The 242,045-nt window shown below is 43.2% G+C and overlaps 1 protein-coding gene and 4 long non-coding RNA genes across 9 annotated transcripts; 3 read left to right on the forward strand and 2 right to left on the reverse strand.

The window, feature by feature from the left end:
• Positions 1-12,456: 12,456 nt before the first annotated feature.
• Positions 12,457-72,371, forward strand: LOC120368783. Of its 2 annotated transcripts, XR_005582783.1 has the most exons (4): positions 12,457-12,543; positions 61,130-61,370; positions 65,894-65,954; positions 72,161-72,371. It is a non-coding gene; the product is annotated as an uncharacterized LOC120368783 (long non-coding RNA). The 2 variants fall into 2 exon arrangements; XR_005582782.1 differs by lacking the exon at positions 65,894-65,954.
• On the reverse strand, positions 62,238-205,366 carry PHF2 (PHD finger protein 2). Of its 3 annotated transcripts, XM_039481321.1 has the most exons (23): positions 205,349-205,366; positions 204,801-204,991; positions 129,567-129,652; positions 124,748-124,862; positions 115,358-115,518; positions 110,252-110,393; positions 106,954-107,140; positions 106,172-106,334; positions 103,414-103,501; positions 101,947-102,053; positions 100,261-100,352; positions 96,711-96,800; positions 94,616-94,969; positions 93,962-94,081; positions 91,493-91,611; positions 89,632-89,810; positions 89,323-89,396; positions 86,681-86,838; positions 77,348-77,622; positions 72,216-72,311; positions 71,029-71,138; positions 68,753-69,014; positions 62,238-64,365 (listed from the first exon to the last, which is right to left on the reverse strand). In XM_039481321.1, the coding sequence occupies exons 2-23, from the start codon at positions 204,896-204,898 to the stop codon at positions 64,277-64,279; spliced, it is 3,165 nt and encodes a 1,054-aa protein (XP_039337255.1). In that variant the 5' UTR covers positions 204,899-204,991; positions 205,349-205,366; the 3' UTR covers positions 62,238-64,276. The 3 variants fall into 3 exon arrangements, 2 of the variants coding, with proteins under 2 accessions (XP_039337255.1, XP_039337256.1); XM_039481322.1 differs by lacking the exon at positions 93,962-94,081 and having other exon boundaries at positions 204,801-205,358; XR_005582781.1 differs by lacking the exons at positions 62,238-64,365; positions 68,753-69,014; positions 71,029-71,138; positions 72,216-72,311 and adding an exon at positions 81,310-81,420 and having other exon boundaries at positions 77,514-77,622; positions 204,801-205,359.
• LOC120368784 lies at positions 90,757-98,853 on the forward strand. Its single transcript, XR_005582784.1, has 3 exons — positions 90,757-90,989; positions 97,116-97,175; positions 98,646-98,853. It is a non-coding gene; the product is annotated as an uncharacterized LOC120368784 (long non-coding RNA).
• Positions 144,610-204,016, reverse strand: LOC120368785. Its single transcript, XR_005582785.1, has 2 exons — positions 203,504-204,016; positions 144,610-144,866 (listed from the first exon to the last, which is right to left on the reverse strand). It is a non-coding gene; the product is annotated as an uncharacterized LOC120368785 (long non-coding RNA).
• On the forward strand, positions 203,674-237,863 carry LOC120368786. 2 transcript variants are annotated; one of them, XR_005582787.1, is made up of 3 exons: positions 203,674-203,744; positions 236,677-236,804; positions 237,689-237,863. It is a non-coding gene; the product is annotated as an uncharacterized LOC120368786 (long non-coding RNA). The 2 variants fall into 2 exon arrangements; XR_005582786.1 differs by lacking the exon at positions 203,674-203,744 and adding an exon at positions 235,764-236,000.
• The last annotated feature ends 4,182 nt before the right edge of the window (positions 237,864-242,045 follow it).

The following is a 242,045-nucleotide window of genomic DNA, read 5'->3' on the forward strand; positions in this document are numbered from 1 at the left end:
AGTGACTGACAAAAATATTAATGCCAAGAAATTTGCTGGCACAAAATTTTTTTCTTTTCTGTTTTCTTTTTGGATTGGGGGCTGAGAGGCGTTTAGAAGGGATAGACTCCAGATGTCAGCTGGAAAAAAATTCCAAGCTGATCCCAACAGAGAATGCTCTGAATCAAAAGACTCTATATTCTAACAGAGTATGAGGTTCAAAACAGACTTTCAGTTCTGTTTAAGAAGGGCATTATCTGTGCTAGGAGCTATTCTGTTTTCTGACTGTATTTGTATTACAAGCTTATTCATATTCAGAGGAAATGCCCTAGGTCAGCAAGTGTTCAGCTAGGTAACCCTGAGGTCAGGTTTAATTGCCCTAAAAGGTGGCACATGGCAATGAATGAGCTGTAATGATTTAGATAGTATCTATTTCACATCAAGAAGTTTCCACTCTGAAGAGACCTAATCGAAAGTAATCTGAAAATTAGGGAAAATAAAAACCATGCCCACAGTTACCTAAATACCTATTTCCTTGCATTTTATGCCCTAAATAACCTCATTCCTGAGAAGTTTAATTTTTCCCTTCTGTCAATATGCAATTGCCTGGGAGAAATGTTTGATCATAATCAAGCATTTTAAAAGCTGTGACTGTTAAAATATTATTGTTCCAATAAAGAATATCAGAGGGGAAAGTGTCAAATAGAAAGGAAGGGAGGCTAGCAAAGAAAACATTATATGCATGTTCCATGGGAGTTCTACTCGTGCAGTATTACTTTAGTTCTTATTAAAATACACCTAAAAATATAAGACATCCAGTAGCCTTCATTTAACCTCCTTTCACTCTCACAAATAAATAATAATATATACTTACAGGCAAATTTTAATATTTTTTTTCGCTACATTTAAATAGGGCTGGTGAAAAGCTAAAGAAAAGCCTCCTGAACTGGATCTGGGCTCTGCCAAAATTTGAGGTGTGTAATTCTGAGTGTTGGTTTGATCCGTCTCTAATAAGAAGCAATGTAGCTCTTCTTGTCCTTATCGCTCCCAGGAATCAGACAGTGTGTGTTTATCTCCATTTTTACATATATGTATGTTTAATTCCGCTTCACACCATTCTCCTTTTCTCCTTTCAGGTGGGAGAACAGGGAGGGGGAGTAGTATGAATGACACAGTCGTGATCATGTAAAGTACAAGTTGCTAGCGCTTAGTGTATTGCAATCTTTAATTGGGAAAGCTGATCATTTCTTCTTTATGGCTCTTATTCATTTAAGCATGTGCTTAAATTTAACCGCAATGGGACTTTAACATGCTATAGTGCTTTGATTAATTGGGGCCTAGTAGAAACAAATTTTGAAAAGAAAAATATATGTATAGTTGGAGGAAAAGGAGCAATTTGGTTTCTGTCTTGTCATTCATGACTTTTTTTTTCTTTAATATAGCTAGACGGGTAGCTGTTTAGCTATGTAACAACTCATCATGTGTTCAAAGGTATATGAAGAAAGCTAACCTATAAACTTATGGCTGCTTTATAACACCAGCAATTTATAAAATAAGGTAAGATTATATTAACCCTTGGAGTGCCAAGCCTGCGAGGAGAGCAAAGTAGTTTGATATATGGGAACTAGGAGAATTTTCAGACGTAGGCGCCAGTATTAGGCTAATGTGAGCTATAAACAAACGTATCACTGGTTTAAATTCCAGAATAAAATCTACCAGCAGAAGACTGTAGTTATACTCCTCAAATTTAATTTATAGTGTACTGTCAACAACTTTCATTAAAGTTTGTGTTTTGGGACCAGACAGGAAAAGCTCCTGTCAATGATGTCTTAACTCTCAAATCGAATAGAAGGGAAAGTTATTTTTATTTGAAGGTAGACATAATTATCCAGACGTCATTGTTTGGCCTGCTAATTAAATTAATCCCTTTTTAAAACTTTAAGGGATCACTTTAAAAGTAAAAGTGCTAAATAAGTAGAAAGAGAGAATAGAAATGTTGGGAAGGGGGTGTTTTCAAGGTATTTCTAATGTATTGGGGAATTGATAAAAAGCTACTGATTTTTTTGGTGTCTGACTGTTTGTTTCTTTTATAGGTTTAAACCAAACCATATTTTTAGCCTTTTGTTAATCCGTCCAATTTATTGACATAACTATTTTATTTTACTGGCAACCACAATTTTTTATCTTCTTAAATAGGTGCAGCCCAAACTTTTAGTCACACTTGGCCTTCAGCATTCTTTATGATATATATATTGTACATGTTTCTAGAATTTGAAATCCCAAATTCATCATGCTAGCTGTGAAGTCATTACTGTGTATCTGAAAGAAACAGCGCCATTTCTGTTCTTATTTACACTAGTGTAAATCACCAGTGAGATCAGTGGAGTTACTCTGCATTTGGCTCATAAACTTTGAATGGTGACTGTATAGTAAGAGGCAATTTAAATCCTCATACTGAATTAAACCAGGAGATAGACTCACCAGATCTGTACAGGATGGTATAAATTGTGCCTCCTTGTGTCAGCTGATACCCCTGCAGCCTCAAGGGGGTGGGGTTCAAGCCAAGGGAGAGCAGGTGGTGTTCCTGCCGCCTGTCCTTCTATGGGGTTTCTACTAGGAGAAAGGGGTTTAAGTAGCAGTCAAGGACCTCTAGGAACTTTGCCAGTAGAGACTCTTTAGGTGATGCACTAAACTAGAGAATCCCATGCTCTTCCAGGCCACTGCTGCCCATATTTTGGGTTGTGCTATTCTCTTGAAGGCACCAACAGAATGGAGGTTTGTGGCAGCAAGTGTATTTGAGCTGTTGCATGTAGCAAGGTGTCCTCTGATATTTCAGTGTAAGACTATCAGCCATCGTGCAGATAGTGAAAAGTGAGCGCATGCCAGATGCTCTCACTCAGAAATGATCATTACAGTATTGACCAGAATTCTTCCACGTTGCACTTTGACTCTAGCTCCAACACAATAGCACTAGAAATCACTAGATTTCCAAGTTTCACTAGGTCAAAGGTTTCTCCTTCACTTCCTCCATCCCCTGTTCAGAACCACATTATGTCCTTGAAAATTCCTATGTAATCTAATGGGTTTTACAACTATTATTCTAGAAACCAATAGAATTTAGACAGCCTTTCTATGGAAGGTCCAGCAATGTTGAATAATGGGAGGGTCCCATCATGCAATTTATACTTGTACAAAAATAAAACATGGCTCCCTTGGTTATTCGTTTATTAAGCCCCAGGAACAAAATGTTAATTCCCATTCCCTCATAAATATGTGGTTGTTACACAAGATTACATTAAAGGAAAGAAGAGAATATTGAACAGCAGAATCACTCAGATAATTTTATGTGCTTGAATGAGAGCTGGACCCATAAGCTTAAAAAAAAGGGGGAGTGGGAGTGGTTTAAGTAATAACCTGAAAATTCCTTGAAGGTCTTCCAAGAAGTATTGAAGATAAGAAAATGGAAATAGTCTAAGACAGTGGTCCCCAACCTTTTTCGTCTGTCAACGAGCCACCAAGGACCGTGGCTGGTGGCCAAGATCCGCCGAAATACCGCCGAGAAGCGGCAACGACAAGAGGCGTCGCCACCGAAAATCAGCAGCATTTCGGCGGCGACACCTCTTGATGACACTGTTTTTTGGTGGCAACGCCTCTTGACGTTACCACTTCTTGGCGGTATTTCAGCAGATGCTTGTCTGCCAGCCAGTACGCGGGTGCACATAGATGTCCCGGCGGGTGCCATGGCACCCGCGGGCACTGTGTTGGGGACCACTGGTCTAAAACATGCTGGATACTTGTAGAAAGGAAAAGAAAAGTATCAAAATATTTCTACAGAAAAAGTCACTGTCTGTACAGTATGCAAGATAATTAGTTTCTTTTCATGCTATAATACTGAACTAATCTTTTTGTCATGTTTCTTCTTTAATTTTATCTTTGTTGTTGCTCTTAGGACAAATGTCAGGAAGGGCTGGTGGCTTTAAGGAGTTCTGTGTTTAAGGAAACCAGGGAGTTTGTGGCTACCAGCGAGTCCATCCCCTCGCTCTGCTGCTTGGATTCAGCCAGTTAGCGAGAGGTCAGTTAGGCTTGTAGAGCACATAGAGTGGAAGAGGCTGTCTGTGCAGACAGTTGTGAGGAACTCGACAGGGAACAGCATCAGCTACTAGTTAGTTCTAAACCTATTTTATACTTCCGTGAGTGGAGAAAAATTTGAGATGGTGAATGGTACTATGCTGTTTTTTGTGGGGAAAAAATTAGTGGAGTTAAGATTTTTTGCATCCCGTCACAAAGTTTGGAATATTGAATGCATGCTGGCTTATCATTTTTTGATGTCCCCCTGAGTGCTTTTGTCAAAGCAGCATGGCAGCATGTGTGCACATTTTAAATTATTTAAATCATTTGTGGTTCAACAAAAATTCAGCTTTCATCTTTTTATGTAAAACAGGCACAAATAGTTTCCAAACAGGCACTGTGAGTCCTTGCTGTGTTTTAATGACATGAAAGAATTTAGAGTTACTGAAATCCCCTTCCCTTAGCACCTGAACACAAGGATTCTTCTGGGCTTTAAAAAATGCTACCCTTACAATGTTTGTTTCCTTCAAGCCTTCAACGAAATTAATTTCTTTTATCACATCACTATGCGACTTCTTTCTCAGTGGGTTAATAGATACCATTCTGTAGATGTAACCATAGCTATTGCTTTCGGGCCAGCCCTAGACCAAATGGTGCCCCAGATGAGGAGCATCTTTGGCGACCTCCCACCTTCATTTGTTAAACTCTTGAATGCGTTATTTTTATTGTGTTTGTAGCCCATTTCATGACTTTGATGCACGATTTGCATGCAGTATTTATCCCTGACATATAAGATGCTAAATGTGCACACTAGGATCTGTAAATCTGTATTTATTTATGCAACATATTTATTCAACACAGAGGTCTTTATCATTGATGTCTGAACATTCCCCATGTGTCAGCATCTGGTGAAAGTCCATACAATTGTTTAAGAGTGTTTCCCTCTCTGCCAGCTGCTTACTAAGCAGCTTCCCCAGGTCTTTTTGTGATGCTTCATTTGTCCAAAACTTTCTTCAGTGGACACTCAAGCAGTGTCAATAAGTGAGCAAAAAAACTCAGTCTTGAATTTTTCTTCCAAGCTTCTCATCACCTCATCTCTGCCCTCATAATCAAACTGGCTCTTCTTCTGATGAATATGAATTTCCTTGAAGACCGGCTCAACTCCTAAGTTTTCCACCATTTCTTTGGCAGTGGTGATGGTATATACAAATCTGTTGTCTCTGTAGGCCACAACAAAATCAAGGCAGCTTCTCATCAAAGTAGTAGCAGTTATGATGTCCATCGACTGAATTTGTAATGCCTTGCTTACAATGATTACTTGGAACAGGATATCAGGCCAAACCACAATTGAAACCAGAAATTTGAGGTTAGTGATCTGGTTTGCCAGGCTTTGTGCCTCATGTCAGATTCCAGCCTCAGCTTTATTTGACTGCACCAGTTCCATCACGGCATTGTAAACCTCAGTCACTTGGTACCTCACTGGCCTTACGCTGTTAATGTAGCTCTCCCAGCAAGTGTCACTTAGCAGCTTCACAGTCAGATTTGTAACATTGTCCATGAGGAGCTTCCACCTGATAGCTCATGCTGAAAACAGGACGTATATCCTTTGCATTACTCCAAAGAGAGATACTGAATCTAAAGAAGATAATGCTGCATCTGACATAACCAGGTTGAGGGAATGGCATCCAGAAGGCATGAAGAAAGCTCTTGGATTCAGCGCAAGGATCCTTGTCTGGATGCCACTGTTTCTTCCCTTCATATTTGCACCATTATTGTTGCCTTGTCCTGCGGCTTTATTTTATTCTCATTTAAAATGTTCATAAACAGTTCTGTTAGGCCTTTTCCACAGACCAGAAACAATAAAGTGTTCCTTTACTTATAGGCACTGACTCTGTGGGTGCTCCGGGGCTGGAGCACCCACAGGAAAAAATTGTGGGTGCTGAGCACCAACTGGCAGCCCCCCATCAGAACCTCCCACTCCCCCCAGCACCTTCTGCCCGCCGGCGAGCCCCACCGATCAGCACCTCCCCCTCCCTCCAAGCACCTGCCACGGATCAGCTGTTTCGCGGTGTCCAGAGGCTCAGTAGGGAGGAGCGAAGGCGCAGCACGCTCAGGGGAGGGGGCGGAACTGGGCGGGAAAGGGGCAGGGCAGGGAAAGGAGACTCAAAGAGCTTGGCTTGTTTAGCCTAACCAAAAGAAGGCTGAGGGGGGATATGATTGTTCTTTATAAATATATCAGAGGGATTAATATCAGGGAGGGAGAAGAATTATTTAAGCTTAGTACCAATGTGGACACAAGAACAAATGGATATAAACTGGACACTAGGAAGTTTAGACTTGAAATTAGATGAAGGTTTCTAACCATTAGAGGAGTGAAGTTCTGGAACAGCCTTCCAAGGGGAGCAGTGGGGGCAAAAGACATATCTGGCTTTCAGGCTAAGCTTGATAAGTTTAGGGAGGGGATGGTATGGGATAGCCTAATTTTGGCAATTAATTTAGCAATTGATCTTTGATTATCAGCAGGTAAGTATGCCCAGTGGTCTGTGACGGCATGTTAGATGGGTTGGGATCTGAGTTACTATAGAGAATTCTTTCCTGGGTGCTGGCTGGTGAGTCTTGCCCACATGCTCGGGGTTTAACTGATCGCCATATTTGGGGTGAGGAAGGAATTTTCCTCCAGGGCAGATTGGCAGAGGCCCTGGAGGTTTTTTGCCTTCCTCTGCAGCATGGGGCACAGGTCACTTGCTGGAGGATTCTCTGCAGCTTGAGGTCTTCAAACCACAATTTGAGGACTTCAATAACTCAGACATAGGTTAGGGGGTTGTTATAGAAGTGGATGGGTGAGATTCTGTGGCCTGCATTGTGCAGGAGGTCAGACTAGATGATCATAATGGTCCCTTCTGACCTTAAAGTCTATGAGTCTAGGGCGGGGGCAGGAAGTGGTGGGGCGGGAGTACGAAGAAGCAGAGTAGGGGTGGAGTGTGGGGGAGGCTGAGCAGAGCTGGGGGGGAGGCCCCCCTCAGTTGATTAGAAACTCGGCGCCTATGCCTTTACTTGGATACAGCCATCCTTGTTGTCAATAAATCTTATTGTCAATGACATATATTCAGTGTGACTAATGTTACGAAAACAGTCCATTATTACGCGTAGTACTTTGCTTTGCCGAGCCACATCAACATGTTATCAAGCATCTTCCTTGCTGTAAGGTCAATCAATTTTGCTTTGAAATGTTTTGCTGCAGTAATGGCCCATAGCTTCTTTACGAACTACTTGACATCGGTGCTCACGCATGACATCATCGTATTTCCCAAGAAGCTCTACCAAACCAAGGAAATTACCCTTATGTTCAGTGAACAACTAATCCAATGAGCAGCAGAAAGCCAAATTATTCTTTGCAAGGAAGAGGGTAATTGAGATTAGACACGTGAACCCGTTTCTTCAATGCTGGATTTGGCCAGGTGACTTTTCATTTTGCTTCAGAGCATCAGCTAAGTTATGCCAGTAATTGTACCTGGAAAGCGCAAGCAATGATTTGGCATTCTTATCAAATATTTTGCAACAAAACCAGAACACTTTGTTACTTTCGAGTAAACTTGCCAGTGTCGATTCAGTTTCTCACCATTCTCGAGCACTCTTTCGCAGTATGACTTTGAGAAGTATTGCTTCTACTCATTTACTGGAAACATCATATCCTTGATTTTGCCCAGCCTATACAATCAATATTGGCAGCGTTTAGGATTGCCAGCTACAAAGCAGGATCTGATGTATTAATTTGTGGCATGCAGTTTTTCTCACTGTTGCTTCTGCCATCACGTGAGGCTGATTCCTCTTTGTTTTTTCTCCCCTTTCATGTAAACCAGATTATTCTTTGTCATTACTCTCCTTTTCATGTGAGCCACATTCTTCTTTATCATCACTCTCTTTTACACCACCAGGAAACATGGACAATTCTCCATCACTTTCCTCACATTTCATTCCTTATCTTCAGGTAAATCTGCTAAATCCTTAGTAATAGGACTTCTATCATTTGTGCTTCACTCCTCAATTTCTTCTGCACTGGGATGATCGCTACTGCTTAAAGCCTGGTCTTTGTTGTTCTTTTTCAGGTATTTTCCTATCAAATTTGCCCCAAACTAGATGCAGTTGAGCTTTTCGCTTCTTATACTGAGCTCCTGAAGGCCTTTTGGGGAAAATAGAAAGTATTAGGGAGAGCAAAAGTCTTTGCTCCTTAGTCTTAGAAAGTCATTAAACATGTTAAGCGTAGCAAAAGAAGTAACAATATTTCTTTTATATTGTTGCGTAGATAGAGGTTTGATAGACATCTCTGGCGACTCATTAAATATGTCCTTTATTAGTCACTACTTACATTCTTCAAGTCTTAAAACACAAGTACACTTTCACAATTACACAGTAAAACAAGTATCAGAGGGGTAGCCGTGTTAGTCTGGTTCTGTAGAAGCAGCAAAGAATCCTGTGGCACCTTATAGACTAACAGAAGTTTTGCAGCATGAGCTTTCGTGGGTGAATACCCACTTCTTTGGATGCAAGCAGTAAAACAAGGTTCACAATATTGCAGCTATTTTCCCTTTTGTCACTAACAATAAAAACAGCACTCAAGCGGCACCCCCCACCAAGTCCAGGACCCCAGGTGATTGCCTGGGTCATCTGCCCCTAAATCCAGCCCTGATTGCTTTTCTCCTTTAGAGATAAAGGTTGAGATTTTCAAAGCAAGAACTTAAACAAAGGAACTTAAATATATATTTTTCCATTCAATTTAAAGATGCGTGTCTAACTCCAAAACTACTTTCAAAATCTCAAATGGCACAACCACACACACAAACCCCAATCTCTGTGATTTCCCATGACCATTTTCCTTCTGATTTTGGATCACCATGTTTTTAAGCAATACTTCCATGGTATTTACAAATGACATTTCTAACCTTTTTCTTAAGTGTTAAAAAGGGCATAACAATGGAATTAAGAAATAAACAAAGAAGTCCCCTTGCAGTAGATGCTATGTATGGTCCGTCAAAATGAACTAAATGGAACTCAGCCAAATGTGCTTTAAATGCCTGTCATCTTTAAAGCCTGATGTATATTGAACATTTGTACGACCTTTAAGTTCTGTGCTCCTGTTGCCAAAGTTATGTTCTTTGGAATGGAAATCTTCCTTTTTCTTTTTCTTTTTAATCTGGAAAATACATACGCTACACATGGAGAAATTCTGTGACACAAGACAGTGGAGAGTGGAACCATCAGCCAAATACCTCTGAACCTTCCTATATGAGAAAGTGCATTTGTTACTGTTTCTTTTTCGGTTACCATCCAGGCATCTTGTTGCAAAGCAGGGACATTTTAAAATATAATTTGCATTTGTTAAGATATTGATCCCAGTTGCACTGCTTAAGGCCTGGGAGTTTCCCCAAATACAATAACTATGTTTACATGCAGTAGTCAGAGAGGAAATGACATGTGAAAGCACTCTATATGGAGATGGTATTTTGTTGCAATTATACATAAGCCATGTGTTTACACGGGGCTTTTAGGGAGAATTCAAAGCATGTCTCCTTTTTGTGATGCATCAACAAGCATATCAAATGCGTGTTCAAAAGGCTTGTTCTTTTTTGCAAAAATAAAAACCAAATGGCTGAGTAATTTCCAACAGAAAAAATTTGCTATAGCAATTCCATGGTCTATTTAGAACACTTTTATAAAACCTTTTAAATAATAAAACTCTACACTCCTAATTAAAAAATACCCTACTGACTCTGTTGGGTTCAAGTTTCTAAACATTATGCATTGTGAAGCCATTATATTAAATGCACAACTTTTTTCCTTTGAAGATCATATATTCCACTTTTTTCCCTCCATTAACCCTCCGAAATCCCTTCATGAGGATTCATATGGTGTTGCTTTAACATAGGCTGTTGTGTTCCCTCAGGATGAACTACAAGTTCTTGAGGGGCTGCCATTTTGAATTCAGTCTTCTTTGAAGCAAATCCCCTCCACTGTTTTTTTAAAGGTTAGGGCCGCTGGAACTGTGCTGATTTACACCAGCTGAATCTGGTCCCTAGTTTTGCTAGTGCTCATTTTATCATTGCCCGTGCTCAAATGTGCATTTCAAGCAGAGATTCTTCTACTCTTTACTCACAGAGAGTCATCCCTTATGCTACAAGTCCCATTGAGCTCAAGGGGCCCATTTGTGGAATAAACTTCTGCTCAGCATGAAGACAGGTAAGGTATCAGAATGTGGGCCTAAGCTTGTGAACCTTTCAAATCAAGAGTAAAGCAGCAAATCTAGAATGGAGGCTCAAGAGCATGTTCCCTCAGCTGATTTCTGAAGGGTTGAAAAGCTTTGCTTTCATTTAGTTATACATACTTGAGCATCGCCATGGTATTCTATTACTGCTGTACTTTACCATAACTGTATAATTCTAAAATGTCATCTTGCCAATGTGAAATTAAAGACTATATACATTATCCATGCCAAACACTGAATCAAGTGCAGTTGTTTCTCCTAAGTCAGACAGAGAGAGACAGAGAGAGAGAGAGAGAAATTGTGCATGGGCATTGCATTGCTTTGGCATTAAGTGCTGTCACTAGATAGTAACTTAAGTTTTAATTAAATCTCCTTTGTCATAGCTTTCTTTTCAGTGGCCTCTTCAAACTTCCTTTCAAGTGTAACACTTGTAGCTAGCCTTGTTTCAAGATATGTTTGAATGACAGGTCTAACTTTTAGTATCATATTACAAAGGGCCCATTAAGAATGGTTCTCATTTTCTTTAACAAGATGGTCTGGTAATTTACCCTCAAAACAAACAAGTTAAACACATTGCAAACTAAAACCATAATCTTTGCACTCCCATTACAGCAGTAGACCAGCTAACATCATGCATAAACAAACAGATTGGCTAATTCTTTTGTACTGTAAACAGGATACACACTGCATTGTTATATGGCAGTGTACCCCTGTTTTTGAGTAAGTACAGCTCACCAAACCAGTATTTGAAAAACCAGTGCCTAGCCATTAAAGTAACCAACTAAAATTAGAACACAATTGAATCACCTATCAGAGGTTATTTTGATAGCCAAATTTTTAGCAGTGCATGCTTGCAGAATTCTCCTGGGCAATATTCTTGTGTGCATGCACAGGTTGGGGTTTTGACATAAATGTGTATGTAGAAAACCTGATTTGCATGTGCTCACTGGGGTGCATCTGCATGCTTAAACTGTACATGTGCCTGTTTTAAAACTTGGCCAATCAGGTGCATGACAGTAGCATTGCAATTAAATAGTCTGAACAATTCTGTAAAGGTTAGTATTTCCCATTATTTGATGAGGCAATAAGTCTGGGGAAATGAGCATAGGTTTGGAAGTCAGGAACTCCTGAGTCCTATCAAACTTGTAAAGTGCCATATTATATAAATACAAATATAATTATTTCTTTAGAGATTCAGGGGACAAGTTGCTTTACAAGGTATTATGAATGTTCAATTTAACTCATTTACAGTCAGATTTAAATCCCAATGGTAAAGGATCAGTGTTAGAAAGGAAGTAAGGAGACGCACTGGGATTTTTAATCCAATTTCTTCTGGCATGACCCTTTGCTTACTCTTCTCACCAGACCATAGTAATTAAAAATGGAACAGACCCAGTAAATCATTGAGGCTATTCCAACTCGAGAGCAGAATATATTCTCTTGATACTATAGCGTGCTTTATTTTAGCCTTCCTCTTGGTTTCACAATCTAAATTTCCATTGTCTAACAACCAACATATTGGTAAACTACAGACTTCTAGCTGAAAAGGTTGGGATGGCCTTGCCCTTCACCAGCTAGATGTCTATTAGAAGATATTTGTAACCTGAATTCCTGCCATCCCCCTCAATAACCAGGCTGTCCCCAGACTTTAAGCATCTGGAAGCACCTTTAGGAATGGACACCCTCCTATGTACACCTGTGAATGAGAGTGCAGGTCAGGTAAATCCACCTCCTCCACCTCTAGCCGAGGTCAGACAATTATTTTTCTTGTTTTCAAGAATAGCCGACAGTAATTGCACAATAACTGCCTAATTCCAAAAGTATCTTGAAGTAAGCAATGCCTCTAAGAAAGCTGAGAGAAAAATCAATAGTATGTGTCTAGATTAGGGTGACCAGACAGCAAATGTGAAAAATCGGGAGGGGGAGGGAGGGTAATAGGAACCTATATAAGGAAAAGACCCAAAAATCGGGACTGTCCCTATAAAATCAGGACATCTTGTCACCCTAGTCTAGATATGTATCTAGTCTAAAGACTGGCAGCCGTCTCACTCACTAGGCAGTGTTGTAGTGCCAGTTAACTCTCATTCTAGAGCTCCTGTGTTTTTCCTAGCTCTGTCTCCTAGCAACTCAGAATGTGAGTCATTTCTTTTCTGACATGGAAGCTCTCCCAGACTCAGAGATTCAGCTTTCTCCATCCCTGCTGCCCTGTCCATCACTCCTCCATATCTCCTTCTTGGGTGAGACTCTTTTGACTCCTTTCATTTTTAGTGTGTACATCCGGTGCTGTCAGTTTAGATGGGTATTGTTATGCATATACAATGTTATTTCTCCATTTCAGTAAATTAGAATAAGATTTTGCAGGTTGGTTCTGCTGGCACAAGGTGCCATTATATATTTAATGCAAGCTGACTTTTTTTGGAACATGTGGCCATATTTTTCAAATTGTCACTCACATAGCACATCACGTTAGAATAGGAACTCTTCAAACCTGACTTGATATTAGGTAAAGGCATATAAACATTTTGCATGCCACTAGATTAGACTAAAGTCCGCTGATTGATCATTTTCTTCTTCTGAGGTGATTTACTGGCCCAAATGATTAGATAAATTCAAACTCCTGTAGTCCCAGTTTTAAAATTACAATATTTCATTATTTCATTGTATATCAGATATGATGTCTCTTGGATGGTACCTGCACTGTCACAGTATCAGTCAGTGCTACTCCTTTTAGCACTCAACCGGATCCAAGGTTCATGTCACAGAAGGGATGGATTATGTATATTTGCCATCCACTTCATGCTCTGAAACTCTTGTAGGGAAATATGATTTAGCTAAGTGGACATACGATGGAGCAGTTTGTATGCCAAGTATACACTGTGCCAGAGCAGCATTTTTTGTGTGTGTGTGCATTCAGTTCTATAGGCAAAACAGGCCTGGAGAAAATATTTGATGGTCTTGCCCATCAGTGGCTAATGGTTTGGAGAGCATTTCAATGAACATCTGGAGATATCTCACCTAATCAATTCCCTGCCATTCCGGGGGCCATGGATGTTGGTGGTATTTTGGTCTCTCCCTGTGACACAATTTACTCTCCTGAGGACTGAAATGCTTTAGTGTAACTAAAGTCTTTGGGCTTAATATAGGAGTGTATGGGTGAAAACTAATGGCCTGTGATACAAACGAGGTCAGACTGGATGATCTGATGGTTTCTTCTGGCCTTAAATTCTATGAAGCTATGAAATGCAATGACTAATGACCTCTAATGGAAATAATTTTTTAGCTCAAGCATGAGCAAAATATTATTTCCCAGATGTATTATTTTGCATTTGTTTCAGGTTAGATACATGACTCTCCCTCTGCCCTCACTAGTCAAAACTGGACTTTTGATCTTCCACCACTGTATTTAACTAATGACTGGTTCCGTCACTCCCAATAACTAGTTCTGGTCTTCCTACCTCCCATAAATGAACAAATACTGGACTCTTCTGGGGCTGCAGGATGTGTAGGAAACTGTCTCTGTTAGCAGCTCTTCTCCACATGGGTCTGTTTTCAGAGACAAGCAGCAAGGGTTCCTGCTGCTCTGCTCCTGCCTGTGAAAGGAGCAAGGGCATCTCTGCCATTGTCTCTCTGCTTCTCTCCTTCTGTTTTGCAACAGTGCTGCAGCATCTATCATGAGGGACCAAAGGCTCCTTTGCCTGTATTAGCCCACTTGCCTGGGAAACATTTCTGGGTAAGTAGTTTTTTCAAGTCCTGTCTAGAAGTAGCAGCTATCTTGGTCTCAGAATTCCTGTAGGAAGTTATAAACGAGACATGTTCACCCTTTGGATATTTTACTTTTGTTCTTTCTTGTTGCTGTTTCCCTTGATCTAAAACAAGGAAGCAGTGCAGACTGAAAGTGAATGGAGTATGGAAAAACATATGAGGATCGGCATTACAGTCCAGGCCTTGTCACATCTGATCCCAATCCACCTCCCTGGTTGTCCTTGAATGGAATGATTTGCGGCCATCCATTACTATTTGAAACTAACTGAGAGTCACAGAAATATTAATGTGCTCAAAATAGCCCGGCTTTTTGAAAAGGAAAAACATTTTTTTGGTTAGGTTCAGGTTTAAAAGTCTTGAATCCAACCAGAGAAAGCGTTTTTGTTTCCTACGACCAGACTTCTCTGATCTTCTCCTCCCTCCAGTGTTTGTCACTTTCAAAGTGCCAAAAGAACACTAGCAAATGCTTGTACTATGCGGAGGGGAAGGGAGGAGGAACTCAGCGGGGCCACCCTAAAAACCTCATGCCAATCACTTGTTTTTTCTTTTCCTAAATGGCACCTTTCTTGTCAATATTCAGAAAATTACCAATAAGTCATTGAGGGTCTAATTCCTCCTGAACTTGGTGTAGATGAACCTGAAGATAGGACAGAAGGATCCTTTCCCTTATAAAGGCCAAGCAACATTGCAGTCCCTGAGTCACAGTGAGCGTACGGTACCCTGAGAGGCCAGGCCACGTACAGGCAACCCTTGTCCACAGAGGCCCTTGAAATGGGACTGGCACGCTGAAGGAAGAGGTTTTAGCAATGGCTGTGCAGCCTGTGTATGCCTGCGGGTTCTAGGAAGCATTCTGGCTTCTGAAGGCAACATAGCTCCCACTAGGGTGGTGCCACTCTATTGTAGCCCTTCTACTGTGCTGGGCCAAAACTGCACAGTCTCGCCCTTTTACGAAAGCCTTTAAACTGAGCAATTACTTTTTAAATAGCCTTGTTATTTTGCCACACAAGCAATTGCTGTAGCTGCCGCAGGACGTTACTCATCTGCCAATGGGAAAGGAAGTTGTCCAGAAGACACTTTATTAAGATGTGATGCAGGCCGTGAAAAAGTTGGGGAGCTCCTGCTTTAGATCATCACTGATTTTTCTGCCTGTCCCCTCGTTTTACTGAGGATTGAAGTTAGGTTCTCCCGCTAGCAGGGATCTCATTTTTCCTCTTTTGAAGGCTTATAATGCTATTTTTGCATCTGCAGTTATGCAGTGCTCTTCTAGACAGGCCACATTTGCACAGCATCTTGCACGTTGGGTCCCTGATCTTGTTCAAGGCCTCTCAGTGATATAACAATGTCAATATTAAATAAAACCAGCTAACTCCTCTATCATCTCCCCAGTAACTGGGCCTAAAATCTGCCAGCGGGAATCAGTCTATGACTAGCAGAGAGTCTCATCTTTCTGAGCCTCCAGCCTCAGAATACATGCATAACCTGGGGGTGATTATTTAACCAGCATCAACGCAAGAAATACACATTTTAAATCTTCTTCCACATTTGGTATCCACCAGGCCAGAAAACAACACAACTCTGTCAAATGCCAGCTTTGAAGTTTGGATAAAATTCAAAGTTTTCAATGCTGTTTTTTTTTTAAATATAGGAACTGTATCATTCCAATGTTAAATTTAGGAAATTCCAGATCATATTCTATGCCACGTTTGTCTTCAAGGAAATGGGATGTTTATAGTTATTCAAATTGATGCTGATGGATTATGTTTTTGTTCCATTTAACAGCTGTTTGGAGATTGCACACTACAAAAAAAGATAGGCTCCAAAACATTGTAGGTTTATACAATGAATAACAGCAGTTTAATAGCAATAACAATGAGCAACAATTTGAACTATGGCTTTTGGTTATTGTTAGGTCTCAGATTAGTTTGTAGTTTAAGAAAATTTTAGGGACTATACTCTAGAGCAAATTATGTCTTTCCCAATAAAAATTAACTCTTCAAGATTTTTCATCCTAGCATTACTAGAAATGTTTTGAAAACAAACTATTATAATGTACATTGTCAATTGGTAACCAGAATTTAGGCCTGGTTGTCTTGGAATTCACACCCTCGAGACATGCTCCCAGATGTGTTTAACAGTCTTGCTGCAGTATCCAATCATGCATAAAGCTGTTCAGTCATGACAGCACTAACTGTAATCAGAGATGTGACAATTTTACTAAAGAGGGAAAGTCGCACTCTGGGGTGCAATCCAGACCAGTGAGGAGTTGTCATCACCTGCCTGGTAACCCTGGGTGCTTTAACTGCTCTGCCACTATGACTCACAGCCTGGACACCAACAGCAAGCAGACAAGCATGCAGCTCCTTGAGTGTCTGTGCACTACGCAGCCCCAGTTCAGCTCTCTGACCCCAGCAGCCTGCCTACAACATGGCAGCCCCATTCTAGTCTCTATCACCCAGCTACCTTATGCAGAGGTGTCCCCACCACACTCCCAGTCCTGAATTTCCCCCAAACCATCCACGATGAAGTGTCCAGCCCTCTCCTGGAACACTCGGAGAAATAATAACATTCACTTGCTCCTCTAAAGAAACAAAACACATCACAGCTCATTAATTTAACGGGGCTAAATGCAGCCTTCCCTGGGTGGCAAAGTTTGCTTTCTTAATAACTGTGTCCAAATGTGGGGCAAAGAGTGGAAGACATTATGGAGCATTTAGACCTCTGAAAATCAGGGGCAGAGGGGGCAGACCAATGTTGAGGAGTGATTTATTAATTTAGATGGAATAAATGGGCCAAAGGTGTTAACATAACTCAGTCACTCTCCAAGGTTAAACAATGTTAAACCAGGTTTAAGGTTTGGTGTACAGAGGCCTCAACTTGCTTAGTACCATGGCAAACACACCATTGAAAATCCTTTCAACCTTTTATTAAAGATACAGAAAAATCCCTTGTTCCCTATCCCTTTATCTGGAGAGAGGTTTTAGATGGAAAATACCCTGTTCGACAGTCTCTTAGGTGACATTAAAGACGGTAATAACTGTCCTTTTGAGGAAGAGAGAAGTGAGTTGAGATGGGCTGGAGCTTTTGTCATTGCTGTTGGTAAAGTCCGATCCCATTTCCTGAGCAGACAAAATAAGACAAACACACACAAAACCCGCAAAGATAGAAAATGCAACTTCTCTCACCCGCAATCTCTCTGCTGGAAAAACACAGGCACAGCACACATTCTTATCAGCCACTCCGAGACCTGGCAAACTTGTACCAGGCTCAGGCTATGCCTCTTTCTGGTCACAGGCTTACAGCAATGTTGCAAAATATGCAGTCTTGGCCAACTAAGCCTGACTCTTATTAAACAGAAGAAAAAAGGAGAGGGATAGGAAAGAGAAAAAATAAGATGGGGGACACAGAAGGAGGGTGAAGCAGGCATGAAAAGGTCACATAACCAGTGGTGGCTGGGATTCAGTAGAGGTGGCAATATCATCTGGAAAAAGAACAGGAGTACTTGTGGCACCTTAGAGACTAACAAATTTATTTCAGCATAAGCTTTCATGGGCTACAGCTCACTTCTTCGGATGCATAGAATGGAACACACAGACAGAAGATATTTATACATACAGAGAACATGAAAAGGTGGAAGTACGCATACCAACTGGAAGAGGCCAATCAATGGAGATGAGCTATCATCAGCAGGAGGAAAAAAAAAAACCTTTGAAGTGATAATTGAGATGACCCATAGAAGGTGTGAGGAGAACTTAACATAGGGAAATAGATTCAATTAGTGTAATGACCCAACCATTCCCAGTCTCTGTTTAAACCTAAGTTAATTGTATCTAATTTGCATATTAATTCGAGTTCAGCCGTCTCTCTTTGGAGTCTGTTTTTGAAGGTTTTTTTTGTTGCAAAATTGCCACCTTCAAGTCTGTCACTGAGTGGTTAGAGAGGTTGAAGAGTTCTCCCACTGGGTCTCTCTCCTTGGCTAGTCTGGTCAGGACAGCTCTCAGGAGTAGGATGAAGAAGATCCAGGGTGCCAGGAGTTGGTGAGGTTGGCAGCCAGGATAGCGAAGCTCACTCCAGTAGCCAATTTTTCTCCCCAAAGTCTCTTTCTTTAAGGCCCACAAAAGACATAATAGCCCATTGCCTCATTATTTTGTCCACTAATTAGGCCTAGTTTCTGACACACCAATTTTGGTTCACTGATTTCTGGTTCTACACTTCTCTTGTTTGCCCAGTATCTTAACACCACCCTTGAGTTTTACCAGGAGGCCTTGTTGTTTGGACTAATTCGGTCTGTCTCCCTTTCATACCTTTCCCCAGCAGTATTAGCTGTTATAGATTATGGTGATGTCTTATGAGCTTGTACCTACTTTTTACATTGTTAAAATGGGGACAACTGCCTCTCTAGTCCCACAGCAAATGATGCCCCTGGGGCTGTGCCTTTGAGATAAGCAGGTGCTTAAGAATATAAGAACAATCATACTGGGTCAGTCCAATGGTCCATCTAGCCCCGTATCCTGTCTCCACCAGTAACCAGTACCAGAGCTTCAGGGTGAGTGTACAGAACAGGGCACTTTTGGAGCTATCCACCACTGTCTTTTCCTCCTAGCTTCTGACACTCAGAGGTTTAGGGTTGCCCCCAGCATAGGGTCACATCCCTGACAGTCTTGACTAATTGTCATTGATGGTCCTGTCCTCTGTGATCTTATTTAATTCATTTTTGAATGTAGTTATAATTTTGGCCTTCACAGCATCCTGTGGCAATGAGTTCCACAGGTTAATTGTGCAGTCTGTGGAAAAAGTACTTTCTCTTGTTCATATTAAACTTGCTGTCTATTAATTTCATCTGATGACCCCTGGTTTTTGTATTGTGGGAAAGAGTAAATAACACTTCTCTCTTGACTTTTTCCACACCATTCATGGTTTTATAGATGGCTATCCTGTCCCCTCTGAATCGTCTTTTTCCTAAAATGAAGAGCCCTAATCTCTTTAGTTTCTCCTTGTCTAGAAGCCATTCCATACACTTGATCATCTTTGTTATCCTTCTCTGAATCTTTTCCAGTTTCTACTGTATCCTTTTTAAGATGGGGCGACGAGAACTAGACACAGTATTCAAGATGTGGATGTGCCAGGGATTTATATAGTAGCATTATGAAATTTGATGTCTTATTTTCTGTCCTTTTCCTAATAATGCCCAATATTCTGTTAGCCTTTTTGACTGCTGTTGTGCATTAAACTGAAGTTTTTAGAGAACTATCCACAATGACTCCAAGATCTTTTTCTTGAGCAGTAATAGCTAATTTAGACCCCATCATTTTGTACGTGTAGTTGGGATTATTTTTCCAGTGTGCGTTACTTTGCACTTATCCACATTGCATTTCATCGCTATTTTGTTGCCAAGTCACTCAGTTTTGTGAGATCCCTTTGTAACTCTTCACAGTCAGCTTTGGACTTAACTATTTTGAATAATTTTGTATCAACTGCAAACTTTGCCGGTTCACTGTTCACTCCCTTTTCCAGATCATTAATGAATATGTTGACCGGAACAGATAACATAAGAACATAAGAACATAAGAATGGCCGTACTGGATCAGACCAAAGGTCCATCTAGCCCAGTATCTGTCTCCGACAGTGGCCAATGCCAGGTGCCCCAGAGGGAGTGAACCTAACAGGCAATGATCAAGTGATCTCTCTCCTGCCATCCATCTCCATCCTCTGACGAACAGAGGCTAGGGACACCATTCTTACCCATCCTAGCTAATAGCCATTTATGGACTTAGCCACCATGAATTTATCCAGTCCCCTTTTAAACATTGTTATAGTCCTAGCCTTCACAACCTCCTCAGGCAAGGAGTTCCACAAGTTGACTGTGCGCTGCGTGAAGAAGAACTTCCTTTTATTTGCTTTAAACCTGCTGCCTATTAATTTCATTTGGTGACCCCTAGTTCTTGTATTATGGGAATAAGTAAATAACTTTTTCTTATCCACTTTCTCGACATCACTCATGATTTTATATACCTCTATCATATCCCCCCTTAGTCTTCTCTTTTCCAAGCTGAAGAGTCCTAGCCTCTTTAATCTTTCCTCGTATGGGACCCTCTCCAAACCCCTAATCATTTTAGTTGCCCTTTTCTGAACCTTTTCTAGTGCTAGAATATCTTTTTTGAGGTGAGGAGACCACATCTGTACACAGTATTCGAGATGTGGGCGTACCATGGATTTATATAAGGGCAATAATATATTCTCAGTCTTATTCTCTATCCCCTTTTTAATGATTCCTAACATCCTGTTTGCTTTTTTGACCGCCTCTGCACACTGCGTGGACATCTTCAGAGAACTATCCATGATGACTCCAAGATCTTTTTCCTGACTCGTTGTAGCTAAATTAGCCCACATCATATTGTGTGTATAGTTGGTGTTATTTTTTTCCAATGTGCATTACTTTACATTTATCCACATTAAATTTCATTTGCCATTTTGTTGCCCAATCACTTAGTTTTGTGAGATCTTTTTGAAGTTCTTCACAATCTGCTTTGGTCTTAACTATCTTGAGCAGTTTAGTATCATCTGCAAACTTTGCCACCTCACTGTTTACCCCTTTCTCCAGATCATCTATGAATAAATTGAATAGGATTGGTCCGAGGACTGACCCTTGGGGAACACCACTAGTTACCCCTCTCCATTCTGAGAATTTACCATGAATTCCTCCCCTTTGTTCCCTGTCCTTTAACCAGTTCTCAATCCATGAAAGGACCTTCCCTTTTATCCCATGACAGCTTAATTTACGTAAGAGCCTTTGGTGAGGGACCTTGTCAAAGGCTTTCTGGAAATCTAAGTACAGTACATCCACCGGATCCCCCTTGTCCACATGTTTGTTGACCCCTTCAAAGAACTCTAATAGATTAGTAAGACACGATTTCCCTTTACAGAAACCATGTTGACTATTGCTCAACAGTTTATGTTTTTCTATGTGTCTGACAATTTTATTCTTTACTATTGTTTCAACTAATTTGCCCGGTACCAACGTTAGACTTACCGGTCTGTAATTGCCGGGATCACCCCTAGAGCCCTTTTTAAATATTGGCATTACATTAGCTAACTTCCAGTCATTGGGTACCGAAGCCGATTTAAAGGACAGATTACAAACCTTAGTTAATAGTTCCGCAACTTCACATTTGAGTTCTTTCAGATTATTGGGGGTTCCCTGCTATTTACCTCTCTCCGTTGTGTAAATTAACTATTTATTCTTATGCTTAGTTTCCTATCTTTTAACCAGTTACTGATTCATGAAAGCACCTTCTCTCTTATCCTATAGATACTTATTTTCCTTAAGAGCCTTTGGTGAGGGACCTTGTCAAAGACTTTCTGAAAATCCAAGTACACTTTATTGACTGGACCACCCTTATCCACATGCTTGTTCACACCCTCAAAGAATTCTAATAGATTGGTGAGGCATGACTTCCCTTTACAAAAGCCATGTTGACTTTTCCCTAAAAAATCCTGTTCATCTATGTGTCTGATAAGTCTGTTTACCACAGTTTCTACCAATTTGCCTGGTACTGAAGTTAGGCCTGTAATTTCCATGGTCGCCTCCAGAGCCCTTTTTAAAAATTGCCAGTACAGACGTTCCCCGACTTACACAAGTGTTCTGTTCCAGAACGCCTTTCGTAACTCAAATTTTGCGTAAGTCGGAAACGTATACCTGACCATTATACAAAAAAAACCAAACAAACAAACAAAAACCCTATTTCTAGATTACGGAACTTTTTCTGTAAATGCGGATTTGTGTAAGTCGGGTTTGTGTAACCAGGGGGGCGTCTGTACAGTAACTCCTCACTTAAAGTGGTCCCAGTTAATGTTGTTTCATTGTTACATTGCTGATCAATTAGGGAACATGCTTGTTTAAAGTTGCACAATGTTCCTTTATAATGTTTTTTGGCAGCTGCCTGCTTTGCCCTTGCTTGCAAAAAGAGCAGCCCATTGGAGCTAGCTGGTCGGGGCTTGGAACCAGCGTGGACTGTCAGCCCCCCCTATCAGGTCCCCACTCCCATAAGTTCCCTGTGTGGCAGCAGCCAGCAAGCTATCAATTGCTGGCAGTTCAGCTGTCCCTCCCCCCACTTTCATGTGCTGCACCTGCCTTCTGCCTTGGAGCTGCTCCTGGGAGCCTCCTGCTTGCTGTGCGGTGGGGCGGGGAGAGGGAGAGGGGAGGCTAATGTCAAGGTGTCCCCCTGCCCCATACTTCTGCCCCCCACTTGCCCCATTTCCATAGAGTGGGGGTGGGGGGTCGCAACAGGGCTCAGGATGGAGGGAGCTTGCTGGCAGAAGCTGCTGTCTCAACTTGCTGATCTACTTTAAAAGGCAGTGTACTTAGAGTGGGGTCAGCGTAGTTAAAGGGTCAATGCACGCCTCTCTCTCACACATACAGAGTGTGTGTCTCTGTCTCTGTCTGCCATGCTGTCTCCCCTCTCTCCATTTGTGCTGTCTTGTAGAGTGTGAGGCTACATTAACAACAATGTGTTAACCCTTGAGGGCTCAGCTGTTCTTGTTCATCATTTAGCAGTAAGGCATTCCCTGGGAAATATCCCATCCTCTTCAACTCTCTGACTTCACCACCTCAACCAAGCTTCACAATCATCATTGCTGTGTAAAGTATTAAATTGTTTGTTTAAAATGTATACTGTGTGTGTGTGTGTGTGTATAGATATAGCTATATAATACACCTCTACCCTGATATAATGCGACCCGATATAACATGAATTCAGATATAACGCAGTAAACCAGCACTCTGGCGGGGCGGGGCTGCGCACTCCGGCAGATCAAAGCAAGTTCAATATAACGCGGTTTCACCTATAACACAGTAAGATTTTTTGGCTGCCGAGGACAGCGTTATATCTGGGTAGAGGTGTATAGTCTTTTGTTCAGTGAAAATTTTTTTTCCTGGAACCTAATTCCCCCCTCCCCATTTACATTAATTCTTATGGGGAAATTGGATTTGCTTAACATTGTTTCACTTAAAGTCGCATTTTTCAGGAACATACCTACAATGTTAAGCAAGGAGTTACTGTACATTAGCTACCTTCCATTCATCTGGTACAGAGGGTTGTTTCATCAATAGGTTACATATCACAGTTAATTACATACTGCTACTAGTTCCTTATCCTGTTTGCTCCTATACGCCCAGACCTTAGCCGTGGGTACCCACCCTGCACTGATATGTAGTCCAAGTCACAATCTAGCCTTCAAAGATGAATAAGGCCATGGGTCATCTCACTAACTAGAAGTGCTATCTGAACTCCATAGATGGGGAAAGCCACACAATAAATCAGTGCCGCAGACTGAGGCTGGGGTGGGGGGAGGGTGTGCATACACCAGTCCATAGTATCATACATTTAGCAAAAGATCATGTAAACCCCAGAAAATGTATAGAAGGGGTTCCGGCTCCCCCGTATAAATAAATCACTGCTGAAAAGAATGAACTGTAGTTGAGTCTGGACTTTTCTCATTATTGGCTGGAACTAAGAAAGAAGATAATGACTCTGAAAATGTGCTTTTAAGCCATGAGGCCACCTTTCTTTGTATACATGCTCAAAAACAAGACTATACAGAGAACATTACAGCATATGAATTTCTTTTTTTTTTAAGTGACTGGTTAAATCCAAGGAAGAGTGGCGGAGGGTGGGGGGGATCCTTAAATTCTGATCCTGTCTGACAGGTGGCTTACTTCTGATCCCACCCCCTAATCCCCTGAGTCTTGTTGTATTCAAAACTGTTCTAGTCTATTTTAAGCAGAAGTTAGACTATATGGAAAGATTTATTAATTAAGAAGGGACACATACTTCTGGGAAACACAAGCATTTTTTTAAGAACTGCAGTGAATTCAGGATTGGAATGTTTATTTGTTGAAGTGCAGAGGATGTTGGAAGGCTTAGCCATTTACACAGACTTGCCGGAGTGGTGGTTTGGGTCGAGAAGTTTTTATTAGCCTTAACTGACACGTGCTTAACTGTGTGCACGTGTTATGCATGTATAATTATTTTCTGTACTTCAGAAGGTCTTCAAGTATTTCTAAGTCGCCTATTACCAATCTAGCTAAAGCAGAGATCTCAATAATGCATTTTCATAAACTGGGAGGAAATTACATTCCAAGAGGATACAATGATGTGTATTTCTCTGTAGTGCCACTTAATGGTGACGGTGCATGAGATGCCATTGAATAAAGATGAGTGACTGATTGGAAGTCTGTCTTTGAACATCTCATGTGTGGTGTAAGATGTCAGATCTATGGATTGGGAGCTGGTTCTGCAAAACCTTACTCCGCAAGTAGCCCCTAGTCGTGTAAATAGTGCGATTGACATCAATGAGGCAAGGTCTATTTATGTGAATTAGCATTTACAGGATCAGTCCTTCTGCTAGCAGATCTATACAATTCCATTGCTAAGTGGCAGTAAGCAGTAGTGAACCTGTTGCAGAGGGAGCATATGCAAAGCAGCAGCCACCCCAGGCATTTAGCGTAAGCACAGTAAGTAACCTAGTAAATCAGCAATAACAATAAATTATTGCTATCACGTACTTCCCAAAGGCTCTTCTCTCCCCTCTGCCTCCATCAGGTTTGGGGCCCCACCATGCTAGGAGCTGTGCACATCCGCGGGAGGATGCCATCCCCTCTCCAAAGAGCCTGCTGTCTAATTAAAGAGAAAAAGCAACAAGCAAGTATCATGAGCCATAGGAAGGAAAGGAGGAAAGGGGGAACATGGATAACATAATGTGGTTCCATAGACTAACAGCACAGGCAGCTTGGTGCTCCTTTAACATCCCTTCCCTTCCTAGAAAAAGTGCCCCTAGGCTCACTGTGTATTGTTTGTATTATTTCATTTATGTGTTTGTTTGCTTTTCCCTTCTATGGAACTGTCCCCCTCAGCCTTTCTTCTTAGCATTATTGCCTTTAACAAGTGAAGATAAACTCTTTCACAGCTACCTCAAAGGACAGGCTCCTTCCCCTTTTCCCAGGTATCCCAGACCCTTGTGTGGCTGGGAGGTCACCAGAATCCCACTTGCTCTCTAGTGGGGCCCTGCTGTGTGCAGGTGCAAGCACGCAGAATATCTGTTCATCTGTTAAGGAGCACACGTGTTGATGGCCTTGTGGCAAAGCTGCCCGTTATCCACCCCTGTTCAGTTACTCCATATCTTGCCACATCGCTCCCACCCAAGAGTCATTCTTCCAACCCCACAAACGAAGTGGCACCCATGGAGCGCCCAAGGCTGTACGTGGGCTGGCCATGGTGCTGTTGGCACCACTGTTAATACTGGAAACCATTTCTGTGCAGCACTTTACAAACTTCCAAGGTTGTATTTGCAAGAAACAAATGTGTATATTAGGGGGACGTTTTGGGGACTAAGCCCCGGCATCCCTTTTTGTTCATAAATCTGCCATTCAAAACACAACAACTCCTTGCAAGAAGGAAGTTACTCCTAAGGTGAAAAGGTAAAGTTTTATTATCACACTCTGCCATTATCAGGACAATGAGCCCTGTCAGAAACAATCTGAAGCAAATGATTTTTGGCTCATTGTCAATGCTCAAATGCCTAAGGAGATCCCTTTGCACAAACAGAAAGAGGTGTACTAACATTGCTGAAGGTAACAGTTCATAAGCCCTTTTTCATTGCTAGTTGAGCATGAATAAAAAAAGCACTTTGCGTGCATTTTTGTGACAGATTTATTTTGTTCCCCCTGCCTCTTCATTCAGCAGCCTGGGGTTGTTAAAATAAAGATAAACATTTTATGCAGTGCTCTGCTTGTTGAGTAAAGACTGTGGTGTTGTTACTGCCTAATAGGCAAGATCAACAAGCAAGGTCAAAAATATTGTAGGTAGGGTACAGCTGTTTTTATATCCAGTGTCATGAGTGTGCAGGTTATCCAGACCCTGGGAAAGAAGTTGAAACGTGGTCTGTGTCAACAACATTCTGATTCTGAAAGTACTACAGTCATTCAGTGGATTGCGGAAAGCTCTGTTTAAGGTTCGGGAGTTATCCCCATTCAATGTCAGTAACACTTAAACAAACACTACATTTCGTTTAAAGAAAGCAAACACCTAAAGTCTTCAGTTTCTTTGCAAACTGAGCACTGCCTTCTTCCCATCACTCTTTCCATCCTCAAGACATTTTTGTTTGACAGCATAGACCTGTCAGAAGAACTGATAAAGAATATTCATTGCAAGGGGCTCTACTCTGAACCCGTTGGGCCAGATATTGTGTAGTGCTATGCGCCCTCCACTCCCATTGATTTCAACCAGGAGCTAAAGATACTTAGAACCTCACAGGAGGTGCTCGGTACTTAACAGAAACAGATGCTAATTCATCACAATAGGCAAGGCCATTTCAAAGTACTTCAGATGCTTGTTTCCTATCATAGGGCTCGTTGAGGGTCTGTCACAAGAGAATGTAATTGAACTTCTGGGACTGCTCTTCCAATGATTCCCCCCTCTTCCCCTATGATTCATAATTCCACCAAAGGTAGGTCTGCACTGGGAAGGAGAGAGAACCCCAACAGTTTCTTGTATGGTTGCACAATTTTTATTCTAATATTTTTTCAGCAAGCTGATTGTAGTGGATCAAATATCACTTCAGTTTTTGTAGCCTTAGACTCACTTCAGTAGAGACAGTTTACAGGAAATTATATAAAAATGATGCCAGGATTTGAACTCAAGCCTGCTTTATCCACAAGGATAATCACTGCCTTGGTAACAGCCATTAGAGGTAATGAGCCAGATTCACTCCAGGGATTCCTCTGCTGAACTGCAAGGTCTGCAGACTTGGGACAGAACTGCTGACCATCATAACCTGGGGTAGATCAGACCTTGCCCAACCATCCCCACCCGTGAAAGCTGCAGGGAAAATGGTGTGAGGAGATTCTTGTTAGGTTTTTCTGCTCCTCCGCCTTGAGTCCTTTCCAGCTCAAATGACTTGTCCTCACCTTCAAAGCTCTACATAACTCTGCCCTTCAGTTACCTATCCAGCTTTGACTCTCACCCAGCACTCCTCCCTCCCGCATCCTTCCACTCTGCCAACAATACTCAGCCTTGAATACACTACTGTCTGCTTCTCTCACAACAGTCTCCACATTTTCATTCATGCTGTGTCCCATGCAGGATGAGGCTTCCCCAAAACAGTCAGAATGGCCACTATTCTCTCCTCCTTCAAATCCCTCCTCAAGAATCACTTCTGTCGTAACATCTATGAGATATTGGCCAACTAATAATGGAAAGGTTGAATATAGATTAAGTGGGATTTTTAAAATATATTCCCCCTCAGTTCTTTAGGGTTATAAGCTCTTTGGGGACTGGTACTGTATCTTATCTGTGTGGGACTGTATCTAGCACATTGTGAGTGCTACTGGAATGGCACTATATAATAATAATATTTCATAGCAGAGGACAACCTGGGTCAATGTGAGTTTTCGTGTGAGATAGTTAGTGATAGGTTTATGCAAAACCATGAAAAGAATAAACTTTGTGCTTGATAGGGGTAGGATGACTACCGACATTTCCTCTCTGGGGTTGTTCTGTAGAGATAATTATTGTAACCAGAGCTGGCCTATGGGGCCCATGAATTGTGCAGCTTCATAAAAGAGTCATGGGAATGTAAAGGTGAATCTCCACTTTTGTTTTATAAATACTAAGCGCCTGACCCTAAAGCCCATTGAAGTCAACAGGAGGTTTTCCATGGACTTCAACACACTTTGGAGCAGGCCCTAAGTTTCTAGCCCTTTTTCTTGGGAATATTACCTCAGCTCATAAACCAGTTGTTTTAAGAAGCAGCCAGGCTCCCATCCCGCAGCAGGAAACCAGGGGGAACTTAAATATTTCCTGTATAAATTAGTCTATGTTAATTCTATCGTGTATCTCACAGAAAAATCTTCTCTTCCCTAAATCCTGAGATTGACATTGTGCGGGTGGTGTAATAGTGATTGGTATGAATTGGGGTTGCTTTGGTGCAGTGACAAAATTATATCACCAACTGTGATAACAGAGCTCTCTTTCTCTTTTGGTTTGAATTACTACCATGACCATCAGTAAAACAACAATTGATCATTAAGGCCACATTTAACATTAATAGCCACGTAATCAATACATGTGTATGCCGCGGTTGTTAATCCTCCGTAAATATATTTGGAAGAACTATGTGTATTGTAGCCTATTAAATCTCACTCCCCAGCTTGAACAGTCTTCTAGTTAGGGTGACTGCATCCCTTTCCTCTATCCTCCTCCCTTAAAGAGGGAACGATTAATTATGTACTTTCACTTCTGAGAGACTGTTGGACATGCACCATGGACACTCCAGACCAGTGAAGCCTGTTTGCATTTGCAGTGACAGGGCAATAGTATAGAGCATAACTTTGTGGTATTTTTGCACTATGAATAAACTTGAGGAGAGCACACTAACTGTCTGGATGTGGAAGAATTCAGCAGGACTGTCATTCCTCACCTTGAATGAGCACTTCCTAATATAAATGGGAAGCACTTGTCCAGCGCTTCCAAATGGGGTTTATGTTTTGGCCAGTAACAACATGCAAATGTTTAATGCTTGTGATTATACTTCCTGCAAGTGCTTGTTAGTTAGACGGTTTAAATCAGGAGGAATCAGTTTAACCACACTGCATTCCCTCTTTAAAAATATCCAGCAGAGTTCTTTAAAAGAAATACAACCCAGCACTCTGTGATGATCCCACTTTGAATCTTCCAGAATAGGGTTGGTTTCTTTTAAGAAAAAAGGAAAAAGCCAGATTTCTCAGAGAAGGATCAGATGTTAGGGCCAAGCCATTTTCATGAGATAAACCACCATATAAACAGGATCCAGCTGATGTTATTTCCTGTTCAGATGTTACTGCACACAGCTAACACTTATTGAAGCAAATTGCTCTGCTCAGATGGCTTTTATTTTCTGAGCAATGCAGTTTTGATTGTCAAACAATTTATTCCCAGTTACACCTTTGTTATAGAAAATTCTCCTTTCTTTACCTCTAATTGTTTTTATGACACTGCTTGTGTAATAGTTAATCATAATGTACTGTATAACACACTTCACTAGCAAAAAGCCAAGCATCTTATGAACGCCACTGTGGTAACTGTGCATATTTTTAATGCATCAGTGAGTTTGATTAGTTTTTCCTTAGTATTTCACGAGTAAACTGTGGTACTTCTCACATAACTCCACTCCTCAGGCTATGAGAAGCTGAAAGCCTTAAGAACCCAAAGATCTTATAGCATTCAGCAGGTATAAATCTGCCAAATGAAGAGGTGCTTATGGCCCAATCCAACTTGCGTTTAAGTTTTGCCATTGACTTCAATGGATCTGAAATTGACCCTGCGTGTCTTCAAAGCAAAGTGAAACCACTCAATTAAAAACTTCACGGTAGTGGCTGATATTGCAGTACATGCCTGATTTCTGAAGCCAATCCAGAGCTCCCCACACTGCATTACTAGCGTACACCGCAGATCAGTGAATCAAGTATAAATTATGAAACAAGCTTCTGGGGCTGGATCAAATTAGTCAGTTGAACTCAGACAAGAGTTGAGTCGTCAGACTTCTTGGTTTTCCTTGTCCCAGTCTGAGGGTGTCATTCCCATCAAGAGCCTCTTGAGTAGATGCCACACCTCCAAGATGCTGTATTTGAAGCAGGCATTTGTAAGGCACCTGTTGAGAAGGTAAGCCCTTGAAATTCACTCTCTGTACTCAAGATGAAGCACTTGGGATACATTGGGAAAACTCAGTGGATCGTTTCTTCTCTGGGGAGTTATCCTATGAAATGACTCAAAACCTCTGCCTTCACACCCAGAAATGAACTCTTCCACTTTGCTTATGAATTTCTGCCCCAGCCAGCAGGTTTTCTTAATGTCTTTGCCTCTGGGCAGTCCCCAGTCCATATGCCTTTTTGAAAGGGTGCTGTCAAGATAATCTTGGTTTTATTTACCTCTAGTCAATGAACTCATTCAAACGGACATCTCTTTGTAAGATGAATCTGTCACTGTCCCTTTAAACAACTCACTTTTCTTACTGCAAGTTACTGTGCTGGAGCTGCAGACCTGGGTGCCTCAAGCTCCACTTCCCGTTCTCATTTCTTTGGGTAGGTCTATACTTACCTGCCGGGTTGACGCGTAGCATTCGACTTCTCAGAGTTCGAACTATCGCGTCTAATCTAGACGCGATAGTTCGAACTCCGAATGCGCTCCCATCGACTCCGGAACTCCACCACCGCAAACGGCGGTGGCGGAGTCGACGGGGGAGCCGCGGACTTCGATCCCGCGGCGTCTGGACAGGTAAGAAGTTCGAACTAAGGTAGTTCGACTTCAGCTATGCTATTCACGTAGCTGAAGTCGCGTACCTTAGTTCGACCCCGCCACCCTAGTGTAGACCAGGCCTTTGAGTGACAGTTTGGTTCCAGGTCTGTTCCTGAAGCAGCGCAACTATGTGCTGTCCCTTACGTAGGACATGTGGCAAAGCCCCAGTTAATGCTTGTGAGCAGTCTGTACCAGGGGTGTCAAAATAAAAGTTACCACATGTCTGCTCATAGTATATTGTGTACACCATAATGTGACATGAGAATCCTATAGAAATCTGGTCATAGTTCCTTGGGCCCTTTCTGGCCACTGAAAGATGGGGCTAGTCAGCTATTGAACCTTCCCACTCTCCCCAGTTGAGAGCAGGCAGGAAATTCTATCAAACGATTCTTTTATTATTATTATTATTATTTGTAAATTAGCGTCATCACATTGGTTTAATCTAGAGGGGTTTATTAAAAAAATAATAAATTAGCAGTGGCTTTCAAATGACTCTCTGACCGACAAGATATGATGAAAACAGCTGGGAATGAAATGGTATCTTGGTAAATTTAATGTTTTTAGATATAGAGAAAGAAATCTTTCCTTTGTCTCACGTGCAGAAAAGTTCCTTCATCTGATGAATGTTTAATCCGTGCAGATGGTCTGAAGCCACAGCATTTTTTTTTATTATTTTTTGCCAGCATCTGTTAAAAAGTTTTCATCGCTGCTTATGCTGAAGAGTGGACAGGGAACAATTTCAGTTTAAAACTTCTCAAGGATAACAAGCCTGTTAATAGCTTATACGCTCTTTAAGTGGGCAAGGTACATTTAGCCATGACAGTTTTCTTTCAGTGGAATCAAGAGCCATTATCAGATGTGACAGGGAAGAATCAATGGAATTCAATGAGCAAAGCTCCTATACAATGGCAGCACTTTAGTTCTGGAAAATGTCTAGGTTGTTTCTTGCTTCAGAGAGGCCATACAGTGGTGAAGCTTACAGTAAGATTCTTTTCTCCAATTAATACTTGATTCCCATCACAAGTTTCAAGTAACCCCTTGAGATAAGTTAAAGATTTGCACATTTTAAGGAAAATAACTGGACTGGTGTGATTGTTTCAATAAATTATGTTAAAGGGTGCTGCTATGTTCTTTAACCTGGGTTGAGGGACAAGTAAAGCATGCTGTATTAAAGTGTTTTGTTTTATAACTTGGTCAATGTCTTATTTTATTAGTTAGTCCAATGTAACATAACTGCTGCTGAGAAATATTCACGCACACCCTTTCCAACCCCTCTTGACTGGGGCGTGTCATATTTCATATTCTGTTGAGGGGGTTGTTTTCTACCCAAACCCACTGAATATATTTTATGACAGCAATAAAACAAAGTGGCTCTGTGGTTAGAACAGCTGAGTTCAGCAAGTGAGGTTAAAAATTGGACAGAGGGAAAGTGTTTACACTGCCACCATCAGTGCGAGGAGTCTAGATAAAACTGTTTGACAGGTCAGTTGCCCTCTGTGGCAAATAGCCTTATTATACATGAGAAGCCTGTGATAGGCTTACAGAAGCTAGATGCTGTGCTGTATATCCACATAGTCATTCGGTATTTGTCATCGTAACAAGAAAATCACAGCAGAGTAATGAGCGGAAGCAATGTCTTCCTGCAGGTAGCTAAATAATGTTACATTTCAGACATTCAAGCTAGGAGCGTCTAGGGAAGAAGCAGCTGAGGAAAGGACCAAACTGTTCTTTCTGTGGCTGGAGGTTCAAAGCATTTGCATTAGTGAAATGGAATTGCTTTGTGATTTCATGGTCCTATTGGCCTACAGAACTTGAGATGTATTGAATGCTTTAGTAGAATTTGGGCTTTCCAAATGCGGTGGTAATAGTTCTATTTGCTACATCCATTTGGGCATTAAGCATTGTGCAAAACGTTTCTGAATGTGGGAGAGTTTTTCTAAGTGAATAACTTTGCTATGTGATTAATATGACAGGCATAAGACAGTTCTCTAAAAACATAGCTTTAAAAAGTTGTTCTGACTCAGTGGTTGTATTGGATATATACAATATGAAATGGTCCTGCCAAGCCATGGTATTTACTGTATGACAAACAAGAACGCAGCAGCACCAAGTCAATACACATTGTAGTATTTGGGATGGGTACAATAGATATGCAAAAAAACCCTAGCAGAGATGAGCTAATTCAGCAGTGTCTGATCCATGTGCTACCAGGCTTAAAATTAAAGGTTTGAGTTTATATCTAAACTCCAATAGTGGTCTGGGTCTGAAATTGACATCAGATCCAAAGGGTATTATTGTATCAGTTAATATAGTGCCTATTGTTCTCGTGAAATTCCTGCTACCTCCCCACTGGCACATTTCCTTCCCCTGGGATCCCTGTTCAATGTTGCTGTCTTCTGGGATAAGGGCCCTTGGGATTCCAAACCCTTCCTGGGCACACCTAAGGGGACATCAGCTATTCACTCCTCCTTCCACTTCTCTCTTTTTAGGTGAGGGCTGCTGGGTCAGGCCATCACACTGCCAATCCAATGGGAGATCTTTCTGGGTTGGCAACTGGTCTTATCCCCACACCAACTAGAGCTGCAGGGATTGTTCCTCACTGCTGGAGCTGTCATGAATCAAATGTTTGTGCACTCCCCAAACATACGCCCTTGTCAGAAGAGGGTCAGGCTCCCTACTCCCTGCAAAGGGCAGAAGGGGAAACAAAGGCACAGAGCAGCAAAGTGAGTTGTCCAAAGTCACATGGAAGGTAAGTGCCAAAGCCCGAAATAGAATCTAGACCTCATGACTTCCAGTGTAGTTCTCTATCCACTACGCCATGCTGCCCCCATCCTCACCTCTCTTACTTGTTTTCCTCCCCACCTGACATCTTCAGGAAATGGCTTCTTAACTTGCTACTTAGGTCCTACTTGGACTCTCTTGGGAGCCAGCTGGTAGGGCAGGGAAAGAATTATTTGTACAAGGTCTAAAAGGCTGCAGGTACATTAAGACAACTGATTACATCCGTTTAATCAGTATTTATCAAATAGTTTACCTCTGAGCTTATCATGTTTAATTTAAAAATAAAACATGACGCTGTTGTGCAGAGAGAGGCATTTAATCCATTTAATGGCTCCAGTGACATTGATATACCGCTTGTTTCACTCTCATCCTTCATGATATCACCAAGATCTCTTGATGGAATCACCTTCTTCTAATACATCACTGGATTACATTAGCCCCTATGTTATGGCAACTGGAACACTTAGGGTGAAATTTATTTTTCCAGTAACTTGACATAAGCATGCAAAATAAACATGATCTGTTTACAAATTCAGGCCCCAATCCTGTAGACACCTATATGCGTGAGTAACTTTATTCACATAAGTTGTCCCATTGACTTTAATGATACTACTCACATGTGCAAAGTTAGTGTGTGTGTGTGTGTGTGTGTGTGTGTGTGCTTGTGTTTGAAAGAACGGGCCCTCCGTGATGTCATCTGAAGCATTATTTATTCTAAAGCCATCATTCATGTTAACTTTAGTTTTGCCCAATGACTCATTAATCTGCTGTTTGTATAGTTTTGATCTACATATCAAAGCATCTGGCCAGTTTAGCGTTTGTTTCTTTTAATCAGTCACTAACTACTTAATGCTGCAGGATTCAGTGTCTGGTTTTCAGTGTTTTGTACAAGCATATGAGGCCAGCTCATCCCTGGTGTAATGGCATTAGTCACTGGAGCTATACCAGGGATGATTTGGACCCATTGTCTTTCAGAGTGTATAACACAGATAAGTAAAGGTGCAAACAGTGAGTGAATAATATCCTCCTTTGAGTCCTTTCATCAGAGGTAAGGAATCTCTTTTGGCTTGTCATTTTGGTAAACCAAGAGCATTTTAAAAAGAGATTGGGGTCTACATTTGCACAGAACATTTTTTGTGTGTTCAATTGTTTGCTCCCCAAAGTCAGTAGTGGAACTTAGCCATCTAGCTACCTGACTGGCTGCAAACCTGACAAGATGCACTTCAGCTCTCTGCAGAGGGCCTCTCACAAGGCCTGTGTACCATATAATTCCTACTGAAGCCTTCTTTCAAAGGCTTAGGTGGGCTTTACGTGTGAGGGCTGGTCTACACTACGGGGGGAAATCGATCTAAGATATGCAACTTCAGCGACGTGAATAACATAGCTGAAGTCGAAGTATCTTATATCGAATTACCTACCGTCCTCACGGCGCGGGATTGATGTCCGTGGCTCCCCATGTCAACTCCGCTACCGCCATTCGGGTTGGTGGAGTTCCAGAGTCGACAGGAGCACGTTCGGGGATCGATATATCGCGACTAGATGAGACACAATATATCGATCCCCGAGAAATTGATTGCTACCCGCCGATACGGCGGGTAGTGAAGACGTACCCTGAGGCACAAGTCTTGTGTGGTACCCCTACATGCGCTTTAAAGTAAGTTCTGCTGTTTGCACATCCACCAAACTGCAGGAACACATTTAGACTCTATTTTTGAAAAATTAGCCCTTAACATTGAACATTCTAGTTTGTAATTTAATTTCCTCCAGGAATATGAGTCTGCTATAGACCCACCTAGGGAGCCTGGACGCTTTACCTCAATCCGTAGCAACTCGTGTTTTTAGCTCTGGAGGTCTCCAGTCTAGTTGCCCAGTTTGTCAGCCAAAATGGTGCCAGTCACAAATGTGCAGGTCGACAACTATAAAAATGAGTGTTTGCTTTGAAGAGCTGTAAATAACCAATGTGTATAATGCTTGCAGTTTCACTGGTAGAATCAGTGTTTTAAGAGTCTGATCCAAAGATTACTGAAGTCAGTGGAACATGTCCATTGAATTTAATAAACTTTAGATGAAGCCTTAAAGGAGCTGTGACTGTCTATTGTATAAACTGAGTATCTGATCATGCCATACAACAGTATGGATCATTACGCTATGATAATACAGAGATGTGTATTAAAAAGCATAATGGACAAAACTGATACCTTGGACAAATTATTAAATTTGAAAACCGAAGCCATTTTTGAGCCATCAAGGAGGTAAAAAGCACCAGATGAAGATAAACTTCTATTTTCATCTTTTTGTGTTCACTCCAAAAGAGCTAAATTGATTTCTGGAGGCTTTGAAATAGAACTCCTAAGATGCAGGAAATACAGCGTCTGAGTCCAGGATAAATGTTTCTCCTTTGATTAGGCACCACTGGAAAATGGCCTTTAATTCCTGGTTAGAGATTGATCTGAAAACTATCATTCTTATGAATTTATCCCCAATCTATTAGGCATAATTTCCTATGTTTATATTCCTATACAAAAACTATATACTTCATACAACATTTTGCTAGGATGCTGCCTGTAAACCATGGGTGGATATGTCTGTCTAGTGATAGAGCCATGTTACTTCATCAGAAAATACATATAAAAGATAAATGGTAAAGGTGAATCCAGTCTAGGACAGAAACAGAGATTGAGGTCTGGGGGGCTCGGTGCAGACCCATCTGTAGTGCAATTTAAAAGGGGTGTAGGGACTTTGGGGAAAGAGTTTATCACATACCCCAAATTTAGGGAAGAAACTCCATTTCCTATTTAAGCTAGTTCAAGAGTATCTGAGGGAAATGAAATTGAGATGAACAGTGGCTGGATGGAGAGTCTTAGTTGAATGATCCTACCATTCCTAACAACTGGCCTTTTGTTTCTGTAATAATAGCAATGTGATACAGTGTGACTTGGGCACCTACATAAAATCATTCTGATTTCCAGAAACTGCTGATTGCCTGCAGCTGCTGAATTCACATGCCTAGCTTTAGAAATCAAGTTTGAAAATGATGGCCCTAGATTTGTGGATAAAAATATAATGTCAAAGGAAAGCTGGAGGATGTAGCTAGCTCAGGGGTCGGCAACCTTTCAGAAGTGGTGTGCCGAGTCTTCATTTATTCACTCTAATTTAAGGTTTCACGTGCCGGTAATACATTTTAACATTTTTAGAAGGTCTCTTTCTATAAGTCTATAATATATAACTAAACTATTGTTGTATGTAAAGTAAATAAGGTTTTTAAAATATTTAAGAAGCTTCATTTAAATTAAATTAAAATGCAGAGCCTCCCGGACTGGTGGCCAGGACCTGGGCAGTGTGAATGCCACTGAAAATCAGCTCACGTGCCACCTTCGGCACGTGTGCCATAGGTTGCCTACCCTTGAGCTAGCTCATCATAGCAGACTTCAGCTCTTCAAACCTCAGTGTGTATTCTTATCCTAATACTTAACCATCCAAAAGGTAAAAATTCAGCTACTTCCCTAGGGTTATGTCTTCACTGCAGAGTTAACATGGGTGCTAATCACCCAAGTCTGAGCATCCAGGTTAACCTAACCTAGATATGAGTGGCCACCTTGCATAACCCAGCCCAAGTTACTGCATACTCACTGGTGTTGGACTAACCTGTGTGTGTTGCTAGGACTTCTGGGGGCATATCCCACTGTTTTTTGTGCTACAGTAAGCTGAAGTGCTCTGATTCTTTTCCAGTGAATTGTGGGCGAACTTGCTTGTCCTTCTGGGCCCATGGAGGTAAATGTGGAGGATTATCAGTATTGCATCCTATCGCAAAGTGGGTGGGTTACCAGTGCTAGCGAAAGCAGCACCCAAGCTGTAGCCTATGTTCCCAGCCATGCCAGTTAACTAGCGCCAACTGAAAGCACCACTGAACTCATGGTAGAGGTTTCTGTGTGTGGACAATTAGGTACAACACCTGAGTAAGAGCCTGAGTTAACTTTGCAATGAAGACATGCCCTAAAGTGACTGCCTAGTCTCTATTAAACTCTCCAGTGCAAGTTCAAATGCTTAGGCCTGGTCTACACTCGGAGGGGGGCTCGATCTAAGTTACGCAATTTCAGCTACATGAATAACGTAGCTGAAGTTGACATACTTAGATGTACTCACCACAGTGTCTTTCAGTGAGTCGACTGCTGCCGCTCCCCCGTCGACTCCACCTGCGCCTCTCATGTGGTGGAGTACAGGAGTTGACAGGAGAGCGCTCGGGGATCGATTTATGGTGTCTAGTCTAGACACGATAAATCGCCTCCCACTAGATTGATTGCTGCCCGCCAATCCGGCAGATTGTGTAAACATACCCAGTAATATTGAAGTAAATGCAGGGCTCCATGTTAATTTAAAATTGTTGACTGTAACAGAGGTGTATTAACAGCACTAAGGGGCCTAATCCTGAGAGATACTGAGTGCCAACACGAAGTACTAGGAATTGTGAGTGCTCAGCATTTCTTGAGGTCAGCCCATCAGACCTTTTGCGTGAACTGAACTAGAGTAATGAGCAAAGTGCTTCCTGTTTGACTTCACAACGAAAAGGTTGAATCCTGTTTTCTTCAGGCCGCCAGATAAGGCATTTCAAACTGTCCATGAAGGACTAGCATAAACATAAGGCCTTTTAAAATGTGTATTCTTGTCACATAAAGTGAGAGCTGCATATGAATTTGATAGCTTAGTATGAAAAGATGTCTTCAGTCCTTTTTAAAACCACTCTTTACATATAATCTGTTTATGTGCACAAAATACAGTAGTATAAAGGAAATTATAGCCAAGTTTCATTTGTTATTAAGATTTCTACATGCCCTTATCAGAAAAGTGCACAATGGATTTAAATGTTTAGTAAATACAGTTAGCTGGGGGAAAGAATTATTTAAAGTTTGAAATAACATTGGCCTAAAATTTGGCCCAACCCCACCTCTTTGAAGCATATTAAAAACAGAAGGCAATCTAATTAATTATAATTATTATACTTTTAAGAGCAGAAGAGAAGCAGACTATCTCATAATGTACAGAGAACAACTTCAAACTGTTTACACAAATGCTGTGAATTCTGCTGTTTTGGTACTACAAATCTATGTCAGATGTTAATGGAAATAACATCATTTTTATGTCAAGATGGCAACATGCCATTGTTTTAAATAACAAACATGCCTTCTCTAATTCAGTTGGACTGTGCAACGACTTGAGATGAATGTAATGTCTGCAAGATTTATGTGGGACTGTGCCAAGTGTCATTTTTGGAAAGGCTCTCATTGGTTTAAATAGAGAAACAGTAGAAACAAAAATTTTATTAGTGATCATTTATCAGGAGCAACTGACAGCTTCACCACATATAATCCTTATAGAAATTACCTCCTCAGTAATGGCATCCTTTGTTTATAAAGCAGCGGATTTATGAAGTGTTTCCAGTTGCTGGTCACCATAAAAGTAGATTGTAAAGTGCACTTATTTTCCCCAAATACAGCATGTTCCATATGAGCAAATAATTAATGAATATTTATTTCTCTGGCTATCTAAAGGCTAAATTAATACTTTCCATTATCTGAATCATAACCACACTGGGATATTGGATGCCTTAGATTGGGCAAATGACAGTTCTGCAACAGAGACAGTTAACACAATTTTGCTCTTACTGCTATTTCTGTTGCTTAAAACTGGGTAAGTGTGTGATCAATGCAGTTCAGTCTTGCTACTGATCCAACAAGTAATCATAAGTCTGATTAATCATTATATTATCTCACTGCCAAATAGATGTTAATCTAAGTATCATAAATAGAGACATGCCCAGACAAGAATCTTAGGTCCAAATACCCCTAAACTTTGGAAGACGTTGCAGATCCAGATCCAAACTTTGCATGTGGTCCTTCTCCCTATAATAGACCAAACCAGAACCCCACATCTGACATTCCACCCCTACCCTTGGAGAAGCTGGAAGCTGCGTCTTGAGTTCTTCTGTAACTATACGTGCCAGCTACACTAGTGCTCCAACCATGGGCCAGATTCTGTTATGCTAACTCACACTGAAACCAATGGGACTACTTGTGAAGCAAGGTGCTGCTCATTGTAAGTAAGAGTGCCATAATGAAGACTTGCTACCCAGAACCATGTTGACATATGATTTCCCTAGCTTGTGTTGACAGATTTGAACCAGAGCAGTTCATGAGCTAAAAAAATCCATGTTACATCTGTGGTAGCACCTGCTGGCCAGCAGGAACTGTTTTGAAACATGACTTTTGCAAAGGTGATATGAACCCTCGTATAGAAAGGGACTGTGTCTCGGTAATAACCCAACGGCAATCTAGAATTGAGTGAAATTACTGTCAGTGTCTCTGTAAAGATAGTTCAGGTCCATAGTAAGTTATAAAGTGAGAGGAACTGAAGGAGTCATTTCATGAAAGGCCAGCAGCTGTCTTTCTGGTGTAATCGTGAGCTGATCATCTTGTTCCAGCAAGACTTTATCATGAGTTAAGTCCCCTGGAACTGAAAGTTGATTGGTTAATTTCTCAGTTTTCTAACATGATTGGATTGCATCATGACTCCATTTCCTTTGTTATAATAGCTCTCACTATAGAAATGACAAGGAGTCTGGTGGCACCTTAAAGACTAACAGATTTATTTGGGCATAAGATTTTGTGGGTAAAAAACCTCACTTCTTCTTTTTACCCTCGAAAGCTTATGCCCAAATAAATCTGTTAGTCTTTAAGGTGCCACCAGACTCCTTGTTGTTTTTGTGGATCCAGACTAACACGGCTACCCCCTGATACTTGACACTATAGAAATGCTATATCTTCTGGTGGATTGTCCACCATGTTTTCAAAATGGAAGTGAATAAAACTATTGATCCCAGCTCTATCAAGTGCACAGCTAATGTTATAAAGAGGGAAGTGCTCAAGTCAACAGACTCTTCTTGATAATGGTTTGGTGACATGTTTGTCAAAAGCAGATATACTCTACTTAGCCTGCTGTGGAAGGGGGATGATCAATGTTTTTTTAATCTTGCATTAACTGACCTTTCTGTCTTCAAAATATACATCACTGCAAGAGCCTGTGATAGCACAGACTCTCCTGTCTTTTTCAGTAAATCTGTCTCGTCTTTTGCTGTCTTAAAACCATTGTTCTATTTGAGGGTCTAGCATGCATGACATAGTTGTTCTTTTTTTGTTTAAATTGTTCGTATTCCAAGTATCCATTCACAGGACATGTATGAACAGTTCTCCAATGATATAGCTGTTACTTGACAACTTTTATTTCTCCCTCCTCTCCCCTCCCCACCCCCAAGATAGAAGGTTAGAACATAACTGCAGGCCTTGTCAGCAAAGAATGGCTGTTCAGTTGAAAGGGTTTGGATAATTTATGTCTGTAGAGTTATCATTGAACCTATTGTCACTGCATCTGGTTTTGAGTAGGTTGCTGAGCATGTGTCTGTAGTTCATGGACTATTGTACAACCCCCCTGAGTCTGGGCTTGTTAGAGCGATTGGTAGCTACAGCTGTCAGGATACAGGAAGGCTGGGCAATGTGGCTATTGCTGTAGCAACAGGGATTTGACTCTGGAGATTGTGGAACCAAACTAGTTATTAAATAATTAACTTCCTCATCCACTAGCACCCAGGGGTGGTTCTGCTCCTCCAGAGGCCTGGCTTACAGCCTAACAGGTAGTAGGAGAGAGCTCTGTCCTACACAGTCCATTCCTTATCTCCATTGTCTGTGTGTGGGTGTTAGGTGAATAGGTGCATGCCTGGCTGCACAGCAGAACTGCCTTTGGGACTCAGGTTGCTACCCCATCAGCAGGATCTCATTTGTTTAAAAAGCCCTTTTTCCTTATGAAGTTTGTTTGCTGATGGCAGGGAGAAATATATATAAAAGTTTCAGAGTAGCAGCTGTGTTAATCTGTATCAGCAAAAAGAATGAGGAGTACTTGTGGCACCTTAGAGACTAACACATTTATTTGGGCATAAGCTTTCCCGGGCTAAAACCCACTTCATTAGATGCATGGAGTGGAAAATACAGTAGAAAGATATATATATACACAGAGAACATGAAAAGATGGGGGTTGCCATACCAACTCTAACGAGACAAATCAGTTAAGGTGGCTATTATCAGTAGGAGAAAATAAACTTTTGTAGTGATAATCAGGATGGCCCATTAAACCTGTCATTAAGAAGGTGTGAGTAACAGTAGGGGGAAAATTAGCATGGGTAAATAGTTTTTAGTTTGTGTAATGACCCATCCACTCCCAGTCTTTATTTAAGCCTAATTTAATGGTGTCCAGTTTGCAAATTAATTCCAGTTCTGCAGTTTCTCATTCGAGTTTGTTTTTGAAGTGCTCTCCTACTGGTTTTTGAATATTATAATTCTTGATGTCTGATTTGTGTCCATTTATTTCTTTGCGTAGAGACAGTCCGGTTTGGCCAATGAACATGGCAGAGGGCATCGCTGGCACATGAGGGCATATATCACATTGGTAGATGTGCAAATAAATGAGCCCCTGATGGTGTGGCTGATGTGATTAGGTCCTATGATGCTGTCCCTTGATTAGATATGTGGACAGAGTTGGCACTGGGCTTTGTTGCAAGAATAGGTTCCTGGGTTAGTGTTTTTGTTGTGTAGTGTGTGGTTGCTGGTGAGTATTTGCTTCAGGTTGTGGGGGCTGTCTGTAATCGAGGACTGGCCTGTCTCCCAAGGTCTGTGAGAGTGAGGGATCATCCTTCAGGATAGGTTATAGATCCTTGATGATGCACTGGAAAGGTTTTGGTTGGGAGCTGAAGGTGACCGCTAGTGGTGTTCTGTTACTTTCTTTGTTGGGCCTGTCCTGTAGTAGGTGACTTCTGGGTCTTCAAAACTTCAAAAACAGACTCCAGTGAGAAACTGCAGAACTGGAATTAATTTGCAAACTGGACACCATTAAAAGTAACCACCTAGAAATGGTTTTAATAGCACAGTTACAATAACCAGTCTGCTGAGATGAAGATTTTCTACCACCCCAGTCAGATGCATTGGGAATGAATACTATAACTGAATTTCATGCTGCCAACTAGTGTTTAAATATACAATACCAAGACATGTAACATTTAGCAACATATGGCGGCAAAATTTATAAGACCAAAAAAACTAAAACAAAGATTTTCAGAGTTACTACTGTTCAGGGGAACAGTTCCACAGTGATTGTCAAATAGGATATTTGCATCTTTGTTAAAACCACTGACTGTTCAGAAAGAAAAAAGAAAGATTGGTTGCTGGTAGAAAGCTGGAATCGTGTGCTCTTCTAGCACAATGTAAAGGGAGGCAAAGACAGAAAGGCATAAGATAAAAGATTGCAAGCACATCAGTCAGCCCTTTAGCACCACAGCAGGACAACTAGCCTGCTTGACCAAAAGTGTCATCGCATAATTACTTGATGAAAGCCATGTAATGGACATTTGTAATGCCCGTGTTGAAATCTTACAAGCGGCTACAGACAAAGGAAGATAAGAAGAACTTTGAAATTATAAAGAGACTTACAAATTGGCCAGTTTTGACATTCACTCAATTAGTTCCACCTGGAACCTCCATCTATCTGATAATTAAAGTTGTTCCATTTTTTTGTTGTTTCCATTAATTTCTGTTACTATAAAATGATTAGTGTCTCTGAGAAGACTCCAACGGAGGGTAGTTGCCCTTGATTGGTTTGTTCCATTATTGTTGCATTTTCACTGTCTGCAAATAGCCTCCAGGAAAATCTGCATTTCTTGAGCTATGCCAGATCAAAGCTTTCTGTAATTCTAATTGTTCCTTATTGATCTTACTTTATTATCTGTGGTTTCTTCCTTGTCCAAAACAAACTTTGTGAAAGTTAGGCTATTCTTGGGGGATTTTCAGTGAATATTAATGAAGAACTCCCACAGCACCTCATCCTGCACTAACTTTAGCTCAATTTAGAGCTCACATGGAACTTTTATTTACCTACAGTTATTAGGTACGCAATATAGCATTTTTTACATGATTAAAATAAGCCAGTGCCATGGACCATAGCTGCTAAGCCTCTTACGTCTGCCTTTTACGTCTGATTAAACATACTGTTCTGCAAAGGTTCCTTTTTTATTTTATTTTATTATTATTATTATTATTATTATTATTATTAATTTGGGAGCGGGGGTGGCTCTGTGTTTTGAAAAATTAGTGGTGTCTCCACAATTGCTAAACTTAAATCCCATTAAAACATACCGTGTTATTCTGTTTAAACTATGGCAGATTGTCATGTTAAGCCAGAAATCTGAATCTGCACTGTCTTTTCATGTTGTTAATATTTTCATTACTATGTTTCATATTTTTTCTGCATTGATTTTTTTTTTAATTAAGAACTCCCTCAGCTGGCTACCATCTGCAATTACAATGAGCTGTCTTGTTTCCCAAGGTTGTTTTAATAAAGATGTTCTTAACAATAAAAAATCAACTTACTTAGAGGGAGAAAGTTTTTAAAGTACAAAGAGCTGGTTTTCTGCTTGCTCCAGATCCATGTTTGACTGTGGATCCCAAACTTTGCATATCTTCAAGAATATGCTCTAGTACAACCTAAATGTAATGATTTTGTAAATATGGGACTGTGTTTCCTAGAAGGGTATAGCATATATTTCTCCATATCATTGCTTCTAACACCAGGTCTATACTAGCATTCCTCCATCAATCTAGCGTCATGTACACTGGCAGTTAGATCATCATAGCTATTGCACTTAGAGGTGTGGATTTTTCACACCTCTAAACAATGTAGCTATGGCAACCTAAATTTTAAATGTACACCAGGCCTAAGTGTGCAAAGACAAATTCTGCCCTTTGTTACTTATACCCCATTCAAGTCATCTGAGATCCTGAACACAATTCAAATGGGCTGATGAGTGACCATTCAATAGCGGAAGTAAGAAGTTAACTGTGTGGTCCGAAGTAGCTTAATTTATGCCATTAGTAATGGGCTGTAAGATGCTTTAAAGAAAATACAAATGAAAGAAGTCACCTTTTTTTCATTCTGCAGCATATATTCCTGCTTGTTCTCTAAGGGCCAGATTGTGAGCTCCTTACCTACATTGATGAGCAGTTTCTCACATGAGTAGTTCCAGCAAAGTCAACTGTACCGCTTGTGCGGGAACCTGCTCACCAGTGACAGAAAGTCACAATCTGACCCTAAGAGATTAAGGATGGACACAGGTGAAAGAATGCAAAGAAATTAGGGAGGAGCTCAAACTGAAATATCAAACACCAAATCACTTGAATTTCAGAGAAGTTTGAATCCAAATGTCATTGGCAGGCTCATGTCTTGCTTTAGAAGAATGAAAAAGAAAGAAAGCAGAGGGGGAGAGAGAGAAATGCATGGACAAGAGTTTACTCATAGAGAATAGCAATGTTACTCCGTTCCAGAGCAAATCCACTGTAAAATGCCTTCCACAATTTCCTGATGTCTTGATTATTCAGTTTCTATTCCCACTCTTCAACCATTTTTTTTTAAGTTGGAAGGTAAAATAAATAGATACATTCTCTCCATTTACTTTTTACTACTAAAGCTTCTTAAATGACTTGCCCATATGCAGATGCCTGTGCATGTGTGATTTTTTATATAGATATATTAGCAGGTGACAGTTTCAGAAAGGGCTACACCTGCCCTCCTTGAACTTTATTGGCTGCTAGGTCACAAAATGATGCTATTCAAGGTCTTAATATCGTATACACAGCCTTTTGTTGTCTAGGCCCTAAAGACTTGAGAGATTGTCTCTTATTCCATGTAGTAATCGTGGTTTGTAGGGATTATTCTGCTCTTCTCCCCTGTATTCAGTCAAAACTGAAATGGTAACAGCACGGCTCAGTGGAGGAGCTCCCAGAGGTGATCATTGGCTGTCTTTATAGTGCACCCTTTAGTCCTGACCATTTTGGACTCCTCTTCCCTTGCATTTTTGTACTTGCTATGCGCTTTCCCTCCTTTCTTTGTGCCAGTGGGGAGTTTATCCCTTTTGGACAGTGAGTAGGGCCCAGAGCCTCAAAAGTATTTAGGCACCTAACTGGCACTGATTTCAATGGGCCTTGGTGACTTGCTGATGCTGATTGGGTTTGTCATTGTGCCAGATCGTGCTGACATTGTCTGTCTGTAACTGTTGGGCTGTGTGGTTGGCTTTTTAAAGGTATTTTCTTATTTGAATAGTTTGTATTGTCTAGTTTTATACAAAAATCATGTTAGCCTTCTCCTCTGGCTAATATATACCTATCCTGATATGGAGATAGGGCAGTGAGGTTCAGTACATCAGAAGTTAGGGTCTACTCAGATGACACTTCCATTCTCAGTTCAGTTATTAGTAGATTATTAGCCTCTCTTTGAATTTCACTGTTTTATTGGGTGACCACTAGGGCAGATATGATGAATCTTGGCCAGAAGATATTAGTGCTGTCTGTCATCACTTTTAGGAAAATCCTGCAGCAGTCGATTAGGAAAACGTGTGCCAAACACATGTGAGTTTGCTATCTCAATGTGCTCTTGCAGTGCTGTCAGTTATAATAAAACGGGATAAAGACCTTGGGAGGCAAATTGCATACTGATTTGGTCTTTCAGCTCTCCCACTACACTGACTGGTATATGAGCTTTATTAAACCCAGGGAAACAATTTAATTCATATAAAAGCCAGGACCCACAGGAATATATGCCATGCAAGTATTTGATGGAAGGATAGGATCTTTTTATATGTACAATTTTATTTTGTGACTGTATTTCTTATTGTACCATATTGTATATACACAGTCAGTGACTTTTGTTTATTTGCTTTAATCACAGTGCAGGAGGCTCTAAGCCCTCATTCAATAAGCAACAAGGCACATCAGCGTTTGAATTGTGGTGTAAAAATTCATGCCTGGTACATTTGATAGGCAGCCTCCTGTTTTTGCCAAGGGAGCAGATCATCCAATAGGCCTTCTATCCATTGGTCTGGATTGTCTTCCTTGCGCCACATCAGCAGCCATCAGGGCACCTGTGGGCCTCACTGTGGGATTGGGATCCACCCTTGGGAAGAGGGCAGAGACTGGGTGCACTGGTAAAAGGAGAGAATGGGGCTGTTGAGGCCAAAGGCTGTACGCCATCCAGCCTTCTACCCAATGCAGATTTGACAGAGAATTAGATAAGCAAAGCTCCAGCTGCATTTTCTTTTCCACTAAGCTCACCCCCTTGGAGTCAGGATGCTTCAAAGCTGGAGGGAAGGGTTGCTGGAGACCATAGCCAGAGAGGAGGCACAGAACCTCCATGCAAATGTTCCTGGTCTTCTGTGGCTCCTCTGGGATCTAAATGGAACCCTGGCAGTCTGTGAGGCTTGGGTAGGTCTTGAAACCTTTTTAATGGCAGGGTAAACTGACCCCCAACAGGGCAATATGGCGAGATCTCAGAGCAGGAGGCCCCCTAAAGATTTCTTCTTCTACAATACACCAAGGATTTAAAGGTTTAATGTATGTTTATTTACTTAGAAAATCCCAGCTCAGACAAGACATCTAGTGTTCACTGAGGGTCTTGCTTCTGACCCGGTTTTGCAGCTGGGTTGGCTGAGGTGCATTGAGATCCAGGCCTAATTCACAACGTGAGCCTTCCTGTCAGTTGAAAGGGACCCCAGGATTCTCCTAGTTCCTATTCAATTATTGGACAGTAAGAACAGCAAGACAACAAGACAGTGTGTGAAGTCGTTTTTTCGTCCACACTTTCTCACACTCTCCTAGTGTTTTCCAACTTTTTCTAATTAGAAAACCATAAAAAATGTGCAAAATCTTTTTTCCACTTTTTCACACTTTCATACTACCACCCCATCTGATCAGTGGAAAAAAAGCTGGGGGAGGGGAATAAAGAAAGGAGAAAGTGGGGGGGGGCACCAAAGATCAAAAGTAGAAAACTGAAAAATTTTGGTTTCTAAAAACTGGGGGGAAAATAACATTTTCCATCAAAATGAAACAAAAAGAAATTTAATTTACTTTCAGTTACAAAAAAAGTTTTGAATTTTCAAAATTAGCTGAAATTGACATTTTCACGCAGAAAAAAGCCAATGTCAACAAAACCACTTATTCTAATGAGAATTTTTCATGTGGAAAAAGTTTGACTATTCAAGGAACTGACCAAAATCATTGGGTAAAGGGCGCAGGATGATCCCAAAAAAGTGGTGGTGATTTAATAAGGATGGTCTTCAGGCTATTACTGTATTTTACTTTGTCTTTCAGCATCAATGCACTCTTACCATTCCTACTTTTGTTTTTAAGTATTGGCATCCAGTCCGTCACATGAATGAACATGGGTATTTCTCACATTATAGACCATTTAGTGAAGATTGGCTGATGCAGAGAGAAATTGAATATCCTTTCAAGGCGCCTTTCTTTTGCCATGAGTGCCTCGTGGACAAACAAAACAAACACAACACAAATTCCACACAGGATGTTCTGTGTTCAAAACAAATCACAAATGTGAATGATTAAGATGCTTATTTTTTTTAAGTGAAACATATAAATGAAGACCCGAAATATAAATGAAAGTGCTTATGTGCCTCTTGGCAGGCAGGCTGCCTCCCGTCATGTGCTGATCGTGCCAGGATAGCTTGGCTGTGCACTTTCTCACACCTCTTGGATACAGGAGGTGACCTCCAAGGGTTATAGAGACTCTGGGAGATGATTCACTTACCTGCACTGTAACATGAGTTAATTTCATATGACAGAGGCTGGCCACATCTTTTCTCCTGTTTATTCTCATGCCTCTGCTATGGGGAGGAGTGCCGATGCTGTGTTGGTCATGCCCTGAACAGGAGGGCTCCTGGTGCCTGGTGATGTGACCTCCCAGGAAAGAAAGAGAGTAAGAACTGATGATATTTGCTGTAAATGTATGTTCATGGTGTAAGCAGAGTCTGAATGAGCTGTCTCCTGACATCTAGTGGTGAGCTGTGGAAAAAGACTTCAGGAGCTGATCTCGTTTGCATGGACACACCCATCCTGCCTAGGTGCTCAGCAATGCATGATGGGATTGCTTGCCAAAATGAGCAGTTGTGGCTGGTGTTGGATCCCTAGTCTCCTTATTATTGGAACAGGAGTAATAAAGAGTTGCTATCCTTGTTGTGTGAACTGAGGGAATCAGAACTGTATCTAGCATACCTCGATGGAGGGACTCCCACTCAACTTAACAGCACTTACCAGGCAGGGGACATGAGTTCCAAAGCCCAATGAGAGAGGAGGGATAGGTGTTTGTACTTGGTGGGTCTGGTCCAGGGGTTCTAGACATTTGATTTTTCTGTTACATGCAGCAGGTTGAAATCACTGATAATGTTTAGGCCTACTTTGGAATAGGTTTTCTGTGCAAGAGATTGCCCAGTCTGCACTAGCAGCTAAAAGCACGGAGAGCTGTGTTAAGTGGGGTGCCCTGAAGATAGCTTGGTGGGTGGCTGGCAGAGAGGTGTGGCAAGCAACCAGCTGGGTGGATGGTGAAGAGGGCCAGTGTAGAGCCCTGCAGAGAGGCACAGCAATCAGTTGTTGGGGTGACAAGCTAGTGCCCAAGCAGTGGAGTGTGTAAGGTGCCTCCTTACCACCCTCCTTTCACACAGGTTGGGAGGTGAACTCTGCAGATGAACCTCTGAACTCTGGGGCTGCACTGGCCAAGGAGAGCAACTGTGAGTGGAGTGCAGAGAAGGGATAGGTACATTAAAGGGACTTTTGGGTTGCTGGGCTTAAGACCCTGAGGGGAAATAGACACTGCCCAACTTACTTGAGGGTGGGTCTGTTGCTCATGGTTTATGTTTGTGAACCCTAGTTGCGATGTTTTCCCAAATTAATGCCAAGTTACTTCCCTCCTTTATTAAAAGTTTTTACTGCACTCAGACTCTGTGCTTGCAAGTGGGGAAGTATTGCCCCTTAGAGGCGCACAGGGGGTGGTGTGTAATTGTCCCAGGTCACTGGGTGGGGGCTCAAGTCGGTTTTTGTTGTCTTGTTGAAAAGGTACCCCTAGATACTGACCCCAGCCCTTGTTGCTGCTGGCTCCACCTGGCAAAAGGGTTACAATGGATTTGACTAATATTTTAATGCAATGCTAATACATAGGCCTGTAGTTCTTTTGTGTGTTTCTCTCTGAGGTTGAAAAATCAAACACTTAAAAAGTCCAAGCTGCACCCAACAATAATACTATTTTACCTTCAGTAAAACAGGATTCAGAATTAATATATATCTGCAATGTCTCTGATGCTGTGGGAACAATTTTAACTCCAGGGATTTTCTGACTTTTGGTTGCTTCATTTTTCATTCCTAAATTTTCCAGTGTTAATTAAATAAGATTACATTACATTTCATTTACATTATATTAGCATTACATTTCCACACTTTTTTATGAAGGAAAAAAAAGGACAAATAGAAACATTTAATTTGAGGCTCTGATAAGGGCCACTAGCTTTGCCAGTGGAGTTTGTATAAATGCCTTGAACCAGAAATATTCAGCTACGCTATACTGCAGTGCTATGTCACCATCATGCCTACGCTGTAGCAGCCCTCTCCCATGCAGATCTTCTATAGACCCACTGCTAAAGATCTTAGAGTAGATAGCTCTAGCTAAAATACTGTAGTATTGTCTCAGTGATAAAGTTATTAAGCCTGATGCATTTCAGATACCTCCAGGCCAAAGCTGGCAGAGTTTGTAAGCTCTCTTGATGAATAACTTTTTTGTATTCTCTGTTAATTTCTTCTGGTTCTCTTCCCCACAACCTTTTCATATTTTCTTTTTTCTTTATATCACGGTCCTAGCCAAATAGCTTTGGTTCTTGCTATTAGAAGTGTCACATTGCCAGTACCAGAGTCATCCTTAACTTAAAATGGAAAAATTCAAGTGTATTTGCAAAAAAACCAACTTAATTTATATATTCAGAACTTTGCAAATACTGAAATTATAGTCTTCAAACTTGACTTGAAGTTTAAATGAGATCTACACAACAAGCCAAACTTGAAATTTCTACTTTTCAGGCATTTATATGTAATAGCATAATGTAAAATGATTGAATGGAACATGGGAAAGGAAATGTTCATCTGATCTGCTTGCTCAAACTAATTCATTTCTGGGTGAAATGCTTTGCACAAAATGGGTTGAATAATTTATGCAACTTAAAAAGGTCACGTGGTACTATGAAATTTGAAACTCAGCCTTCCCTAAATCAGGTGCTACCTGTGCCTGCCTGCCTGCCTCTCTCTCTCTCAGTGTCAATATTTATTTATATATATGAAAATTATATATACACAGAAACTGTATATTGACTTTATTGGGAGTGCTATTCAAGAAAACTATACAGAAAGAGTATGCAACAGAGATTTACAGTTCCAATCAGAGAAGAGAATTAGTTAACATTTGCACGATGCTTTAAGTGCTGTCAAAAATGGAAAAAAATGGATGAATAATCTCCATTAACTGACCTGCCACTTTGTTTTATTATTTTCCTGTGTCGCCGATCTGATATTATAGCTTTAATATCATATGACTGAGAGAGTCAGTAAGGGGCCCAATCCTTCAAGATGCTGGGCATTTCCTGAGAGATTCTGCACATTCTGAACACCCACAGACTTGAAGGTGCTCAGCACCCTGCTGCATCAGGGCCTAAATCCTATAACTCCCCTGTTGGGCAAAGTCCTCACATGACAGGCTACAGGCACATACGGTGTGTATGGGTTGGGGGAAGACTCCTGGGAATGTGGACAGCTTGGTATTTAGCCCTTGTGCAGACAAGATGACCTTTCTGTGTAGCTCGTACACTCACTTATAATTTTGTATGTCCTCTTTCTTCTGCAATATTGGATTTCTTGTTGCTTATTCTTTTTCACCTGAGATCTTCAAAGTCCTGTAGTCCTTAAGGAGGCAAAACTCCTAATGACCAGGGGAATTTTTCCTGATAAAGGACTGTGAATCTTTGTCTCTATAAATAAGTACTGTACAGTCTAGTAAGCTCTCCACTCCCTTTCTTCTGTGGTGACTCCATGACAGATATCTACTGCCAGAGGTAATGCTCTGCTTGTCTGGAATGAACCCAGTGCTTTTCTTTTCTGAATATTGGTAAACAGATAGCAAGTGTTCTGTTGTGAGCCCACGTATATTGTCATCATTGTCAGTAGCTTGCATTTAATTCTTTCTGTCCAGTATCACACTGGAATCTTAGCTATCATGAGAAGAAGCTACCTGTTTTCTTGAAACAGAATGGGGCAATGCGTGACATCTGATCTGCATTATCATTTCAAGAGTGTTATCACTTCAGATGTGCAGTAAAGGCAGGACTTCTGTCAACCTCAGCGACTTCTGTAAATTCCTCAAGAGCATTACCGCGCGTGCGCACACACACACACACACACACACACACACACACACACACACACACACACACACACACACACACACACACACACACACACACACACACACACACACACACACACACACACACAAATTCTCAGCTGATGTGAATCAGTATAGCACCATTGACTTCAGTGGAACCATACCAGTTCATAGAAATCTAGGTGTAGAAGGGACCTCACGAGGTGGTCAAGTCCAGCTTCTTGCACTGAGGCAGGACCAAGTATACCTAGACCATCCCTGACAAGTATTTGTCCAACCTGTTCTTAAAAACCTCCAGGGATGGGGATTCCACAGCCTCCCTTGGAAGTCTATTCCAGAGTTGAGCTCCCCTTAGGGTACGTTTACACTTACCGGGACGGTCGACACGGCGAATTCGACTGCTCGGAGTTCGAACTATCGCGTCTGATCTAGACGCGATAGTTCGAACCCCGGAAGCGCTAGTTCGAACTCCGGTACTCCACCGCGGCAGGAGGAGTTGCCGGAGTCGACCTTGGAGCCGCGGAGTTCGCTTCCGCGGCGTCTGGACGGTAAGTAAGTCAAACTAGGGTAGTTCGAATTCAGCTACGTTATTCACGTAGCTGAATTCGCGTACCCTAGTTCGACCCCCGAGCTTAGTGTAGACCAGGGCTTAGAGTCAGAAAGTTTTTCCTTATATCTAATCTAAATCTCCCTTGCTGCAGATTAAGCCCATTACTTTTTCTCCTCTCTTCAGTGGACATAGAGAACTCATTAATCACCATCCTCTTTCTAACAGCCTTAACATGTTTGAAGACTATCAGGTCGCCCTCAGTCTTCTTGTGTCAAGACTAATCATGTCCAGGTTTATTCTCTTGCTCCTAATATAGTTAAAGAACCTCTTCCTCTTATGTCCCTGGCTAGGTGTAACTCATTTTGTGCCTTAGCAATTCATCCATGTTTCCACTTTTTGATTTTTCAGGTCCCTAAAGATCTCTTGAGGGAGTCATACTTGGCCTGTTCCTGATGCCATCTGACAATATAGCACTATATCTTCATTAATTTCCCCTGAATAAAACTATTTGTAAACATTTATGTAAGCAGAGTCAGGATGAGCTCTACCCTGACATCTGGTGGTGAAGTATGGGGCATGTGGAAAGGAATTTCAGGTATTTGCATTGGCACACCCATGCCCCCTATTATAGCTCATGGCAGCCTGGGATGGTTATTTTGACAGCTCTGGGATCCCCAATTTCTTTGATTATTGGGGCAGGAGGAATAAAGTGTTGTCACCCTGATTATGTGAATGAGGACCTCTGAGACTGCGTTAGGACAAAGATGTCTCACTATCTATTAAGTAGCACTTGCTAGACAAAGAACATGGGTGCCAAAACCCAGTGAATTGAGAGAGGTTGGGAACTGGTGTGTGTACCTGATATTATGGGTCCCCTTTTGAGGGCCTGGAACACCAATTGCACATTCTTCTCTCTCTCTCTTTCTCCACTGTTGATGAGCAGAGCTAATTTTGAATCCTTTAGGAGTCCATCTAGAGGCTGCTGACCTGAATTCACATTGGGCCAATAGTGCACCAGCACCGGGGCTCCCCTACTACAAGCTGAAATCAGTAAAAGAGCTAAGCTTACTGAGCTGAGATCAGTGAGTGTTGTGTTAACTAGTGAGGGAGCCTGAAGATCTATCGCTAAGTGGCTGGCAGGGCAGAGCAGTTTGCAGCATGTTGGAGCAGCCCATGGAACAGTGAGTGGAGTGGAGCAGTTTGTGGGGATGGCTGAAGCGGTTCACAGGTCGGCTGGAGGAGCGGCACAGCTGGTGGAGTGGAGCCAGTCGTGGTGAAGGCTGCAGCAGAACTCCACGGAGAGGCAGAGCAGTTGGCCCCGGCCCACATAAGGTGCCCCTTAACACCCTGTGTGTGCCCCCCCCCATCTCCACCCAGGCTCGGGGGGTAAAACTCTGCAGATAAACTTTTGAACTCTGGAGTGGCACTGACCAGAGACAGAGACTTTTGGGTTGTTGGACTTTGGGGTGATTGGACTTAAGACCCTAAGGGGGAAAGGACATTGCCAAACATACTTGGAGGTGGATTGTGTTTTATGGTTTGTGTTATAATCCGGTTTGTGGTGTTTCTCCAATGGTGATGCCGCATTGTTTCCCTCCTTTATTAAAAGGATTTTGCTACACTCAGAGTCCGTGCTTGCGAGTGAGGAAGTATTGCCTCCTAGAGATGCCTGGGGGGGGGGGTGTTATGTAATTGTCCCAGGTCACTGGGTGGGGGCTCGAGCCTGTTTTGCATTCTGTTATTGAAACGGAACCCCTGGATACTGAACCCGGCCCTTGTTGCTGCCAACTCAGAAGGGTTACATTTAAAACGATCATTCACAAACAAGAGATTATCCAGAACCTACACAATTTACAACTTTTTAAAATGAGAAGCTCTGCAGTCTCATCTCATTATTCAGGAACTTCTGCACATATGGTCTTATATTTTGTATGAAACTCCTCTTAAAGGGGACTTATTAAGTTTGACAGATCCAAAATTTAACTCGCTGTACTAAAAAAAAGATTCTCACCATGAATTTTTTTCCAAACTAGGGTTGCCCTATAAATAAAGTAAACAGACCAGTCTGCTGAGGGACCCTACAATAACAACTCCAGGGTGGCAGGTTTATACACAAGCACATGTGTTGTGCTTCCTCAAATGTGGGCAGGTTTTGTGCATGCACACGAGTTCTGCCTTCAGAGAACAGAGCACATGGGCTGAAGAGAGAGGCCTGGAATGACAATCACATGCTACCAAACCAAAGCCTACAAGCTTTGACAGCATCACCTTTAGTACCCAGGGGTGTTGCAGGCTCAAAGCTCCATCTAGCAAGATGAGAACATTCCTTCACGTTCCTGGTTTTAGTGTAGAATCCAGAGCAGTTGGTGGATTTTTGTTTGTTTGTTTTGTTTTGTTTTGACTATGCACTAATCTCTGCTCTTCAAAGGAAATAGTAGCAGTAACTTCTGAATCAGCAACAATGCTACGCAAATAGTGACAGCAAACAGGCCGTTTTATGACAGCCGGCTTGCGTGGCACCAACTTGGCATGTTTCAGAGACACACTGGTGAAACAGCAGCTAACTGTGTGGAAGTGACTTGATAGTGGGTCCTGTTCTGAGCCTGTGAGTAAAGCTCAACTAAAAAGACTTTGGCCATCTGAACAAAAAGGGAATTAGCGAGGGAGAATTAATTATAACTCTTAACCAGAAAGAGGGCCACAGCAGAAACTCAACTGGACTGTATCCAGTTACTGGTGGGTATGGGTAGTGGGTGCTGCCTATGAGCACCTCCTCTCCCCCCTTAGATTTGTGGCTGAGTGGTTCCTTGCTGTGATTAGGCCCCTTCCCCATGGCACTGATATGGCCCAATCTGCCCAAGTTCCCTCTGCAGAGGCACTGCCTGGTCTATATGCCGTTCCCATGCGCAGGGTCTCTTGCTGTCTTTGGCCCACTGCTACAGAGCTGCAGCTTGTAAATTGCTTTTGGTCCATTTGCAGGTTTGACCCGTTAGCAGGTACATTTTGCAATGTGAACTAAAGAAACAAATAGGTGTTGCCAGGCCATGTGTTGTCTCATGGATATTTTGCCTATATATATATCTATCTCCTAGCCAGAATGAAAAATTAATATAGACTATTTTGGTAAAGTAAGAGCTTTCACACCAAGTGTGCATGTAACACCGACAGACGCCGGTCGTCGGCGGGCAGGATCAAACCTCGGACCTCTGGAAGTTAGTGTCTGTTAGCTAAGGCTGTAGAGCAAACGCATTAATCTCTCTCTAAGTGGTCTTGGTGCCACTAGATGGGACAGAACACCACACCCAGGTGGTGTGTGGGTTACATGTACACAAGAGAAGCATATTACTGTTTTCTTGTAACTTCTGTCAACCTAGCACTGTCTACACGGGGGCTAGGTCGGCATAGCTACTTCTCATAGGGGGTGTGCATTTTTCACACCCCTGAGAGACGTCATTAAGCTAGTGTCAGTTTTCAGTGTGCACCAGGCCTCAGAATGAACAGCTTCCAACACTCAGTTGCAATGCCTCATGGCTACAGTGAATGTGGGGGAAAAGATTGTAGCTTTCATTGTAGAACAGACACTTCTATTGACTAGGAGACCGTAAAATAGGATTCCCTGGAGAAGATGAAGATCGCTCATTTAGACTAATCTAAGTAAGCAAATAAGTCTTGAAGAAATGCTCAGATCCTACGCCAAGCCTGCTGGCAGCACATAAATGAAGCTAACCCTTAATGTTTGTAAAAATAAATTCAATCTATCTCTGTAGAGCCAAGTGAACCCTCCTGTACATTCTGCACATGCCTGCAGCCCAGGGAGGCCCCCTTTGGGCTCATTCTTATGTGAATTACGGAAAGGAAAGCCAGCCAAGGCGTTCTAACCACACCCTGCCTCGGGGCAATGCCTTTACCTTGGCACAATGTGTGAACAAGAACGCATGTGCTCACTTACTCCTATTCTAATTAAGTCACAATTAAAGGCTGCTGTACTGTGCTGAGACCCTAGTACTTCAGCTGGCTGTTGTGTCATAGTCCAATTTATGTATACTGGTGAAAACCACAGACAAATTCTGTGCATCGCTTATAACGTTAGTTAGAACAAGCGCTGTTCCTTGCATACTTAGTGGCCCAAGGGGCCATGGCTAAGGATACTGCATCAAAAAAATAAAGTGATTCACCCCTAGAAACCACAAAGAGCAGGTGTGGGACTTAACGTTTCACCAGGCTTGGCCACAAAAATTAGGAAAACCATTAAGAGGTTGGTTTTAGCCAATGCTGCCATGTGACGCAGAATAGTAAATGGAGGTGCACGCACTCAACTGGCAGATGTAGCAATTTTTGCCTTATGCAGTAGTAATTTCTCCATCTGGTTCTTCTCAGAGAGAAATATTGGCCTCTGTGGTATACCTACTGCCCGGAGGTGCGTGGTAGGTAAGGCTAGTACTTCTTGCTGTTCCATGCCACATGAAGATGGGCCAGATCCAGTGTGTTGTAGTCAGGGGTGAAAGTGGGCCGGTATGGCGTACTGGTAAGAAGCCAGTACCGGCCTATATGCAGCCCACATTAAAGCAGTAGCTGCAGCACTTTAACGTCATTGCCCCTTTTGACTCCCCCAGGCTGCTGACGGTGACCCTGGTCATAGCTGACATACTTCACTCTTGACTTCATTACAGTTGTGGCATGTACGGTGTACTCCAAGTTGGGAGAAGTCAGGAGGGAGGGGGCTGTTATCTGATAATGCTTTAGCAACCTTTGTTCATCACAAGTTTAGGTTGTGTGCCCTTAGAGTGAGGATCTGTATTACCACGAGACTAGCATGAACCTCCTGTGGCAATTTCTTGCAAGGCAGTAGGGCCTTAAGCCAGGGCTTAAATTTGCTCAACATGTGCTTAAATTTAAGCCCCTGAGTAGTCCCACTGAAGTCCATGGTCTTAGCTGCTTATAGTTTAACATGGTCTGAAGTATGTGGCTGAATCACAGCCTAGTTGAACAGTCACAGTGATAATGGGTGGTCTATATATTGATATCTAGTGTTTTGTCTAGCATTTTTCCCTAGGAATTCTTCTCTGTGAATGGGCTTTACACTTGCCAACAAGCCTTTTGTTATTCCTGCCTGGACTTAAGATGCGCACATGTTCCAAGTTATAGAATACTTTTAGTCAAATGGATTAGCACATTTGTCATTTCTCCCAATCTATCATCATTTTGGTTTTACATTTCCTCACACTATGCAATACATTTCTTGCTGAATCAGCCACATTTTGGTTTATTTTATCAACTCCTTTGATGGCTTCCATAGAATTTTTTTTGGTTGTAGAGGTTCCATTTCTCTAGGACCTTCTGCATACACACGGCCCTTGATTTTTTTCCTCACTCATTCCTTTAGTGTAAGCTGTGTCAAGCCCATGGAGTGGTTTTTTAATTAAGAACAGGGATGAGTGAATCAGTCCATATAAAGAACCAATTGAATCTTTTCCCTCAGTCAAAAATTATTTTTTTTCATTGTTGTAGAAAGTTCTGGTGTTTCTAAATGGTCACATTCCTTTGGACATCCTGGTTTCTGCCAGGCCCCAATACTGAGAAGAAGAAAAAAAGCTGTGTCTTTCCCTATTTCCTGCCAAGCTGGCATCAATAAGTATCAGGAACCTCACGTGAAACTAGAGATTTGGAGCAGAACTGGACATCCCTAAAATTCAGGTGTTTTCAGCTCTAGTTCCTTCTCTCTGAGAAACCCTGGTTGTATTTGAGAACTCCAGCTCAGTTCAGCTTAAAAGGAGCATCCAGGGCTAGATCCACAAAGGGAACTTCAGCTCAATTGTCGCAATACCTACTGCTAGGCATGCTGCCCCCTTGTGGAAGCCACAGGCAGGTGTCAAGGTGACCTATATAAGGCACAGGGAGAGTCACAACCCCAGCACACTGAGTGGAGCGATGCCTAATCCCGCTAACAAGAAATGCTGAGGAGAGAGCTATAGCTTAAACCTCACCTTTAAAGGCAGTTAGGCACCTAACTTCAGGCTGGATGGCAACACCGTCCTCTGCTGTGACTTCTCAGCCATGAACCTTCTCCTGCACGTAGGTACCAAAGCAAGGTCCATCTTTTTTCATTAATAATGAAGGAGCAGGTGCTATTGGTGACACCCCTCCCTCTTCCCAGTAATTAGAGCATTCCAGTCTGCCTGATTAGTGAAGGGATTTGCTCCCAGGTCTCCTAGTATCCATGGGGGCACTCTAGTCTTGGGTGGGGCTCTTTCTCAATCTCTCCGGTTGACGCTGTTTAAGAAATACTTCAATATTCATTGGGCTAGCAACAGAGAGAGCATGACTCTATAGGCCAGTAGTTACGACAGTCTCCTAAATGCCAGGAGACTCAGGCCTGGTCTACACTGAATAACGTACCTGAAGTCGACGTACTTAGATCGGCTTACTGCGGTGTCTTCACTGTGGTAGGTCGCCTGCTGCTGCTCCCCCGTCAACTCCGCCTGCGCCTCTCACTCCGGTGGAGTACGGGAGAACGCACGGCGGTCGATTTATCACGTCTCCACTAGACACAATAAATTGATCCCTGCTGGATCAATCACTCTGGAAGTAAGTGTAGACATGCCCTTAGAGTCAAGTGCCTAGTCCAACAGTTAAGTCATGGCTTCTACTGGAGAGACTGAGCGAGAGCTCTGCCCCAAACTACATAGTAGCTCAGTGATTTGGGCACTCACCAGGCTGATAGGAGACCTGGATTCAAGCAGGGACGGCTCTAGGGATTTTGCCACCCCAAGCACGGCAGGCAGGCTGCCTCCGGCGGTTTGCCTGCGGGAGGTCCACCGAAGCCGCAGACCAGCGGACCCTCCTCAGGCAAACCGCCAGAGGCAGCCTGCCTGCCGCCCTCGCGGCGCCGGCAGAGCATCCCCCCCCCCCCCCCGTGGCTTGCCGCCCCAAGCACGCGCTTGGTGTGCTGGGGCCTGGAGCCGCCCCTGGATTCAAGTCCCTGTAATGAATCCGGCTGTGTGTGGCTGTGGGTCTCTTACATTGACATTGAGTGCACTAATTCCAGAGTTTGTATAAGGTATAAGGACACTGGCACCACTGGTGCTGGAATACTGTACCTAGTTTGGGATATGCCCCCCCACACCTTTTATGTTCACCTGCCTATTTTGGAAAAGGTTAAACAATAATAGTATGTCAGGGTTTTGTACACTAAATCAAATGGGTCATGCAAAGTCAAATCGTCCCGCTAATGAAGGAGAAGGGCGCCATCTAGTGGCTAGTTACATTCCTTGGTTTAATACAACACTAAACATGCAGGCTTACAGCAGCTCTTGCTTTAAAAGCACCTGTCCTATGAACAAGGTCAGTTTTCTGAACTTGAACTATGGCGTTAGATGTGTGTGAAATGGAAAATTTACACACACACATTTCATAGCTTTGGAGTGTTCCCACATCCATTTCCACTAGGCATAGCTTGCACAATTTCATTTACACTTTGGAAGCGAGACTAAACAAAAGTTATAAAACTTTAAATGGGGGGGGGCGGGGACTGAGGGCCCAAAGGCCATGTTATCCAATTATTTAATTCTTTGATGCAAATATTCTGCTTTATTACTAGCCTCAAACACTGAACATAGAGAAAGTATCTGGTCAAAGCAATTGAGACACAGCTCATCAAAATCCACTGGGCATGAAAGGAGGGTTCACATCTAATAGAGTAGGGAGGTGTGGGAGGCTAGTTCCAGCTCTAAGAGGGACGTGCTCTAAAATAGTACCCCACCATTGAGGCTCAGTTTCCCTAGCTGTTAATTGGGACTAATGGTGCTGTCCCAGAAGGGCTGCTGTAACCTGGGTGTGGTGGTCTGTCCTATCTCCTAGCAGCGAGACCACTTGGCAAGCGAGAGAGATTAATGAGTTTGCTCTACAGCCTTAGCTAAGGCCCATATGGCTTTTAGTTCATGCAGCAGAGAGAGAGACTCATACATTTAGCTTCAGAGGTCCCAGGTTCAATCCCGCCCACTGATGACCAGGGTCTGTCGCTGTTACACTGTGAAGCTTAGTTAATCAATGTGAGCGAAGTGCTTGAAGACTTTGGTGCAACACTTACTTAAGCAAGACAGCTCTTCCAATGTGTAAGTTAAAAGTCCTGTTAAACAATATACTACCCTGACATCAAACCACATGGGACCAACTTTCTCTCTGATGTAGTGCCACTGAAGTCAATGGGATGAATGTATGTGTAGTTTACACCTAGGAATAGGAAGGTGACGTACTAATACATCCCCCAGTAAAAAGCTATTTTATGGCGTTCAGTGGAATTGAGATTTCTGACTCTGAAGAAGCAGAGGCTATTTGTATCCTTTAAAAATGTTACATTAATTTCAAGGGCTGCCACCAAATTATCCTACCGCATATTGAAGCAAATGGGCAACGTACGTCAACACATGCTGCTCAAAGTACATAAACGCAGCTTGAGTGGTGCTGGTGACTTTAGTGGAACTCCTCACATGCTTCGTGTCAAACATGCTGTAGTACCTTGATGAAACAGGGACAAAAATCCAGGTCATGGTGCAGAACTATTTCTGTATCTTTTTGCAGCACGTTATGTAACATGCGTGATGCCACCCTTCCCTTCTGCACTGCCTTCTCTTCTGTTTCCAGCCACTGGTGTTCTGTGTTTTTTAACCCAGTGCTAGCTGCACCCATCGTCGATGAAGAGGGAGGGCCCTTGGCTCCTTTATTAGTTTTTCAGGCACATAGTCTTAGAAAGTGCACGTGACCCATATGTGAAAATCCTGTATAAATTGTGCAGCATTTTCTTTACTGTTTTAAGTGTAAAGTCGGTTAGTTGTTTAACCTTTTGAGAGGTGCCACATTTTGGATTTGTCAGGGTGCAGGGTTTTTTATTTTGACAGCATGCTGTTAAAAAAAATGAACTGTATTAATTAAGAAGATGCACCAAACTCAATCCCATCACTGACACCTCCAGCAGATGGGGCCTGAAACACTGCGAAAACAATGAATTCATTTATGGCAATGCTAATCTTTTTGTTCCATTGTGTCTGTAACATTTAGGAATTATGTTGTGGCTGTGATTACATCTAAGATATTGCCAGAGGGAGCTGCTAACAGAAGTGAATGAGGCTTTGTGAGAGCAAAAGGCAATGCAGGATGGGAATTCTCTTAATCCACTCTCCTCCCGGCCATTGTAAACCATCCTCCATCTCCTGGTCTGTACACCTGATGCAATCAGCTCTTCTCCCACTCTTGCTTCCTGACCCAATCCACAAGACCAGGACATCGCAGCTTGTGCAAGGTAGGGAAGACAAAGCGGGGGGGGGGGGGAAGTGCAGGCAGCTGTAGGTGGAGATTACGCAGCTAGGGACAGGATATGATACTGAGCTCAGTGACAGATTCCAATCACTACTTCAGGAAAGACTGGCTAGAAAACGGCATGAGTTGAAGCTGGGAGATGGGTTGTTAGACCTGGTATAAACTTATTGGAAAAATAAGGCTTTCCTGCTTTGCTCTGTCACTGATTTCAGCCTTGCCTCATCCTCTGTGGAGTTATTTCTCTCTGGAAACAAATCTCATGCATTTTGTGCTGGAGGTAAAGCACCCAAGCTGTCTTCTTTTTAATGTTTCTATTTATTGTTTTTTTAATCTTGGCCTCTGATTGTTGGACTGAAAATACATTTGATATGTTTAGTATTCAAGCAAGGATGGGTAAACTGGTTCAGGAAAAATAAAAGCCCCCGGTTTCCAAACTGTCAGCACTTCACAGGCTTGGCTGGGTACTGAGAGAAAGCCTAGTCCCAGGAGATTTTTCAACCCAATTTTGCAGATGTAAATCCCAATCCTGCAATAAGAACTCACAGGTGAGCCTCCGTGCCTGTATGTAACCCCATTGACTTCAACATAGCTCCATCTAGACATGGGGGAGGAGCAGTCCATCTGCTAAACCTTCCTCAGACTATCTCCGCCCCAGTCATGGCTGCCTTCTCTAACCCATGAGGAGCCACCATAGCTTAACAGAATGAAACAAAGAATCATGCTCTGCTCTGTACTATCTGTCCCATTCTATCGTGTTGATTTTAGTAAGGTGGCACGTGTATAACATCCCATCATTGGGCCCCTAATGATTAATAAATGAACCAAACACGATTCTATACAAAACCTGAAATATTTTACTTTTTTTTTAAACTTTGATCTAAGTTTACTTAGATTTCATGGACTTGATACAAGAGCATTTGATATGAATCAGTAAATAAAACACTGTAATAGATAGCCACAATAAACTTTGTTAGAAATGTACATGTTGCGAAAATAATAATAAAAAAACAGCATGATGTCTGGGTTATAGTATATAAATGCTCAACAAGAACAGTATACTAGGGAAGCTTAAAAACCCTGCTCTGCATAAATCTGGGGCCCTATTCAACTAACTTTATCAGACTCCTACCATTCAGAATCTATGTCCCACTGTAATAGCATAAAGGTTAGTTTATAAGGCCTCAGTTGTTTCCTGTAGCTGTTTTTTTTCCCCCATGGACATCACATCCAGGTAATGTGTATATAAACAAAGCTCATAAGAAATGTACAAATATAAAAAGCTACAAACATTAATAAATTACATCATCACAAAACACAGAAACACTTCACAAGGTGCTAGTAAAATAACTGTATCCCCTCATAATACAAGAATTAAAACAAAGAGCTGGTATTAAAGTTGAAGATTATTCTTCAAAATGTGTCTTAAATAGATTATTTTCTACTATTTGATTCTGTATAAGACATTTTATAAGGCTGCACAAAGTTTTACTTGTTTTCCAGGCAACGCCCAAATCCACCCCCCACCCCCTCCAAGAAAGTGAAACAAAAACAAAACAAAAAAACCTCCACCCAACCCTTTTAAAACCAAACTAAAATACAACTGATAATACTCAGCAATGACTTGTATAAATGTTAATGAAGTAGTCTATAGAAAGAAATGTCTAAAGATACTTTACTTTTATAAAAAAGAAGTTATTTAAAAAGCTATTTACAAGCTACATTCTATGAAAAATATGCCTTAGTAAACACATCTAAAAATTAAAATACGGGATTGCCTGAGAAACAAATTTAACCCCTCAAGTGTTTATATGCAGACAAGCAGTTTAATGTAAAATAATGCACTCTACACCAAACACTAAAAGAGTTAAAAGACAAAAAAGTATCCAGTCAAATTGTCAATAAGCTAAACTTTCCCACTATCTGACACCTGGATGCATGCAGCCCTCGTTCCCAAAGTAAGTGTATCTCATAAGAAGTGCCTTGATATAAATGTCAAAAACTGCACATGAAGAAGCAGAGCTTGACCTCATGTACTGCAGTTAAAGTGACTGCAAGATCTGCAACACATCTTTGTGTGCTTTGATTTCGACACTGACACGAGCTACTGTACCATCATGTGTGTCAGTTAGCAAAAGAAACTGGCCCTCAGGCATAGAGCTAAAACTCCCAACCAGTTATGAACGCAGCAGTAAACCAGCTCCCACTGTGCATAACAAATGCTGCCTCGTGCACCCAGTATTGTCCAACCCGCAGCTATCTGAGAGGGATGGAGTAGTGCCCAAGTGCAGTAATGGCTCCTCCAACACATCTAGATCATGATCAGGGTGAGATAATGAAGTTTCACATTATACAGACTATCTTCTGCATTCGCTATAGCATGGGGAAATGTCTCCAGCCATCAAACTTAAGGTCCCCCACCTTTTAATATTATTTGTCAGACAAATGCAGAATTTTTAAATTTAATCTCCTGCTTCTTGACCAGATACCTCTTTAAAGATAGTACTTGTTTTTTTTTTCTTTCTTTAAGCGAAATGTAACTGAAATGGATGTTCATTCTGTTAAAACAACTGGTTTCCACTTATGAACAAGTTAAAGGGATACTTTCCTAAAACTGGAATGATCCTCAATTTCTTGGATTATCATTAACTTTTTGCGAACTAGTCACTCTCAGCAATTTGAGAAAGGACATCTATATTAAAAAATATTTATAGCAGTATTCTGTACACTTTAACTGCTGAAAGTTAAAAACAATTATTAAAGTGGTGGCAAAAAGTTAACTGGTATTGTCCCTAAGATGATGCACAATACTACTGAAGTCCTTCAAGAGTTGAAGAGTTAGTGTCTGCTCAGGAATTACTGAGCTTTGATCAAGTCCCAGTTTTTGAAATATTAAAGGAGAAGTTTCCCATTCCGATGGATTTTCAAAATCTTCCCAAGCCTCTGTTTTGCGGTAGCCATGCCCTTTTTTGTACGTTTTCCTGAAAATTGAAAAAAAAATGGACATGTCAAGTAACAGCAGCCACAGCAATGTGGAAACAGCAAAGCAGGCTCACTGGATACAAAAACAGAAGCACTAACTTAAGCGGTGGTGTAAGCAGGTGCAATCACACTGATGTCTGATTTCCACCTGAAGAAATTACATTTTGGATATGTATAACACAAATTCTCAACGTTAACATGCTCAGTGTGTGTATGTAACACATCGATCAGAATGATCTAAAGAAAACCAAGCATTGCCATACATTGCAATCTGTGCTGTGTATCCCAACCTATACTATATTGTCTTACTCCTGGTGATTGTCTTACTATGGATTTTAACCAAGTTTCATTCAGGATTTTTCTACTATCTCGGTTTCATTCTTAAAGTACCATTCCCTGTTTAACCGTGTTCGTGAACCAAGGTACCCAAGAGACACGTTTGAAAGCATGCACATATTTATTCTATAGGGGGCTCTCTTCAATTGTCCAAGTATCTAAAACTCAGTGCCAGATAGTAAGATTAGTGGAAACTCACTCGCCAGGTTTAAATGAATTTAAGATGGTTTCCAAGCGCTGTGCTAAACCCTTGTGTGGTGGAATGGAAGCAGTCACAAGAAAGAAGTTTTTAAAAAAATAATTCATCTAGATTAGACCGTTTAACTGTGCACTTTAAAAGCTGCAAAGGTTGTAATTGTATCTCTTGTTGCATTAGTTTAAAGAAAAAAAAACTGTGTGCAGTTTCAAAGACTGAGGTTCATTTTTATTGTATTTATTCTTTAAAAATACATTCTGTTTTACAAGGTTTTAATTAAATTCTATAAAAGCTGGCAGCTTTGGTATAACTTGTTCCCTTTTCATCTGTGGCCATATCGTGACATTCATCATATTCACTTTGACACATCTAGGAAATATAGCAACTTCGTCCATGATTTTACACAGGGCCCACCACACTGTCATGTACTGGTTTTCTACTTTTTGCTTGCATGTCTGTGTAACTTATTTCCCTACAGATTGTCATATAAGTGACACAAAACCAGATTTGTTTAATCCATGTACAATCAGACAAGAATGCACTAATGCAGGTACTCTGTCCATGTCATCCAGTTGTGCCCTGGTAGCTTGACTCTGAACTAGAAAAATGGCAGGCAGGCTTAGGCTGAGCCTAGCTTCTGATCTTACTCAACTGAATGAGATTCAGCTGTGCAAAGACTGCAGTATCAGGCTCAACTATCTCCATGTATTTCTATACATTACTAAAAATAAATGATAATATGGATATAGTTATGCCTTTCTTCTGGGCAGTTTCAGAACCTGGAATATATCATTTCCCACATTAGCAAATGGGGAAAGTGAGGAACAAATAAATTTTGACTTGTTCAAATCCACAATGAGCCAGAGGCAGAGTTGAGGACAGATCAAGTCATGTCCCCTGACTCCCAGTCCAGCATGTGATCCACCAGACCATACTGGTGTGTTTCTTAAATGTACATAAGCATAATATTTGCTCACCCCTTTGTTCTATTTCAGCAGTGAAACTACTGCAACTTGGTCACCTTTGTGTTCGCGCAGCTGGGAGAGAGAGCAGTTGGTGGGTACAAATGCATCCTTGACACATTGCTCTCCTACGTAATCATCCTATACTGTTTCACAACAGCTCTGACAGAGCGTGAACAAATCTGCATTCTGAACACTTAAAATGCTACAGACGTAAACACCACCGAGAAGTCAGGTTATGGAAATCATGTGTTAGAAGTTACAGTTAAAACCTATTCATGTATAAAGTTGCAGGTGCTGTTTTTATGCTGCCAGCATATTTTTTCTCTAGACACGTGTCTTCTGCTGCCTCAAGAAACCACAGTGAAAGTGTAACTAAGATCTTAGCTGCATGTCTAGCCAAGAACTGTATACTTTTCTGGTCAGAACAGCACATTAGTAAACGGACATAAATGCTCAGTTATCACTCATCTTTACTTTTCATAGTGCATGTGTGTCATCTGGATCAGGTCCTTGATGCGTGCACATGCACACGCGCACACACACACACACACACAGAGATATGCGAACTATGCTCTCTTATTTTTGTGTATATAACATACATACACACTCAAATAAGGGAGCATAGCTGTGTCGGTTTGCATATAGGTATACACATTTCTCCATGAAGGGCCTGATCCAAGCCCATTGAAATAAATGGGAGTCTTTCCATTGATTTTAGTGGCTTTGGATGAGGCCTCAAGGTAGGCAGTGACCCTGAGTGTACTGTTTTTACTGAGTTTAACTGAAGGTGAAAAGCGTCTTTGTGGTTGAAAAGGGGGAAGAAAGAAAGGGGGAGGGGAAATCTGCTGTTTTAATAATATTTTCTCTCTCCAGCACTGGACTGGATTGAGCTCTCTTGGACATCCCAGCAGAGCAGTGATGGCCCAAAGCTGGCTGATTTGGCTTAACACTGCTGCCTCCTTTGGACTGCCCTTAAATCCCCATTAAATTCAGCCTTCTAAGCCTTGTTTTACCAACCACCACACGGCTATCTTACAAAGGCATCCTAAAGCCTCCTTCTATTAAACAGGCACCCAGGGATGTCAGAAGGAGCTGTTCCTTCACTTTCCTTTCCCAGAGAGGTAAAGCATTTGCTTATTTGGCAGACTGATTCATCATTCAGTCAGCGAGTAACCATCACGAGTCCTTGTCTGATCCCCGGGCTCTACATCCTAGCACAAAGCTTGGACAGGCTTGGATACCTTGCCTGCTGTATTTTGAGCTATTTCTGATTTCACTATATAACCCGGTTCATTTCAACAGATTAACTTGTGGCAGAACAGGAACACATTAAGAGGTAAATTGAATGAAATGTTTAATTTTGCTGCTGTTTGTGCCAATGGCCACATGTATTAAAAAAAAATTCCTGTGCGTCTTTCTGACTTTTAATTGGCTTTGCTTTCTGGATCTAGAGTTTGCAATAAATAATATCTTGTTAAGAAAATGTTACTGACAGCACATTTAGTGATACAGATGTTTTCAAATTAAGCACATAGCATACAGGACTATGTGAAATCTCATACTATCTCCACTGTATTCATACGGTTATAAAACCAGGGGAAATATATTATAAATATATAAATTATCATAAATTGCATCATTGCTCAATGCTCAGCTTCCACTGTAGATAATTATAGAATCTGACCTCTCTCTCTCTCTCTCTCTCTCTCTCTCTCACACACTTCCCTCCACCTTTTTCTTGACTTATGGTCTTATAACTTCCATGTGGGCTCAGAGAGGGATAGCGGAAGACAGGAGGGGAAACATTTGACTCAAACAATTCCTCAGTGTAAAAATAAAATTCCAGTTACAGACAGTAAACAAAAATATTGAAAAATAAGTTGATTTGCATGGTTTTTTTATGTTTCCTTAAGCACAATAATTCCTAAAAGTAGTTTAAATATTTGCACTGTTGAAATTCAAGAAGCATTCCAATGTAGGAAAAGCAACTTTGTGACTTAAAATATTCTGTGCACACACATGTACAGAATAGGTGCATTGGAATTTTATCTGTACTAAGGTTTACAGTTGCAATCCTGACCCCACTGCAGGGACGGCTCTAGACACCAGTGCGCCAAGCAGGCGCTTGGGGCGGCCGTTTCCCGGGGGGGGCGGCATTTGGCTCTGGTGGAGCTCCCGCCGGCATGCCGGCGGCAGGACCACCGGAGCCCGGGACAAGCGGACCTGCCGCAGGCATGACTGCGGCGGGTCCCGTCTTCCCGCGGCTCCGGTTGAGCTCCCGCAGGCATGACTGCGGCAGGTCCGCTCGTCCCGGGCTCCGGTGGACCTGCCGCAGGCATGCCGGCAGGAGCTCAACCGGAGCCGCGGGAAGAGGGGACCCGCCGCGGGACCGGGGAAGGGCGGCGCAGCGCTCCGCGCTGCTTGGGGCAGCCCGATTTCTAGAGCCGCCCCTGCCCCACTGAGTCAATGGCAGAAGAAATATATAGAAGAAAGTGGAAAAACACAGAGTTTCTGAACAAGCGAAGAGGAAAATGTGACAGGGTCTGTTGTGAATAGTTTTTTAGATACTGGAGGAGCTGGACTGTGATACAGAGATGAGTTCCTTTAAAACAGGGAACACAACCTATAGAGTTCGCTTTGGCAAGTATTAGGGATTCTTTTCCCCATAAGACACCCCCACATAGTGGAACACATAGGCCAACAATGCTAACCCAACTCGGTGCTCATAGCCAGATCCCCAACTGGTGTAAATAAGCCTAGCTCCACTGCAAGAGAACAAGTACACAATGGAGAAGGGATGCAGGACTACACTGTAGGGAACAAGCTTGCCCTGTCAGGGAGATGGACTGAATGGATCTTTGCCATTTCCTCTGTGAACACTTACAGTACCTTTGGCAGCTGCATTATTCTGTGATGATGATGAGGGTCTCCTCTGGGTGAGGAAAACTCCAGGTGCCATAGGTTGAGAGCCTCTGTTTACTTGGGCGACCCCAAACGTGCTTGCTCCGGCAGTGTATTCGTGATCTGCTAGGCTGCTGGCATGGGACTCCAATTTGGGTTCAGGAGAGCTGCCTTCCTGAGAGAGTTTATTTGTGTTGTTGGGGGACAACTTCTTTTTGGTATTCTTCTTCTTCTTGCCTTTTTGTTCCTCCTTTCAATAAAGCACAGAATCCCCATTCAGCGACTGTGACAACTAGTGGCATTTGTTAACATTGTTACACTGTGTATCGTGTCAAGAATGGGGATATTGTCAGAACTGGATAAAGACACAGAGCGAACAGGGTTGCTAGAAACTCAAAGTGAGAACTGATCACAACTGCATTGTTTCTTGGTCTGTTAGTTGCATCCACCTGCTGTATCTTGCCATAAATTGTGAGCTCTTAGGGGCAGGGACTGTCATTGTATTGTGTTTGTACAGCACCTAGCACAATGGGACCTTGACACATGTCTCAAGCCCCTAGGTGCTGTAATAATACAAATAATAATGATACAAGATAAATATAATGGGCCTGATTCTCAATTACACTAAAGCACCTTTATGTGACTCTGGCAGTATAACAAGGCCTTAGAGTGGGCAAAATTGGCCCCCTGAGGACTCTCCAAATGCAGGTGGTCTGGCAACCAGCCAGTAGAGAGCTTATGTAAAGATATAAACTGGCTCTTCCTCAGCTCCCTGTGTGGGCTGCCTGTCATGGGAGTGGTCTGGGTGCACTGCTCTATGGCTATTCTCTGTTTCCCAAGGCACACAGAGGGCTATGGAAGACAGAAGATAAACTGGAGTAGACCTGTGGTTGCTCTAACATACACTGAGGGCTGGGCAGGTCCCTGTGCCGCCCCAATATATGGGAGTACAAAGATGGCTTAAAGTCACCTTTCCCTTGTCCATTCCTGATCCAAGTATAGGAACAGAGTCATTGAGAATTAGGCTCAATATTTTTCATCTCATGGGGAAAAATTAACATCTGTGCAGAAGTTCAATGGGAGTAACGTCAATGTAGAGCACAACCCTATGTCCACACACCTGTAATAGCTCTCTGTATCGTGGTGAATTTCACTCACAACGAAGGAACAATTTAAACTCCACAGGGATGACAGCAGGCTGATATTGGAAAAGCTTTGGTAACCTGTTAAAAATGGGATCACTAAACTGGAAAATGTAGCTGAGTTCTATGATGCGTGTTGACACAGCTGCCTAGTGTCTTTTGGTACTTTAAAAAGGATTGAAAGATTATTGTGTTGAGGCAATGTAGTTTTGAACAGTGGTACTGCATTTGGCCCTACTTCCTATGAGTATTTTCCATAAGCATCTTTAAGTTCAGCATGTCTGTATACAAACATCTATTTTCATAACTGAATGTAAGTTTATGGGATAAGAAAAAGCTTTATCACAACTTTCAGAATTTAACATAAAAAAGAAATTAAATTCAAAAGATGATGAAAATCTGGCATAATTCTCAATTTTGAGTTACTTTTGAGTTAATTTTGAGTAACATTTTCAAAAACATTTAAGAGACCTGGGTGTCTGAGTCCCATTTTTGAAAGGGACTTAGGTGCCTAACCTGCTTAGGCACTTCTGAAAATCCCACTAGGTGCCTATGAGCATCTTTAAGGGCCTATAAAAGCAGCAAAGAGTCCTGTGGCACCTTATAGACTAACAGACGTTTTGGAGCATGAGCTTTCGTGGTGAATACCTACTTCGTCGGATGCCTGGGCCCTAAATATCTTTGAAAATCTGGCACCAAATACCTAAGATAATTTTGAAAATAGGATTTAGACTCCTAAATCACATAAGCACATGTGTAAATTTACTCTTTAATCTTATTAGTGTAAAAAGTGCTTACACTGAAGCTTTCCCCGAAATACTTCTTTGTTTACCTGATCTGCCCAACTGATAATTTTGTCAGTGTGCTTAAAGCTAATCTGCAATGTCGTCGGAAATCTGAAAGTGTAATTTAGGACCTGATCCTGTTTCTATTGAGGCCACTGGAAGTTTTGTCACTGAATTCAATGAGTACAGAATTGGACATGTACAGTAATTAAACATGAGCTGTTACGACAACTTAGTTAACATTCAACAAGCAACAGGAGAAGACAGGGAAGTGCTATGGCTCCATTTGAAAATAAACATATTTTCTAAGGGAAAGCTACCTAGTATGCAAACTCACCTGCTGGGATAATTTGGCTGCTGCTGCCGCCAGTCCAGTTTCAATGGAGGCAACTCTTGTACCCTCTCGGACAGGTCTGTCTTGTCGGGGTACTGAGGGACCAACTCTTGCTAAATGTAAGAACAAAATGAAAATACAGTATAACAGATACTCTGTGTAGGGGGAACACTGCATTCCTATAGAATGAGGGGCATGGGGGGAGACAAGGGCAAGACAGAGCTTATTTTTAAATTACTTCAGTGGGGCTAACGTCTATAAGTGCCAAGTGTTAGTAAGGCCGTTGAGTGGCAGATGTGGAAACAGAGCTCAGGACTCCACTTAAACTATGTAGCTTTTGGAAGGAAACCCATATTCTCCTCCCGATTTTCCAAAATTGTCCACATTTAATGAAAAATCAAACGTTCAGGGAATGTGAATTTATTCCAAATGAACAGGCAAAATACTTCATAGGGATTTTCCACAAACTCTTCCCAGCCCACCTGGCCAAGGGAGAATTCTTCCAGGGCAGGTGCTGTACAAGGCTCCCATAAGCAACCCTAACCCTGTCCATCCTATCCCCACTTGTGTAGCAGGTAGCACTGAACACTATGGACGTTCTGGACGGCTCGGATCAGGCTGCTGTAAATTAGAACAGCCCCGGAGCTCTCTAATATACACCAGGAGCTGCACTGGCCCCCAATTGGCCCACAATCTGGGCAAAGTAAAAGGTGGCACTTCCTGTAAGGCACAGCATAGAAACTGTCCCTGGCAGTTATATTGAGCAGTTTTACTGCACTTTTGATGAAAACTGGGGGAATAGTTTATATTCTCTATTTTCTTTTTTAATGCTTTATATATATATAAGGTGTGGGCTGCCTCAGAACTGCAAGATTTCTCCACTACATCATCATAATACTAGCAATACATCATCGACTTCACTGGCAGGATCTAAAAGATACCTACAACCTACAGGCGATTGCTTTTTATTTTTAAAAGGTAGCTGAAGAGTAATATTGTCCAGAATGTGTTAGACTCAATTTAGTGTTCACTACAGTGGAACTATTTAAAAAAAAAAAGTTAGTCTCTCAACTGAGAGATCTAGACGAGCACAATCCTTATGGTAAAAATAATAAATCCCATTGTTCTTTTCTAGGTTTTCAATTTGAAATATCCTCCGAGTCTGAACATTCAAGACATAATGGACTTGCCTGTCGGGCTGTAGGGGGCATCATCAGAACTTTTTCTTTTCTTTGATCGTGATTTGAACACTGGATTATCTTCGTCGGATTCCAAAGATGGGTAAACTAAACCAGGAACAAAAAATAGCTTTTATTGCAGCAGTATTAAACAAGAGTTTGAGGCAAGTACGACTCACCCATCAGTGTAGAATTGGATTAGCACAGTGGTGAATCAGGCCTAGAGTATCTATGTAATAGACTGCGGCCAAGGGTGGCACGCAGAGTGAAATGTCTGAAAGGCACTGGTGCCCCGGGGATAGGGCATTAGACTAAGAATCAGAGGAGGAGGGCTCTGTTCCCAGCAATGCCACTGACTTGCTGTGTGACCATGGGCAAGTCACTTCACTTCACTGTGCTTCTGTTTTCTCTCCCACCCCTTGCCTGTCTTGTCTGTTTAGATTGCAATCTCTTAGGGGCACAGACTGGCTCTTACTCTGTGTTTATACAATACCTATCACCATGTGGCCCCATATCTTGATTGGAGGCCTCTAGGTGCTATTGTAATGAAAATAATATTACAGTTTTTGGTTCACAGAGCGTGATGTTATTCTTGGCTTGGAAAAGCCAGTCCTCCCCTCACATACAGCTGGGCCTATTTGGAGTACCTGTCATTATCAGGTGCATGGGGTGATGTTACTCCCCAATCGGATAGGTCAGCACATAGGTCATCTCAATGGACATTTGGTGACCCTCACATGGTGTGGAACAGAATTTCCTACATGTCTAAGAAACACAGACAGCGTGTAGTACCCTTAGGAGAAGAAGATGTTTAACAAGCTAAATATGAGTCAACAGTGTAACGCGGTTGCAAAAAAAGCAACATCATTCTGGGATCTATTAGCAGGAGTATTGTATGCAAGACACGAGAAATAATTCTTCCACTCTACTCCGCGCTGATTAGGCCTTAACTGTATCCAGTTCTGGGCACCACATTTCAGGAAAGATGTGGACAAATTGGAGGAAGTCCAGAGAAGAGCAACAAAAATGATTAACGGTCTAAAAAACATGACCTATGAGGGAAGATTGAAAAAAGTGGGTTTGTTTAGTCTGGAGAGGAGAAGACTGAGAGGGGACATGATAACAATTTTCAAGTACATAAAAGATTGTTACAAGGAGGGAGAAAAATTGTTCTTCTTAACCTCTGAGGATAGGACAAGACGCAATAGGCTTAAATTGCAGCAAGGGCGGTTTAGGTTGGACATTAGGAAAAACTTCCTAACTGTCAGAGTGGTTAAACACTGGAATAAATTGCCCAGGGAGGTGGTGGAATCTCCATCACTGGAGATTTTTAAGAGCAGGTTGGACAAACACCTGTCAGGGATGGTCTAGATAATACTTAGTCCTGCCCTGAGTGCAGGGAACGGGACTAGATGACCTCTCAAGGTCCCTTCCAGTTCTATGATTCTCTGATTCTAATATCAGGATAAAAGTGAGGCCATTGGATACGCCCAACGAGAGGCGGCTGCTTGCCAGTTTGCTGAATTGACCACACTGGTTGGGTGAGAAGTATGTGATTAATACCACTTCTTAGACCTTTCTTGGAGTAAACGGAGCGGTTGACTCTACAGAACATGGACCCAGTGCTAATGTTGGTCTGTGGGAAAAACTCCTTCTGATTTTAATGGGCCTTGTGTGGGGCACGTGGAATTTGGTCCAGTTAAGCCACAGGCAGAGGCTCTTGGCCAAAACACAGAGCTATTCTCAGATTATTAGTCATTAAAATTATTACTCCATAAAATCCCCCACTGTACTCAATAAAATGCTGCTCTGTTAAACAATGCTGGGATGGCATTGACACAGCTCTCTCCCTCAAGACCTCTTCCCCTCTCTCTGCTCATTGTAAACCACACACGTCTTACTGAGTGACTAAAAATAAAGGGTCAAATTGTCCCCACTTGAGGAAAAACAAATGTAGGAAACTGAAGACACAGTGAGTTCTCACTCACAAGGCTTCTGTCAGAGGGAAGAGGATTGTCCATCCATTAATGAGAAGGGAGTTCATCACCCCTATGCGCATTAGTGTCCCAGGTTCAGGGCAGATCTCAGGACCCTGGCTCTCAGTACTGGTTCTCACTGGTTCCTGCTCCCATCCAGCACCAAGACAAACAGATCTATTCCCAGCTCCTTCTACCTTCTGCCCCTTCTGGATCCATAGCCCCCCAGCCTGGGAGCTCGAGCATGGAAAGGCTTGGGAGTCAGGGGAGGGAATGCTGGAGGGGAACTTTTGCCTTCTTCTTTATGTTTGGGGGCTTTTCCTCCCCAGTTTGATCCTCAGAGTTTTACTTTCAAACCCAGCTTAGTATCTCGAATGATCCTGGCTAACAAATCAAAGTAATTGTTCCCTCCGCTTCTCAGAGGACAGAGCCTTCTTTTAAACAATGAATGGGATTTGTTTGTTTTCAAAAGATTCAATCTGATGGATTCTTTGGCAGGGAGGGGAAAAAACAGGACTGGATTAAAGCACAGGCTCACTGCAGGCCAATGCCGAGGGCCCCTGCTCCTGGACTGATGTGATCACATCAGAATCTCAACTTCCTTTTTAAAAAGGTAAATTCTCAGCCCCCATAGTGGTGAAAACAGTTTGAAAATATGACCCAAGCGTAACGATGCAGTGATGCTTGCCTGAGCCTGCAGGCAGCCTGAAACAATAGCTCTGAGAGAGGTGAACAGAGTATTAATTCTTATGAGCCACTCTGGAGAGTCCCACCAACACAATGCAGCAAATGATTGTATATACTGGAGAGGAAGAGTGCAGCAGGCCTGGCCCACCTACCCATCCAAGCAGGTATGTCCTGGGGTGCCCCTCTCCTGCCAACCTGCCTTTCTGGGGGAGAGCACGAAGCCCTGCTGCTCCCAAGAAGGCGGAATTGCCATTCCTAAGGTACAGAAGGTGATCCCATGCTACCGCCCTTGTCAGTCTGAGAGGGGACAGGGAACCTCTGCCGCTGTGTGTGTGTGGAGATGGGGGCGGGAGTGGGCTCAGACAGGGCCACAGGAGTCGGGGGCATGGTGATCTGTGTTGTAGTATGCCTAAGCTCCCAGATTGTCTTCATTCCCCTCTCCCCATCCCGCAAAAAAAAATATTCAGATTTGTTTTGTTTTGTTTTCCCCCAGTCATTCATTAAATCATGCTTGAAAAGTCAGGTGTATTATTGTCAAATATATGAAGAAAATCCTTGCTCACGTTTGCCTGAACCAGCTGTGTCAGCAAATATTAGGGTTCTGTGAGACATTCAGAAACACTCAACATCTCTGCCTTTCACATTTTGTTTCACTTTCACTAAATTTCATTGGGTTTTGCTCACGCACAGATGCAGTTGTGAAACCTTCAGAGGCAGCGGGATCTAGTGGGCAGAGAATGGGACTGGGAACCTGGGACTGGCTGGCTTTGCCACTCACTCAGTGTGTGGCCTGGAGCAAGTTACTTAACCCTTCTGTGTTTCTATTTCCCCTTCAGTAAAAGGTGGATAATTATTGACCAACCCACATGAGGGGAAGGGCAAGAGAACATATTAGGTGCTATCGAAGTGCTAACTGTCATCAGCGGTACCTTGTATAACAACATCAAACCCTTCCAGTCACTCTACAAATACCTCAGTGGTATAGAGATAAATGGACTGAGGGCAGGTGGTGTTTATGAAAACCTTGAAAATGTTTTTTTCTGCAGCCACATGCCACCTGAACTGTTCTCTCCATGAACATTTACAGTTCTTTTGGGTGAATGGTAACAATATCATTTGAGTTTTATTCAATCCACTGTATATACAAACTAAGACTCCTCGATAGAGGGTTTTGGTTTTTTTTAAAATGTGCATTTAATTTTGATTTCAATGTTTGCCTGTTAAAGCAATGTATGGTTATAATGTTACTGCTTAATTTAGCCCTGAACTGAAAATCTGCTGACCAGATGCAGTACAAATGGAGTCTTTATAAACTCAGACTGCTTACAACAAAGAAAACCCATTAAATAGTAGCATAAATATATAATTAGCAAGAATGTTGGGGTTTAAAATATCACCCTGTCCATTTTTCCATTGTCACATGTAGATCATGTGTATAAATTACACTTTCACAAAATTTGTCATGTAATTTATCCTGATTGATACGCCTACAAGGTGCTGTAACTGCAAACCAACAACATGCACTTAACTTCTTTTAAACATTCAGTATTTTCAAAATGTCTTGTTTTCATTAAGCATTTCAATGTGAACTTTAATATATGTGTATCTAATAGAGAAAGCAGATTTCAATGATGTTTTTTAAGGGTAATAGCAGCAGCATTTTAAAATAACATTTTTATTACATTGCTAAAGAGCTGCATACCCTTCTTGAGCCCTGCATGACTATGTGGTTTTATCTTTCTATGAGTGTTAGTATTTACCTGCTCTCACGCACGCGCGCGCGCACACACACACACACACACACACACACTGCTTTTTCATATTATTAAAATCTCGCTTCCAGAATATAGTAAACTTGATGTAGTGGTCTCAAAAATCCCTCTTTTCCTTTCAATGCAGAGTTTAGCATTCTTGGCATTAAAACTTAAGATCATGACCTCATCGTATCTAATTGAGGGGTTCTTTACTGACAGCTTCTCTGATAGTCATTTCATTCTACCTATCACAGTTTCATGGTACACTGCATAAAGTTCTATTTTTAAATTAAATATATGATTTGGGATTTGGCTAATCGTGGTTTTGGCTCCACTGCTGTGCTTGTTAAAATCTTTTTCCTTTACTACATAAAAGTGTAATATGTTTGGGTTCAATCTGAATAAAATATCAGTTTAATTTGTTTATCTAATCTCAAGTGTCTAATGTGTTTATTCTAATCTATTTATTCCTATCTAATTTAATCTAATCTCTCGCTTCACCCTTGTCTATCTAGCCAATCTAATCTCTCTCTTTAATCTTGCCTACTTTATACAGACTAATCTAGCAATATAGGCCCCCCCAAGCATGCAAACACTGAGTAAATGTATGTACCAGAGCCGTTCCCTTTATTTAAGTGGGACTAACTAGAAGTGTATAATTAAGCAAATGCATAAATACTTTCAGAATCGGGGTCATAGCCATAGAGATTAATTTGTTTTCTCTCACCATAATCAGAATCTTTAAAACAGGCATCTAAGTGGTCCTGGTCGTCATAGTCTTCAATGTCAATACTGTTTTTTGTGCTCTTCTTCAGTAAGTGCTTGCCTGCATTTTTGTTGTTACTGCTCCCGGTTTTTTTTGAGTTTTGGGCTGAGATAGAGTTATTTTTAGCTTGGTTGGTACTCCATGAAGTCTGCAGGCAGGAGTCAGAAGACTGGAGATTTGCCATTGATAACATTCCTTGGATTGCTTCCTGTGTGCTGGGAGATGCAGGTGGCTGACTGAGGGAAAACATTAACAAAATAAAGAGCTTTAAGCTAATTACCAAATCAACAACATGAAATAAACAGTATTCACTGTAAATACAGCTCTATTTGCTTTCTGGATTAATGGCCTCACCACTGTGTTTCCATTAAGGGTGTAGGTGTTTATTATGGGAAATAAAGTTATACCAAGTATAGACCCATCAAGCATAGAAGCTTAAAAGGGCAAACAGAGATTTGAGCTAAAAATCAGGACATCTTCCAAAATTTAGTTACGTGAATACTTTTTCACAAGTCATATTTTGGGCGAGGAGAGTAACCAAAAGTGACTCTCCCCACAACAAAAAGCTGGTAACCCAACAAAGTCATGACTCCAGTACCCGTTTTAGAAGAGAATGATGAGTTACATATTAACTTGGATGAGCCAAGCTCCAAGGTGGGTCGGCCAAGACCCAACAGTAAATGAGGGGAACACCTAGTAGTCAAAAGAAATAAACAGGAGACTTTCTACAAAATCTTTCTTGGCTAGATCCTCAGCTGGTGGAGCAGAGAAGGGGGACAAAAAATTAGGGTAAAATATTCAAAAGAAGCTTCAGTGACTTGAGAGCCTAAGTCTTATTTTCAAAAGTGACTTATGAGTCTATGCTTCATGGCAAGTCAACGGGATTCAGTGAGCTCCTAAGTCACTGACGTGCTTTTGAAAATTTTACCCTTAATCTCAAACAAGATAACAAAAAAGGTTTGCCCATCACTGCTGGGCAACTTTCTTTCATTTTCATTCACTACCACCCCACCAAAGAAAGGAAACCTAAGCATCTGAATCTATCCAATGAAAGAACTGCATTCCAAGAATCTCCTACACAACTGTCACACACAAGGCTGGACACCGTTAGATCCTGAAGGTCACAAGTACAGTATGACAGGGTTTAGGGGACCCTGCAGCTGCAGCTCTATGAACACAGTGAAAATTCTGTTCTACACTGTAAGGCTCAGATCCTATGTTCAGAGCTGATATTTTGCACTAGAACATAACACATGGCTTCTCATTTGTGGTGTGTGTTTGTTTAGACATTCTGGTTCTTTTTTAGGAGTAAAATTTGTTATTAGTGGTGTCTGAATTTGCTTTTTTTAATTATATAAAATACTGGCCCAATCTAAAAGCCTCATGTTCCTGGAGATGAGTTCCTAGGCCTTGAGCCAGCAAGATAGTTAAGCATATTAACAGGATTTCCATCACTGCAGAACGTGTACATTTCAGATATTTGGGGTGTTTGGTTTGATAAAAATCTATTTTCAGATAACTGCACTGGCTTGGGTTTTATAACAACAACTTAATATTTGTAAATAGCCCTTCTCCCTGACCACCACCCCTCAGGGTGCTCAGGGTACTATTCAAACTACACTTTGCAATTATACAGTTAGATATGGATCATGACAAAATACATCACCTTAAAATTACACAGGTAACACCCAATGTAAGGGCTTTTTATAGATTTCTACCATAACCGAGGAATTTAAATACTTTTATTAAAAGATCAGTGCTAACTGAGTTAGAGGGGAAAGTGATGGAATATTAACCCTGAGTGCTCACAGGACTAAGAAGCAAATTTCCTTGTCCTCTAACTCTGTTGGCCTAGAAACCCTTTCACTACACCTTTGCAAGTAAATTGCAGTCACTCAAGGGTCTATTCTCCATCCATATTGAATACCTCACTGGCATCAAAGGGAGTTAGTTACACCCCTATATTTAGAGAGGACTAGATCCTCTCCTTCCCCAGAGAGGAACAGAAACTGCTTAAAGATGTAAAGACAATCCCAACTCCATAAATTGGAGGAATTTTATAGCAAGGTCAAAAGGAGCCCAACTTTTAGTGCTACTGTATGAGACGCCCTCTCGTATCTCTTTACTCTCTTCCTTATGGTCCAAGCAGAAGAGCAGGACTTCAGGAAACAGAATAAGCTGCTAGACCTTGTGTCTTACCCCAACAAAGACAAAGAATATGATAAATTGAGAGGCGGAAGAAAGATTCAGGAAAGTGGGAATATGACTAGAGTTATGCATTTATTACTGGTTTTGCATTACTAATGGTGTCTGATGGACAGAATAGCCAGGAACAGTTATGCACCAGTATATATAGACTGATGAACATAACCTGCAAAAGAATTTGAGAAAATGTAGACCTACACTATCCCTGACAGATATTCATAGCTGTCAAAATGCAATCAGGCTCAGAGTGATGTTAAACAAGATGATTAATATTTCACCAGAAAAATGTAGCTTTTGTAAAAGTTTTATTCCTGCAGTGGTAGGTTGATGTCAAAGGGTATGTAAAAATTCTAGAAAAGTGGTAAGCTAAAAAGGAAGTGTTCCACATAGCACATAGGTTTAATGAGGGGAGAAAAACAGGTTCCCTGGAATGCCAAAGAAAATTAATCTCTTCAGACAATACAAAAAAGCAATTTCTGAAAAAGCAGGTACTCAATACTTACAACTCTTTAAACGACAGGCAAACAAAGTGCAAAAACCACTGACAAAATGAAATTGTGTGTGGTTTTTTTTAAACCGCTATTCAATAGAAACCACTAATACCAAACATTTCCTGGGCAAATTAGCAACAACATGTCACATTCTCTTATTCAATGCTAACTTAATCCCCTTTAAAGGTTTTTAGGATTCCAGACATAGTAACATGAACACATTCAGCAAGTTTCTTGAAACTAGTCAAAATCATAAATAATCCTAAAAATGAGTTAAGCCAGTTTTAGCAGCTAGTGAATCAATGAAAAAGAACATCAAGACATTTATTTGGTGAAGTACACTTTAATCCTCCCATTATCATGTCAAACACCTTCGTTTTCTGTCTGTTGCATTCATATTGTACACAAAATCTACAAAAAATTAACATATTTTCTTCACATTTTGCTCAGCAGTTTGTCTCAAACACTGGACTCTCAAAACAGTGGAAACAGACCATCAAAAACTGTCCACCAAATGGGAGAATTAGAGAGGAATTGCCTAAAGCAACACAAGCTTTAACAAATAAATTGTGGAATCTGATCAAAACCAGCAGTTCTGAAAGTCAAACCACAAACTCAACGTGTGTAAAAACCTCTTAAAGAGACAGACAGTTAAATATAAGGCAAAGTGTTTCTCATTAGGCCATGTTCTTGCAGATTTGCATTGTCATTTTTGTTCTGTTTTCTAAGCCAGACAAAATGTAGAACAAGAAACAGAAAGCAATTATTAACCTTTGGAAAGCCATATCCCCTTTCTATAACCTTAGAAATTATTTTTTAAATACCATTTATAAAAGTAAACTTTCTGTTAGTTAAAAACAATGAAGACACCCACCTTGAAAATGATAAGAAAATGGGAACAGATAACCTGGCAGACAATTGTACCGGCCCCCAAACTGGATGGAGCTACTAAAATATGCAGCAATGTGCAGAACTAGTTGCTGCTTTGTCACTGAGCATATCCTGTTCACTTTTTGTTTCGCTTGTATTAAAGGAGAGGATTTGGGGAGGGTTAGAGAAAAGGATATTTTTGTGCAATTTACTGGAATAAATTAATGCCTTTTTGCAAGTGGTTTTGCATTTTTGTAACTTCCTCTGCTGTATTTTTTTTCCTTTCCCCTTTAAAAGATACTTTACTAGTGCTTGAAAAAGTTGTCACCCTTGAGACCAGAGGGGGAATTAGCTTACTTCAATAATTGTTCACTGTGTAGTAAGCATCTGGTGATTTTCAGCTGCTTACATCTCAGCAACCGAAAGAGGAACTGCACTGAAAACTGTCAGCTCACACAGAATCTTGATCTGTAAAACATAGTAAAATTTAGTAAAACTTGGTTCAGCCATTGCACACTCCATATGCAAAGGAAACGTTCAAACTGACAAAAGGGTATCAATACAGTAGGTGTAACATCACAGCTCATTAAAACGATATAGATGGGGGAAATCTCACACCAAATAAGAGATTTTAAGTTCCAAAGTTAGCCCAACTTACTGTGGGCACAGCTGTGGCCCAGGGTCTGATCCAACTCCCACTGGATCAGTGGATCAAGACCTGTTTGACTAAGTAATGGTTTGTGGAGTGTCCAAGAAAAACGTTTCCACTTTAGCTGATTGGTGAGGAAGAAAAACCAAAACCATTGAAAGATGGGAATTATTAATACATGGTAGGGAAACCAAACAGTACCGCATTTGCATTGTGCAACATTGTAGTACATGTGTATATTCGGGAGTTTTTCCTATTTAAAAAAATGTTTATATATTTTTAATTAAAAAATGAGTGATTATGAAATGAAATATAATAATTTCATTAGGCAGGAGCTTTTTTCACTCAAGCTTATACCCACACTACCAAAACCCAATTGTTTATGTAAGATCCAAAAGTGATACATGTTCTCATGAAGCTACAACACACAATATAGTAATTCATGCAGAATTTAGTTATTATGGCATTTTAGACTTAGATTTCAGAAGCCATAAAGGCTATGAATGCACTGGATACAGTGCCTGGTATAAGGGGAGGAAAAATGAGAGGGCTAACTCCTATTCTGTGATTGAATGGCTTTGTGACCCATTGAAGTCAATGGAATAGCACCAATGTAGCCAGAGTCTTTGAGGATTATTGTAACTTTCACAAACGTTTCTGTTTGATACATTGCAAACAAGCAGCCAGCTCATTATCTGTCATACACCCAATGTAACAAAAATGGCTGAACCAAATTTTAATAATTCTTATGTTTTATAGACTCTATTCTGCTGTCATATCCCACTACAAACATAGTTGTAAGCAAGTCTTGTAACATGATGCCCCCCCAGTACGATGTATTTAATAATTTTGAGAAACTTAAGTGTAAATATGAAAAGAAGAGTAAACTACATCTGTTAGGTGAAAATGGAATTAATAAAAGTTGTTCTCTAATCCGATGATGAGTTCTGATGTAGCATTTAGATAGGGAGATGGCGCTGAGGGGAAGAGAAAGAAAAGAAGTTACAGGTTAAAAGGTGTATATTTATTACTAATTGTAAAGGAATTAGAGATGGGTCCAAACCAAGCTCTGGGAACGTGCAGACCAGGAATCAGATCCAAACTTTGTGACTCAGGTCCATCTCTTAGGACTTGTCTTTTGAAAGGTGGTTACTCAACTCTGCAAAAACAGTCTTTAGCAGATGGTAAGCAGTAATTGCCTCCACCTCGGCAAAAGCAGCAATTAGCTAAGACTAGGTCTGGTCTCCAAGAGATACCAGCCTTCTCTAATCTAGGCTCCCTTCCTCTTCTCCTTAACACTCCCTTCTACCACCTCCCCCCACTGAAAAAACAGACCTTGTGTACACACGGTCCTGGCATTTTTACAGCTGTGTAGCCCTGCTTTGAGCCTTGTCTACAGTAGTAGTTCCACCACTGCCAGCATCCCTGGAGCTGCATTGATGTTAAAGTGGTAAGATGAGAGTCTGCAAATTTAGTTTGGGTCAGTCAAGTGACAAGGTTTCCCCCAAAACACTGCAAAGATGTCTCTGAGTTTAAATGATACATGTATCCCAGCAAGTGTAACTTCCAAAGAGCTGTTCTGTATCACAGAGTTCATTTCCCATGTCTCACACAGCTGTCTGAATGGCAGAGTAAGCAGTCACATCATGAACTCCTGCAGGGTAAAAACTCCTTTAGCTCCACACAACTCCCTCCTTCAGGTTTATCTGCACCTCTACTGCCTTTCTTGGCACTCTACACTTCAATCCCTTCCCATCACAAAGCAAACCAGTTTTCTGTTAAACTCACTGATACTATTTGCTGCTACAGTTTCACTTGGCAACTTATTCCATATGTTCACTACTGAGTGTGAAGCATCTCTGTAGGAATTCTCTGCATTGCTCTTAATTTCCAGAGTTTCTGAATGGATAGATAGTATATTCTTCTTCTTTGGAACCTGCCCGGGAAAGAGCTCATTCCACTTTACCAAGGCCCTTTCATAACTGCAAGCTGCAGTTTAGAAACTGCATATGTGTCAAGAAAAATTAAACAGCCAGTGGAAGGAAGGAGAGAGTAACACCTGCACCTTCTGAGCTCCACGCTCCCTCCCAGCTCTCCCATAAGCCCTGTGTAGTGTTCAACCACATTTACTCCAGACGTGGATCCTGAGACAACATGGAATCCACAGGAGGGCTGGAAAGAGAGCGGCTGCTGCAAACCGACAGTGATACAGCCGGAGGGTTTCCCAATGATCCAGCCTGACAGCTGACATTTCCAACCTAGGTGTGCCAGCTCTGGGAAGATGCTTTGTGCTTACAAAATACTGTGGTTAGTGTCTGTCACACACAACTAATAAGCTTTGTGACTCGTGAAGAGGGTGAAACCTGTTTTGAATAACTTACAAAAATTCATTGCTTCATCTGTAAAATGTAATGATACTGTGTGCCTTTGTAAATCACATCGAGATCTGCTGCTCCTAAGTGCTACTAATAAATTGGTCCTCTAATAGAAGTGAAGCAAAGGGTACTCAGTACAGTCTGGAATACACACTGGGCGGTCTCTTAAGACTGGAGGTTGTCTACCAAGGGTGGCCTCTGGACCAGGTTTCACTCTATTAATTACATCATCATCATCAAGTCTGCCTTGAATGACAATGTTCAGGTTTTTTTTCTGTGTAGCCAGGACGTTTAAGGTCTCTGTATCCCTGTTAACCACAACTGTTAAGTATCCTTGAATCTTAACTACTTATTTTGATTTGCTTTCTTTCCCAGGGTCAGTAAATCCTGTTTACTGAACGAAGCCTTCTGGGCTAACAGCTTCCTGGATTCTCCCATACTAAGAACTGGATTGTACACACCTTTTAAGCAGGCATAAACTCCCACTGATTTCAGAAGACATTGCCTGAATAAGCTGTGCAGGACTGTTCTCTAACCACCTTAAGGCTTTTACAGGAAAGCACTCCACTTATCGTGCACTCCTTGGTTTTGGTACATTCTCCCAGAATTGTATATTTACATTTATTTACATTATTATTTGTGTTACCGTAGACCCTAGATGCCCCAGAGCTCCATTGTGCTAGGCACCGCACAAACACATATTAATAGACAGCCCTTGCCCTGAAGACCTTACGGTCTAAGCAGACAAGACAGACAAAGGACAGGAGAAAGGAATCATCATCATCCCCATTTTACAGATGGGAAATGGAGGCACAGAGAAATTGAATGACTTGACCAAAGTCACAATGGGAGTCTGTGACAGAGCCAGGCACTGAAACCAGGTTGCCTTAGTTCCAGTCCAGTGCCTATAAAAAAAGAACTACAAAGCCTTTTAAAGAATTATTTTTTAAAAATTATGCAAGTCTCCAAATCACTATCACAACACAGTGGTATGGTTAATAATTACAAATACATGGTCATTTTAAAATAAAACATTAGTAAAGCTGTTCTCCCTTTATGTCCCTAACATTTGAGTCCAAGTTTCTGTTTCTCTGCTGAAAACGTCAGATGATGTCAGTACCACCTAAACAAAACATATTCCTGCACGGTGTTAGGCATTCCCAGATATTTTTATTATTTGTACAGCACCCCAGGTCCTTCACCTAGGTTTTAGGCCCTAGACAGCATGGCCTTTTACAGACATAGCCTTTGCTGAATGGAGGTTAGAGAGGAAGGGCCAAATTTTGCTCTCTTTACTCAGTGGGACTGAAATTGTGAGTGAGACAAGTAAGGCTGGACCCAGATTAGATGCATGATCATACAGATGATGGGAGAGAAGAGAAAGCAAGAAGGGAAAATTGTTCTGATATGTACATGGGAGGTATTTGTTTTGCTCTTTTTAAAGGACAAGAGGAAGTGGACTGTGCCAGGGTGGATTGAAGAGATGGGCCCCCTCCTGATGTCAATGGGCCGGAGACCCAGAGCCTGTATCTGCACAAGCAGGCTCAATGGGGACGAAATCTGATGAACAGGGCTGCTCTGCAGGGGAGCCAAAGCAGGGAGGCCCCATGCAGGTGGGACACACACAGTGTGTATCAGAGAAGATCACCATGGTGAATTTCTGTGGTTTCCATTAGAGGGGAAATACAGCCTGGCCAGGACCATGGATTCACTGGGGAGCAGGCACAGCACTTTGCATCTGCTATTTCACCCCAAAATCACTAGTAGTTGTGGTTCTCCTGCAAGGCACTATTCTGAGAGTTGTTCCTTGGGCTGAGCTCACAGGGGACCAGATCAAGCAGGTATTAAGTATGTGAGCAGTCCCATTAATGTAAATGGGATTACTCACATGCTGAGATTAGGCATGCATTTAAATACCTTGCTGGACCAGGGGACAGATCAAATTTGCCTTGCATTGATTTGGGATATTTAACATGTATGTTTTAATTGAGATGGACCTGAACTAAAGTCCCAGGTCCAAACAGCCCTTATGTCTGGGGTGTTTGTGATTTGGATCCAAATTTTGCAGCTCTAATTTGTAAAATATTTTCCTTTCCCATTAATAGTTTCCAGTTTTGGGCTTAACACTACAGTGTAAAAAGCCTCCCAGCATTTCTCACTATTAGCCAGACCTCAAAGATTTTGATATCACGTTTGATTTTGGTATCACACTTATAATAGCCTCTGCTAAAACATTTCCAGCACACATATAGCCTTGTAGATGAGCAAGGCCCCAAACTGATCCACGAAGACCCATATTATGCTTAATGTCCTCTAGAGAAATCACTTCTTACAGCCATTTGCCAATAATCAGGACTGTGTGGACAGTACCAAGCATTATAAAATGAATGCAAGTTGCTTGGTGCATAAATTAATGTTGTTCTCAAGCTGCATTAACTGAGCTGTCTCCTTTAGAATGAATCATCTGCTTTATTGTTATTTCTTCAGTGGATTTTCAGCATTTGCAGCTGGGAATGCCTCTAATTTTATAATTATACCACCAGGACCTTTTCCACCTGCTCACCTCCAAGGCATGGGACACAGAAGGAGCTAGTTTACTGGAGAAAAAGTGATTACTAAATTGCAAAATCCCTGTGTTAGTTGCACACATGAAACAGAGCATTATTTTGCTTTAAGAGAGGGATCATCAGCCAGCTGTGCCTACCTGTTGGTGTTATACTCTAACCCCCCAACTTCCTTGCTCGCCTGCAAAAGATCTAGAATTCCTGCCGAACTTCCACTCTCTTTCTTCACTTTGGAGTTGCGGCCTGGCTTTGCCTCTGTGTCAATGTGAAGCGAATCTTCATCTGATGACTCATCACTCTGTCAATGCAAGGAAAAGGCTCAAAAAAATGGAAACAAGCTACATTAGTCAGCAAGCTGTCAAATAGTTTTCGTCCCCCAAAAACTTGAGGACAGAACTGCTTTCATTATAAAAGTTAGGGGCACAGTTTGAACAGGTCTCCTTATGGCTTTGTTGTTATATTATCTTTTCAGAGTCAATTTAATGCTTCTGAGGCGTGCCAGACTTATGGAAGTCCCCTATTTATCTATAATCTAGGCAACAGCAGTGCAAGCTTCCCCACGCTACCTTTCCAATGTGCCTCACTCTTCTTCTGAAGGCATCCCTGCCCCCAAGTTAGAGAGTGTTCTTTCTTCAGGCCTCTCCAGTGCTTTGTGTCACTGCTAAGACCACCAAGAAAGGATGCCAATTTCTACTGGTTTTGTATTATGAACATTTGTGCTCTAGCATCTGCACTGAGACCATCATCTCATTTCACATCTGTCAGGCGGACACATCAAATGGGAATGAGAGCTGGGAGAATTTTTTTTAGTCAAACAGTAAATTTGCCAAAAAATGCAGTTTTGAGGCAACCAAAACTATTCATGAATTCAAGTTGAATTCGGCCAATGGTTTGGGGCGAATAAAAAAATTAGGATTTTTTTAAAAAGTCAAAATGGTTCATTTGGACATTTCATTTTGAAAAAATTCAGTTTCAGTTTGAAATTAAACAATTTTTTTCCAGTTCAAACACTGAACCAAAAAAAACCCCCAGTTATTTGCTCAGTTCTAATGGTAACAATTTTGAGTCCCTACTGGACTGTAACCATCAATGAATGTACAGGTGAGAAGTTCTGATTGCCCTTAAATTTCCTTGAGCCATCATGTCTCCCCAAACACAATTAAAGAAGTCTACACTATTCAGGAAATCTGAATGTCTTGGATATATACAGTTTATGTCAACAGTCTACCTTGCTTCTTGCAAGTGATTCAAATCATATAATAGGCATGCAAATTGTCCCCTATTTAACTCTAAACATGTGCTTAAATGTTATCCTGACTAGGAATGGACCAATGCATCTGCTTAAGAGCTATCCTGAACTCTGACCATAAACTGTCCCATTGCAGCCAGTGAGACTGCTCAAGCGCTTTAGCATTAGGCATGTACCTAAGTGTCTTGCTGAATTGGGGGCATTATAGATGTGAGAGAGATGACAAGGAAAGAAAATTCCTCTTATGTACTCAGTAAATAAAGCCCTTAGTTATCATGTAATAGGCATCATGGGCATCCTGTAATATAAAACACCAACTATGCTAATACGCCTCTCACATTACTTTAAGATTCACTTGTTGAAAGTACTGTGTAGAAATGGATTAATGCTGATCAGTGCCAAAAGAAAATGAAGACGTAGGGGAGTTCATTTACTGCCACAGGCCAGGAAAGAGTCCTGAACAGAGCCCAGGTTCGTAGAACAGAGCCAGCAATATAGTGCCAGTGTGAGCATTGCCGAGCACGTCCCACTCACCCTCCAGACAAGGACATGATTCTTCATGTTCTGTCTCCTTCTCTCGTTACCTGCTTACAAAGTTGTCCATCATTCCTGGTCATGTCTCTGTTTTGTATTACTTCCCTTTTACCAGTGAAAGGGAAGGAAAGTGACAACACTTTGTTCCTGTAAAGTTATTTCCTATTCATTTCTTTGTCTTTTCTTCTCCCCAACCAGCCCTGTCCCTAACCTCCATGAAAACTTTCCAGCCCCCTAATTTTCCCACAGTCTTCATTTCCCGCAGTGCAGGTACCATGAGTCTGGATAAGGAAGAATGGACAAGACTATCCTTGTAATCCACTAACTCTGCTTCTTAATTGCCCAGAGGAATTGCTGTGAGTGACACATGCCATCTTCCTTCCCCACACAGACCGAGCATGCATCTGCCACAGGTGTGCCAGCCTATCATGAGACAGGTGCCCAACCCTGCCACCACTGGAAGACAATGGGAGTTCCTGGTGTCCTGTGGCAAGAGAATTGAGCCATACAACTCATTTAGGTGGAGAGGTGTCTAACAATAAAATTCTGCAGAATGCTTAACAGGTCCTAGACTCCGTTTACGTTCCCCACTGCAGTGGACAATATATGAGCAATCAAGACACAGTAACAACTAACCCCGATCTGCTACAATATATTAATGTAATCCACTGCAGAAATAGCAGGTCACCTCTAGTTAGCTAAATGAAAAGACATTACAGTTGGATATAAAGAAATCTACAAGTCTTTAGTACATTAAGGGTCTGATTCTCATTTATAGTAAGGCCCTTTTACACCACTCTGGCAGCATGAAGTGGCTTTAAAGTGGCTGCAAATGTAATTCAATGACTATTTCATTGAGGCTACTCAATACTCACATATGTTTAGGTGGATCAAGGTCAGAGGACTCAGCTCCCCATAGGATCAAGCCCTTAATATATTTCTAAATGTGTGTAATGGCACACAGATACAACAGGGAAAGGTACGATAATAGTAGAATACCTTATACAATACTGATTCCACCTTTGGCTTCTTAACTGGTGTGTGTTGTAGCGTTTCTTTTTTATCTGATAAAACTGAAAAAACAACAACAGTTAAAGTTGAGACAGACCTTTCACTAACTCCAGAAACAACCTGTACAGCCTCAGAATACAATTTAAGTCCACTGTATTTATTTTAAATCTTGTGCTGCAAGTAATCTGTACATGTTCTTTATTTATTGTAAAACTTATAATAACTTTAAAAAGTAGTTCTGAAGAATTGGATACAATTTAATTGCACAGATATAGACAAAACAGGATGAAGTCTTACAAGGTAAATCTCTCTTGGTAGTGTTTTTCTTTCTTCTAATTGGAAATTCATCAATTTTCAGTTCGCCATCATCTGATACATACTCATATTCATCTCGCACAGGTTTTGTTTTATCTTCTTTAAAATTTTGCAGCGACCCAAACACACCAGGATTCAACTGGGTTTTGACTCCCTTGGAACTATAGAGACAAATATTATAAAATCTGAAATGATAACATTTTCACACGGAAAATGTATCAAGGAGACACACAGCCATATATCAAGGTAACATTTCTTATACATGTAGGGAATCAGAGCATGGTAGTTTTAAAGATAGAGTGGCAGTTCACATTGGTTTGCATGTGTATTGTTTTGCACAGGTTTCACAGGACCAGATCCTCAACTAGTGCAAATCGGAGTTGCTCCACTGACTTCAAATGAGCACTACGTTGAGCTTGTTGGTTTGTCAATTGAGCTTTATTGGTTTCTACCTGCTAAGGATCTAGACCATAATACAATCAATATATATGCAATACACACATACTACATGAAATCCTTGCATTCCATTTTTAATTGATTTATGTAGAATGTGTCCAGCCTAATCTCCGGGGAGACGTACATACAGCATAAAATAAAAACTCAAACTGACAAGAAGTCAACTCAGAAAAATATCCCGCCAGTCTGCAATTAAAGCTTAGTCCAGTTAAGGCACCATCCTCAAACATCTGCCAGAGTGAACAGATAAACCTTTCAAATTGCCATTATAGCCAATAAATTTGGGCTTTGTCAGATCAAATTCTAGAGATGAGAGTGCTCTGCCTGGATTGGGAATAGAGCAACTAACAAGCACTCCAATGTGGTCTCCATTAGCATGAGTGGCAGTTTCTTTCAGCTGCTGAGATGGAGGTGGTGGTCTTTAGGGCAGGAGCAACACAAGCACTTCCTCATAATCGATAAATGTTGATGGAGCCAGTGAGAATTGCAGGTGGCCAGGACTGCTCAGGATTTGACTCATTGACCACAGTGGAATTTTTCCCCAATATTGATGCCAATAGAACAGTAGCAGCCAGAACACCTGGTTGAGTGTCCCAACCACACCTACCACTGACTCATTCTCATTTCAACCAATAGGCCTGCAGTAAAATGAACTGTGGAGGAGGACAAGACAAAAGAGGAAAAGAAAGGGAGATGAGGAGGACAAAGCAAGAGGGGAGAAGAAGAGAAGGGCACCCAGTCAACTACAAATGGCACAAAGAGACAGATCACAGTGCAGAATCAGGCAGAATGTGTCCCTATAAGGAGCATATACAGTGTGTTCAGATACACATCCAGAAGGCCAGAATAGCTCCAGTGAAATGCTGCACTGACTACCAGTTCAAGTATTTTTTTTAAATGTATATTATTTACTCACTGATCCAGGTCTCATTTAATCAGGTAAATATTAGAACCATGCCAGAAAATAGGGGATTTTTTCTTTTATTACTGAGAAAAGTGGGATTAAAAAAAGCGTTAATTAAAAAATACCGGTGTTTTAGCCTAGGGCAAGTTTTTACAGCCAAGATATAAACTACCGGTAATAGAGATTTATAATTGACACACTCTAACTAGAGAACCAATGTAAAACAATACACTCACAAAATAAACTGAACTGCTACTCTCTCTGTAAAACCACTAATAGGGATCTGATTTTATAACTAAGAAATATTTTAAGCATATTGTAAATAGAATTTACTTATGGTACTTAAAAATAATAAAAACATAAGCACAATTTTTACTTTTGAACATAAGGACAAGTTTGTCACCTCCCTGTCTAACCCCTCCCCCATCCATATAGTACATTTATCCTTTATAATTCAATGTGTATTGCCATATTTTTACTTACCCCAGCAGTTTCTTGTTAGAGAAAGAAAATGTAAATTTATTGTCCTTATTTCCTGATAAAGGTGTCTTTTCCAATTTGTGTTCCTCTTCCATTTTTAATAATGAATCTGGTTTACTGTTCTACAAATCATGAAAACAGCAACAAAACTAGGTTAATATGTTACCAATATTTTTAGATTTCTAAGCAAATTCTGGTATTTATTACTAAATAATTAGGAGACACAGAATGTGTATGCATACACTCACACACAGAAATGTAGATATATAAATGGTTTAGTTTTCACCTCAGTTAGGCCCATTCAGGAAAGCATCCCTGTTGAGGATAGCACTTAAGTACAAATTTAACTTTAAACTTATGCTTAAGTCCCTTTGAAGACAATGGTTGCTAAGCATATACCTAAAGATGAGCATGTGCTTAAGTGCTATCCTAAATGGGGATGGTCTTAAGCATGAGCTTAAGTGCATTCCAGAAACAGGCCTTTACCCACGTGCTCTTCCCAATGAAATCTATCAGCACTGTACCCACACAACTAAGGGCAAAACTAAGCATTGGGTCACCTTCTTTCCTTTCTTCTTCCCTTCTCCCTTGACTTTTGGAGTTTTGGGCAGTTTGGGGGGCTTGGGGGTTTTCACAGCTTTTGGAGTCTTTTTTTTCGGAACTTTTTCTATAGGTGGTGGAGGGGGAGTCACTGGTACAGGTGATGGCACTTCCTGCTTCTCCACGGGACAGATTTCCTCTACTTTCACGTTGGCACTCATTTCTTCTTGCAAAGAAGCACATGCTTACATTTTCAACATTTCCTTGGTTTCATTTTTTGGGAAGTGGTTTTAACCACACCTTGACATGTGAAAAATCCAACGTATGTACTTGTTCCCCCTTACTAATATTTTGCAGACTAGTAGCAGTAGAGGATGTTAAGGAATCAAAGCCATCACAATCAAGTTCATTTCATTGCACCAGTTCTATTAATCCAAACAGTTCCTTGGGATTACCCACTGGCAGAAGCTGTCTTTGCGGCAGAATGATATTGCCACAAAGTGTTTTCAAATACAGTTTTAAAGGAGGATACACCTCCCTCCTTTGTCAATATTTTGAACTTGTTACATAGAAGAAACTTGGAAACTGGGATCTGCCTAGATCCAGTGAGTCAAGAGCAACAGGGAACAATCCTTATTTTGGCTCCCTCAAGCAGCAAGTGTCTCTCTGAGACCTGCTCACCTAGAGAATGCACTTTCACGTCACACATCTAACAATTTAGCAGTTACAGGCACCCTTTTTTAAAAGGATGGGATACGATAATACTTCCTTTTCCCTCTGGAAGGGATTTGCCCCTTAATCTACAGTAGAAGCAATAATTATTACATTACGTGTTTTATATTTCTGGATTTAACATCAAATCAGTTAGAATTTTGTTTTGTTTTTTAAATACAACCCTTGCTCTCTTCTAAACTGTATGGGTACTATCCTCAACTGGTGTATATTAAAATACATTACCACCACCAGTCGTCATCTGGTGATCTGGCTCAACGAGAGTAGCTTCTTTGCTGATAATAATTGGAGCTATACCAATCTCCTAGAACTGGAAGGGACCTTGAAAGGTCATCAAGTCCAGCCCCCTGCCTTCACTAGCAGCATCAATTTTTGCCCCAGATTCCTAAGTGGCCTCCTCAAGGATTGAACTCACAATCCTGGGTTTAGCAGGCCAATTCTCAAACCACTGAGCTATTCTCTTTTTTTTAATGTATTTTTGGCAGGCATGTGTGTGTTAGGGATGTGGGGGGTAAATAAACCACAGTTTTGTTTCATTTTAAGGAATGATTAATCCTTTCTCATAAGAAGCCTGCAGAATGCTCTGAAATTAAGACTGCAGCTATTACAGAATGAATGCTATGGATTACATTCTTTGTATTGCTCCAAAATAGTCTGGAGTAAGATTATTGCACTCCAGGAGTGAATTCAACCTACATTATGTATCTCAGGAGCCTGTCTCAATGAGGCAAACTTTTAAATGTATAGGGTCTGACCTGGATCTCTCTCACTCTGGTTTGACACCATTGTGAGCCTACTGATTTCACTGGAGTTACTGCAGATTTAAACTGGTGTAATTCAGATCAGAATCATGACTTCAGAATAGAGGTAGGATTATTCAGTGCTGTCTACAATTATTGTCTGACTGAAAATCTTTCTTTAATTTTCCATAATTATTCTAACGTCTTTCCATAATTTTGGGGGGAGGCCTAATTCTCTGTGTGCTTACACCTGTGTAAATCAAGAGCAACACCAAAGCACTCAGTGGAGTTACACTTTGTGAAACCAATGAGCAAATCTGGGATTAGGCCCTATATTTGCACATTGTTTGTGCTATACTCTGCTAGAAGATACACTGCTTCTTCCCCAATTTCTAGTGTTTCCCATTGCTGTGTGCTACTGTACTCCAGTGTGGCAGCACAAGTTAACAACAGACTTTACCTTATATTTCCATTTGGCTTCCGTTTTGCTCTTATTGTGCTCTCGAATTTCAAATTTCTCCACCTCATTTTGCTTATTAACAACTTCCTTATTGGGAACACTTAAAACATTCTTTGCAGCCTGTAAAAAAATCACCATATACTCCTAAGCAGGAAGGAGATGAGCTCCAATTTTCCCAAGTTAATTATCTCCCCCTTTATAAACATATAGCTGAATTGTCTGGAAGACAGAAATATTTTACATACACACACACACACACAAAAATCACACTGACACTGATTCTTTTTGACATAATAGCTGGAGATTCAATCAAATATTAATGCTCAGAGAAATCAGAAAATTAGTTTTGTTTCTCCCTTGCCACGGTCACTATAAAGAATGCTTTCATCTCCTACCTGTTGCTTCATAGGCAAGTTTCACAAACTGCATACAAACTACTTTTTAAAAGCCTTAATATTATTTCTTGTAGAACCAAATTTAAACAATGTAATTTAATGCGTGGCAACCTGGTTCCATTGCAAAACTCTCAATACATCAATGGAACCAGGATTTCAACCACTGTGTTTTAATTTTTCCTGCATGAGACACCTGAACGTAAGTCTTACTTCATGCTACTGAAAAACTATTGAGAGTAGTTAGAACAATGTGACGCACCTTCCCCTTCTTTGGCGTTTCAATTTTTGTCAAAGCCTCTTTCGTGTGCGCCTCCAGCAGGTCCAGATTTGGAATGGCCGGTGGCGGGCTTTCCTTCACCTTCTTTCCTTTCTTCTTCCCTTCTCCCTTGACTTTTGGAGTTTTGGGCGGTTTGGGAGGTTTAGGGGGCTTGGGCGGTTTAGGGGGCTTGGGGGTTTTCACAGCTTTTGGAGTCTTTTTTTTCGGAACTTTTTCTACAGGTGGTGGAGGGGGAGTCACTGGTACAGGCGATGGCACTTCCTGCTTCTCCACAGGACAGATTTCCTCTACTTTCACGTTGGCACTCACTTCTGTTTTGTTGACTTTGAAAGCATTCTGTAGTTTGGCAGAGCATGGAAATACATTCAGTTCCAACTTCAAGACAGTTAGTTATTCTGCAGCATCTCCCCTTCCTCATGGGAAATAAAACCCCAACACCTTCTTATAAAGATAAGGATGCTCATGCCCAGGCTGGACAGGAAACATAGGGGAATCCTCAGGGACCCTACAGCTTTCCAGCATGCTCCTGCACTGTTCCCTCTCAGCTGCCAGTGCAGAGGGTGTGGCCAGGTAAAAGGGATGAGGCTGGGGTTCCCTTACAACCAATTGATCCCCACATCCCAGAACAATCCCTGGGAGCTGCTGACAGCCAGCACAGTTTACAGGTGCTTCAATCTCCACCAGAGGCTGGACTGGTACTCAGGGGACTCAGGAATGGTAGCACAAAGGTGCCATTAAAAAAAAATGCACCACACTAAGGACTCCGGTGGGGTGATCCGCAGCCACTCTGGATAAACATACTAATTATCAGACTTATTTGTAAAGCTGCATTTGATTTTCTAAAGTATCGGGATGCTTGTCCCATACAAGACTCTACTTTCATAAGAAGAAAGGCTGGTTTCATATCAAAGAAGCTAATATTAATTAACTGCACCTTAAGATGCAGAGAGTCAATATTTCCTTAGTTTGGTCTCTGGGTTTTATTTTTCCTTTTCTTTTATCCAGAGAATTCCAATATGGAAAAAAAAACTTGTGAAATTAGACGGTCTTGTGTTTAAAATGCAAATCAGACATAACAGAATACATTTCAAATTAATTCAGATGCGATAAATGCAGCAGAACCATGTTTCACACCCCCGGGATAAAATAAGCAGTAAAAAGCTGCACAATTAAAATTAGCAGCTTCTGACTAATTAAAAAGAAATTATTTTCTGCTTAAGTTGCCATTCTGATTTTACGTAAAAAGGCATAAAAGGAAGAGCTAGATTTCAGTGTCGGTGACTTAAGGCAAGGGTAGGAAAGAGGTGGAGCAAACTAAATGTCAGTCTCAAAACACGACAGAGCATAATAGTGCATCTGTGATTAAATATACAGTGCTATCTATTACTCTCGATCCACTGTAGGACTCCCACCAGTATCAATGGGTAGTGAGCATGTGTGTTAAGAGGCGTACTGTAAACGACATATAGGTTTAGGTGCCACGTTGTTGTTGTTATTATTATTATTATTATTATTATTAATAATCTTGTTTATACCAGTAGTGGCTAGGGAGCAGTCGAGCTAGGCACTGTACAGTCAGAGTAGCAGTAAACAGGCCCTGCCTCGAAGAGCTTACAGTCTTAACAGAGAGTGCAGGTGAAGGTATGGGAAGGGATGTAACACACGAGCAAAGTGATCGATAGGATGGTGGCAAACATCATGTTAGTTCCATGTTTTTTTGCGGGGGGGGACTGGAGTGAGTTAGGTGGGGATTAGCTAAAGATAACGTGAAGGGAGAGGGGTGAACAGGACAGAGCAGATGCGAAGAGGAAGGGGAGGAAAGAGGAGAAGGAGGAGGAGCAGATGTGGACTGAGGCTGAGGAAGAGACGGTGAGGCAGGGTAAAAGGGGGTTTGGAGCAAACGGCCAATCAGCACAGGAGATAGAATGCCTTAACAAGATCACTGTTCCTAAATTTCCCATTAATCTTCCTGTAATGAGAAAGGGATTCACTTATTTCAATAATCCTGCATTTTATGCTGCAGTTTACAAAAAATGCGTGATGTACCAGTAGTTAACATTATGGAAAGAACACAAACCTCACTTAATCTTATTTCTTTGGCAAGGTCCTTGATAAGTTGTGCTGGTTTAAAATGTTCCGGGAGTTCGTCCTCATGGTCAGCTAGAGCCTAAAACAAAACACAGCCACCGTGCTGTTTTCACTTCCTTAATATTCTTCTCACACACAATCAAAAGACTTGTCAACTGACCCATCTATATTTTTTCTATTTGTTCAAAACAAGTAACACAAACAACATTAGATGATTCTGTTCAACTAAGAGACAAATATGTTTTTACCCTGTCAGTGTGTTATTTCTGCTCCCTAAGGATAACTACTTATAAAATCAATAGTTCTTTTCAGACAGTGTGTGTGATTTTACAGCTGTAGCACTTCCTTGCTTTCCTCCCTCTGTGCCTTCTTTTGATAAGTTCATTTCCTACAGCTTCACCCGGAAGACAGGGTAGAGAACATCTCAGAAGAGTATCTTAATTGAGGATAATAGGTGAGTCCCTTGCTGCCAGAGTGGGTTGGGACCTAATGACATTTGCACTCGCATGCCAAGTTATAACATCCCAAGCTCTGATGTCAATAACTGCACCAGACCACTATAAATTATTACTTGTTTGCACATTTTTTATCCTATTTCACATCTGCTTACCAGGTTGACCAGTGGTTCTCAACCAGGGGTACACCTACCTCTGGGGATATGCAGGTCTTCCAAGGGGTACTCAACTCATCTAGATCAGTGTTTCTCAACCTGGGGTTTGCAGCCCTGGGGGGTGGGGTCACGGGACAGGTTCAGAGGGATCACAAGTGCAGGGCCGACATTCAGGGGTGGCAAGCAGGGCAATTCCCAGGGCCATGCACCACAGAGGGCCCCGCAAAGCCAAGTGCCATGCTTCAGCCCTGCCGCCTGGGGCTCAGGTTTCAGACAAGGCTGGCAAGTGAAAACCAGGCTCGGGTCTCATGCTGAAATGTAAGTACAATATTCATATTCTAATTGATTTATTTTATACTTATATGGTAAAAAATGAGAAAGTCAGCAATTTCTCAGTAACAGTGAGCTGTGACACTTCTGTATTTTTAGGTCTGATTTTGTAAGCAAGTCATTTTTAAGTGAAGTGAAATCTGGGGGTACGCAAGACAAATCAGCTTCCTGGAAGGGGTACAGTAGTTTGGAAAGGTTGAGAGCCACTGAGGTAGACAAATAAATAGGGTGACAGTGAGGAGAGAACTTCCAAACCAGAGTCCGCTCTGAGACCCAGAGGACATGGACTGCCAGGATTCGAAGGACCAAAGTTTGAACTCAGCATTAACCAGTCCTCCATTGCTGTCAGCTAATTGCATGCAAATAAGGCACAGACAGCTAATTGATCTAAACTCTACGGTACAAACTTGTGCCCTCCGTTGCTCACGCCCTGCTAAAACAGAGCCCAGTGTCTGAAAATCTTACCCTACATCTGTCAATCCCTGCTGCAGGTTCCCTAATTGTGACCCTACAAGTATGTTGTGACGTACTTGGAAACTCAGCAGCTAATCTTAGGAGACATGGAACAAGTAAATCAATTCTATGTAGGAACACTTATGAAATGGTCACACCTTATATCACGGTTCCAAATAGCTCATAAAGGATAAATCAATGAGTAAATAAATCAATGAGCTTCATAAATTAATGAATTGTTATAGAATCCAACAGATCAAAGGGTGGCTTATTACCCTGGCTTAAAACCATTAATAACATCTATTGATGTACTTATAACCACTTATACCAACATACTACTCAGGGCTGTGACATGCTTATGACATCAATTCATCATTCATTAACCCTTTATAAACTAGTTACAGATGGAAACACTATTCAGTGTGACCCATGAAATCATAACTGAACTTTAATGAGTCGCAGCAATGTAAGTGAGGCGGAGTTGCTCTGACAATATGCATTCCTGATTACAATTCCTGTTGCTTTTCTTAGGTAGGAGCAAGAAGCCAAAGCAGAAGAAAACAAAAACTGACTGGAGCTAGAAATGCCATCTCTCTGGACTGACCCGCTCCCTTCTCCTTTTCAGTTTGCATCTCTCTAAGTGTTTGTCCATGTGGGCACCACCAGAACCCGGGCACAGCCTTCTCTCTCTCAGAAGAGGACTGCCCTGCCCCCTGAAGTTCCCAACACTTGAGAGGACTTCCACAGGCAGATGGGATCATTTGTAGTAGCCTCTTCAGAGACATTTGTAACGTCAGTACAAGTCTCTATATTGCCAGTAGGCACCACTCATTCATAAACTCTCCTCCTGACAAGTTTGCAGCGTGGCAAATATCTTTAACTCCTACACTAAAAGAAGGTAGGTGTCAGGCCAGGTGTTTAGCTGGTGTAAATGAGAGTAGCACCATTGACTTCACTGGAGCTGCTCTGATTTCCGCCAACCAAGAAAAGATGTCAAGTAGTGTTCACATCCATGTATTTCTAACACTATCCTCGAGGGCTACACCAAGAAAAAAATGCATAAAATTCAAAACCAAAAGGAATTAGACTGATTAAAAGAAGAAAATAGTGATTAGTGGGATCACTCATAACGGGGCTCCCCTTTACAAAGGGTGCCCCCTGGAAACTAAGGGTCAGAGGACTGGTGATGGAATAGGATGCCTTTTTCCTCTATATACAGTTCAACTATATACCTGGTCAGTAGTTTATGAAAGTTATCTCCATTTGACATTTGTTGGATGGCCTATGAGCAATGACTGGTGGTCTTAGCTCTGCTCAGCAGACTTCATCGCAACACCATCAGCACAACCGACGCCAGTTGGCAGACTCATCAGAAAAGCCAAGGGCTGAATGGGCATGGAGACTGAACTAGCCTTGTACCTCTGCAAGTGGTTCCACTCAATCAGGGCTGAGCTACACTGGATGAGCAGACCATACCATTTGAGGAAACTTGCAGTGCTAATGCGTTTATTGCTGCTGTTTTGTGATTAGACAGTGGAATTCTGCCTCCTCACTAAAGCTCCTGTCCTCTCACTTAACACTGGTGTAAATCAAGAGTAACTTCACAAAGGTCAGCTGAGCTACAACTGGTGTATTTGAGAGGCAATTCAGGCCTGCAAGATCTCAAATCTTTTGAAGTCATCTCTAGCTCCAAGGCGTACAGCTTGTTGCCAATTCATCCTGGTTTTCAAGAAGCAGGGACAACTTCCCCTTTTCTGCACATACACCGCTACCTCGATATAACGCCACCTGATATAACATGAATTTGGATATAACGCGGTAAAGCAGTGCTCCGGGGGCGGGGCTGCGCACTCCGGTGGATCAAAGCAAGTTCAATATAACATGGTTTCACCTATAACGCGGTAAGAATTTTTGGCTCCCAAGGACAGCGTTATATCGAGGTAGAGGTGTAATTATATGCCTGACTCTTTTGTACCTCAGGCTGCTGCTCTGCTAATAATATGAGCCCCTATCTCCCTGTCTCCAAGAAACTAGCATTACTGATTTTGCTACATGGATGCTATTTTTGTTATTCAGTCCTCTTCTTTGTTCTTGCTACAACACAAACCAATGAAACAGAATTAAAAAAAAAAAGACATTTTCCTACCTGTTTTTTAGTCCACGACCTGAAAGCACCATTAAGAATTTTTGCCCCTTGGACTAAATGAGAAGGAGGCTGCTGCCCAGCTTTGTGCAAACCTAAGCAAAGGAAATATTCAATAATATTCAACCATGGTGGCCAATTTTCTATTTAAAATTCTTTATTAAAAAATGTCTAGCTGTGCACTGAGGTGGGAGGCGAGGGGGTGTTTGGAGCCAGTAGCATGTACTCACTGAAACCAAATCATGGCTATAACTTCTATAGTAATAGGAGTGCCATAATCCATTCCTCAATGAGTCTGCTCTGTCCCTGTGCATTATGTCTCCATTTGAGTTTATAACTGAAGTGAGTTGATTCCCAGTTAGCTCAAATTAGCTACCAAGTTTGTACATGCTAGTCTGGACACTCCACAAACACTGGTCTTAGGACACAAATGTTTGTGGTTTACCTCAGTGCTCAGACTCCCATTGACTTTGGCAGACTTTAAATCAGGCCCTTACCTTGTGTGTCTGCTGCTCTCTTTTATTTCTGCTAGCATTAAATGATACTGTCAACAGTTCTGGTCACTTTGAATAAAAAACCTGGTATCTAAAATACTTCATTAAAGAGAGCTGCCACGGATTAGATGTTTATAACATAACACACTGCTTCCATCAGGCAAACAATGTATCTGTTCTTCTGGAGATAAAAGGTACCCCTAATAATTCTGCTCATTATAGTTTGGTTCATAGCTAAGTCACAAGGAGACCCCCTTAAAGCCCACATTAAGATGAAACTTTGGTCTTACTTATTTAAATTATATCAATTTATTTTATTTATTTTAAAAAAATCTGTGTGTTTCTCTCTCCAGACGATGCTGTGACAAGAAATTAAGATGAAGAACAAAATAATTACAGTAAATAAAACGTGTGTGGTGTGCATGAGGTATCTATGTATATAATGTGCCTGTTAACTTTGAAGCAATCCAGTTCAGCAGCTCTTGTGCTCCCAGAAAACTTTACTATTCAGCATCTGTGAAGGTCACATTAACATTACCAAATGACCGGATTCTGCTGCCCTTACAACCAGGTAATTAGCACCTGGCTGCATAAGTAGTTCTATGAAAATCAGTGGAGCACTTGAGAAATGAGGCACTACTCAATCTAAGGTCGGCAGAATTTGGCACTAATTTAGACAAATCATAGGGCATGACTGCAAATCTGGCACTCAGCCGCTCTAGAAAAGCTATACTACCTTACAATGTAGTTGCCCTGTGATACAACTGGTGGGACCTCAGCTCTGTCTTCAACTCTGCTAAACTGTTTAGAGGCTTTAGCATAAATAAGAGACAGAGATAAGCTCCTCTCTGCACTACAGAATGTAATAATTCCTTTAAATGATTTGGGGGGAAATTACTGTATTATAAGATGGTGACCTGACATGGTTGTACTAGTAGGTCAGATAGGACCAAAATCAACAAGTACTTTCCAAATTTGTATATGTTCTTTTTAGCCTACACACCAGCTAAGCACATTTATCTTTACTTTCTGTTAGTATCTTAGGTAAAACGCAAAGACTTGATTCTGCTAGATCAAAAACTGGTGATTTTGGCCTCTGTCCATCTTGTGGCTTGCACACCAATGGAAAATAATGGTAACTCTATCCTCACATAACCACAGCTGAGAAAACAGAGTGCATGGAACAGTGGTCTACCTTTGAATGTCTCCAGCAGATGCTTTCCCATATACCAACATGCCGTTTCAAAGTTTGGAAACTGGGTTAGGCTGACAATTTTCAACCGCCTTTCCACTTCGTACGCTCTGTGATACAAAGCAAAAATGCACTTTACATTTAACAGACTGCAAGCTACATTACAAGTGAAAAGAAAAGTATAGCTCATTGACACATTAGAATGCAAACGTCTTATGGATTTATTTCCCAGATTTGTATTTTTTAATCAACTAGGCTGGAATCAATCCTAAAACACAACATTAAAATAACACAAGTAAAAAAGAAACAGGAAATTAATGACGGAAAATGGTCTCATTGCATGATTTGTCTGACCTCAGAACAGACCTTTACTTTACGCTTGGTACGGTCCCCAGCTGGGCAGCTAGAAGTCCATATTCAGAAGGGTGCACAGTGTGTTGTAAGGTACATCTCCCAAAGTAACATAGCATATCTCTTTTCTTCTGGTGCCCTCGTGCGTAAATTAAAACAACGTACTGTATGTCTACACTGCAACCAAGGAATGTATCTACAGCATGTGTAGACATACCTAGCTAGCTCATAAACTGGTAGCAGTGAAGCCATGCCAGCACAGACTTCACAGCTGGCTGCTACAAGCCCACTTGGAACCCTGGATAATTACTCGGGCAGCTAGCCCATGTTGAAGTCCATGATGTGACAGCCTCATTGTTATTGAAATGTGAACTAGTTAGATCGGTAACGTAGTCGAGGGTAAATATGGCTAAAGAGAGTTTATCCACTTACTTCTTGTTTGGGGAACATGGAGTTTAGTTTAGCTTAGTTCACCCACTTCTTTTTTTACCATTACACCACTGAGCCAGATTGGAGCTACCCTGGATGCGTCTACACATGCTGCAATTACACCCCACAATTAAAGTGCAGACGTACCCTTAGATACCCTTGCATTTAATTATATTGAGGGTAAATAATGTCTTGAGGAGTCTAAGTGTAAAACAGTTTAAGAAGGCAGAAGTGTCTAAATTTTGCATTGCTCTGAATTTGGCCCATAACATACACGGACATAAGTACACCTCTACCCCAATATAACGCTGTCCTCGGGAGCCCAAAAAACTTACCGCATTATAGGTGAAACCGTGTTATATCGAACTTGCTTTGATCGGCCGGAGTGCGCAGCCCCGCCCTCCCGGAGCACTGCTTTACTGCGTTATATCCAAATTTGTGTTTTATCGGGTCGCGTTATAGCGGGGTAGCGGGGTATTAAATATTCAAGCTAATTCTTAGAAGGGAGTCTGGCTCAATTCATGGTCTTTTTAACCTGTAAAGGAAATCTAAGTTCCTTACAACTAAAATTAGGTCTGAACCAAAATTTCAGATCCCAAATCAACAAATGATTCCAAATACAGAACCTCAATCTGAAATTTAAGTATAGATAAAATTGATAAGGAAAAGCTGAAAACATAGACGAAGTACCTCATCTGCATTTCAACACTTAGGCTATGTAGAAAATGTCCCGCAAATGCTAGGCAATCTACAGGTGTGAGAGTTGCATAAATCCAACCTGTAAAAGACAGAGAAATAAAGGAGACACTGAGTAAAACCCTGGTAACTTGTTAACAGCATGCTGCTGCAGTCTATGTAGTATCTTACTTCCTGTGTGGCCATCCAGATCATGGGCCCATTTCAGCCCTTTTAGTGAGCAAGGGTTACGCTGTTGGAGTAAATAGAGTTGCACATGCTTAAATTAGCACTGAATTAGCACCCACTGCTTTCATTGTACATTAGGGCCTGATCCTGTAACATGCCGAGAACCTTCATCTCCCATGGGAGTCTTGCTAATTCACTTGCAGCAAGATCAGAGAGAGAGAGAGAGAGAGATGTTGCACAGATCATTCAGAGAGCTACTGTTTTATTGTTACTCTGAAAAACAGCAGTAATAGAACAGTACCTGTTTTCAGACCTTCAAGTGTAAAAAACCCCAAGTACTGACAACTCTTGATAAGGGCTTCAAGCGTGGTGCTATGAACAGGTGTTTTCCAAATACTTATTTTCATACAAAAAGCTACTCTCGCTTGAACCCCCTCACATAGTGGATCCTGTAAACTGTTCAGTGTTTACTCTGCCAGACAGTTTCACATATGGTCATCAGGAAAACGCCTACTTTCTACTTTTTACGGTCAAAGCAAAACTCAAATGTGTAATTAATTCTGACTACACACAGAGAAAGAAATGGGGACACTCTGGATGCTGCCTGTAAAGCATGAGTACCAGGATTAATATTAATAATTGTTTGTGTTAATGCAGCACCTAGACATGCCAACTCAGATAGGAGCCCCATTGTGAGAGGCACTGTATAAACAGAGAAAGAGAATCCCTGCCCCAAAGAGATGACTGTCTAAAGGGAGGAGGGGAAACTGAGGCACAGAGAGGCAAAGAGGCACAAGCAGGTTAGAGGTAGAGCCATGAATATAATCCAGATCTCATGACACTCAATGCAGTGTCCCATCCACTGGACTATGCTACCTCTCATCAGGCTGCATCTCTATAAAGATGCTGGTGCCGAGAATATGGGGGTTGACAAAACAAAATCTACCATCCCCAGTCTGCAGCTAGGGTTTGAATGTATAGTGCAGCATTCAGTATATGGGCTGGAGTGGAACAACGGCCAGAGACACAGACCCTTAGCTCCCCAGTATCATAGGAAAATAAGGACTCTGAAAAGCACTTAGAAGTCTAAGGATGTGTCTACACTGCAATAAGAGACCGATAGCAATGGGGGCTGACTCAGGTTCACAGGGCTTAACAATGCAGTGTAAACATTCAGGCTCAGGCTGGCACCTGGCTTCTGAGACGCCATGGGGGAGAAGGTCTCAGAACCAGTGCTCCAGCCATAGGCGCCGACTCCGTAGGTGCTCCAGGGCTGGCGCACCAACGGGGGGGACAATGGTGGGTGATGAGCACCCACCAGCAGCCCCCCATCAGAACTTCCCCCTCCCCACAGTGCCTCCTGCCTGCCGACGGGCCCGGCCAATCAGCACCTCCCCCTCCGTGCCCGCTGCAATCAGCTGTTTCACCACTTGCAGCGCGCAAGAGGCTCTGGGGGGGTGGGGAAAGGAGCGAAGACGTGGTGCGCTCGGGGGAGAGGGCCGGACAGGGTGGGACCTTGGGGGAGGGGTAGAGTGAGGGCGGTCTCCTGTGGTATATTTTCTAATGCTTTGTCCAGACCCATTTTAAATGTCTTCCATCACTGCCTTTGGGAGGCTTTTCAACAGATTAATAGATTTTGCCCTTAGAAAAATATTCCTGATGTTCAGACAAAACTCCTTTGCTTAACTCAATCCAACTACTCCTAGATCATCCTAAATAATTCCTCTCTCTCTCTCCCCCGGGAGTTTACTCCTTTTAAATATTGGTACAGTACAATATTCTTTGGCCAGAATCTGCTTTCCTTTGCACCTCCACAGCACTAGGGAAGTCAACACTATAGAACTGGTCAAAAATTTTCAAACTTCACAGGAGGGACTGCATGCCCCAGGGAGGTTCTGCTTCTCTAGCTTCACTCCTGTTTCAGAAAAGCATGTAGAAGTGCTACCTCAAATCAGTGTGCTTTCCCAGATGGTCCAGTGGTTAGCATGCTAGACATAGATTTAGGAGACCCAGGTTCAAGTCCCAGCCCTGCCAAAAACTGTGTGTGTGAGAGCCTGGGAGAATCATGTAGCTGTTATGTTACAGCCCCTTATTGGGAAAATACTTTTCTACCTCACATGGGTGTTGTGAGGATAAATACCCTATAGATCATGAGGTGCTCAGACCCTATGGTAAAGGAGGCTAAACAAATACCTAAAATAGACAGATTTCCTGCACTGAGGCCTCTATTAATTCTTCCTCCCTCCCCATCCTTTTGGCACGGAAAACAGAGAGGAACATGGAGCTCGGTTAGAGCAGAATGTTCGCTGCACATCACTGAAATGACAGACAAGTAATAGGATCTCTGGTTTAAATTACAATAGTATCTGCTGTTCAGCATGCACCATGTAAATGACAATAAAGCAAGGCACACAGAATCTGTGCTTCATCTGATGAGGTCAATTGAGTAAGTACATGAAATACCATTTTTTCCCCAGAGAAGAGAATAATTTATAATTAGGCAAAGCTTGCACGCACAGAGCAGCACTTGTTTTTAATATTCCAGGGAATCCTCTACACAGATCACCTTTAGCAACCTACTCACCTGATGGGATAAAGAGCGTTTGTCCTTGCTTAACTGTGCATTTATAACATTTATCCACTTGGTCTGCAAAAAACATCTCACTGTGATTTGCTGCTGACTGCCAGCGTTCATACAGGGAAATGTTTGCAGAGGCCGGTTTGATGAGATAAAATATCTTTTCTCCCTGAATTGAAAAAAAAAATGCAGTTAGCAACAAACATCCAAACCAAATGAAACTGCAACAGAGTGGCTGTTGGACCGCCTATTTTAACACTATTTAAATAAGGTTTGCTAGACAATTTTGGATAGAATCCTGGTATAGAAACATAACTGAAAATGGGATTACATATAATCTAAGAAGTTTTTTTTAAAAGGATCATGTGTTTATATATAAACCTTTACAAAGTTTGTTACTGGTAGATAATTGCTCAGACTTTGGGATCGTATTAGCAACAGATGGAAAAGACCTACTGTATCAGAGTAACAGCAGAATATAATAATATTTAGCATTTATAAATAGATTTAAATTTAGAAAGTACTGCACAAACATTAACTAATTCATCCTTAAATTAGAGTTCTCTGAAAGAGAAGATTTAGACAACTTATACATTAGGGGCCCTATCCTTGGTGTAAACTGGCACAGCACCGACTAATGGCGCTACACTGATTTACCTCAGTTGAGGACCTGGGCCTATATTTTTATTACAGTGACACTTTATCTTAGCCAAAGAGCTTGGAAATGTTTGATGATGGTCTAAGAATTGAACTGGTTATTAAATGGGAAGTAAAATGTAACTCCTTACTTTCAGCACGTGGTACCAAGCCGATGCCCCTCCAGAGTCTATGTGAAAATCTGTGTAGCTGTCCTTCACGCATATCAGGCAGTACTTGGTCACTTTTGGTTTTCCCAGCAGAGCATCATCAGGCCAATAATTCTCCACCCAAGACAGCTTTTTAACGATGTCTGGTGGTTCTACAAAACTGGACATTCTTAACAGAGGGGATAAAAAACCTTTTTAATAATGATCAAAATAACCATCACATACAGAAAAGAAGGGCTGGATTCTGATCTGTTACATCAATCTGAATCTGGAGTAACTCCATACCTATCAATGGAGTTATTCTGAATTTAGAGCAAAGTAATTAAGATCAGAACCTGATCTGGAATATTTCAGGCATAAGGAAACTATACTTTTACAGCAAAGAGTCCTGTGGCACCTTATAGACTAACAGACATATTGGAGCATGAGCTCCAATGCACATGCATCCGACAAAGTGGGTATTCACCCATGAAAGCTCATGCTCCAATACGTCTGTTAGTCTATAAGGTGCCACAGGACTCTTTGCTGCTTTTACAGATCCAGACTAACACGGCTACCCCTCTGATACTATACTTTTACAATAAGCTGAAAAATGTTCACAAGCAGAAGTTGGTGGGGTTTAAATCTCTTCATGAAACATGCTGATCCTTTTCTGGTCTGTGAACTTGTGCTGTTGACATTATTAATGTTGTTTAATTAGCTCCTGGTTTACAGTATCAATATTGTGATGTTTAGGTTTAGCGATTGTATGGTGGCATACAGTGGATGTGTTACTTTTTGATGTCCCGGCTAGGAGGAGTCCTGGTGGACTGAGAAATCACTCCTTTTCTTTGCAAAGTGAGCTGGCCATTCTTAATACAATTAATGAGGGCTTGAGCCAGTTCTGGTCTCAGTGATGTCTCAAAAACTTCAAATGAGGAGAAAGTGTTATTCGGGGAGCTCATCCAAGCATATTCAATCACAAGTTGACATGAAGAACTGAAAAAGTGACTATGTAGTGCTGGAACTAAATTAACCTTTTACTTAAACCAGGTCAATACTTAGAACAAATATCTGTTTTTCCAACACAGGGCACTTTAAAAATGTCACTTAAATGAGAGCATCTGAACATCAATCTAAAATTATATGCTCCCGTTTGCCAGGCATGTATCATTTATGCTCACCGTCAGAGCCTGTAACATAGTTCCAGTTAAAATGGCTGGGAATGATGGAGTTTGAGATTCAATTAAAACGTCACTGTCTTTGTTAAGAAATAAAATATTTGGTAGTTGATGTCTAAATCATCAGCATATGAGTGATGGCTCCAGCAATCCTGAGAATAAAAGACCTCCCATCATTGTTGTCTCTTAAAAGTGGAAAGCTGTAAAATCCCTATTGAAAATACTTGTAATTATTGAACTCTGAAATTACTTTAGATTCTTTATGTGGAAACAAGCTTAAATCACTAAAACAATAAATACAAGAGAGCACGGGCGAGAAAACTCTGGATATTAAAAGAAATGAACTTGCAATTATCTTTCAGCCTTTTTCTAGTCTCTGTTAATTATTATTGTTTTTTTTTCTTTTCAGCAAGATGGAATGTTCTTCTAAAATCATAACTGTTTATTTTTCTGCTGGAGCTCATCATGTTCTCTGTAGTGATGTGGTCTTTATAAAGGGTCCTTTTCCCCAGTGACATTTTCTTTATACGTGTCTAGATTACCCAGAAGGAGTACAAGGCAAATCTAAAGAATTCATGCGACTGCATAAGGTTCAGGATAGCATAAATTCATCGCCCTCACTGAAGCTACTCCTGGGGTATAATCTCACTCCAAGTCCTGAATATGGCTGTATAAACCAAAAAAACAGTAATTTGTACTTTCAGGTATAGAGGGGACTGTTAAGAGCCTGAAACACAACATGAAACACAGTGCAGAATGGGAGATTCCCCACGTCCGAGGTTTATAAAACTGAAATTCATTCAATCACTAAATTTTGCAGCTAGCTTCAAATCAGTGCTATAGCAGGAACACATATTCAGGGACAACTAACAAACATCTGTGCTCAAGTCAGTGTCACTGTCACATAAGGTCAACATCAGGATGGATCTGGAGTCAAAGAGGTAACAGATTACCTGCAAACACTGAAGCAGAGGCATTCACACCCTCCACAAAACCAGCAGACTATATTCACTTTAACTCTGTTCTCATCAACCCCTGAACTAAATTAAACCAGAATAACTCCGATGTATATTGTTTAATCTGTCTGGAGTTGCACTGAATTTGCAGTGTACTGAAATCAGAATCTGGTCCAATGTCTACAGGTGCCTAGGATGGCTTTACCAAACATCTATCAAACATCACCATTTTAGTACTGTGCTCTTGGAGACACTCACAGAAATATAATAAAGGAAAACAGACTGAGGGTAAAATTTTCAGAAATGCCAATGTGACTAAGGAGTCCAAGTTCCACTGACTCTCAGGTGCTATGGATAATTTTATTTTACAGCAGATTTCCAAAGACCATTTGGCCCTTTTTCTTCTGGCTTTGTTAATTTAAAAAAAAAATCGTGTCAGAAACAAGCTTGGAAAACGAGACCTCCCCCACCCCTTCATCCCTTGAGAAGTTCATGTGGAGGACTTGGTTAATCTACACATCTCTCTACAGTTTCATTGTGCCTTTGCCTTATCTCTTTTTTTTGGCATCCTGCCAATATTTGACTTGTTTCATATAAGTATCCAATGTGATGTCAGACATGCATCAAGACTGATGGTCCACTGCCTCAAGCCTTGTGTAGCCATGTGCAAAGTGGCTGTGTGATGCGCCTGTTTTTAATCTGGTAGCATGTTATGGTCTAAGGCTTTGTCTACATGGGAAAAAAATTTGGTATAACTGAAGGTTTGAATTTAAGCTATCATTAAACCAGTATAACTCCCCAGGTCGTTTTCAGTTTAGCTTACGTCACTTGGGAAGGAGCTTAAGCGACGCTGAAAAAAGCCACTAGTATACTAGAAGAGTGTCCACATGGGGAGTTATAGCAGCATAACTATATCTCATTGGTATAACTGGTAAAACTTTCCCATGTAGATACACCCTAACTGACCACACAAGGGGCAAGGCAGTGGAGAATCAGACCCACTGTGAAATCAGTATGCTGAGGCCACAGCACCTCCTCCTACAGAGAAACCTGCGGGAGAAGCCAGAAGGGACTCAAATCTCATGGAGCTTTTAGGACACCATACTCTACAGAGGGCATGGTTCCAGGGTACATGGAGTAGACTGGTCAATTATTTCCTCTTACCTTGTATCTGAAAATTCCAAGTTAGTTACATTGAGAACTCTTTTCCTGTTGGTACTGTAGTAGTAATCAACAAACTCCTTCAGTTTCATCTTACAGTCTTTCTGTTTGGTGACATCAGTGACATCAACACTTCTTTCTGGTCCTAAGAAATTAATGCCAAGAGAAAATGGGAGTTTCAGATCACTAGGAATGCAGGATTGGACCCATTGGACAATGAGTGGGTGAGTTAAAGTTTCTAGAAGCACCTTAAACTTCTGCATTTCCCAGCTGTTTCATGTTTAATCTTAATCACCTTAATCAGTGTAATCTTAAGGTTATATTAACAATAACTTTTGTACTTATCTCCTCTGAGCTTTTCATTTTAAAAGATTTTATCTGAAAAAGATTAGTGTTAGGTTAGTTTTAATTTCTCTACTTATTTCATTGTGGAATTTCCATAGTAGCATAATCAAAATCAGATGGAAATCCACAATGAAATAGCTCTGCAAAACCAACCCTATGTGATTAACTAACATTTATATTTTCCTATCGTACCGTATATTACAAGGACAGTAAGGGTATTATACAGCACAAGTGATTTTCCAATTGTTTCTTAATCCTATTATTTTTCTAATAAATTTTCAATTTGGCAAACTGAAATAAATGTTAGCTATCAACGAAGATCGGCCACCTAACATTGTTCCCATTTCTAAAGTACAGTCATTTGGAATAACAGGTGCACCTAAAGAGTCTTACTTTGTCTGGTTTATTTTGTTAAAACTACCAAAAAAATTCATCTTTTCCCAAACACAGAAAACAAGTCCCCAGAACCTCCATTCTGCATTTCATCTAAAATAAACTGGACCTGATTCAGAACTCCAGTGATAACGCTAACCAAGAGTAACTCGACAGAAGCTGGTGGAGCTACAACAGGGTAAAAATGGTGTAAGTGCGGGAAGAGTCAGGCCCAGGAGCTCTAACAATCCTTAATGAGTGCCCATTTTTAAGCCAACAAGTTACCATTTTCTCTAGTCTGCTGTCCTGAAAAGTGACCCTACTGTTCTATATTTCAGTGGAGTTTAAATGTGTAGCCTTAATTTTCTCTCCCAATATCTCTGTTTATAGCTTTCACATTGGGGCAGATATAGAATAAATCAGTTCTTTAGTCACAACACAGCTTTTAGTGCATAATGCCAGCACAACAACAACTTGTCTGGCTCTTTAGTTTACACAAATTACTTTCTCCTCTGCTGCTTCTTAAATAGACTCTTCTATGGCCTATGGAAAACCTTAGAAACAATGGGCTAAATTCCTCCCTGGTATAACCCCATCAAAGCCAAATTACACTTATGTTACACCAGAATTTTGTTTTGTCCCATTCTCTATAGAAACCAGTTCCAGATTGCACAGTAAATAGCCTGTGTTCCTCTACTCTTTGGCTTTTTATTAGAGAGCTTTTTGTATGTAGGGAGGGTGGATTGTTTTAGCTAGCGGCTGGGAGAAAGCCAGCAGATGCTAAGGAGCACTCAGGTCAAACAATAAAATCTGCTAAGGACAGCAGATGGACAAGTAAAAATATGCTTCCAGTAGACTAGAGAGGATGGAAATTACAGTAAACTAAAGGCTATTTTAATACACTGTTGTTTGGGCAACTATCTCACTGTACACAACCATTACAACTATGGACATGTTACGGGAAGAGGGTGTGAGGGTGGGGAGGGACAGCAGACATGGAGAAACATCAAGGGCTGATAACGGTACATGTTAATACACTAGTTGGCAGCTAACTGATTATAGTGGAGAAGGGGCAGATTTTGCAGTATTGATAGGGTGTGATGGAGGTACAGAGTCATGGCAGATGAGAGGAGGGAAAGGAAGTAAGTGTTGTAGCAAAGGGACTGGGTGAGGTGGAAGGGCAGACAAGAGTCTGGAGGCAGATGGAGGAATGAGGGCCTTGAAGGCAAGGAGAACAAATTTTGCAGTGGTTACAGAGCTCCTTCAGGACGGCTCCACGTGATCACTCTGAGATGGGTGCTGAAGAGTTCTGAACAGGTTGAGTCTGGAGAGAACTTGAAGAAGTCAACCAGATGACTGGGAAAGTGATACAGCAGGAGAATATCACCAAATTAATGCAAATGATCATTAGCAATAGAAACCACAGAAAGCCTAACAATACTGACTGATATAAAGCTAAACTGAGCAAGCTGGAATGCTTTGTACAGACAGAGGACCTCAGACTAGCTGTATGTGTGATACATGGTGAGATGGTAGTAGTCAGCTAGGACTAGGGCTGTCAAATGATTAAAAAATTAACTGCCATTTTAATCACACTGTTAAACAATAATGGATTATTTAAATTAATTATAAATATTTTTGGTCTTTTTCTACATTTTCAAATATATTGATTTCAATTACAACACAGACTACCAAGTGTACACTGCTCGCATTATGTTATTATTTTTATTACCAATATTTGCACTGCAAAAAAGAAAACAAAAATAGTACAATCTACAAGTCAAAGCATGAAGGGGCATACAAATGTTTAACATATCTGGCACGTAAATACCTTGAACACTGGCTACAACAGTGCCATGCGAACTTCTGTTCTCACTTTCAGATGACATTGTAAATAAGAAGCGGGCAGCATTATCTCCCAGAAATGTAAACAAACTTGTTTGTCTTAGCGATTGGCTGAACAAGAAGTAGGATTGCATGGACTTGTAAGCTCTAAAGTTTTACATTGTTTTGTTTTTGAGTGCAATTATGTAAAAAAATAATTCTACATTTGTAAGTTGCACTTTCACGATAGAGACTGCACTACAGTACTTGTATGAGGTGAATTGAAAAATATTATTTCTTTTTTATTTGTTTACAGTGCAAATATTTGTAATAAAAAATAATAATATAAAGTGAGCACTCTACACTTTGTATTCTGCATTGTAACTGAAATCACTATATTTGAAATTGTAGAAAAACATCCAAAAATATTTTAACAATGCAATTAAAACTGCAATTAATCGCAATTAATTTTTTTAATCAAGTTAATTTGTTTTGAGTTAATCGCATGAGTTAACTGCGATTAATTGAAAGCCCTAGTTAGGACATGGTTTGGAAAACCAATTTCTCAATATCATGACGACTGCTTCTTGGAACAGAGTGCTCTGCAGTGCAACAGAAAGGAAAACCCTTGCTCTCACTCTCTCCAACACAGGATTTGGCCAGGAAATAATTGTGGTTTAACTAGTAATTAAAAGCTACTGCTGTGTAATGAAGTTTGGGAGCCTTGCAGTGGGAGGGATGACAACAACATTTTACATTTAGCGCAGTTCTAATTTTAAGACAAAATGTTTTGCAAACTAACACACCACTTAAATGCAGCCAATTCTGGACAGAGGGTGGCAGCCAACCAGCACACAGAACTGCACTACCGTGGGAAGAGAAATTCACTGAGCAAACTCTCACCATCATTTTATAGAAAGTGCCACAGAATCTCTAGGGTCAGCCTCCTCACACCTTGTGAGGTCACTTTGCCTGCACAAAATGGTTGTAAAATGCTACCCAATCCCAATGGAAGTATTTCACACCCACTTCGCACAGGTACGAATGACTGCACAAGGAGTAAAGCAATGTAGAATCAGGCCCTTAAGGACAGAACCTTGACCCTACCGAGCATCCTTTTCACTACTTCAGTAGCACAAAGCAGCCTTAAAGTTGGCCTAATTGTGCAGCTCGGGGATCCCTAGGGGCAGGGGGTGTGCCAGTGTGTTGAGGGGGGCATGACCAGAGCTTGCTGCATTCCAGCAATCCCCAGATACTGCCACAGCCATTTGGGCCACTCAGGGCCGGTGCAACCATTTAGGTCGCCTAGGGCACTAGGATTTGGGGGACGGCATTTTCTTCGGCAGCAACCACGGCTGCCCCAGTCACCGCCGGCATTTAGGCGGAAGGAGCTGGGGAGCATGGGAGGGCCACTTGCAGCAAGTAAGGGGGGCGGGGGTGGCACGCAGGGGAACTCACCGCCCCAGCTCACCCCTGCCCCGCCTCCTCCCCAAGCACACTTCTCCCGCCTCCCAGGCTTGCGGCGCCAAGCTCGGGAGGCGGGAGAAGTGAAGCAGTGATGGCATGCTCGGGGTAGAGGCGGAGCAGGGGTGAGCTGGGGCGGGGAAGGCGCCTCAGGGAGGAGGGAGGGAAGCTGCCATGAGGGGGGGCACCTCAGGGCAGGGGCTCGGGGACGGTGCAAGGTGGAAGTTTCGCCTAGGGCGTGAAACATCCTTGCACCGGCCCTGGGGCCACTATAGGTTGCAGGAAGACAGAGAAGCCTTCAGCAGTTGCTATAGCTTATGTGAAAAGTCCAAACTGGATCCCACGGCCCTGGAAATCTGAGGAGTACAAAGGTGGCACAGAGACATCATTGCCCCTCCCCACAGGGTGATGCACCAAACGCAGTTCAGCCAGACCCGAACATCTGGGCCAGCATGTCTATGCAGGTCAGACGAGATCTTGATTTCTAAAGAGGACCTGTGTTTGTCCCCTTTTTCCTTCCTGATGACGTTTAAGAAGGCCTGAAATTAGTTTATCATCATTTTCCCCCCATTTGCTTTTTATTGACAAATGCTAGTGATATTATGGGCCTAATCCTCAAATGGCATAAATGGGATTAGCTCCACTGACACAGATTTACTCCTGCTGAGGATCTGGCCCATCAAATCTCACCTTCCTTCAGAGAAGCAGACGATGAGAGTGGGGAGGGAGGGGGGAATCACTCAAAGAGTTCTTCCCCCAAGCATTTGTCAGGAGCTTCATTTAAATAAGTAACAAAAACCAAAGAGGCCTGATTCCCTGCTGGTTTACTCCAGTTTTACACAGATGCAACGGTGCTGATTTTGTACAATGGGGGCAGAGAGAAGAGGGGAGAAGGAGCAGCCATGGACCAGTCACCCTTTGATCTGGGCATCAGAGCTGGCTGAGCATTCAGGGAGGAGTACCTCTGATCCTGGGAAGTGAGCAGCTGTGTGAGCACTCTCCCACCTGGATGTGCAGCTCTGCCCTTGACAGGGCGAGGCCGAAACGGCATGACTGAAAGCAGCAGCAAACAACTATTACACCACTTTCTAGACAAATACGTACCGACGTAGTTTTCAACGTCACTGACGTAGAATGTAGGTGCGGGTACTGCTAAGCCCAAGCCATCCTTCTTCGGAACCAGGATAGGTTCTGTGAACCCATTTTCTTCCAAGTACTCTGTTGTTAGCTGGCTTCCTGTCACTTTGACTACCACATCTTCAGCACTAGAAACACAAACACAGATACTGTGCTAAGATATTTCACATCCAAATTCAGCATCTTTTTTATTTCTTTATTGAAAGGATAAGCACACAATTATATACAAGTTGCTGTAAGCAATAAGATGCCACTGATAACTTATCCCTTGTATCTCTTGCTTTGTTTAATCAGGTGGCTTGATATTTTTGAAGCAATCCAAAACAATGTCCTTGGCTTCTACTTATATTGACAAAATGCTGGGATTTTCAAAGAAGCATATGGTAGTTAGGTGCCCAAATCCCATTGAAACTCAATGGAAACTGAACACCTAACTCCCTTAGGCACCTTTAATAGTGTAATGTGAATTTTGCTATTGGAAACTATAAACTATACGAAAGAAGTAAGTCAGCGTGTCAAATAAAACTAGATATGAATTTTGTATGCTGGATCTTATGACTGCCAGTTTAATATCTCATCCCATTATATATATAAGTACATGTATTCAAAGGGTACGTCTACACTACGGGATTATTCCGAATTTGCATAAACCGGTTTTGTAAAACAGAATTTATAAAATCGGGTGGAGCGCGGCCATACTAGGCACATTAAATCGGTGGTGTGCGTCCATGGTCCATGGCTAGCGTCGATTTCTGGAGCGTTGCACTGTGGGTAGCTATTCCCTAGCTATCCCATAGTTCCCGCAGCCTCCCCCGCCCCTTGGAACTTCCGGGTTGAGATCCCAGTGCCTGATGGGGCAAAAATCATTGTCGCGGGTGGTTCTGGGTAAATGTCGTCAGTCACTCCTTCCTCTGGGAAAGCAATGGCAGACAAGCATTTCGTGCCTTTTTCCCCTGGATTGCCCTGGCAGATGCCATAGCATGGCAATCATGGAGCTTGTTTTGCCGTTTGTGACTCTCACCGTATGTGTACTAGATGCCGCTCACAGAGGCGATTCAGCAGCGCTACACAGAAGCATGCTTTTGCTTTTGCATGACAGCAGAGATGGTTACTAGCCATATTGCACCATCCAAACCCTTCCATAAATTGGAACTGAGGATGATCATGGCTACCAGTCCTTTTGTACCATTTGCTGCTAGTGCCCCTGGCCGATCAGCCAGGGGCGCAAAAGCCAAGATTGGTTACTAGCCATATTGCACCTTCCATCGTTTTGTACCATTTGCTGCTGTCATAAGTGCCCCTGGCCGATCAGCCAGGGCGCAAAAGCAAAATTGGGAATGACTCCTGAGTCAATCCCTCCTTTTGGGTATCTAAAAATAGAATCAGTGCTGCCTAATATAGGCAAGTGTACTAGAGAACCACCGTATCATAGAACCAGAGAGCACAGCTGCTCTGTGTCAGAGCCTGCAGAAATTATGATCTGTATGCTATTCACAGGGGTGCTCCTGTAACAACCCCACCTGTTGATTCCGTTCTTCCCCAGCCTTTCTTGGCTACCGTAGCATTGTCCCCCCACTTGTGTGATGAATTAATAAAGAATGCAGGAATAAGACACACTGACGTGTTAGTGAGAAATGAGTGGAAGGCAGCCTCCAGCTGCTATGATAGTCCAGACAGGACATTAAGCAGTGTGTAGGAGAGAAGCCCAGCATCCCACTGCTAGTCCAGGGGCAACTGAATCTTTTCTTTACACATGAAGGGTGGGGGCTGATGGAGCTCAGCCCCCTGTTGCTATGATGAGGATGGTTACCAGCCATATTGCACCATCCATCCACCAGAAAAAATTAGGGCCAATAGGCTGATGATGAGGACGGTTACCAGTCCTTTTGTACCATCAGCTGAGGCTGATGATGAGGATGGATTTCCATCATTTTGTACCATCAGCCGCCCATGGCGGGGGGGGGGGGGAAGCAAGGATGTTGGTGTTGAGTGCTGCACTATCGCGTCTATCTGCAGCATTCAGTAAAGATAGGGTGACATGTAAAAGAGTCAGAGGATTGTTTTACCTTTCGCTTCTGGGGGTGGGTGGGGGGTGGGTGAGTAGATTGCCAAGCTATGCCCTGACCCGCGGACACTGTGTTTGACCCTAGAAGCATTTGGAGCTCAGCCAAGAATGCAAATACTTTTCGGAGGCTGCAGGAACTGTGGGATAGCTTCAGTCCTCCAGTCCATGAGCATCCATTTGATTCTTTGGCTTTCCGTTACGCTTGTCACGCTGCAGTGCGCTGAGTCCCTGCTATGGCGTCTGTCTGGAGATTTTTAAAAAAGGATTCTGAATTTCATCTTCTGTAACGGAGCGCTGATAGAACGGATTTGCCTGCCCTTACAGCGATCACATCCGCATGGTCCATGCGGGAGCTCTTTTTTTATTTTGATTTCGGACTGCATCGCCACCCGTGCTGATCGGAGCTCCACGCTGGGCAAACAGGAAATATTCAAAAGTTCGCGGGGCTTTTCCTGTTTACCTGACCACTGCATCCGAGTTCAGATTGCGGTCCAGAGCGGTCACTGGTGCACTGTGGGATAGCTCCCGGAGGCCAATACCGTCGATCAGCGTCCACACTAACCCTAATCCGATATGTTAATACCGATACTAGCGTTACTCCTCTCGTTAGGGAGGAGTACAGAAACCGGTTTAAAGAGCCATTAAAATCAATATAAGGTGCCTCCTAGTGTGGACGGTTTTGGCGTTAAATCGGTTTTACGCTCCTAAAACCGATTTAAACGCCTAGTGTAGACCAGGCCAAAGACAGTCAAAAGCACATTCTTTCAACAGCAAGTAGCTGTGTGTGTGTTTTATATATCTATCTACCTATCTCTGTCTCTGTCTCTCTCTCTCTCACACACACACACACACTTACTGTTTTGTTTATCCAACAATTCTAACTTACAACTTTTCCCTGATAAATTTAATAGACAAATTCTTCTTTCAGTTCCAAATGAGGGTATAATTCTGCCCAGTAATTGTAGTCAGTTATTCACTGGTCACAAAAGGTAAGACTTTGTATGTTGCCACTAAGAGTATTATATTTCTTTTCTTATTAGGGGCATGATCTGGAAAGTTCCCAAGTACCCAAAAATTCCACTGTCTTGAATAAGAGTTGTAAGTGCTCAGGGCATCTGAGAATCAGGCCAAAAACCTGGATCTATAAGAAGAGGAGCCCAAACCAGGAATAGTAATAAATCTTGAAGTCTTTTGGCAATTAATTCATAACAGCTAGAAATTGGAAGCCTGGATCTCCACTCCTAGCACTTTGTGTAGTCATTTATACCTTTTCAAGCAGCGTGTTAAATGCTACCATTCTAATTGAATAGCATTTTACACCAACGCTGAATAGATTTAAATGACTATACAAGGTGCAAGGTAGTGAAGAATCAGGCCTCTTTGTGACTAGATAGCTAACTGCGTTCCATTGAACTCTATTCAGGTTCACATTTGATTGCAACAATCCAATTATATGCATAAGACTGAAATAATAAATCAATTTATTGCAAAAGATGTGAAGCATGCTTAAATATTCTGGAATAAATTCATGTGCCTAAACTGCTGAAAACATCAAAGGTAACACTTTGTGTTAATGAACCAATTTCAATCGGTGTAGAGAACAGTCAGTTATCAGTGCTCAATGCAGACACATCGACAGTGTTAAATATTCCAATTTAAAGAAGCCAACATTCAAAATGTTATGTAACATTAAGGAAAATTGTTCACTTAAACTCTTTAAAACTCACAGTCAAACACTAAAGTCTTACAGTAATTAACAAAAACTGAAACAATGCAGCAGTTTTACCAGATTTAGATAACTAACCTCAGAAGTTTCAGAAATCCAACCTCTGGAGCTTCTCACTACTAAAATATTTTAACAAACATTTTCAAAGGCATGATCGCTGTGAAAATGATTAATGATTCTATAACTACAAGTACCCAAATAGTAACAGTCCTCTAGCAAAAGCGTCTAACAAATGCTATTTTCTCCTCTGAGTCTACCTAGGCAAATGGGGAAATTAGTTACTTGGACAAGTATAAGATTCTTTAAGCTCGTGAAGATATTTTTAATAATGCACTACTGTGTATACTGAGAGATCTATTCTCCCATACACAGTGGGCACACAGGCACCAACAGCCAGAACACAAATGGGAGATTTACACTTGCACCAAGGGGGGGATAATAGACCCTTCAATACAACTCCAGAAATACTTGAGACTAATGCTTGACTGCCCTCTTCTGTGTTAGTTCTGAACTACAACTGACTGTGTTAGTAGCAGCTGAAGCAGGTATACAAACACTAATACTGCCATGGTGGAGTCCAGAACAACTTACTCAATTTACTGTAGCTTCTTAGTGTGTCAGTGCATAAGATACAACTATGGCATAGTCCTGACTAGAGTTCTTCGCTGAAAGGTGGGTTTGTTTTGAATTCAGGCAAGCGGTTAGGAAAGCGCCCTTCTTTGTTGCTCTAATCAGGCCACTCATAATGAGATTCTGAAGTTCAAATGACACAGCTGTCTGAGTACCAGGATCTGGGGGCTTTTTGTGTGTGGGTGAGTAGATTTTGAGATCAAGCTCCACTGAGGATAGCTTATTGCCCGCTGGAAGCAGGAGAAAGTGCACTCAGTGTCAGATGGGTGAATTTCTGAATGAGGTTCTGGAATTCTTAACTTCCCCCAGGATTCATGTAACCAATTGAAAGCCTCACACTGGAGAAAGTGAGAAGTTTATTGATACATTCTTTAGCCAGACTGCCATGCCAGCTCTCCAGAGGAGGGGATGCTTGGAGGACAAGAGGACTAGATACAAATAGGAAAAAGGTGAAGACAGTGGTAACCATTCTAAGGAACCAGGCTGTTTCTGGAGCCTTCTAACCAGTTCCAAGTACTGGGTAAATTAGTGGAAGATGATCAAGAGGTAAACTGAATAATTCCTATTGGGAACTTCTGAGATACTCAGTGAACAGACAGGTAAGGGCACTGGAAGAGGAATTTTTCAAAAGCACCTATACAAAAGCCTGTGTTATGATAACAGATCCACATGATATGTTGCCAGGCATGTGTTCATGTAGCAGATATTACTTCCTTGGTAGATACAGTTTAAGCCAGGACTAGTAAGGACAGTGCTTTTCCTGCACCTAGGTGTCGTTAAGGTGCAAAGAGTGAGTCTTGAGATTCTGATCTAAGGATCAAAGTAGTAAGTCAAGGAGCAGATCCTCAGAGATGGCCTTCTGAGAAATTAAGTACTATTAGTCCTAGATGGATATCTGGTGCCCCAAGGTGCAGATGAGGTGGTATTAGCTTATGGAGAGTTTTATGCTTTAAGGAACAAAGATACCTCTTGGGGTAAAAGATACTTAGCTAAAGATGAGCTCCACCTAAACTCTATGCAACCTGTGAACTTGAAGAGGAGCTGTTTAACTAGGAACAAGAAGCAAAGGGTGGAGCCATTAAATTACAGGAGAGTGTTAAATGGAATGAGCCAAATTCACCTGTCACTGATGTAAACAGGTGCAGGTCCCATAAAAGGTCCGAGAACAAGTTCATTGGTGATGCAAGTTACACCGTGAGTGTAAATGGGACATAAAAGGAGTGTAAGAGAGATAAATTGTGCAACTTGTACCAATTTGGGAATGCAGAATTAGGGTAATCTACACATGTTAAGGAGGTGCAAATGGGAGAGATGCAGCAGAAACCGTAACTAACAGGAAACTGCCAAATAAAGTATGGGTTGGATGCTTTATATTCTTCTTCTTTTAAATCCTCCTGTCACTTTTCTGCTATACATGCTCTGCCAATCAGCATAGAAATTACATTCAGTTTATTCACCCAGAGAATGCCCAATTTGTTCACATTCCGTTGGTTTATCACTTAAACCCCTACGCTTGCATCATAGCCCAGGGACACCCCGTATGGAACTCACATGTCTGTTTAAGTCACCAAGGAATTTGGTCCTGTAAGAGCCTACAGAAGCTCACAGCTAGGAAGGAGCTCCATGAAAGGAGCTCCGTATCCACCAGAGCAGTTGGCAGCTGTTATTCAGAAACAGAGACCTTGAAATTTTCAGGCACCTGAAAATTGTGGGATTTAATTTTTTTCATTTTAATGGTACTTTAGTATTAATGGGGGGAGGGATAGGTCAGTGGTTTGAGAATTGGCCTGCTTAATCCAGGGTTGTGAGTTCAATCCTTGAGGGGGCCATTTAGGGAACTGGGATAAAAATCTGTCCAGGGATTGGTCCTGCTTTGAGCAGGGGGTTGGACTAGATGACCTCCTGAGGTCCCTTCCAACCTTGATATTCTATGATTAATACTGTAGGAGCTGAATCCAAGTCAGCCATGATAAGCCAGTCACAATATGTATTACTGAGCCCTGGTGGAATAATCTCTTACCCCCCTTTCCCCTAAATACCCCACTGAGTGCCAAAATATGGGTCCAAGCATCTCAAACTCATCATTTACCTCTCCCTGTCACTAGCCCTGCCTCCAAACTGATCTCCTCTGTCAAATTCTAGAGCGGCTCCACCCAGATACCCAGTCTCATTGCCTGAGGTGATATTTTGATGTGTACTTTGGGACCAACGGGCTGATTTTAAATGTATTTTTTTAAAAAAGTGTTTTAGTGGTTTTGGTTAATGTGTTAAATGTGCCTTGGGAGATACCTATTTGTTGGGGGGGGGGGGGAGAAATCGGTAAAGACCCAAAATAAAAGTGTAAAATCAAGTTGACAAAGTTAACTCTCTTTAGGCCTAGAACACAGGAAATGAAATGAGCACATTGTCACAAGGCAGAGCTCCATTTCTGTCCCATTTTCTTTATTGGCTCTCCCCTCCTTATTTCCGCTGATCTCAGTTGGACCTTGGATTCCTTGACCACAAGGTTTATGGCTTTAGGTGGGTTTCAGTAACTCAATTTCACCTCAGCTTTGTGCTATGACACAAGCAAGAGGTTTCAACTTAAAAATAGAAAAAAGCCCCTTTGTGGGTTTGTCAGATCTGGACAGTTACTGTGCGTTTTGGTCTGTGAACATTTGCAGGTTTCAGTTGCATCAATTATTTTCATTATGAAGTCAATCTTAAAATAGTGAAGGCCCCAAAAGTTTTTTGTTTTACTAACGTCACAACTGTAAATGGCCAAGGGATAAATCCTGTGATGAACTGTTTGCAAACTCCTCCTTGGAACCTCTGCTTCAGCAGTAGGGATTCTCTTTTCTGCACATCCATCTTGAGCGGAAAATGGTGAAAACAAACTGAGGGTCAAATTTACAGAAGCTGCAAAATGACTCAAAGCCAAGAAAGATGCAAATGCAAGACCTACAACTGCATGCAAACCTCCCTGATTTGGGAGCACACGCGTGGATGTACATGAACATGGACCAGGTGAAAGTCAGACTCCTGATTTGAATAAATCAGTGCCAGATCCCTCAAGCTGTTGATTACCCCCTTTTAAGGTGCCAAATGCCTTCACCTCCCACTGGAGTGACTGGCAGTTGAAGAGATCCCTCAAAGACCCCCCCAAAAAAAGTTTGAGAAGGAATTTGTCCATCTGCTCCAGCTAAGCAGTTTAAATGTGACCACTTGATATTTTAAATCTGTTGAATATTCTATTCTGTTTCACCTAGTAATTGCAAGAACCACTTTGGTGAAATTCTGTGACCTGTGTTAAGTAGGAGGTCAGACAACATTATCATAATGGTTGTTTCTGGCCTTAAAATCTATTAATATAGCTGCACAATTTGGTAAACATAGTTTTTAAGTGGCCAGTCCAAAAATGGCTAAGCTGAAAACCAAAGAGTTCAAAGGTCTAAAATCATACAAGTAAAATTGCTAAGCATTGAGTTAAGTGAAAAATACACCTATACACAATGTTCACAAAAAGAAGCTTTGGCAAATAAATTTGCAGCTGATTCCCCATAGAGTAATGATTTGGGGGCAGACATTTTAAATTAAGGCAATCTTCTCCATAAATTATAGAACTTTCATATTTACTGAGTACACTCTACCTGCCTCCAAACATGATTGTGAAATAGTCTCAGTCACTACTTAGATCCACTTATAAGAACCAGAAAAAATAATCATTCTGATGAATAGAGGTACAGAGTTACAAAATAAATGTGTAAGACGCCCACTATCAATAGCCCAAACAAGTTTTTGTTCCTGTAGCAACTAAGGATGTGGCTACCTTTTTGTTCAAGCTGAGATGCACTTCAGAAAAGTCTGCACTATTCTTGAGCACTGAACATAATTCATCAGGTTTCTCAGCTAAGTATTACTGTGTGGCGATGCTGTAGGGCGTGCCACTCCAGCATGCACGCTTGCAGCCTGGCATGGCCCTGAAGGCTCACTGCACTCAGCAACCCTTGGATCTTTTCACACCAGATTAGTTCAACCATTCTTTGTGGGGTCTGATTTATTCATTCCTTCTGCAGAGAGCAACTCACTTATTTAGCTGCTCAAGTCCATGCCCTCTCTGGGTCCATGCAAGAGTCTCGGTCCATTTCCTACCCTGTACAGGAGGTACCAGCCCTTCTACCAGAGCTGGGCTGTACTTCAGACTATCCCTGTGTCCCTCTCCTTAGGACAGGAGTCTCCTAGAAATTCCTCCTTGGAGCTGGAGTTGTACTTTAGGCAGCTGTAGAGCCTCAGGCAGCTACTCCTCCACCTGGCCCTTTTCCCAGTCAGCCCTTCCACCCTCAGGCAAGGAGAGTTCAGCAGGCAGAACTTGCTCCACTGCTGTTTTCTCCCTGATAACTCAGGACCCTCAAGGAGCCTTCTTATTCCCTGCTGTGTTCACAGGCATCTACCCTGCTATGAAGGAGGCAGCATTTATGCTGGCCCCTTCTCCCAGCTCATTATTTATTGGCTGGGTGAGAGTGGAGCCCCCACCCCTCTCTCTGCAAGGCTCCAGGTCCTTAAAGATAAAGTAACAGGATTCCTTCTAGATGCTACTTCTTCCCAGGACCCGTTCAGTGCCAGTTTTACAGATGTTAGTAAGGAACAGGACTCAGCTAACTGGAGAAAGCACCTGTTTTAACAGTGCTGCACCAATGTAACTGAGAGGAGAATTCGGGCCATTACACGTAATGACAATCACTAAAAGACTTAAAGTCTGTGAAATTAGCTTAAAACTAGGTCTTTACATGGCAAACGTTCACATGGGGAATTCTCTTTCATTCACTCCTCTCCCTATGCTGTATATAAACTGAGCAAACGACAGTCACCACAGTTCCTCCTCCACTTGAGCACAAATTATAATTGACCACGTGCATCACAGTAATCGCACTTTTACTTACATAGCTGAATAACCTACCTTGGAAAAGTTCGACTTCGAAGTTCCTTTATAAAGACTTGACTCCCATTCTGTACAGGTTTGACCTCTGTTGACTGCCCGGTATCGTGTTTATGCCAATTTCTTTTCTTTTTCACTGAAAGAGAGTGAATTGGACAGCACCATATGCTAAGCAGGGGATCTTTATTAAAACATTCTCTGAGAGAAAGTTCTTAGTAGTACTTTCTATGCAAGCCAAGAAAAGAGAAGCCCACTATGCAGCACTGTTAATTTTAACATTGTGTTCTGATTCACCATTAGACAATTACACTGTAGCCTGAAGATCTATTACATACTGAACCGTGTTCGTTTGTAACATAAGGGAAACCAGACGGATAATTACTGAGCTCTACGGCTATCGCAAGCATTAAGCAAATGCAGGCTCTGGATAACATTTTGTACTTGCCAGACTACACACTTAATCTTTATTGTAAACCTCCCAAAAAATCTTCTCTTCTGCTCTCTCAATTTGTAGCATAGATCATTATGAACATGCTCTTTCTTTGCCACACCTCTCCAAGGGCCTGAGCCAAAGTCAATGGAAGTCTTTTCACTGAATTCAAGTGGCTTTGGATCAGGCCCTAAATACAAAATGCCTCATTCTGGCAAGAAAATTTAGTATCCATGTTCAGTGTAAAAAGACGCAAGTTCACATCCAATCCAGTTTTTGGAGTGCCTTTCATTACCATGCTTCTAAATACAAGCTACGTTGATGGGGCAGAGCAGAATGCCCCTGGCTCATGCTCTCAGTGGATGACAGACATTTAGGCAAGCTGATCAGGGAAATGGGATCAGCTGAAATATGCCAGTCAAATCAAGTCACACATCAACTTGCTTCTGACTTTTCTTTTCAACAGTCACTTAACACTGGCCAAGAAGAACCATTCCAGTTTTTACCAATAATCAGCATTAAATCTCTCAGCTGCTCCTGCTTTTAGACTCACATGGGGTATTTATTGCGGTAGGAAATTACTGACATCAGAAATGCAATCTCCCTTAATTTTAAGCTTTCTGCCCTCAGAATTTTTTGTGTCCTGGGTTCATATTGTACCTAAAGGTGGGCAAGCTGGTTAGGATAAAATATGAAGCCTGAGACTCCACGAAACCTCAAAGCAAACCCAAGCTTTTCTTATGTTCAAACCAGTTTTCTGGAAGAAAGCCACTTGCCTCTATCACCATGACTGGACGTGTGCCCTTCCACAGCCCTCCCTTTCCCCTCCCCCACCCCCTCCCCCTACACTCACTCTTTGACTACCAAAGGAGCTGGGGAGATGGGAGGCCCAAACTATAACATCCTGAGACCTTGAAAAGCCACCTCTGTACGCTGGCCAGGACTTTGGAAGTAGAGACATCTACCGAAGAATCCTTCCCAGGTTTTGTACAACACAGACTGGTTTTATTAGTTCCATGCTGCTCTCCAGCCTAGCTGGATATAGTCATTAAAGCTGCTAGTTCTTTATCTTAATGCCCATCAGACATAGTGTATTAGTTTAATACTCCCAGTAACATAGGAATCAACCCCAACATGTACACCACTCCCTCCCACTTTCCCTTCCCATGACCTCTACCCATCTCCCTACATCCTGGTTCTGTTCCGTAGCAACTGGCCCAGCTAAACAAGTGTGTCATTAAGAGAATTCTATCATACCCCTTTTATTTTTCCTCAAAATTGCCTAAATTTCTAGACAAAGTCATGAAGCTGTAGATTATAATAAATAGTCATTGCAACTCTTTTCAATCAGCACACTCTGAAATAACATTGTAACTTAGGGCAATATGTAACTCCTATTGAAAAATCTATAGATGCTTAATTCCCATTTGAAATCTCCCTCATAGATGCTGCGTCATGTAGTGCAGCATTCCATCAGTATCAGCCAGTTTCTTTACTACATGTTTGTAAAATGTGTACCACAGTGAGGAATATTTGATTTGGGCTTCTGGGAACAACTGCAGCAGAAATGTAACATAATTTAAAATTATAAACAACTACCAGAGCTGGCCAAAAATAAATGCAGGGTTGTGGGGGGGATTGGCAAAGAATGCAGAAATATTTTTGCAAGACTTGTCCATCAAAATTTTGAATTTACAAAAAATTGTCATTGAGATACCAGATTTTTCAACCAGCTCTAACAACTATATTCTCTCACTTCTGTCTCAAGCTGAATACACCACATGAATTCATATGTATACTTAAACGTACATAAATATATTTAGAACCAAAGGACATCTATAAGCTCATTTTGTTATCTTTTGACTGACACTATTTCAAACATTTGAGCCTGATTCCCCTTTTATTTATATCACTGTAACTTCATTGATTTCAGTGGAATTTCTCCTGATTTTCACTGGTGGGAAGGAAATCAGGCCAAATGTTTTCCCCTGCATTATGAAAATGAACCAAGCTTGTCTAAATACAGCACTTAAATTTAAATAACAACATCAGAAATGTATTTGTGAACATGTATATTTTTTCCCCCAAACAGAAGTATCTCCAAATTTCATTAAATCAAAATGACTTCAAATGTCACAAGCAATTTTCTGAAATAGTAGTCACCAAGTGACATTGGTAAGGTGGAGAGTGTAAGAAAAGGAACATGATTTTTAAATTTGACATCTGAAGAGCATACATCATGGAATACGTTCACCAGAAATATAAATATATTTAAAATCCATGCAAGTTACACAACAGAGACAATCAGTGAATGTGCGCTTCTCTTTGCTAGCCTTGCAATAATTAAATCTTGGCCGTGAATTATCATATCTGGAACAACACCTACTCATTTAATACAAAATTGATACTGCAAGATAACTCAGCTAGTTTACACATATATTGTAACAGTTAACAACAAATGAAATTCATAATCTCATACAAGTCCGGGAACACACTGCACACAACTGTTTGACAGAATAACTTAACAGAGGACCTGTTCCTGCTTTCACATCAATACTGGCCCCTAATTTTTCCAGTCTGTTGCAGTTACACACACAACCACCTGAAAGGGTGGAAGGATCACACCCTGACATTTCATTTTTGCAATGTGACTTATATCCCTTTTGTTTTATGGCTATAAGAACCTACATAATTGGTTTTTTGGTTTTTTTAATGTTCTTGAAAATTGCTGTTCATTTTGAGAAACTATAAACATACAGATCAAGAAAATTCAGTTTGTGATATTCCAGCAATAAACTAAGATTTCAACACTAACGTTGCAGGTCTTTACACTATTCCACTCTAATGACTAATTTTGTGATATCATGATACGCTGTATTTTAGATACAACAGTGAAAAAACCCCTCATAGCATTGTTGTTGTAGTATGACACTCTACTTCTGCCACAGCTGTAACCACATATGTTTACAAGACTGTTGCAGTCACAATGTTTTTGATACAGCACCTTTATATCTACCATACTGTGCAATACTGACTGTGAGAGACATATTGCCAAAGGCAGATTTTGTTAAGGAACGGAAAGCCAAGAACCTGCTTAAAGAATTAAAAGTTAGCTGTTATTTCAACTCTACTTGTCATAATTGGTATATTACTCTTGTAAACTTCTTATTGAAGCAGCCAGTGGTTGAATTCTAAGATTATGCCCCCATGTTTTCTTATGTAATTTATATTTAATTCCTGATTACAGACTTATGCTTCTTCTGTCTGTTTTTTTTCCACATTGAAGACTAGATGTCTTCCATCATTCATAATTTACAGCCAAGTGGAACCAAGAAAAGCATCAAATACATTTTAACGTAACACAAGAATTTCACTCAGAGTCTAGAAAAATCATGCTTTATCTCCCACAATGAGGCAATGACTGACCCTGCATATCTTCAGTCATACTACTCCTCTTCAAGACAAGCCATTCTATTGCTAAATGATTCACTTTAAAGATGACTTGTAGTTATTTATTTGACCTACTCCTGATGTATGTATGTCACTACAAATTTGAGAAATAGGCAGGGTGAGGCTTTCAAACCCACCGAGAGGAAAATGAGGGTAATATTTTTCCTCTACGTGTTCTTAATTGTAGTTTGTTGCATAACAGCAACAATCTCTGCCAATTGGTAACATATTTATAATAAAATGTTTTTAAATTAAGCATTTAATTTTTCACAGGATTGGGGGAAGGATATTCTAATATAGTAAACAGAATTCTTTATTCATTTGGCCAAAGCAAAAACATCCTGCAGTTCTTTATCAGGTAAAACCCCCACTCACATCAGCAATCTTTTCATACAGGTGGGAGTTTTGCCTGGGAAAGAACCAGCTCCCTCAATGTACCCTAAAATTTTAACAGCCACCAAAATTGCCATTTAACCATATGTGCATGCCAGACATAATAGTGTTTCTTATTCTTGTTATCAGAAGACAAAAGCCATAGTGTAATTATGATAAGTGACTGTATCAGATCTATCTACCTAACCAGGAACTATTACAGCCTGTACCTAAGTGCCTCATTAATGGATTTTATCCTCAAGACCTTGGTGAGGCAGGAAAGTGTTATCTCCATTTTACAGATGGGGGACTGAGCATGGGGTAGATGAAATGATTTGCCCTAGGTTACATAGGATGCCTAGGCTAGGCTAAGCAGGGAAATGAATTTACATGTCCCTAGTCCCAGTCCACGCGACCCATCTGTGTTACCCTTACTGTGTTTTGAATCCCATTGTAGCAGGATTGCCATATATAATGCACACTTAAATTAAAATATATATTTTTATAACCAAACATTGAGAAACTAGCCATTGCTTAAACATAGAGAATCTACTTGAGATGGCGCAGGAATCAAGCAGGTATACTTACAAGTAGACTTTCCATGGGTTTTCTCACAATTCGGACAATGATAGATGTCAATATCTGGCGCCTCCTCTTCTTCTACGCCAACACAACTGGAATATAAAAAAAAATAGAGCAACCTCAGTCTGGCTCTAAAAGTGCAAATACACAAGGTGATCAAAATTTTAACTTTGCAATTAATATGCAGGCTTGTTAATCACTAAAGGTATATCAAGGCAAAATGTGACAAACCTCTTCTGTGTGCATAAGGTCAGGTCAAATGTCACTGCAGCCTACACTGCTGGTCTAGTGCTGAAAGAGATGTCTCCCAGACACTTGTTTGCCAGTTCAGTATGGGCCTCCCTTACAGAGTGGTAGAGACGCTGACTAAAATTTCTTTGCTCCATTCACAAAGACCACTTCAGCTGGCTGGGACAAAATAATATTCCCATCTACACACAGTTCTGGAAATTCAATCCACCCCAAAGACAATAAACAAAACACAAGCCCTTTTACAAAATACCTATGGACAGTTGTTAGACACTAGGGCAATGTTGGCAAGTGGTAGGGACACAATAATACACAACACGCACAACATAAGTAGATTCCATCTCTGATACAATGTTATGAAGGAGAGAAGGAAAGGGTGACACACAAAGCTCACTGCACTTTTGGCTGCCAAAATAGGTTGTACTGTGGCAGCTGCTCGGAACACCCACTGAGATTATTTTGGATGTCACAACATATGTAACAATACAGTGCAGCCTGCGGGCACGCTGTGTGACTGCAATCCAACGGCAGACCAGAGCACTAGGAGGAAAACAAAACTAAATTACAAAGGAATGAAGTACCCAAGATAAGAAGTTGTTGTACAGTCAAAGTAGGGAGCAGCCAGCCAAATAATCAAACTCCACACGGAGCAAAGGCAAACAGGATTTTTTTTCATGCTTGTTCTGCCTAAAACAGCCCAGACTATGTAAGGCAAATTTGAAGCACAGAAAAGAGAACTTCAGTCCTCCATGAATCAGGCTGGGACCCTAAGGCTACAGCCCCCCGTTCCTTCTTCCACAGAAACTGTGCTCAGCACAGGACACAAGGCAAGGGGAGAGACAAAGGTAGATCTATACCATCTTTGCCTTGATCCCCTGGGCTGCAAGGGACTAGTTCAGTCCCCAACCTAAATTAGTCTCAGGATTCCTCTAACATACACTACCCCCCCATGCCAGAGGAAGGCGGATGGGCTAGATCCAGGAAACTCCTCAGCTGTAGAGCTCCGGTGGCACAAAGGGGACATACTGTGGGTCAGAATCTGATCCACAATCGTTAACTGACTATTGGTAAAGCTGAGTGCATTCTGCCACTATAAAAATGAGTGAAATTCCCTTTCACTGAGATAGGCAATAGGGGTTTGTCACAGTGCCAATAAAATTATGCTCTCCCAAGTCACTCAACTACATCGGTACCAACATGGGCCATCTCCTTGTAATATCTGGGGAAGGAGGGAAGTCTTACTAAAACCTGGATGGAGAAATATTTGACTCCTGAAATGCACTAAAGCCCTGACCACACTAGTGTTTGCAAAAGTGTGTCTGAAACCATTTTTGAAACCCAGTTTAACACAACTCGCACCCATATCTAACATGATGACAAACCCTGTGACTACCACATTAAAAACACCTGCACTAGGAGGTGGTCTATAGCATGGCTTCCTTTAGCATGGTTATTGATTAGCATCTCAAAAAATGTTGTCCAGTTTCTGCCAGAAATCTTCTTGACTGTTTTTCAACAGTTGCACTAACAAAATGTGACTCGCTATGTGGACAGCATCCCAGGCTCATTCAGAGCTGAATTGTATATGTTAATCTAATCTCTGCAACCAAAATAATACAAAACATGCTTTTCCACTGAAAGAACCCTAAATAATGTGAATGCTAAAAAGTTATAATAGTGCAAGGGAGAGGAGAAGTGGATCAGTGCAAAACAAGTTCTACCACGTTGGCCAATATGTTTGAAGGTCCAGCCCTTGAGTTGTATTGCTAGCATCATCTGGTTGGTATGGCAATAAAATGTTTTTGGACTCCTCTGTAAAAATATAGATATGGCTGTATCTGTTGGCATTGCTCTAATACTTCAACAAATACAAAAGAAATTGATCTCTCCAAATTGTACGTACAGAAAAAAAATTAAGAACAGGAAAATTATCACAACAATCCAGATCATTATGGTCAAGGATTTTACAGGCAGTAAAATGCCAGATTAGCCATCAGAGAATTTAAACAAAGCTCATAAATTAGCACAAGTAAAACAGAATTGTAGCATTCATATCTCCAAAAAGCTGCATTAGCTGCTTATGCCACTGCTTTCAACTTGTCAAGCTTAGTAAAGGTATGGATTAGGCTCTAAAGTGGTGCTTTGAAAAGTCTATATTTAGCTACACTAAGCAGCCGAGAACAGGCTTACCTTGCTTTATGAAGAGGTACGAAAAGCTACTAATAATGGGGCTAAGGCTTGAGTATATGGAGGGACCTGTTGCTCTTAGGGCAGGAAAAGTTATTTAAGGAGAATCAAATAGGAAAATAAGAATAATGTATAGCAAACAGGATCAGGCTTCACCCTCACACTGACCCTAGATAAACAGGTAATAGACGCCCATATAAGACAACGCCCTGAATATCGGGACATGTGGTCATCCTACCTAGGGTATGGTTTCTGCACAAGGGTTTGCATATTTATATTTACTAAGGCTCAGATTCTGCCACATTCATTGCACGGAGCAGTACCTTGCTCCAAGAGTAGTTCCACTAATGAGTAAGGGGGCAGAATCTGGCCCTAAAGTCCCAGAGTGCCTTGCTGCACTAATTCCGACCTTTATCCCAACTCGGGGCTACTTTAGGAGCCCCGTCCTCTCAGTGAATAGTGCCGTACTCCACAAATAATCCCACTGACGTCAACAGGATTATTCACGGGGGAAGGTACTATTCCATATGAATAAAACCTTCCATTCACGACATGTAGACACCTCATCTACACTATAGAAGGTTCGTTAAAAACGGTTCCCTCCAGTGCTGCCAGCAATTCAGCTGCACTAATTTACCCCCTGTAACCTCATTTTGGCTAAAGAACTTGACTGTAAGGATGGGAAACCAATGTAGATTTCAAAACTTTCTGCAACATTAATATGGGTTCATTAACTGCTTTCCCTTTTAACACCTTATTTTTCTCAAGAGTGATGTCATTCTTTAAAAACGTGTTTTTCTAGCTAAAGGAAACCCTCTGCTCTGTAGAAGAGCCCCCCTAAAATGTGGATGGCATGAGTGCCTGCTGTGCACTGTATTTATTTTTTCATGAGCATCTTTTCTTTCCCCTCTCTGTGCCTTTTTGCAAAGTCTCTTTGTATCTGTTTGTCATGCTTCTCCCTGCTGCTTCTCTCCCCACCCCCCATCTCTCTTAAGAGAGAAGCACATTTCGCAGTGCTTGGGTCAAACATTTGACCCCCACACATACAGCGATCAAGTGGGTTCAAAGTTAGACAAAGTGAGATCAGATGTAACAAGTATGGTAGCAGACTACAGCCAAAGGCCATGCTATAGTGATTCCCACATCAGTCTATTGCTATGGAACCTGGGCATGATAGCACCAACACAAAGAACAGTGGCACCCTTGACCTATTATGCATATGAAGAGATGCAATCAGATCATACATGAGAGCTTCTGCAAAGCAACCGCAAATCCGGCACGGAAACAACAGTTATAAAAGCGCAGCCAAAGCTGAAAACAGCACAGGGAACTGGAATCCTGGCCAATATCCTGGGACCGCAGCAGCTGCCAGCCTCCTCACTGTCTATTCCCCACTTCCAGAGGCTATGACTGCAAGGGGGCCACAAGCTGGCTTCTCCTTACTCTGTGCAGTACTGCTCCTTTAACTGCTTGGGATGCTTGCAGCTGAAGTCCAGGAGCTGGTTTTCAGAGAGGGAGCAGACAGCAGAGTGGCTTCACAAGAAGGCAGATGAGAGTAAGGGAGCAGAGCCCTGCTGTTTCCCAGGACTGGGGAGGGAAGCAAGGGACAGAGCAGTCTCTGAGGTGCTGCTCCTTTAAGAGAACAAGAAGCAACAGAGGGTGCAGCAGCAGGAGGTGGAGCTGGGAAGCAGCACTCTGGGCAACAGCAGATTTATTTGCCTCATTTGGGTTAGTGGTCTGAGAATCAGTTTTAAAAAGCCTATAAACACTGTGGAACAATATGTTCACGTCTCAGCAGGATTCTCTCAGCTCCCAAATCACACACAGAGTACCATGCAGATTACCCTTCTGAAAGAGACCTTTTCAAGTGTGGTACTGTTTGCAATGCAAGGACACCTAGGGTCCACCTAATTATCACACACAGACCCACTTATGTGTGCAACTAGGTACCTACTACAACTATGCACACAATCACCATGACTCCATGGCCTAATAAGGTATTGGTAGATCCTCAGGCAGTCCCCATTTCTCTGGTTTATGAGCTGTCCCTTGCTACGTTTTTGACATGGTGACAATTACGAAGATTTGCAGGACTGGACATGTCCTCCTTTTGGAAGACACCAGGTTCCCCAAGCAAATGCAGAGACAGTGAACTTTTAATTGGTGAAGGATCAAGAGGAGGGAAAGAAATGCTCCTGAGATGTCCTGAAAAAGAACCTCATTCATTGTGACATTGATATTAACATGTGAGATGCTACAGCAGTAAACATGTCAGTTGGGGACCAAGGAAACATCTGGTGCAGAAAGTTACGCTGATGCAAGGCATGCTGGTCAGGCAACAAGACAACAGGGTTCTTCCCAAGCAAAGAGAGAGAGAGAATCTTATAAATTCAGCTAAAAAAAATGCTATTCCATTTTCTTGCCCAACCTGTAGAAAAGCCTGCAAAGATGGAAAAGGATATTAACCATCTATGTGTCCAAAACATTTTCTAGTTAAATCAGTCTCCTTTAGTGTGAAGGACAACCAGGCTGGGGTGATTTTAATCAAGGCAATTTAAATAAGTGATTTAAATCACTTGATTTAAAAAATATATGTTTAAAGTCGTAACCATATTGAGGCTTTGTAAAACCTGTTTGAAATTTGTGCTATTGCATCTTTCAATTAAAATTTAAATGCCGTTATAGGCAGGGTATCTTATTTGAATTTTACAAAACTGCTGTAGGCAAAAAATAAAATAGAAAAAAAAATTAAGGCCCTGATCCTCCAATCATTTGAGCAGGTACATAACATGCTTAAAGTTAACCAGATGCAGGATAATGGGCTGAAATTGTATTTTAATTAAAAATTTCTCTCTTAATGGTACAAAATCTTAGTCACCTCAAAACAAAAGTGTTTCAATGTTAACAACAAAAAGTTGTTTAGACTTTCGATGCACTAACAAAGTTATTGTGACCTTTTTTATACAGACCCAAATTTTTCAAAAATATTAGCCTAAAGTTAGGCTTCTACACCCATATTTAGGCACGTACGTATGGGATTTTCAAAAGCACTTAAGTGATTTAGAAGCCCAAATCTCATTGACTTCAAATTGCAATCCCATCAGAAGAGTATATTCTTGCCCAGGGGTAGGCAACCTATGACACGGGTGCCGAAGGCGGCACATGAGCTGATTTTCAGTGGCACTCACACTGCCTGGGTCCTGGCCACCGGTCCGGGGGGGCTCTGCATTTTAATTTAATTTTAAATGAAGCTTCTTAAACATTTTAAAAACCTTATTTACTTTACATACAACAATAATTTAGTTATATATTATAGACTTATAGAAAGAGACCTTCTGAAAACATCAAAATGTATTACTGGCATGCGAAATCTTAAATTACAGTGAATAAATGAAGACTCGGCACACCACTTCTGAAAGGTTGCCGACCCCCGTTCTAGCCAAAGCATTTTCCTGACTCGAGGAAGCTCAATGTAGTGGAAGGTGATGCTGGTTGCAAATATAGCATGAGGGATTTGCTTGTCAATTTTTTGAGTCTGTGGTGTTTGCACAAGCCCTGGACAGGTCTTTTTCAGCACGGAAGCATTTTAAATGTGAAACTTCTTAATAAAAAAAACTATGTAAAATCTTATATTGTACTAACAATTCAGAAACAGACACAAGTAAAAAATGTTAGCAATTTTAGCAACATAAATAAAAAGTCTGATTTTAAAAAATATTTAAATAAAAAAACTGATTTTTTTAAACAAATTCATATTTGTATCCACCCTGAGGACAATTCTTGGTAACAAAATCTGCAAAGCTACATTACATTTTAGAGCTCTTAGCACAGAAGCGGGCCCTTTGAAGTAGTCTTATTACCTCACCCCCATTCTGATAAAGCAATATAGTAAAGAAATAGTGTGACTTCTTAGGACGCTAACGGCTCACTTTTGAACCGATTATATTACAGTTGCCTCAGAACACACTTACGTGTGTCATTTTCACCTGTTCACTTTCAGATGTGATCAGTCTCTTCTGGTGCGTATTGTATTACACTCTAGTATTCCCTGGCACGTAATATTTGTCAAATAGTTTATTTGACAATGGTGGGGAGGGTTGTCACATATTATTCAACTAGCTCTATAAGCTGATCAGGCAGTATTCACTGCATCAGTTGTTGAATAAATTGTTCACAATTTTTTAATCTGACTAGCACAAGACGTATAAATCAATACAAGCCTCCTGGGTCTGTATTCTGCTAATTTAATTATAACTTATTTTTAACTCTTTTCTGCCTCACCAAAATAGGGCGAAAGGCCTAGAGACTTTTATCGCTGTCCTAGAACAGGCACTTCACTCTTAATTTCCCAGGACTCCAGAAATACACGTGTCTTGTTCTCACACTGAATCAGCTCCCACCCCCAAGTAGTAACACTGAGGGTGATCCAGCCTCAGACCTTGGGAATAACCCAGCACCACACTGGTGGGGATCAATACAATAATACTTTGCACTTCAATAGCAGCTTTCATCCAAGATTTCAAAGTTTCTCTACGAACAATCAATCAATCCTCACAGCCCATCCTGGTAAGGTATGTATTACCCTCAGCTTAAGGATGGCGAAACTGAGACACAGAGACACAACAGTACAAAGCAAAGGCCCCAGTTCTGCCCCTATTGAAGTCAGTGGGCATTTTGCCACCAACTTTACTAAAAGTCAGTGACAAAGCCACAAGCGTGTGCTCATGGAGTCTTGATTCCCAGAGATGGAAAGGCTGTGGTGTCAGACAATGTTCCAGCTTAATTTTTTTTTCTTTTTTTTACACTTTGTGTGGAACAAAAGACTGCCAGAGTCAAGTTTAAAACCTCTGAATGCAGCCTCTCTCACCCCCTGCCCACCCTCTAATCCTCTGTCCGACTCATCCCCTTAGCTCCATTCTACCTTTCCTCTCCCATTCACTGACTCCCTCTGCAGCACCATTCTGGATTTCTCCTTAACACTCTTCATTCATCCTCCACTCACTTCCGCTCCCTCTTTCAGTGCCCCATTCCCTCTCTCTACCCTCAGTCACCTACCCACCCAATCCTTCTCTTCTCTTACCTTCGGGGGGGGGGGGGGGAGGGAGGGAGAAAGGTAGTGATGGCACCTAGAGGTGTATTTGCCCAGAGTCAGCAGATTGAGACCCATTTTCCTCTCTGCTGCAGCAGGAGGCACGGCTCTCAGGCCTGGCCAGTTTATGTGGTAGTGTGGGTAGGCTGCTCAGGGCCTGGTGCTGGCTCCCTAGCAGCAGGAGAGCTCAGGGGCCATGCTGAGCAGCAGAGACTGAGCCCTGTGTGATGCATGCCTAAGAGCTGAGGACACAGCTTCTAACCACATGGTTTAGAAAAATGATAGCAAAACAGACGTGTGGTATTTTTATTCCTAGTAAAGGTGGTGATCCATAATTCACCTGAACTCCCCTCCCATCTAATAACAACACAGGATCTAAAAGCACAACGTCCCTGCAAGACATTTATCATTCGCTGAGCAGCAGTGTTCTTCCTTTCGCTTGTAGCTTATGTGAAAGGTAGGATACTCTTGCCCCTCAGGGCTTTGTTGGAACACCACACCTATCACAATTTCAGAAGCCTCCACCTGAGCTATAATAAGAGTGGAGAGAAATCTGGACTTCTCAGAAGTAGAAAGAATCATGATTTATCCTCCCATATTTTATGGTTATCCCGCACTGCCGCATCTACTTGATCAAACGTTTATTACTCTTTTTGATCAGATCTGACATTGTATGCAATTTCAGCAAAACCGAAGCATTTACTTGAATGCCTAGTCAGCCTAGGGAAAGCTCTAACTTGCTCAGATGCAGAACTTTTTCAGCAAGGGCTTGCTTTTTTATCCAGTTTACCAGACAGGTTGACACACTGATTCTCACGTGACCAAATGATGACATCTGCAAGTGCTTTAACCGTATGTCAAATACCATAACGGAGGCAAGTGATGTTATAGAAAGGAAAGACGAATGAGGATGGGAGAATAGCAAATCCAAACTATGGCCCAATTCAGCAGAGTATTTAAGCACATGTTAATTTTAAGTGCACAAGCAAGCCCACTGACTTAAGTGCTTTGCTGAATCAGGGCCTAAATGAGAGAGAACTCTGAATATACCAAGTAATCAATATTCCATTTAACTGGAAGGCGTATACACCTTACAGATGAGCCAGTGTAGGGAGAAAATACATTTGGAGGTACAGATTTCAGCAACTCTCTCATTTCAAAACAAACTCTATCCCCTGAATCCACCTGTCAATGTTTGTGCTAGACAGCTGCTTCAGCGACCTGCTAGAACAAAACCATGTAAAGCACATAAAATCTGTAATATCCAAGTCTCCTACGTGCTAATCAAAAACAAACTGACAGGCAGGATTTCCAAGAGAGTTAGCTTAATAGGTTCAATGTCCAGGTGCCCTCTACAGTCTGATGTTTTTAAGATTCTAATGCCATTGCCATCTGCTGCTTCATCTTTTTGCACCAAGTGCTGAACTCTGACCATGCACTCCCCCATCCCTTGCACCTGACAGGGCAGCAGTCCTTTGACTGTTTAGCAAACATTCCAGGGGAGAACAGAATGCATCCAGGGTCCCCCTGATATCCTGTTACTTTCAATGGAACATCAACGGGCTCATGGCAGCACATCAGGGAACCCAGAGGACTGGGCCAGGAGATGTGGAGATAAAAAGAAACTATTTCATAGTACTGAGCACAGGACGAGGAGCCAGGAGTTTCTACCCTGTTTTACACCAACTCCCCCGTGCGGTCCCAAGCAAATTACTTAACCTCTTTGACTCAGCTTCCCCATCAACAAAATAATGGTACTTGCCAGCCTACCTCCAAGGGTGCTGTGCAGATTAATTCATTAATATTTGTGTAGGGCTTTGAGGAGAAGTTCTACGTAAATGCTGAGTGGTGCAATTGAATAGTGCTCTTTTAATTGCTTTCCTGTAGCGTGTGGGCTCCATTGTTTGGAATACTTTTGTAGGAGTTTGTAAATAAAACATTTTGTCCTTTTCCATTCCACAAATCCTCAGATTTTCAAAAGATTTCCAGCAGCTGCATGATCTTGCCCTTGGTTCATGTAGGGACACAGCCTCTTTCATTGCTCATTGGGACCATCAAATGATGTCAGCATCACTCTGTGTTAACCAGGTATATGTTACTGTATAGCCAGCACAGAGAGCAGCAAACGTGGCTTTTTTAATGGCTGTTAATTTTCTGTAGTCTCAGCAATAATAGCAACTTTAAAACAAACATACTCGGTATTTGGAACTCGGAGGATTTCCCCCAAATCAGATTATAAGATCTTCCAGGCAGTTCATTTTCTGTTTTAAAAACTTTGACCATGCCCCTTTGAGTTGAGGGATTTATAATACAGTAAAGGGGTTGGAAGGAAAAAAAGCACAATGTGTAACTAATGTGGATTATTTGTTGCTATGCAGTGTCTAAGGGAGTATAAACTAAGGCATATCAACCTCAGACAGGGTCTGCGCTGTGGACATTTCCAGAAAAATTCCCACCTGTGTATAGAGTGATCCAGCTGAGCCGGTGTTAGCACACGCAGGAAGCATAATGGAGACAGGGCTCTGGCAGCCGGACCTGCTTTTACCTCCATTTTAGTTAAACCTGCTGAAAGCAAGTCTAAGCAAAATGGTGGTTAAAAACATGTCCCATCTACCTTGATGGCATATTTTCTACAAAAGGAATATGCTTGTGAGCTAAACAGCCATGATCCAAATCCTGGGATGTGCCGAGCACCATTAAAGTCACTGAAGTCAATGGGAATTCTAGGTGTACCATTAAAAAGTACTGCTTGTTTCTAGCACACGCTCTAAAAGGTAGGCGGGTATTGTCTGTGTAAAGAGGCACAATGTTATTGCTACTGCAGTTTGCTCCCAGTAAATACAGGTGTGTGCTACAAAACATATTCAGAAAGTAAAGCTAGTCAGAATGCAGCAGCCTGCTTGCATGGAGCATCACAGCGTGAGAACATTCAAGTGGTGCTCTGTAAGCTGCACTGGCTGCTTGTAGGTTTCCAAGTGGAGTTTAAGGTGCTGGCGTTGACCCACCAAGCCCTCAACAGACTGGGACTTACTCTCATAAGAGACCGCCTCTCGCCCTGTGACATACAACCAAAGCTGATTGGGCAGGGGGAACTTTTCCTTTGGCATATGGTCCCCCTTCTGTTGACTCTTCAAGCACCCTGTCAGACTCATTTTGGAGGGAGCCTTTGGCGAAGGAAATGCTGTCCACGGGGGGATGTTTAACAGAGGTGGGGGAATAGGGATATTGATTCATTTTTACTTTATCTGCACTCTGTGATTCACTGGGGATTTTGTTATGCATTGCAGGGTTGCTGCCGTCTTTCTTTTATGTTCGCAGCTGTGCTTTAAGCGGACTGTCAGGGATGCCTAAAGTATAAGATAACTTCCCCTTTTCATTTTAGAAAACTAACTTAATAAAAGCCATATCATAGTTCTGTACAGAAATGGAAGCTGGCGTGAATGACAGTGAGGAGCTGCTTGTGCGGCTTCTTCCTAGACATATTCCTTTTAGCCAGTTGTACAAGTTGTACAATCTGGGATACACTTTATTCTTTGGATGACTACACCACCTTTTTAAAAGAAAAAAAAACCTTGCTTGCAATTGTGGTGTGTAACAGAGAATTAGCCCTTTGGGAGGCAGCATGAATCACTTGACCTCTAGAAAGCTACTTGTAAGACTAGGTGAAATCAGGACCTTCCTGAAAAACAAATGTTACAGCCAAGTTAAGCTATTCAAAGAATTATTTTAAAATTGCAAAAAGGGATCTATCAAATCACATTATCTAATCTGTTCTATCTCTGACATTGGTACAGACCCCATAACTACAGTATGCGGGCACTAAAATACACTCTATAGCTATCCATGTATCTGGAGTATAGACATACCTAGGAAGATCTAAATATTAAGCTCCTGAGACCCAGTGATCTGAAATGCCAAACAGCTTGAAAGAACACCCAGCTGCTCTTCCTGATTTTCTAAAAATGATAACCCACGAGAAATAGTGTCTACCAAAAAAATCACAACAATAATTTTGAAAAACATGGGTTGAGCGTTTCTCAGCAGGACTGATACAAGCCACGAGGACAGTTAAAATAACAGCGGATACAGGATCAAAACACTGGTGCCAACAAGCCCTTGAATTTCACTGATGGAATTTCATGTTTTATGTAGTCAACAATATCCATATTGGTCAAACCTGAGTCATAAAACCAGCTAAAAAACACCAGTCAGATTATATTTATCAACCTTTATTACAGGATATTTTCCCCCTAAGGTGTAACAGCAGCCTCTCCATTATATCCAATAGCATTCATCATAATCCTCCCCCAGTCATCATATTTTTTAGCATATTATTCATTGTGGGGAAAATCTGGTTTTTCAGATACCAACAGCCTGATCCAAAACATATTAGGAGTCTCTCCACTGATTTCTGTGGGTGTTGGATCAGGCCTGTTCACAACAGATTTCGGTTTGGAAGGAAACCGGAGTTTACTTCATCCTGCAGAAAGTTGCTAGCTTTATTATTTACATTGCTATTGTTCTTGGGTAAATAATGTTACAATGCTTAAAGGCCAGATTTGTAAAGATATTTCAGTGCCTAACTCCCACTGGAGTTCAAAGATCTAGCCCTGCAAATGAGTCACTGCCTCCCAAGCACCTCCTCAGGGCACAGAGTAACCTTACGGCATCCCTACCTCGGTTTCCTCTCAGTGACATGGCCCTCTGGTTCAGCCATTAACAAAAAGGCCATAGCTTCCAGCTTATAAAGGTCCACAGCAAATAAAGTCTTTGTGCTAGTTTCAAACGGGCCCAGCCCCTTATTCCCGTGGGGTCTGTGTCCCCTATTCTCATTCGAGAACTCTTCTACCCACCCTATGAATGCAGCTTTCAGCCCTTTCCCATCTCTCCCCTCAGCCCCTCCTGGACTCCTTTGGGTTGCTCCCTGCTCCTTCCCACACCTCCCTGACCAGGAGTCTTTCCCTGGTTTTGGTCTCGGCAGTAACTCCCAGACCTTCCTACCTGGATTCCTCCACTGGCTCACAGTGTCCAAGTGGCCCTCCAGGCCCAAACCCTCCGGTCAAAGGTCTCCACAGGACCCACCTGATCTCTGAAGCAGCTTCCTTTCCCTGCTCCCTTCTGGCTCTTCATAGAGACCAGCTGCCCTGCATTAGGCCTCATGGAGAGGTTGTTAATGAGGCACAGCTGGGCTGGACCTGTTCCCTCTCAAACAGCCCAGTCTACCCTGTGACAAGCCCTAAGTGATTTAGGAGCCTAATGTCTTGTCCACACATTTAGTTCTCGGCCAGCAGGGATGTGACTCTACCCACATGAGCCTGCTGGGCAGACCCTGGTGACGTGTCTGTGCTTTGATCTAGTCCTTTCTGAAAGAGGGCTTCAGAAGTGACTTAGGCTCAATATGCCATAAGTGACTTAGATTCTTCTGAAATGTCTGTTTGCTGGGATGGGAATTTAAAATGTTTTATGTTTTCCACTACGTATATTTTTTTACCTCTGAAAAGAAAATATTAGAATAAAAATGTCTCCCCCTCCCCCCGGAAAGCTGAAAATGGGGGACAAACATACATAGAAGATGGTTCAGTGACAGTTTTCTCTCCAAGTTAAATGAAAAAGAGTAAAATTTTCAAAAGCATGTAAGTGGCTTAGGAACCTATTTCCCATCTTCAGCGGTTCATGGGAACTTAGCAGCCTAAATCCCATTGACATAAACTCAATCTTATCTGCTCAATATTCTTGTTATCTACATAAATATCCAAAACCTGTTTGATTCTTGCCAAACTCTTGACCTCAATGCCATCCTGTGGCAATGAGTCACGGAGGCTAATTGCAACACTGTGCCAAAAGTGTTTCCTTTGATCCGTTTTGAATTTGCCACCATTCAATTCAAAAGAACACTCCCCTGTTCTTGTGTTACGAGACAGTTTAAAATTCCAGTTTATAAAGACATCTTTACTGGGTTTTTCTTTTTAAAATGTACTGTATTGTTTCCATCTAATATAAGCTCTCCTGCAAAAGGCCGTTTGTGGCATAACTGTTCTCGCAAGAGACTCAGTGATGGAGCTCTCTCCTTAAGGCTGTGCAAAGAGACAATCCTAACCCTTCTAGCTGTTTTGTAAAGCCAAGGTGCTGTACAGATCAGGCCCATTTTACCTAGTAGCTTCCATCCCTCCTATTATGTCTTTTGGAATGGAGTGAAATGAAAAGGATTTACTCTGATCCTAATGAAGAGCTTAGCTGGTAAATTTGCTAATGTCATATCAGCAGAAGTTTCTCAGGACCTGATCCTACAAATCTCTCCTAATGGATGCTGTTCCATGGATTAGGCACTACTCCCATGAGAAAAGATTACTCATGTAATTCATAGTTTACAGACTAGAGGCCATGATACTTAATAAAACATAGCATTGGTTGGGTTTAATTTTTCATTTTTGAACGAACAATTAGTAATTTAACCTATGAGCCAGATTCTGGCTCCTGTGCTGGCCCCTTTGGGCTGCTCCAACGGCACAAAAAGATGGGAAAATTGCCCTAACTGGGCAGCTGAGGATTCATCCAGCACAGGGGAATTCCAGGCTGGCAAAGAACCAGGCTCCATAACCTGACTTCATAACAAGTAATAAGAATAATATATCTTAAAAAGATCTCAAAAGCAAAATTCATTTAATTTACCCATCTTGAACAAATGCATAATTCTTGCAGCTGGTGAACTGCTGCGAATCATTCTCTTTACATATTTAATGGACAGATAAGAAGACCAGAGCCCTTGTGGGCTGTTATAAAAAAAGAAATTATCCATTTTAATCAGCACAATTGTTAATTAATGTAATTAGTAGATTCACTGGCCCCAGCACTTGGATACAGATGAGAAGTGCACAATGCAACTCAGGAGGGGATGCAAAAGTGGCTCAAACCGACCTCTACACTCCTCTGAACATGGGCTAGCTGTTCACTTGGCCAGTATTGTAAGTTAGAGCAATCTGAAAGTTGATCTAAATTACACTGATTTCCAATAGCCCCAACAGGGAATGACAGCAACTGGGAATAACTGAGGCCCAAAGAATCTCCAGCTACTCTCCATTTTCCCTAGTCATGCCCTCTCTGCTGGCTGCACAGCTGTTACACCACTAGATGTATGCTTTGTGATCCTTCTGTAATGGACTAACCTGGCTTTTGAGCTGATTTGCACGCACAATGCAATATAAACTGGCTTCAGTGCAGACAAGGATGGGGCTTTTATTTTCAGTCTGGATGACACAGTTCATACTAGTGGTTGTCTACATTTTTAAGCCTGGGCCCAGTTTTCAGACTTGTGTGCCTAAATAGGGCCTCAAATCCTGGATCTGGATGCTCACATTGGCACTAAGGTGCCCAAATGCCAGCTTTCGGTGCCAATTTCACTGCCAAAATGAAAGATTTGGCCTCAAGATTGAAAACTGGACTTCCCATTAACAAGTTAAACTTTAAGAGTCAGTGTTTACATTTAAATTTAAATGGTTTTCCCCCATTATAACAAAGCATCCAGGCTGCAGGTTCATAATTGTATTTATTGATTTTGTTTTGTAGTTTTTTTCCTCCTCAGATATCTCAAGATTACTTCTCCATTGCTGCAGCTGCCTCAGACTTGAATACCAATCAACACATGGTCCTTAAATTCTTGCTAATCAACACATGATCCACACGTTCCTGTTGAGCCTGTTATTTCTCCTTTATAACCCTACTCTCTTCTCACTTCAGGAGTCAGTCAATATAGTTGTTCTTGCCCAGTTAGCACAAAGTCTCTCCTAAGAAGAGAGGAGTAAATATTAACTGAACCGTGGCTTGCATAAAAATATGATTTTGCTGATACTGTGTTTACACCCTCCCTTTATGTTTAATTCCTGTGAACATTCTAGCAAATGAGCTTAGTGGCAGGAAAATTCAGTGAAACGGTTCACTTTAGATGAATATTAGACAATATCCCTTAAAAACAAATTTTTAGCTTTGAGTTTTTGCACAAGAAGTCTGATTCAAAGCACATCCATGCAATCACAGTTCACAAACATACTATGTGACTGGCACAATGCGTCTGATCAAACTAACGACCATACCTTGAACTATGACTATCCCAGAACTAGTATTTGCAAACAAATGACAGATCAGGATTTAATCCCAGAAATTATTCTGCAAATAATTTTTAATAATGCATAAATCTGAGAAAATGATAAACTGTTCACAAAAAACGGCAAACAGTAACAGAGCCTAAATTCATTTAAGTTATTTGCTATGAATTCTTTGTTCAGCTCTACCTCTAAGAATAACACCAGTGCTGCCCACTCATTAACTACTCACAACAGTCTATGCAGAACACAGAAACTAGTACTCTTCTGTGACATAAATCTCTTTCACCCTTCCTACATAAAAGATTGAATTGACTTCCCTCCCACTGTGCACCCAAAATTCTAGTCTTTAACCAGAAAAATAGTATTGTAAAGATCAATGTCTGGTATTTTTACTGGACACAAACACAGGCATTCTGAAACTCTATGAGAAAAAGAGCTTCTTTCACAAGCACTGCAGAAGCCATCCTCCGTTCAATGGGGAGAGTTCAGTGTCTAATTCAAAAGCGGAAATGCTGATAGTACACATCCACAGAACTGCCTGGGACACAGGTGTCTTCCTCTTCATTTCAACATGTTAGTGGCCACTGCTTCTTCATTGCTGTAGCCTCCTATGTTCCTCCAAACAGCCATTCTAATCAGAAGGACAAAAAATTCTTGAAAAAAGTCTGGCAGAGGGACAGATGGGCTTATCTAGCAATGCATCCTAATAAACCATTTCACTCAATAGCTCGTACAATTGCTAAAGTCCTGATTCAGATTTTAATTCAGGCAAAGTTTCTCTTGAAACCAGCCTCAAAGTTATTTTTCCTGTGTAAGGAAGTGAATAAAAATTACATATATGGACTTCAGCAGTTGTACCTGCATGTTTAGTGACTGGATATTAGAACAATTTCTTATTCTATGCAAACAAAGATATACAATTCTGCTTTTTTTCTAGACAGCAGTAAATAGGTCAGGAGAACAACAGATGTAATCTCTTTCTTACCCTTTCCTTTAAATGAAATGTGTCACTTTTTGAAAAGGAAAAAATTACACCAAGGAAACAGAAAACACAGGCAGAAAAAAAAACTTTAAAAAATTAGTATAAACAAACTGGGGAAAACATGTTTATTCTACAATAGTGGGTCTTCTCACAGCAATGTAAAAACCATAGCAATTCACATTAAACACTGAGGTATGTGTTTCTTAAAGTGCTCTGTTTTTCAGAGGCTGAATACCTATCGTGATGCAGGAGTTGCCATGGTACAATAGAAACAATACAATTTTCAACTACTGAAGTGGTGGAAAAGTGGAGTTATAATGCCATGCAGAATGTAAATTCACAAAGAAAATCCAATACTCTGGACCAATTTCTGCTTTCAGATGTATTGACTTCAAAGGAAACCCCCTCCATGGATCTGAGAGTGGAATTTGGAACTGTTTGTATCTTATTAATTAAAGGGACTTAAATATGAATAATGAAATAAAAAGAAAAAATCCTGTACTGAGACTAGTTAAAAGAACTTCTTAGGTCATTGTAGTGCCTCACAAATATCAGCTGACCTATCCCACTTCTCATCATCAGACACATTATTCCTTCTGAAATCTTTTTTCCCCTTCAGGTGTCAGAGACAGTTCTGTCTCCACCCTTAATTAAAGGGACTATAACTCTAAACATTCTCTCTTTAATTTAGCCCCTGATTCAGTTGAACCATATTTTTTTCTTTTCAATTTCACTGTAAGGCACCCTCAGTTCACGGGACACAGCATCATGGGCCATATTCTGTGCATGGTGAAGTCAATGGCAGACTCTGTCAAATGTCTGATCTGGCCCCACATTATAGCAAAGAAGATAAAAAAAAGATTAACCCCTCATAGCCCTAAACCTCCACAAAACAAACAAAACCACCCTTAGTCCCAAGCAGAATTTTGACCGTGAGTAGGAAGAAAGGCCAGAGACTCCTTGCAGTCCGCTCAGGACTTCACTATTGTTACTGATTTTACATGGAAGGTGCTCAGCTAGCATGATGATGGGTGGCAGTGTAAAAGCCTACGATTTAGATAGACGGATTAAACTGTTTACTGAAATTTATCTAGGGCCTGGTCCAATTCAAACTGAAGTCAACGGAAAGACCCTCATTGACTTCACTATGCATTGGATTGACCTCTAGATCTAGAGCCCAGGACCCACGATTAGCTGGTTAAATTCTAATTTTTTTAAGTTATTAAGATTTTAAGCAGTAGTGACAAAATGGCCCATTTTTCCTGATGAGCTTAAACAAGGGCATCAAATGACTGCTGGAGAAAGTTTTCATTACAAAAAACAAAAACAAAAATAACCCAAATCCTGAGTCTTTTGCTCTTTTCCTTAAAAATCTCAAAATATAACCCAATTCCTAGGAAAGTTCTTCAGTGAAAATTGTAGTTAACGGGACAAGCTGTTTGTAAATTAAGACACAATCAAAGAAAAAATCTTCTTACAGTTTTTGGCGAGATCTTAGGTAAAATAACAGAGTGGGAGACGAGGAAGCTAAGTGAATTCACGTACACAATGCAGGGATTTCTCCCTGCTCGGCTGCTCCTCAAGTGCTCCAATACCCCTCCTTCAGGCTTTAGTGTTCCCTTCCTGGGGGCATAGGAGAAGTGCAGAGGTTCTGGGAAGGTGGGGGGCGGGGAAGATTCAGCATGGTGCTGCAGTGGAAAAAGGGGATGCCAGCAGAACAAGGGGAGGGGAGAAAGGCAGCTGAGAAGGGGTGAGTGGAGAAGAAAAGTGTGGAAGGGGCAGCCGAGCAGAGTGGGTAGAAAAGGGAAGCAAAACAGGTGGCTTCAGCAGACTTTACAAGAAAGCAATAGGTGCCCTAACTGTTTTTGATTATTGTCTCTGGCAAACGAAACCACACATTTCTAACACCACAGCGCAGTATCGCAGCAGAATCAAACTTAGTCACTGGCATCAGATTAAGAACAAAGTAACAACTGTGCTGCAATACCCTAGTTCTGTCAGTTGGGCCTTGGTTTAAAATAAACATTTAGCCATATACATTCAAAAACAAATCTTGTATTGAGTTTGTCTATCTGAAAGCAAACAACACTGTATATAGAAGAAATAAGAAAAATATCACTTAATAACCATGCTCAGAGCTACCTGTGGGAAAAGCCAAAGCTTATCTACCTGGCATGGTAGTTTAAGTTCTCCAGAAGGCTCTGAAACATGAGTGATTCATGCCAAGTTCAGAGCAACTGGTGAGAAGGGAGGATCGCTGCAAAATTACACAGAAGCCATGTAACACCGAAAAGTAAATTATTATTATTATTAGAGTTACCATATCCCCTGGCTGCCCTCCTCATGGACCAAGGTCCCAGTGTGCTAGGTGCTGTACAAACACAGACCAAACAGATGGTCCTGATTACATACATTTTTGCTTTAGTCTTGTAAGTGCCTAAACAAATGGAAAATTCTTTGCTAAAGTGGAAGGGTTAGAGTGCATGGCTGTAAATTCAAGGCTATATTCTTACAAGAACTTTGGAGCTAAAGAAACTATTTTTAAGCAAGCAGATAATTCAGAGGTAAACTTACAAGAAACTAAAACATTGGAAAGTATGAAAATTAAGTTAAAAGAGTGAATTATAAAATAAAAATAGCAAAAACTATAAAAATCGATGCAAGCGTCTCATTGGATAATCTCATCCAGACGACTCCAGTAAGCCGTGTCTTTTCTCTCCCCCACTTTCTTTTAATTTTTTTGCTATAAAGTGACAGATTGTTTTTTAGATTCTCATGAGCTCTATTTTTAAGATATTATAAATTCATGATCCCCTTTGTCCAATTCATTTAACATTTGGTAAAAAAAAAATCTACCTTAGGCCCAAAATTGAGACCTATATTTGTGTATTTTAGAAGAGGATTGAAAAATCCGGCTTTTAATTGCAATTCAGCTGCAACTTTAAGTTTGGAGCCACTAGTGCCACTGCCTAAGGCATTACAGATTTAAAAGTGTTAGTGGAATTTGCCAGTTTGAATTTTCAAATTGACAGAGTTTGTGCAAAATGGCAGAAAGAATCAACTGATCGGTTTAAAGTGGAAGGCATCCGAGATCCAAGAATAAAGCACCATATAAGTCAGCTATTGTTAAGCAGAGTCCCAAGTCCTGCCAGCCCCACAGTACATTGCTCTCCCATTGACTTCACACTGGACTTCAGCTCTGTTTGACAGTTTACAGGCTTTGGGCCCTAAATTACAGCATTTTCCTATTGAATCCCCTTCACATAGGAGGCAGTATTCTCCAGGGGCCAAACCCTGAAATCTTTATTTAGGGACCAACTGTGCCCCCACACCTTTACATGGCTGTGTAGTGCGGGCTGGGGAAGGAAGGAAGCAGCTCCCCTTCACTTTGCATGGCCCCCACAAGAGGGGCCCCAGAACTGCCTTGGGTGGTACAGAGTAGCTCCCCGAAGGAGGGGAGTGGGAGTAGGTGCAACAACTGTTCCACCTCGCTGTGCACTAGGCAACCCCAAGTGGGTAATATACTGCAGCCCATAAGGGGGGTCATTGAATGCACACCCCTCTACAGGGCCGGCTCCAGGCACCAGCTTATCAAGCAGGTGCTTGGGGCGGCAACTCTGGAGCAGGGTGGCACTTTCAAGTATTCGGCAATTCGACGGAGGGTCCCCCACTCCCGCTCGGAGCGAAGGACCTCCTGCTGAATCGCCACAGATCGCGATCGCTATCGTGGCTTTTGGGGGGGGGGGCGCTGCTTGGGACAGCAAAACCCCTGGAGCCAGCCCTGCCTCTCTAACAAGTCCCTGAAGCAGAATGCCTTCTGCTGCTTGCTTGGGGTATATGGCTCTGCACTGCCCCTTTATTATGGGCACTGTGCTGTTAGCACAATCTAGCCCTTAGAATTTACTCCACCTTACTTAGGCAAACACTCATTAACTTTATTTGTCTTCCTCTAACTTCAGTGGAACTGAGCCCCAGATTCATCGACACTGGATCTGAGACCTAGATTAATGAAGCCTGGATGCAAAAGGCTTGTAATGAGCACGTTGCCAGTTTTCATGTCATAAAATCAAATACTTGTGGGAGGGAAAAAAAGGAAAAGAATTATGAGAGGACCAAGATAGGTTTTGTTTCTTAAATGTCAGCTGTTCCGTCAGCAGTAAGCAATCAAATGATAAAAGCAAAGAAATGCACCATAAAAGCTTTTCCCAACGCCACCAAATAATGGCGGGTTCTTTCAGTTCTTTCCTGTTGTGCCCTTTTGTACCATCATTTGTTGTCATTTCTTGTGTCATTTATTTGGTCTAAGCCCTTTATCTTGGTATTGGATCCAGAGAGGTGAACCCTGAGCCTGCACTGAAACCTGTGGGTCCAAGAATCCACCCACAGGGATCCAACTGCTAGATCAGGAGCTTAAATTCCAAATTCCTCATAATAGGGACTTTGAGTCCGTTACACTTACACCAGAGTTGTTAGAAACAGAATTTGGCCTCTTGTGTTTTATTTCCTTGTAAAGTCCCATGCACGCCTATGACAGTTCATGAAAAACAGAGAAACCCACTTAGATATTGGGGTACCCCAACGTGCAAGAACCATAATTCAGAGGTGCAGCACAGTAACACAGAGCATGTGTGTCATTTAGCCATATTTGGTTATATCTACGTGAATATTTTAGTGCTCATAAACGATGCTGGATTGACAGCCCTTAAGACAAACGTCCTCTGTCCGCAGAACAGGTACAGTACAAACAGCAGAAGCTAATTTACCTCCACCTTGACTAGAGAAACTCCCTCTAGGGTTCATTCTCCATTTGGTCTTTGGCCCCTATGCTGAGCTACTAACAAGGTTGCCAATTAGTGTCAAATGTGATAGTGTTTTCTGTGACGCAGACACCTGTCAGCTAGGAACTGGACTGAGACCAGCACCTCACATCACAGTCTGTAGACAGCTTGATGTTAGTGCTTTGGAAACTGCCTATGCTCAGTGCCCCTGTGCCACTTATAAAAACGTACAGCTGGTGAATTTGTATTTCTCCTTGTTATAAATAATAAGGTTAAAGTCCCTTCACAGAGCCTTGGATTTCTTTTTCGCCTTTAGGAGATTTGTGGTTTTAACAGCACTAATTTCTATTTGCCAACCCTGTCCTTATAAATGAGGATGTTCATTAAATTAATGTTAAGCGATGAGCGCTATAATTAGGACACATTTAAAATACAGTACATCTGAATCAAAGACTATCCAAGATGTTCCCTTTCTTATTAAGAAGTAATTTCAATGAAGACTTAGTGCTTAGTTTAAGATGGATTTTCCCTCTTCTCCGCAAAAAAAAAAAAATTATTTATGCAATGTACAGGCTGAAGCAATACATCGCACGCTGACTAGTTCCTGCTATTTTACAAATTCATTGTAGTGCAAAGCTTCTCCTTAGCTACCATATTAATACTTAGGAGGCAATGCAGAGCACAGTGTGCGTGTAATTTTCTGGGGTGGATGGCAGTAAATGAAGGAAAACAAAGAAAACAAACAATAGTGGGTTGGGTATAACTAAAGGCTGATTATTTAGGAAAAGAGAACAAGACGTCAATTTGATGAGACGTTCCCCAGTTTAGAGCTGTTGTAGTTTATTCTATATCATGAAGGGCACAAACTAATTGAGGAAACACTTTTTGGACTAGAGTGCCCTCAAAAGGTGCGAAAGCATAAGAATACCATGGACGTTACAGCAACATGAAAAGGGTTGAATTCATCTGTGGGGTAAATTCTATTGAGTTACCCCAGGGATGAATCTGGCCAGCTGTGTTTGTCTGTATTTGAGGCCTGACTCTCTGCGTTTAAAGTTACATGTATGCCTGAGGGGAATATTGGCAGCGTCATTTTAATGCATATTGCAGGCCAACATTTGAAGCACCTGTATTGTCCAGTAGATATGTTGCCAGCAGATGTTGCAGACACTTTATATTCAAAAAGACTTACAGAGAATCAGGCAGCATCTAGGGCATTGCATTACATTATATTCTGACTTCCCCCTATGTATATGGTCCCCAACACTCTCATATCCATGCACCTCACAACCATTCATGTATTTACCCTCACAAAACCCCTGCGAGGTAGGCTAGTGCTGTTACACCCATTTAACAGATAGGGAATGGAGGCACAAGGAAGTGATTTGCCCGAAGTCACACACACGGAGTCTCTGGCTGAGTTGGAAATTGAGCCCAGTTCTCCTTAGTCCTGGATAGCATTCAGATATCACTAGCTGGGGAAAGGATCAAAATAACTAATCAAACATCTCACTTGCATGGGATGAATCTCCTAAAGGCCGCCAAGAGATACACATCCATTAATTAGGCTCCACGCCCCTCACCACTCAAGACATCGCCTAAAGCCCATCACATCAGCTGGCAGACTAGAACCACATCTCTGACCTGTTCTCCTTCTCCCGTCGCTTTTCTGGTGCCAATGCAGAGAGGGCAGAGGCGAGAAAGAGCCACAATCTGTACCACTGCCACTTTGCATGGGACTCAAGGAGCTCAAATGCATGACAGTTCCACCCGAGTAGCGCTGCATCTCCTGCCTCACGTGTGCCAGATCCCCTTTGCTGTCCCTGCACACCAGTCCCTTGCAAAGGGTTCCACACTGGCCTATAAATAAAGGGCAAGATTTGGTGCTGTATTTTTATTTGCTCATGATTTAAAAAAAAAAGTGCAAAAGTTCAGATAAAAATAAAAGAAAAAATTCAGAGTATTTCACTACTTCCAGTGTCAAAAAAAAAGTCTGTTTCCTTGCAACCCTCAGACATTCTAGTGCACTGGCCGAAAGGTCTTCCTATGCCACTGCTTCTCAGTGCTTCCACTCATAGCAGCAAGCTGTTTGCCTCAGGGACTGAGCCCCATTTCGATCAGCTGCTCTCTGTCTGATCACAACAGTGCCACAAGATGTGATGCAGTTTTTCACTCGTCGTTCTAATTCCCTTCAAAATCCTGCTTACTTTTACACAGTTATGATTCGTTTAAAGGAATGAAAGCTTAAGTTTTCATAGATTTGCACTGGCCATTAGCCACACAATCTCCATTGATTGTAATGTCGGTCATCTGGCTAAAACATTGACTAATGCTTTAAAAAGTCACCCTTCGTAAAGACAATACCGGGGCAAAATGTTTCTGCATTTGGTTGAACAATAACCTACTATTATCTGTGCCCTCCGTTCATCATCTTGTGGCAACTCAGGGCCCATTTTGGCGCTCACACTCACACGGGTGAATAAGTCAAGACTGACAGTTTTGAAGTGAATGGAGTCACACCAGTGTAGCAGGGATAAGAATCAGGGCCTCTAAAGTTTCAGTATGCAAGACCACTCAATAATTAAGAGGTTTGGCCTTGGCTTTCTTTGCTTGGTTACTGCACTATCATTTAGCTTTCTGCCAGCTTCAGTCTGAAGCAAACACTCAGCCAGACACTACTGAGCCATGAATGGTATCTGCTGTCAGTACAGAGCACTTGTGTAGACACCTGTTTAGAGGGAGGTGTGGCCAAACATGGAAGCGTTCCCAAGACTCACGGCTGTAAACTGTGGTCTGGATACTGTGTCAGACAAGTTTATCAACTACCCTTTGCCTATGCAGTTACAGTTTTGCTGGTTCTTGTTCTGCCCCTACTCCTTTCTGGGTTGTCCAGAAACACACAGGAAAATAAGCCAGGCAGGAGAAGAGTCAAGAAACAGAGAAGGGAAAAGCAGGAACATTCAAAACTTAGGCAACAAATTATTGAAGTTATGACAAATTAAAAACAAATCCCTCAAAGGGCAAAAAAGTATATTTAACTAAGAATGTAAAATAAAGCAGAATTAAAAAAAAAACCTCTCTCTGCAAAAGTCATTGCTGCCGCAACTCCATTAATGAAAATGGAGTTGCTCCAGGAAAGAATCTGGCCTCATATAGTAATAAAATTGCTTCCACTTAGGTGAGCTGGGTGTAACGTAAATGCTGGAAAGTGCAGAAATACCAATCATCACCCTGTGGAATTCATTGCCGCAGAAGGCCAGAGAGAGAAATGTGTTGGCTAGAGGACTATGCTATTACATAAACATTAACAACATTGCATCATATCTAAGCTATGTAAGATGAAACTTTGATGAGAGTAATGCGTTAAGGTGTGAGCTGATAGCCTACAAGTGTCAAGAAAGAATTTACACACACAGGTCTGCATGCTCTGTAGTGGCCTTAAGTGCACTGCTCTCAATTTTCTATTTCATCTTCTACTGAAGCACCGGGGACTGGCCAATATCATTGAGGGAAGACATCAGACAAAACAAACTAATGGTCCGGCCTGGTATGATGTTATGTTCTTATGCTGTGAAATGTAGCTATCATTAAATAGAGTCAGCAATATTCAAAATACCCTTTGTACTTCAGTGGCACTACATAATTATAGAGGTAGAGCTGGGTGGGGGGTTGAAGAGATGAGACACAATCACATTTGCTTCTGTACTTTCCAGGTTAATAGTGCCAAGGCATCACAAAGGAGCAGACACCTACATGGAGCTGTGGGTCACTGCCCTGAAAGCTACATAATGATACAAGTCTGTGTTGAGCAAGGCACAGAGATCTGGTTGAAATTCCCACATGTGGACTATCCTAGTCTTATCTTTCCTTACAACCCCCTCAGAAGGGTTTGGAGAAGTGGCCTTTTCATATGACCTGAAGTGGTTCTTATGTCAATGGAATACAGGATAAAGCCTTCAATTTGCAACACTACTCGACAGAAAAGGAGCATTTTAAGGGTCTTGGTGCAGAACTTTTAGATCCTTCAGCTGCTTTTGCCCAGTGTTACCATTTTACAAACTGTAAGATGGAATAAGGAAGAAAGAAATATGGAATTCCCCCTCCGTGATGGATCAGTGCCACATGCTAATGCAAAGTAGCCATGAGGCACCTGCAACAACAATATAGTCACTGTGGCATTAAAATTATCCTAAAACCTAGAAAAAAATCTGTACTAATTCAAAGACTGTAAATGGGGCCTGATCCAATGCCACTGAAATCAATGCAAATCTTTCTACTGGCTTCAATGGGTGCTAGATCAGGTCCTTGAGCATCAAAACCAACAGCTAACATATTCATCTTAGACCACTTGTTAAAATGAAGACCTCTTTTCATATCACCTAGGAAACAAAATCAGCATCTTTTACTACACAGTCAAATGATGTAATGAAACAAACTATGTAAAAATATATATAGTAAAGTGAAGGAGCTTGGAGTATCCTGAAAAAGCTAATGGTGATGCCTGTTACGTTCTAGGTTCCTGGGAGCTCCTCAAATCAAGGAACTGACTCTGGAGAGTGAAGTCCATATACTGTGAGCTTCATTAATCACATCTGCATTTACACAGCACTGACTAAAGTTCCAAACTCTTTTCCCAGCATGCACAAGGCTCAGAGTAACTCTAGGGAGGATCCTCACTCCTTAGGTTGTTCCCCTAAAGCACTGGTCAAGGTTCTGGAGGATAGGCCCCCAGAACATTGCAAAGTCAAGCACTGAACCAAGAATGAGCTGGACTCTGGGATATAAAACCCCACCATACCTGTGAAATATGTTCCTATTTTGTTCAGGTAAGAGAGCTTAGTGCCTGGTCATTAGTATTCTACATAACCAAGACCCTCGGCAAGCCTGGAATGTCTGTAAGTATAACAGTGTTTCTCTGTGGGTTACAACAGCGCATCTGTTCTGAGTGACAACTGCACTAGCTCCCAGAGAATTCTTCCAAATGAGCCCCGCTTGTTTGTTTACACACAACACTACACCCACCGTTTGAATCCAGTTGTAGAGGACATCTGAATATCTAGAGAAGCAAAATATTTTTAGCTATCTTTTCCTCTTTAAACGTTCACTGTGTGCGTTTTCTTTTTTGCATCTGTGGTTCATCTGCTATTTGGAGAAGCACAGAAAGAGGAACACTTGTGATAAGCACTCTACAGAGGGGAAGAATGGTCTTGTAGTTAAGACACTGGACTAGGACTAAGGAGATGTGGGTTCAACTCCTGGGTTCCTATGTTACTGGGGTAAATCACTTCATCTCTTGTTCCTCAAACCCCCATTCATAAAATGGGGATACTACTTTCTTTCTTCTACCTTAGGTCTGTCCCATATATGTAGGCTATATGCTCTTTGGGACAGGGACTGTCTTTTATTATATGCATGTACAGCACTTAACACAATGGGGCGCAATCTCAGTTGGGGCCTCTAGGTACAACTGTAATATACCTGTAGGCTGGTGGACTCGACCACCAGCCTGGGAAAAATAATCAGCCATGCCCAGTTCAATTCACAGCCCTGGCCTGTGTTTATTCTCCAAAATTTTTAAAAAAGGAAACATGGAGTGACAACATTATGCTACAGTCCTGTTCTCAATCTAGATTGTGGGGGCCCCTGGCAGCTTAATGGTCAAGACCTTTCCCAGACTGGTGGGATCCAGAGGGCCTCTCACTCCAGGGCCGCCCAGAGGATTCAGGGGGCCTGGGGCAAAGTAGGGGAGCTGCGGCACTTGTACTCACCTGGCGGCAGTCCGGGTCTTCGGCGGCATTTCAGTAGCGGGGGGCCCTTCAGTGGCCAAAATGCCACCAAAGACCCAGACTGCCACCGGGCCAGGGGTCGCGGGGCCCCTGCAGGGCCCGGGGCAAATTGCCCCTCTTGCCCCCCTCCCCGGGGTGGCCCACTCACTCCCTCGCAATCCTCTGCTACAGTCACAGGAGAGTATACTCTCATCTCTCTTTAGCTCCTAGGCTCCCTCAGGGAGCTGGGGCCCTCTTCTATAAATCCTGCCTGGTAATCATCAGACCCAATCACCAGATGTTGTCCAGGTGGGCTGGATGATTCCCAGCACCTGCCTGCCAGGCTCCTCTCCAGAACAGGGCTGGCTGCTCCCCAGCTCCCCTATCTTTTAAAGGGGCAGAGCGCCCTGTTACAATAATGTATAAAGAATAATGAGATTGAATGTAAACAAGTGGTACATATTTGGAAGCTCTTATAAAGCTATTTAACAACTTGCATTTTACCACAGATTCACTTCTCTCTCCTTCATTTATTTGTTCCTGAGCACATATAGGCAGATCTCTGCAACTGTAGAGGTCTTTCCAATGCACGACTTTCAACTGGACATTGCTACTGGTGTTGAGTTTGACTGAACAAATGCAATTCATCGTCTAAAGATGGCACAGCACCAAGTAGAAAGGGAAATCACTTCAGAAGATACTCTTGAACTGGTAAATATGCCTGATGTAGAGTCTCTTTCCTGGAATCTAGAAATGTGCTACTGAGGAAGCTGTTTTCTACACTGTAAAATGGGAAAGAGGCTGATTCTACTTCAAGGAAGAGTCAGTTCATCTAATAACAGCGATGTGGAATGTATGTTTACCCACATGATTTAATCCTGGCCAATTCAGCACCTTGCAGTGTTTAAGCCAGTATGCACTTTGGAATCTAGTTAGGAGTTTACTACCCAGTTCTACACTTGCAATCAGCTTGTGTGCGCAGTATGCACTACACTCACAAGCTTTGTCCATGACAGCTAGTAAAGGCTCCTCAGTATAAGCAGAAGAGGCTTTGCCTGTTGTGCTTGGAGTCAGAGCTCTTTCCCTGCTGGCTCTGTGTCGATGCCTTCACGAGTCAGCTTTGCCTACTCACTGTCAGACACCATCAGCCTCCACTAGTCACAGCCCTTCGTCCATCTTTCAAGCCCAAGTGCACAAAAAGCAGATAACTTAGAGGTTGAACTATGAGCCCCTCTCGATACTGATGAAAGAGTAAACTCCGGGTACCTGCAGAGTTCCAGATGCTCTTAATAAAGGTTTTTGTCAGCAGTTTTTCCTTTCCTACGTAAAGTGCCTCTCAGAACACCAATATCAGATATCATTATGGCAGTGCTCATTTCCCTACCTAACACAGACTTGGACTCACCAAGAGGAGGAAACAGCCAAAGACCTATGGTGTCTTGATCCATAAACAAAACGGGAGTGAAGTAATTGAAATATACACACTTTTTTTGGCTGCCAAAGGCATCACCTCAGAAAACTGTAGAAAAGGAATTTAGGTGGCATAGAAACATAATCCATGTAACTGTCCTTCAGAGCAGTATACTCCCCCATCCCTGAGATCTGAACCACAAACGGGGCAAATCCTGGAGTCATCATTCTCCATGTAAAATTCCCACTGAGGTCCTTTGAGAGTTTTGCTTCAGTAAGGGATGATTGAAAGCTGAGTAATGACCTTCAGATCTGGCCTGAATTTACAAAAGTGGCATTATGCACAAAACCATCTGCACCTTCTTGCCCGTGGCTTCCTACTTCCCACCTGAGTGCTTGGGCAGCTGTCAGGTGACCCCAGAACCCTGGGCATGTGTCTGCACACACACACACACTGCAAGACTTTTAAGTGATTCCTGCCTGACACTCAAAAGAGCAATAGGAGTGAAGCTTGGGTAATGTACCAACCCAATGCACGCTGGTTCTACAGGATTGCTGTGAAGATGGGCTCCAGGAGCCAAACTGCTCCTTTTGGGAGCAGCAGGAAGGAAAGCCTGCCTAAGTATGCCCCCAGTGCACCCCAATTCATCCCACCTCACCTGGACAGACTTGCTCTGTCACGCTCCCTGCAGCCAGCCCACATCCCTCCACTACAATGCTGCAGGCTGCCTGACAAAAGCTTCGTGTCAGTAAATGAGGCCGGACACTGCCTTCTGAGTCCTGGCACACTAGAGTATTTTACATTGGATTTCTAGTGGATGTTTTAAAAGAAATAGGTAACACCACACCCCAAAAATCAATAGAAAAGTAACATGAATACTTATATAAAAAGCACTGCTGGTGCTTGAATCTTCTCCTCCACAGCTGCTGTCATCTGGACCAGACTCTCTGTCTCTCTCTGCCTGATCAGCTTTGCAACTCATTTTGAAACTCAGGGTACGTCTACACTACGGGATTATTCCGAATTTACATAAACCGGTTTTGTAAAACAGATTGTATAAAATCGAGTGTGCGCGGTCACACTAAACACATTAAATCGGTGGTGTGCATCCACGGTCCGAGGCTAGCGTCGATTTCTGGAGCATTGCACTGTGGGTAGCTATTCCGTAGCTATCCCATAGTTCCCGCAGCCTCCCCCCCCCCTTTGAATTTCCGGGTTGAGATCCCAGTGCCTGATGCGGCAAAAATCATTGTCGCGGATGGTTCTGGGTAAATGTCGTCAGTCACTCCTTCCGCTGGGAAAGCAACGGCAGACAAGCATTTCATGCCTTTTTTTCCCTGGATTGCCCTGGAAGATGCCATAGCATGGCAATCATGGAGCCTGTTTCGCCTTTTGTGACTGTCACCGTATGTGTACTAGATGCCGCTCACAGAGGCGATTCAGCAGTGGCACACAGCTGCATGCTTTTGCTTGTGCATGAGAGCAGCGATGGTTATCAGCCATATTGTACCATCTACCATACCATAAATGGGTAATCAGATGGGCATGGCTACCAGTCCTTTTGCACGGTTCCATTTGCTGCTGTCATAAGTGCCCCTGGCTGCTCTTAGCCAGGCGCTAAAGCTAAAATTGGGAATGACTCCTGAGTCAATCCCTCCTTTTGGTATCTAAAAATAGAATCAGTCCTGCCTAGAATATGGGCAAGTGTACTAGAGAACCACTGTATCAGAGAACCAGAGAGCACAGCTGCTCTGTGTCAGATCTTGCATAGATTATGAGCTGTATGCTATTCACAGGGGGTGCTCCTGCAACAACCCCACCTGTTCATTCCATTCTTCCCCAGCCTTCCTGGGCTACCATAGCATTGTCCCCCCACTTGTGTGATGAAGTAATAAAGAATGCAGGAATACTTGTTAGTGAGAAATGAGTGGAAGGCAGCCTCCAGTTGCTATGATAGTCCACATAGGACATTAAGGAGTGTGGAGGAGAGGAGCCCAGCATCCTGCTGCTAGTCCAGGGGCAATTGAATCTTTTCTTTACACATGAAGGGTGGGGGCTGATGAAGCTCCGTCCCCTGTTGCTATGATGATGATGGTTATCAGCCATATTGTACCATCTACCAGGAAAAATTAGGGCCAGGCGCCCTTGATCGACCTGACCGATGCTAGTACGCATGGTTACCAGGCCTTTTGCACTGCCCCATGTGCCAATAGGCTGATGATGACAATGGGTATCAGTCTTATTGTACCATCAGTCACCCATGGCGGGGGGAGAGCAAGGATGTTGGTGTTGAGTGCTGCACCATCGCGTCTATCTGCAGCATTCAGTAAAGATAGGGTGACATGTAAAAGAGTCAAGACAGGATTGTTTTCCCTTTCACTTCTGGGGGTGGGTGGGGGGGTGCGTAAATTGCCTAGCTATGCCCTGACCGACCGCGGACACTGTTTTTGACCCTAGAAGCATTTGGAGCTCAGCCAAGAATGCAAATGCTTTTCAGAGACTGCAGGAACTGTGGGATAGCTTGAATCCTCCAGTCCATGAGCGTCCATTTGATTCTTTGGCTTTCCGTTACGCTTGCCACGCAGCAGTGCGCTGAGTCCCTGCTATGGCGTCTGTCTGGAGATATTTTAAAAATGATTTTGAATTTCGTCTTCTGTAATGGAGCGCTGATAGAACAGATTTGCCTGTCCTTACAGCGATCACGTCCGCATCGTCCATGCTGGAGCTCTTTTTTTATTTTGATTTCGGACTGCATCGCCACCCGTGCTGATCGGAGCTCCACGCTGGGCAAACAGGAAATATTCAAAAGTTCGCGGGGCTTTTCCTGTCTACCTGACCACTGCATCCGAGTTCAGATTGCAGTCCAGAGCGGTCACTGGTGCACTGTGGGATAGCTCCCGGAGGCCAATGCCGTCGATCAGCGTCCACACTAACCCTAATCCGATATGTTAATACCGATACTAGCGTTACTCCTCTCGTTAGGGAGGAGTACAGAAACCGGTTTAAAGAGCCATTAAAATCGATATAAGGTGCCTCCTAGTGTGGACGGTTGTGGCGTTAAATTGGTTTTACGCTCCTAAAACCGGTTTAAACGCCTAGTGTAGACCAGGCTTCAGAGGAAGATGTATTATTTTTCCTTTCCCTTCAGCTATCAATATGTCTTCCAATTTGCTATTATTTATTATTTAACTTTTCAATTCTGTTATTTTTCAATTACTCGATAAAATGCTTTGGAAAGCAGTTTGTATGAAGTATGCTATGCAAGATATTCTTGCATTACAAATTTGTTACAAAAATAACACACACGGTTCTTTACAGTGAAGGACAGGAAGAAAGATTGTGATTCAACTTCCATTTGTTTGCCTCAAAATAGCACTTTTTGACTGAGCACAGCTCAGAACTACTGGAGAGAATTGGTGTATATATGCAGCAAGTGGCCTTTAGTTCCTCAGTAGAACCAAAAATTGTATTGCTTCATAAATGAAATATTATACAGTATGAAAAAATGTAAATCAGTCAGAAAGAAATATGTAAGGCTGCAAAATCACAGCAGTTTAAAGTTATTACACCATCAAAAATTTCCGCTACCATCATACTGCTCAGTGCCCTGCTTAGACCTGGTTTACTCCAGAGACAAGTTTATTTCCCAGAGCCAAAAGTCAGACACTCAAAATCAGCAATAACAGCAATGTTCTGTTTCTTGATTCCCCGCAGCAGAAGGTCACAGCTCTGAAGGACTGGTTTATTAGGTCATGTAACATTTTAGCTTTCATTATGTATAACCACAAGAATTGACCTGCCACCCAAGATAATCATTGGCAAAGACTTTATTGAGGATGGGCCGTATGCTGCAGACCTTACTTTGGGCTAGATCATGCCCTCGATGTAAAACTGTTTCTAGGGGGGATGATCCCAGTACTTTGTCCTTACACAGGCAATACTCCCACTGACTAAAGCAATAGATTTAAGTGGGAGTTCCGGCTAAGTTAAGCAGCACAGTATGAGTGACTGATACATATGGGCCCAAATCCTTGGCTCCAAACCAGTCTTTGTACACCATTCCAGCAATGCAAAGGGGCTGGAAAGCCAGCACAGCTGGCCAGCTGGGGATTTCCCAGGGCAAGGTAATGCCTGGCTGGAATAGGAGCCTTTTGAGGCACTGCCTCCTGTACCTCCTCTCTCCAAGCCCCATGTGCTGGGGATGGGGTTGAGAGAAACAGGGTGTGACTAGCACACTACTGTACTCCTGTAATCCCCAATCAGAGACCTGGCCCCTTGGACCATAGTTATATCGGGTGAAATCATAGCTGCAATAGAGTCAATGGGAGTTTTGTCATTGGCTTCACTGGGGCCAGGATTTCACCCCATTCTAGCCTCTAGCAGTGGCTCTCAACCTTTCCAGACGACTGTGCCCCTTTCAAGAGTCTGATTTGTCTTATGTACCCCCAAGTTTCACCTCACTTAAAACTACTTACAAAATCAGACATAAAAATACAAAAGTGTCACAGCACACTATTACTGAGAATTACTGACTTTTGCATTTTTACAATATAATTATAAAATAAATCAATTGAGATATAAATATTGTACTTATATTCAGTATATAGCAGAGGTGGGCAAACTATGGCCCGCAGGCCATGTCCGGCCCGTGGGACCATCCTGCCCGGCCCCTGAACTCCCAGCCGGGGAGGCTAGCCCCCGGCCCCTCTCCCACTGTCCCCCAGTTTTGGAACCCCAATGTGGCTCTCGGGCCAAAAAGTTTGCCCACCCTGGTACATAGAGTAGTATAAACACATCATTGTCTGTATACAATTTTAGTTTGTACTGACTTTGCTACTGCTTTTTATATAGTCTGTTGTAAAACTAGGCAAATATCTAGATGAGTTGATGTACCCCCGGAAGATCTCTGCACACCCCCGAGGTACATATACCCTTGGTTGAGAATCACTGGGCTAGAACAGTCCTGAGGCTGATCTAAATTACACTAGGCACAAGGACGACACAGAACTGGCCCTATGGTCAGGGTGTGACAAGTAGGAACTGCACCAGTGCTTACTGGGTACAGGTGACTGAGCTCATGAATTGTCCCTCTAATACAGCGCTACAATGCCATGCACCTTAAACTGAGCCAACACCCAGCCTGTAACATTTACAGTGCAGTTGTGCATTTACATCACTGTGTCTGTGAAACTGCTGAGACTAACTTTAAATGAAATAAATTAAAAGAAGCAGGTTAGTGCCTTACATAAGCTTTGCAAATAGGTAGGGAAAAGATGAGGTACAACTTCAGTAGTCCCTTTACACCTAGCTTCTTCATTCAAAACCAGCATGTCAGAAAAACATACAGTCAGCATCACTGCAACAGGCTCACTTTACCAAGGGAAAACCATTGAGTAAACAGTCACACAAAGCCCAGGACTTATTATAAAACTGCCCCTGATGTAGGAATATTATACATCTGCAACTGAAATTTTGATAGATTCCCCAGTGGTTTTCATTTTATAATATACTCTTTAACAGTAACTCTGCACTGCGTAACACTGTTCCCTTTCATTGTTGCAATATATGCTCTAAATCACGCAGAACTACTATGAGGTGGTTCAACAGAGTAATGACAGTAGGTACACACTGGCCTGTCTACTCCTGGAGATATCGGTTTCACTAGTGAGCAAGTTAACATTTGTTTCTGTTCTCAGCTATAAACAGGCATTAGCCCCTAGTGGGGGATGAGCAAATCACTGCGTCTGTATTGCTTCCATCGGTCATGAAAGAAGTCCCCTCTGCAGAGCCTACAAGTAACTTGCTACCTTTGGTAAATGGCAGGAAATGTGCAGTTTTTCAGCTCTGCCTAGCCATTAGGAGGCCAGCGAGGATTTTAAGGGAAATTCCAGATAGCTCAAAACAGAAGTAGGAAAGCATACGTTAAGATACATTCCAGTCTAAGCTGCTGCACCATTGTGCGGTATTATTTGTATAAAATAATATACCTTGCCAAGTCAAGAATGCTGGAATTATTAACGCTAGGATCATTGCTACACACAAAAGCTATTCTCTTCCTTTACCTTTGTGGCAGTGAGCACCTCTAACTGCAAAGCACCATCACCATTCAGTGCTCTCACTCCCGTAACCCTATGCTTTCACCCTTCTTACTTTATTAGCTCTTCAGACAGAGCTGCAAAAAGATAGAATGGGCTCAACAAAAGCCAGCTAAACCAATAGCCATTGAAGGGCAGGTCTGCCTGCTAAACAAATGCAGATGCTTTCACTGACAACCTTATGTTCCTGCTCTTCTCTAAATACCTGTTTCATTTTAAAGAGGCACAGGTCACATCTCAAGCTGGTGTAAATTGGCATAGCTCCACTGAAGTCAGCTATGGCAATTTACACTCATGGAGGATTTGCCCCATGGCTTTAACCATTCTCCCATTTCACTTCCTACCCACAGTCCCCACCACAGTCTCCAGGCCATGCACTTATACACCTCCAGCTTCATTTCCTTGGCTCAGAAATGGGCAAACAGCTGCTTCCGAAGCTAACAGAAATGCTGCTCCTTGGCTGGCAGTAAGATGTGCTCTTGTGTAAAACAAACAGCTGTCTCCCCTACACAGACCACATGGAGAGTCGTGATTTAACCTCTAGCTGTATAGGAAAAAAGTATTTACCACTATTTTAAAACATCTTGCGCTTCTTGGATTGTGACCTCTTTGTGGCTGGGACCAGATCTTCCTGTATGTGTCGTGTGTCTGGGTGCATTATGGGCACTGCCAGAATACAAGTTATTTGCCAATAAATCTTGCTTTGTGACAAATTACCAAGCCTATTTGTGACTAACACCTACATTTTCTGTGGCTTACAACTTTGCCAGGGGCTGACATTTCTCACTCTTGTTTCCAGCTTGGAGGCGATTCTTGTTTTCTGTGTGAGAACAACTGGTATTTTCCCAATGTTAAAACAGTGCTCAGATGCATTTTCGGTGCACACTTAACAAAACTGGTTTTGATTTTAAACTCCAGGCTTGGCCTGTCTGAGATCTGCAGCGGAGGAGGATATTGGGTATGTTTGAAAAAGGAAAGTTAAGAATTAACCAAGCTGTGGGTGAGTGGAAATAGCACACCATGCATGTACCAGATGTTACTTTAAGTGGGTGCAGAGGGTTAAATAATGCCCCTCCCTCTATCCTTTTCACATCAATCCTGAGTACCAGTCTGAGGGCTTGTCTACACGGAAAAATTTACCCATATACACATACTGCTGTGGTTATACCAACATAATTCCCCTTATTCCAGAATAAGAGTGTCTGCGTAGGGAGTTACACTGGTATAATTACACCATTATTACAATGCTGGTCAGTTTCCCAGTGTAGATAAGCCCTTAATGAAGAAGAAATGCTTCCACCCAGCCATTCAGCAGCACTAGGGCCACAGTAATCCCTGTTGTCCCTGCACCTCCACTCTGTGGGAAGCTATGTTTGTTGGATCTGCATGACAGCAATCCTGTCCTGTCCTACCCCAGTCCTGACCTGAGCCACCCTGCCTCCCCTTCAGAACCCAACAGTTCCAGGTACTCATGGCATAATCCTGCATAGTTCTGTGGCACACATGGGGTGTCTCCTGCATCAGCTACTTAGATCTTGCTCTACCTTCCTACACACAGACCATCCAGTTCTGTTACCTGGATGTGCCGCACAGCCACACAGGAAGTTACAGGATTTGCCATTGAGGGAAGATATCTAGATACACGCACATGCTAATATGCACCTATACATAACCACCTGCACACAGCTCTTGAAGCTCCGAGTCTGAACCCATCACCCTTCCTAACAAGCTATTCTAACCCTGCAGAGTCTCCTCCTATTTTAAAATCAGTAGCAGCCCCTAGCAGGCCTTTTCTTCAGGATCCTGGCATCACGAATTTCATGTTAGATGTTCTACAGAGCAGAGCAAATGCATAGGCCTCAGTTCAGCCCAGCATTTAAGTCCATACTTATATCCATCCCTATTCAGTAAAGCAACTTCAGCATTTATTTAAGGTTAGGTTGGCTTTGTGGAACAGGAATGGACTGCTGAATCAGAGCCTTAGGGAGTGCTCAGGTTTTTAAGCGACTGTGTAATCTATTCATCACACAGTCAAACACAAGTTTGTTTGAATGTGCGATTGCTAAATTGCACTTTAAATTTCCAGACGTTTGTGCATGTAAAATCTTAGGCCTACTCTAACTTAACTTTTTGCATTTCCTATCCCTTTTTTAGGAATTTATCTTCCTAATACTCTAAGAATATATGAAGCCTCACCTCTTTGACACTCATTGCACTTAAAAATATATAGGGAAAAGCACACTGAGAATTGCAGTAGCAAACAGATAACACAACTGGGAATAGTGTGCGTTTAAAATTTTGCATAACGGTAACTCTTCTCAAGGTAAAGATGAAAAAACAAGTGAAAGATACTCTTAGCGCCCTCAAACTTCCTTCCTTCTTCATACTTGCTGGAAATCCTGCTTTTAAAAGTGTTCAGCTCGAGGTTTAAAAACCCTGATTTTGTTACAGGGAAAAATATAAAATATTCAAGCCTGGAAGCTTTAGCGCGCTTGGACAGGGGCGGCTCTAGGATTTCTGCTGCCCCAAGCAGGGCGGCACGCCGCGGGGGGCGCTCTAGCGGTCGCCGGACCCGCAGCTCCGGTGGACCTCCCGCAGACGTGCCTGCGGATGCTCCACCGGAGCCGCGGGACCAGCGGCCCCTCCGCGGGAGGTCTACCGGAGCCGCGGTCCCAGCGGACCTTCCGCAGGCATGCCGCCCTCCCGCTGGGACACCGCCCCAAGTGCGCGCTTGGCGTGCTGGGGTCTGGAGCCGGCCCTGCACTTGGAGCAGGGGAATGGATAAAGCAAATATAGCTGACCACACCTTCTTTTTAAGATGTATTTTAGGAGACAGGGTTCCGTGAGAATCTCCCACATTTCCCACCTAAGCATAAATGCCTGGATACCTCAGTTATCACTGCCACACAGATACATAGACAGATTAATGGAAATCAATAGATATTCAGGTAGGATAAACTGTCCTCTTCAAATGCTCTGCATCAGAGTGACTCTCCATTGCAGACTGCCAGTGCAGCTCTGCGCATCGAGCAGAAGAAATTGTTCAACAAATTCATAAGGCGTTCTCTCCCCACCGAGACCATCGTGATACTTCCACACCACTTTGGCCACAAACATGGATCCCCAGTGTGGGATTACATAGCGCTGCCAGTATATCCCCCAGCCAACCTTTTTTTAAGCTAGCCGCAATTTGTTCAACAGCTTCTGCATGCTGTAATTTGCACAGAGAGCCATTCTTTTAGGAACACAAGATCTGCTGCACTAGCTCAGACCACCAATCCATCAAATCAAGTATTCTGCCACCAGCCCTGGGTAAAACTTGACACTACTTTGGAAGGTGGAAAAGAAAAGCATAATACACCTAATTCTTCAATGCAACACACTGGGGAAAATGTACCTTCCTGACGTTCTACATATCATAAACATTCCAAAACAGGTAAGTTTACAAAAAAAGCAGATTGGACACGTGTGCGTGTGTGTGTGTGTGTGTGTCCATCTGTCTGTCCAAGGGATGATTTTCTGATACACCTCTACCTCGATATAACGCAACCTAATATAATATGAATTCGGATATAACACGGTAAAGCAGGGCTCCAGGGGGGCGGGGCTGCACACTCCGGTGGATCAAAGCAAGTTCGATATAATGCGGTTTCACCTAAAATGTGGTAAGATTTTCTGGCTCCCCAGGACAGCGTTATATCCAAGTAGAGGTGTATTATGTATTTGTGGTTTGCTTTCATTCCAATGCCTGTTAACACCACCCAATTGACTAACAACCATAATATGGATGGGCATTATCCACTTAAAATTTTACTTGAAAAAACACTGCAATGTTTGGTTGGCTCCAGATTTTGCTCACAGTACCTTGCACTTTTTTTTGTTACATAATTTGTAGAGTGATAGCATGCAGGCTTTTCCCATGCTCCTTTTTGCTTTAAAATAGGTTAAAGCCAACAGCTTTGCACACACTGGAAACCCCAATAATAATTGTACGCAAAAAGAGGGGAAGCCAGGAAGGTATTTAGTAAGGAAATAATTTTCTCTTCCATTTTTCACTAAAGGATGGTTATAATAATAATGACAATTATTTTAGAACATTAAGAACAATCTTGGCAATGTCCTTTTGTATAAATTATACAAATAACTCCCATAGCCGTTCTTGGATATTTCTCTTCTTCATGGCGTAGCCTCGTCTTGTAGCTTATCACTCTCAGTACTCGGCATCCCTTTTGTGCCCTTCTCTGGGTATTTTTCAAAGGGGTGCAAAATCTTTTTAAAATGTAGTGGCCAAAACTGAATATTTGACCCCAACCTGGAAATAATCAGAGAACTGAAATAATATCTCATCACAACATTCTTCAGCATCTATTTTCCTGCTCCAGCTGAGCCCTGAACTGGCCTTATTAAACTGCCTCTACAGGCTGTAGAGATGTGTTTATATGGGTATCAAGATCCTTTTTCATACTGTTGCAATATAGTTAAGCCCCTTCGTTTTCAGTTTAAACTGATTTCTACCGTAAAAATCCTGGGTTTACAAAAAGTATTATTTGTTTTTTTCCCAATTTTCACCCTACTTTGAATCATTCAAATATATAAAAAATAACTTGTTTTGTTAGGAAATACAATATATTGCATGAGATATATGTATTATAGTATGCATATTGGGGGACAGGAATAGCTCGCTGGTTTGAGCATTGGCCTTCTAAACCCAGGGTTGTGAGTTCAATCCTTGAGGGGGCCATTTAGGGAACTGGAGTAAAAATCTGTCTGTGGATTGGCCCCCCTATGAGAAGGGGGTTGGACTAGATGACCTCCTGAAGTCCCGTCCAACCCTGATATTCTATGAGTAGTCTGTGTGTATATGCAAACCTGCCTGTTGAAGTAAGGCTATGTATTAGTCTAGAAGATACACATAATAAACAAACAGGTGCACATGTACAGATGAATCTCACACCCTGCATGTACACATATCAAGCTGTTAGCAGATAACAGTTTAAAGATCTGACACACTAAAATGGGAAGAAAATGAAAATCTGTAGCCAAATACATTTCAGAACACAAGGAAGTATTCAAAAGTTTAAAACGAGAAAGGGATGAAGTTGAGTGTATGCACTGCAAATGTGTGGCCTACTTATTAAATGTAAATATTTATAGTCTAATAGTTCTAAGTCTTCAACAGTAAACTGTTTATTCAATTGAAAAGTTTTATTTCAGAATCAGAGACAGCATTGTGTTTTGAGTTCTGTTTTAGTTCTGCAGCAAACCACAGTGAATTCCCTTATCAAAGCATTAATCTACTGAATACTTTTTCCCCGTCCTTCCATCCACCAAAATAAACCCCAATATTTACCCAGAAAAAATTAATTGTTTTTTCCACCGATTTTCCACACACACACCCCATGTAGATAGCGCTATGTCAGTGGGAAGGCTTCTCCCACCGACATAGTTAATCCACCTCCCCGAGAGGTGGTAGCTATGTCAACAGGAGCGCTCTCTCCCACCAACTTAGAGCATCTTCATTAAAGTACTAGAGCGGTGCAGCTGCACCAATGCAGCAGTTTAAGTGTAGATGTGCCCTAAAGCACATATATTCTTCACAGACTACTCCGGTTTTCTTCTGGTGGCCTCTCTCCATTCATCATGCAGAACAGTCATAAGGATCGGCAAATTTGACACCACTTCTCTTGTTTTCCCTACATTTTATATTGCAACCAGCTCCTTAATAGCACTTACATTTTATCTTTAATCCATAGCGCTGACACATTTTCAAATCTTTCCACACACATGGTCTTCTTTTTACCACTCTTTCACGTCATGCTTAATGGAAATACTAACTTTTACCCCTTTCAACAACAGAGCTTCATGTATCCAAGAATGCCACTGGTTACTCTAGAATTAATTTGGCACAGAAATATCGGAAAGAAATTATGAGCAAAGTTGCTATTCTTATGCAATTACCATTATGATGAGGCACTTTTAGATCCTAAACTGACACCTCGATCTGTTGGATGTAATAAATATCACCAAATAAATGTACTAATACCTTTCCAGGTCCAGTTAAGAGAAAAAGTGGAAATTCTCATATTCTTTTTTCATTCAGGTATGTTTACTTACTCCAATCTCAATGTAGCAAAATAAATGTGTGGTATGTTAAGTGCATATCGTAATGCAAAGCTATTTTTTCTTTATGGACTGGCAGGTTAATTATTTATGATTAGGTTCAAGGAGACAATATTAAGCAAAAATTTAAATCAGAAGGTAATTTAATTTTTCTGCACATATGGGGCTTTATCATCATACTGGTCAGATACAATAGCCCAGAAAAATACTGATGTTTTAGAAATGGCAAATTAATATTCAGTCAAAAAGAAGTGATTACAGATGTACAGTCTTTGTTTGCTACAGTATTTTAAGCTAGAGAACTGACTTTATCCATCACTGTATGTGCATGTCTTTCATTCATCATTTTCTGCATCCTTGACAGACTGAACTCAGAAGCTACTTATTTGTAAGGCAGCGTATGGCTGCTCTGCTCACACAACATCCTCCTTACTAAATGGATCAGTGCAGGCATCTGCTGCAGGAGGCAGCTAATTTTCTCCTCCACTACATAGGATGGGATGTGTCACAATGAGTCCTTTCATGTCTGACAGAGATCAGATGGCAGAGAGAGAAAATTAAGATGGAAATGCACCATTAAAAAGAAAAAATGTGCTGGTGATATTTGCACTTCCCAATGGCACAAAGCCAGTGGTTTTCACTTTATCAGACACTTATAACATGACTGACGGCTTGATTGTCAGCAGGCATAAACTGATATAGCTCTGTTGACTTAACTGAAGCTGCACTGATTTACTCCAACTGAGAATCTAGCCCTGAATATAGTCTCTTCCTTGATTAACTGGTACAACTGGTCTCTACCCTATGCTGCAATGAAAATATTTAACTTTTACATATGGCAAAGACTAGCAAGTTGACAATAATGGATTTAAAGAAAGACAGTGAAGCTAAGGTCAATGTCACCATTGGTGTAAATACAGAAAGCATTTTCATGATGGCAATGTGTATTAAAACACTGTGAAAAGTTATTTTCTCCTCTCTAAGCAGATGGTGAAAATGATGTAATCGAATACATGACAAATACACATCTGCAGCTAAAGATCATTGCCTCTGGTCCCACTGGTGATATCCAATTGACAACACAGCTGGTTTAATGTAGCATTACTAGTAAAACATATATGGACACTTAAAACTAAAAGGTTCGATCCTGCAATCCCTCTGTGTACAAAGCTCCCATGGACTTCAACAGAAGTTCTGCTTGCAGGATCAGGTCCAAAAGAGTTTAAACATCATGGCCAAACTCCTCATATTTCTAACCATGCTGTATCTCTCTTGCCTTGCATGACCGTTATCTACCAAATCTTCCAGAGCAGATAGACATTCTCACACTCTCTTCTTGTGCATTCTGACAGTTATTCATTACAGCTCCCAGAATTTCAACACAGACAATGGTATGATGCTTTGCAAAGAGAGAAGTAGAATATTAGATACAGCAGAAGTGTGAGCTCACAGATGCTATATAAATAACTGCTAGGATATGCTTGTTTTCAAACCAATCATGCATTATACTTTACATAACTATGTTCTGCAAACCCTACCCTGGCATAGTCATATGGCCCTGTCCTGCAAATCCTTACACACGTATTATTACTCATGTGAGTAGTCCTCTGAAGTCAATAGGTATTGCTCACATGAGAAACATGACATGAATGTAGAACTCATTGCAGTGCTAGGGTCTCAAATTGTTTAGAGTGAGTAAAAAGTGGTTAGCTGTCATTTTCACCTATAGACATAGTTGGTGGTGTTTTCAAAACTGCTCAGCATGAAATGCAGCTAATCCTGCTCTCACAAACGCCAAGGGGAGTTTCCTCACTGACTGCTAAGGGAGCAGAGCGGGGGCAAAACTGAGCGCTTTTTGAAAATTCCACACGTTGTGGAAACTTGTTATTTATACAAACCCCTCCAAACTAAAGTAAAAACATTATGTAAGGGAAATTTGCTTCAACAACTAAAATAAAGTAAATAGCTACAAGAGCTAGTTACAGGTTCACTAAACTTTTGGTACAATTACAAAAATTAAACTAAATCTTCTGAAAATATATGAAAGAGCATAGCCATATATTTGCTGTCAAAAATGCGCTTGAATTTGGGGATTTTGATGGAACAAGATAGCTGCCCCTTTGCCAGACTGGCAAAGTTTCCTTTTCCTAGGCTGAACCTGAGATCCAAGGGGATGCTAAAACCTTAAAGATGGTGGCCTGGGGGGGCCGGGGGGGAGAGTTGAATGAGCTGTCAGCAGCAGCTAGGGGGGAATCTCTAACACAGACTCACAGCTTGCAACAATGCAGTCTGCTTTGTCCAACTCACAGGTGGAGGTAACTGAGCTGAATGGAGCTCACTAAAGCTTGCAAGGAAAGATTAAGGAGTAGCTAGGGGAAAATATGCACATAGGGCTTTTTGCTTTATCCCTTTGTACTGTACCTTTGGGTGAAAGAATAAATAATACTTTGTTTTGAAGAAGCTGCTTTGGATTCACTAGAATCAGCTCGCTGGTCTCAGACACCCAGAAAAAAAGGGCTTACAGGTGCCAAACACAATTGTGCCTGTCAGGTTGGCACAGTTGGTAAACAGGGGCTGGTAGCTCAGAGATCCAGGCTGAGTGGTTGGACCACATGGTTCCACCCATAGTGAGGTAGGAGAAGCCAGGCCCTTCACTTGAGGACTGAATGAGGGGGACTGGAAGGCGCCCTAAAGGGCAGATCACCCTGTAACCATGACGCCTCTCTTTTGCTGTTCTTTCCTCTCTTCCCTTGTCATTCCTTTTGGGTGAGTCTGTCTTGGTTTCTTTACAAAAAACACAAACCTGGAACTGAACTTTAGCCTCTACTTAAAACTGATTTGTTCTCTCTTTTTTCCAACAAAAGCATTGAATGCCATTTTAAAAACTTTCACTCAAGGAATTTCCCCCTTGAAAACTCTTACACCTTTTAAAAAAAATTAAAACTGTAGAAATACAAGGCTACTCTATTTTTCAGCTGTAATTATTTTACTATTTTCCCTCTCTCTTTGATTGTGTGTGTGTGTTCGATAAGAATTAGCAAAAGTCTTGTCTGACGGTGTGCATCACACTAAACCAAGGCCCTGGCAACATAACCCCAAATCCATATTACTGTGAATACTGCAGCAATAAACCATTAACAAATAATATATGTGACTGAAAAATTAAGATGTCCTGGAAAAAACTATTCAATTCTCACAACTCCTCCTCTTAAAGGGATCGCTTCGTTTCCTTAGTTAAATTTACTGCTGGACAAAACCTCATCTGTTTCCAGAAAACTTTACACATACTGTTATTTTGAATTCTTTCCTTTCCTGACTTGGGCCCTGGTTCTGATGGACTCAGGACTCCTCAATGTGCATGAAGTTAAGCACAAGCCTCCACTGAAGCAGTTCTTAATAATACCACCTCCTAATCCTTAGATAGCATTCACCATCAGTCCATCTCAATGTGCTTTACAGAGGAGGTCAGCATCATTATCCCCATTTTATAGATGGGGAAACCGAGGCACAGACCAGGAAGTAACTTCTCATTCAGCAGGCCAGTGACAAAGCTAGGAACAGAACCCAAGTCTCCTGAGTCCCAGTCCAGGATTCTAGCCACTAGACCATGCAATCTACCTGATAAAACTAGTGGGACAATGCAGCACTATTGCTTACCTGGGCCTGCTTCTACACTCTGCAAAGGGACCACTCTGCAACAAAAATAAGTCTACTCACAGGTCTGCAAGCCGGGGTGGGGAACTTGCTGCTTTGTTTAACTGCCTCACAAGAGTAGGGGGAAAATTCCTGACTAAACAAGAATGGAGGGAGGGTGAAGCATGGCTCCATCCCATAATACTCAGTAACCAACCCAGTTAATGCTATCATGACCACTTTACTGCACTACTCTCTCTGAAGTCAACAGGAACACAGATTTCAGTGGCAGCAATATCAAGCCCCTAATGACTCTATGGAAAATGAATCACCCCCCTCACCTCAAATACCAGAATTCTAGGTTAAGAAATGAAACCGGCTTTCCAGTTTCAGAAGGACTGAAATCCCCTAATACCCAGTTACTATAGTAGGCAATGTTTAGAATGCTGCCTTCAGTGATTGATACCCAATTAATACCTAAAAGCACCTTGAATTCCAACCTAAGGGCTCGCCTTCACCACAGCGTTGGCTCATGTTACCTACACTCCAGTTACCCTAGCTCGAGCGAGAGTGGTCACAACACCACACTACACCAAACTGCAAAGAGAGATTGGATCAGCAGCACAGAGTAGCAGAGTCCCTGCTGCATTGCAAGCTCCAGCGTCAACAGCACTCACACTTCAACCCTCAGCCGCTGACAGACCAGCTAGCTCAAGTTTTAAGCACTATTTAACTCAGGCTAGTGACTGTTCTGGGTGGTTGGGAGTCGGGTTAGGGGCAACACTAGAGTTATAGTCCTCATTCCTCAAACTAGCACTGCAGTGAAGACAAGTCCTAGGATATGTTGACAGTATAATTAGAGGAGGAGTTTGCAGCTCATGTAGACATACCGGTGCTAGCTTTAACAGAGCTAGCACAGCTAAAAATAGCAGCACAGGCCTGGCCACAGAGGTTGTACAAGGCCATCCAGAACCCTGGGTACGAACTCACAATGCTAGCTGATGCTGGAGCCTATGTCACCGCATCTTCACTGCTATTCTTAGCAAGATTAAAGCTATCGCAAGTATGTCTACATGAGCTGCAAACCACACTTCCAATGGCAATGTAGACGTACCCTCAGTGGCACTAATGCTCGAGACACGATACAATTTCTTTAGCAAAAGGATCAATACTTCTCTCGTTTCTCCAGGAAAAGCTAGGTCATTAGTAAAAGACAATTCCTAGCCCCTCTGAAATCAGTAGGGCTGGGATTTCATCCGGTAGCCGGTAGTAAATTTGGATTAATTTTTTGAAAAAAAAACCATTAAGCTCTCTCTGGTTTTACCAAAGAAAAAGAATATCAATTTGATTTTGCCATGAAGTATGCATTTGGTTACCTCCTGTAATTCTTAACCTGTTTACAAATTATTCTATGCTTTAGAAATTGCTACTCTAACATCTATGAAGCTTATTTCCTTCAAGCGGGCATGAAACCCCCTAAATATTTTTAATGAAACATTACTTTGAATTGCAGAGCAGCATATTCAAGTAAATAGGACTTAAAATACCTAGTCATATATATTGTCATTAGTAACTGAAGGATGCCCTTGAGATTGCACATTGTTATGTATGTTGGTCCTTGCAGTAGTAAATTGCTATTTGCTTCTCTCAGTTCGGATGTCTGCAACTTGACAAACACTTACTGCACTCAATTTATGAAGCAGATTTCCATTTACCAAAGAATTGTAAAAAATGTAATCATGTTACATTTTGAGACATGGATTAAATGTCTCAATAAACACATTGAATGACTTTGATTGTTCACACACCTGGAATCTCTGTTTTTTTCAAACTACAATCCTCCTTACCACTTCTGACTGAAACTGGGGGGGCGGGTCCTATAGCCTTTAGATGAAACATATTTTGCTCTTGTTTTTTATGTATGAGCAGTGCTTGTGTTCTATTTATGTTTCAAAGTTATGAGTGCCCAAGTTTTAAGAGGGCATGCTTACTTGTTGATACAGTATATCTGAAAACTGTAGGAGGAAGAAAACTATATTACCAAAGGCACCAAATTCACAAAGCTGTTAAATCATCACATGGGAAGTAATAAATTCCCTCTTATTTCTTAAGTCCCTTGTAATGCAGTCTTAAACACAGAACAAGACAAAGTTTATTTAGCCTAATGTAGAAAAAATATACTAATCAATATAAGATTATGAGCCAATCTTGCTCTCCTTTCGCAGGCAAAATGCTCAATGAAGCTTAAGTGTAGACTCAAGCCTTTAGTTAGGGGAAGGGATGATGTACACACAGCTGTCAAGAATATAGATTCAGGTCCACCCTGGGAGAGACACATACAGAACTTTGTGTTCCTCTGAACTATCTACAGTTCATCAAGAGAACACGCTCAAGCATGTGCTTCCATACTGGGGATTAAGGTGTATGCTTCCCTTGCCAAATAAAAGTTCCGCTTTTTAACATGAGGGCGCTTGTGGACTTGTAATACACAATCAGTCTGTGGAGTAACATACTCCTTCAGCAGCAGGGTTGCTGGAACAATTTTTATAGTGAGGGTGCTGAGAACCATTGAACGAAACTACAAACCCCTATATATAATGGAAAACACATCAAGCGAGGGGGTGCAGCAGCACCCTTAGTTCCAGCACCTATGTTCAGCAGTGGTGGGTACTGACAGTTAAGAGCTACTTTAATTCTGGAGTTTTACTCGCAGCATTTATTTGAAATCACACATCTCATTTTTAAATGAAAAATCTTGTTGAATAGCCTAGCCTTTCACACTCTTGCCCTTTTCTGAGCACTGGCAGACAACGGCACAGCACTGCACAGATAGTAGGAAAGTTTCATTTAGGGCCAAATTCTGCTCTTGAGTGCATATGCAGCTCTCAGAAGTTTCCAAGGGAATCATGTATCAGAGGGGTAGCCGTGTTAGTCTGGTTCTGTAGAAGCAGCAAAGAGTCCTGTGGCACCTTATAGACTAACAGACGTTTTGCAGCATGAGCTTTCGTGGGTGAATACCCACTTCTTCGGATGCAAGCAGTGGAAATTTCCAGGGGCAGGTGTATATATAAGCAAGCAAGAAGCAAGCTAGAGATAACGAGGTTAGATCAATCAGGGAGGATGAGGCCCTGTTCCAGCAGCTGAGGTGTGAAAACCAAGGGAGGAGAAACTGGTTCTGTAATTGGCAAGCCATTCACAGTCTTTGTTTAGTCCTGAGCTGATGGTGTTAAATTTGCAGATGAACTGGAGCTCAGCAGTTTCTCTTTGAAGTCTGGTCCTAAAGTTTTTTTGCTGCAGGATGGCCACCTTAAAATCTGCTATTGTGTGGCCAGGGAGGTTGAAGTGTTCTCCTACAGGTTTTTGTATATTGCCATTCCTAATGTCTGATTTGTGTCCATTTATCCTTTTCCTTAGAGACTGTCCAGTTTGGCCGATGTACATAGAAGAGGGGCATTGCTGGCATATGATGGCATATATTACATTGGTGGACGTGCAGGTGAATGAACCGGTGATGGTGTGGCTGATCTGGTTAGGTCCTGTGATGGTGTCGCTGGTGTAGATATGTGGGCAGAGTTGGCATCGAGGTTTGTTGCATGGGTTGGTTCCTGAGCTAGAGTTACTATGGTGCGGTGTGCAGTTGCTGGTGAGAATATGCTTCAGGTTGGCAGGTTGTCTGTGGGCGAGGATTGGCCTGCCACCCAAGGCCTGTGAAAGTGTGGGATCATTGTCCAGGATGGGTTGTAGATCCCTGATGATGCATTGGAGGGGTTTGAGCTGGGGACTGTACGTGATGGCCAGTGGAGTCCTGTTGGTTTCTTTCTTGGGTTTGTCCTGGACAATGATCCCACACTTTCACAGGCCTTGGGTGGCAGGCCACTGACTTCCGTGGGAATAGGAATGGGCCAATGGAGCTGAACCTTGCATGAAGCAAGTGCCTTCAGCTGTGTTTCACGCTTAGAATAAACAGTTCTGCTTTGCACAGAATTTGAGAATGCAAGGGAAAAGCACCATTAAGAAAACAGCACAAGACATGGACTACTTTCAACATGATTTTAGACTGTGCTTGTAAACAGTCAGAGGGGAAGACGAAAACAAAATACATCTTTGTTTGCTTCTGAATTCAAATTAATAGCTATTCAGGAGTGCACTCTGAACATTACTGCCACCTTGAGACCCGCACTTCTTTGTCACATGTGACTTGACAACTCTCTCTCCCTTCAATGTCAGACTCCAGGGAAACAGCTGACTACTTCAAGTACCATTTATGGCAACAAAGCTAATATTAACAAACTGGAAATCACCAACAGTTCCTGACATCAATGCCTGCAATGGCAACCTTTGCTAACTGGCTTCTTTAAAATAAAGGTTTTTGGTTGATGGAGAAAATAAGGTCCAAATCCTGCTCACCCTACCAATTTACTGTCTTCAGCAGGAGTATTCCCATTGGTGAACTAAGGGAGAAGGATTTGGCTGTCAGTCCATACTCAGGAAAGCCTCATTTTAAAGCAATGCCAGCTTTACCTGAGGGAGAACTGCAAAATCTGGCCTCTGTGTGTTTACAAAGAGTGGGTCACTATCCCTTAATATAAATGATACGTCTATATTGGTTATCCACTTCTCTCTTCCCATCCATCCCTTTCTTCATTACTTTTAGCTTTAAAGTATAAAGAGACAATGAACATTGCTGCTTATTAATAACTTTTTGCATTTTTTACTCTTTATATGATTTCAAATATTATCAAAGTAGTTTTACTTCAGCAATACTAATACATGTATTATCTTGCTACAACAAACTTGGACAAATTCAGCAGTGATGTAATTACATGCAAGATACAAGTGTGTTGTAAAGCCTATGTATTGGTGAGCAGGCTATCTAACAAAGTAATTATACAGTCAATGTAACTGCTTTATCTCATGCCCTCTCTTTGCTGTTTGTCCAGCTACGCCTTCTCTTCCTGCCCCTCGGATTGGCATAATTGGGCACCAAAACTTCAGCGGAGAGATAAGATTGCCAGTGATGGATATAAACTCAATGTCCAGCCAGACCACCTTAAGAACCTAGCCAGAGATCGATCCAGGTGGCACTTAATCTATAAGGTGGCCATATCTCTTTGGGATTTGCCACAAATTGATTGGGATGATTCAGAGCAGCTCTAACTTACACTGGGAACCAGACTGGAGCACAACTGGCACAAAATCAGGGAAGTGCAAAGGTGAGTTTCACACCACCTCCTCCAACCTGCTCTGTGTACCACAACTGAGAATCTGGCCTCCGACAGATGTCAAACTGGTGCAAATTACACAACCATTCTGTTGACACCTGCTTCCTTACCCACTTACCACTGAGTGCAACTTGCAAAACCATTTGCATCAAAGATGAATTTGGCACAAAGACTTCCATCAGAATTGTACACTAAAATGCACAATGAGAACACTGGGCTTGATCCTCAGCTGGTGTAAACTGGCATAGTTCCACTGCAGTCAACAGAGCTAAACCAGTTTACAGCAGCTGAGGATCTGGCTCCTATTTTTGAATTGGGGTGAATATTAAAAATATGGTAAGAAGAAAAGATGATCAGTTCCAAATCCTTGAGCTGAATTTTAAAAAAATGAAAGAAAAATAAAAAACGTTGGGTTGGAAGACTCCTGAAATCCAAGATAGCAAAGGGTGAGCAAATGACATTACCCACGATTATGACAGCATCATTCCAGAAGCTGAAAAACGTACACAGATTTGTTGATTCAAATAGAATGTATAACTAGAACTAAATATTCTGACACACATTCAGAAAATCACAGTAGGTTGTCACTTATCTGCTATGCCATATCACTGACAAGCTGCACTGAAGCACAGTGCATTCAAAAGGCACATACTTCCCCTTAAAGAAATCATTTTCTTAAGATATTTAATATATGTTCCATTTGCAGCAACAAGTAAAAGATTCCGTTGAATTACAAACTTGCAAGGCTGCCACCAGTAGCAAATTCATTTAAAACGAGCAAAGAACAAGAACATATACCAGACTCACAGTACAACTCAGTGCAAAGGAGGAGATTTTCTATTAAAGTTGGCTACAATGACAATTGCATAATACAGAAGCAAGTGCGATCCTCATGTTCAGCCAGCCAAGTTAAAATGGAATCCAGGAGAAGTCTATGAAGACACTAGTAAAATAGGTCTTTATAACATCTTGCAAGTTCTATCCTTCTGACAGAGCAGTCCTCACTCTACCTTTTTTCCCCTGGTGTAAACAATTAGCTTTCCCCACTATGTCTAATCTTACTTACAGTGAAATTACAAATGAAAAGTGAAAAATCACTTTTTAATCCCAAAATATCAGAGTACTTCCTAAGCATTAATTGAGTCTCACAACACACTTCTAAGACAGGTCAGTATTGTATCCATTTTAGAGATGATTAAACTGAAGCATGGAGAGTTTACCTGCTTTCCCCCAGGTCTCCCAATGAGGCAGAGGCTGTACCAACAGCAGACTCCAAGAGTCCCATCTCCCTGTCCTCTGCATTAACCTCTGTGTTTAACCAACATATCTAATAAAGATAACCATATTAATACGGCTGAAGTGTTCAATACAGAGACTTGAACACAGTAATTTATGCAGAACCTGTAATCATCCACCACTCTACAAAGTTTACAAAATCTAAGTACACATACGTGCACCAAAATTTGTATAGAGCTGCAATGCACTGTTAAAGAACTTGTGCATTTCAACACAGACATTGCTGCATTTTAGCGGTGAGGGAGATACCACACAACATGAACAGGAAGCGAAAAATATCTTGTCCAATAGAAGCTGTTTGTGGAATTTAGACAGGCAGAATGTAATAACCCCCAACTATCTCATGCTCACATCACCCAGCCTATCACCCCCATCCTTGCAAAAAGTGCTCTGATGATCACAAGCAGTCAGAACATTGGCTTTGTGTTTAACTCAGCGGACACCACCTCCAATGGTACAGTTCCTGTTAGCATGACATGGGGGGCTTGGTTCAATACTGACTCAAAAGGCAGCATGTCACTTCCAGAATGCCCAGTACTACTTCCAGGAGCACACTGGATTGACCTTGTGGATCCCTCATCCAAGTACTACTTAGGCATGACTGCTAAGCTTGTGAGATCTTATAAGGACACGGATTGAGGCAGTATGAAAAGAGTGTGTGAGTTACAATGCAAACTTGGATGTAATTTAGGCCACTATGGCTGCCACAGATAAGAAGCTTGAAGATGTTGGAATAAAACTGCAGGAGACTGAGAAGAAAATTGAGGACTTGAAGGCAACAGCAGATGGGCAAAATGCTGTGATTTCTGATAACAGTAAGAAGTGTAAAATATTGAAAAATCAATTTGATTTTTGACCTTGTGGATGAGCTCAGGGAGTAGTCTCATGTTAGATGGGATTCACAAAGGCATAGAGACATGGGAGACTGAAGTAATATTTTCTAAATGAATATAGCAGGTTCTCTGGTAAAATTAATTTCATTTCCCTCTACAGCACATATTTTTCCCAGGAAAGCCATCAAGAGAATTTCCTACATGGAACTCTTACAAACTAAGAAAATGTCCCAATAACAATCCTCACTCATGCTTTGGAGCATTGCAGATCTCTTTGAATGGTCAGGAAGGACTTTTTCCTCCCACACACAGTTACATAGACTTATGCATTACAAAGTTTTTATGCACATTTTTTAACCTTCCTCTTAAGCATCAACTTCTGATTTCTGACAAATACGCTAGATTATATGAACCATTATGCCAATAAATATATTCCCAAACCACCACAATATTTTATATTTTAAAAGAGGCAGAGTGTTCCTGAGAGATGGAGGATGGCTGCAAAAAATCATGATGACTTTTCAAATTTGACAGAGAAATTTACCGGTACTTTGTGGTGCTTATTACATAATTTGCTCCCATAGCTGTCTTTTGTTGGAAGTTATTAGTTTGGGCTGGTTAGAGTGACACTACAATTGTTATTAAATCCATTATGAGCCCATATGTTCAAGTGATTTCAACTTTCTTCAGTAATTATATTCTTTGGATTGACATTTATTAATGCAAGTTCATAGTCTTGTAATGGAAAACACGCCCACTGGTTCACAGAGTTTACCCCCAACACAAGTATCGGGGGTAGCCGTGTTAGTCTGTATCCACAAAAACAACAAGGAGTCCGGTGGCACCTTAAAGACTAACAGATTTATTTGGGCATAAGCTTTCATGCATAGGCCATGCATCTGAAGAAGTGAGGTTTTTTTACCCCTAAAAACTTATGCCCAAATAAATCTGTTAGTCTTTAAAGGTGCCACCGGACTCCTTGTTGTTTTTATCCCTATACAAGTGCAGAATATACTTCCCTCTACCATACTGACACCATACCAAAAGGTATTTTAAAGTCCTGAGGTGTTTCAAAAATAATGGGTAAAAATCCATCTGGCTGTTGTGGTGATATACAAGCATGAAAAAAGGTCCATGGTTTGATTTAATGAGCATGTTAGTAATTGAAGTTGTAGCATGAATTCAAGTGGGGAAAAGTTACTGCTGAGTGGAAGACACAGGAAAATGGTCACTGTCACATCCTAGAAACTAAGGGGTTGCTAACTTTGTGCAGGGGAGGGAAATACAAGAGTCTAAAAAATAAATATATTATTTTCTTGGGAGTCATCGGTTGGTCAATTTCCTCCTCTCGAGGGCCCAAAACAAACAACTTTATCTTCTTACATTTAGAGAGATAAACAAAGGGATTCCCTGTTTGCTACAGTCAAACAGAGCCTTCATGGCTCTCCCTTCTTAAACAAACGTATAAGAAAGAACCTATATGGGGAAGAGATTTCCAATAGCAGAGGACTGTTTAATCTAGCAGGCAGAGTCAAAATAAGATCCAGTGGCTTGAAATTTTCTAGATTCAATTTCCGACAGGCAATAGGGTGCAGAGTTTTAACACTGAGGGTAATTAACCACTGGGATAACTTTCCGAGAAATTTGGTAGATTCTCCTCAAGACTGGATGTCTTTCTCGATGTGCACTAGTTCAGCCAGAAATTATGGTCTTGATGCAGAAATTTTTGAGTGAAATTCTATGCAGGAGGTCAGAGTAGGGCACCATCCTGGTCCCCTTGTGGCCTTAAAATTTGTAAGGTCCTCTTTTCAGCAGAATGGAACTCAACAATTCAAGTACCCCCTTGAGATATCTAAGCAAGTAAGAGAACACTGCTTCCAGGGCACAAAGTCATGTGTCTTCTCTACTCAGTTGGAAGGAAACGAAACTCCTTCCCCTCCAGGAGGCCCCTCCCAAGAAACCCACGCCCCTTTATGACTGCCTATTAACAAGCTTGAACTGATAGGCATTCACTCCAAAGCTGGAATCTAATGCAGCCTTTCCCATGACTGAATCCATTCACTCTCCAGCTGCATGTGGGACATACACATCTTGTCACAGAAGAAAACAGGTTTTAAAAATTCATCCACAGCAGACAGAGAAAATATTGGAGTGATAAGCGAGATCCTCTACACTTTCCATAGTAGAGATGAGTCAGCCAGGATTGTTTAGGACTGGAGGGCACCAAACTCCACTGTGGCCCTCTAGTCCACCCACTGTGGAAACATAACCTTGGCTTATTGGGTTGTTTTATAGTTTTTTTCATGGGATTTCTGTGACTTGGCTTGGTGTGACAAAGGAGAAGGGAATTTATGGGCCTACATGCTTCCATTCCAGTCTTGATTAGGATTTGGTCTGATACTCATCAGGATCCCTCACCACAACAGCATTTTATAATTCCACAGGATACACAATTCCAAATGGGCCCCATGCAATGCATGTTGATGGTCTGCAGAGAATTGGCTGCTCCAGAAGTACTGACTCCCTCCTTATTTTCAGCTGCCAAACTACATTAAAAGCCCTAAAAAACACATTGAGGAGTTTTCTAAGCAAGTGTTGTAGTTGCCCCAGAAATAGTTAGTGATCATGAACAGGAGAGAAGGTGGTCCATAGAATAACCAATGGAGGGATAGTGATCCATGAGACATTCTCAGCATTAAAACACAATCCACACAATGAAAAAGTTTGAGTATCCCTGGAATAGAGGCTCTGGTGACGTGTTCAATGAGAAGGAAATTGTCTGGATTCTGAAGGGACTTCTGTGATGTTTGGATTGTATTCTGGCATAATGCTCACTCACTGTTTGATATACTCCCACGTTATCCTCTATTCATCCAAAAACATAATGAAAAACATTTGCATTCATTGTTGTATCTGGCATCAGAACGCTGAAGACTGCTGTACCCACTCTTAGAACTTTAAAATGAGATACTCTTTCACATTATGTTAGTATTGATGATGATGACTTGAACTGAAAGGATAAATCTGTAGTATTTAATCACATGACTCACCTTTATTGAATACACAGGTACATACAGAACACATTCTATGTTCATTTAGTAGCTTCTAGCATAATACATCCCCCATAGTATTTACCCAAAGAGGTCTCTTCTCCCTTGCCTGTGATTTAAATTCTAATCTTTGATACAGCAAACAGCAGTTCTACTGAACTGACTTTATTAGGACGGACATTTTCAAAGCCTTTTGTAAGGTATAATATGAGCTAGGCAATTGGTTTTAAAGAGTCACTCTGCTAAAATACTCTAATTCCAAATCTGGCCACTTCTTTCTCTGAACCTTAGCCAAGATTAAGCCCTTTCTATCTGTCCACACTGCTCAAACTATCATCCAGGCTCTTATTATCTCCCATCTTAACTATTGCAACCTTCTCCTCTCTGACCTTCCCGATACCTTTCTCCACTCAGGCCCATTCAAAATGTTGCTGTTAAAATCACCTGGCTGGCCTATCATTCCAACAATGTCCCACCAATTCTAACTATGAGTCCCTGCTCTTCCATCACATCAAGTTCTCTCTCTCTTGTCCAACAATGTCAGCCTCCTTCATTTGTTTGTCCAATTCTTCCATAAGCCCCTTTGTACTTTTCTCCATCCTGCCCCTTGGACACCTGGGATGTCCTTCCCAAACTGGCCATAAAGACACTACCCTGAACTCCTTCAACATCCATCTCTACACCCATCAGAAAGGCTGGACTTTCGTTTCCCTGGAAGGACTCAGACTAACTATCCAGTCAACAAGAGGGAAACCAAAGAAGTGGCCACACCTGATGGAGGAAAGGTAAGCCAGCAGACAGTGGCTCCTGCATTTTTATCCATAGATGGTTAGGCCTTGGGGTCAGTCTGATCACCCCTGGTAATCTACTCCTGGCATTGGCTAAATTATCCATTTGTCAACCCAGGAAGAAGAAGCTAGATCAGGAAGCTCTCTGTGGATGTGGGATCTTCTTCCAAACACTTGTTAGAGCACATGCTTGCTTGACTCCTTTCTGTAGCACTGGGTTCTGTCCAAGGATCTCTGCTCAAGATCCCCTTCTGGATCCTTCATTGTGAGCCTTTGACCCCCCCCCTCTCTTCTTTGTATTTTGCCCAAGAAATGAGTCGATCCTTCTGCCTTTGTTTTCCCTCCTCAGTGTTGAGAGAGGCCACTGTAAAATAAACTGGTCTCCTCTGGTAAAGAATTCTTCAAACAGGGTGTCTGGCACCAAGACATCTCTGGGCTAGTGCATGAGACTCTTATTCTAGGCTTCCCTAGATGTAGCATCCATATGGAGAGCAGTTGTGTTGGTGGGTATTGGATAGTGAGATCCTAACTCATTGGACATCTTGTAGAGTAAGACTAGAATTTTGAATCTTGTGCAACAATGGACAGGAAAGGAGCAGTGTATGCAAAGCATGAGTGTGATATGTTCACACCAGTCTTGCTACCTTAATGGTGCATGCTATATGAGCTGTATTTACCATATAACAGTTACATTCAGCCCCTGATACTGAGAGCTCCAGCAGCCTAACCTGCAAGTGATGAACGCATGGATCACAGTGCTTGAGTCCTCAACTGATCAGAGAGGTGGAAAGTGTTCCCCGTCACTGCTGCAATCTGTGTAGCTAGTTGCTACGAGGAGTTCAACATAACCCCAACCCTATGCACTACTTTGAAGAATGATGGTCAGTAGTGTTCCCTCTAATTTTTTATGTCCATGTGCGGAATGAATTTTGTTATGTGCACCAATATGGAGGTGATGTGTGACACATCATTTCCATACTGGTGCACATAACAAAATTCATGTGGCGGGGGTGGGGCCGAGGGGTTCAGAGTGTGGGAGGGGGCTCAGGACTGGGGCAGAGGGTTGAGGTGCGGGGGGGGTGAGGGCTCTGGTTGGGGATGAGGGGTTCAAGGTGCAGGAGGGGGCTCAGTGCTGAGGCAGAGTGTTTGGGTGTGAGGGGTGCAGGCTCTGAGGTGGGGCCAGGGATGAGGGGTTTGGGGTGCAGGCTGCCCCAGGGCTGCTGTAGGAAAGAAGACTCCCCCCAGTCCTCTCTCGCCACAGCAGCTCAGGGCTGGGGGAGAGGTGCCTCTCCCCAGCTGCGGCGGCTGGGCTGGGCTGGGCCAGGCCGAGGGACGGGTGCTTCTCCCCGCCACAGCAGGTCCACGCTGAGGGAGACGCATCTCTCCCTGCCACAGCCCTGAGCCCCTGCGTGGGGCTTAATAGGCAGCTGCACAGCTGCGCAGCTTAGAGGGAACTTAGGTGGTCAGATGCATTGATGGGATTGGTACCTTAGTCAACTCCTGCAAGTGCTTTATTCTTCCTACTAGGGGTGGCAATTGCAGCTAACTCATGCAATTAATGGAAAACAAATTAAATAGATTTTTAAAAATAGTGGCAATTAATGACAGTTTTAATAGCACTGTTAAACAATAATAGAATACCAATTTAAAATTATAAATACTTTTGGATGTTTTTCTATATTGATTTCAATTACAACCGAATACAAAAAGTACAGTGCTCACTTTATATTACAAAAGTGCCATGTGAATGTCTGTTCTCACTTTCATGTGACATTGTAAATAAAAAGCAGGCAGCATTATCTCCTGTAAATGTAAACAAACTTGTTTGTCTGAGTGATTGGCTGAACTAGAAGTAGGACTGCGTGGACTTGTAGGCTCTAAACTTTTACACATTGTTTTCTTTTTAACTGCAGTTATATATTATATATATATATATATATATATATATATATATATATATATACATATACACACACACATTTGTAAGTTGCACTTTCACGATAAAGAGATTGCACTACAGTACTTATACAAGGTGAACTGAAAAATACTATTTCTTTTGTTTATCTTTTTACAATGCAAATATTTGTAATCAAAAATATAAACTGAGCCCTCTACACTTTGTATTCTGTGTAGTAACTGAAATCAATATATTTGAAAATGTAGAAAAAGTCCAAAATATTTATAATAAATTTAAATTGGTAATATTATTAACAGTCCAATTAAAACTGCAATTAATCATTACTTTTTAAAATCTCACAATTGTGATTTTTTTTCCATCGTTAGACAGCCCTACTTCCTACCTTTTTCACTTCTGCATTCTCTAAATTATGACTGAACCAAATAATTTTCATGTTTATTTCTTTCCAGCACTGAAATGAAGGAAGTTGCATCATTTGAGAAGTATTAGTGCATGTCCATGGTAACTCAGTTTCTCCCAGTAATTTTATATGTATATATAAATATTTCATACAAAAAGCTCCAGGCAAAGAACATATATGGTGCAAAGTAAAGTGCTCATTCGGCGTTTGCACGCTTTGACAAGCACATGTGCAAATCCAATGAAATCCAGAGATGATATCTATTCATGGAAATTCCCATTCAGTATACACATAACACATATCTACTGTGCCAGTGGAACACTGGGAGATTATTAGTATTAAATGTTTTAACAGTGAACATGCATTAAATATGGGCTTCTTTTCCAGACCAATGTAAGGCAGGTATGACATATGGACTACATCTCTGTCAAATGTCAAGTTTTCAACACCTTCCTCTGAGGTGCTAAAAAAAGTCACAACAATTGTTTCTTAGCAGAAAATCTGATTTTTTTCAATCCTTATATCTTTGAAATGTGTTTGATGAAAAATGTTCTCCTTATCTGGGAGCAAGAATACCTATTTTTTGGTGAAATGCTAAATCGTTGGGAAAGTTATAAGCAACTAAAAATGATATTTTTAATGGAAACATTTAGGTAACCTTAACTATAAGTGTTGCCACATGTGCTAGCTCTAATACATATGAGAACAGGTTGAAAAAATGGGGGGGGGGGGGGTGGAAATCTTCTACAAACATTTTCATTGAAAAAAAGATCTGCTTTTCATTGGAGCATATTTCCTGTTAGCTTTTTGCCCAGCTCTAGCCACTGATATTGAATATGATGGACGAAAGCACAGAATCCTGCTGGATTCCATGTGACAGCCATTAGACTGGATCCAGTAATGCACTTAAACATGTGCCTAGCTTCCATTATGTGAATAACTCCATTAATTTCACTAGGCTACTCACATGCTTAAAGTTATACAGGGGCTCTCCTGGATTGGGGACCAAGTATAGAGAGTGAAGCCTAGTCTACATTAGTCTGTTATTTCGGAATTAGCTGAGCTAATTCGGAAAAAAAATGATTCCGTCCACACGACCTAATCATTTTTTCGATTTAAAGGGCTCTTTAATCCGATTTCTGTACTCCACCTTGGCAAGTGGAGTGGCACTTAAATCGAGATCGCAATCCCAGGTTAAAGGTATTGTGGATGCAATTCAACATTATTGGCCTCCGGGAGCTATCCCAGAATGCTCCCTTGTGACCACTCTGGACAACACTCTCAACTCCGATGCACTAGCCAGGTGGGCAGGAAAATCCCCGGGAACTTTTGAATTTCATTTCCTGTTTGGTCACCATCAGCACAGGTGACCATCAGCACAGTCCACCATCACAGGTGACCATGCAGAGTCCACCATCACAGGAGATCACGCAGTCCCAGATTCTCAGATGAGCTCCAGCATGGTCTGAATGTGGCATACTGGATCTCATTGCATGTTGGGAAGATGAGTCTGTTATAGCAGAACTACATTCTAAAAAAAGGAACACAAATACGTACACTAAAGTCTCCAGGGCCATGACGGAAAGAGGCTACTCCAAGGACACAGAGCAGTGTCATACAAAAATCAAGAAGCTCAGGAAAGCGTACCAAAAAGCCAGGGAGACGAATGGGCACTCTGGGTCACAGACTCATACATTCTGCTTCTACCGTGAGCTGCATGCAATTATAGGGTGTGACGCCACCACCACCCCACCACTGTCTGTGGACACCTGCAAGGGGGGAGTTGCACAGAGCAAGGAGGAAGAGTCATTGGAGGATGAAGAGGAGGAGGAGGACAGCGCACAGGCAGCAAGTGGGGAATCCATTTTCCCCCTTGCCAGGAACTATTCTTAATGCTGGAGTCAATAGCCTCCCCGCACTCCCAAGGCAGGCTCCCGAACCATGACCCTGGAGAAGGTACTTCTGTTGAGTGAGAGCCTGATCGGAGCCACGCGGTGGGGGGCAGGGGGGAAACCCAGCCGCGCTGGGCTGTTTGTGTTTAGTTTAAAGGGCTCATCCCTGCTCAGAGCCTCATTGGAGCCACGCGGGGGGGTGAGGGGTGGGGAGGTGTTGTGTGAAGCGATCGTCCTAGACAGCCTGCAGGCCCTCCTTTTATATGGTAAACCCACCAGGCATTGCTTGCTGTGGGAAAGGGGGCCCAGCAGTTTGAAAGCATTGAAATGAATGTAGAAGAAGCAAAACCCCACATGCCCCTAGGCTGCCTGCAAGATGAATTCCGTTGCCCGGTGGTGTGTGGTGGCTTACTCACACCAAAGTGTCCCCTTTGTTCTCTGAAATGTATCTTTTAAAATACTACCTTTCCTTTTTCTCCTCCCGCAGGTGCAAATGTTTGAACGTGGCCCCTATCTACTCCGTCCCAGAGGCTGGTCCAAATTAGAAGGCGGAAAAAACGAACTCGGGATGACATATTCGCCGAGCTCATGCAGTCCTCCCGCACTGATAGGGCCCAGCTGAATGCGTGGAGGCAAACAATTGCGGAGTCCCGTAAAGCATTACAGGAACACGAAGAGAGGAGGGAGGCGCACGATGAGAGCAGGCAGGACGCTATGGTCAAGCTCATGGGAGAGCAAACTGACATGCTCTGCTGTCTGGTGGATCTAATGCGGGAGAGGCAGCAAGACCACAGATTGCCGCTGCAGCCCCTGTATAACCGCCCTCCCTCCTCCCCAAGTTCCATAGCCTCCTCACCCAGACGCCCAAGAACACGAAGGGGGAGGCTACAGGGACCCACATACTCAACCCCAGAGGATCGTCCAAGCAGCAAAAAGCTGGCATATGCGAACTTTTTATTTGGTTTCTGGACTTGTCCTTCCCTCCTCCTCCACCCACCTAACCCAATAACCCCCCTACCCCCAGTCTACCTTCAGATTTCTCTCAATGTGTTGTGCAACAAATAATAAAGAACAGTTTTTAAACAATTTTGACTTTATTTCCTTTCATATATATAGGGGGCAGGCAACTTCAAGAGAAACAAACACAACTGTCACACCGTACCCTGGCCAGTCATGAAACTGGGTTTCAAGGCTTCTCTGATGTGCAACGCACCCTGCTGCGCTCTTCTAATCGCCCTGTTGTATGGCTGTGCGAAATTAGCAGCCAGGCAAGTTGCCTCAACCTCCCACCCCACCATAAATGTCTCCCCCTTACTCTCATAGATATTGTCAAGCACACAACAAGCAGCAATTACCATTGGAATATTGATTGTGCTGTGATCTAACCGAGTCAGTAAACTGCACCAGCGCGCTTTCAAACATCCAAAAGCACATTCTACCACCATTCTGCACTTGCTCAGCCTATAGTTGAACTGCTCCTTACTACTGTCCAGGGTGCCTGTGTATGGCTTCATGAGCCATGGCATTAAGGGGTAGGCTAGGTCCCCGAGGATAACAATAGTCATTTCAACATCCCCAACAGTAATTTTCTGGTCTGGGAAGTAAGTCCCTTCCTGCAGCTGTTCAAAAAGACCAGAGTTCCTGAAGATGCGAGTGTCATGCACCTTTCCCAGCCATCCCACGTTGATGTCGGTGAAACATCACTTGTGATCCACCAGTGCTTGCAGCACCATGGAAAAGTACCCCTTGCGGTTTACGTACTGGCCGCCCCGGTGTGCCGGGGCCAAGATAGGGATATGCGTTCCGTCTATTGCCCCGCCGCAGTTAGGGAACCCCAGCACATTAAAGCCATCCACAATGGTCTGCACATTTCCCAAAGTCACTACCCTTGATAGCAGCTGGTCAATGATTGCACTGGCTACTTGCAGCACTGCAGCCCCTACAGTAGATCTGCCCACTCCAAACTGATTCTCAACTGACTGGTAGCTGTCAGGCGTTGCAAGCGTCCACAGTGCTATGGCCACTCGCTTCTCAACTGTGAGGGCTGCTCTCATTTTAGTGTCTTTGCGCTTCAAGGCAGGGGACAGCAAGTCACAAAGTTCCATGAAAATGGCCCTAAGCATACGAAAGTTTCGCAGCCACTGGGAATCATCCCACACCTGCAACTCTATGCGGTCCCACCAGCCTGTGCTTGTTTCCCGGGCCCAGAATCGGCGTTCCACGGCATGAACCAGGCCCAATGCCACCATGATCTCCCAATCACCACATGCCGTGCTTCTAGGAATATCTGTGTCCATGTCCTCATCAGTATAGTAATCACACTGTCGTCGCTTCCTCACCCGGTTTTGCAGGTACTGCACATACTGCTGGATAATGCACGAGGTACTTACAATGGTCAAAACTGCAGAGGAGATCTGAGCAGGCTCCATGATTGCCGCGCTATGGTGCCTGCATGGGTAATCCTGGGAAAAGGGGGCGAAACGTAGGAGGCCTGTTCGGTTCAAGATGGCCGATAAAAAGCAGTAAATGGTTATCTTCTGTAGCTTTCACGGAGTCGGGAAGCTCGCTAGAGCTGCAAGAGCGGGAGAGCAGAGTTTGCAGCAGAAGCTGTGTGGCTCAGTCACTATGCCTCAAAAACGGTGGGGAATTGTTGCTGTCTGTAGCTTCCACGGAAGCCCAGGACCGACAACATGGAAAAAGCGGCAGAAGCTGTGTGGCTCTGTTCACGATGGCTGAAAAACGGCGGGGAATTGTTGCCTTCTGTAGCTTGCATGCAAGCCCAGGACAGACAACATGGAAAAATTAGCTAGTGATGCAAGAGCGGGAGAGCACAGTTTGCGGCAGAAGCTGTGCTGCTCGGTTCACGGTAACCGAAAAAAGACAGAAAATGGTTAGATAAAAGAGTAGATAGAAAGACAAGAGGACATGCGAGGTGGATTCATAGTACCAGGAGACAGGCGGTGCACCGTACTGCACCGTCTGCTGGCAGAATGGCGTCTGCTGTAGCTTTCACAGACGGAGGAGCGAGTGACGGCACACACCCAGAAACACCCACGAGAATGTTTTTGCCCCATCATGCACTAAGAGCTTAACCCACAATTCCAATGGGCAGCGGAGACTGCGGGATAGCTTCCCACAGTGCACTTCTCCGACATTCGATGCTACTGTAGACGTACCCTGAGTGTCTAAGTCAGGAGTCGGCAACCTTTCAGAAGTGGTGTGCCGAGTCTTCATTTATTCACTCTAATTTAAGGTTTCATTGCCAGTAATGCACTTTAATGTTTTTAGAAGGTCTCTTTATATAAGTCTATAATATATAACTAAACTATTGTTGTATGTAAAGTCAATAAGGTTTTTAAAATGTTTAAGAAGCTTCATTTAAAATTAAATTAAAATGCAGAGCACCCTGGACCGGTGGCCAGGACTCAGGCAGTGTGAGTGCCACTGAAAATCAGCTTTGCCATAGGTTGCCTACCCCAGTCTAGGTTTTGGGGGGCCTGTCTGAGACAGTGAAGAGCTACCACATTTACTTCAGCTAGGTCTCTTAGGCATTTCTTCAGCCCCTTGCAGTCAGGGCCAGCCCTAGATCAAATGGCACTCCAGGTGACGAGTGCCTTCAGCGCCTCGCCCCCATTTGTTAAACTTTTAATACCTTACAGCACCCCAAGCCCAGCACCCCCCAAGCCTGGAACCCCATGTGGTCACCTGGGTCGCCCACCCCTAAATCCGGCCCTGCACAGTCAACAGTACTGAAGACTGCTGAGAGATCAAATAGTATAATCATGAAGGCTTGTTTGCTATCCAAGGCCAAGAGAAAATCACCCATCAGCAAACTGTGCCATATCCCTATCAGGGGCATGACTCCAAAAGGTAGAAGATACCAGCAAAGGTGAGAAACCATTGGAGTTTGGTCATCACCACTTTCTTAATGAGTTTGTCTAGTAAAGGGAGGTTGGAGACAAGGTGATGATGGGTGTTCAGTGTGGTTTACTTTGGAAGTGGCTGGACTACTGCATTCTTTATAGTGGTAGGCAAATTGCCTTCAAGAAAGACTGATTTTTATTTTTTAAATATGGAAATATACTGGAAGGGACCTTGAAAGGTCATTGAGTCCAGTCCCCTACCTTCACAGCAGGACCAAGTACCTTCCCTGACAGATTTTGCCCCAGATCCCTAAATTGCCCCCTCAAGGACTGAACTCATGACCTTGGGTTTAGCCAGCCAATGCTCAAACCACTGAGCTATCCCTCCCCACAATGATGATTTCACTTACAGTAGCCAGGTAAACTTTTTTCATAGCCTGCTATTTTAACAGTATCATCATAGATACAGATATAGCAGCAATTGTGTTATAAACCCCACAGGTTAAACACATCGCTGGGATAATGTCACTATTTTCCAGGATGAATTTAACTCTGTTTATGCAGGGACTTATTACTTGGCCTTTCCAAATCATACTGCACTGACACTTAGTGCATATATTCTCAGCCTAAGAATGCACTGTTAAAAAAGTGTTAACATGATTGATCTGTAATGGATTAGATTGTAAAATATCTACCACACTTTCTGCACCTTTAACAGTTACATCATTACAAATAAAAAATTTGAAGTCATTTAAATAAACTAATAAATCTCTTTTTTGTGCCTTGAAAACAGAGAAGAGTCAGAGATTGCATGAAGTCTACTAGGGACCTAGCTACTGCCAATCTGTTTTAAGGGTGTGCCTACACTTTGAGCTAGGGGTGTGATTCCCAGTTCAAAGAGACATACTCATGCTAGCTCTCACTAAGCTAGTGCACTAAAAACAGAATGCAGCTGCAGCAGTGTGACAGGTAGCACCCAGATTACATGCTGAAGGTCTCAGATAACACTGCCATAGTCACATTCTATTTTTAGCACGCTAGCTCAATGAGAGCTAGCCCGAGTATGATTCGAGATGGGAATCACACCTCCAGCTCCAAGTATAGACATACCCTGTGTGGAAGGTACTCAGACTATGGAGATGAGCAGCAATATGAAAATAACATACCTAACACAGATGATACATTTCTACCGTTTTCAAATACTAACTTAGAAATAACTGAGTTGTTTAAATTGAGAGAGGAGATACTTTATATGTAAAACAGTGAGATCTAAGAATTTTTAAAACATGCACATTGTGTTCCATGCCACAGATTAGATGCATAAAATGGCTACTGTGAAAAATCTGGTCAATTTAAACAAAATTTAGGATACTTACATTGCAGCGAAGTCTCTGGAGTCATAACAATGCATAATTATACCAGATTTTTTCATACCATTGAACCATGTTTATCTAAATGTAGAGAGTAGATGCAAAACTTTTTGAATAAACTCAGTTTCTGATTAACAGGAAAGGAAGTTATTATATCAGGGAAAGTGATTGTCCTTTGGCTGACTGGTAGTTCTATTAACTGGGATTATCAGAGTATTACACGACTAGTACAATTTTATATTTGCTGAGATTTCACACAGAATTTGAATGTCATTTTAAAGTGTAATATAATTTTGCTAATAAAAGTTCCAGCAAAAAGATCATTCACTTTTAAAACAGAAATGCATGCAGTACTCATGCAAGGCACAAAGATTAACAGCACTGGAGAATGAAGGTGCCCATGCCCAGAACATTGGCAGGCAGCAAAGACTGATAGTGAACCTTTTCCAGTTTCCCCACTGACCCCCTTCTACATCTGGTATCCTGATAGAGGGAGTGCCATTACGGGTAAAATAATAGATCATTCTCCATTGCTCATCCAAATCTTGACCTCTCCAGTGGGGCTTTCAAAATGTTGCCAACAGATATGGGGTGAAATCCTGACTCTAATGACGTAAATAGCAAAATACTCATTGACTTCAATGGGGTCAGAATTTTGCCCAGGGTGGTTTTTATGATGTGTTTCCTATTTATCTATCACCTAGGTCAAAAATGGAGCCCACCAACTCATTTCACAAAGATCACTGAACAGTCATGACGTGGTAATAACATCGTCCCTCTGCCAACTTTAACTAGACCCAAACCAACAACCTGGTGGTAAAAGGCGCTACACACTCATCGCCAATCTCCCAAGCCATCTAGCCCCCTACGTAAAAACTGGAATAATCATGAGAACCGTGGAAGAACCAGAATAGTTCCATTAAAATTACACAGGTTCAAACAGATCAACAAATGGTGACAATGTTAATGGAAGAGTCTGCCTATTAGTGAGAGAAGGAATAGGTTGAGGGAGCTGTTAAAAATAAAGGGAAATCATTTTTGAAGTGTTACAATAATCTTGACAAAGTTTCTCTGTCCAGCAACAATTTTTCCTCATATATGGTTAAATTGTTTTAACTGGTTTTGCAGAAATATTTTTAAAAAATCTATTCTCCCCCACCACAGACATATTCAGGTTACAAAGAACAATGGTCAGCTAACCTATCTCCTCCTTGCTCACTGACAGAATTTATTTCCCTTTACTAACCATACCTGGAAAATGATGCTGTTTGAACCCTTCTGGCTAAAAACTGCCAGATGCTTATGGGTCCAATCTTGCACTCACTGAAGTTAACAGACATTTTGTCTTTGAATTGGGCCCCAAATGTGGTTCAGCAACAGATTTTTGGTTCATGGTGAGCACTGGAGCCTTTTGCTAGATTTTTTTTTTATTAAACCTGAATTGTGTCCAATATTTATAACATTATTATAATTTCTGTTGTAAAATCCTTTTATCTTTAAAGGACTTTCACACATACTAGACGTTCAACTGGACAAGTCTATTACTTGCTGTCAGATGTTAGTATCTCAGAAACACACTTGCAGGTCTGTTCCTATCATATACGTGTCTACAGTTACTATCCTTTAGATTCATATTTTCTAAAATATCCACTAATTTGGGGGTTCTTGACTTTTGGGCTCCCAAGCTGAGAGATTACAGGCTGCCTTTGAGAGAGCTGTTAAGCATTCATTATACTATTTGCTATGAATAAAAATTGAGTACTCAGCACTCTGAAAATAAAGCTCAAACTGTCTCATGATGGGCCCTTTTGCAAATTTGGGCCATTATGTATTCTAACAAACAGGTTTAAATACAAGATTTTACACTTCCAATCCCACACCTATCAATAAGGACCACTCTTTTTCACCATGCTATAGTGCCTGAGCCTCAATCACCCAGGCACTGAAAAGCTGTGAGCTTTCTAATCAATAGTCATACTGAGTCCTACAACAAAGCACTGTTCAGGAGTGAAAAGCCCACTCAGCTCAAAAGTCAGCATTATAGCACTGGATATCATGCTAACAGGCACCAAATACTAGTTTGATACCTGGGCAGTGTTCCAAAAGGGAACAGAAAACCTAAAGATAAAAGAACTGACTATTCTGAGGAAGCTAATCCACTTTCTCCTTGCATGCATATCTGAACATGGAGCCCATACTTTAGAAATAAAGTGCTGTGTAACTACTGAAGTGCTTTGCCTGGGGTTGTCAGTATTAGAATTCTGGCACCTCAGAGTTAAGGTCGACTTGCAGTTCCCATTGTAAACTTTTTATTTTTAGGGCTGAGTAATTCAACCTTTTTCCATTCACACCAAGTTTTTGGCCCTTTGGCAATTTTTTCTAGAAAATAAAACAGGATGCATTATTAATAATTTGACAATCCACAGTGTATATGGAGAATATACACTGTTTTTATTAATAAATGGATTCAAAGTAGTCTTGATATTATGACTGACATCACAAGGTCTCTGGAGATACTGGAGCATCAATCGGAAGTATCCTACAGCATGTTAAGTTGTTATAGTTTCCACTGTAAATCTCTTTCCATAGTTACATATCTCAAAACAAGCAAAATGGTGAAACAATTACCTCTGAGTCATTCTACGGGATCAAGACTCAACACTGATGGGCTTCACAATATTGTTTTCCTTTACCTGCGGGCCAGAGTTCATTTGCAGCTGAAAACTATGTTTTGATAATTAGCATGGGAGCTTAATTCTGAATCCCATATTTATGAAGGAAAGGTAAGTGTGGAGTTCCTGATCTGATTAGAAAATGTGATCTCCTCTTAAAAGACTGCAACAAAGGGAAGTACAGAGACACCAAATGGATTTGAATTTTAAGTGGTAATTTAAATTCTTTAAACTCTTTTAAACTTACAGAATAATGTAAAGGCCTTGGATACCTAATGTGACACCAATTTTTAAAAAGGGCTACAGAGGTGATCCCGGCAATTACAGGCCACCTGACTTCAGTACCAGGCATACTGCTTGAAACTATAGTAAAGAACAAAATTGTCAGACACATAGATGAACATAATTTGTTGGGGAAGAGTCAACATGGTTTTTGTAAAGGGAAATCATACCTCACCAATCTACTAGAATTCTATGAGGGGGGTCAACAGGCCATGTGGACTAGGGGGATCCACTCCTTGCTTAATGTTGTAGTTATGTTCCTGAAAAATGCTATTTTAAGCGAAATGATGTTAATCCAATTTCCACATAAGAATCAATGTAAATGGGGGGGTTAGGTTCCAGGGAATTTTTTTCCGCCAGACAAAAGAATATATATATATATATATATATATATATATATGTGTGTGTGTGTGTGTATACACGCACGCACACACACACACGTATACACAGTATAAGTTTTAAACAAACACTTTAATACTGTACACAGCAATGATGATTGTGAAGCTTGGTTGAGGTGGTGAAGTCAGAGGATGGAAGAGGGTTGGATATTTCCCAGGGAATGCCTTACTGCTAAATGATGAATGAGCACTCAGCTGAGCCCTAAAGGGTTAATACATTGTTGTTAATGTAGCCTCACACTCTACAAGGCAGCACAAATGGAGGGAGGGGAGGCAGCATGGCAGAAAGAGACAGAGACACACCCTGTGTGTGAGAGAGAGGCGCGCATTGCCCCTTTAAGTACACTGACCCCACTCTAAGTACACTGCCTTTTTAAGTAGATCAGCAAGTTGAAACAGCAGCTGCTGCCAGCAAGCTCCCTCCATCCTGAGCCCTGTTGCAACCCCCCACCCCAGCTCTGTGGAGATGGGGTAAAGGAGCGGGGGACAGGAGAAGGGGGAAGGGGACACCCTGATATTAGCACCCCTCTTTCCCCTCTGCACAGCAAGCAGGAGGCTCCTAGGAGCAGCTCCAAGGCAGAAGGGAGGAGCAGCACATGGCAGTTGGGGGAGGAACAGCTGAACTGCACAGCCATTGATAGCCTGCTGGGCGGCTGCTGCACAGGGAACTTAGGAAAGCGGGGCACTGATAGGGGGGCTGTCGGTCCACCCTGGTTCCAAGCCCCAACCAGCTAGCTCCAATGGGCTGCTCTTCCTACAAGCAGTGGACAAAGCAGGCGGCTGCTAAACAATGTTATAAGGGAGCATTGCAACTTTAAACAAGCACGTTCTCTAATTGATCAGCAACGTAACAACAAAACAATGTTAACCGGGACAACTTTAAGTGAGGAGTTACTGTACTTAGATTTTCAGAAAGCCTTTGACAAGGTCCCTCACCAAAGGCTCTTAAGCAAAGTAAGCTGTCATGGGATAAGGGGGAAGGTCCTCACATGGATTGGCAACTGGTTAAAAGATAGGAAACAAAGGGTAGGAATAAATGGTCAGTTTTCAGAATGGAGAGAGGTAAATAGTGGTGTCCCCCAGGGGTATGTACTGGGACCAATCCTATTCAACATATTCATAAATGATCTGAAAAAATGGGTGCTGGCTGGTGAGTCTTGCCCACATGCTCAGGGTTTAACTGATCGCCATATTTGGGGTCGGGAAGGAATTTTCCTCCAAGAAAGATTGGCAGAGGCCCTGGAGGTTTTTCGCCTTCCTCTCCAGTATGGGGCACGGGTCACTTGCTGGAGGATTCTCTGCACCTTGAGGTCTTTAAACCACGATTTGAGGACTTCAATAACTCAAGACATAGGTTAGGGGTTTGTTACAGGAGTGGGTGGGTGAGATTCTGTGGCCTGCATTGTGCAGGAGGTCAGACTAGATGACCATAATGGTCCCTTCTGACCTTAAGTCTATGAATCTATGAATAAACAGTGAGATGGCAAAATTTGAAGATGGCACAAAACTACTCAAAATAGTTAAGTCCCAGGCAGACTGTGAAGAGCTACAAAAGGATCTCTCAAAACTGAGTGACTGGGCAACAAAACGGCAGATGAAATTCACTGTTGATAAATGCAAAGTGATGCACATTGGAAAACATAATCCCAACTATACATATAAAATGATGGGGTCTAAATTAGCTGTTGCCACTCAGAAAGAGATCTTGGAGTCATTGTGGATAGTTCTCTGAAAACATCCACTCAATGTGCAACAGCAGTCAAAAAAGTGAACAGAATGTTGGGAATCATTAAGAAAGGGATAGATAATAAGACAGAAAATAGCACATTGCTCGAGTCTATATAAATCCATGGAACGCCCACATCTTGAATACTGTGTGCAGATGTGGTTGCCCCATCTCAAAAAAGATATATTGGAATTGGAAAAGGTTCAGAAAAGGGCAACAAAAATTATTAGGGGTATGGAATGGCTTCTGTATGAGCAGAGATTAATAAGACTGGGACTTTTCAGCTTGGAAAAGAGACGGCTAAGGGGGGATATGACTGAGGTCTCTAAAATCATGACTGGTGTGGAGAGTGTTATTTACTCCTCATAACACAAGAACTAGGGGTCACCAAATGAAAATAATAGGCGACAGGTTTAAAACAAACAAATGAAGCATTTCTTCACACAATGCACAGTCAACCTGTGGCACTCTTTTTGCCAGAGGATATTGTGAAGGCCAAGACTATAACAGGGTTCAAAAAAAGAACTAGATAAATTCATAGACAATAGGTCCATCAATGGCTATTAGCCAGGATAAGCAGGGATAGCGTCCCTAGCCTCTGTTTGCCAGAAGCTGGGAATGGACACCAGGGGATGGATCACTTGATGATTACCTGTTCTGTTCCTTCCCTCTGGGGCACCCAGCATTGGGCACTGTCGAAAGACAGGATACTGGGCTAGATGGACCTTGGGTCTGACCCAGTATGGCCGTTCTTATGTTCTTATGTTGTTCCTGATCCTACTCTCATTGAAATAAATGATGAAACAAACATTGACTTCAATGGAAGGAGGCTTAAAATGTGGTTTTATATTAGTTTCAAACACTGCTGCACCAGGTTTCAAACAAACACGTTAGTTTTTTTTTAAAAGCAGACAATTCCCACTAAGGGCTTGTCTACATGGGGGGAAATGACTGGAATAACTACTCTGGAATAGCTCTGCATGTGAATACTCTGTTCCAAAATAATTAGTGTGCTTTGTGGAACAGTTTATTCCACAGCAGCTATTCAAGTAAGTTTCCCTGTATAGCCCAGCCCTTAGTGTGGATTATTCCTTTAGGGTACTCTGAAACACCTAAAATTTTTAAGATGTAAAATTAAACAACTAAACATATGCAACATTTTTTTCATATTTTTAATTCCTCATACTAAATGAAACACTGTTTGTGCAGTGTAAATCTGCAAAACACACTGACACTTGATAATATTGAGGGAAACTAGTCAGTAAGATTCAAAACAGGATTTATATTTATACAAACAGGAGTTGAATCTATAGTTATAATCTTCCATTGTATGGTACTGCAAACCAAAGTGCATTATGAGGGGTTTATACCTTAATCCAAGCAACCGGAACTGGCCACTGTCAGACATAAGATACTAGACTAGGTTAGGAGTGTGATGTGAAATAACCCATGAAATATCTCTATTAAGATGTGGTGCACGCTATGAAAAAGTTTGGAAAGCCCCATCACAGAGGAATCAGGAAAACACCTGAGCCATTTCCACAAAAACAAAATAGGGATTATGGAATTTTTAAGAAAACCCACAGCCTATCACGGTACTTGAAGAAATCAATGAAGTTCTCACCCTTCAAAGATAACTCATTTTGATGAGTTTCTTTGTACATTGATTAGTTTGAATATTAAGACAATGTATTAATTCAGAAATAAAATGAACTTTTTTGTGACTATCGTAAGTGCACAGAATGTGTGACATGAGTTTAAGATTTTTATGTATATTTTATTGAAACAAATTACATTATTTTAAAAATAATAGTTTTCTGTGGTAATGTAAAATACACACACACACACATGCAAGATTGAGGTCTCTAGGAGACATCCATGATTTTTTTAAACTAAACCACTGGGTATATTTTATTTATTGACTATCTCTTTATGCTTGTATTACGGAAAAAAAACAAATAGGAGCTCCGAATGGCCTTTCTCTTTTTATGTGTCTCTTCTTCAAAGTAAATACTAAGTCTTTTTACTCTCTCCTTATGTGGAACCCCTATCACAACCCTTAGTTATTTTTAGACTCCATCTCTGAACCTTTATGTTTGCTGCTATTTCTATTTAAAATCATTAAAACTGAACACAGTTCACAAGGTGAAGATACACCACCCGTTTGCTATTACGTTCTTTCCCTTCTAATACTGCACAGAACATCCTATTTCACTATCACTGAGCTTTGTCTTCATTGAGCTGTACACAGTCATGCAGAGATCATTTTCCTGAGCATTTTCCTTCAAAACCCATCAGTGTATACAAGTATCTTAACTAGTCCCTTCTTACTTGCTTGTCTATGTTGACTTTACTCTGCCACCATTCAGTCTTAAAACCTTGAGGTTTTAGGTTCTACTTGAGTTCTCACAATCCTCTTTAGTCTTGGCTGTTTAATTTTTATCACCTCTCTTCCAAATTCTTAACAAACATGAGATACTGCACACCACTATGGATATTTGTCTAGTACATAACCCTAGAGCACCCCACTATTAACATTTTCACCTATAAGAACTGGCCATTAATTCACACACTTTGCTTCACATTTCTGAACCACTTTTGAAATCCATGATGAGACGTTACCTTTCCCCCCACAGTTAACAAGTTTCTATAATAGCTTCTTGCAAGGAAGTTTATCAAATTCCTTTTGAAATACCTCTATAAACTATCTCCAGCTCAGTCTCCATTAGCTTGTTTAGGGCCTGTTCCAGTACCCAGTGACAGTGAAAACAGGCCCTTAGCCTGCTCCAACCAATCTGCTTTATCTGGTATTCTGTGAGAACTCTTCAAAAGAGTGAACAGGAGAGAGTCGCAAGTTACCCTTACAGAATACCTATCACACTTCATGCACTCAGTGTAGGAGCTTAACACAATCTTTAAATTATTTTCCTATTATTTTTCCTGGCCTATCTGGCCAATTGTTTTTAACTAAGCTACTTTGTTCTTGAATTCTTTGAGAACTAAGAGATATATTACATCTTTGGCCCTGGTGATTTACTCTATTTTAATTTCACTTCTTTTTTGATACTTTGATCTCTCACAGTATCTGACTTTTACTACTTGTTAAGAATTGCTTTTTATGTCCACCTTTCCATCCTGAGGGACTAGCAGTCACACTGACTCTCCTGAGTGCTTCCAACAGTCCTCTAGATAAACTTAGAAGAATATCTTCTTATTTTATATACTTCTAGCTACTTACTCCTCCAGTTTCCTCTGGGGTTTTCAAATAACCACTGAAGATGTTTTCCATTCTATTAGTATCATTTGAGTCCTTTTAATCCTAAACCTCTGGTACCTTGCTGTTCATCCCCCCTCTTTGTTTCCCTTGATTTTAATTTCTGTTGATCTGGAGTACCCCAATCTTGTATGACTCTAATAAGTTTGTTTTTAAACAACCTTCAAGAGGACTCTCTGAATTTTAATCCCCTTAACTTTCTTTTCAAACTATTTTTAACTAACTTCCCCATTCCTACAAGAAAAAGAAACGTTCTTGAAGTTCAGTTTCACAGTATTTGTTCCCCTGATTAACACTCCCTCCCCAGAAGAGCTCTGTTTAAGCTCTAAAGCTTGTCTCTCTCACCACCAGAAATTGGTCCAATATTGTCACTTACATAAAACCTCAACCATACTTTCTATACCATGGTTTAGTAGGAAATAAATAAAAAGATAAGCCTTTCCCTTTGTCTGCTCCTGAACAAACTCTCCCAAACATCATTCCCCGCCCCCCCACAAAAGTTGTGGAGATATAAAGTTCAGTCAATTTATATCCGACTAGCTGTAAATCACCTAGGGGCTCTGTTTTGCTCTGGCAATCCCTGTGGTCCCAGAAACTTACTCTTGTGACACCAAGATCATAGCAATGCTGTTGACTCAGCGATAATGCAATGTGGTGGTTACATGACAAAGGGGCAAAGCAACGTATTCCGGACCCACGCTCCCCCAGCAGCGATACAATGAGCGAGGGCAAGGGCGGCGGCGCCCGTTCTGCGGAGTGTCAATTGACCCCAGGGTTAAACGATTGCAATAGGTTAGTGTTGTTGTTAAATTGTTAGCACGCTGCTAATTGTCAGTGGGCTCCGAAGTCCCCTCCCTTTGCTCCAGGCACCGCTTGAAACCCAGGGGTGACAGTGACAGGGGGCTGCGGGGGTCAGTCGCAGGGCGCTGCTATGAGGTGGGGGGGGTCGGTCGCGGGGGTCTCACCCCGCCCGGCCCTAGGCACACTGGCGTGGCTCGGTGCAGCCCCCGCTCTCCGCGCGGAGGGGCCCTGCCCTGCCCTGGCAGGGGCGGGCTCTCGGCTAGCGGGGTCTTCCCCCTCCCGTGCCGGGCATCAAGCGCGCCCGAGGCTCCCACCGCAGCGGCCGGGGGCTCCCAGCCCGGCCCCTACCCGCCTCTCCGGCTCTTGCTCGCAGCCCGCCCTGCCGCGGCGGGGCCCGCGCTCGCCTGTCTCCGAGCCGCTTCCCCCGCCCATGTGCCGCCGCGGGCCCTGCCCGGCGCTCGGCTCAGGCTGCTCCGGCCATTGTGCCCCTGTCACACGGGAGCCGACCCGCCCGCGCGCCACAGCGGAGCCCGGCCCGGCCCGGCCCGGCCCGGCGGCCGCCGCCTCCCCGGGACACGCTCCCGCGAGCCCGGCCACCGCACACTCTGTGTCCGCTTCCGCAGCCCTCCGGCCCCGGGTGGCAACCACCCAGCCCCGCCGCGCAGCCGCTTCCCCCCGGCGCTACGAGCCCACCCGGCAGCGGTGCAATGGTCCGGAAAGCAGGCGCGAGCCAGAGCCGCCCCCCCCCCCCAGGACAATAGCCCCCCATGAGCCGGGGGGGAGGCATTGTGCAGAGAACCGAACATTTACAAAACAAAACCCTAAAAAAAAAAAAAAAGCCCCAGCAGCCAGGGCCGGGGGCAGCGAGGCTCCTCCTCCTCCTCTCCAAAAAGGCCTGTTGGAAAACTGCACACAGCAGCAGCGGCGGCAGCTCCGCCGCCTGCTTCCCTCTGCCCCGGAGAGACGAGGCGGCCAAGGGCGAGAAGGGGCGATCGCAGCCCGAGCGGGGTGCGGGGGGGGACGCCAGGCCCGAGCCCTTTGTGTTACCTGCCGTGGAACCAGTCCTTGCAGGCATCGCACTCGATCATGAAGCGGGTTACGTCGTAGGGCAGCCTGCAGATGCAATAGACGGGCACCGTCGCCATGTTAGCTGAGCTCCCTTCAAAACAACACTGGACTCCCAGGCAAGCGAGCAGGGCTGGCGGCGGCTCCTGCCGCTAGGTAGCTGGCGGCTTCTCCTTCCAAAACGCAAGCAAAAAAATTGCAATGTCGAGAGACGGAGCGGGAAGGGGGGGAAAGAGGGGGGAGAAGGGTGAAAAAAAAATCAGATAATGCAATTACAGCTCCTCAAGGGCGAGCTCGCAATGTCAGAAAAATAATAAAGAGCTTCCCAAACTTTGGCTGCATGGTTCCTCTCTGGCTCTGCGAGCTCCAGGCGAACTGGGGCTTTTTTTGTGTGTGTTGTTGTTGGTAAATGATTATTATCCAAAATGTTTGGCGAAATGCATTCTATTGCGTGCCCCCTGGTGACAGTACAGTACCGCGGCTTTTCATAAACACTCCGAAATGTAGCCCTTTCCTTCTAATGTCCTTACGTCAGCTTGCAACATTGTAATATTTCCTCCGATGGGGCTGGGGAGGGAGGCTGCAGAAGGGGAGGCGAATCTGAAAACTCAGAGCTTGGCACCGGGCAAAATATTAGCCGGGGGGGGGGAGGGCTGAGAGGGGAGGTAACCCACCTTGCTGAGAAAAACAAGCAGGGCTGGGTGTAAAAACGGGGACGAGTAAAAGGAGGGAGATTTAAAAGAAATAAACGACGAGTGGAGATGGGCTGCGCTGAATGCCAAGATCTCGTAATCGTTCCGCACTGCAAGGAGAGACTTTTAAAAACTGGCCTTAAAAACAAAAATCAGGCTCCAGATTCGAGGGGGACAGAGCCCCCCCACACACACACACACACACACCTGCAAATCGAGTGACACCTGGCAACAGGACCGAATAAAGGGGGGGGGTAAATGAACCTAACTGTTAATATAACAAGTCAGAGCGCGGGAATGTCCAAAAAGGGACCTGAAAGTAGGGCAGCGACTCCGCTTTTAAAGGGACATAAATAGGGGCTTTAAAAAAAGTTATTTCGTTCTATGCTGCACACAGCGCAGGGGCGGCCAAGGGGCTGTGCTCCCTGCAGAGATGGGAACCGGGAGTGAATTCAAACAAGGAACTCACACCACCAGCTCTAGATCCCATTGGGAAAGGATTCTGCACCAGGGAGGCGTCCGAGAGAGCAGCCTTCCCAACGCTGAAAAGGGGGGGGGCGGTTTACAGGAAAACGCCTCTGAAGACAACAGCTTCCAGCCAACACTTTTTGGAACAGGCTTGTTCTGTTCTGCGTGTTTGCGGTGCCCATCGCCGACAGCGCGTTGAAGGGAAATAAAGCTTTCCGCGCGGACCAGCTGGTCCCTTGCGTTCTGTGGCGCTTCTTTTCCGCGATCCTGTTTGCAAACGAGAAACATAAAACATGTCCCCTATGATCAGTTTCTATTTGCACCGGATGTGACACTTGCACCGCGTTGTTCCCAATACGCCTTGTCCATTGAATTCCAGCGGCCGGTTCAAACTTTTGTAAAATGGCACTTGTCCCGTTTTTCTCATGCTGATTCCCAACTTTAGTCATTTGATTGATTCAAATGGTTATAAACCTTCCCCCGGAGCTATTAACATATTCTCCAGCACGCTCAAAAGCAGGAGTTTGTAAAGTACACTTACAGCTGTTGCCAAACTTACTATACATGATGTGTGTGTACACACCCACATATACACATCATTTTAAGTAGAACATGTATAATATAGGTGTATATGCAAACGCCCATAAACATAATTAAGTACAGCATGTAGCGCTAAACCCCAAAACTTTATTTTGATGATAACCAACTCTATATCCGAAGGAGAGATGGTTAAACTTTAAAGTAACATGATTTTAACTCAATGCTGTAATTGCACTGTAATGCCTAAAGAAACAAAAGCTTTATAGAATTATTAGCAGGGGTCTAAGCAAGGTGTGGGGGGATGCATGAAAGACCTATGTATTTTGAAGGGAAAACTTGTATTTGATGGAGATATTCTGCAATATTAAATTTCCTTAAAAGCCACATAAGTCTACCTAAGTCAGTCCATCCACCCTTAAATTAGAAATGGAGTGACTAGGTCTGTAACCCTTAAAAGATTAAAACAAATGGACTGGCTCTATGAAGTGCCAAATCAGAGCCGTAGGATATTGGGTACAGGTTGCTAAAGGCAGCCCACGAGTACAATACTATACAGCCCAAAACTGCAATCATCCTCCACAAAGAGAAGAGTGAGTAACAGCAGAAGTGTAAGGGTACGTCTACACTACGGGACTATTCCGAATTTGCATAAACCGGTTTTGTAAAACAGATTAAAAAAAATCGCCGCGCGCCAACACACAACACATTAACGGTGTGTGGTGTGCGCCCACGTCCGAGGCTAGGCTCTGATTCTGCATTGCTGTGTGGGTAGCTTATCGTGCTATCCCATAGTTCCCGCCCCCCCCCCCCCCCGCCTTTTTCGGTTGAGATCCAGTGCCTGATGGGGCAAAAATCGTGGTCGGTTGGTGGTTCTGGTACAGCTCCCTCCCTCCCCTCCTCTCCCTCCTGACCGCGACAGCCCTTTTTTTGCTTTTTTGCTTGGTGAACTGCAGAGCAGCACAGCAGGCAAGCAGCTGACCCTGCTCAGCTCCATACAATCGTGGATGTTTTAAACACTCGCGTACTCGCATGGCAGTATATGCTGAACCCCCGAGAGTAAACCGAGTAAGAGTAGGCGGGCATGACAGCGACAGCGATGAGACAGTGAGAGACGTGTGGAGACAAAAAACCGCCCGCGCGGCCGCTGGATGGAGATCCTGGGGGTAATGGGGCAGATTCTATCCCGATTTTTGGGATTTTGGGCCCGGAAGACTGGTGGGACTGGTTGTGTTGCAGTGTGTTGTGGGTGTGGTGGCTCCTGGTGGCTCAACACTCGCGCGTCAAGGCACTTTTTTTCAACTTTTGTGACTTGCTTGCCCCCCCCCCCCTGCCACGATGAGCCAGCAGCCCTGAGAGAGAAGCGAGTGGAGTAGAGAAGCGAGTGGCGATAGCCCTGCTGCCGCACCAGACAGTCAACCATCAGTCGGGAATCAAATTGGAGTTGGGGCTGCTGTGATGGCTGCTAGCCAAGCAATCACTAAGCCAGCTGCTGCTGCTGCGCTGCTGGTGTTGGTGCACAGGCCATAGTGGAGCCTTAGGCTGCAATGTCCCTGGCTGATGGGGGTATAGGGACCAGATGGAAGGATGGAACCCATATCCAGCACTTGGCACCCAGGGCACAGCACACAAGGGCAGTAAGAATTTTGGTGGGTGCTGCACGATTTGGTAAGGTGCGCACAGCACTGTCACATCACGTGGGAAACATCCAATGAGGATGCGATGATGGTCAGGAGATGCAGAAGCAGTTTAGATTTTAAAGCTCACTACTCAGCACCAGAAAGAAAAAAGAGACAGGGAACAGTTGGGGATGTTGAAATGAAGGGGGTTCCAGCCTACCCCTTGATGCACCAGCTCATATGGCCATGGAAGCCACAGCCCTGGACAGTGGAAGGATCTGTTCAGGATGGTGGCAAGCTGAGGCTGAGCAGTGAATGGTGTGGAAATGGTGGTTTAAGTGGCTGGGCTGGCTGGCGCGCTTGCTGGCATCTCGCTCCTCTCTCCTGTATCATGTCCCCCTCTGTTGTTGCTGCTGTTGCATGTTCTGCACAATCTCTGTGAGAGGGGGGGGGGGTGGGGCTGGAGGGGAGGCTGGGGAGGGGACCAGGGCACTGCACTGAGGAGAGCAGCTGACACAGAGGAGATTAGAGGAAGAGAGAAGGAGAGAGAAGCGGACAAGCTTTGCATCAGAGAAGCTTTGAAGTGTGCAGCCTGTGTCAGTGGATGAACACAGTGTGACAGACCTGTTGATGAACACCCACCCCTCCCCTCCTTCCAGTCCTGTCCAAGCCTCCTAAACTTTCCCCTTTCAATTAATGCAATTAAAAAAAGCATTATTTAAAAATTTTAATTCTTTATTTTTTTTTTAGAAAAAAAAAAGAGGAAAAGGAGGAAGGGAGGAGGGGAAGAATTCAAAGGGGAGATTCAGAGTGGAAAAAAAAGGCGGCATGGGGTGGAGTGGCTCTGTGGCTGTCCCCAGGGGGGGGTGGTACGGTGGGTGGGGGAGGCAAGGGGGGGGAGTGACACGAGGGGGTGGTGCTGGGGAGGAACACGGGTGGGGGGGTGGTTAGCTGGGCCTGCCTGGCACTCACTGATCCTGCTGCCGCATCCCGCCACCGCACGCTGATCGGAGCAGCCATCCCCCGCTGGCGCATCCGCCTGCCGCCACCGCTGCCGCCACCGCCCGGCCCTCCTGCCCTCTGCCGCCCTGCTCCTGTCCTCTCCTGTCCTCACCTCCTCTCCACCTCTCTCCTCCTCCTTCCTGTCTCCTGTCCTCACGTCCACTCTTCTCACTCCACTAATTTCTTTTTCACGTAACATGACTCATTCATATGCCTTTCATTCTCATCTCCTCTTCCATTGCTTCTTTCTCTTTCTCTCTCTGGAGGGCTTCTTATCTCGCCTTATTTTTGGAAGGGAATGGGATTGAGGAGATAAAGGATTAGAAAGATACAGATGGAGGATTATACATTCAAGATACTTGACATCTTCACAGACATATACTCTTTTCTTTCGCATTTTCATCTTCATCATTTTTTCACAATGACATCCTTTTTACACATCTTCATCTTACAGTTGACTCTCATCATCTTCATCTCACAGATTCAGGCACAGGCAGCAGGCACAGTAGGCAGCATCTCACTGTCCATGCATAATCCATGCCCCGCTAGCCACCCCTCCCCCTCACTCCTCCCCCCACAACACCCCCTCTCCCTGCCCAACAACACCCTTCCCCCCCACCACTTGCCCTTTGTCGGGCATCGGTACTCCCCTCCGCCCCCCTCAAACAGAAACCATCCAAAGTTTTTTTTCCCTCCCCCCCCACCCTGCCCCCCAGCTGCTTGCCCTTACGTTTTTAGTAGAAAAGCAGGACCCCCCTATTTTAAAAAATGCATTTTCACTAGATTTTCAGATGATTTTAACAAGCGATAAGGATATGAGAACAAGATAAGCAGCGATATGCTTCTTGTGCTCCAATATTATGCAGCCATAAAGAGTTGCCATGCTTTGATACCTGATGCCTTGCTTCATGCTTACTATTACCTGCATGGTGCCATAACAAGATGCCTCTTGCAGTGAGCAAATGCATGGGAGGATGCCGCTCATCTTGGCCTCCTGCAAGGATTCTCAGCCTCCTGGAGGATCACATGGCTTCCTCATCTTCTAAACAAACTTTCAATCTCAACTACTCTCCCAAGTCCTCCAAAATCCAATCATTAAAAAGGCAAAGTTAAAAAGGCTGTATCAAATGTTGCTTAAGTCTTCAAAAAATACTTGCTTAAAAAAAATAAGTACTCCTCACTGCTCCTTCAGCTGCGCAGGTCTGGATAAGTTGCTTGCAGGGCTGGCTCCAGGGGTCTGCTGGTCAGGTCTGAAAAAGTTGCTGGCTCTGGCTCTTCTCCTCTTCTTTCTGCTTCCTCTCTCTCTTCTTCTTCTTCTCTTCATCTTCCCTCTCTGCATGCCCCCATCTGCAGCATCTCTCTCCCCACCTCAGAATCTGCAGTCAGGGGTGAAACAGTTCCCAGCATTAGCCCTAAAAACAATGCCCAGTCAGCCCATTTGAGCCAGCATTTTCACCTGCTTTTGCTTTTCCGTTTTTTTTGCACTTTTCTGGTTGGCTTGCTGCTGCCCTTAACTTCCTTGCTGCTGCCTCTGCAGGTTTGTCTGCTGCAGCCTTTTTTATTTTTGGGCCTTTTTCTTCTTTCTCTAGTTTTTCTTTGTTATATTTTTTCATTTCTCTTCATATGCTTTAATCATCTCCATTCTCCATTATCCCCTCATAGCGGCTCTTCGATTCTCCTTTTCTTCTGCTCTTTTGTTACCTCAGGAGACTGCATGCTTGCTGTGCTTGCGATGATGTGCAGTTCACCACTGCTGCTGAGTGCTGTCTGTCGAATGAGCTCACAAAATGCTTGAGCTCCTCTGCTCTCGCTGTCCAGTGCGGAAGAATGCGAGAGAGGCCAATGCCTGCCCGGGCTGTCACTGTGCTGCTGTGTGAGGCCTCGGATACCGAGCCATCACGTTGCGGCCACCATATATTACTCAGGAATGTATATACCGATTTAAAGAAGACCGATACGCGACTCCCCTCTACCGAAAAATCGGTATAAAATTATTAAAAATGGAGTAAAAGGCTTATATCGGTTTTACACTAAATCGAAGTAGTAAAAGCGAGTGTAATCGCTTTTAATTTAAGAGGATCCTCAGCTTGAACGGATACTTCTCTCTGAAAGGTGAAAACCTCTCCTCCAGCAGCGGGAGTCTGCGAAGCTGGTAAAGAGGCAAGGATCATGGTAGCTTGTGTAATGGACAAGAGAGGAGCTTGGGGGAGTGGTTTGTAGCCTTCCTCCGGCTTCACTTTGGAGTGCAGTAACTAACTTTAAAGCATTCACTAAGAAAGAGGCGTAAATTAGTTATTTACTAGGCACACTGAATAAATTGATATGGGATTAATTGTAGTGGATTTAGTGCTTTGAACGGTGCTCAGTTGACGATCTTCTATTTATCTCAGACCAAGGAGGAGCTATGTACATTTTCTTGCTCTGCTCCATCAATGTGCCTCCATCCTGATGTGGAGGCGTCACCTTTAGGCAGGCGAGGGAGATTCTCATTTCCATATAGGCTTAGTTCTAGGTCTCTCCACTGAGATTACCAACAAGGTTAACAGTTGTACCAGTGGGACCTTTCCACCAAGACTGGTGGGAGACTGACAAGTCATTTTATAGAGGCCTCTGACTGAGACAGCAGTGTTAGAAGTGAAAGTCTCTATCCCATAATCAATATCCTGAGCCATCCACTTCCCCTGGGATTGTTTGGTAGTAGATGACCTTGCAAATGATTGTTAAATATTTTATGATGGCTTTCCTTTATAAACAGAGTAGGGTTTCAAATTTTCCCCATAAGACTGGGGTCAAAGTATTGCACAGTATTGTATGCACATCACAAACTCAGATTACTAACGATGCAGCTTACCAGGGTTAGTAACGATGCAGTCTGCCACGGTTAGTAATATAGGCCTGCATTTTCCAAAGTGGATAGTGACTTTGGGACCCTCCAATTTTTTGGGTGCCAACTTGAGTCACGTTGAAGACAGTGCCGAGCACCTGCTCTCTAAGGCACAGGTCCCTTTTAGGATATCTCAAGATGGGCACCCAAAATCACTAGTCACTTTTGAAAATTAAAAGGAGACAAAACCTATAGTGCCCCAGTCAGAAAAACAGGACACCAGGTCTAGGAGAGTAAAGCAGCAGAGGAAAAGGTGTAGCAAAGCATTCAGCAATCTTGCCAAAATGTAATACAGGGGAATTCCCTCCACCACAAGCTAGTGGGGTGATAGTGAATCTTAGTAAGGAAAGGGGAGGGGGGAATTGAAGAAGTGATCTCACCTGGCTTTGGTCTCGAGATGAAATGTGGATGCAGAGACAGCACTGCAAGGTGCCATTTTGTTTTCCTTTGAACATGGAAACTGAATTTTTTAGTGCCCTTCCAAAACAAAGTTTTCAATGTGCTGAAAAGCAGAGTAACAAAATCCGACTGTGATCATTACAGGATAGGTAGAGACTAGTGTGAAATGCAGGTATCTGATCACATGCCAAGCAATAGTCCTCTTATTCTATGGGCCAGAGCCTACTGCCATTGACGGCAATTTCCTATTGATTTTCATGGGAGTAGGACTTAGCCCAAAAAAGTTTAAGGAGGCCAAAGAGTCCACCCCTACTGGGAGTCAAGTGGGTAGCTCTAGCACTTTAGCTAGGGGCCCTGTAGGGGTGAAATGGAGCAGCACTCTCACAATTCCAGAGAAGCTGGATGTTTCTATTAACCTGGTTTCATGTAAATGAAGTCAACATTTAAACTGGAGTCTGTAGGCTTTAGAGTTTGACATGAATGGAGCAGTTCACATCTGTGAGAACTATCACTCCAGCCTGCTTGCAGAGTCAAGACGACAGCACTACAGACATTTATCCGGACAATCTGGGGCAAGAAAGTTAATTGTTTTTAAAATAAAACAATATATTTCCTTTTTAAATGAGATCATATTTAGCCCTTGTCTAATCTGGTATATATCAGGAGTTTAACCAGTATCTGATTAAAAGACAACTCTGTTCCAGTTTAATATCATCACAAAGGACCCAATGAATAATGTCACCATGTGTATTGTTAAATTTGAATTTGCTCCAGGAATGTGGAGTCTATTACTCTCTCTGTGTACTCATTTCAGAACATAGATAAAAAGAAAAGCTCAGCTGTTTGATGTAACCATGGGGATTACGTCAGTTAATTATTTCACTAGTGCTCAATATCTAGGCTTTAGATTTTAGCAATGAGAGTCTGAGGAAAGACGGTTAGTAAAGTTTTTTTTTCAGTGAAAAAATAGTCGTATGGAGGCCGTGGTGCCCAGTGAGTAGAGCACTGGACTGGAACTCAGGAGAGTGGGGTACTATTCCCTGCTCAGGCCCTGAGCTGAAGGGTGACCTTGGGCAGTTTGTGTCCCATGCCTCAGTTTCCTTATCTATAAAATGGGGATAAAGATGCTGCCCTCCTCCGTACAGCACTTTGAGATCTTTTGATGACAAGTGCTACATAAAAGCTAGGTATTATCAATATACCCCACTGTATACCTCCTATCATAGAGAGACATTTATGACTTGCTCATGGATCACAATAGATGTAGCCTAAATTCACAGTTCATATATTTCTTTATTGTATTCCTTAGGTTTGAGTTCTGCATAACAATTCCTATGCAGGCTCTGGGCACTCCTGACAGATAATGACACACACAGTCCAACAAAGACACAAAGAGCTGTAACAAACCAACTGCCTTCCTCTGCACTAGAACAGGCCACTCCACACGGCTCCCTCTTGCTTACTCCAAAGGAGCACCAGCTCAAACACCTCCACTGCCCTCAGCTCTTGCAATAGGAGAAAGAGAAAGAAGAGGTCTCAGGCAGGTGGATATCAGACTATTTAGAGTTTTATAGGAAAAAAATAAATCCTTAAACTCCCTCCAAAATCAACAAGTGCCAGTGTAGATCACAGAGCACTGGGGTCACATGCTCATGGTAACAGGTTCTTGTTTAACAAGCAAATCACCATATTTTGCACCAGCTTCAGTTTCCAAACTGATTTAAAGCATAGACACAAGCAGAGATCATTGCCAACAGTCCAATCTTGAAGTGACAAAGGCCTGGGTGATGGGAGTGTGGTCTGCAACCAAGAGGAAGGATCACAAATTTATGACCATTGCAGATTGAATAAAACCATCCGAGTCTCTCTGGCTATGATTATCTAACAGCAGCTGGGAGTCTAACAATATCTACAAGCCACAAAGTGACTGACACTGAGCAGAGATACACCCTCGTTTCCAGATTCCCCAGATGCTTCTTCAATCTACCAGTTTTCTCTGGATGGGGTCACATCCAAAGCAGTCTCAGCCACACCCTAAAGGTCCCACCATAAACCAAGACATGGAGTGATGTACCCTCTGGGTTGGATGAAATGAAGAGAGGGGTTTTGTAAATGTATACACTAGACTGCAGTTACACTGTAAAATCATAGGGGATGGGCCTTAAACGCAACCACTCATGACCAGGCCCAAATCCTGTAAGGACATATTCAGGCAAAACATTCACCGACTCCACTGCAGTTTGGCATGAGAAAGGACTGGAGAAATGGGTTTTGCATCTGCACACAGAAAGCATGTGTATATTGACTGATACATGTGCATTCTGGAGTTCATTTTTGCATTTGTACAATCAGTATTTTAATTAAAAAAAAAACCAAACATTTCCCAGTTTGTGTGGATGCACTCGCAACCGTAGGAGCTCATCACTTTATGTTCTGTGCTTTGCACCAGCTCCCAACTGCTTCAGAAACTGCTTGAGACAAACCCATGTGATCTGGGAAAAACTTTATCCTTGCATCCCTACTATTGTCCTTTCTATAATTTCCACCAGCAGCTCCAGGCAAGCGGCCCAATTTCCAAAGCACTGTCTGAGCTCCATTGCCAACACATCTTCACTGGGAGCTAGGCCTTTTTAATATTGAGGGGACTCTGACAGCAACAACGAAGATAAACTGTGATGTATTAGTGTACCAGCCAGCTGATGCAAAATCCTTAGAGGTCTTTGCTAGGAATCTCAGTTATTGTACTTCTGAGCCACCCTTAGCCATGTGTACCCAATATCCTACAGTTTGCCAGGTCATCTAGTTGTTCTAACGCTCTCATTGGCATTTAGACCTACCAGCCACAGCAAGAGACTGCTCTCATTAATGGGGAAGGAGTGGCAGGATTCAGTTGTAACGTTCTAATTGGTATAATGCAGATTGGAGCACTGAGTTCAACTTCCTCCTGTTTCTTCTGGAGCAAAGGGTAAGTACTGAAAACGTAGCAGAAAAAAAATCAGAACGTATATTCAGCTAACATCTTGATTTGAGTCTCTGTGGATGGATAATAGTAACCCAGGCTAACACAGTATGGCTCTTTGTCCCACACTACTACCTATACCACATGTCAAGGTCTTCAAGTCCGCTACTGTCTTTGAGCTCATGGATACGGATGTGATTTTCAAATATGCCAAAGTGATCTAGGAGCATAAATCGCATTGCCTAAGACTTGTTATTTGGGCACTTCTGAAAACCCTATACCTAGACTGTTATCTCAAGCAGGAGAGTCTCATGCTCTTAGATCCAGGTTCAGTCCCCATAGACGAGCACCAGCCACAGTTGTTGTTACGCAGATAAGAACTAGTAATCATTTGGGGAGTTTTCTGGGAGGGTTTTAAATGCCATTTTTGGAACATTTTTCCTCTAGATGCATAGTGTTTTCTCTCTGAGTGTGTGTATAGATATACTCTTATGAACCTCTTATCTCTTTGTACACACTTACCCTGTTTGGATTTTTTAACATTAAGAAGAAACTTGATTTATCACTTTTCTTCATCTGTGCCTGCTCTTTAAGAAAACTATAGGGAACAGAGAGGCAACCCATAGCCTCAAGAACTTAAACAAAATAGGAGTTAGCTGGTGGCAGGGTACTTCTCTTCCAGTTTCCCCCTCTGAATAGCAGACACCAGATTCCCTGGGTATAAGGCACCAGCTCTGGCACAAAACATCATGTTATGTTTGTTTTTTAAATATGTATTTGAGCAGTTCACAACAGAGCAACAGCAATGCTGGGGATGGAATTGCCTATGTTCATCTCCTCAGATCATCAGGCCCCAAAGACAGGGAGAAGCACGCTAGGGAAGTAGATGGATGAATGAGAACAGGAAAGCAGGGAGACGTTCGAGTTTAGAGCACCCCCACATCATTAAAGTGCTTGATTCAGGAAAGCACTTAGGTTTTAAAGGGTTCCACTCACCTCTATAGCACCCCCAGGTGTCAGGACCTGGCATTGCAGGCAGTTTCACCTCTAGTACCCCATGTTGACCACTTCTTTGGTGCTGCAATGGCCTGTCTCCATCTACATCTTCCATAGCCCAGTCCTCCAGCCAGGTCACCTTTTAAGTTCAACCCCCTTCTGGGGTAACAGAAGTCCAGCTGAAAATCCAAATAAGCATCTAAACAAACAGCTTTTCCGCCCCTCTTGGGCTACGCTGAAGTTCTGAGAGCTTTGCTCCTAATCCCGGGCCCTGCAGAGCTCTCCTAGGTGCTGTAAGCTGAGCACTGCTTCCCAGGGCTTTCTCCCTAGAACTTCTTCTTCCCAGCAGGTTTCCCCACTGCCTCCCCTCCCCAGGGATGGTGGCAGCTTTTCCCAGGGACTTCCTTGCTTCTTCAGGCCCTTCTTCAGGACTTCCCTCAGGAGCCTACACTGCTCCCTGTAAGTCCTTTCCAGCCTGCCTTCTCCAGGCCCTTCCCAGAGAGATGACTCAATCCCTTAAGGAATCAGCCAGTCATAGCATGGGAGAAGACCGTGTGCCCCTGCACCGGTGGGTGGAAGGCTGATATGGCTGCCAGGTGCACCTTGATGGACGAGGGCACCAGGCCTTGGGCTCTAAGGTGCAGGAGATAGTCTAAAATGAGATGGATCAGGGCAGCCACGGGGGGAAACGCCCCTTTCAGCCGTCCATAGGGAAAACCGAGACCACTTTGCCAAGTAGGCTCAACACGTGGAATGTCGCCTGCTTTCCAAGAGGACACGCTGAACCCCCTCCGAGCACATCCCTTCCTCCCGGCCTAACCATTGAGCAGCCCCGTCATGAGCTGGAGTGCCGCTAGGTTGGGGTGGAGGAGGCAGCCCTGGCCCTGAGAGAGCAGGTCCGGGCGAGACGGTAACAGCCATGGCAGATCGACCGCCAGGCTCATGAAGGTCCTGTACCAATGTTGCCTGGGCCACGCCGGGGCAATCAGGAGGACCCGGGCCTTGTCCGTCTTTTGCCAACAGGCCCAGGGTGGCACATGTGGACAGGAGGAGCACCACGTGATCCCGCACCTGCGACCAGGAGCTTCCCTTGACCAGCCAGTCATCCAGATAGGGGAAAATCTGGACCCCACGACATCTGAGGTAGGCCACCACCACAGACATGCACTTTGTGAATACCCTGGGAGCAGTGGACAGGCCAAACGGGGGGACCGTAAATTGGTAGTGCTCTTGCCCAACCGTGAAACAGAGGAAACGCCTGTGCCCCTCAAATATATGAATGTGGAAGTATGCATCCTGAAGGTCGAGGGCGGCGTACCAGTCCCCAGGATCCAGGGAGGGAATGATGGAGGCCAGAGAGACCATGCAAAACTTGAGCTTTACCATGTACTGGTTCAGGCCTCGCAGATCCAGGATGGGCCTGAGCCCCCCTTTGGCCTTTGGGATAAGGAAATAGCAGAAGTAGTACCCCTTGTGTTTGAACTCCACTGGCACCACTTCCACCACTCCTAAACCAAGGAGCCGCCCCACCTCCTGCTTGAGCAGGGCCTCCTGAGAGGGGTCCCCCAGGAGGGATGGGGGTGCAGGGTGATTGGGTGGGGTTGAGGTAAACTGGAGGGTGAGGCCCTGGGAGATGGTGTTGAGGACCCATTGGTCTGAGGTCAGCCGCGACCACTCCAGGAGAAAAGCACACAACCAGTTGGTGAAGGGAAGCTTTATTGCGGGTGGATCCCTGATGTGAACTGGTAGGTCACCCCCGGGCATCCCATCAAAACTTCTGTTTCCCCGCCTGTTTGCCCATGGAGGACCCCGGCTGGGAGGCAGACCGGGACTGCCTCTGCAGGCATTTCTTATAGTCCTGCAACTTTTTATGAGGGGGCTCGTATTTAGAGTGGGTGGTAGCCTGCTGCAGCTTAAACTTAGGTCTAGCCAGAGCCGGGACATAGAGGCCAAGTGTCTTAAGCATAGTGCAGGAATCTTTCAGGCCATGCAGCTTCACGTCCGTCTGTTCCGCAAGCAGAGCCTTGTCATCAAACAGGTGGTCCTGCAAGGAGTTGTGCGCCTCACTGGACAGTTCAGACAGCAGGAGCCACAATGCCCTCCTCATGGACACCGCGGCAGCCATAGACAGTGCAGCCTTATCTGCTGCATCCAATGCTGCCTGCAGGGTCGTCCTGGCAGCTGCTGTACCCTCCTCCACCAGAGCTTTGAACTCCTTCCTGTCATGCTCCGGAGGGAGTTCTCAGATCTGGGCAGAGAGCTCCACAAATTGAATTCATACTGACACAGGAGAGCCTGATGGTTCGCCACCCTTAACTGGAAACTTGAGGATGAATAAACCTCTCTCACAAATGAGTCCAGCCTCCTCGAGTCTTTATTTTTCGGAGTAGGGGTTGGTTGGCCCTGCCACTCCCTGTAATTGACCATCTCGACCACCAGGGAGTTGGGGGCAGGGTGGGTGTACAAGTATTCATGCCCCTTGGCAGGCACAAAGTACTTCTGTTCAGCCCTCTTAGAGATGGGGGGCAAAGAAGCCACAAGGCATTTGAAATTTTTGCCACCCTTCGTGGAGTGGGAGATCCACCCTGCCCGGCACTGAGGTGGATAAGACATTGAAGAGGGAGTCCGAGGGCTCCTCCACCTCCTTGGCCTGAAGGCTGGGGCTTAATGCCACCCTTTTCAATAGTTCCTGGTGGGCTGTAAGGTCCTCCTGCAGGATGGAGGGAGGAGGGACCACAATCGCCTCATCGGGGTGGGCAAGGAGGCAGGCGCAGTACTTTGCATGTCTGCCGGTACCGGAGGACCCACCACTTGGTTGCCCTCCGGGCATGGCACTGAAGACGCACGTCCCACTGACTCCTTTCTCGGAGGCTAGGACAGGAAGGCCGATGGCTGGTCCAAGGCTTTGGCCACCAAGCGAGCCCCCACTGGGGGCTCCGTCGGGGGCCACAGGGCCATTGGTACCACTGTGCTGGCCATGGAACCTGGTGCCGCTGGACCTGCTGCAGCACCAGTGGAACAGGCTGTTCAGCCTGACTGGCCTGTTCCATTGATGGATGACTATGAAGGGAGGCCGGGCTGGCGTATGACCTGGTGCTGTCCCTGGACCAGGAGAAGCGGCAGCATCGGGAACGGTGCCAACCACGAGACCACGATCCCAACGTGGAGGAACGGTACCGCCAGTAGCAGCTGCTCTGCTATCAGCTCCGGAGGGTGGATCCACGACGGCAAGGCAATGGCGATCAATGCCCGGAAGTGCGGGAGCAGTGCCATGGTGGGTCCTGGAGCGAGACAATGAATGGGAACGGTGTCGACGTTGATGTCATGACCAGCTACGGTAGCCCGTCGGAGACAAAGACCTTCAGTGGTGTCTATCTCAGTCTCAATGGGGCCTGCTCCTTGAGGCTGAGCAGTGCCTGGAGCCCCTGTCAGTCGGAACCCAACCAGACAACCTGGTTGGGGATCAACGGTGACCATCATGGACTACGCACGGGATGGTCGCCGAGCGGAGAACAGCGTCAGGAACATTCCCTCGACCGTGAATGGTACCGAGCCGGGGACGACTGTGGAGATCCCAGTGGTGGCTTGCCTCTGGACCATGGAGCCAGCATTGGCGGTGCCCCTGGGACTGGCATGGACATAACGTCCTGGGCAGCTTGCAGGTTTCGCCCAGACAGTGTAAACAGTCCGTGTGTGGATCACTCACTGGCATCAGTCGCCTGCAAGGGTCGCATGACTTAAAACCCGGGGCACGGGGCATGCCCTGGCCCAGGTGCACTAAACTAAACTAAGTTACACTAACTACTTTAACTACAGGTACTACTACTCTGAATGAACAAGAGTTCTGGAGGAAAGCTGCAGACAAGCTGGAGCAGAGCAGTTCCGAGGCACCTTCACTGGCGGGAAGGAACTGAGGGTGGGGGGAGCGCACAGCACCCCTTATACTGTGACATGGAGGCGCCACTCCAGGGGTCACTAGGGGCGCTCCCATATGGGTACTGCTAGGGGAAAAACTTCTGGCACCAGTTCACATGGCAAGAACGCACACTTATTGTGGAATACACATGAGCAAGAAGAAAAGAGAAAAACTCCCGCTCCTCTTTTCTTTTTTTTTACCTAGGACCTTGCTGATGAGTGGAATCGGATGGAACTTCCTTCCTGGCCCTACAGCAGAAGGAAAGAGAGAGGAGAGAGGCTCAGACTCTGTCTGCTTGTCTGTAAAAACCTGGTGGCTTCTTGCTCTGCCTTGGGTGGCGGAAAAAGTTCAGGTTCTCACCCTCTGGAAGATCATTCTAGCTACCTCAGGGTGGAGCATCCACTCATGGTAAGAGGAGAAGTCCTTGCTTAGGTGATCTGCTATCATGTTCTTGGCACCCGGAAGGTGGTGGACGTTTCTTGGATCTGTCTGTGGTCAAAGTCCCAGAGACAGAAGAGAGCACTGGCAAAGGCTGAGGATCACGCTCCACACTGCCCACCTTGATGTCGACATTGTGTTTGTGTTGTCTGTAAGGACTCTGCCCAACAGGTGAGGTTAGAAGACCACGCATGTTCTGCACACCACCCTGAGCTCTTTGGCATTTATGTGTAGTGTCAATTCCTCCGGGGACCACATGGGACCACAGTCTGAGGGTGCAGAGAGTCGCCCTGTCTGGTGGGTAAGCCCTCGGGTCGCCAGGTCAAAAAGCTGCCTGCCTGTCTGTCTGTCTGGTCGAGCCCACCTGGGGCATGTGACCAGGTTGGTGGCTGGGGGCACTCTGCCCTGCTGCTGGATCTTTTGGGGAGAGGCTCCTGGAGGAGGCTCTGGCCTGCTGCTGGCTCTGGCTGCTAACCGCTATGGCGCAGCCCCCAGGCAGGCGCGGGGGTTTTTGCAGTGTTTTTATGGTCATGCGGGAATAATCTGGAATCTGGAGCTTAATGGTCATGTGTGTGCTGTGTGTGTGGCCAGGGCTGCTGCAGGAAGGAGTTGCATTGGACAAGGTGAGACCAGAAGGAAAGACCAGAGAGGAGCAGATGCCAGAATGGCCATGCAAAACATGCCTCTGCCAGGAGTATGGTGCTGCTGTATGCTGGAATGCTGCTCTGGCTGCTGTTGCCTGGTCCTCATCCAGAATCTTCAGAAAGTCTTCCCAGAATCCTCAGGAAGGGTGCTCTCCTCAGAACATTAGCAATGCCCTGCCCTAAAATAAAAAAATCCTAGCAAGGCCTGCCTGGTTGATGCACGGACACCAACTGAGTCTTAATAGATAAACTTCTTTAACTCTTCTTCTAGTCTTTCTGAATCTCTCTTTTTAGTCTTACCCCCCACTTTATTCCCCCATTGACCTGTGGTCTCCCTGACCTTGACCACCCCTGGGGGGAGCAAAGTACTATAAAAGTTGGTGGAGGCCCCCTTGGATGGCACCTGCCCTCAGGCTCTGGCAAGCAGGAGGCAGGGCCAGGGGGAGGGCGCAAGGGCAGGGCAGTTTGGCAAGGGGGGGGCATGTAGGGCAGGCCAGGGGCAGCAAGGGCCAAAGAGAGGGGCCTGGGAGGGAGAAGCTGGGAGTTCCTCTAAGCCTGGGGCCCTGTCTTTCCTAGCTCCTGATGCACTCCTCTGATTCACCTTGGGCCCCTGGACCCTGGGGCCCTGTGGACCCCTGTGCTGTGGGTCTTGTCACCTGATGTGCTGTGATGTGCTGAGACTCCTTGAAACTACCTTTGAGTTGGACAGACAGAGCCTGCTTGAACACAGCCCTGTTGCTCTCCCACACTTGAACTGTGACCAGAGCTGCACACCACCCAAAGCCCAACCCCAAAGCTGCAGACTTAGACTGAAACTCACTCTCACCACTCAGCATACCCAGCCCCCAAAGCACCAAGACACCCAGCTCCCAAACCCCAAATAATCCATTTAAAATTTTTAAAACATAATAAACTTATAAATAAATACAGAAATTAACACCCCCAAGATAACATCAAACTATATTATGCATAATAGGCTGTTGCTCTTTATTTACTAATAACTAAAAAGTTAAAGTGAAAAAATTAAAAATAATTTTTATAAAAAGTAAAAACAAAAAAAAACAGAAAACAAAGTAACAAAAACAAAAACAAAAAAACAAACAAATAAAAAAATGCACATTTAAATAAAAATCTCACAGAAAAATACAGAAAATTCTCTCACTTCACATCTTTCACAGACTCTCTCTTTCACAGACTCCCTTCCCCCTTGGTTCTTCTTTCTGGCTTTCTAGTACAGTTCTCCTTGGTTCCAGCTCAGTTAGGAACTAGAGGATTTCTGTTCCAAGCATTTCCCCTTGTTTCTGCCTTTTTGTTTTCAGGCACATGCATGGCACTTTTCTTTCTTCCCTCTCAGGGTCCTTCCTCTTGACAAGGTTTAAGAAAAATTCCAGGTTTAATCCAGTGACAGTGACATGATCACATGTTCATTGCCCACTGGCTGGCACCCATGTATACAGGAAAGCTTACAAGTAAACAGAGCTATTTACAACCAATTGTCCTAGTTAATGGGAGCCATCAAGATTCCAAGCCACCATTAATGGCCCACACTTTGCATAGTTACAATAGGACTTCAGAGTTATACTTCATATTTATAGCTTCAGATAAAAGAATGATACATTCATACAAATAGGATGAACACAGTAGATTATAAGCTTTGTACTCATACCTTACAAGAGACCTTTTGCATAAAGCATATTCCAGTTACATAATATTTACACTCATAAGCATATTTCCATAAATATATGGAGTGCAACGTCACAGCCCAACTATGGCCTCATCTGGCGATGATGAGGAGGAAGCTGGTAGCAAGGGGTCCTCCGCCACCACAGGTGGTCTGGCAGCTTGCTCACCCACTTCCTCCTGTGCCTGTGGGGTGCCTGCAGCCAAGGCCTCTTGGGCTGGAGTGGGGTGGGAGAGGGTGGTTGCCGGTCTCTCCGAAGTTCTGGATACCAAGCGGGCAGACTGAGAGGGCTGAGTGAACCCCCATGGGTACCTCTGTGCCAGCCACGGAGTCTGAGGCCACGGGCCCGGCTGCAGTTCCGCCAACGTAATCTGCACTGTAAGTGCCAGAACCTGTCCTGCCACTAGGGAACCTTGCTCCAAACCTAAGCCAGAGCCCAAGCAGTTGCTCTCCTGTGACCAAGATTGGGCTGATTGGTGGCTCTGTCCCAATCAGTAACGGTCGCCCCTCCTGGAGTTGGATCTGGCTGACCTCAACTAGCGTCTGAATCAGGGCCTCGGCGACTGGTGGCGCTCGGCGCATCCGCAACAGCCCCGGGCCAGCGATCTATGCCTCACGTTTAACGAGCGGTACTGGGAATTGGAGCAGCTTGGCGTTGTGAAGATGTAGCCACATGCGGTGATGCCGCCCTGGGGGGATCGGTGACAGTCTAGGGAACGGTACCGTGGGTCCCTTGACCTGTCCCTGGAGCAGTACCAGTGCCACGGAAATTTCGGGTGCTGACTCTGAAACTCCTGCCGGTGGGTACCTGTATCCAGAGGTCTGCACCCGGTTACCAGTGAGCTATGCCTCAAGTCTCTCTGCCCTTGTCCTAGGTCCAGAGACCGAATGGGGCTATGGGGCTATGAGGATTTGGCCTATTATGGTCAGAAGCGTGGCAGCTGTGAGAGGGTGACCTTTGGCGGGACGTCGCTACGGAAAGGTGGAGACTGTGGTGGTCCCAAGGCGGGTTTACCTCGGGATTGGGACCCCACAGGGGATGGAGTGAGCGGCACCAGGAGGGACATAATCTCTTGCACCGCTTGGAGGGCCTTCGGCGTGGGTAGCCGGCGGGGAACGGGCTGGGCTACACTGCTTGACCGGAACTGGGGCCCGGGATCCTGAAGGGAGTGAAGAGGCGCCCGAGACAGGGCCTTGGTCCACCCCAGACTTGTCCTTTCCTTTGCGGGAAGCTTCCTCACCCTGTCTTCCTGGGCTTCTTAGCTGGAGCCATGGAAAGAGACCGGTGCCAAATAGTAGACAGTACCGTTGGGGCGCTGCGCACCAAGAATCTGAGTGCTGCTCCGGCATCGGGGTAAGGGCAGACTCCATCAGGACCACCTTCAAATTAATGTCACACTCCTTCTTCATCCTGGGCTTGAAGGACTTACAGATTTTGCATTTATCACTAATGTGACCTTTGCCCAAGCACCGTAAACAACTATTATGTGGATCACTAATGAGCATGGGCCTTTTACAGTGATTACAAGATTTAGAGCCTGAGGACTGGGGCATGCCCCATTCCGAGGCGAAGTCCCTTTAGGGACCTACTAAGTCTCTAACGTAAATAGGTTGAACTAAACTAGAGGGAAACTATATACAGTAATATTTGCAAGAGGAAAATGAATTTGAACAAACAAAAAGCAACAGCTCTAGCTGAAGCAGCACCAGTTCCATGCACTGTCACTGGTGGCAAGAAGGAACTGAGGGTGGAGGGGGCCAGTGGCACCCTATATGCTGTGGCATATGCACGCCACTCCAGGGGGCACCAGAGCCAGTCCCCTATGGATACTACTGAGGGAAAAACTTCCGGCACCGGCGCATCTGGCGAGCACACACACGTAGGCTTCTCAAAGAAGAACCATGGTTGCATTGGTGCAATGACATTTATTTCAGCAGTGGAAATAGTTCCAGACTATTGTTTTGTGGAGAATATTATGCTGGCTGCATGCCACTTGCGAAGGCAACTCACACATATTCTAAATCTCAAAAGGAAACTAAAATGCACCGTCCAGATTTTTCTGCCAAGGCTGGGGCGGGGTATCCAGGTGATTGCTTCCACTCCAAGTAAAGCCAAGACCCAGGCTTTCTGCTGAGTGGTCTAAAGGTCTGGGTATTTAGAACTGTTCAGGCTAGGAAGTGAATAGCATGGGAAGCTGCTGGTTTGAATGTTCAGGCTACAAAGGGATAGCATCTCCAATTTTCAGTGCAGATAATGGAAGAGAACCCTAGTTAATTTTAGCTCAGAACATATCATTACAACTCTGTGTAAGTTTAGTTCAGTATTCTTGTATACTGAAGCAAATGATTCAGGGTGTGTTCTTACAGGTCTTTTTCATGATGATGATGATATTCTTTCAAGCCTGGCTCACCTTTCCTTTTCTCTGTGTGTATTTAACCCATTATTTTTGTTAGATTATGTGAATAATTTTGTATCAGATTTCCTCTACCTTGAGGAGATTACATAAAGAAACCCAGTGCATGCAGGAGAGAGACAGACTAGGGTCTAGTCTTGTAGCATGCTACTTAGGATTGAGAGGGCTTCGGAGACATGACCTTTACCCCTGGAAAATGTCAACACCTACAACAGGTTTTTCTAGCCACAAGATTATGACTGTGCAGGTTGCCCTGATGGCATATGGGAATTTTCAGAAATATACACAACAGCTACCCCACTGCAAGACAAGTTTTCCTTTACAGAATTCTCATCCTCTAGTTAGAAACATATTTCTACGTGCTCAATAACTGTTTATTTTCATGCTATTTGAAAGATTAAAGTGAATGACAGCAATGTCAGAGGCTGATTAACAGCTGGATTTCAATCTCCCATGAAAAGGTATTAATCTCCACAGATGCCTTATGTCAGTATCCCACAGTGCTCTCCAGGAATTTCTGGTGGTGCATGGGGCAATGTGTTGATGGTCTACTGATGGGTGGCTGGTCACATAGTCCTGGTTTCCTTCATGCATTGACCCTACCTACCTGAGAACACCTCTCGCTCTATATACTTGACCTACCACAATAGCTGTGTTCCATTGGAGTAATAGAGCAGTCGGTCCTCAGGGGCAGGCTCAGGAATGAAGGAGACAGAACTTTCACCACAGGTGGGCCTAGATTCTGGAACTCATACCTGAAAGACAAAAAGGGACCAGGGACCTCACTACCATCAAAACGAAATATGTGTAGGAAGAAAAGTAAATATGGCAGGCGACCAGCTTGGCTTAACAGTGAAATCCTTGCTCGTCTTAAACACAAAAAAACAGCTTACAAGAAGTGGAAGATTGGACAAATAACCAGGGAGGAGTATACAAGTATCGCTCAGGCATGCAGGAGTGAAATTAGGAAGGCCAAATCACGCTTGGAGTTGCAGCTAGCCGGAGATGTTAGGAGTAACAAGAAGGGTTTCTTCAGGTATGTTAGCAACAAGAAGAAAGTCAAGGAAAGTGTGGGCCCCTTGCTGAATGAGGGAGGGAACCTAGTGACAGAGGATGTGGAGAAAGCTAGTGTACTCAATGCTTTTTTTGCCTCTGTCTTCACAGACAAGGTCAGCTCCCAGACAGCTGCACTCTGCAGCACGGTATGGGGAGGAGGTGACCAGCTCTCTGTGGAGAAAGAAGTAGTTCGGGACTATTTAGAAAAGCTGGACGAGCACAAGTCCATGGGGCCGGATGCACTGCATCCGAGGGTGCTAAAGGAGTTGGCCGATGAGATTGCAGAGCCATTGGCCATTATCTTTGAAAAATCATGGCGATCAGGGGAGGTCCCGGATGACTGGAAAAAAGCTAATGTAGTGCCCATCTTTAAAAAAGGGAAGAAGGAAGATCCAGGGAACTACAGGCCAGTCAGTCTCACCTCAGTCCCTGGAAAAATCATGGAACAGGTCCTCAAGGAATCAATTCTGAACCACTTAAAGAAGGGGAAAGTGATCAGGAACAGTCAGCATGGATTCACCATGGGGCAAGTCATGCCTGACTAACCTAATTGCCTTCTATGATGAGATAACCGGTTCTGTGGATGAGGGGAAAGCAGTGGATGTGCTATTTCTGGACTTTAGCAAAGCTTTTGATACAGTCTCCCACAGTATTCTTGCCAGCAAGTTAAAGAAGTATGGGCTGGATGAATGGACAGTAAGGTGGATAGAAAACTGGCTAGATGGTCGGGCTCAACGGGTAGTAATCAATGGTTCCATGTCTAGTGCCCCAAGGGTCAGTGCTGGGGCCGGTTTTGTTCAATATCTTCATTAACGATCTGGAGGATGGTGTGGACTGCACCCTTAGCAAGTTTGCAGATGACACTAAACTGGGAGGAGTGGTTGATACGCTGGAGGGTAGGGATAGGATACAGAGGGACCTAGACAAATTAGAGGATTGGGCCAAAAGAAATATGATGAGGTTCAACAAGGACAAGTGCAGAGTCCTGCACTTAGGACGGAAGAATCCCATGCACTGCTACAGACTAGGGACCGAATGGCTGGGCAGCAGTTCTGCAGAAAAGGACCTAGGGGTTATGGTGGACGAAAAACTGAATATGAGTCAACAGTGTGCCCTTGTTGCCAAGAAGGCTAATGGCATTTTGGGTTGTATAAGTAGGGGCATTTCCAGCAGATCAAGGGATGTGATCATTCCCCTCTATTCAGCACTGGTGAGGCCTCATTTGGAGTACTGTGTCCAGTTTTGGGCCCCACACTACAAGAAGGATGTGGATAAACTGGAGAGAGTCCAGCGGAGGGCAACAAAAATGATTAGGGGGCTGGAGCACATGACTTATGAGGAGTGGCTGAGGGAACTGAGATTGTTTAGCCTGCAGAAGAGAAGAATGAGGGGGGATTTGATACCTGAAAGGGGGTTCCAAAGAGGATGGATCTAGACTGTTCTCAGTGGTAGAAGATGACAGAACAAGGAGTAATGGTCTCAAGTTGCAGAGGGGGAGGTTTAGGTTGGACATTAGGAAAAACTTTTTCACTAGTAGGGTGGTGAAGAACTGGAATGGGTTACCTAGGGAGGTGGTGGAATCTCCTTCCTTAGAGGTTTTTAAGGTCAGGCTTGACAAAGCCCTGGCTGGGATGATTTAGTTGGGTTTGGTCCTGCTTTGAGCAGGGGGTTGGACTAGATGACCTCCTGAGGTCCCTTCCAACCCTGAGATTCTATGATTCTATGAAAGTTAAAAATCCATCAGTTTGGTTTAGCTTTCCCTCAATAATTCCTTCGCACAGACACCCAACCCACACAACTCACTCTCACACAGACAAGCAAAGCAGACAGGCGATCTACAAACTAATCAAGTTATTTCTCCTAGGAAGACAGAGATTGTTATATCCACTTTTAAATACTTGAAAGGGACTCCGATGCTATAGTGATGGGAGCCAGAGAAGTATCTAAACCAGTGGTGCCCTCCTTCCTCCATACTGCACAGTTGGCTCAGCAGAGGAGTTTAGGCTGAAGGTGGAGCTGGGGGCAGAACTGGGGATGGGGGAGGAGCTGGGGGCAGAGAGGGAATGAGAGCAGAGCTGAGCTGGGGGTGGAGCAGAGATGTGGCTGGGGGTAGAAGTGGGGCTTGGCTGGGGACAGAGCAGGGGGTGGGGTGGAGTGGAGCTAGGGGCAGAGCTGGTCTAGGGGCAGAGTGGGGTGCTCCTTCCCCGCTCCCTGTGGGGGCTGGCCTAGGCCCCACTGTGCACCCCCCGTAACATTGCTAGGTGCCCCCTAGGGGGTGCACCCCACAGTTTGCAGATCACTGATCTCAATGGATGGTTTCCAGCTGCTAAATTTCACTGAAAGCAAAAAAATACACTAAATGCTCGGATGGAAAAATGATAATAGGACAGTAATTACTGTAGGCCCCACAAGGATGTTACATGCTTATGATTTGGAGGGAAGGGGACCTGCCCAATGGAGGCCCCCATCATTTACACGAGGGGTCATCACAGAGTTAAGCTCATGCGGAAGGTATAACCACGCTGAGTTCCTTCTTTCCTATCTTTTAGGCCTGGCCTTTTTACAACCCATTTCCAGGCTGCGTTACTATTAACTGACTGAAGTAATCGTCATCAAGTGGGAAACAGTCAGTCATACCATAAGCAATCACTTGCAGTCATGAGAATCACGTTCATAAAAGCATAGTTCCTGTGCTTCACCTATATCATATGCACTCCTTTCCCAGGCAATGTGAAGAGTTTACATACCGCAGTTACCATAAACAGTCTTAAAGTGTCATTTCACAACAACTGCATCATGCCACTCATATAACATATTCAACGTCTGAGTTTTACTCTTATTAAAATAGCCCCTGTGCTTGGGAAATGCTCCTAAGAGCAGCTACAGTTGTGGTGGAATGAAGGGTTTGAGTGATCCTTTTTCCGCAAGAGTTTCTTCTCCACAGAGATTCTCTCTGTCAGCGTTAACACCAATAACGCCTCCTTGTAAAACAATCCAGTTGTGCTAGGCAGCCCTCTTCAGGCTCTGCAAGCAAATGTAACATCTAAAGGACCGTTTTTCAACATTCACTTTGCTGTGAAAATTAAAAACCTAAGGCTCAACATTCCAGCATATCCCTTCTCTTTCCTCCTTCCTTGACCTCATGCATCTCCTCTTTTGGTAAGTGCCCGTCAAACTGGGGTTCTCTCTTCTATAGCAACAGCAAGCCCAGACAAAAGACACAATATCTGTGAGTCCAGATTAGCAGATACAATAACCCCCTTGGGAAAACATAATGACCTCCCCTACAACCGTGAGTGAGCTCTCACGCAGCGAGGAAAGCTGCAGCATTCCCTCAAACAATAGCCAATGAAATACAGTTAGGGTTGCCACCTACACAGAGGTGGAAACAGCACAAACCAGGGGACCTCCCTCAGAATTAATCTGCTAGATGAAAGAGAGAGAAATCCATTCTCCTCCATCATCTCCTTTCCCGCAAAGATCTCACATGATCTGCTACACAGTACATGGCAATACCATTCCCTAGCTACATCTACAGTCATTCATGAGCCTGATGAACAATGATTTAAATACAGGAGAGCATAAACGAAGTTTGAAAAACAGAGCAAGCCCGCTACTGCAGAACAAACATCCAGGAGAATGATGCAGGTAGAAACCATCAATTATCTGCACAAGGAAAGGAGAAAGACACTTCTCCTCAATAAACCCTCTGTTGCTGCTGTTGTCTATCCTGGAACCACAAGGATAGAATCTGCCTATTCCACCCATCATGAGCTCGGTAGTTGCTGAACTGCAGAAGTGATAGAGAAGGAAACCTCTCCTGAGATATACTGGAGCAAGAACTAGTGAGTACGGAAGCTGCTGGACTCAACACCCATTTCTGGAAAGCAAACCATTATCCCAAGAGGTTATTTTCCAGAATCTTATGTTTCCAGTGAGACTCTGCCCTGCTTCCAGACTGCGCTGCCCTCAACAGCACACAGGCGGATTTCCTCTGGCATGTGCTTTGTCTGATGGCTACCTCAACATGCAAGTCTCTACCCTGGTTTGGCCATTAAGGCTCCTTCTGCACCGCAGAGACGGCCATCGCAGAGAACTGTTCAGGAAAATGCTTTTTAAAAAATGATTCCCATGAAAAGGCTTGTGCAATCAGCATGGGCAGAGTGGAATTTGTGTAAAGCCGTTTATATAAACAGCATTTTAAACCATTAGCAAACTGCATTTCCTAACCCAGCAGTCCCCGGGCTTCATTTTTGCTAAAAGCACACTGCAATAAGAGCTTCCTGTCTGTTCCCTTCAGGAACATTAGCAGGGAGATCACAGTTGAAGAATTGAAGCTATTTTTCTATGCTTTGCTATGGTATTTTTCACCTATCTTTGTAAAGCCCAACCACTTGGGACAGCTCACATGGAGTAGACGGGATGTGTCGATTTTCTAGGAAGTTAATCTACAGCCATTGCCTTCTGCTGGAACCGTTCTTCACAGATGAGGATTCAGGTTTACCAGTATATCTATACATCTGTTTATTTGTTAGGTGACAGCACTCTAGCCTCATTCAGATCACAATCTTCTCTGCTACCCAGAAATATAAGGCACCATGAGGACAACCTCTTCAGGAAAGCACTTCCCGCATCTCTGAAACATGTTTGCGTTGCCTCACCAGAACTTGTAAGGCTTTTCAGAAAACTGGGAGAGCAAGATGGTTTTGTTACATAATCTGTCTTTGTAGAGAAACAAATCCAAGTGGAGGGTGCAAAGAAGAAGGGAAACATCATGAACATGAGCTGGCAGCCTTAGTGATATTCTTGCCTTATGCAAAGAGGCCAAATAGTGAATGGCCACAGAAATGAAACTATCCTCCCAGCCATGGAAGTGCTTATCAGGATCAGGACTGAGCTGCTTTGGAGAGGCAGTGGCGGGGATGTTTTTGCTGCCACTGTCCATGCTATACCTGGTCTTCGGATAAAAAGATGACTTCTGTTTCCAGTGCTGTTGCTCTGGTGCCTTTCATGCCCACCACATTCCCATATACACTATTCTCTGAGAATATAATGCAACAGGGCAAGGGGAAGAATCACAAAATGTGGATTTTCGGTGCTCACGAAAGGTGCCAGGTGGCAACACTAGACTCAGAGGTAAACGGAGAAAGTAAATGGAGATGCTCCATTCCCACTAAACTATTAATTTTTCCAGTGGCTCTAGCTGGGAACAACCATGCTGTCCTAGCTCTACTAGAGCACCCAGTAAAAGCCAAGGGCAGAACCACAAAGGCTGCCTAATGGCATTCTGAAAGTGAAACCGAAAGGAAATCTGTTTCCTTTCTGTCTGCATTCGCTTGTGAAACAACCCAACCAAGTAAGGGAGCAATGCAACTCCAGAAACCAATCTTTCCAGGACCTCCTTGGGCCTCAGAGAAGTACTTCATCCCGGGTTAGCAGTTCACCCCATTTATCTAATGCAATAACCAATACGGCCAATTCCAAGTGTTTAAAAAACACAAGTCAGGGCTACCAAAAATGAGATTGGCAAAAGTGCTACATTTTGAGCCTTGGGGTCGTTTTTTTCCTCCACTGGTTTTGGATCTTTTCAGGTTCATATTTTCAAGCTTTTCTCTGCAGCCATGAGGGCTAGAAACTGGGCTTTCGTTATAAAAAGGAACATTTTTGCATAACAACTTGACTGCAGGAACTGGGGCTTTAAACACCAAAATATCACAAGAATCCTGATGGAACTGGAGTAACTGCTGTTTCATAGGTCTTATCAGTAACTGTCTTCAGGCCTGAAGTCACAAATCTATCTAGCTTGGTAAAAACCCGAATGCTAGACTTAATCCAATGGTTAGATTACAAGGAACAAATCAGAACTTCCCAAACACGTCAGATGGGTTATTCTGAAGGTGAACTCAACTGGACCAAGATCCTTTACATTCCTTGTAGCTTGCAGCTGAACAATGGGAGAGGAGGCACAAAAGGGTGGGAGTCGGCCTCTGCCATTAGTGTAATTAGTGTTTATTTAACCCCCCTCCTGTTTTTATTAGGGGTTCTTGTGAAGCAATGAGAGGCTCATTCACTACAAAGCAAAGGAAGCCAGAAGTTCACCTTGAAGCGGTTTCAAAGTGTTGCAAGTTCCACTATTATAACGCGTTTGTTTTCCTCTTTGTTAAGTGCACACAACTTACATACAGGGTTGTTAAATGAATACTGGTTTGTACACCAAAGCAAAACAACACATAGCCAAAAAACAAACACCCCCCAATCCCCCGACACACACTTAAATCAACATTTACAGGAACAGGATACCTGTTAAAAGAAAAAGCTATAACTGCTGGGGGAACATCCTGGCTCCACGGAAATCAATGGCAAATTTCCCACTGATGGACGCCAGTGGAGTCAGGATTTCACCCTGATGCACAAGCTAAACCTGCGAAGGATTCTGATCTATCGGAAAACTAGGTTTGTGGGGGCCCCCCACCCTCAACTGCACCATGCTTAGTCAAGTGGTCTAAACAGGGGAGTGGGAACCAGGAGCTCCTGTCTAGCTCTATTTCAGACACCGATGGGAGGCAACTTATCCAAGGTCACACAGCAAGTCATTTGCAGTGTGAGGCACTGAACGCCGGCCTCCTGAGTCCCCTTCTAGGGTCCTATCCACTGGATCAGGCTGCCTCTCCTGACGCTCTTAATTTGGAATAAGGTGTTTGTCCACTTTCTTAACTCAAGAAAAGTCATCCCTAGCAACAGAGATGGTCAGTAGGAACAGGATCACCTCCTACCCACAAACCCATCGAAGGTGGCACCTCTTTACAAATATATTTAGACAGTCATAGTTGCTCCCCTTCCATTTTAGAGGCGATCTGGAGTAAGAGGCATAAGAACGTAAGAATGGCCATACTGAGTCGGACCAAAGGTCCATCTAGCCCAATATCCTGTCTTCCGACAGTGACCAATGCCAGGTGCCCCAGAGGGAAGGAACAGAACAGGTAATCATCAAGTGATCCATCCCCTCTCACCCATTCCTAGCTTCTGGCAAACAGAGGTTAGGGACACCATCCCTAATAGCCATTGATAGACCTATCCATGAATTTAACTCGTTCTTTTTTAAACTCTGTTATAGTCTTGGCCTTCACAACATCCTCTGGCAAAGAGTTCCACAGGTTGACTGTGTGTTGTGTGAAAAAAATACTTCCTTTTGTTTGTTTTAAACCTGCTGCCCATTTGGTGCCCTCTAGTTCTTGTGTTATGAGAAGGAGTAAATAACACTTCCTTATTTACTTTCTCCACACCAGTCATGATTTTATAGATCTCAATCATATTCCCTTTAGTTGTCTCTTGTCCAAGCTGCAAAGTCCCAGTCTTATTAATCTCTCCTCATACGGAAGCCATTCCATACCCCTAATAATTTTTGTTGCCCTTTTCTGAACCTTTTCCAATTCCAATATATCTTTTTTGAGATGGGGCAACCACATCTGCACACAGTATTCAAGATGTGGACATACTATGGATTTATGTAGCGGCAATATGATATTTTCTGTCTGAGAAATGGCACCAATGCAACATCACAGAGGGAGGGAGACGTTCCATATAACACAGTTACCTTTTTCCGTAACTGGTGTTCTTCGAGATGTGTTGCTCATGTCTATTCCACAGTAGGTGGGCATGCTCGCCACGTGCACCGGTGCTGGAAGTTTTTCCCCTAACAGTACCCGGGGCGGGGGGAGGGAGCGCCCCCTGTGCCCCCGGAGTGGTGCCTGCCTGCAGTGGTATAAGGGGAGCTGCGCGCTCCCCCCACCCTCAGTTCCTTCTTACCAGACAACTCCGGCAGCAGGGAAGGAGGGCAGGATGTGGAATACACATGAGCAACACATCTTGAAGAATACCAGTTATGGAAAAAGGTAACTGCCTTTTCTTCTTCGAGTGATTGCTCATGTGTATTCCACAGCAGGTGGTTCCAAGCTGTATCTGCTGGAGGTGGGTAGGGGTTCACAAATTCTCGGGCTGGAGTACCGCACTGCTGAACCCAGTGTCATCCCTGATTTGGGAGACTATCGCATAGTGCGAGGTGAACGTGTGAACCGAAGACCACATGGCGGCCCTACAAATGTCCTGAATAGGGACGTGGGCCACAAAGGCAGCCGACGAGGCCTGCGCCTACGTCGAGTGTGCCCTAACAATAGGCAGCAGGGGAACACCCGCCAACTCATAACAAGAGCTGATGCATGAAGTGATCCAGTTGGACAGCTGCTGAGTGGAAATCAGCTGGCCTCTCACGCGCTCAGCTGAGGCGACAAACAGCTGTGAGGACTCTGAACAGTTTGGTTCGCTCAAGGTAGAAAGCCAGAGCCTGCCTCACATCGAGCGTGGCGTTCCTCATAAGTCACGTGTGGTTTGGGGCAAAGGACTGGTAGAAAAATGTCCTGACCCATGTGGTAGGCGGAGAATCGGGAGGAACGCGGGGTGTGGGCAGAGCAGGACCTTGTCCTTATGAAACACAGTATACAGTGGCTCTGAGGTCAGGGCCCTGAGCTCCGAGACCCGCCTGGCTGACGTGATAGCAACCAGGAAGGCCACCTTCCATGAGAGGTGAGACCAGGAACATGTGACCAGCGGCTCAAACGGGGGCCCCGTAAGCCAAGCCAGCACCAGATTCAGGTCCCACTGCAGAACCAGGGGCTTAGAATATGGGTAAAGCTGGTCCAAACCCTTAAGGAACCGGCCAGTCCAAACCCTTAAGGAACCGGCATGGGGGGACACCGTGTGACCTTGCACTGGGGGATGGAAAGCAGATATGGCTGCCAGATGCACCCTGACTGATGAGGGCGCCAAGCCCTGGGCCCTCAGGCAGAGGAGGTAATCGAGGATAAGCTAGATTGGGGCGGTCGTTGGGGATACACCTTGGTCCGTTGCCCACCTAGCAAAATGAGACCACTTCGCCATGTAGGAGCGGCAAGTGGAGGGCTGTCTACTCTCAAGGAGGATGCACTGAACCCAAGCTGAGCATGTCCTCTCCTCGCCACCTAGCCACTGAGCAGCCACACCATGAGGTGAAGAGCTGCCAGGTTGGGGTGGAGGAGACGGCCCCAGTCCTGAGAGAGCAGGTCCGGACGGCGTGGCAACGGCCATGGCGGAGCCACCACCAGGCCCAAGAGGCTGCCTGGGCCATGCCAGGGCAATGAGGAGAACCCTGGCCTTGTCCATCTTTATTTTCTCTAGGACTCTGCTGATCAGCGGAACAGGGGGAAGGCATATAGGAATTGGCCTGACCAGAGCAGGATAAAGGCATCGGAGATAGCACCCCTCCCCAGGCCCCCCTGCAGCAGAACCGGGGGCATCGTCGGTTCTTTCGGGTCACGAATAGGTCCACCTGGGGAGTTCCCCACCTCTGGAAAAGCTAGAGGGCCACTTCCAGGTGTAGGGACCACTCATGCTGAGAGGAAAAATCCCTGCTCAAGCGATCCGCCCTAACGTTCCAGGCACCCGGTAGGTGAAAGGCTTTTAGGTGGATGTCCCACAGACTGAGGGCTTCGTGACAGAGGGCGGAGGATCGGGCCCTGCCTTGCCTGTTGATATAGAACATTGAGGCGATGTTGTCCGTGAGAACCCTGACTACCTTGCCCTTCAGGTGTGAGCGGAAGGCCGTACACGCCAGCTGCACCGCTCTGAGTTCCTTGATGTTTATGTGAAGGGTCAGGTCTTGTGGAGACCACAGGCCTTGGGTCTGAAAATTCCCCACATGGGCTCCCCAGCCCAGGTCTGATGCATCGGACACCAGCTCCATGGACAGGGCCCTGCCCCTAAACGGGACTCCCCGGCGCATGTTGCTCGGTGTGGACCACCACCGCAGGGAGGTGGTCACCGAGTTCGGCAGGGTGAGGACCTTGTCCAAGAACTGCGAGGCCAGCCAGAGTTAGAGGGGCCTCATCCAGAGCCTGGCGTGGCGGACCATATACGTGCACACCAACATGTGACCTAGCAGCTGTAGGCAAGACCTAGCTGTCGTCACCGAAAACCTTACAATCGAGTCAATGATCCCTTTCAGGGTCTCGATCCTGTCGGGGGGGAGAGAGGCCCTGGCCGATGTTGCGTCCAGGAGCGCCCCAATAAACTCTATGCGTTGGACCGGGACTAACGTGGACTTGGTGTTGTTTACCAACAGGCCCAGTGCGGTACATGTGGACAGGAGGAGCGCCACATGATCCCTCCTCTGCAATTGGGAGGTGCCCTTGACCAGCCAGTTGTCCAGATAGGGGAATATCTGGACACCCCCCCCACCCGGCACCTGAGGTAGGCCGCTACTACCGACATGCACTTTGTAAAGACCCTGTGAGCAGTGGACAGACCAAACAGGAGGACCGTGAATTGGAGGATTCTGTTCCACCACCAAACGGAGGAAGTGCCTGTGCCCCTCGAATATGTGGACGTGGAAGTACGCGTCCTGCAGATTGAGGGCTGCATACCAATCTCCGGGATCCTGGAAGGGGATGATGGAGGCCATGGAAACCATGCGAAACTTGAGTTTTACCAAGTACTGGTTCAGACCTCGCAGGTCCAGTATGGGTCTGAGTCCCACTTTGGCCTTCAGGATAAGGAAATACCAGGAGTAATACCCCTTGCCCAGGAACTCCTTGGGCACCACCTCTATCGCTCCTAGTTCCAGGAGCCTCCCGACCTCCTGCTCGAGCAGAGCCTTGTGTGATGGGTCCCCCAAGAGGGATGGGTGTGGGAGGTGGTTGGGCGGATAGGAGGTAAACTGGAGGGTGTAACCTCGGGAGATGGTGTCGAGGACCCAACAGTCTGAGGTGAGCTGCGACCATTCCGGGAGGAACGCACACAATCGATTGGAAAAAGGGAGCTTTATTGGGGGTGGATCCCTGCTGAAAACTAGTGGGGTACCCCCAAGCGTCTTGTCAAAACCGCCTTTTACCTGCCTGCTTGCCCTTAGAGGACCCAGGCTGGGGGGCAGGCCGGTATTGTCTTTGTGGGTGTTTCTTATAGTCCCGTTGCTTCTTATGGGCGGCCTCATATTTTGGGAGGGTGGCCTGGGCGGGAGCCTGCTGTGGCTTGAACTTGGGTTTTGCCGGAGCAGAGACAGAGAGGCCCAAGGTCTGGAGGGCCGTGTGGGAGTCTTTCATGCCGTGCAGCCTTGTGTCTGTTTCCTCCGCAAACAGTGCCTTCCCGTCAAAAGGGAGATCCTGCATCGATGACTGCGCTTCACTGGACGGCCTGGAGAGCAGAAGCCAGGATGCCGGTCTCATGGACACCGCCGAGGCCACGGACTGTGCGGCCGTGTCCGCTACATCCGAAGCGGCCTGCAGAGACGCCCTTGTGGCAGCTGCCCCTTCCTCCACGAGCGCCTTAAACTCCTTTCTATCACGCTCCCGGAGGGAGTCCTCGAACTTGGGGAGGGATCCCCAGAGATTAAACTTGTAGCGACCCAGGAGAGCCTGATGGTTTGCTACTCTCAACTGGAAGCTTGACGATGAATAAATTTTTCTCCCAAAAGCATCCAGCCTCCGAGAGTCTTTGTTCTTTGGGGTCGGGGCTGGCTGCCTCTGTCGCTCCCTGTGGTTGACCGACTTGACCACCAAGGAGTTGGGCGCCAGGTGGGTATACAAATACTCGTGCCCCTTAGTGGGTACAAAGTACTTGCACTCTGCCTTCTTAGAGATGGGAGCCAAAGAGGCTGGTGTTTGCCACGGGGCACTTGAAATTCTCGCCATCCCTTCGTGGAGCGGCAAGGCCACCTTGCCCGGTGCCGAGAGGGACAGAACATTGAACAGGGAGCCTGAGGGCTCCTCCATTTCCTCTGCCTGGAGACGGAGGCTCGCTACCACCCTTTTTAGTAATTCTTGATGGGCCCAGTAGTCCTCCTGTGGGACGGAGGGGGATGGGGCCGCAATCGGTTCCTCATGATGGGGCGAGGAGGCCGGTGCGGTACTTTAGGTGTCAGTTGGCACCGGAGGAGCCACCACCTGGTCGGACTCCGGGCACGGCACCAAGGAAATGGGTCCCATTGACTCTTTCCTCGGCGGTCTTGGGAAGGAGGCCGATAGTGCTTCCGACGCCCCAGCCACCGAGCGAGCCCCGACTGGGGGCTGTGCTGGAGGCCACAGTGCCCACTGGCACCACTGGGCTGGCCACAACACACGGTGCCACTGCATTTGCTGAGGCACTGGCGAGGCTGGACGATCAGGCTGGCTAGCCTGGCCTGTAGACGGGTGACTGAGAGCGGAGGTCGGGCTGGCGTACGACACGCTGCTGCCTCTGGACCGGGAGTGGCGGCGGTGTCGGGATCTACATCGACCATGGGACCGTGACCTCGAGGCGGGAGAACAGCACCAATGGTAGTAGCTGCTCCGCGAGCGGTCTCGACGGACAGACCCGTGACGGCAAGGAGCCGGCGATTGACACCTGGAGCTACGGTGCCTTGGCAGAGACTTTGAGCAGGATTCCGAGCTGGAACGGCATTGACGGTCATGCTGCGACCGACTGCGGCACCGCCTTTGAGACGAGGACCATTGGCAACGTCCGCCACGGTCCCGTCTGTGCTCGCTCCATGAAGACAAGGGGTGCCAGGAGTCCCGATTGGATGGCACCCATCCAGACAGTCTACCTGGCGTCAAGGGCTATCCACATGGACTGAGCCCTGAACAGTCGCTGGGCGGTGAGCGGTGTCAGGAACGTTCCTTCAACCGAGACCAGTACTGGGCCAGGGGCGACTGCAGCCATCCCAGCAGCAGCTTGCTTCTGGAGCATGGGGCCGACATGGGCAGCAGTCCTGGCACTGGCATGGATATGACGTCCTTAGCCACCTAGAGGGCTTTGGGTGTAGATGGCATCCAGACATCTGGAGAGGCCTGCCCCAAAGGGGCCGGGCTACTCCGCTCTGTGTGAGCCGGAGGCCTAGGGCCCGATGGGGACCAAGGACTACCCGACATGGGCCTAGTCCCTGTCCCAGACTTCCCTCGGTGCCGTTGCAAAGGAGGAGTCTTTCCGGTCCTCTTGGCATGCCCCGTGGAAATGGAGCGGTGCCGAGTAGTCGAAGGTACCAGAGGATCTCTGTGGTGCTGGGTACCAGATCGGAGTGGCATGCTGGGGTCAGGGCCAGCACCGACTCCATCAGGATGGCCCGGAGTCTAATGTCCCTTTCTTTTTTAGTCCTGGGCTTGAACCACTTGTAGATCTTGCACCTTTCGCTGATATGGGTATCTCCCAAGCAGCACAGACACTCTGTGTGCGGGTCACTCCTTGGCATAGAATGCCTACAGGAGCTGCACGACTTAAATCCTGGGGCATGCCCCAGCCTGGGCTTACTAACTAACTAAACTTCACTGAAAACTAAACTGACTACAGGTACTACTGAATGAACAGTTCTGGGGACAAGCTGCAGTAAGGCTGGAGCTGAGCCGTTCCAATGCACCTTCACTGGCGGCAAGAAGGAACTGAGGGTGGGGGGAGCGCACAGCTCCCCTTATACTGTGCCAGGCAGGCGCCACTCCAGGGATTGCGGGGGGCACTCCCCGCTACCGGTACTGCTAGGGGAAAAACTTCCAGCACCAGTGCACATGGCTGTGGAATACACATGAACAATCACTCAAAGAGGAATTGTCGTTCCCCAGTCTAAGGGTGACCATCCAGATTTCAATGCTAAGTACCCTAAAGCTCTTCAGTGAGGTCCAGCAGGTTGTCTGGACAATTAGACAGACTTAGGAGTGACTGTCATCCAAGGAGATTTCCTTGCAAAGAGAGACCTGCATGTATAATTAGGTGGGAATACAAGTCTGAAGCCCCAACTCTCCTCCAATCCTAGCCGGCATGAGCTAGGCTAGTTCCAGAGCCAGTCTACTTAGTCCAGTGGGCGAGGTGAGGGGAATCCAGCTATCCTCAGCTGGAAAGATGGTTGCCCCAGGGGAGATAACATATAAATGGGAAAGTGGTGGCAGAATCCTCTGGGTTTCCAAAAGGAACTTAAAGGACCCCTTGTAGGGCAAAGAAAAAAAGATCTGTTATAGAAATACATTTTCTCTATCCCTAAGACAGCAGTGCCCCCCTAAACAAATGGGAACACTGATAACTAACATGTAGGTGCACAAATCTGTTACTCCTCCAACAGGTTTTTGCTGCACTTGAACATTTGACTGTAATGGAGCTGATGGATGAACTGCTGTATGTCATTCACAGCCAGTTTTGGTCAGTGGAGCTGCCCAAGGCAGCAAATCCCCTACCCAGGGTCTACTCACTGTGGGCAACAGAATCATCATGAAGCCTCCCACAACCCTCAAGACTGCAGATATCACTGCAGAAGGCACTGGAGGCAGGGCTAGCACAAAGGGGCCAAATAGTGGCATAATACTTAAGGGTGTGAGTGAGACTTTAGCCCAAGGCCATCGCCCCTGCCTAAGCCAATCGTTTCCTATGCCTGGACAACAGTGCAACCTACTTGTGAGTTGCCTCTGTCTTTACAGAGATGTCATGGAAGAAGGCCAAGATTAGCACTCCTCCCAAACCCAGAGATCTGCAGGGAGAAGCTCCTCTTTGGTATGCGAGGTTGGGTCCCAGGGACTGGCAAGCAGGGCAGGCAGGATGGTCTGGAGGGCAAACTCTGTCCCTCCAGATAATCATACAGAGGTTGGGTCATGTCCCTGCCATGACTGTAGTGGGGGAACATGGTTCAGGTCCCAGGATGTTCCCACCAATTCCTCTAACCCCAGAACTATTTCCTGGACGGGGCGAGTGTAGGGCATACCACAAGAGGAGCCAGTGAATCATCTGGCATTTTAATGAAGCCACCTACTGCTGCTGCGGTGCTAAATCTGTGAGAGAGTAATAAGTGCACAGACACCACGCCGGCTAATCTGCTGGTTGACTGAGGAGCATGTAAGCTGGCTGTGCCCATATACACATACAGGCACTGCAGCTTGTTACACAATGGCAGCCCGGATGGGACCTGCCCTTCTGTACATCTCAGGCAAGTCTGTCCAAACAGGGAAATGACCCACATTTACACCCCAGCAACAAACTTTTCCAAGCGTGCTGGGGTCTGAGGGCTGCTAGGCCTTGGGGATCTGTGGGAGCAGTTTAATGGATTTTAGGAGGTTCTATGAATGTCTGAATTCTCCAGTCCCCGGAACTGAGATGGTTTCCAAGTTGTTCTGAATCCCATCCTCCAGAAAGCCACCATGCCTTTCAGTCTGTACCCCCATACACTGCATCAGGATGTAATGAGGCTTCATCACTGCAACGGCACAGACAACCCATCACATTCACTACCACTGACTAGTGACAGGAGACCACCAGAGGGCTGAAATTAGGGAATCTGATCAGATCCACCTCCCATCTCTACAGCCACTGGCCTCCTCAAAGGCACTCTTCTGGAGTACAAAGTTTACTTGGTGTAGGCAACCTTGTGTGAGTGTTGCTGAGTTACCCCTACAAGCCGACCAGCACTCTCCCTCCCCTCCACTCTCCTCTCATTTCTGCCACCTGTCTCAGCCAAAGCACTGCTGGTTCTGGGTTCTCTGGGGA

This window comes from Mauremys reevesii, linkage group 7 (genome assembly GCF_016161935.1).
Source record: "Mauremys reevesii isolate NIE-2019 linkage group 7, ASM1616193v1, whole genome shotgun sequence".
Taxonomy (NCBI): Eukaryota; Metazoa; Chordata; order Testudines; family Geoemydidae; genus Mauremys; species Mauremys reevesii.

Coding starts and splice junctions, on each gene's coding strand:
- PHF2 (XM_039481321.1), bottom strand. CDS start 204,898: ATGGCGACGGTGCCCGTCTATTGCATCTGCAGGCTGCCCTACGACGTA. Junction 102,054..103,413: donor AGTGTTGAAATGCAGATGAG/GTACTTCGTCTA, acceptor TTTGTATCACAG/AGCGTACGAAGTGGAAAGGC. Junction 71,139..72,215: donor TGCCCCCTACAGCCCGACAG/GCAAGTCCATTA, acceptor TCTTACATTTAG/CAAGAGTTGGTCCCTCAGTA.